The sequence below is a fragment of the Phyllopteryx taeniolatus genome, chromosome 16 (assembly GCF_024500385.1).
Source record: "Phyllopteryx taeniolatus isolate TA_2022b chromosome 16, UOR_Ptae_1.2, whole genome shotgun sequence".
NCBI lineage: Eukaryota > Metazoa > Chordata > Actinopteri > Syngnathiformes > Syngnathidae > Phyllopteryx > Phyllopteryx taeniolatus.
The window spans coordinates 20,023,485-20,275,092 of record NC_084517.1 but is presented as its reverse complement, the minus strand read 5'-3'; the positions used below and the strand labels follow the sequence as shown (position 1 = coordinate 20,275,092).

Genomic DNA, 251,608 nt, shown 5'->3' with positions numbered 1-251,608 from the left:
TCTTTCAAGACCGGACAGCTTGCATTAGGGTCAGCTGTTTGTTGTTCATGGACGACGAATAGCTGCTGTTGCCTCTTAACGGAGTTTTCCTCCGAGGGCTGCATGCAGAAAAATGCGAGGATGCAAGGACCACTTTGAAATTCTTCAACTTGAATTGATTAAACTCACCAACATCAATCCATCAAGCAATTAGTTATTTTGAAAAACTGCTATGCCACAGCTTTCTGTTAAATAGTTAGAAACACAAGCAGTGTTCAAGGATCATCACTTCACTCACTGCCAGCCATTTTCAAAGCTGAGTTACTGCCAGCTGTTTTAGAGCATTTTGAATGATCTTTCAAGACCCACAGAATATTATAATAATGAACCCCCCAAAAGAAAAAAAAACATTTGTTTCGAACTTTTTCTCTTCATTTGTAATCAGCAGTAAGACATGGGTTTCTTTCACGCCCCCCAAAATGTTTTTGACCAAAAAAACGGAGAAAATTAGCTTTTGTGAAAAGAAACATGTCGAGCAGAACCAGAGGTGGCGTTGCCGGGGGGGCACAGATTGTTTTTCCACGCAAGTATCTGTACTTCTTAAGTAGAGTGTAGGTACGTTGTTAAGCACTAGGTTTGCTGGGTTCCATGTAAAAAGGTAAAGGGGATAAGATTTTGTACGCAAAGCGCTTACAAATAAAGTTTTGAAATTTATTTGTAATTGTCTTCTGTTACGGCTCCGTTCCGCCAATTTTGCGGGGTCGCTACGTGCAGGCCGAGTGCAATTCCGGTTTAATGGTCTGCAGCGTTGCCTTGGGAAGACTCCACGGAAGCAGAGTCAGGATTGAAATATTTGGTGACAGTTTTGGTCAGAATTGGTCATCGCTGTACGCACTGAGCTGGCCCGGGTGGCCGCCATTACTGCATGCTGTGCCTCATTATCCTGGACACTTTCTTAACACGGAGCAGCCGTTTTCTTTTATCCCGACAGCCGAAGGATGAAGCTACTGTAATCAAAGAAGACAAAGCTCAGTGCCAGCTTTCGTCCTACCTGCTTTGATGTCATTTCTTTCGGGCGGGGGTGCGCAGCAGCTGACGTCGTTTGCCAAAGCGCAACCGTCGTCGCCAAATGTCTGACAGGCGGCTTTTCATCAACATGACATCACTCTGCTACTTGATTACTTTCCATAGGCTCATCCAGGCCTCTGATTTCTTTCTATTCTTTCTTTTTTTCGCCACAGGAATCGTAAATCAGCATCGCTGCCGTCGCCTCGCCATCTGACAAACACATTAGCATGTTTTGAATACACAGAATATTTACAGTCACAGTTGGTGAATGAGCTGCGCGCGATGTTAGGATTTGCCGGCCCGTGAACGATGCATTTCTCAGGGTAAATTCACTTTTGGAATCAGTGCAGCGTTCCCCAACCTTGATTGAGCACATTTTACATTCATCACAAAAATATCACCGCGTCACTTCATTTATTCACAAATTTACTAATCTGCCTATTGAATTGAAAACAAAGCTATTATTCTGATGTACAAAAGTATGAATGGTTACAGTAAACCCTTATTTATAATTCTCGTCCCATCAGCAATGGGTGAAAATACGTGATATAGAGAGACCATAACAAAAAAGACAAAACATTTGAATTAACTAGTTTTACCACTCCCACATGCTCGAAACACATTTAAACTTATTAAAACACGTCTTAAACACATTGTAAAAATATTTGAACACGCAAATAAATGACCATACTTATTGTGGAGTATATGTGTTAGTTATGTGCCTTTAGTAGGCGGGGCCTAATGGGGTAGCGCGTTACATCAGCTATTCTGCGTGTGAGTGCTTGGGCGTGAGTTGTGGTCGACAGCCGCTACTGTTTTGAGTCTGCTCGCCGTGTTTGTGTGTTACTGTCCTTCCAGCATTCAATAAATGGCTGAAAAGTGCATCTGCGGTTATGGCATGCGGATGATTGAGCAGACAATCAAAAGTGTGTTTTAGGGTAAGTTTCTACATCCTGTTTGTTGTTCCAATGCCATTAGCTTGATAGGACTCTCACCCAGAGTTGGTATTGATACATTTTTCACATTTCTCACAAAGGATTTTACTTCAAATCATCTGTGATTGCTGTCGTGCATTTGAGTCCATCTGTTTGTAATAATTGACGAGTATGTTAGCTTCTGACGCTAACTGGCTAGCTGCCAACTGGCTGGCTGCCATATGCTTGTCAGTTTGGATCAAAAGTTAGAATGTTTGTGTTGCGCTTTAACATTTTACATTACATGAGTGGTTGATGTAATTTCACTTGCGTGACAGTTTGTCAGTGTTTTATTGGTTTTAAGGAAATAATATTAGATTGGTTAACTTCTGGGGCAGCACAGTTGCCTAGTGGTTCGCTGGTCTGCCTCCTAGTTCTGAGGTCCACGGTTTGAATCTTCGCTCTGTGTATGTTTTACCCGTGCTTGTGTAGGTTTGCTTGAGGTACTCAGGCTTCATTCAACATTCCCAAACATCAATCCGGTTAATAACAAGGAATTTCAAAATGTAGTTTTCATTGTTGTCAATTGGACGAAAGTGGCCATGATAGCACCAAAAGGTACAATTTGATGTAAACAATATATTTATATATTTAAAAAGCTGAAGTTGGAAATTACAAAATCAGACAAAAGCCCCCACCCGTGGGGAGTTTTATTATATTTACAGCGATAAAATGAAAAAAAAAAAAAAAAAAAAGCTGGAGATAAATTCTTTGATTTTTGAGTTTGTGGACAGCCCCGTTTCAACGGATTGCACTTTGCGTTGCTCGTAAAGCCGGTTATTATTTGGGAAGATAAAAACACAAACAAAAGCAGGTAAAAAAAAAAAAAAAAAAAAAAAAGAACACTGCGATCTTTCCGCTCTGTTGGTCCTTTCCTTTGATTTTCTCTCCACAGGAGAGTGAGCTGTGAGAAATTACAAGGCACTATGTGAAAGTGTTTGTTTTTGGAGGAAACTGCAGTGTGCGGCGGATATTTATAACCATGCTCTCGCCTCAACTCCATGTGTCTGCTTCGTAGGATCACTATCTATCTTTTACCTGCCTCGCACAATACAAGGTTTGTCTCCAGGATTAAGTGGTGTCTGAAGTCCGCTGACCGGCCTCGAGAGGTTTCCGGAGCGAAAAAAGAGAACATGTTTGCTTATTGTCATCTGAGAGGATGTTGAGAAGGACCGCGCAGAGGTTGAAGTGGGATAGACGGTGCGTGATTCATGTCAAGCACTTTGATGTCTTCCAGCGCACATCCTCTCGCAAAACCACGAGTAGGTATGATTATCATCGCACGATGTAATTACAAACACAAACTGGAGGTGTATTAAAGCCACGTTCACCGAGGTAGAGGAAGTGTTTTTCGCAAAGAGCCAACCTAAGCCGTCGATTCCGGGCGACTTCCCGGAAAGATCATTTTTATTTTGCGGTCAACTTGGCAGAGACCGTGGAAACATTTATTCAGAACAAGGTAACCAATCTTGTTTTGAAATGTACTCCCGCCATGCCCAATTTACTCCTCCGACAGGAAGAAAGTGGTCATTTTGCGAGTGTTACTCAGGTTTTACTCACTGACGTCTCCGGTGTGAGAAATCGGAACGCGTCATCTTGTTTTTGAGGGTGACTAATGAGCACGTTGTCGCTCAGGTTTTCATCTGCATCATCACGAGAACCAGAGGAACCCCTTGGTTCCCCTTACAGGACTGGCATTTCTCTGCCTTTGTCAGTGTTCTGTATACACAGCAGCACCGTGGCATGGTAGGGTGAAGTGGACCCGGGGTATCAGAGGTGGAACTAATTTAGGATGGTGTTTTTTGAAAGGGAATAGCAGATAGACAGGACAGACAGTGGGAAGTTTCCTACTCAACACCCAACAAGTACAGGCCAACCCAGTGGCGGGCTGCGCATTTGGTACCTGTGGCTTCAGTAGGGATTTCGACCTGGGCAGATTGACTTGGCAAAACATAGAAGCCCAAATCTGATTGGCTGAAAAATAGAACATCCACACACGTGTACTGGAAGCAGTGCAGCCAAGACAAACGACACTCAAGGGTAGGGGAAGAAGTCCGCTGTTACCTGTGTAGTTGTTGTCATTCTGCCTTTTTCCGGAAGTTACTTTCTTCAGGCCACTGGTCATAGCACCGTTTGTTGCTTTGGCTATGCCTTGTTTTGCCCCTTTTCCCACTACACTCTACCTACTGGCTTTTACTCTCTATCGTTGCTTTTTGTTGTTTCTACTCCAATGTACTACGAGCTCCCATTTCTGGGGTTTCAAGAGTGCTGAGCTGATGTTTTTTGGTCCCTCATTGGTTTTGCGTAGCGCAAACGTTGCACCTTTGCGACGAATGCTGCGGTGTTATCTTTCACAGTCTCCACTCGGCTGCGGTGGTCCCTTTTCAGTACAATTGAGTACAATTTGCAGCAAACAATGGTAAATACAGAGAACGCTCGTTCTCCTCCACTGTCGCTGTTTGTTGGCGTATCAGATGCGGTCAGTGCGGCGGTTTCTGCGGCATTAGAGCTGAGTCGGCCCAGTACTGTGAAGTGGCAAAACATTATTAGAAAGCCTTTAAGTGAGTTTTTATTTTGGAAAGCTTTTTAGGAGAAATGTCCGTGTAGTTGTGAATGTGGTCTTCATCGATACGCCTTTATGTACATCAAGTTGTTGTCAGGATAAAACCCTTGAAGAATAAGGCCAAATTCCATCAACGTGAGCACCCTCACATCTGGAGGACAGGTGTAGAGCCAATTCTCACAAGTCAGAACTTTCTCCTTAATTTACTTATTTAAGGAGCCCCACAAAAGCCACAGCGAGGCATCCGCGTGGCTCCAGATCGGACACGCCAGACGACGGGAGGCAAAACAACACGCGTGTTTATTCCCGTGAAACGAAGGCAGGTAGAGGGGAAGTCGACTGTTGCGCATCTGAAGCGTAACCCGTTTTCGGGCCGTCGCTTTGAAATGAAGATCGTCCATGGCCCTGAAGTCATTATGTCTTCAAAGCTAATTAACACATGGCTTTTGTTTGGACCCCAATGAGCCCCAGATTATGTAGTAGGTACAGATGATTTTTTAGGGGGGGGGGGGGGGGGGGGGGTGAAAGACAGATACCAAGAGCAAGGTGTGCTTGGCTGTGCTTTCATGTCAGGGGGAAGTGCTTGACTCCTGACCCTCCTCTTGAGCTGAAAACAGGGCTGTCAACACCGCTTGCTCGTGTGCCACGTCAAAGATTAACACTGGTAAGAGGCGTGGGGCCTTCCGAGCCAGCTGCCACTGCGGCTGACTCCACACCGCCCTTTTGCCTCTATCTTAATGCTACATTACATGAGATCGAAAATCTATTTATGTTTTTAACTGGTAGAAAAAGTGCAGTATTAGCATCCGGACAAGCCTGGGGACCAGTAGTAGCCACGGGTTTGTTTGTCTTCGTCTTGTGCGCTACAAGGCGGTTACTATGCCATCAAAGCTTTTACTTCAGAGCCACGCATTTCCATATAGGTGTGCCCGCATTTGAAGAGCAATCCCAAGTGCCAGATCACCTTTTGAATCCTCTGTTCCTTGCCCAAGTACTACAACGTGGTCAACATGGAACACTCTCCTTTTGATCTTATCCTGTATCATGTCAAATCCACTGACTGAGGGCAAATAAATGAATGAATGTGTACAGTGTGTTTTTTTTTTAATGGATTTTTACAGTATACTTACTGTAATGCCCTCACCTGTGGGAAAGGAGAACCACAGTCACAGCGCACCTTTCAGTCATTAATTAATTGCAAAACACAAACAATATGTCGTCGCCGACATCATACGGAATACTGTAAATTTAACTTCTAAGTCAAGTCGGCACTGTATATCTACTGTATATCTATCTTTGGATAAAATAAAGGCCTCCTGCGCAGCATGCCTAATGTTTCCAGATAATATATGAGAAATATTATGTAATTAATAATTAAATAATATATGTCTCTGATTTAGGTTTTTAATGAACTAGAATGGCAATCAGAGTACAGATCCTGACTGAGTTTCAAGCTTTATATAGCCTTATTATGCTGAGTTTTGTTTATTAATTTTGGACCCAAAAAATGACTTTCTGTCATATTTAAGGCAATACAATTGAGAATCACGCAGCATTATTTTGCTTCTGGCCACATGCGCCCGTGTTGAAGGTGCCTCAGTCCGAGTGAACCCCACAGTTTAATATGCATTACCCCGAGCCGACACCGGGGTCCGAGGGTCAGCAAAGTGTTTGATGATGCCGTTTTATTGTTCCAGAGGGTCAAGATCTTCAAAGCTCTCCTTCTGTTCTCTGCAGGGGCACCCGGGGCAGCAGCTGTCGGAAAACACTCAGCTTTGTGTTTTTTTTTATATGCGAGAAGAAGAAGAGGTAGGTCAAGCCCACTCTCTCAGAAATGTTTTTACTGGGGGCCGGCCGGGGTAGTCGTGGGGCAGTGGACACCATAATATTGTTCTGCCCTTTTGTTCTTGATGAGTGGGGAGCGTGTGAATCCCGTTAGGTGGGAGACATGACGAATATGGATCCAACAGTCGCGAGTGAATGAAGTGCGCTAAAGCATGGGCGTCGTTCTCAAGTCCCGCCACATCATTTTTTTCGCGGCTCACCAAAGCAAAATAAGTGCATCTAGTTTACTGGGTGGGTGGCGGGCGGGCGGGCATCCAAACCCACCGACCCGAATTTTGCTCTGCTGTGGAAAAACGGAACTGGAGGCGTGAAATGTTCCATCAGCACCCATCCCCCACACTTACTCAAAACATTGATGTGTAAGTCTCTTTGTTTTATGTTTAGTTTTTCAGTCATCTTCAACTGGGAGTGGCATTAAACATCTTAAGGCCTCTTATATGAAGAAAGGTTCACGATTTGCCAAACTGTTGCTTATTGGGAAGTGATTTGAGAATTTTTTGCGCACAATTTTGCCGATACTTTAGTAAAAGTAAAAAATAAAACAGACTCTGAAATGTATTTAAGTGCAAAAGTAAAAAGTAGAAATTTTCATCCTAAATTATATAGAATACTCATTTTAAAAAATTGGCACAAAGAAAAAAAACGTCCCAATCCACTGGAGTATCCAATGTCTCGATATCGCAGGTGGGTCTGGAACACAGCAAACAGTTTGCTGTACGACATTAAAGCACAGCCATCTCACTTGGCTACTACGAAATGTTGACTTTCCATTTGGAGATGCTACTTCCTTCCATGCCCGTGTCCATCTCAAATCTCCCTTTCATAGCCAAGATTGTTGAGAAAGTTATTTTTAATCAACTCAGCAATTTCTTGAACTTAAATGGACTTTTTGACACATTTCAATCAGGTGTCAGAACTCATCACAGTACAGAATCTACTCTTATCAAAGTGCTGAATGATATAAGGTTGAATACTGACTCGGGAAAGGTGTCAATTCTGGTCTTATTGGACCTCAGTGCGGCTTTTGATACTGTAGATCATAATATATGGCTGAACAGGTTGGAAACGTGTGTAGGACTAAATGGAACAGTCCTTAAATGGTTCAGATCCTACCTGAGGAAAATAGTTATTTTTTTTACCATAGGAAGTGTTAGACCTCATCGAATGGCAATGACCAATGGGGTCCCTCAAGGGTCAGTTCTTGGACCCCCCCTGTGGGTCAAATGAGATACTGAGATAATTGTTTTTGGCAACAAATAAAAGAGGTGTTAAAAGGTGTTAGTAAATACCTGGAGTCACTCACTTTAAAAACCACAGACCATATCCGAAACCTTGGTGTTCTGATAGATTCCGACCTGACTTTCAACAGTCATATCAAATCAATTACTAAAACTGCCTTTTACCATCTGAAGAACATATCCAGAGTGAAGGCTTGCATGTGTCAAGCAGACCAGGAGAAGCTCATCCATGCTTTTATCTCAAGTAGACTTGACTATTGTAATGGTCTTCTGACCAGACTCCCTAAAAAAAGAGCATTAAGCTCATTCAGAATGAGAATGAGCAGATGTCAGAGCATATTATTCCAATTCTAAAGTCTTTACACTGGCTTCCAGTCAGCTTTGGAATAGATTTTAAAGTTCTGCTACTGGTCTATAAATCATTAAACGGTTTAGGTCCTGAATACATGAAAGCAATGCTCATGGAATATAAACCCAGTAGGTCTCTGAGATCGACAGACTCAGATCAAATAGTGGAGCACAGAGTCCAAAGCAAACATGGTGAAGCAGCATTTAGTTATTATGCTGCATACAAATGTAATAAGTTGCCAACAGAAGTGACATCAGCCCCTAGCGTGCATGTTTTTAAGTCCAGGTTAAACACTCTACTTTCCCCCCCCCCCCCATGCTATTTAGAGCATTTCCACTTTGAAATTATATTTCTTGCACTGTACGCTGCTTTCATTGTACTTTAATTGTTTTTGTTTCTCTTTGTTTTAGATGTTTATAAATAGTTGTTTTTCTTTGTTTTTAAATGCTTTTAATCATGTAAAGCACATTGAGTTCCCTTGTGTATGAAATGTGCTATATAAATAAATTTGCTTCGCTTTGCTTTTCACACCAATCAAGCACAAGCCGCTTCATTCCATGCCATGCCCTTTCATTTGAAGTGTCCCAAACACTTCAGAAGCTCAGTGGTTTGCGCCTTTGATTACCGGAATTCTCTTTTGGACCGGCTTTCCCCACTCCCGGGTTAAAAACACAAGCCACTTTATTTTCCAGCTTTAGCGACGTGAGTTGAGTGAGTGATTTTTTTTTTTTTTTTTTTTTTTTTCATACGCCGGCGTATCGCGGCCACATGAAACATGGCCAAATAAAAGCTTGTTCCGACTTAACGCTCCGCAGCTCATCGGTTGCTTGATTGCGAGGCCAAATTTTGGGATCACGAGAGTGGCACAGCACTAAGTACATTGTTCACTTTGATTTTCACTGCTAGTGTTGGCGTTAAATCGGAGCGGTGTGGACAATTCCAAGTCCTCACAAAAACTGAGCTGTTTTATGTCCACCCCTCACTTTAAAGGCGGTCGCTGGAACACCGTTTGCCAGATTTTCTTGAACCTGTCATTGCGCGGATTCTAACGAAACACAGAACACGTACGCAGGAGGCATCTTTCGGTATACAACAGCGAATTAGGTCAGAGCTACACTGAAAGTCTTCCCATTTAGCTCCTATACTGTATATTTGATTCATTTGGAGATGTGAATGATAAATATTAACTGCTGTTTTTCCAGTTAATTCTAAATTATAATGATTTCCAAAAACTGCAATTGAGTGTACTTTGTGGTATGACTTGAACAAATGATCTTGGAATTTGCGGTTGTTTAGAAATGACTCCAAAAGACAGCTTGTGTAAATCTACGAGTCACCTCTTTAGATCCTCACTGAAATCCTTTGGACGTTGCCATTGTGGCTCGAGCCAATGAGTTGGAGTTGTTTACAAATGGCTCCAAAAGATGTGTAAATCTACATTTCTTCTTGTTAGATCTTCAGTGGCTTCCCCATTGTTCTGAGTAAGGGTCGATCCACTACATGTGGTTGTTTCGAAATGCTACAAAAGACTGTCCCAGCTTGCTTAGACTGTAAGTCTACAATTGTCCTTCTTAGCTTCACTGACCCGCTTGGATGTTTCCATTATTCTGAGTATGGGTCGATCCAATAAGTGCAGTTGTTCAGAAATGGCTCCAAACGATTTATGTGAATCACCTCACTGAGTCCTTTGGACCTTCCAGTTGTTCTGAGAATAGCTCGATCCGATTTTCTTCTCACCACTGCGCGTGTATTGGTGAATCAGAATTCATTGGAATTGGTGGGCTTGTGCAATCTGCGTAAACCACAAACCATGTTTCCCACTTAGATGCATCGAAACGAGATTGGCGCTGAGGTTTGAAGTTGCGAGAAATGGTCCCAAAAATGAATAGAAGAAATCGCACAAGTGCGGAAATTGAGGTTATCGTGTCAGAGGTGGAGGCAAGGAAAACAACACCGGAGTGTCGATGACAAAACAAAAAAAGATAGTCACCTGAGGTCTGCACCGTGGCTCAGGTGAAGAAAAAGTGGTTCGATATTAAGGTGAATGCAATGAAAAGGATAGGCCAGAAAAAATAGGAAACTCAACAATCTCTGGCATGCTGCATGGGAACGGAACAAGGGTGAAAGTGATCATTTCTCCATCACTTGCAGGAAATGATTTATTTGTTCCTATTTGGAAGTCTTAATCTCTTGCAACGAATGAGTGAAGACAAGTGTTTTATTTCATATTTGTGTTGCACATGAAGTTTTAAAGCTGAAGATTTTTAGATTGTAGGGAAATGAATGGCGGAGAATATTCTATTTCACGGTTATTTAGGACATTTAGTCAACACATTAGCAAATTCAGTTTGGTTTCAATTATTATCGTAACGGTTTCTAAAAATAATGTACTTTCAAATTGTTGTGCATCCTGAGTAAAAAATATGTATTTTTGAAAGCCGGTCATTATTTTTGTGTACGCATGGTCCGGCGAGGTTTTTAAGTCCGTTCGCAGAATAAGAACAAATTCAAATGAGAACCTATTGATGATTTATGCATCAAATGTTCACACACACGATTTGAGCACAAATTTGTGCATACGCAGTTTGTGAGTGAGTCGCAATATGATCACGAACGCAATGTCGATAGGGCTTGTCATGTTAAGAGACATTCTACAACACTTAGCGCACCACCTTCGCCGTCTTTCGGTGACTGCCGTATGCATATACAGAGTATTTGAGCCAGCAAGTATCATTTTAAGGCTGTGTGGATAAGAGAACAGCTCAAAGAAATTGGACAGCAATGTTTTGGGGTTTACCCATCCCAGTACATTGGATTGATTATATTAGTAAATGTGTTTTCCTGTTTGTAAATTGGAATATAACAAATGTTTTGCTTTCGGTAAAAGTGTTTCATAACAGCTTTCCCGGCAATTTTTGTTTTGCCTACACTGCCACGATGCCCCCACCCCCGCCCCCTAAAATGGAATGGTGTCAATTGAACCACATCGTGTCAATTCAGTCTTTCAGAGTTCCTCTGCTTTTGTCGTTTCAAGAAGATCTCCTCCCGAGGAGGACAACACAGTAGCAGGAAGCGGTTAGCGCTCCAACAAAACAGGCCTTACTTTGATCATTTTCCGCTTCTCTTTGATGCGGCCAATTGTGATGTTTAATTGATTATGTAGAATGAGCAAGCGGAGGATTTTTTTGTTGTTGTTTTTTTAGTCCGCTCGTTCCAAAAGGAGATGGTTGCGTGCCATATTGCCCCATTCCCTTTCTTCTTCTAAAACAAATAAAGACGTCAAACATCAAAGGCGCTCTCGGTTAATAAAAAGACCTCAAATATTTTCCATTATGTTTGACATGGTTTGGGGTTTCGCCAGCCAGCGGAGTAACAAGACCCGGATAAAAACGATGGCGTCCCTCTTTTTGTTGTTGTTGTTGTTGTTGTTGTTGCTACACACTCTCTGCTCTCGAGCCTGTGCTGTGATCTTTGTCGGCTGTAATTATTCAAAGGTATTTTCCCGGTCTCGCTCCTCATCCTTAGAACTCGTCGTCATTATATCCAGAGTTTGAAAAAACAATCCATCCGTGGGCTTTGAAGTCGACGGCGAGTCCGTTTGGTTTGCGTCTCGGGCCAGAGCGCTGACCCCTTCACCCGCGCTGATTGCTTCCGCAGCAGAGATAACTGTAAACGCGGGCCTTTGATATGCGGGAGGGAAACGCTGCGATGCTCCAGCATGGCGAGGTCAAGGAAACACGGTTGGAACTTCCTGATAGAAAGCTAAAACACGATGTGAAAGGAAGACGCGTGCACGGCCGTTTGCCTGAACTTTCATATCCCATCCATCCATTTGCAAAAATGCTTATCGAGCCACCGGGTCACCACGTCAGCTATGTAAACCACTACAATTAACAGACCCACGCGCAATAGGTATATACAGTGGGTACGGAAAGTAAGACTTTTAAGTGCGCCTTATGGTGGTGAAAATACGGTATTTACTAGAAGCACCCTTTTGAGCTAAAACAGCCATGAGCCTTTTTTGGGAATGATGCAACAAGTTTTTCACACCTGGATTTGGGGATCCTCTGCCATTCCTCCTTGCAGATCCTCTCCAGTTCTGTCAGGTTGGATGGTGAACGTTGGTGGGCAGCCATTTTCAGGTCTTTTCAGAGATGCTCCATTGAGTTTAAGTCAGGGCTCTGGCTGGGCCATTCAAGAACAGTCACGGAGTTGTTCTGAAGTGACTCCTTCGGTATTTTAGCTGTGTGCTTAGGGTCATTGTCTTTTTTGAAGGTGAATCTTCGGCCCAGTCTGCGGCTCCGAGCGCTCTGGAGAAGGTTTTCGTCCAGGATATCCCTGTACTTGGCCGCATTCATCTTTTCTTCGATTGCAACCAGTCGTCCTGTCCCTGCAGTTGATAAACACCCCTGCAGCAAGATGCTGCCACCACCATGCTTCACTGTTGGGACTGTATTGGACAGGTGATGAGCAGTGCCTGGTTTTCTCCACACATACCGCTTAGAATTAAGGCCAAAAAGTTCTATCTTGGTCTCATCAGACCATAGAATCTTATTTCTCACCATCTTGGAGTCCTTCAGGTGTTTTTTTTTAGCAAACTCCATGCCTTTCATGTGTCTTGCTCCGTCGGGCCACTCTGCCATAAAGCCCCGACTGGTGGAGGGCTGCAGTGATGGTTGACTTTCTAGAACTTTCTCCCATCTCCCGACTGCATCTCTGGAGCTCAGCCACAGTGATCTTTGGGTCCTTCTTGACCTCTCTCACCAAGGCTCTTCTCCCCCGATTGCTCAGTTTGGCCGGACGGAACCTTAAGTGCAGCAGAATGTTTTTTTTAACCTTGGCCAGATCTGTGCCTTGCCACAATTCTGTCCCTGAGCTCTTCAGTTCCTTTGACCGGCTCTGACATGCACTGTGAGCTCTAAGCTCTTATACAGACAGGGGTGTGGCTCTCCTAATCAAGTCCAATCAGTATAATCAAACACAGCTGGACTCCAATGAAGGTGTAGAACCATCTGAAGGATGAGCAGAAGAAATGGACAGCACCCAAGTTTTAAATATGAGTGTCACAGCAAAGGGTCTGAATACTTATGACTCTGTTTTTCTTTTTTAATAAGTCAGCAAAAATTTCAACAATTACGGATTGTTTTTTTTGTCAATATGGGTTGCTGTGTGTACATTAATGAGCAAAGAAATGAACTTAAATGACTTTTGCAAATGGCTGCAATATAACAAAGAGGGACAAATTTAAGGGGGTCTGAAAACTTTCCGTACCCGCTGTGTATATAATAACTCCCAAGGTGATTGTGAACAGCGCATCAAGTGGGACATGATCCCACACCAGCTGCACTTGTAAGTTATGTGAACCACTACATTACCAGTGTCTCTTTTAAAGCCGAAGAATCACTTAGATGGCATTTTCGGGGTTCTCTGCGTGTAATATGTTGTCCCACTCCTACCGTGACGGGGGGAAATATTCCGACTTCTCTGGCCAGCCTCACTTGCGGAAAAAAAGAAAAACAGAATTTGTCAGGAATACTGAATTTGACATTTAACACATACATCCGTGATGGGATTTTACGCTGGGTCTGTTTTGATACTCAGTCCATTTTTTCCCCTCCACCAACAATGTCCTTTTTTTTCCCCCATGGCCTTTTTTTCCCCCCTTGTGGATGTTCTTTTATCTTTGGAATATTTAGTCCACATGTCCAGATGGCATCTGCAGAAATGCATGCGTAATATCCATTCTATCATGCAAATGTAAACAAATGTAAACACACGCACAAGCTGATGAAGTCTTGTGTCACAAAGCTATTATCGTGACGTTTTGAAAGCCGAAAGCCAGCGCGGAGGCCATTAACGGTCAGCCACTTTGACACTGGCGTTTTAAGGCATCGCGGGAATGACATGTCGAGCGAAACGAGCAGAAAGTCATGCTCTCTCATGTGGGGCGCAAATGAAGATGAGCACATGAGTGCTCTTGATTCTCCTCGTACTTAACCCAAATTATGGCTTTTCTTCTTTCACTCTGTACTTCCATTTGGCTTGCCGTGTTATTTTCGTTCTGCTTTTCGGTAGAAGAGAGGGAGGACGAGGACGAGCCCACTGCTGGACTCGATGTTGGACTGGAGCTCAGAATAGTAAACACAAAGCCTTGTAATTTGCGCCGTGCTTTTGTCATCGCCCGGCTTTAATTCCTTTTTCAGCGAGCGTCACATATGAAGGGCGGGAATCAAGGGAAGCTGCGGAATGCATCGAGGGCAAGGATGAACACATGAATGGTGCAGCCTCGTTGCCCGATTGTTTGTGCTCTTTCCTATTACCTTTACGAGCGCCCTTCAGAAACACTCAAATGAAGTGAAAGGGAAAATGGAGCAATTAAGGTACTGTAATGTAATTGGAGGAAGTGGAACGGATTAATGGCATTTCAATTTATTTAAACGTGGAAAATGAATTGGATATTCAAGTCAAATCAGTTAGGAGCTTGGTCACGGAACGAATGACACTCGTGAGTCACGGTACAACTGTACGACTATATACCGGAGATAGGCGCATGATAAATCTACAAAAACAAACCATTTGCAACTAATTCAACGATCATTATACATTATAAAACCTTTTACTTACTCTGGGTCCCGACTCACAGTTTGTGTATCCCTAAATAAAATACGATATGTATGGGGTCCTTTTTTCCAACAGTAGCTGTGAAACTGAAATTTGAAACCACATGACCACATTTTTAGGCCCCAAACTAGTTGATTGCACAACAAAATAAATCACCAAGTGAAGATCCGCTGTCGACAGTTAGAAAAGAAAAAAGGCCCAAAATTGGGTTGGATTGACAGCGCTTATTGGATCCACCAACACTCAACGATGGCAAAGTCCGAGGCACAAAGTGAAGATTTTGTATAATTTTGGATAAATGGTAACAACACAGAACGGAGGGATGAAGTCGACTTGACAATGATCTATCTTTGGAGGTAGAATATGAATGGATGTCGCCCGTTCCAACACTTGCTCTAATGTTAGCTTCTGAAGTTAACGTCCAATGTTACTTAGAAGTAAGTACTGGGGCCGGTCTGCATTCTGGGGGGTTGTGACTGAGCTTAAGAGGATGAAACAGAGGTCAAAATGGACATCATTGTCATTATTTGGAATTCAAGCCCACTAACACCTCCCATGTCAAAAACTTTGATTCAAGGCGGCGACTTGAAGAGAAGCCACTTCCTTTCATGTTGTGATGAACTTCTCTTTTAGTTTATTGCTGGTGTGATTTTTTTTATTTTTACTTTAAGCATCGCTCTGGCTCTTTGAAGTGAGCACCGGTCTGTTATTCCTCAGCTGTGGTGTCACCATGTCGCAGCTAATCTGTTTTTTGTCTCTGATTGGATGGGACAGAACCCGCGGTCCAGATTGAAACACAACGCGTTCTCCCCACGAGCAACAAATTAGAACTCTTGCCTTGACAGGTGATTTCCCCCCCCCCCGTGTGCCAAATGGCATTTTTCAGCCACTTTCGCAGCCAAAAATAGAAATGATGTAAACCACTTGATCATCCGTCATTCCGAGTTGTCTACTCCAATCCTGGAGGTGGCAGTAATGAGTGTTCAAAGTACTTCGCCTCAAGTGATCCAGTTTGTTCTCCTGGAATGAAACAAGACTAAGCCCATCCTAAATAGTCGTCCAGATGCTACTAAATGCTAATAAAGCAGATCATAAAGAATTGTACTTTGCGTTAAGCACGAAACTGCGCTAGACAGCTTAACCCTTGCATTCTCAACTGCCATACATGTGTGCAATAAAACTACTGTAAATTGTAAAACAAAAAAATAAAGTAAAACTACAGTCAACCTAGCCCTGCCGCAAATAGTGGAACAACACAATTGACACCCCCCAAAATGTTTCCAATGAAACCGAAACGACCAAAACGGTTGGATTCCAGTTGTCGTATTTCAGCGTCCATGGCAGTGAATGAGTGAATAGTTTCAACTATAAATAGACTACAAACTATGACCCTTATCATTTCACACTCATCTTACAACATTACCCTTAAAAGCAATTGGCTGACAAATAATTTGATTTAGAAAAAAACTTACACTAACAACCCAAGCTTAACTTAGCTCCTCCCTGACATACAAAGATCAGTAGAGACGTTTTACTTCAACTATACTTCCTTAACGCCAATTACGACTTTCCTATTAGTCGGGGCTTTGGTGTCATCTTCTGGCATCTTAGGGTGTTACAAAAAAATAATAAAAATATGGTACTAGGTTCCATAGAAAAATGTCAATAGCCATTTGAAGCATATTTTTTCCAGAAATGATTGACTTTTATGACTAAGAGATAAGGCGTGCAGGGTCCATTTTGAACATCCACTGAACTTACCAAATATGGTTCTTGGATACAGAGTTCAAGTCCATTCCTATAACGTACGTCAAAGTGTCCTCCTGACAGCCTTCATAATAGCTACTTGAAAAACAGGCTTATATTTTCCCTTTCCGAGCATCACTTTTACTGATTCATGGCTCTTTTTTATGTTGTTATTTCAACTGCCCGAAATAGTCGCTTCAGTGCTATTCCCAAACATTTAACTTATAAACATTTTTACTGCTCAAATGTAATTTTGTGGCTAGAAATAAGGAGGCAAGACACAAAAAGGGCCCCACATTTCTTGATTCCCTTCCAATAAATGTTTGGAGACGTAATAACTCGCGGGGCAGACAGCCTGCCACTGGAGTGCGGCCGTTCTCTGTCTTCGCCGCGTGCACGCCGTCCGAGGGTTTGTTGCACTTTGAACTTCAACTGGTAATGTGTCAAAACAGAGGATTAGGCCAGCGGCAAACTTATTTGTCTCGATGACGACTTCCATTTTTTTTTTTGCAATGTTACCACTTCTGGGATCGTATATGTTGAGTGTGAAACCTGTGCTTATGGCCAGACTGAGCTGAGGGCCAAATGCAAATTGTATCCTCCTTGTGAGCTGCTGCTGCCGCTGCTGCTGCTTCTGCTGCTGGAGGTGACGAAAGATCGGGTTTTAAGAGTGTGCAAGACTCTCCAGCTGTTGTTCTGCACTTTGGCCCGACGTCAACATCTCCGCCGGAGGGCAACAACACTCCTGCCCTCACACCACGCAGTGCTTTAGAAATGCGAACTTAAGATAAGACGGGACTGACAGAGAACAGAGACAAGTAAAAGCAACAACAACAGACAACAATAACACCTGCTAGTGACTATTGAAAAGAGGACAGACATAGAAGAGAGACAACAAAAAGGCAAATAAAATGACAACAATAAAAATGGACAAATGCGGCCTTTTGACCTCCTTCACTAACAACAACAATAATAATGATGATGCCGTGTTTTGCGTGACAGTGTGTTTGAACATGAACATAATATGTTTATGATTGTGGTTGTAGTATGGCAGTGTGCAACTTGCGCTTCATCCTAGTGAGAGCCGTTTCGAATATTTTCAATGTTCAATTCTTCCGGAAAGCAAGCCAAATTAGATTCCTTGTGCTTTTGAGCAATAAACAAGAACAGACATCTTTATTTTGGCGCGGGCCTTGTTGTGCATATGCGAGCAATTGAAAGACTATTAGGTGGTGCACCACTAAATTAATAAACAGTGTTACGGAGATTACTTTGGAAATGTAGTTGGTTACAATTACAAGTGACCCTGATGAAAATGTAACTATTGCAATGACTCTATCAAAGTTATATAACTGATTACATTTGATAACACTTTATTCATTTTAAATGAGTCCATCAACAGAACCCTTGGAAGTTTCCTCTAAAAAGTGGATTAAAAATTATTATTATTATTATTATTATTATAAATTATTTTGGAATGAATCATATATTTGTTCTTTGCACATATAATAAACTGAAAAGAAAACATGATGAAATGTAAATACATAATAAAAAATGTGTTTGTTGCGTTATACGTGTACAGCATGTGGAAAGCCACCATACCATACCATGTTGACCTAATGACAAATTAGACAATATCACTTCATATGACAACCCAGATATGTGAATGTTTCATAAAAAGCCCAGAAATGTGAAGATGAACCTGTTCAAAAGCAAATTGTCTTTGTATGTGTTCAAAAGTGGAACTATGACACTAAACCATTCAAAATATCACTAGAGCTAATAGATTGCACCACAATGTGATGCTTCGAGGTCATGTTTTGGTTGTTGTTTTTCAAAAATCTTCTTACTGCATTACATTTACAAGAAAAGTGGTGCTTTCAGGACCCTTGTGTGTATAATTTGTAAGTATCAGCTGACTTTTTGTGAACAAAGACCTGCCATTTGGATCTTCTGCTTCTGGTCTGTATATGTTTTTCACTAAGTTTCTTACCGTGTTAGATTTCTGAGAGAAGTGGTGCTTTCAGGGTCCCTGTGTATATGTTTTGTAAGTATTGTCTGACTTTGGATCTTCTGCTGGTCACTAATGATCAACATTTGGAGAGTTTCATGTTGAGTGTTGTGTTTATATGTTACCTTTTACAGTTTAAATCAGTTACGTGACTTGTACGTTTTTGACCAAGTTTCTTACCGTATTTCACGTGCTAGAGAAGTGGTGCTTTCGGGACCCCTCTGTACGTGCGCGCGTGCGGGCTGTCACAAAAACCTCTCGTCGGTCACGGCGTGGCGTGGCGTGGCGTCCCGTCTGTGTGTTCTGCGGGACATCTGTGGCTTGCGTGATGGGCTTTGTGGAACGGTGCTCTGTTTGGGGGAGTTAAAGAGGCGCAGTCACGAGCTGCAGCGGAAGAGACGCCACTGGCACAAGGGGCCTCGTCTCCTCTTGTCTGTTTGGAGACACACGTGCGCACATGAAGACCGTGCGAAAAAAGTCTTGCTTTGTTGTTTTAGCAATTCTACAATGACCATGTGTGACTAAAACAAGGTTGGGCAAAGTAGGGCTCGTGGGCCCGCCAAGCATTAACATGATCAAGAGTCCTGTAATTATGGCTGCGTTGTATTTTGTCTTCTTTGTTTCCAAAATTGGTTATTTATAATGTATTTTTTTTAATGCATTCATCACATCCATTGATTTATTGTAAATAAGCAAATTAAGAAAATAGTCAAATAAAGGATTTTAGATATGCATGTAACATTTTGATTTTATTGCATAAGTGGTTAATTAATATAATTAACTTGATTCTAAATTATGCAACATAAATATGACCATGAATTGTTATTTTATTATGAAAATAAACACTTTTCAATTGTATTAATTTAGCCATTTTGGTTAAATAAAATGTATTTAGTAGTTTCTATTACAGTCTGTATGTATGTATTTATTTTTACAATAATGTTATATATATATTAAAAATATATATTGTATTAAATAATTTGGTAGTTAATTGTAATTGAATTAATTATCAACATTGAACAAACATTGAAAAAGTAGCATTGATTATTTATTATTAAAATTAAAATAAAATTGTTGAATTATTTTATTAAGAAAGCCCTTTCCTGCTTCCGAAACAATTTGATAACTGATTGATTTTAAATGATTTTTTTTTTTGTATTTTAACAAATAAATAAATAATTTAAATATATCTTTAACCTTATATTTTATTAAGTACTTGGTAATTAATTATAATCAAATTAGTACAAATAAACAAATAACATTGTTTATTTTAATAATAAACAATTTTATAAATTTTACAATACCATCTGCAAATGACGAAGTTTTTTTGCGTGCACTAATCAATGTGGCATCAAAATGTTTGATGATCATTAGAAGGATTCACTTCAGTTATTCATTCATTTAATTTTATTTAGTTTGACTTTACAGCGCGTTACCTCACTACTGTTCAAAAGTGTGGCGTCATCCTGACAATTTCATATTTTACAAGAAATCACACCATAGTATAGGCAGTGGATATAAAATTCAAAATCATAAATTACTGATTAACACCAAAAACACTGAAGGAGCTGCAGGAATTTCTGGCAAGTACAGGCTGCTTGGTACATCGGACAACAATGTCCCGTCTGCGCTGCGGGCTCGGGTGGCAAAACAGAAACCTTATCTTACGCTTCGTCGTCGATCTTTCCTGGATCCCCACCCAAATGTGATGGTTTGTTCTTTTAGATCATGCCCCACCCTTCCACAAAATGTTCACTGAGTCATTTTTGCATAAAAGGCCAGTGAAAGCCTCCCTGGCAGAGGTACTAAGAGAGGCCCGTTCTTCGCTGAGGGCGTTGCGAAGCTGCGAATGAGTCGTCGCGTAGTTTGCCAGGATTCTTTTTTGTCTTTATTAGCGCCGTGGCACATGTTCGATACATCCTGACCACACCGTCTACTCGTTTATGACATGTGCGGTCTGCACCAAAAGCTTTGCGTGTGAGCCAAAATAACATTTGTCTCACTCTCGGCGCTGTGATAGCTGCCTTTTATGGTTTGCGAGTTCTTTTATTTGCACGTGTGCGAAGAAGTGTTTGTATTTGTGTTTTTTCCTCACACCTGCCCACTTTTTCTGCTTAAGCACCCTAAATTTGATTTCATTTAGATTATTTTAATTTCAATTTAGCCCGGCTACTACAAGTCCCAGAATGTACCATAATAACTTTGACCCGCGTGAGGAGAAGCGGAACGGAAGATGAATGACTGAATGAATAAATTAGTATTGTTCAAATAAACTAGTTTCCATATTATACATCCAATTTGAAACGTTGTTTTTTTTTCTACCTCTTGATTTTCAAAATCAAATGTGACCATTGCACACAAAAGGTTTCCCATGCAGCCCTGCATTTGCATGTTTATTTCTCCTTTCGGTCAATTATTTCCAACCGCTGCGGCGTGAGAAATTATCCAATATCACTTAATTGGTCTGAAAATTATTTATTATTATTTACTACAAATAATCTCTCGTCGGCGATGTGTCGTGACAGGCGGAACAATTAAGTGCTCGCGCACGAGATGGCAGAAGGTGCAATTCACCTGTGAAATCCACCTGTTGCCATTCATACAATGTAATAAGGTATGTCGAAGTATGGTGGCCTTTGAGGGTCAAATAAGTAATGCGCACCACTGTAAAGGTTGAACTCATAAGTACAGAATGTAGCAATGAGTTAGTGTGTTATTACAGCGGTTTATTATGAGGGAACCATGTCTGCCCTACAGTTCTAGTGTTCTGGGTTTGAATCTCAGCTCAGGCCCTCCTGTGTGGGGTTTGCATGTTCTCCCCTTGTTTGTGTGGATTTTCTCCGGGTACTCGGGCTCCCTCCCACAATCCCAAACATGCACGCTAGGTTCATTTAAGACTCGAAATTGTCCTTAAGTGTGAATGTGAGTGTAAATGGTTGTTTGTCTATTTGTCCCCTGCAATTAACTGATGACCTGTTCAGGGTGTACACCGGTTCTGGTCCATAATCAAGGCTGCAGCTCACCTGTGAGCCTAAAATAGACAAATGCTATAGAAAGGTTCATGTCTTTTTAGCGAATAAAATCCATGCTCTGTAAGGTTTAGGTCTGGACATTGACCTGACAAGTCTAAAACCTCCATGTGTGCCTCGTAGTTCTGAGATTCTGTGTTGGGATTTCAGGCTTTCCTGTGTGGGTGAGTCTTGTAGAATGTGACTATGAATGGTCGTTTGTCTATATGTGCCCTGTGATTGACTTGCGACCAGTCCAGGGTGTAGTTACCCCACCTCTCGCCCAAAAGTCGGCTAGGATAGGTGCCAACTCACCTGCGAGCCTAATGATGGCAAGCGCTATAGAAAATGAATGTTTAGCATGAATGTTTTAGGTACAGTATGTGGTTGTTCGGTCCTCAGTCAGGAAGGAGGATTTATTGATGGAACCCCAGGCTATTTTCATTAAAGACCCTCATAAATCTGCAGAGACAATGAATGGGAAAATGTGAGACCCCGTGGTGTTGTTGTACAAGCTTGTTTTGTCTGCGTTTCGCATGGGAGGCCCGACCATCATTGGCAATCCGTCTGAACAGGGTTTGGCCTTCCTTTTTTTTTTTTTTTTTTTAACGAGAGGAACATGAAAGTGCAGGAATGGGGGGGGGGGGGGGGGGCAGCGAGCGTTTGATCGTGTGAAAGCGAGCTGATTTACAGCTCAACCCAACACCTTCACTTAGACCTGGCGGAACGTCACCTGCGCCTGCCAGAGGACTATGACGGTCCGTTTACAACAGTTGGCTCCGCGTTCCGGGCGTTTCAAACCACAAATGCTTCATCTTTACTCATGAGCTAATGCTGAGGAAATCATTAAGCTGTGTCAGATGTCCACGTACAACACAAAGGAATGGACGGCAGTTCTTGTATAAATAGACTTTATATAGAACCGTCTGTTCTTAATTGAAGGGCATTATGTCATCCTTACCTTTCAAATTGTTTCACCTGAGTCCCATTCACTAATTTCCTACCAGCTTGTGCTGATAGAAAAAAAACTCATAAACAGTGCTCATACTCAAAAACAATTTTTTTTTTATAGAGCTTGTCCTCATTAAGGTTGCAGGTAAGTTGGTGTCTATACAAGCTGGTTTTTGGGCGAGGGGCGGGGTACACCCTAGACTGGTCGCCAGCCAATCGCAGGGCACATATACTGTTGACAAACAACCATTCAAACTTACATCCACACCTTTGGACAATACTGAGTTCTCAATGACCCAAAAGGTATGTTTTTGGATTATGGGAGGAAGCCGGCATACCCAGAGAGAATGTGCAAATTCCTCACAAAATGTGAACCCAGAACCTCAGAACCTTGAGGCAGACATGAGATTTTAGACTTGTCAAGACAATCTCCTGACTTGTACCCTACAGAGTATGCATTTTATCTGCCAAAGAGGCAAATTGAAGGGAGCAACCTCATTAAAACTATATGTCCCTCAATCCCTTTTCTATACAACTTGTACTCATTGGGGTCACACGTAACTTAAAGCCCATCCCAGACGACTTTGGGCGAGAGGTGGGCCACGCCATGAACTGAGAATTTTTGCACAGCATACAAAGCAATAAAATCCACCGAGCGACGGGCTTGTAAGAAATTGCTGTATGTGAATGCGGGCTGTTGTGTTGCGGTGTGAAAGCAATATTCCGCCGTCAACTGGTTCTGTATAATAAATGTCGGGTTTTCTTTTCCCGCTAACTTTGCGGGATCTCAGTGTGAAAGAAGATTACAGAAAGAGCCACACAAGAGCCCAGCAGTCAATGCTTTACGAGGCCCAGCGGAGAGAAGAAGAAATCGGATAAAGGGTATATTTGCTTCAAAGGTCTTTACTGTAAGTGCAATTTCCAGATGGGCTGGGTCGGCCCCATTCTGTAATTAAATTCTTCACTTTGGCTCGGTCTGGAATTAAAAGGACGATTGCCACTTTTTAACAAGGAGCTTTTTATATGTCTTTGTTTGTCTGTGGCGAGAGCATGAAAGCGAACGCCTTCCGCCGTCTCCCCGAAACGTCTTCACGCCGCCGGAGAGCTTGAACTGGTCTCCTGCTTGTCAAGCGGTCACCAGAGGTGGTTTGGTTTCACATCCCGTGCCAGCTTTTGTGATTATTCTGTTTTGTGCCCATCTGACCAGATGATCTCGAGGGCTATGCGGTGTAAACAATGGCAGAAGAGGCATTTATTTGATTCTCCCGCCGTGCACGTCGAACGCGACAGCCGTCCCGTCCGAAATTGTATTCGGGAGCTGCAGACCTTTCTTGCTTCAAAGCTCGTCTTTGGCGCATTGGCCTTTGCTCCGGAGGAGACCTGACTTGATTTCCTTTTCAAGTGTCTTTACAAAGTGAAAATCTGGTGACAGGCAGTTGAGATGAGTGGACTGTAAAGAATTATATGTGGTTGCGTGGTTTTTCTTCCTCAAAGTACAGCTCCGGGGCGGCTCTCCAGAGTTCAATAACAAGCTCCGCTCTGCTTCCAAGACGGCTTTTGACATGACAATGATACACTGGCGTCAGACACGGCTGTTTTGCTAAGAACAAAAAAAATCCCAAGGCGGAACAATAATAATGACACAAAAAGGCATAACCTGCTGATTGAACTGGATGCTCGGGACAGCTCGGGCCAATTAATTGAAGTTCTGAAGGTTTTTGTTTTTTTGGGTGAGCCAGACATGAAAGATGCCATGCGGCGTTCTTCAAAGGCAGTTAAGATGTATAATTAATAACAGAATTCAGCAATTTGGAGAATGACAGAAGAGGACACCCAGGTCTCTTTGAATGCGTCGAAGCCTTCCCCTCGGATGAATTGCGGTCCTTTAATTAGACGGGATTAAGGAGATGGGGCGGGGTCGCTCGGCCCCGATTACCTACCGCAAGCACCTCCGCCCGACAACACCCCAGGCGGAGAATATTTTCCTCCTGTCTGACCCCAAAATATCGTCTTGAGTCATCAGTCAACTGATTTTCAATCAGACAACCAACTATTGGGTGGCCCATGATGAAATGCAATAAACAATGCAGCCGTATTTTTTTCTGTCACTATGCCTGCCCAAACTGAATGAACCGGCTAAAGTCATGTTATCAAGGGTTTCTTGATTTTCTTTGAGTTTCTGGCTCAAAATGTTGTAATTTTGAAACCATACAAGAAAGTTTCATTTTACATTTTTTTTTGTTTTTTTTTTAAAGTCAAGACTGACTATGTACTGCATATTCATCTTCTCACGTTCTTTTCTTGTGGAGGCTGCACCTTTTGGGGGGCTCCAAGTGAGCAGCCCGTCGTTCCCAAAGCCTTCGAATGTCGTCAAGTTACGTGACGTAACTGATGATGTATACTTTTCATCTTCTGTTTTCCTGTTCTTCTCTTTATGAGACTGTTCCTTCTTTTGCGACGGAGTGAATTTTTTCATTCTTTGCGGTTGGGCAATGTAGCGCTCGGGCAGCAGCCATCCGGTCTCAAAGCCTTTGAATGTCGTCCGTGACGCAACTGATGATGACTATTTTTCTTCTTGTCTTTTTATATTCTTCTCTTGTTGTGACTGCTCCTTCTTTTAGACGTCAGTGACGACACATTTTTTGACCAGTTATGCAAGGCGGTGCTCCGGTCCCAAAGTCTTTGAAATGCGTCTATGCTTAATTTGCGTAACTGACATGTGTATATTCCTTTCTTCTCACATTCTTCTTGGTCAAATTCCAAATTTTACAACCTCAGGAGTATTCGACTCGTTTTCAATCAGACAACCAACTACTGGGTGGGCCTTGATAAAAAGTAATAAACAATGATCACTTGTGAACCATGAGACAGGTTTGGACACAGGGATATCTGAAGTAAATCATTTGAAATGTACATGAAAGTCAACAAAAATATCAGATATAGGCACACAAATCAGAATTGGCCACTTAGACCTGCAGTCAGCCAAAGTCCATCGAAGGCCATCAAAGAACCTCAACCAGTGCCTGTCTCTTTATGGTCTGCATCTTGCTGGCTTCATGGATGTTGCGCCCAGCTACAACAGTCGGAGGAGGTCTGTCAGCGAGGCAAAAAGTGCTAAATATAACATCTTTGTAGAGCAAAGCAGGCTTTTTTTTTTGTCTTCTTCTTCTTCTCCCCCGTGTGTAATAATAAGCCAGTAACCCCAAACCATGACACAGAGACTTGTCAGCATGATTTCATTTGAGCATAGCATTAAACTACTCTGGTTTGCTTTGAAAGCGATGAGTACAAGACATAAATCTTTCACAGAAAATGTACAGGAGAAAAAAAAAAAAAGCACATCACTACAAACTAGAAGCGCCGACTTCAGAATTTACAGCATCAAATCAGACACACTTGATATTAACAATTGGAATTTGGAATTTAAGTATTTACAAGTAACTGACAATATATATTCTTAATCTCATTTCACTTTAAAAAAAAAACAAAACCTTTGTTGCCACTGTTCCTTCTATAGGATTGGAAAAATCCACAGAAAGTCAAACAAAAATAACAACACTTGAGTCCTGTCTGCAGTGCCTAATCTCCAAGCCCCTTTGCCATCACTAAGTATGCGCAAAGTGAATGAACAGCCGGCTAAACTCACGTTACGAAGTGTTTGTTGGAGTTTCTTTGAGTTCCAGGGTCAAACTGCTGTCAACCGTATGAGCAATTTTTAGTGACATTTTTTAAATTCTCGACTTATTCAAGACGGTGGTTGGCCAGCAGCCCTCCGTTCTCAAAGCCTTTGAATGTGCCCTTGCTTACGCCGCATTACTGATGATGTATATTCTTCCTATTCTCTTCTGAAACTTTTCTTCCTCTTGTTGAGGCTGCTCCTTTTGCAACAAAGTGATATCAATTTAAAAAAAAAAAAGAAATACTAAACAGTTATGGGAGACGGCGCTCGGGTAGCAGCAGTTAGTTCACATAACAAATTCCGAATTCTACGACCTCAGGAAGATTCAACTTTGGAGGTTCCACTACTGTTTTTTTTTGCGGAATTTTGCAAGTGGGGCTTGTTGCCAATGTATATTCTTCTTCTTCTCACATTCTTCTTGATCAAATTCAGAATTGTTCGACCTCAGGAGAGTTCAAATTTGGAGATTCCACCGTAGGTTTTTTGCAGAATTTTGCTAACGCACAAACTGAGATAAAAATGCCTTGGTGGTTTGCACCTGACATCCGATGGTCACGGTCAGGTCATGGATAGTCATCACAGATAATTAACACTATGAATATGTGGGGAAATAAGAGTGTGACTCCTTGCAAGCACACTTGGCAAGACCGTCTGCTTGATTTGGAATTATGTCTTGTTCGTCTGGGGAAATGGCATTAGAAGAAAGAGGTGATTCACAGAGGAAGGCTTTGGAAAATCAGGAATAAGCTGCCACCATATATGCTCGGGTTCTGCCTAGATGACACATTTACCTGCCAGGAAAATCCAACAAACACAAGTTAAGGGTGTGAGTGCATGTATAATGTTTCAGTTTCAGTCGTTGCTTGCTAAGATCTGTTGCCAATATTGCGGTGCATTGTTAGCGCCAACATATATAGAGATTTAACATCAAACGCTAAACCAAGTCTTGCGTTTTTCACGCTACGTGCACTTGTTCACGCAACGTTGTCGTGGAGTTTTGTTTTGGGGTTTTCCAGAGGGAAGTCTCTACCCTCTGTACTGTCCCTTTTGCTTTCGTGAAGGGACATAGCGTTTCTCCGCTTCCATATGACCTCATCTGTGTTTGATTTTTGTCTACTCTGGGTTCACGTTTGCGTGCTTTGATCAGGCCTGCCAGGAATTGGCCTTGTTTGTCTTGTTTATCTGATGAGAGCCCCTTAATGGGGAGGGGGCACACATTCTGCATGCCTTGATGTGGGCCTTGATAGCTGCAGGACACTCCGAAGACGCCGTAATAGTCGGAGGTGAAGGAAAGACGATTGCAGATGTGGCTCGAGGTCTTTCTCAGACTCTTTAAGCTGCAATTGAGCCCCTTTCAAGCCCGATTACGACTTGTGAATCGGAGGCCAATTTCAAGTCTGGTAGGGGTTGGTAAGTAAGTTGAGCTGAGAAGACTCACGACTGGATTCCAATCCAGATCAAGGTGCTGTGCAGTGAAGTGCACATTACTTTGTTGTTAGCCTTGTTTGAGTCCACAGACAGAAGTTTCAAACATGCTCTACTGACACCTAGAGGACTTAAGTGGAACGGCAACTACTCAAACGAGCATATCAGACAGCAAGAAACTACAGTGGTACCTTTACTTACACGTTCCCCAACGTGTTTTTTGAGTCACAAGCCATCACAAGGTTGATTTTATTAAATGGAATTTTTTTTTTGCATTGTGTTGTGAACCCAATTTTTTGTTACGAGCATATTTCAGAAATGCCGCCACTTGAGTGAGCAATTATGGTACTCTAATGCCCTTGTATTTGGACAAGGACACAGTCGCCGATGCACTTTCAGCCGTTTATTGAATGGCACAAAGAGTCAAACACACAAATAGAAAAATGAGAACAGTCGCAAAGAGCTGCTGTAGGCCACCACTCACGCCCACATGCTCACAGTGACACGGCCAACCCGACTTGAGCTCTTGATGTCACTCGCTTCTCCACGCCCCTGAAAGGCGCACATACAACACACGGAAACTACAGTACGTATGCAGTAATTACACTAAAATCAGATTCTTTCTTTATGTTCTCTTTTATTGTGTTATTATTTGAATTGTTTTATTATGTTTTTATACAAAAGAGTGCTAGTTTTCTGTTTTTACAAACGTGATAATAAATGATGGCGAATTTTGGAGGGTTGAAACAGATTAATGGCATTTCTATTCATTTCAAAAAGGAAAAGTGACATGATATGCGAATCAAGGTACCACTGTATTGATGCCGCACTTTCCTAAAATCGAAACATTCAATCTCTAATATCTTAAATATTTAATTGTACGTTATTTTGTTCATTGGAAAAGCTTTCATTTATTGCAAAATTTCCTGCAATCACTTTTAAGCGTTTGACTAACTTGGGCAAGTTAAGAATGTCAAACTTTTGAAATTGTAGTGTGTAATGCCACTTTATGCTGAGTCCTCACCACCATTCAAAAAAGTGCACACTGAAGCCTTCCAGTCTTGCGATTGAGACTTATTAATCAAGGCACTTTTCCACCAGGCCAGTAAGTGCAGGAAATGGCACATAATCACGGCTCTCCTCAAACGAGGCACTAGCCTGGCGCTCTCCCACTCCCCGCTAGCCCGTCCATGGACACGATGACGGAGCAGCGAGGAAACGGAGCGTCCCCGCACTCCGACCTTGACCCCTGCGAAATAGAAGGCTTCCTCTCCTACAGCGCAGCTGTACTCCAGGAGGAGGGCCTGTTGTTTATTTGTGCAGTAACTCAGTCGAGGGGCTTATTACAAGACCTTCTCTCTCACTGGACCCTTTTACAGAGAAAATTGTGGCATCAGAGCCGCAAAGCAAGACTTTGTTTTGTTTCCATCACGGTCCCTATATCCCCCTTTGCTCTTTCTCATCATCTTTTCAGCAGCCCCACTCTTGTTCTCGGAGCCTCGTCATGATTCAAAATGCATTTGTGCAAATGTGGTCCTGGCTACGAGTGGAAATAAAGTCCAGTTTGTTTAAAGGGGAGATTTTTAGGAAATAGACTTCCGTGCGTGTCAGCCAAGAGGCGTTGCAGTGAGTGTGTTTGTTTATGTAGTAAACATCAGGAGATGCATGGCGATGGCCCCCGTTGGCACTGCACACTTTCTATATATTGAGAGCATTTAGTCCGTTATGTTGCGGTCTCGGTCTTGAGATTCCTGCACTTAAAAGCCTGGTGTGTTAAGTAAACAAGCTCACACGTGGCTGCAATATTGCTCTGTCCGGGGACGTTTTGTACGATGAATTCTTCACTCGTTTTTGCTTTTTTTGGGGAACCAGGAATTCAACCAAAAGTTTCAGAGAAAATAAAAAACCATCCGAACATTTTCTATAGCACTTGTCCTCATTATTAGAGTCGCGGGTGAGCTGGAGCCTTAAAAAAAAAAAAAAAAAAAAAAAGTTTCCGCGTAGCAACCGATTCCAAACACGGCCGTGCGAGCTTGCGCCAGGGCGCTGTCATCCAAGACAACCGAGTGCAGTATGAAAAGGCCTGAAGAATCTCAGCGAATCACTCGGCCACCCGCAATGAATGAATTCCCCCAGCACGAAATTTAGACCAATTACCGCGATCCAAACACACTGGTCCACCCGTTGAGATGGTATTAAGGTTTTCCCAGTTTATGGTTCTCTGATGCAGTACGGTGACCTCGTGGTTAGCACATCTGCCAGACAGTTCTGAGGTTGGAATCCAGGCTCCAGCCTTCTTAAGTTGAGTTTGTATGTTTTTCCACGCTTGCGCAGTTTTTCTATGGGTACTTAGGCTTCCTTACACATTCCCAAAACCTGCATGTTAGGTTCATTCAAGACTAAATTGTCCATAGGTCTGTTTGTCTCTATGCGCCCTGCCATTGGCTGTTGAACAGCCAAGGGTGGATCCTGCCTCTCGGCCATAGTCAGCCGGGATAGGTGCCTAATGAATGGGTTTTATTGTATATATTTTATTTCTATGTCTATTATTTCCTATGGGGAAATGAGTGTCACTATCCAAACAAACTGGAGATGGACCGCCGAGATTCCATTGTCGCCGCTTTTGTTTGTCTCATAACAAGGACACCTCCGTCTTGTTTTTTCAACTGGTGGCTTTTTGTTAAATGTTTGGGAACGTTGCTTTTTGTTCAAATCCATCTGATGTGGTTTCCCCCTCAATCACATGACATCCCAAGTGAGTCTCTCCCGGGGTATCGTTGCTTTTGCGGCGTCCTTGTGCAACAACGCAGCGACGCGGGAGGGCCGCCGCGGCATTCAGCCCGTTAGCGTAGCCAGGGATTCGCCAATAATAATCATAACTAAAGAATTCCATAAATGTTGAAATCGTGTGTGAATGCAAAATAGCTGACGCTGAATGGAATGCTGTGGAATTCATTAAATTGTTGAAAAGAATGTGAATTGAACAAACGTAATTTGGGAATTTTGTTATGGAAAACATGAAATTATATGAAAATTGAGAATTCTTGAAATATCATCAATAGTAGCCTGAATGTTCTTGAATGAAATGAACTTTTGAATTCGGAAATTCTGAAAAGGACATTTTGGAATTTGTCCATTTTAATGTTAACTTCCAAATGAAATTTCCAACGTTTGCCTCCAACGTTAACTCCCAACGTTTGCTCTCATGTTAGCTTCTGAAGTTAATGTCCAATGTCCCCTCTAACAATAGAGCTACTTCGAGGTAAGTAAGGAAGACTCTTTGACGATAGCCTCCAATGTTAGCTTTGAAAGTTAGCTTACAACGTTACCTTTTATGCTGGCTTCCGACGTTACCTCTAACATTAGACCACATTGGCTTCCCACATTAGGGCCAATGTTACCTTCAACTTTGGTAGTTTACCGCCCTGCATGCCCACAAGAAGCCTGGCCTGTCTCTGCTGGTTGAACAAACAACTTGGACAACTGGTCCTTGAAGGTTTCTTTAAATCTTACCTGAGGACCAGTTGACCACCCAGGGTTGTCCGAGAGGACCAGTTGTCCTACAATTCCTCTACTGCAATCTTCCATCACGCTGCTGTTCGCTGTCAAGCCGGCTAGCTATCAGCAAGCGCTAATCCTGAATCTTTTTGTCGCCTCTGACGTCTCTTTCGAGCAAGGGCATGACGAGACTGGGGAGTATTAAACGTGGCTAACCCAACCATTACGATGGAGATGCCACACACTTATTTTGTGACTTTTTAATTACAAGCGTGGCTGCGCTTCCCCCAAGACGGGCCGGTGCCAGAGAGCTGGTATTTTGCGGCGGCGAGGCCAGAATCTCGACGAGGGTTTGGGAGGGAGTGGGGGGGTCGAGATGAAAGACTCCAGTAGGTGGAGGATGGATCTCGCTTGTTAACATATCGGAGCTTCAAGGGCGTCCAGTGAGATCAAAGAGTCCAAAAAAGCATGACCGCAATCCATCAAGCTCCCCGATGAGGAAGTGAGAGAGGCTTTCACTGTCCCTCTAATGGGCTTTGATGAGGAGCCACAAAGAGAGCATCATTATGGGCCTCATACAAAGTCTAATGTGGCTTTATTGTTTGTCTTTAAACACACACGCCCCCCCCCGGCCCCCTCCCACCACCATCTTTTGTGTATTCACTGAATCAGGATTTCTCAAACCTTTTGGGTCCAGGGGGGGGGACCCTCATAATCCTAACACCAATCAAACATAACTACCATGTGCCTGAATGACCGTTTTAACCTAAATACAAGGTGTCCCGCCCAAAAATCTACTCAGTCCCTAGCAGGGTTTACATGCAGACTTTTTTTGTTATTCCGATTGAAGATCTCTGGTCAACTGTTTACATGTGACGCAATCTATTCCGATCTGGTGTTTACATGTGCCACCGTTTATGTGCCACCTCATTTAATCAGAACAGCCATTTTACAGGCGTGTTGACATGCAGATCTGTGTAAACGTCACATTTTTTCTCACGGTGGGGGGGCCGTCATCTATTTAGCACAGAAGTTGCGATTGTTTTTGCACTTTTTATTCAAGTAACTAGCTCTGTTCGGAAGCCGCCATATTTGATCATAAGTGCGTCGCCGATGACGTCAATCCACGCGGATGAAGACGCCACGTTAAAAAAAAGGACGTAAATAGAGAGCGCTGAAGTCAACCGCATTTGGAATCTTGATTGACTGACATGTGCGGACTGATAAAGTGAGAAAAAAAAAAAGGGTCAGCAGCAACATTGAGGAACGTGAACCAGGGAGCTTAAACAAAATATTACCCATATTATCTATGCCCCTATTTACAAGAATGCTTTGATGTCGCAAACATACAGGATAAGGTGCATTTTTTGTTGTTATCGCTAGCTAATTTTGCGTTTTTTGTTTGTCACTTTACAATGTTGGCAAAGGGAACACTTTTGTTTTGATAAAAAATAATAAATAAAAGTCGAGCCAATCTTGACCACCCTGGATTTTTTTCTTCTTCTTAATATGAGCACTATGAAAGTTAATAAAATAAACTATTTTGTGTGTGTGTGTGTTTTTTAATGTCATATCAAGTTAGTAGAACTAATAATTTACAGTAAAAATTAATTTTTACTTTTGTACTGAAATAAATTTGAGCCACTAAGAACTAGAATGGGCTAACTCAGTTTTTGTAATTTACAGTTTTATGGCTGCCACTTAAAATGTGGTGCAGTTTTTTTTTTTACTTTTGTACTCTTGAGCCACTGAGAACCAGAGTGGGCTAACTCCGTCCATCCATCCATCATTATCCTCACCAGGGTTTGCGGTGTGCGGATCAATCAAATCAATTTTTGCCATTTTGCAGGAGAGTGATTTCAAGTTTAGTGCAATAGTGGTTGCACTAGTCCAAACAACCATCAAATCTATCAATAATTATTTATATCTACTTAAGACTGTCATGCAAATGCACTGGCACCCAAGCTAAAAAAATAAAAAATAAAAAAAAGTGCAGAGTGCAATAATGGACTGCCCCCTATATGTCAAAATTGGAACTAAACCTTGATTTAGGCCAGTATTCATCTTAAAAGTTTTGGCTTTTCTCTATTCACACTGTACTTTTATACTTCGACTGAAGTAAAATGAGTTGAATCAGTACTGTCTTTTTTGTTTTTGTTTCTGTACTTAAATAAAAGTGCAGATACTTGTGAGTACTTTTGTCACCGCTGACTAAATGATGATGAATGTCCGGCTTTATTTCCTCCTGTACACAGCAGCAGCAGGGGTGCCGTTGTGAGCGTTTCTCGTCCTCTTCTCTCGCCTTTATTTTCCTGTTTTGTTTTGGGTTGTTTTTTTTTTTTTACCCTGCTTTTCTCTTTGATGCGGTTGCCCGGGTGCCGCCGGACAAAAGAGCCTCCATCAGCTGGACATAAGGGATTATGGCGCCAGGGGGGGGGTTGAGGGAAGGTGGAAGAAGGGGGTGAATAAAGAATCAAAGTAAGTGCGGTGGGTTTTGGGGGCGGAGGACTCCGTGTGAAGCATCAATCCCACAAGGAGGCTTACAGTTGTTATTCCGTTTTGTGCCCCTGATATCTATTTGTGGCCACTCCCTGTTCTCATTACAGTGAAAAAAAATAGCGCTACGATTTGGAGTTGATTTACAGTCAAAATACGCCGTGTGCGATGTCAGCAAATCTAGCGGAACTGGGGGGAAGAAACCTACAGCACGTATTCACCCCCACATTTTTTTTTATTTTACATTAATCCCCCACATAGTTGTCACGAAAAGCCTACCAGAACACCTGAACTTTACTTGGGGTTTACTCAGAGGCGCTCCAGATGGCGGCAGGCGTGTGTTGACTGAATGCAATCGGTTACTTCTGAACAGAGCAACATCTCCAGCTATAAGGGTGTGCACACTTCTGTAACCATACTATCTCAGTTGTTTATTTTTACTGCCACGCTTGAAAAGATTTCTCTATTGGTTTCCTTCATGGTGGAAAACGTTTCAAAATTATTTATATTGGTCTCCATTTTTTATATCACAAAAACCTGGCATTTGACAGGGGTGTGTAGACTTTGTATAACCACTGTACACGTACTTGGTGCACATTTTCTTTTTCTAAATCAAATCATCTGCAAGCCATTTCTTTTATAATGATAATGTAAAATGAGTTTGAAACGATATTAAACTGTTTAGGCAGCATAGTTTGTGTTTTATATCACATACCCTTTATTATTTTCACAAACGGGTCATTTGCAATATTGAAAATTATGAACATTTTTAGGGTTGATGTGTCCATTAATTGCACATTTTTTTTGCGGTGATTTCTGTGGTGACTTAAGTATAATTATCAGCATTTCTGCTGTGAAATTGTACATTTAATGTACTATGACTAACTAAATAGCAGTCGTTCTTCGCTGAGGATAAAGAATATATGCCTGTGAGTATTATTATATTGTCTGTGTACATGTTTTGATGGATTTGGGTAACTCGTATCTCGAGGCGCCACTGTACACGTCTTTCAGGTGAGCAGTTTGATGTTGTTTTAGTTTGATTACGCAGCGGTACAGTACTTGTATAAAACGGTGAAGAGTGTTGCGGTTGGTCACTAAAACATCCCATGTACGCTTCATAATGGTTTTATGATCGTGACAGTTTGACAAATTCATTCACTGTACATTACAGTATTGCCACTAGGGGAAAAGGACGTAGCGAGGGCGGCTGAGCCTTTGGCGGTGCCGACCCAGCGGCCTCCTTTTCAGCCTGAGCCTCATTAAAGTTGACAGCATCCCCTCAGCCCGGCTTCCTTCGTCGGGCCGGCTTAATGCTAAATGGCAATTAAAGGCGTCGCTAAGGTGCAGGTATTCGTGGCGCAAGCTTTTTATGGGATGCCCTTTCTTTGGCATCCGAGGATAAAAATAGCGTGCGTCCCAACTTGTCGAAAAGTGGAAGGATGCGAGGGCCAGCGCATGAGTTAATCCTTTGTTTTTTTTCTTCTTTTCTCAAGTTCTACTTGTTTTTAGACCAGAGCGTCCGTTCATGAGCTCCATCCCACGTGTTTGTACTGCACGTACGTTAATCACCAGCATGTACACGTATTTATTTGCTCGCGTTCAGTCACGACTGGAACCCGCACGCTCTGCACATGCCGGAGGGGCTCGGGCTGCGTAAGCGAGAAAACACATTGGACTGTGACCGCTCGTTGCACACATGGATGAAAAGCGGCGTAAACAGCGTGCGAACGGGGGGATGCCGAGCGGAGGGATGCGACAGGAACGGTGATTGGGACGTGTTTACGCAAGGCGCGACAGCTCGTCTTAAACACAGCTGCTTTCCGGGGAGATGAAAGCGGCCGGAAGGTTGCCCTATGATGGCGGCAGCTTCATTTATTTAGTTACAATAATTGAACTCAATTCAATGACACCACATTATTTGGTCATTGAGAGTTATTTATACACACAGAATGCACGTTCAAATAGTATGTAATGTAATGTAAGTATGGGCCGTGGCGGCACAGATGTTTTAATATTTACTAATTCGTACCGTATGTATACAAAATATCATTGTGCTGTGTTGCTCAATTTACCAGTAAATAATAAATCATTTGTAGGTACCAAATTAGGGTCGCTAACTACATATAGTTTGGATATTTTTTTTTTTTTTACAAAAACTAGGGAATGGGTCGTTTTTAAAATTAGAAAATATTTTTTTATTTATTTTACAGTTTAAATTATACAGTGGATGCCCGTTATTCACAGGAGAACCAGGCCGGACTGCAAATAGTGAAAATCAGCAAATATATCTATATACACATACAAATTCTTGAATAAGCAGGGATAAACCGCCAATAAGCATTTTCACAAATATGACCCCCAAAAATGTTTTTTTTAAATGTCATGGGTGTTTAATTTGATTGTATTTTATCCAGATACGAGATATTTATGCCCTCTAAAATGTAAGAATCCATCAAATCACTAATGAATTCAGTAAAATTCATGAAAACAATACATTTTTAATGTAACAAATAAATAAATACAAAAGTAAAAATATGATAACACAAGTTAAAAGTTAACCCAGCAGCTTTCCCGGAGCCCTGGAGTGAGTTCAAAGCATGGCAAGGCTGCGGTTGCCCCATACGCCATGACATGGTGTCAAAGAATGGCCGCTTTGCCGAGGTCTCCATCCCGTTCCCAAGACTTCAAACGCGGTAGAATAACAAAAGGAAGTCTGACAGTGAAAGGCGGCTGTTTTGTCTGTTTCTGTCACGACCGCAGTGGTACAGATCGCTCCAAAATCCCGACTGCGGCGATATAAGATACTCAAGCAGTTTGTTCAGCTGGAGATGAGCAAGCAGAAGAAGAACGCGATGGCTACTGACGGCTTTGTTTTGACATGGGTGTGGATCATCTGATCTTCCTTTTCGTATTGTGGCTGCATTTGTTCAAGCGAGGAAGCTGGCGGACAGGACGGCTGCTGTCAGCAAATGTGAGCTTTCCTAACCTTTACGAGCAAAGTGCACTGGGCTAACTCCATTTTAGTCATTTTGCACGAACGTGATTTCAAGTTCTTAAAATCGGGGGGGGGGGGGGGGGGGGATTACACCTTGGTGATTTATATGGCAATGGTTACTACTTCTGGATACTTATTTTTACAGAAATTGGGATTTTCCTCAGATTGAAACATTTTGCCAAATATTTTTCCAATAAAGTTAGCTTCAAAATGGAATATTTTCTAAAATAATAATAAAAATAATGAGGGTTTTTTTAGATGCAAGCCGTAGTTTGGCTTCCAGCTGTTTAATGCCACTCCCAGTTTACTGTCAACCTAACAAAAGAGAATTACATGCCGTTTATTTAAAACAACCGCACTAGTTGGCCTTCTGCTAGCTCAAAGCTAACATACAATGCAAAACGCCAAAGACGGGCTAACAAATACCATCGATGGTCATGCTGTTGTAAACAACCAAATGGTGCATGTTGAAAATACTCACAGGCATTAGACTATCCTCTGCGTAAAACAACTAATTTACTTTTCGTAGTTGTTCTTCATGACTTCATGTTTTATTTTATTGACATGAGCCGTAATTCAGGCATATAGAGGACGGTGGAGACTGGCCTTGACTTGAGTTACGATGCACCCTCTGCTGACTGCCTTTTAACAATTGGTTTACTTTTGTCATTTCTTTGCATGTATCGTGTGTGTTTTTACTTTCATACTTCATCAATCAGGGGGATAGTAAAAATAGCAGCTCGTGCTGCTTTTTTTTTTTTTTACTGTGAAAGAAGTAAATTGCGGATTGTGGATTTTTGCGGCGAGCAAACAATGAGTCGGAAAAAAGGAATTAATTGGAGAAGATGTGTTTCCACTTAAAACAGTGGGGGTGGGATGGCAGCACGCTACGATAACAATGAAGTTGGCGGCGCTCAACTTGCGTCAGTAAAAATATTTTTCTTCAGAATGTATTTTTCTTGTTCAGTGCGTTTTGTCGTCACCACTCCTAAGTGCACATCTTATTCGCAGTCGCTTCACAGGACACGGTTCATCTGGAACACTTGACATCCTGTTTCTGCACACACCTGACTTCCAGTCGTTTCCACGGCTCAGTGAGCAGGTTCCTGTTCCAGTGGTGTGCTTAAAGGAGGGTGAAATGTGCTCCTTTCTCTTTGGAACCTCAGACATGTTCCATAGTCAGAAAGCGTCGTATTGTTTTCCAGTTCAATGTGCAGTGCAACGCTTTAGTGCAGCCCATCCATCTCTTAATAGCACCATGATAGAAACTATCAATGCTATACAAAAACGCAATATCGCAGCATGCAACTGTACCACATATAGTGCATCTTCCGGAGCAATTTAGAATGAATTTTTATCGGATAACACGAGAAATAAATGAAAAGAAATACATTATACTCACCAGACATGCAAATTGTTGAATGTATTATTGTGTGCAAATTGCTGCTTTGTTGGTGAAGTTGGAAAGTTTTGCTGTAACCAACCAATCAAGAGGGCCAGCCGTAGATATGTATACGTAGATACGACACAACCCTTTTGAGCTGCTTGCCTATGTTGACGCTGAGCTAGTAAGGGCAAAGTTGTCAGCGCATTCCGTGTGTGGACGACAAGAAAACCGAAAGAACGAGGATGCCGACAGATTGTGCTGCATATGGTTGCTCACAATGCTGCGCAATTACGACAAGGGAAATGGGTAAAAATCATGTGGGCGATTTTATTTTCAAATGTTTTGTATTGATAGCACATGCTTTGACATTGGAAACAAAAGTAGACATCATGAAAAATTACATTTAGTTACAATTTAATTTTAATGTCCATGCATTGCCTCTGATAGAAACTTCGCCCCTACCAATATGGCAGCCATGTAGGCACGTTTGTTAGCGTGCTGGCGTAGCTCGTCTTCATATCTCTGGGGCCAGCACTCTGGGCCTGTGAGGACAATTTTAAAATCTGATAGGTTAAAGAAATAGTCCCATTGCCAATATAGTTTTACGTCAGCCAGCACGACTGATAGTGAAGGCACTTGTCAGGTTACATTGACATGGAGGCTAAAATCTGATTGGGCAAACAAATCTAACATACACATACTGGAAGCAGTGCAGCCAAGAGAAATGCTACGGATTATGAAAATAGACTGGGAATAAGTGAATACAATTTCATGGAACAAATATTAAGACTTTAGGTTCTAACTGCAGGTCTGTGCTTCTGATAGTGATAGCCAGCAAAGAAGGTCACTGAGCTTTTGAGTTTCTCATCAAAACACCTTTGGGATGAGTTCGAGCCACACCCTTGACATCAGTGGCTTTTTAATTTTTTTTTTTATTGGGGGAAAAAAAAAAAATCCCAGACGTCCCATCAGCCTTGAATGAACAAGCTTCAAATGGGAAAGGAAAGAGAGGGAGAGGAGTCATAAAACATAAAAGGCGAGTGTATCTCCCAGCATGTGTCTGTGTGATCTTTCATGGAGTTTACGTCACAGGTGGAGCGATTGATGCATTGTGTGTGGATGTGTCACCGATCATTACAGAAGAAAATCTATGGATGGCGGGTTAGTATCCAAATCTGGTCCCAGCTCAGTTTTTTTTTTTTTGGTTTGGGTTAGCCTCGATTCTTGATATTTCTTCCTAATATTCATTTTTATGATAAACGGTCATATAACTGTAAAGGAGTTTACTAATATTTCACAAGGCATTTGTACTATCAACACAAATGGCATCTTGCACTGTACATTTCTCGTCCGTCAAAAACAAGAGATTGCTTGGGAACAAACACCATGCGCTGAGCGGGAGGGTGTCGCCTTACCTCCCGCGACGCTTTGTCTTGGCCTGGGTGACACGTGGAGAAACAGGTGCACCTTCAAAGTGTGGACGAGAGCACAAACACCGGCGCCATTGTCAATTCGGTTAGCGAAGGGAGTGTGAAGAGCTGATCTCAGCTGCGCAGTCGCGACACACCAAAACATATTTCAACATTACTCCAAAAAAGCGGGTCAAATTTGGACTTCCCCCCCAAAACGTTGTGGGTAAAAGTCTTGAGTGAGTGATTAGCACAACGCGGCACACAGGAAGCTGTTAAAAGACAAAGGACCAAAACTGCATCCTGACCTATGACCTCTTACATCCTGACCTCTCCTGCATGAAAGCTGTCCTGTTGACTCACCACGGCTAATTTAGAGTTCCGGCGACCCCCCCGCCCTTTCTTGACCGCTTTGAGGACAGACAGTCAACATGTTGTGAAGAAGGAACTTCAGACAAGCTTGTTTGCCCTCCAAACTCCAAGATAGGAAGCTACACTTTACACTCCGACCGCCCTCTGACAGCTCATAAATTCAATAGACTGAAAAATAATTGGTAGGTTTGGATACTGAAAAGTGCGATCCGCATTTTTGAGGGACTAAGTCAGTTGGTTGTTCAGATGGTCGGTTATTAAGTAGTTGATCGGTGGGTCGGTCAGTTGGTTACTTAGTACCTTGGTTACTGTAATTATCTCAGTACATAGACGCTATTGTTCATGTATGGACATTAGTTAACTACGGAGGGCATTTGAACTCTGCTGCTAACCAAAACAGCAGCACCCGGCGAGGCACATAAAGTCTGTCTGGTGAATTCAAGTGTGCACTTTGAAACAAAGGCATAAATTAGCGTATATTCAAAAAGCACTATGTACACAAACGCTGAAAATCTGCCAAATTTGGAGAATTTACCCTGCTTGCGATCCACGTCTGCAAAGGCCCAGTTGTCGGAGGTCTCTAAATGATTATCCTGAGTGATTGTCCTCTGGTGTGGGGTTGGTTATGAGGCCTTTTTCCTCCCGATCGCCTGGGAAAAACGGTCGGGGCTGACAATTCTGTTCAATATTTACGATTGCAAATCACTGTGTGAGGTGAACACCAAATTGGGCCAAACCAAGGATTGTGATTGTGACGTGAAATGGAAAAAATTGCTTTTTTAAGCGAGGTACACACATGCCGATAATCGGGCCGAATTTAGGCATTTTACTCCCCCACCCCTTACGATCTAAGTCAGCAAAGGCCCCAAAATTCATTCTGAACACAGCAAACGCCACAGGTGGAAAATTAGGCCCAATTATTTGTACGTATGCACCGAAGTTAAAGTTGTTGCCTGTGACAGTTTCACACGTCCACCACTTCAGTCTAACTCAGGGCGACTTTACGCTGTGCCACCTGCCCCGGCTAATGGTCGTTACTGGCTCCTTTCCAAACCTCATCAAACACGCTCTCTTTGATCATGACGCTCGGGTCCGCGGTTCCTCCTCCATCTTGCGAGGTTTGTAGTTTTATTTATATCGCCACTTGTGACGGGGGTCTAAAAATAGAGCGCTCGGCCGACTCCTGTGGTGCATTCGGCCCAGGGCTTGAAGCCTTTAGACGTCACCTCGACTCGCTTTGTTTATTTTTAGCAGTCTTTCGTTTTTGGAGTTTGTGCGGTTATGTAAGGAGATTACTGTGTTATTGTGCCACCATTGACAGGAGGGGGGGTGATGCCGGTATAGCTCCAGAAATAGCCCAGCTCCGGGCCTAATTGTGCATCCCCTTCGCTCCCCTGTCCCCTATTCGAGCGGCATGTCGAGGTCTCTGACCCGATCATCCGCTTCACCGGTTCCGGAAGAATCCTTTTCCGCCACCCGCGGCGAGCAAAGCCGGCACAGCGGAGCGCCATCTCCAGCCTCCGACTAACAGCTAAGCGCCACAAGCAGTTAGCGGTGATGCCAGAAGCTGGCAGGTATGTTCCGATCAGCTAGCTCAGGACACCTCGGAGGGGGCCCACCGGGCCTCCGGGTGACGCCCCCCACACCCCCCGTGTGTCACAGCCGATAGATGCGCATTCCCTTCACGCACGCGAGCTCTCAGGCGACTGTTGTGGAATGCGTTCCGCCGCGGTCCGACGGCGGCGTGCCCACGAGGAGGGTCGGTGGGGGGGGGTGATCTCTTGTATCCCCAGCGCTAATGCATCGCAGTCTTCTGCATCAAGCACACACACACAGAAGCAAGCACAGGCCTGTTTATTCAATTAGCAGTTGAAGTGATGAGCACATGGGACACCTGTTGCATATTCGTTTTGATTATTTTGTATTCCAGTGAACCCATGCCAATTCGTGGTACACAAGTCAGGGAAAAAAAAAATGCGTTTTCTTCTGTTATTCACTGGGGGGGGGGGGGGGGGGGGAATTATACTCTTTCTGCCAAATGAATATAAATTTAATACTTGTCAAGGAACTATTGTTGAAGTGATACATATAGACTGAGATATGATGATCTTTTCATGTCGGGGAGGAGCAAAGTTTAGCCTGGGTTGTTAGTGGAGGTTACGGAGAATTTTCAGCATATGTGCATGTACACGCACATTCCGGTGCTTTTTTTTTTTTTTTTTTAATCATCTGTAAGCTAATTATTTTTCAAGGTAATGTTGTAAGATGAGTTGGAAATAACTGTCTTTGGATCTTAGTTTGGGGGTAAATTTAGGGTTTTGCCCTAAAGATGCCACAAGATGGTGCAGAAGTACAACTTTTCTATCACACAGGGCTTTGGTGCCATCTTGGCATTTTTGAAAGTGCACAAAAACAGCAAATAACGAAGGATATAAATCTGCAAATGGGTGAACTTGTAGCAAATAGTGAATGCGGGAAACACTGTATTTCCACGTGATGATATTAACAAAGGTACGCGTTAGGTTTAACCTATTAACCTAACCCTAACCCCGCCTCTCGCGTGAAGATAGCTGGGACAGGCCCCAGCACCCCCACGGCCCGCGCGAGGATAAAGTTGTACAGAAAATGGATATTAACAAAGACAGGTTAGGACATCTGCCTCACGGTTCTGAGGTTCAAGGTTCGGATCTCGGCTCTCCTCGTGCTGACGTGAATTTTCTCCAGGTACTTCCTCCCACATTCCGAAAACATGCTTGTTTGTCTATTTGTGCAATTGACTGGCAACAAGTGCAGGCTGGCCCAAGCCTCTCGCCTAAAGTCAGCTGGGGTTGGGTCCAGCTCCCCCTAATGAGGACCAGCGGTATACACAACATGGATGGACAGATGACTTTTTGCACACATTTATTGTGGTACCAGATTTACTGCGCTACTCGACACTTTATATTGCTTAATAACTCTGTAGTTTTTTCCTTAAGTGCTGAATGTATATTTTGCGATTGTGACTTGTTTGATGTCGTGGTAGAGCGCCGCAAACTACCAGAGACAAATTCCTTGCGTGTTTGAACATACTTTGCCAATAAATAAGATTCAGATTCTCATACGATACGAGGGTTACCTTGGTCCAGTAATTTGGCCTATGGGATGCATTAGTGTAGATTGTTCCTACTGTTTCCTTATGATAGATTAGTTGGAAATTTTAGCACTCCAACGAGAAAAAAATCAATTTGAACACGACTCAAAGTCAGGAGATTTGGAGATCAAATCGGGCAAATTGATCCAACCTGACTTCTGATTGGATGGATGGATGGATGGGTGGCCGGGCACACCAGAGATCCAACTATTTGTATCAAAGTCATTCAAAAATACATTTTCCGCAATATACTGGACCCCCCCCCCCCCCCCCCCCCACCCTGCCCTCCCCTTTTTTTAAATTACAAATCAAGCACGTAGCTGGAAATGCTGCCAGTCGAGGATGAAGCCATTCTGGTGTGTTTGTAAGATAATAATGAGGACAGTATCTGTACCGAAGCCGTGATGCAGCGTGATCCAAAGAGAGCCGCCAGCAGCCTGGAGACACGTAAGCTCTCATCAGCGCTCTCTCCAACAAAGCGTCTGTCTGGCCTGCGCTGTGGACACTCCCTTGCCTTTAATGTCGCCATCAAGAGAAGCTTTAAGTCATGACTGGGCGCCCCGCCCCGCTCTCTCTCTCTCTCTTGTCCTAACTGCTTTCGCATGTTTAATAAGAGATTCCTGCCTTCACATGTCACGTGTTCCCACCGAGACGTGTGAAGAGCCATGCAAAGATTTGTTGTTTGGAATATCTGCAATGGCTGGCATCACTTCCAATTATCCATCCATCCATTTCCTATCGGCCTTGTCCTCATTAGAACCGTTGGTGAACTGGAGCCCGTCCCAGCTGACTTTGGCGAGAGGTGGGGTGCATCGTGGACTGGCTGCCAGACAATCACAAGGCACATAAAGGCAAACAATTAATCACACTCACAATCACACCTATGGACAATTTGGAGTAGGGGTAGCCATAACATCGGCCGGGCCGATTTTCATCGCTGATGTTCGGCCTTTTGACGGCTATGGGCATCTGCGTTTAAAAAAAGAAAGAAATCTGAAGCCTGATATGAAATCTATTTGAAACTCGGTAAACTTCAGGGAACTACTGTATTTATTAATTTTTTCAATTAACTTTACAAGTGATGCTGATAACCCTGAGAACTCCTTGCACTTTTTGTTTGAACTTCAAACAAAGATGCTGTAAGTGAAAGATTAACATTTCCGTTACAGTGTATTGAAAGTTTGGAAAACTTGATTTATTGTAGAAAACATCAGGAAGCTATTTATTTGTCCAAGTTTTCATTTGACTTTATAAGACATGTTGCTTAGCCTGTGAGCTTCCAGCTAATTTTCTTAGAATTTTAAAATAAAAGATATCTATTGTCCAAGATTTAAAAAAAAAAAAAAAAAAAAAATGAACATGTTGCATTTAAACGAACTGCTGGAGTTACTATTATTCAAAATTTTGACCCCAATATTTTCCCTTTTACTGCAAATTAATGTTGACTCCAAATATTGGCTGTCGGCCTCCTTGACTACTAATAATTGGTATAATTGGGGAAAAAAAAATAAAAAATCGACCCATCTCTAATTTGTAGTCTTCAAAGAGTGTTTAAAAATATAAAACACTCCTACTGGATACCACGTAGCATTGCAGTCAGTACCACTGACAATCAATGTTAGCTAGAAAAAGTAGTCAAGCGATAAAAGGAAGGTCAGAACGTTATCATGCGTGGGTTTCACATCCTGACCGCTAATGCTATCTAGCGACTAGTGGCTAACGTTAGCGTTCAGCACCACGGTGAAATACTCGAGGGTAATGTTGAAAGATGAGTATGAAATGATATTAAAGTGTTACAGGATCATAAATTGGGGTATATGAACATCTTAAACTATGAATAAAGGCAATTAGAAAACAAATGGTGATGAAATGACGATCTCGTCTCAATTGAATCAGTCAGTGAACTCTGGGCCTGTGTAGTTCAACACAAAGCTATTATTCCGCTGTTTGAATGGCAACAGGTGGATACACGGGATAATTGCACCTTGCGCCATTTGGTGGAAGAGCATTTAATTGTTAAGCGTGTATACGTCGCTAGCGAGCACTAACGTTGCAGGTGGCACAGTGGCTGGGAATCACTGGCTGCAGTAACGAAGCGGCAACGCGTGTACAAGTGGCGGCTCGTCACAGTGGCACTTTGGCGCGACGCGAGTCTCGCGGGCTCCTCTTAGCGTCAGCCGTTATTAACCCGACAAATTAGCGAGAGAAAAAACGGGGAGAACATGAAGTTAAATAAGGCGGCGTGTGGAATGCCATGCCCCTGCCCCCCAAACTCGCTTCCAGATGGACTCCCAGCTCGTGAGTCACACGAATAAATAGCGTGAGGTGTTACGCTGACTCACAATGGAGGGAAAACCATTAAGAGAACTTCCGCTGGGATGAAAGGATGGAACGGCTCCTCTCGGTCTTTCTATCTTTTTTGTTTGGTGTTTATTTACCTTCACAATGACACCCTGCACCTCTTTGGACCGTGTTGCACTGTGTTTTGTTATGTTTCCCTTCAAACAGAATGTCTATGCGTGTGGTCTCTCGGGCCGTGTTTGGCCAACACGTATACACACACACGCGTTCAACTTTCCCCCTGCGCCAGAGCTCCCCTTTGGCCTTCCCTCCACCTCTAACTAAACATCGCAGGACAGCAAAAGGGAACTTCAAAGTGGCTAGAGGGGGTACGTCTTTTCCTTTTTTTGGGTTCCTGGCACTTGTCATCATCTAAGAGACTAGCTGCTCCCCTTATTACTCTAATTGCTTCCAACTGCTCCGGCAGGCTTTGATGCGGGGCGCCCGCCGAGCATGCTGGGAGCACCTGTTGTCGCGCAGGGGAGCACAGGTGGTGGGGGCGCTCGCAACACGCACACGGCTCAAAACAAAAACAAGGCAGGGGGGAGGTGTTTATTGGCTTCTTTTGGAAGGGGAGTCGGGAATGACAGAATTGGAATTAAAACAATTTTTTTCTTTTTAAGTACCAGTCATGAAACACTCTGGCGCCATCATGTGGCAGCTAGAAGTCCAGCAGCTGAAAAAGGAAGGAAAAAGGGAAAGCATTAAAATAGGCACCGTATGAAAAATAATACAGTGCGTATTATTGGTGCGTTGTGATGGTAGAAATTATTTTATTCACGTAATATTATGACTTTTGTAACATTTCAACTTTATCCTTGTAACATTATGACTTAATTATCATAACATCACAGCTGTTTCTTTGCGTAACGCCAATTTCACTCTCGTAACATTACGGCTTAATTCTCGCAATATTTATGACTTTTTCTTTGCGATATTCTGACATTATTCCCAGAACATCACAAATGTATTTTTGTAACGCTACGAGTTGATTCACGAAATATTAAAAATATATTCTTTTAACATTATAACATCATCTTCGTAACATTTCATTCTCTACGTGATGTACCGATTTCATTCTTGTAATATTACGACTTCATTCATGTAATACTACACCTTTATTGCTGGAAGATTACGATGTTTTCCTCAACTTTATTCTCGAAACACTATGATTTTATTCTCGTAACCTAACAACTATACTCCCGTAATAAATTTTCTCATAACTGTATACTTGTAACATTACATTTTTATTCTCATAGCAATACAACTTCATTCTCTTAAAATGACTTTATTCTTGTTTGTTACAACGTTAGTCCTGTGAAATCACGTTTTTTTCCCCTCAACTTTACGCTGCAAATATTACAACTTTATTCTTTTGACCTGACTACTTTTTTGTCATAACATTACAACTTTTATCTCGTAATATTCTGACTTTATTCACATAACATTACAACATTGTCTTCGTGACGCTCCGACAAAACTTGCTATTGACGTTAGCTTGGTGAAATACAATACACACCAGCTGCGGCAGGATCTTTTCAAAGTGCTCAATGTCCACTCGGTCACAGTCCTCGCTTTCGGCTTGTTTCTGCGAGCGCACGGCTGCCTCTGACAATCGCAATATGAATAATCAACATGAATATATCATCATCATCACCATTGACTCATAAGAAGTAATATCTATGTAATGGCAACCTTTACCTTGGACGAATATTTTCAGCATCTCCGCCATGAGCAGTGTGGCCTCAACACTTACTGCCACACAAGAGATTAGAGAACAAGAGGTGAGCTGAGGAATCAGAAAAAAACTTTTCCTTTGATTTGCTTTATTTCTCATGATACCAAACAAGTTTTGAGAAAGATATATATATTTTTTTTGTTTAACAAGTATTGACTTGCATTAACTTTCACAGAAATAACAGAAATATATTTTACTTTTCTTTCCGGATAACATGAAAATAAGAGCTGCTTCTTGGAAAGCTAATTTTCCTTTTGTCGAAACATGTATGTAAACACATCACTTAATACGCTACCATGTTAAATGTTCAGCAATTTAGCATAATAAAATGAGCCATCAAACTGCACGGCTTCGCTGGTCCATGTGTGTAGTCAAGTACTAGTAACGCCGGCTCTCACTTTTTTCTTTTCTCATGTAGAGCTGTACTGGTGAGGCAAGGCGACCTCAGCAAAATATTTGGGGCTTGGAAGCACATACCTTGGGTCAAACGTTTCCGACACGTAAAAGGGAACCATGTCATTGGAAATGTTGACTCCGTGATTGTCTTCAACCAGTTTCCTTTTTTAGTCGTATGGGGAAAAAAAATGTGAAAATGATTCCAATCATGTTGTCTGTTTTTGTTCTTTTTAGAAAAATTGTTGCTCGAGGGGCTGGAAAAGTAGTTCAATATAGACACCAAATCGTCATGTTGGCAACTTTGACCTTGCCGTAATAAACTAGCTCCTCACTGTTGGCAGTGCAGGGATGTGCTTTGAACTATGAAAGCCGCAAAAAAAAACAAAAAACGATTAAAATAAATGTCCTGATGAATAAACTAATCAAAACTCGCCCTAGTGACTTACTTACATCTGCTTTTGTCCTCCTTGAAGAAGCTGGACAGAAGTTTGCCCACAGTCTCCTGTGGATGACGCACAGATGCACATCATTAGTTTACTTTTTGGTAAATTTGCAAGAGAAATATATAGCCTTCATATGAACAATATTTTTAAATCCACTTTTACACCATTCATTATTCATTTACAAAACTCCCCACTGTGTGCAACAAATACTTTAATTGACAAATATTATACTATGTCTAATCATCTAGCTAGCTATAGCCCCCTCTTGTGGACTAATACGTCAATCGCTATCAGACTCCATTTGAAAATAATGTTATTTAACTTTTAAGTGTGTTGCTCCGACCACTATCACATAACATGAGAAGTGTTGATGCTTATATTAACATTATCTAAAGCTTGTTCATTCGGCGTTGGTACAAACACACATACGTCACTTTTTAGCGTTAGAATCTTCCTGTTTAACAGCGATGGCAAAAAAAAATAGTCATCAAACGCGCGCCCCTACCATGGAAACGCTGAAATGACAACAGTTTAGTCAAGCCCAGGATTATCAACTAAAAAATAAAAATGATAATAATAATGCTGCACACATGAAGAGGGTAAAAATGTAGATTCACAGCTACCTTCTTGAACGTAACTTCTACGTCCCTTTCCGCCATGTTGTTGACGCTTTTGAGAGAATTTGGCGCTCTGTGATGTGATTGGATGGCAATATATGACGTCACATGTAAACGCATAACAAACATGAGACCGTCGCAGTATTTTCCGCCTTATTTTATCATTTTCTTTCTTTTCGTTTGTTTTAACTGATAATCAACAACTATGTATTAATTTTAGTACTTATTTTTTTATTTCTTTATTTCATTTTTGTTATGTTATATATTTATTTTTATTGTTGATATTAATATTTAGTTGGTTTTTTTTGCTTCGTGTTTTGGATGAAAATATTAATTAAAAACTATAAGATACATTTCTTTCTATGAATTTTTCTTAATTTGTTTTTTTGTTTACTTTTTGGGGGGTATTTTTTGCGCAGTGTCTGCGACATAACTATTATATAATATACATCTTTTTTTTCTGTGGACACCAAAAATGTACATACATTTTTATTGTTGATGTTTATTTTTTATAATTTTTATTTTACTCCGTACTGCAAATTTAAATCTGTCTTGACTGTTATGGTTGATGATGTTTCCGCGGGTCCTTGAACGTATCAAAGCAGGGGGCTGGCTTGTCAAGTGTTCAGGAAGCAGTTTTGACGTCCCACAAAGAGAGAAAGTTTTTTTCCGGCTTAGTTTCCAAACTTTTGATGACGTCGCTACGAGTAATTTAAAAACAGAACAAAAAAAGCGCAAAGAAATGCAAAGCAACGCTTATGGAGCCCCGCTGGCCGGTGGCGCGTTCGACTTTGTGAGTTTTCTGAAAAAGCCTCAGACGATTCTACGATGCCTGAGCTGGGTGAGTGAGAGAACGAAACCGTTCGTTAGCATGCTGAGCTGTCAACAGCTGCTTACAATCGACCACAAACTTTGAGTGACTTGATAAATAATGACAATAAATTCGACATGTTGGCAGCTGGAATTATTGGAGGCAGAAAAGGCTTATTCAGAGGGAGCGGTCTGCTCCAGCTGACGTCGGTTATTTTGTCGTTGCGCAATGACTTTCTTTGCTTTTGATAGCATGTAGCATCTGCTATGCTATTCAATGCTAGCTAATGCTAAGCCCAAACCCGGAAGTAAGGCTCATTACGCATGACTATGTCGCATTTTGTTCTGGTTATTACAGCAACAGTATTATATTTTATCCATCCATCCATTTTCTGAGCTGACTGATAAATTTGGGATTCTTAAAAAGTGGCAGTTGTGTGGTTTAAGACATTCATACATACATACTTTACACACATAACATTACGACTTTTTCTTCGTAATATTGTGACGTTATTTTTTTTTCTCGTAGTAGTAACGTTTTCGGTTGCAATATTATGACTTTATTATTGTAACATTACAATTTTGCTCATAAAACGTAACGATAATTCTTTATTAATTTGTCTTGTAATATTGGAACTGTTTCGTTCAAATTTCACTTTCTTTTGGTTAAAATGTTATAAAATGTTTCTTGTAAAATTCTGACAATTTTTTCTTAACTTATTTTTATAATGTTCCGACTACGTAATATTGCCACTTTTTGTAACATTTCAACTTCTTCTCGTAACAGAACTTTTTTGTCGTAGTATTACGACTTTATTGTTGTAACATTGCGACTTTGTAAAACATTTTTTTTCCTCATAAATATTCCAACTTTATTCTTGCATCACTTTATTCATCATCATCGTAATCTTGCAACTTTATTCTCATAACATTACAACTTCGTAATGTTCTTGTAACATTACGGCATTTGTCCTAGCATTAGGACTTTTATTCTTTATTTTTTAATTTCGATTGGCTTTGTCCGCTAGCTCTTCGCCATCGTGGTGTTCGCCACCATCACGGCGGAGGGCTACGTCAATTCCCACATGGAGCCGGAGGCCACGTGCATGTTCAACCACAGGGACAGCGCGTGCGGCTACGGCGTTGGAATCGGCGTGCTGGCCTTCCTGGTGTGCGTGGGCTTCCTGGTGCTGGATGCCTACTTCCCGCAGATCAGTAACGCCAAGGAGAGGAAGTACATCATCGTCGGGGACTTGGTCTTCTCAGGTGAGAGGATGTTTATAAAAGTTTTCATTCTTTTTAACCCTAATTCTTAAATAGGATATATTGTGGAGAATTGACTTTGTATGCAGATATTTGGGTTTCGGGCTCATGTGTAAAAATGTTAAATCAAACAACCAAGAAAATCTTTAGTTATCTGCCTGTTTGTGCAAATGGTTAGCTTTAACTATTGGGATGTTGCAGGGGTTTGGACGTTCCTGTGGTTCATCTGCTTTTGCGTCCTGGCCAACCAGTGGTCCTGGACCAACGACCCCGCCGTGCCGGGCGACGCCGCTCGCGCCGTTGTGGCATTCTCCTTCTTCTCCATTCTCACCTGGGTGAGCCTCGCATTGGCCGCTTCGAAAATAAGAGCGCTCGACCTGCCGGACCGACCAAAAAGCTTGCGGGGAAAATACACCACAAAATTTCAACTTCATTTCAGTAGCATCAGAGTAGTGGTATGCAAAATAGTAACTGCTTCAATGCAGTTCTGTTGTATGTAACTTTTAAGTTCAATACATTTGTATTTGATCTTGTAAGAACTGCTTGTTTTGAAACCTTTATTTAGTATTTGTTTTTTAACTTTCATGGGCAAAACATTTTACTGAATCATTATTTAATTAATTTTTTAATTGTCCTATATTTAAGCAGTGTTCATCTTTTAACTGCATAATGTTACAGTATTTGAATCCAAGAAATATTAGACTGAACATATTTTGCCCACCCCTGCTTTACTCGCTCACTGAGCACAAATCTCACGAGATTTGCTGAAATCTCGTGTAATGAGTGTCGGACCTTTTTGCGGTACATTTTCCCCCTAAAATGTTGTTTGAACTCTAAATTATTTTTTTTTTTTTAAATAACGTACTACCGTACCGTACTGTCTCTCTCCAGGGTCTGTTGTCCTATTTCGCCTACGAGCGCTATCGCCAAGGCCTGAGCGACTTGGACCGGCAGTACACGGACCCCGCCGTGGACCCGCCGTACCCCCCGACCCCCTACACCACCGGCAGCAGCGGCCCCGCCGGCTACCAGCAGTCCCCGTTCTCCCAAAACCAAGAGAATCCTGGAGAGTACCAACCGCCAACCTATTGAAAGACTGATCTTGCCAAATTCCAACCGATGTGGTGAAGAGCGTTAACATTTGCCAAATTCGCCTTACAGACACACCTCTGCCCACCTCTTCTCTTCCAGTAGGACATGCACACTTTATTGTGTTTAATTATTATATTTTTAATTATTAGTTAGTTCTCTGGAAGGGAAAAGGGGGGGTCCTGCTGCTTTCTTGTCTTTGTACCAAAACCACTTGAACTCCAATGTGTCACCCTCAGTGCACAGTATCATGACAGAAGTTAGGAAAGTAGCAGTCTCACGCATGTCGCTTAAAAAAAAAAACTACTACTGCATTGTTTTGTTTTTGTCTTGTTTTTTTAAATCACTTAAAAAATGGCTTTTGTGCACTATAATTTTAATATTATTTTAATGTAAGTGCTTTGGTTGAGAGTGTTTTGTTTTATTTGTTTGTTTGCTTTAAGGCAGTGTTTCCCAACCTCTATTGCACCAAGGCACTAAACAGAAAAATCTGGGCATCCAATTTTTGGGATTAAAAGCGCAATCCGGCCCTGTTCAGTTGAACACAAAGCTGCGGGTGTTTCCTCGTTCATCTGTGACTAGCTGATTCACTTTGCAGGCTTTTGGGGGAACATGTTGTCTGTTGTTCTCTGTTTTGGTGCTCGCACACTTGTGCTTTCCCTGTGCCAAAGAACTATGTTGAAGTGAGTTGAGGACCTTCATTTAGACAAAAGTAGTGCTTTACTACCATTGTGTGGCCTCTATAGGCAATTACAAAGCGCACTGATGTGGGGGTATTTGCGGCAGGGCTCTGTCTCTATTGTCTGTATTCTGTTTTATGAATGGCAACAGGTGGATACACTGATTCATTTGACCTTCTGATGTATAGTGGAAGAACATGCTATTGTTGTGCCTGTCACTGGCATACATAGATGAACAATGATGCATTTATTTTAATTCGATCATTTTTTTGACCAATAACGTGAAATTGGATCATTTCCTGTGGCACATTAGTGGTTGGGAATTACTGCTCCAAAGGTAGCAGGGCCATACGTTGATTTCTGTTTCCTGTGTTCATGTTACTACTTTGTTTTTTTCCCCACACATCAGCCACCATTCGATGACAGCAGTTTATTTGGTCAGGCCCGCCCGGGACAATCACAAGATTAGCACATTACTTATCACATGACTTTCTCTTTGCTTCTTTACAGCTTAGTTTGGCCTCTTTTTCTCTATTTTCCTCTGGAGAATCCCCAAGCTCATGTGCCTTACCCAGTATTCTCTTTGCCAAATAATAAAAAAAAAAAGTGTGTTCCGACCTTTTGGATTCTCATTCATATCCTCATCCAACAGGATTCTCTGCAGATGTCTGCTCCTTGGGTAAATATTTAGGTTAGTGACTGTCAGTATGTGTGTGGAGGACTGCAGATCTGCAAGGTGCATATATGAAATGGTTTCGGTTTTCATACAGTACAGTACTGAGCAGTGCAAGATGATCTTTTTTCACATTACACACACTTGTAAAGCGTAACACAGAATTCAGATCTGCACAAACAAATACAAAACCAGTGTCCTCAAAACGTTGTAGAGCAATGTGTGAAAGAGCAACCAATTATTTTTTTAGCAACCAATTATACAGCTCTGGGAAAAGAAATGAGACAAAAAAAACGGACTTAAGGGGTATTTTGATCTTAAATGCTCTCAATGACAATACTGTGATTTTTCACATTTCAAATTTGACTCATACCAAAAATACAAAATGCAAAAACTGGCTTGTTTCATTTGTTCTTTTCATTTTCTATTAGTCATCAAAAAAACAAAGAGTAACTCGTTGTTTTTAAATCTAACACACACAAAAAAGAATCTTTTGCGTTTTCTCTTCACATTTAAAGTTTCGACTAAGATCAAAAACACAAAATGGAAAACAGGTCAGTGAAACCTCTCGCAATTTTTCCTTTTAAAAAACTCTTAACACCCAAATCTCTGTATTTCTGAGTGCACCTGAATGCAGCGTTACCGGCCTGCGTCAAAGCGACGTGGATGACGTCACATGCCTGGAACAGGAAGTCGTCGGTGAGTTCGTTCCCAAAGTGTAAACCAAAAACGAGCAAACGTCGACAACAATGACGCCTGAGTCCCGAGCGGCGTCGAACGGAAGGCTGACGGCGTGAGTGTGCGGTGAGTGCGTCGGCGAACATGCCAAATGACACTTTTGTGAGCCTCGTTGCCTCCCGAACGAGTGTTTATTGTTGTAGCGGGAGTGCATTAGCATCTTCGCTAAAAGCCCGAATGCTCTGTTCAGGCGTTTGAGTGGCTAATCTAATCTTCACCATTGTGTGAATATTTGACCTCGCTTTTATCGAGCAAAATTGCCGTGATGATTATAGACGTCTGTTTGGTCACCGTGTGACCTATTTACGCCTTTTTCTGTCTCCTTGAGCTCCACTGAATCTCATGAATACACCATTTTATAACGCCAGCGTACCCGGGTGGCAGGAAGTGAGTAATTACTATTCATTTAACCTAATACGATGACAAAAACTTTGCACCACCAGATATACCCCAAAAGTTTTAGTTTTTTTGGGTTGTTTGTTTGTTCACAGCTCACATCAGCTCTACTGTATCCATCTCAGTGTCAAAAGAGCAAGTCAATTATTTAGCCGGTTCTTCAATGATCATATTATGTCAGACCTTCCTCCATGTCTATTTTATTAAAACAACAAACTACGGCGTTAGAGAAGACGGCTAAAATCATCGTTCAAGCCTTCTCTACCTTTGTCAAATACTTGAGTTTGTTGACTCATTGAAAGCAAGTCAACAGACTCTTCCATGTTCTCTACCAGCAAAATAGCCATTATGTTGCGCTAAATTACTCACACATCCCGACCAAATGTTTCTTGCATACTTGTGGGAAAATCTCTTCGAAAAACCCGCCGATGGGGGTTTGGTTCCCAGTCTGTCCCTTTAGAAGTGGCCAGTACATCTTGCAATTTCCTGACATCCAATCGAGTTATCCTCCTCACCCACTGGTTCCGCTGGAATCATTGAAATTTTCGTAACACAAACTAAGTCTAAAAGCGCCGTAGTCTTATCACTCACCTACACTGATGCGGTAGTAAAGTTGTAATTACAGTAAATGTTTGGATGAAAAACACATCCAGGCCATAAATATAAAACCACTAAAAGAACGGTAAGCTCGGCGGTCACTGTGCCGCGTGGCTACATTTTCCTTCACTCCCAAGCAACTAGGTTGTTAATGCTGCGCTTAAGGGAAAATAAAAAGTCCTTAAATGATTTAAATAAAATGTATTGCACATAAACATTAACAGAAAAATTTACCTGAATAAATGTTACACAGTTCTAAAAGATTAAGTGGAAATGTATTTGACTTAAAAGTTCAATGCAACTGAACTGTACTTAACAAAAATATACTGTACTAGATAATGAATGGTGCTTGTATCACACTTTTGAGAACCATTGCTCAAAGCAAATGGGGGATATCTTAGGATTGGAAGTCAGAGGGTTTTTTTTAAAAGAAAAAAATTGAGATTGTACTTTAAAGACCATAGTTAACAGCTCTCGTTGTGTGCTTAAAGCTGTGATAGATAAACATATCATTCTTGACTGTTGTTCGCCTGTGGCCTGGCTGATTGCATCGCTGTGGTCCTACTCAGAGGGTTTGTCCATTCCCAAGCAGGTTAATAATAAAGGTTTTCATGATCTACAAGTAGTGCAAAGTTTGTCGCCCCACCCCTCCCGCCCCCCTCGCACCTTTGGACCAGGCTAGGATCCTCTAAGTGTAGTTAAAGTTCACCACCATCGCAGTTGCGCTCGCAGGAGTATGCGATGCAGGCTGAGCGGCGGTCCGCTCGGAGGAGACGGACAGGTAAGCCCCTTTGTCCCAGCACAGAGGCGCGTTTCACGGGGCGCGTGATAGGCCGCCGTTCGACCGATGAGGACCTCACCCACCCAACCCCCGTCAAAGGCTCTTTCACTACAACATGTGGAGGCTGGCCAGACACCCCGTGATTTGCCCCCCCGAGGAGCCTGCTGGTCCACGTCAAAAGAACTCGAGATTGTTGACACCGTTGCCTTCGCACGTGATTTTAGCATTTAACGGTGGTTGTGCTTTTTCTTTGACTTTTTTATTTGGGAGGGTGACACCTGGTGTGCTAAGAGAAGTAGTAGTCAGCGGAAAGATGTCACTAACAAAGGTTAAGGTACAGGGTTGTTGTTTTTGACTGACAGAATTTTATGTTTTTTAAGGGGCATCTGAGCAAAGCATGATACTTTTGCAAAAATAAGACCGTGTTTTCGGTGGACGACTGGTTAGAGCGTCAGCCTCACAGTTCTGAGGACCCGGGTTCAATGCCCGGCCCCGTCTGTGTGGAGTTTGCATGTTCTCCCCGTGCCTGCGTGGGTTTTCTCCGGGCACTCCGGTTTCCTCCCACATCCCAAAAACATGCATGAATTGGAGACTCTAAATTGCCCATAGGTTTGACTGTGAGTGCGAATGGTTGGTTGTTTGTATGTGCACTGCGATTGGCTGGCAACCAGTTCAGGGTGTACCCCGCCTCCTGCCCGATGACAGCTGGGATAGGCTCCAGCACGCCCGCGACCCTAGTGAGGAGAAGCGGCTCAGAAAATGGATGGATGGATGGAAGACCGTGTTTTGTTGTTTTTGTCCTTATGATAACAATATTTCTACACATTCTATGACAGTTTGGTCCTTAAATACTGTCAACCCTCGCATATTTGCGGTTCAGCATTTGCATATTCACAGATATTTGGGGGGAACCATCCCACTGTTATTTGCTCGAAAATTTGCTGGTTTTTGTCCTCAGGCTACACGTCTGCTATACGAATATTGCTTCGGCGCCATCTTAAGGAATTAAGTTGACGAGAGGGGAGGAGCTTCATTTTGCCAGGCTGTTGCCATGTCTGATTGGGGGGGAAAAATGCTTTGCCGGCATCTATAGGCAATGACAAATCTTTTTGGTGGGCATCAATTACTTGCACATATTGGCCACTCGTGGCATGGCTCTGTCCCACGTCAAAAAATTAACTCCGCTATCCTGCGTTTTCTTTGGCTTTTTTGCGACACTTGGTGTTTGAGAGAAGTAGATACAGAGAAAGTAAGCCGCATCACTAACAAAAGTTAAGCTGGAGTGTTGTTTTTGGTTTGTCAAGAGTTTTAATGCGTCATCTGAAGGTCCTTGCCAGTTAGCCGTGTATTTCCTGAATAACTTGTCTGTAATGCTAATTTAAGAATTAAACTTGTGTAAATTGGAGGGGGGGATTTTTATTCAAACTGGAAAAAATACTGTAGGTATATGCCCAGAGTGTGAGTAGAAGCTTTATTACTTATTACAATAAATTAATATGACCTATACTTACCTATTTTCTATGAGGAAGCTTAGGTCAGATGAAGACGAGATGTCGTAATGCGGTTTGAATTCCTAGCCGCTCCAAAGATCTTCAGTGGTAAACACTGTTCAATATAGCTCCTGAGTGTATTCTCTATGACGAGAATCACAAATGGAAACTACCAATACTGTTGGGATTTTTGTTTGTTTAGAGAGGTTGTACCGATATAAAAAAAAAAAACACACAGGGACTGCAATTTGTAAGGTCTTCTTACTTGCTCAGCAGCGGCTGTCACTTGCTAAACGTGACCACAAGCATCTTATTGTTCACACTTCGGGACTATGTCTTAATATAATGAAAATGACTTTCAAAACAAGCTTTGCTTGTTTTTTCTGTCACTTCTGGGATATGCTTGACGAAAATGTGAATCTGTCAATTTGATAGCACACCGTGAATATGCAGGGCTTAACTGTATCAGTGACTCCTACTTGGACTTTTCTTCAGGTCACTCCCTGCCTCCATCCTCTATGACTGCACCTGCAGCCTACACTCGCCTGGAGCAGAATGAGCCCATGAACGGTTTGCGCATCTCCGTCGGGGGCCTCCCCATGTTGGCGACCATGGCCAACGCCACAGACCCTCGCTTCCGCCTCAAGTGGCGGCCCATCGTGGTGATGGCCATCTCGCTGGCCTTGGTCCTTCTGCTCCTCATGCACTTGAGCGCAGGCCTGCAACCCCGCGCCTACACCTCCGTGGGCTGGAGGGCGGACCGCGACGATCCGCCGCGGACCAGCGCCCGCTACAACGACACCTACCCGCTCAGTCCGGCCGAGCGCACACCGCAGGGCACGCGCTACCGCATCGGCGTCATCGCCGACTTGGACACGAACTCTCGTAGCGAGAAAACGCTGACGTGGTTCAGCTACATGCGGCGGGGGTACCTCCTGGTGTCGCAGAGTGGCGACAGGGTGTCCGTGGAGTGGGACGCGGAAAGGACGGTGCTGGAGAGTCACCTGGCCGAGAAGGGACGAGGCATGGAGCTGTCGGAGCTGGTGGTGTTCAACGGGAAGCTTTACAGCGTGGATGACAGGACGGGCATCGTCTACCACATCGACGGCGACAAAGCCGTCCCTTGGGTCATCTTAACGGATGGCGACGGCACCGTGGCTAAAGGTTGTCTTTTCCCATTATTCTGCGTTTGTATGTGTTAGTTTTTATTCGTGGCGATGTGAGCGTGAGTGGTTTTCCTTTTCCCCTTAAACCCTGTATGTCCAAATATGCATTTCTGTTATTTTTAGGCATCATGAACTAATTGAAAGTGTTCAAAATGGTTAAACAAAACAAAACCAAATATTACCTATCTTGAACGCTCAACTGTCTGAGAAGTGTCGTAAAACTCCCACCTATTCCCTCACTATAATGCCGCACCCTCACAGGAGTGGTGCGGCATTATATCGGCTCAAGATTAAAAGTTTGGATTTTGTTTGTTTGTTTTAGATGATAATGAGGCTAAATAGGTTAGATACATTCGAGTAAGCCTGTTTTGTAAAAAAAAAAAATAATTAAATAAAATAAAAATGGGTCGATGTAATGCTTCGGTGCAGAAGCAACTGGTCAGCCCTGAAGGTAAGTGTTTATTTCCGCCTCGTAAACTGCTTAGTCAGCTTATTGTTGTATTTATTGCATCACTCGTGGCTCTACGACTGTTGAGAGGGTTTGGGTAGATGATGTCACCACAGTCGTTTCCTCTTGTCTGGTCGGGGGGTCGGCACGAGCGCTGACTTGGATTTGGACAGCTGTCGACGTGTCCTACCATTTTAATCAATGTTGATGTATAAAACAATGTTTTTTCAACTAATTGCACTATCGCAGACTTTCATCTATTGTGGGTGGGTCTGCATCATATCCCCGACTGTATCACCGACCAAGTTGTGATTTTTCAAATCAAACAAGGCTGATGGACATGTTTTGTATTGTTTGGCGGAATTCAACTTTTGCCGGGGTTTAACGACCATTCCCTCGATAGGTTTCAAAGGCGAGTGGTTTGCGGTGAAGGATGAGCACCTTTACGTGGGAGGTCTGGGGAAGGAATGGACCACCACGTCGGGCGAGTTCGTCAACGACAATCCGGAGTGGGTGAAAGTGGTGGGATTCCGCGGGGAAGTGGAGCACCGCAACTGGGTCCCGACGTACAAATCGCTCAAGTCAGCCGCTGGAATCCAACCTCCAGGTCAGAGGTGGCAGATGTACTCAAACTCTTTAAGTACAGATACAGTGGCACCTTAAATTACCAGGTCAAGATACCTCTAGGTTCCGGACCGGAACACCCCCGCAATAGGTCATGTCCGCAAAGTGGCGACCACATAATTTTGGGATTATTTACACATTTTAAAGATGTATGAACCTCTCCAGACTCTTATTAAATCTTCCGCACACTCCTATTAACATCTACCATACTTTTATAAACATTTTTTGTACTTTAAAAAACATTTTAGTCTCTGAACCATACAGCAATGCACTGTATTACTATATAATATGTATATTCTATTCCTTGTAATATGTATTTTAATGATTCTTTTTTCAACATTTTTTTTAAACAGTTTTAATGTTTCAGGGTAGGAAGCATTTATTTTACCCCCAAAAAATTACAGCATACATTAAAAATCCCTCCATATGGCGACTTGTACACTATATGAATATGAAAAAATAATCTGTAATGCACTGAATCCGCAATAGGTGAACTCCAATAATAGCGAGGGAACCCTATATGTATTATACTGCCCTCTGGTGGTCAAGACAAACACCAAAAGCAGCAGCACAATTGAATTGAAGCAAGAAAAGATGCAAAAATATTTGTTTATTTTTTTTACATTTAATCATGTTATTATTATGGTATATTGTGCTAGTAATTAAAAGACTAAGTTTAAATTTGAAAAAGGTGTTGGTGTTATGGGGGACCGTAACGGATTAATGGCATTTCCATTCATTTCAATGAGGAAAGTTGATTTGAGATGAGTGCTTAAGAGTTGAGAGCGGGTGACTAGGCCCCAACCTCACCGCCACGTTCCTCCCTTTCCGCAGGTTACCTCATTCACGAGTCTGCGACGTGGAGCGACACGCTGCAGCGTTGGTTCTTCCTGCCGCGTCGCGCCAGCACGGAGCGCTACGAGGAGACGGCGGACGAGCGGCGGGCCACCAACCTGGTCCTGAGCTGCTCGTCGGACTTCACCGACGTCACGGTGAGCCGGGTGGGCCCGCTCGACCTCACCCACGGCTTCTCCTCGTTCAAGTTCGTGCCCAACACGGACGACCAGATCATCCTGGCGCTCAAGTCTGAGGAAGACGCGGGCAAGATCGCCACGTACATCGTGGCCTTCACGCTGGACGGACGCATCGTCCTACCGGAGACAAAGATAGGCGACGTCAAGTACGAAGGCTTGGAATTCATTTAAGTTTGTGTGTCATTCGTTCTTTCCATTTTCAAATAGCAACTACAAAATGAAAAATGGATTTGTATGCGGCTATGTAAAAAAATTAAGAGACAAAATAAGCTGTTTCTGTGATTTCGAGTTTTATTTTATGTGCTGCTGACAACACAACTCCCAAATATGAGTTTTGTCATTTTGAGCATTTAAATGTAATTGATGAAAAATGGTCAGAATACCAAAAAAGGTCTAGTGTTTTATTCCGTTTTGGTCTCTTTTCTTTCAGAGCTGTATATCGTCACCTTGCTAAAAATAATGGGTAAAGTTCAATCAACAGTTCAATTTCAAAACTATAAAATGGGACCGCAGACCGCAGGGCTCAATTTGATTTTAACATTTAATTGTTTGGGATTATGTGACCCGAAAGTTTGGTAACAAGCATGTGGAAAGTTAGCTTGTTAGTTGCCGTGATTAGTCAAATGATCCATCCATCCATTTTTTGTGTACCAGTAGAGAGAACCCACGTACCACGAGTGGTACTCCATCCTACATAAAGAGTAAAGACTATTCAGTAGTTCCATTATTCAACACAACCATACAACCCTCACATAAGGCTCATCAAAAGTGTTAGCTAGCATCGCAGTCCTGTGTCCCATTTTTCGTTTTTGATATGAGTCTAGAATTGAAATATAAAAAAAAAAAAAAAAAAAAAGGCTTTTTTTTGTTATAAACTCAAAAGGCTGCTCGGATGAGAGGCAAAACGTCTTCTTAAACCAGAACAGTCCAGTTGCGATCGTTTCAATGTCTTGTGAAGGTTATACAGAAAAACTTAAATCAGTCACTTATTCACTTGTTTGATTGCTATTTGAAAATGGAAAGAAGGAATACTACACAGATTCATCTCGGGGCTGAGGGGTCGCTGCACTGTGCTTCCATCTTGTTTACAATCCCGTCCGTCACTGTTCTGTTGTCGCAGCCGCCTGTCTGTGACGCAGTTTTTTAGCCATCAATAACAATGCAGCAGCAGCATAACAAATTGTTGTAATGGTGGAAGACCTCTCCAGGACCGCACTGACTTCCTTTGAAAATGAATGTACAAGAAACTGATTATTATACGACTGTTTAGTTCTCCTCCAGCACATACTGTACAGTCTTGACTCCACCATTAAACGTCGTCACTCTGGACATGTATTAACAAGCTCTTTTGTGTTCCTCGTGACAAATACTGAGGTACCAATTCCACTTTCTTTGTCAGAGAAACGATGTCCTCAAGGCTTGTTTTCACGGACAATGGTTGTGCAACATCCTTTTTTCAGCTAAGTGAAACTTAAGGAAACCGGCCAGGAGATTTTTTGCAGAACTTCAGAAGGAGAAGCAAAGAAAGTGACTTTTAAGACAGAAGGTCCTGACAGTCACACAGCAGCAGGTAATCTGATTTTAAATGATGTAATTTTTTTCTTTGTTTGGCAGAGCTGGAGGAACTAAGCCACATGACTTGACTCAAGTCAGATTTAAGTTTATTCATTTTAGGACCTGGGACTTGCTTGGCTACAGCTTATCGTTGGCTCAACACTATAGTCGCCGAAGTCATATTTGAATGTATTCGGGAAAGTCCAGTTCCCTCGATTCAGCTTCTGGTGACAGTAAGTTGAAAAGGACGGGGGCAATTATGCTACTGTTTGTTAGGCTTCTGTTGTAAAAGACTACTTGGACTTTATATTCCTGATACTTGAGCTACATCTTGCCCGTTTACATTTGAAAATCAACATTTTCAAGATGGTATGTCATTTATTTTGTTTTCGAAAGAAGTTATGCAAAACCAGGCAGCTGAGATGAAACGTCCTCTTAAGAAAACCTGAACATCCCAGTTGTGATCGATTCCATGCCGTGAGAATAATAATAAAAAAAAAAAAAAAAAAAAAAAAAAAAAGTGAATTATAAATGTGTTACTGCAGCTCGCTAAACGCACGAAGAGACTGACTGCAAAGTGGCTAATGTGTGAAAATATGTTGTGAGAGACCAATATTGTATGACATGACTTTACTCAACTTGCTTGAAATTTATTGTGGTCTCGGACTCAACTTGTTTGATTTTTGCCACAGTAACTTGGGATTTATGACTAGCACATAGAGTATTTAACTTATTCCCACATCTGCTGTGATAGATTGTTACCTAAGGTTGCAGCAGTCTGATTCATGTGACTCAAGTTGAGTTTTTCTGTCACTCTTCTCTTGATGTCACTGTTGTTAGATATCTACACTGAAGATTGAAAATGGCCCAGCGTCGAAACTTCCTCTCACTGTGGCTTCTGCTGCTTTTTGACGTCTCTGGAAGTGCTGTCAAGTTTTCAATATTCAGTGAGTTGATCCAATCAAACGCAGTGCTTGTGTGTCGTAACTACTGTTGCAGCTTTGTGGTGGGCGGATCGATAGCAATGCTTTTACTGATCTTGATCGATATCAGTGTCATGATGAGATCCATTCTTGATCCACCAATCCCTGGCCTGAACAGGTCCACATACCCCGCCCTGTTGCAGAGTTTACTGGTAAGAACCCTTTCAGTTTGGCAGACAACGTCCAGGTAAAATCAATAATAATGCACAAATAATATTTTAGTCATCCACAGCATGAATTCATAATTTTCAAAGTGCCACAGGATATTGATGCAATACATTTATCCCATATAAATGTTATTAAAATGATTACATTTACTCCAATTTAAACAAATGTAGCCTACTGATATAATACGGATCAGATTTGATAGACTATACATACACTTTTGTTAACTGTGAAAGGGATGCTGTGTACTTGCCATATTGAAACTATTTTTGTCAACAACTTATGAATCACGATAAAGTATGTTTACTAATAAACTTTGCCAAATCCTTCCCTGTATGGTTATTAACTATTTTAAAATCCAAAGGAAAAAAATGCACAAAAACACAAAGGTCATGAAAATATATTCAGAATGATCAATTTCATGATGTATCAACATTATTATTATTATTTTTTCAAGTTTCTATGAACTGTGGTTAACAGAGAAACCTCCAGAGGCTCAAGAAGGCGCCATGAGGCTTTCCGGCTCTGAGAGACCCTGGGAGGGCCGCGTGGAGGTCTACCACAATGACCGGTGGGGAACCGTGTGCGACGACGGTTGGGACATGGCTGAGGCTCAAGTGGTGTGTCGCCAACTCAACTTCCCAGGAGCCAAATCTGTCATCGTTGGAAAGAACTACGGACAAGGTGCCCTTTAATGTACTTTCCGTAGTTAGACAGAAGCAAATCATGCCTTTTCAGTTGTCCAGCTTGTGCCTCTTTTGAAATCCTCTGGAGAAAAGAGGAAGTGCAACTCGTGTAGATGAATTTAGCTGAGGACGTACAAAAAAAAAAAAAAAGCCCCCCCCCCCCCCCCCCATCCCCAAGTTCTATTGTATTCTAGCATGCCCTCTACCTTGTTTTGAGTGAACACAATTTATAACGCTACCATATTTTAATGTTGGTCATTAAGGGGGTAGGTACTTGGAGCACCAACTCCACCAAACTAGATATCATCATCTCACCACAGCGTCAGGTCCCATTTGGCTGGATGACGTCAAATGTGACGGCACAGAGATGAGTCTCTTTGCCTGTCGTACGGAGAACTGGGGAGTGACCGACTGCACACACAAAGAGGATGTCGGCGTGATTTGCGAACCACCAAGTGAGTGTTGAACCAACAACGGTTTAAAAAAAGTCCGGATACCCACCATCCCACCAATTGCTCTCTGTGATTCTTCCAGACACGAACGTGACTGTCTGGAATTTTACACACTACCTGGACCACAGCATCAGCCTGTCGGATGATCTGGGCGCCCTACTCGACAGCGGGAGAGGTTGTGATTTCCTGCTAGTCTTCGAGAGCGCCGCGGGGAACAAAGGCGACAACGACACCCTGGAGACCACCATCTGCACGCACAAAGCCATCCTCTCACTATTCCGTGTCTTTAACATGTCTGAGGGCATCACGATAAACGTCAGCCTGGCTTGCCAGCCTTATGTCACCTCCTTCGTTAGGTATGGCAACCTCCTGCGTATTCGCGGTTCACTATTCACAAACTCACCTACAGTGGTGCCTTTTGATAAAAGTGTCCCAAATTACAAGTTTCTGATACGAGCCGCCGTTCGTCTGATTATTTTAGCTTAATGCTAATACGAAATAGTATCTATCTTGGGGTGCTATTACAACAGACTGAATACAAACGGTACAGCCATAGTATAACAGTACTCAGTCATATTGTTTATGCTCTGCGAAGACCGCCTATTAGTGCTGTACTGATAAGTTGTGAGGAGTCGGCCTGTAAACAAACAGTTTGTCTCGCGCTGTCTTATACTGTCCCAGGTGGCCAAGGCGGGCAGACCAGAAAGGGCAGCACAATGGCCATTCAATCAGTGCAGTGTGACAAAAACTGTTCTATTATTTAAAATTATATTTCATTACAGGATGTTTTTACAAAGTACAATATCATGGTGTGCTATTTTTCCTCATTTAAATACACAATTGTTTTTGGGAAGGAGGCTGGAATAGATTAATTTCAATGGGAAAGGTGTTTTGAGTTAGGAGTGTGTCACAGAACAAATTAAACTGGTATCTCAAGGCACCACTGTACCTGCAATTAGCTTGAAACTCACGTTATAATGGTCTTGTTTTCTGAAGATACCTATACACCCGCAAAATGGACGTGACCGTCTCCTCGGCACAGTGCCTCCACCAGCTAGCATCCGAATTTAAGTTGAAGCGACTGATGGGGGACATAGGCCGTCTGTTCACACAGATCCGACCAGACGATTCCTCATTTCAAACCCAGTTGTCTCTTCTTCAGTACGCCACACAAACTGAAGACATCATCCTGTGGGAGAACTGCATGCAGTATTTGGCCTGGAATTTTCACAAGCTAACCCAGTCCCCGGCTTGGCTCAACCTCTCCTGGGAAGTCCTCGGGGAACTTCTGTCCCGTTCGGACCTGGTGGTGCCAGATGAATATTTTGTGCTGCAGACCGTGGAGAGCCTGATACAGGAGAAGGGTAACAGGTCTACGTCGGAAGCCCAGGTTAAGCTACTAAACAGTGTCCGCTTCCCGATGATCCCTGCGGAGAAATTGTACGAGCTAGAGATCAACTCCTCTCTGTACGACATTCATAAGAACGTGTATCAGGAGATGATGTTGAAAGCGTTGCAGTTTAACGTGCTGCTCTTCAACAAGCTTGCTGCTCACCCGAAGTTCAGCAGAGATGACCATTACCAGCCCAGGATCTACACCGCCGAGCCGTGGGGCGTGGTCATTAATGCTACGAATAGTGCAGGAAAACCAAATGTAGAGCGCGTTCGAAATTCACACAGAAGAGGGAGTCCGTACTATGATAGGTACGGTAACTCCATGCATCGGTATCACACACCATATGAAGAAACTTCATCCGAAAGGTTCAGCACACGTCGCCACGGAAGCATGCTCTTCAAGAACGACACCGTGGATTGGGTGGCGAATGTCTTCAAGACTCAAAGTGAGTGTTCTGACCAATTGACAACTTGCGAATCGGTCCCTGCGGCTATGCTAGTTCAGCAAGGATTCACCCGTCGGGAAGACATCATCTACCGGAACCGGCTCCTCGTCATTTGTCAAGATAAGTACGTGTGTCAGGTTCAGGAGTTCAAAAACAACATGGCCTACGTTGCAGTCAACGGTACCAAAGTTCCGACCTACCCGTGTCCCAGTGAAAAGTACATATACCACTTTGTCGTGAGGCCAGAGTACATCTAAGTACATGGATGTTTCGCTCTCTCTCCCACCCATTAGAAACGATTTCCCATCACTTTAACTCAATAAATAAATGGCATTGAGTCATTGGTCATTTTTTCTTTTGATCATGGTTTTTCCCGGCTCATATTGAGGCAGAGATGGCATTTAAGTTTTTCTTGTAACACTAATTCAAAATAGAGGAACCCCAATCAAAATGAGAAGCTGCTAACCAGTTATATTAAATCAATTGACTCCCACCCATAAAAGGATTGTAACTGCCATAAAATGGCACCAAAGCCCTAGTTTCCTGGGAGAAGGCCATGGCCTGACTAAATGAAGTTAATCACTGCACTTCTTTGGCACCAATATTTTAGACATGGCTTTGGCCTTAGCACAAACATTTCACAGCATTAGAAAAATGTAGGCACCCTCGTAGGGGTGACGCTAGACCGCCTGTGCACACCATAGAGCTGCTGAATTTGTATGCAGTGCCATTCACCCAAAGACTGGCAGGTTGTTCAGAAAAGGAAAACCAACTAAGTAATTGAGTCGATTTAACGACAAAAAGGGGCAAGAGGTTTTTAAATTGTCCCCTACTCCAAAATGAGCTAACATTAGCAGGCTAATTCAAGTGTACATCCATGGGGACAATTCAGCAATTTCTGACACCAGAGCACTTTAGTACTAACTTCTGCATCTTTTAAAGGAAATGTTGGGCATAAGATATACACTTGGAGCTAGCCTGACACCAGAGCACTTTAGGGGTCAGGTGGGAGTGGACAAAAGACAGCATTGTTCCATTTTTGTTTTTTTATTTGCATTAAGGGTCTTCAATATCCTGGTTCAATAGGCAACCTCCTTGTACCAGGCACAAGAGCCGTCTCTTTTCTTGATGCAAGTAAAGTGGCGGAACAAGATCCCCATCAGAAAGTCTGTCCACAAGCACTCCGCGCGGCTGCTTCCACATGGGATGGACGAGCAGCGTGTGATCTGCAGGTGACAGGACAGCAACTTCATCAATTCATGATCTCACACAACATGGGGAGAGACTACTGGAATGCCAATTAGTCTCCAACACTCTACATTACCCAAAATACAACTAATGCATTTTACAACATTCTGTACAGCAACACTAATTAAGAGACTGTTGACTTTCATCAATAGGTGCTACTGTTTTGGTTAGCAAGAGTTCAAATGGGCTCAGCAGTTTTCCATGTTTCTATGAACTAGGTGTTTGTTTACGTGAATTGCAAAACTGTTTAATCAGTTCTGGCCACTACAGAGTGGTATAAACAAAAAAAAAATCCTAATCTAAAATCCACACAGTGTTCTTACCTTGCAATCGCAGCCCATTTGGTAGCGCTGCGCCACGCCTCTCTTTTGTGTGGCGCTCATGTCCTCCCACCGCTGAAAGAAGTCACACAGGTAGACATGCAGCAAAGCGTTGTTGTCCAGTCTGCCTGTAAGACGTGAGAGCAAATGGGAATTTTTAAGCATCTGTAAGTAAAGGACCCTTCTAAAATACACCTGGCTGTCACGAAACTACTGTGGCCCTTCCATGCTGCACTTAGTTTGCGCCGCAAGAAGGCACAATCTTGGCCATAGTTTGTGTGGAGCAAGCGAAGAGAAGTCGCCTGGCGCCTTCCTGACTGGTTTGGATTTAATGTAGGCCACAGCTCAGCAATATGTATTAGTCACTGTTAGAAATCCCTGGCTTGATTTGTAAATGACAAAGCAGAGACAATGCCCAACTGCTGAAAGAGCATTGGTTCAGCAAAGTCTAATGGCATTGCAGGGATCTGGAGAAGTTCAGGTTCAGCCATGAGCGAGACACACACACACACAAAAAAAAAAAAAAAAAAAAAAAACCCTTACCCAAACATTGTTAGTGCTATAACTGCTATCAAGTTACTTTATAGTTTGGAACAGATTATTTAAAATGTACCTGAGATGAGATACTCCGTGCCATTGACCAGATTGACTCCACACGCTGCAGAGTTGCTTGCAGTGTAGACGGAACCAAAAAGCTTTTCAGGGCCCTTGAATGCCTGAAAGAAAAAAAACAAAAAAAAAACAAGTTGTAGTCATGTTGAATTTGCATACATACAGAGTAGATTAATACTATGAATCTTTTACCTCAGTCTGTTTGATGTCATACTTTATAACATTTAAGACACCAGGATTGAAGATACCAGGAATTTCCTCACCATGATTTAAGACAACGTCAGCCTTCCCAACAACCGTCGCCTTTATGACTAGAAAGACAATGAGCTTTTATAGATTTACATTCAAAACAAAAAGATGCATCCAGGTTTGAGGATTTAGTGCACCACAAATCCAAATGAAAGGAAAACACGTTTGACTGTCAGCACTTTCTGGAAGTGCAAAGACAAGAGCAAGCAAAACTATTGCCTTGACATAGAATCAGTAAATTTGAACTATGAGCATCTGTAAAATACTTTTAAAACCTCAAGTAACTGAATCCACAGTTAAAGTCTTTAAAGGTTAGTAATGATACAGTTAAGTGAACCTGTAATTGCATCCGCAAAGGTAACAATATCAGTAATGCATGCACTGTCTTGCATATCCGAGTCAACTGCTAGCTTTTAAAAATAAAAAAATAAAAAGTCCAGAAAGAGCTTCAAAATAAATACTCAAGACCCCTTAAGTGTCAATCATTTTGCCACAGACTGGAAATTAATCTGAAATCAGGTATGGCTTCTCTGAACACCATCCTTTTTACAATGTCATTAAATTATGTATAATACAAAATATATGTGCATTTATTTTCAGTCTTTGGTCTTCACTGTCCAGTTTCCACTTTAGATTTCTGTCCAAACAGATTTCCTCTTCGGTGTGTTCCCATGTCAATGTATTCTGCCCAGGGCCTTCAGAATCCCGATAGCCAGTTTAGGACAGATGGGCATTATGAACAATTGTGGTTTTTCTTAACCAAACAGATGTTACATTCACTACTCACACACCGATATGCATACGACAGTCCCATTTTGCGCTCCGTACCGACAGAAACGCCAAGCTAGGGAGGTCAACGGCTTCATCCCATTCCGTGTGTGTGTGTGTGTGTGTGTGTGAATGGGAAGAAAACCAAAAGGATGCCAGTACATTGTGCTGCATATGGTTCTGTACAATTAAGGGAACTCCGAGTCCCTTTCAAGTTTTTTTTTTCCCCCCCCCCTTCCTTTTCTCTTCTCTCCCCCCCCACACCCAACGTGTATTGATAGCATACGCTTTGGCATTGACTAAACAGTAACGCTCACAAATCTGAGAAATGCGCAAGATACAGCTTAATTTCAGTCCATGTATTGCCTTCTATGAGAGCGTCGACCTCACCAACATTGCCGCCAACTATGACGGATATAGTGTTGATATCTATGCTCGCGTCACTCTCCGCTTTACGGCTGCATTTTCCAGTCCTCTGATTGGTTGAATGTCGCGCCTTCTGATTGGTTGATCCTTGTCCCGCTTAATGGTCTTCGCACAGGTGCCCTAAAGACGGACGAATATCGGACACGTTTAAAAATTCATTTTCAAAAGATGGCAAAACAAAAAGGACAGCGGCTGGCTTGTTTTAACCCAGAAAAGTTTTATTTGCTCCACTTCTCGAGCAGGAAGAACTTGCTAGTTGTGACTGCTAGCTACATGTAGCTGACCGCTCAACAACAACTCAGCAGAGGAGCAAAGGATTACAGCATTTGTCAAGAAATAACATCTCTGGTGAGTACAACGCATTACATTTACAGTTAATGCCTTTTTCGTGTTATTAGAAGTTTGAACTGATGTGTATTTTGTAATTTTTGTGAAAGTGAAGATACGTTTAATTATACATTTCTTGGTTTAGTAATAGTATACAGCAGGAGTCACCACCCTTCATGAAACCGAGCTACTTGGGTACAGAGTAATGTGAAGGGCCACCAGTCTGATACACGCGGAAAAAATAAATCTTTGATGTGAAAACACTGAACATGTTAAGGATTTCTCAATACTTATGGTTTAATATATTTGCTTCCTTTCTACTTAGATGTAATTAATACGAAAAGGTAGCTTTAAAGCCATTGTCAAAGTAAACTAGGAATTGAGAATAAACGGAAACGAGTCAAACTTATTAGCTAGTTTGCATTCCTTCACCTCTGTCAACATGGTCACTTCATACAAAAATTGCAAGCAAGAAGCATCATTAATGGAGAAATTGGCACAAATCCATTTTATTCCAGTAACTAGATTTGAAAGTGGAAATGTCACACAGACCACAAAAACATTTGGCAAACAAACTCCCCCACAATCTACTAGATAGTTTGAATAAAAAAAAAAAAATAAAATAAAATTAAAATAAAGACTTAATGAGGAGCCCGTTCACAACTTACCGACTTCTGCTTGACAAAACTCCTCCTGTGGATGCCTTGCAAAACAGCTGCAGGCTTGTGCTCCTTCCTGAAGCTGCCACAAGCACAGCATCACGAAAGTCTTCACCGTCCAGCTCATTGTTGATAGCGCAGGCCGACAAAGTAAAAAAAGAAATCTATAGAATAATGCAGAAATGAGAAGGTTCAGGTTGCTCAGGACACTGTTGGAGAAGGGCTGCTGTCTTCTGGAGCACCAGCTAGCTTGCTCTGCTTCAGCTCAGCTTCACGTGGGCCTTTTTATGGCTGCAGAATCCGCCCACAATTGTCAATTAAGCGATGTCACTTGCACACGCTGTTGCTGTTTTCACCAGGTGTGGGCAATTAACTTTTCAAAGCGGTTGCCGAGGGCTACACAAACCTGTTAACATCAATTGTTTTACATATCAGTGTCTTTTTTTTATTAAGTACTAAATTGTTTTACTAAGGTGCTATTTGTGTAGGGATGGTAAACAGTGATGGACATTATTAGATCATCCTTGTTTCGTCAGTTTCTTGTTCATCTTTGCTTGGTTCAACGAAAGATAGATTTGTTTGGGCTTTAGCTTAAAACAAGTCAAATAGTGGGTGGCACGTCGGACGACTGGTTAGCACAGCCGCATCACAGCTCTGAGGTCATGGTCAAGGTCAGTAACTACCGACACTGAAAGCACGTCACATACATTGCCAAAATAAAAACGAATTATAATTCATCCATCCATCCGTCAATTTTCTTCACCGCTTATCCTCACTCAAGACTGGGTCGCGGGCTGCTAGAGCCTATCCCAGCTATCTTCGGGCGGGAGGTGGGGTACACCCTGAACCGGTCGCGAGCCAATCGCAGGGCACATAGAAACAACCATTCGCACTCACATTCACACGTACTGGCAATTTAGTCTCCAATCAACCTACCACGGATGTTCTTGGGATGTGGGAGTGCCCGGAGAAAACCCACCGAGGCACAGGGAGAACATGCAAACTCCACACAGGCGGGGCCGGGATTTGAACCCCGGTCTCCAGAACTGTGAGGCAGATGTGCTAACCAGTGGTAAACCATGCCGTATAATTAAAATTGATAAGTTCAACAATTTCAGAATAACAAAAAGTTATATAATCAAACAAGAAAACAATTGAAATCAAGCACTTATTTGCTGACACTGAAATTTGCTTGGTTTTGTTGTTCTGCTTTTTGACAGCAAGCCTACTCGTCGGGGTCCCATTGAGGATATTACCGATTACCAACAAGTCTGCATTTTCGAGGATTTACAGCTGTCTCTCGGGGCTCCTTGCTAACCTCCAGCCAGCTACAGCTAGCACGGGGCCCTATGCAGGGAATTCCCGAAACGATGTCTTTACCGAGTCGAAATTAGTACAAGTTATTTTGTCATAGATATGGGCCCATGTCACAATCTCAATATCTAAAGCACCCTTCAGCTCGAGGGACTCAGCAAGTGGTAGCTCCAAAATAAGTTGCAATAAATTGTCTAAAGTGCATACCTACATACTGCATGCCAACAAAAATTACTCCTCTCTGCATTAGCTTTTTAAAAATTAAAAGCTCAAGTGTATCTTAAATCAGTCCTTAAATATTGTGTAACTATCAATTGCAAAAGCAAAGTATAATTTTGGTATATTTAAGCCATAACAGCAATGTCAGTTTAAATATACTGTTGGCCTCAGGTGGAAGCCTTGTATATCCAATAACTTTTCAAGAAAACCGAAATAACCAAATTTGTTGAGGGATTAACATTTGTCAGACAGCATACCATTTTCAACACTTTACATTGGTTGATAATTTGTAATTAAGTTTGTGAAACAATACAAAATTGACCAAATGTGGACAGGTCATTTCAGCCCAGTACCAGCGATACGAACGGTACCGCCACATTTTTAGAAGAAAAAAAAAAAAAAAAAACACGTAAGCTGCTACATACACTTTCTGGGGGGTTCATTATTTTATAACAGTGGCATATTTCCACCACACAAACAGGTTTTATAGGTTTTAAGTAACCAAACCACAGCTAGAGAATGAGGGGTTACAACAAAAGGCACACGGACAACATATGGTGAATAAATGCACAGCCTTAATAAAGCATAAAGGGTTATGATGTTTTTAATCACAGACAGCTCAGACTGCACAAGGGAGTGAATTTCCCCACCAAAGTTAAATTTATCCCTCCCCAATCACTAATGCATCAAAACCTTTATTCTGAAAAGGCGATGTGAAATTACTTTGAAGACGAACAGCAGCAGTTGTAAAAAGTACTGTGACAGTGTGCTTGTACATTTTATGCCCAACATTTACCTTAAGCAGAAGTTGGTATAAAAGTGCTCATGTCAGAAAGGGGCAGGGAAAACAATACACTGCATTGACTTAATTTGTTTATTTGAGTGAAGGGTCTTCAACATCCATGAAGTTGTTTTTTTGGACTAGGCGACCTCAGTGTACCAGGCACAAGAACCGTCGCTTTTCTTGATGCAAGCAAAGTGTCGGTACACCTTGCCCATCAGAAAGTCCGCCCACAAGCACTCGGCCGGGGCGCTGCCGCACGGGATGGACGTGCAGCGTGTGAGCTGCAGGAGACAGAAATTCATGCTCTCTCAACATTGTAGCGCGACTCCTGGAACGGCAATTATTGTTAAAGACAGTCTCCACATTACCCAAAATCATCATTAATACTGCAGCAGGAACTCTGTTTAAGTGGCTTAAACATTTTTCTAATCTTAAATCCATCCTTGGCGTTTCTACCTTGCAATCGCAGCCCATTTGGTAGCGCTGCACCAGGCCTCTCTTTTGCATGGCGCTCAAGTCTTCCCAGTGTTGAATAAAGTCACACAGGGAGATGTGCATCGTACCGTCGGAGTCCAGTCTGCCTGTAATGGTGGATAAACAACAGGAGAGGAAATGAGTGGAGAAACTGAGGAATTTGTCTAGTGCTTTAGTTTTATTACATTAACATGTGACTGTCAATGTTCAAATATTTAAAACATTGATTGTGCTATTAAAAAGTATATTCCTATAGTCTGAGCCCCGGAATCGATTGTTTCCGCTGTTTTTTTGTGAAATATACCTGATAGTAGATACTCCGTGTCATTGGCCAGATTGACTCCACAAGCTGCAGAATTGGGTTCAGTGTAGCTGTAACAAAACCGCTTTTCAGGCCCCTTGAACATCTGGGAAGCAAACAAGTTAGATAAATTGTGAATTTGCAGACACGAAGACAAGTCTTACCTTGATCTGTTTGATGCGATACTTTATAAGATTTAAGGTAGAGGCAGCCTTCCCAACCACCTTTGCCTTGATGACTGGAAAGAAAGTTGTTATAGATTTACAAAATTGAGCCATTGCATTCACTTTCTGTTGTATAAAAGTCAACTTTAAAAACTCTAGGAATAGCTACAAAATACTTCAGACCACTTCAAAAATAAAATAAATAAAGTCAGTTATTTTGGTACATGGATGAAATGTATCTGAAATAGAGTCTTAAAACACATCAGCCTTAATGTCATTTGCAACACTTGCACTTCACTGCCGATTCAAGTGAAATTGCGAGATTTAAAAATAACTACTTTTTGAATTGTAATAGTCATTTTGGCACAAGTTATACTTTAAGTTAGCCAGAAATGGCGCCAGCACAAGTATAAACCATTGTGAACCTCGAACTTCCAGGTCAAATTGCTAGCTTTAAAACACCAATTAAGGATACAAGTTTAATGCCTCAAGGTGTTCAAGATTCTTTGGCAGCCATTTTCTCACAGACTAAAAATTCATAAACTGCCTTCATTTCCTTAACACCTGCAATTTTGCGACTTGCTAGGTTTGATGAAAAAAAAAAAAAAAAAAAAAAGTTGTCGATGTATAATTAACAAAAGGCATCTTTAAAGTCTTTTTTTCCCCACAACAAAACAAATTCAGCTGAAATGGCATCAATTAAAAACATTAAGAGTTTAGCGAAATCCGTGTTCCCTCACCTCTCCTTGGGAACCGTTGAACTTACCAACATCCGATTGACAAAACGCCTCCTGGGGATGCCTGGTGACACATTTGCAGGCTTGCGTTCCTTCCTGCAGCCCCCACAAGCACAGCAGCACCAGGGGCAGCGCGAAACTCTTCGCCGTCCAGCACATGGTCGATCGGTCAGGCCTACGGTCAAAAAAAAGGAGACAGTTTGGATCGTGCAAACAGGGCCGCTGTTCCAGAGTGAAAGGTCTGTTCTGCTAAACCGACCAGTGTGCTCTACCTGACTCCATGTTCGCAAGGGCCTTTTTATAGGCGCAAAATCCGCCCACGTGAGGTCACCTGACCTGAATACACTAATGACTGTTTTCACCTGGCTTTTCCCAATCACCTCTAACTACGCATACATGAGCTTGCTTGAAGTTTAATCAACTTAATTGAAATGTGCCGGCACGTTGGAAGACTGGTTAGCACATCTGCCTCACAGTTCTGGGGACTGGAGTTCAAATCCCGGCCCCGGCTGTGTGGAGTTTGCATGTTTTCCCCGTGCCTGGGTGGGTTTTCTCCGGGCACTCCGGTTTCCACATCCCAAAAACATGCGTGGTAGGGTGATTGAAAACTCTAAATTGCCCGTAGGTGTGAATGTGAGTGCGAATGCTTGTTTGTTTCTATGTGCCCAGCGATTGGCTGGCGACCAGTTTAGGGTGTACCCAAACAAAGATAGTTGGAATAGGCTCCAGCAACCTGCGACCAGTAAAGCAGTAAAAATGGATGGATAATTGAAATTTTCAGAAGCACAAGTTAAAAAAAAAAAAAAAGCAATTAAAAGCAAACTCTTACTGACACCTGAGCGGTAAGCCATTTTTTGACAGCAAGCTGAGAATGGGTCAGTTCTTACCGATTCCCAACTTATCATTGCAGTATAGCCCAGTTGTAATTGTTATATTTCAAAAGTGTATACCAACAAAACAAACCAATTACTTGCTCCTAACTTCACTTTGGGCTGATTAAAAGTATGTGGCACACATTGATCCTTGAACATGCAATTCATTAAAAGATCTCAAAGCACAAGTATAACTTAATATGTAGTTGCTTTAACATACCAATGTTAGTTGAAATATGTGAAGGGTTCCATCCAATTTTCAGAGGTAAAAAAAAAAACTAAGCGGTATACTGTACACTTACGGGTTCATTACGCAATAACTGGAGTTTCCTTCACACAAACATCTTATAAAAGATTAAACTACCGATAAATAATGGATATTGCCAAAGTGTCGAGAATGCTCTGGTTAATGAATACTTGGCATGATTTATAAAAGAAGGGCTATGGCTGGTGGAATCCTATTTTTAACAGGCTTTAGGCTGAACCGTTATGAACCATCTTCACAGTAAAGAGCAAGTTAGCAGGCCAGCTCATGTTATTCCCAATACTAATGTAGTAACGCAATACTAGAGTAACGTAGTTTGCAAACAAGTGCTTTGGGTGTTGTTTGGGGGAAAAAAAAAAAAAAAAAAAAAAAAAAAGTGCTGGATTGTCACCATTGGGAAAAATAAAGACACACTGCATTGATTTTATGCATTTATTTTTCATTTGGAGTTAACGGCCTTTGGAGTCCATGAATCCCTGTTTGAGTGAGGTAAACCCCCTTTCCCAGGCACAAGAACTGTCCCTTCTCTTGATGCAAGCAAAGTGTCGGTACAGCAAAGCCATCAGGAAGTTGGGCCACCAGCACTCTGTCAGGCCACTGACACCGCACGGGAAGGAGCTTCAGCGAGTGATCTGCGGGTTAGGGTGTCACAGTGATTTAAACGAACAGGTTTACACGACTGCTAGATGCTAATGGTTGTTAAAGCAGTTCGTGCTTTTCCGTATCTTAACAGCATCCATGAATGAAGCGTTGATTCATTCAAGTGAATGACATCAAGTTAGTCATCTTAAAAAAAAAAGGGAAACTTTTTAAAGATGTTCATTCATAATCTCAATTTGTTAGGAATCTTAGTAATTAGGTAAAGTTAGCAGCCCATTTTAGGTCAACTTTGCACATAGATTACCATAAAAGCAGACTTGAGAATTTTTTAAAATGTTTTTATTTGAGTTAACGGCCTTTGATACCCCCCAAAAAACCCTTTGTGGGCAAGGGGCCCACCCTGAACCAAGTGCAATAGCCGTAACGTCTCTTTATGCAAGCATAGTTTTGGGCCTGCTCGCCGCTGGCCATCTTCACCGGCAGCAAGTCCGTCCACAAGCACTCGGTCGGGTTGCTGATGCCGCATGGGAGGGAGGTGCATCGCAAGATCTGAGAGAAACCAAGGACACAGATTTACAGTCAAACATGTTCACACAACATTGTGGCGTGACCTATGGAATGCTAATCAATGTTTAGCAGTTAGCTCCTGTTCATGAACAAAATGTTTGTAAAGTCAACAGAGAGACTGCTTCAATTAGGTTAGTGGCCACTAAAGAGCGGTGCGAACAAACTCCATCCCTTGTGTTCCTACCTTGCAATCGCAGCCCATTTCATAGTGCTTCAACAAGTTCTTTTGCGTGGCACTCAAGTCGTCCCACGACTGATACAAGTCGCACGAAGAGATGTGCAGCGAGCCGTCAGAGTGCAGTCTGCCTGTAATGGCGGACGACGGGACAGAAGAGTGTACAACAGTTACGGTTCAAATGTAACTTATAACAGTCGTGGTTCCAGTCATAAAGGTTTTGGCAATAGATCCCTGGGAGTTAAAAAAAAAAAAATGTATACCCATAAGTATATACTCAATGCCATTGGCCAGATTGACTCCACATGCTGCAGAGTTGAGTCCAGTGTAGATGGCACCAAAAAGTTTTTTAGGGCCCTTGAACATCTGGGAAACAAGTTAGATACACATCAAATATAATTTGCGTACATGCAGATATATGAATATGCATCTTTTACCTTTGTCTGTTTGAGGTCATACTTAATAGGATCTATGACACCAGGATTGAAGAGACCAGGATTTGCGACACTCTGCTTCAAGGAAACGTCAGTCTTCCCAACAACTGTCGCCTTAATGACTAGAACGACATGAAATCAGATTTAAAATTCACATTAAAAGCAACAGGGGTATCCAGGTTTGAGGATTTGGGGACAGGGGAGGGAAAAAAAGACTTCCGACTGTCAGCACCTCTGGTGATCCCTGAAACCACGGGCAAAATACTAATTGATGCAAAACTTTCCTTTGAGTAGGCTTAGCAGTGAAAATTTAGAAATGTGTAGACCAGTTCATAAAAGTTCATTTTTAAACTCACTGTGCACCTTTCATGTTTATTATATTTAATCTCTCTACAGAGTAGACTGAAAATTGACCATGCACACAACTGCTAGTTTTTATTTAAAAAAAAAAAAAAAAAAAAAAAAGCTGCAAAATACACACGTCACCTTAAATGTTAGCCATTATCACATCTGAAAACAGCACCATAAAAACTGCTTTAATGTAATTAGAAACACCTACTCTTCCCGACTTAAAGTCAACTGGCTACGTTGCTTAAAATTCTAGTTAGATTTAAGCAACACTGAAGGACTCTTCAGCCAGTTTGTCACAAAATGACCCTAAAAAAACAAGTTATAAAAGTGCCTCAACTGAAAACACCTGAAACGCTGTTGGCCGAATGCAAAATGCGCTCTTCAGAAAAATCTAGTTTGAGCTTTCATTCAAAAGGACTCTTTATAAAGTCATTTTGCTACCATCTTGTCAAAAATTCATTGGGAATGGACTCACCATATGAACTGTCCTCACCTGCTTCCCTACGCATCAAATCAAATTGCTAGCTCTTTAAAATGTTAACTACAAATTGCCCTGAAATCGGCAACACCTGCATCCCTAATTATGCAAGCCAAATTGCTAGCTTTAGTTAAAACTGAAGTACTAAAAGGCATGTTTAAAAAAAGGGATTTTACCACCATTTTCTTACCAGGGAGACTAGAATTTGAATTTAAAATGACAAAAAGATGAACTGCTGTCATATCATTAGCAAAACCTGTGTTCTCCCACCTCTCCTTCACACCAAAAATGCTGCGTTCGAACTCATTAAATGGAGAAATTGTCCCAAATGCAAATTTATTACAGTAACTAGACCAGAGAAGAAACATCAGGAAAAGTTAATTGAATACACTACACAACCATGATAGGTTCCATACAATTAATAACACCCCCCCCAAAAAAAAAAAAGTAAATGACTTTTTCTGGAATCCCGTTCCCAACTTACCAACATCTGCTTGGCAGAACACCTGCTGCGGATGCCTGGCGACACAGCTGCAGGCGTGCGCGCCTTCCTGCAGCCCCCACAAGCGCAGCAGCAAAAGGGGCAGCACAAAACTTCTCACCATCCAGCTCATCGTTGATCGTTCAGGCCAACAAACCTTTAAAAAAAAAAAAAAATAGAACAGGGAAGATTTGAGTTGTGTAAACAGAGTTGCAGTTCCAGAAGAGCAGCTTGGTTCCACAACAGCAGCTGTTTCGATCTGCAGTTCGTGAGACCCTTTTTATGGCTGCAGACTCCGCCCACAAGCGATGTCACCTGCATACGCTAACGACTTTTTTCACCTGACACACACACAGGGTGTTTGTTATATCTCACCCACCCAGGATGAACTCCAGCCAGCCCCCTGCAACACGAAACAGAATAAGCACTGTAGAAAATGGATTCCTGGTGTCGTGGCCTGAGTTCAGCGTTTCACAACAGCACCATTTGTTGGGGCCCAAAATGCAAACTCATTTGTGCTCAGTTTATTTTGTGACATCTCTATTACTGCAGCACAGCTTTCCAGTAGCAATGTTATCTGGACAATTATATAAGTACCAATAACCATATTAAAAGTTTTGAGATCATTATGAATTGATGAAATGCTAGAAGTGAATTTAAAAATGTTATTTCTTTGTTGCAGTACCAGTCACCAAAAGAATGGCTTGAGACAGATTATTCAGGTGAAATAAGGTAAGGGCAAACATTCACCACATTTGATTTAAGACAAGGGGAACAACAAAATCATGTTTATACAAATACAAAGCATTGATTTTATGTTTTTATTCGAGTTAACGGCCTTTAACACCCACAAAACCCTTTTTGGGCGAGGCGCTCACCCTGTACCAAGCGCAATAGCCGTTGCTTCTCTTGATAAAAGCAAAGTTTTGGGCCTGCTCTCCGTTTGCCACCTTCACCGGCAGAAAGTCCGTCCACAAGCACTGGGTCGGGCTGCCGACGCCGCATGAGAGGGAGACGCACAGCTTGATCTGCGGGTGACCGAGGACAAGGATTTAATGAACACGTTCGTACAACATTGTGGCGCGACACAAACCTCCTTCGTGTTCCTACCGTGCAACCGCAGCCCATTTGGTAGCGCCGCAACAGGGTCTTTTGCATGGCGCTCAAGGTCTCCCACGGCTGAGAGAAGTCGCACGAGATGATGCGGCGAGCCGTTGAACTGCAGTCTGGCTGTCATGAGGAAATGAGGGGACAGGGAAAAATTAAGAGTCGGGGAAAAGTAAGAGATATATGGTAAAATAAAATGGGAACGTTCCAGTATAGGCTTTGTGGGTTGAGAAATTAAGTTTCACAGTAAGCAACTTACTTATAAGACCGTTAAAATGATACTTGAAACATCGATGGTGCTGTCAATAGTCATTTCCTACAGGAGAAATTTGTTTAAGCTGTTTTAATACCCATGAGTAGATACTCGATGCCATTGGTGAGAGTGACTCCACATGGCATCCAAATCCTTTTTAGGGCCCTTGAACATCTGGAGAGAAAGAAAAAAAAATAACTAATGAGATTTGTCTGATCTGCATACACATGAATAGAGCAAGTCTTACCTTGGTCTGTTTGATGTCATACTTAATGGCTTCAAAGTTTCCATCACCCTTCACTCCAACCACCTTTGCCTTGATGGCTGGAAAGATAACCGTTTAATAGTTGCAACACAAACGACCTCTCCAAAGTAGGGTTTGGCGTATTTTGAATTTGAGCAATTCCGGTTCCAAACGATTCTGATTCTTTGAGGTTTTAAATAATAGGTGTTCAAATCTATTTTCTGAGCAGCCTGCACCATAGACTAAAATGAACATTTGTCTCGAGGTTCTTTATAACCAGTATCAATATCGAACCTATGAGCTAAAAGGCAATGTGTGTGGAACTAACCCAGTTGACTTAATTCATGTTTCAGCTAAAAGTTAAACATCGCATTGTTAAAATCGTTATTTGGCAGTGTTTTATCGCATCAAATGGTTTATACTGCATGTGCAAGTTTTAACTTGACTTCCCGTTTTAAGCTTGCAGCATTTTGGCATGAAACATAACTTCACACGGCCCCGGTGAGTTTAAAAAAAAAAAAAAACGATTATTTTCCCGACCCACCAATGAGGCATAAGGTTAGTGTTTGTGACATGTTTGTAAATTTTGTCCCAATTCATTGAGGTAAAGCTGCTACAGTCAAGTTTTAGGTCAATGTTAAGCTCCCCCCCCCAATCGCCCGAGGTAATTATTTCTTGAAAACACCTGCATCCCTACTTATCCAAGTCAATTGTTACTTTTAAAAGTTAGGTTTAATTGGTTGATTTTGCCATCCATTTTTTCCACAAATTAGACTAGGAAGTGACCTGAAATTGAGTTAAAAAGGTTTCCTGCCTCAATAAGTCATGAGAAACACCTGCAATTCCCTACTTGTCAGTCAACTTGCTAGATTTCATTGAGAAAAAGAGAAGTCAAGTTAGATTTATAATTGACACTAACGGCATCTTAGTCATTTTGTCACTCAGTAGATTGGAAATGGCATCAACCAAAAAGTTAAATAGCCTTAATAATTGTCATTAGCAACATCTTTGTTCCCTCACCTCTGCTTATTAACATGGTCGCTTCACACAATACAAAATTACACACATCATTAATGCTAAATTTATTACATCAACTAAGCTTTCACAGATCTATGGAAATGTCACCCCTTAACACTGTGCTGAGAATGAATTTCATTAGCAAACTGCCTTGCCCTGAACATGGTCACTTCACACAAAAAAGTTAGAAACCATTTAGAAATTGTCAAAAACATTTTACTACCGTAACCAGACTTAAACGCAGTATCGGTTCTAGACAAATTTTAGTGGCGTGGCCACACGAGCGCCAAGTGCTGGAGCCTATCCCAGCTATCTTCGGGCGGGAGGCGGGGTACACCCTGAACCGGTTGCCAGCCAATCACACGGCACATATAAAGAAACAATCATTCACGCTCACATTCATACCAACGGGCAATTTAGAGTTTCCAATTAACCTACCATGCATGTTTTTGGGATGTGGGAGGAAACTGGAGTGCCCGTCAAAAACCCACCCAGGCACGGGGAGAACATGCAAACTCCAAACAGGCGGGGCCTGGGATTGAACCCCAGTCCCCAGAACTGTGAGGCAGATGTTCTAACCGGTCTCCACCATGCTGGCACATTTCAATTGAGTTTTGTATATTTTAATCATAATTTCATTCCCACATTTGGGAAAGTCTAATGGCTTATTTTAGTGTTAAAATACAGTGTACATCAAAATTAGTTCTTTTGATCCTCGCTGACCAGTCAAATGATTTCAATGATAATCCAAATTTAACAAGGCTGTTTAGGGCTGGTCCAGGAAACCTTAAATTTGGCTCCATCTAGTGGTCAAGAAGGGAATTATGGACTGGTGACATACGCCACTCTGGATGACTGACCATTAGGAAGGCACAAGTTACTGAAAAGTTACATTGAAACTTAAGCAGCATCCAAAGTTTGATCCAGAATAATTTTAAAAAGTACATTAAAATGGAAATTAATACATAGTGTAGACATTGGTAAAGTAGTGTGGGTTGCAAAGTTTGTAAAAGCAGTTTTATCACTTTTCAGATTGTGTTATTGCCATCTGAAACATTTGCGACATCTTCACACTAATGAGCTGAAGTAACAGTCCAGCTCGTGTCTGCTTTGCATGTGATACCATATGCCCAACATTACATCGAAAGCAGAAGTTTGTATGAATTTCATTTATTTCAGTATCAACGGCCTTTAACTCCCATAAATCTCTTCATGGGCGAGGCGGCGCCCCTATACCAGCCACAAGAGCCGTCGCGTCTCTTGATGCAAGCAAAGTTTTGGGCCTGCTCGCCGTTGGCCAGCTTCACTGGCAAAAAGTCTGTCCACAAGCACTCGGTCCGGCTGCTGATGCCACACGGGAGGGAGGCGCAGAGTGTGATCTGCGGGTGACAAATGACGGGGATTTAACGAACATGTTCACACAGGAGATTGTCGAGAGATACTGGAATGAGAATCATTGTGAAAGCAGTTTGTGATCGAGATGGAAACCTGTGAGATTAGGGCTGCAAACAAATTCCTAATGCTAAAGCCACCTTTTTGAGCTCCTACCTTGCAGTCACAGCCCATCCCATAGAGCTGCAACAAGCGCTTTTGCATGGCGCTCAAGTCATACCACGGCTGATAGAAGTCACACGAGGTGATGTACAGCGAGCCATCAGACTGGAGTCTGGCTGTAATGGCGGAAGAAGAAATGAAGGGAGGAAAGAGAAGAAAAAAAAAAAAAAAAACTGGCATTGTTAAATTTAAAGAATGCATGGTGAAATGCACCCAAAGTCCCAAAACTTGTCACAAGCTGGCAGTGTTCATAAGCCTTCAACACACAAAAGGCTTACATTTGGGTGAGATTAAAGTTTGTCAAATCGAATGGATTGATTTCACAAGGAAGTTTTTTTTTTTTTTTTTTTTTTTTTTTTTTTTATAAATACCCATGAGTAGATATTCGGCGCCATTGGTCAGTGTGATTCCACATGCGGCAGAGCTGGATGCCGTGTAGATGACAGCAAAAAGCCTCTGAGGGCCCTTGAAAATCTGCAAAACAAAAGTTAGATTTTGTCTAATTGTCATACATGCAGAAACATGAACGTAAGAAATATTTCACCTTAATTGGCTGGATGTCATACTTGATGGGATTTAAGCTTCCGTCAGCCTTTGCTCCAACAACCTTCGCTGTGATGACTAGAAAGAGCGAATTTTATAAGCAAATTTCTTTTTTCAAATTTTTTAAGCAAAGGGGCATCCAGGTTTGGGGTCAAAACAGTTGCAAATACAAACACCAACTCATCTTCAAAATATAGCTTTTAAAAATGTTAAAAGGCATTAACATTAATCCAAAATAGACTGAAAGTTGACCTGCAATGGCATCTCCAAATGCAAGTCTATGAACATTAGCAACATTCTCACATATCCAAGTCAACTGCTAGTTTTCAAACATGTCAGAGCCGCAAAAATAAACCCTGAAGACCCCCTTGAAAATGTAGAGCCGAACAAGCTGAAACAAGGTCATACTAAAAGGGTAGCCTGAATGTAATTAGCAACACCTGCACTTTACTTAGCAGTGGCATTGTTGGGCCACTTTTAGGTGTGCTTCAGCCCCTCCTAAAAACTGATTAGGAAATAAATTAATTAATAAAAGATGACTGAATTTGGAGCCCCGTTGAACTTACCGACATCTGATTGGCAAAAGACCTCCTGCGGATGCCTCGGGCCACATGTGCAGGCTTGTGCTCCTTCCTGGAGTCTCCACAAGTACAGCAACAAGAAACTCTTCACCATCCAGCTCATCGTTGACCGTTGAAGTCCGGACAATTAAGTAGAAAACTAGCAAATGTTTTGAGTTGCGCAAAAAGGGGATGCAGCGCCAGAAGAAGAGCTCAGTTCAGTGAGACCGACTGGATTGCTCTGCTTGAGTTGAGGCTCACCAGGGTCTTTTTATGGCTGCAGACTCCGCCCACACTTGACGTCACCTGCATACGCTAATGACTGTGTTCACCTGACTTGCTCACATGCATGCGTGTGTGTATGTGGAGTTTTTTTTAATCGAGCAAAAATTGTTTGGACACCCACTGAAAACATCCATCACAAATCACTCATAACCTAACACCATCTCAAGCCTTGATATAACCCTGATGAATCAGTGCAATATGAATGGAATTTAGTTCATAATCTTTTTATTTCATTTCGTTTTTGCAGTGACAGTCACCAAAAACCTGGCTTAAGACATACGGTACAACTGAATAATTAGGTACTTAATTAAATACTTGATTTGATTTAGAAAAGGATAAATATAATGCTTTGGAAGTCATAAAGTGCTGAATTGTCACCATAAAGAACACACACACTGCATTTAATATGGGTGACGGCCTTGGGTGGACTTGTACCAGGGGTTCCCCCTTTTCCAGAAACAAACACCTCCGCGTCTCTGCTGGACGCAAGCAAAGTTTCGGGCCTGATGGCCGCTGGGCGTGTTCAATGCCAGAAAGTCGGTCCACAAGCACTCGGCCTTGCTGCTGGGGACGCACGGGAGGGTGAAGCAGGGTGTGATCTGCGGGCGACCAAGGACATGTTCGCACACAATGTAGTGGAGCAACAACTGGAAGGCTAATCAGTGTTAAAGCAGTTAGCGCTCGTCCACGCATTAATGACAGTCTATGAACAAAGCATTTATTTGTTAAAGCGGAATGACTTTTTTGTTTTTTTTGTCCTGTTCGGCTGTTAAGTCAAGCAATGGAGGATCTGTATCCCTTTTATGCCGGAACAGTTTTACTGTCATAGTGGAGTTTTTAAGCTTCCCCTGTGGTTTCTTAGTATTATAATTGAGTTTATATCGAATCAGAATCGATCAGTCGAACAGAACAAAGTTTCTAGAGGGGAGAAAGAAACGAAGACAAAGCACAAATTGTCTGCAGGATGAGAAAAGTAAAATCAACAACAGTGAAACATTAGATACGAGTGTTGCATGGGGCTCTAGTGCTACACCCTGTGAGGGAAGGACCGGACAAGATAGAATAGGACAAAGCGCAACGACTGATTGAGAGACAACATCCATTAGGTTAGTGGGAGAAACAACAAATTTGAATATTAAATCCATCCTTGAGGTTTTCCTACCTTGCAATTGCAGCCCTTTCCGTAGTGGTTCAACAGTTTCTTTTGCGTGACGCTCAAAGCGTCCCACGGCTGAAAGGAGTCACACAAGCTGATGTACAGCGAGCCGTCGGGCTGCAGGCTGGCTGGAAGGGCAGAAGACGACAGGGGAGGAAATGAGGGGACGGGGAAAACTGGTCAAATGTACGCAAGGGACGTTTGGAAAATAGCTCTAATGTGACAGGAAGACAGTGTCGCATGGAGTGACGCAAGCATCAAGTCGTACATTTGTGCAATAATATTCTTCCCTGCGCCATATGATTTTCAAATACAGTACATTACAGTACAGTTTTTGGGTTAGTGTTTACATTGTTTGTAACCAAGCTAAGTCTACCTATTCGACTATTGTCTCGTGCTGCCATACGCGTCACTGGTGATGAAGTTTCACAGTGGTCAATTTGTTTTTGCACATGCATGAGTGTTAAGGTTCAGATGTTACTTCAAACATTGTTGGTGCTATTGATAAAGTCTGTCAATAGTTTGCCCCTGGAACATTTTATGTTTTCATACGAGAGAAGATAGTTTTTGCTTCTTTTTTTTTTACCCATGAGTAGATACTCGATGCCGATGCTCAGAGTGACTCCACATGCGGCAGAGTTGGGTGCAGTGTAGATGGCATCAAAATAGTTTTGAGGGCCCTTGAACAACTGCAAAACAAACAAGTTCGATGTATGTCTAATTTGCATACATGCAGATAGATACATGAAGATAATCACTTTTTTTTTACCTTGATTTGGTGGATGTGATACTTAATGGGTTCGTAATAAGAAACTTGTGTGCCAGTGGTCACTCCAACAACCTTTGCCCTGATGACTAGAAAGAGAAACGTTTTTAAAGGTGATCTGCATTAAAAACAAAAGGGCAAGCCAGGTTTGAGGATTTGGGACCAAGACGGCAGCGCGAATCCAAACGAAAGAAGTTGCGCTTCAACATACTGTCAACAGTTCACTTGAAGCCCACAAACATTTGCAATAATTTTGCCAAACATTGTCACAAAATACATCATTGAAAACAAATGGACTTGAAACAGCAGCATAAAAAGGTAAACTGCCTTAATTAGAAGAAGAATCACTTTTTATTGTCATGAACATGCACGCATGCACATGAAATTTGTTCTCTGCATTTCACCCATCACAGTGAACACATCCACATGTTAGGGGAACGCACTGGAGCAGGGGGCAGCTGAAGCGCCCTGGGAGCATTTCGGGGTATCAGTGTCTTGCAAATTAAAGTAATTTGTTAAACCTGCAATTACCCACTTATCTACATCAATTTGCGAGGTGGAACTCTAAATTGCCCGTAGGTGTGGATGTGTGCGCGAATGGTTGTTTGTTTATATGTGCCCCGCGATTGGCCGGCGACCAGTTCAGGGTGTACCCTGCCTCTCGCCCAAAGATAGCTGGGATAGGCTCCAGCACGCCCGCGACCCGAGTGAGGATAAGCGCTAAAGAAAATGGATGGATGGATATTCTATCTCTCTATTCACATCTATGCCAAAACCTGTTTTCTCTTGCCTTGAAATGCCGTCATTTGTATCACAGTTTGTGGTTGCCAATTCCTGTCAAGGACGATACTGGTTCATTTCGAACGATACGAGTCAAAACGATTCAGTGGCTTGAAATTGATTCAAAAACCTTTTTGCCAAAAATTCAATCAGTGCGACTGTGAAGTAAATAGGTGACATTTCCGAGATTACTGTTGTTGTTTGTCTGGGTATCAGGTAAAATGAATTATGGTCATTAAATATGAAGACTTTCCTGACGTACTTGTATTGCTTTGCAATAAGACAAAAGGGAAAACAGCAACTTGATTGATTGTAATGATTCGCAGTGACAGTTGTAGGTGGGGGCCACTGCCCCCTGAACACTGTGCTTCGACCCCCCATCCCCGTGGCAGCCCTAGTGTGCAGTGGCGGCAACTCTATCCACCTACATTACCTATGTATGGTTTCAACAAGTCTAAGGTTATATACACTAGCGTGTTTAAAAAAAAAAAAGTAAAAATAAGTAATCTTTCCAATTTTGCCATTCTTCAGGCACGCCCCAAAATGCTCTTGAAACGCTTATGCAACTTTGTTGTGTAATTACCTTTTTTAATGTCACTGTCACAATAGTCTGAAAAGAGCTGAAAAGGCGTCAACCAAAACAAGTCTTAATGTCCTAACCAAAACTGGTTTTTGCTTGTCTTGAAATGCTGTCACACAAAGGTCAATGGCTTAATTATTGTCATTAGCCTGCAATTCCCCACTTCCAAAAAAGTCAACTTGCTCGGTCTAATTAATAAGTATAGTGAGTTGTGTAATTAACACTGAACTAAACAACTAAGCCTCTTTGAAGTCCTTTTGTCACAAGATGCAAATTGTGTCATTAATGTCATTAGCAAACTGACCTGCCCTCGCCTCTCCTTAACATGGTCACGTCACACAAAAAAGTTAGAAACGTCATTCATGGACAAATTGTCAATAACATTTTACTACGGTAACTAGACTTAAACGCAGTGGGGGTTCGAGACAAATTTTAGTGGGGTGGCCAGACGAGGGCCAAGGTTTTTATTTCCGCAAGTGGGGGGAATTGCTGTAACAAAATTTTGACTGACCAGTTCAGTCGCAAAACAATCCCTTCTTGGGGAGGGGGGAAAACACAGTGTTAGGGGTGCACTGGTCCCCCGACCCCTCTTGCACAGCCACTGCTTTAACGTGAGAGGAAATGTCACAAAGTTAATCATGCCACAATCATGCGTGTACAGCAATGAACACGCTCCAAAATATACGAAGTAGCATTTGAACCCTTAAAAAAACGGGTAACAATGACGACGTGGAGCCCAGTCCAGTTCAACTTACCGACATCTGATCGGCAAAACACCTGCTGGGGATGCGTCGGCAAACAGGTGCAGGCTTGTACGCCTTCCTGTGGCCGCCAAAAGCAGAGCAGCACCAGCGGCAGGGTGAAGATCTTCATCGGTCGTAAGTTCAGGCCTGCAAAGTCAAGAAAAAAAAAAAGTCAACTTAAGCGATGTGTTCGAAGGCTTCGAAGTGCGTGTCGAGTAATGAGGGGGTGTTCCCGCAAAGCGTGTATATCCAGGCTTACTTCAATTAGGGGAGGAGCCGAAATGATGATGTCAGATGCCTTCTTTGTACCACATGACTGCTTTCGGAAGTGGTTCTTTTGTTTTTGGAATAGAATTGCAGTCAGCTCAGTTTAGATAGATTTTATAGTTTCTATACTGTTGTTTGTAGAGTGTTTAATGGAGTTTATTGCGTTTTGAGATTGTTTTGGAGCAGGGTTAATTCTAGGATCAGAGGTTTAGGGTTCCCAAGCTCCCAGCCAGGCAAGGCTAAAGTTCCGTTTTGTATATTTTACCATAATTTCATTCCCACCTTCTGGAAAGTCTAAAAACAAGGCTTATTTTGTAGTGTCAAAATATTAGTTTACCTCAAAATGAGTTATTTTGATTCCGGCTGACCAGCAAAATGATTTCAATGCTAATCCAAGTTTAACATGACTGCTACGGTCTGGTCCAGGAAACCGTAAATGTGGCGCCATCTAGTGTTCAGGAATGGAATATGGACAGGGGCGTCATACTCCACTCAGAGTGACTGACCATTAGCAAGGCACTCGTTACTGAAAAATTACATTGAAACTGTTAAGCAGCATCCAAAGTATGGTCCAGAAAAATAAAATTGATTTAAAAAAATTAAAAATGGAAATTGTTCAATACATAGAGTAGACATTTGTAAAGTAAGCAAAGGAAATTTATTTCTGTAGCGTATTTCATACACAAGGTAACTCAATGTGCTTTACATGATTAAAAGCATTAAAAAAAAACAGCTTATAAACATTTAAAACAAAGAAGAAAAATCAAATACAATAAAAATACAATTAAAACAGCATACAGTGCAAGAAATATTTAAAATTGGAAATGCTCTAAAAAGCATGGGGGAAAAAAGAGTTTTTAACCTGGACTTAAAAACATTCATACTTGGGGCTGACGTCACTTCTGTTGGCAACCTATTCCATTTGTGTGCAGCATAATAGCTAAATGCTGCTTCACCATGTTTGCTGTGGACTCTGTGCGCCACTATTTGACCCGAGTCTGTCGATCTCAGAGCCCGACGAGGTTGATATTCCATTAGCATTTGATTCATGTATTCAGGACTTAAACTGTTTAGTGATTTATAGACCAGTAGCAGAACTTTAAATCCATTCCAAAGCTGACTGGAAGCCAGTGTAAAGACTTTAGAATTGGAGTAATATGCTCTGACCTCTTTGTTCTAGTCAGAACACGAGCCATAGCCGTTTAATGCTCCAATTCGGGAATCCAGTCAGAAGACCATTACAATAGTCAAGTCTACTTGAGATAAAAGCATGGATGAGCTTCTCTTGGTCTGCTTGACACATGCAAGCCTTCACTCTGGACATGTTTTTCAGATGGTAAAAGGCAGTTTTAGTAATTGATTTGATATGACTGTAGAAAGTCTGGTCGGAATCTATCAGAAGGTTTTGGACTTTGTCTTTGGTGTTTAAAGAGTGACTCCAGGTATTTACTAACAGCAATTCTCTTTTATTTCCAAAAACAATTCAGTTTTGTTGTGGTTGAATTGAAATGTTTGGCTCATCCAGATAGTTTTAGACAGTGAAACAAAACCTAGATTGAACTGTAGTCATCTGGCAACACTGCTAGATATAACAGTCATCTGCATAGCTATGATAGTCAAAATTAAAGTTCTGAAGAATTTGACCCAAGGGTAGCATTAACAGGCTGAACAGGAGAGGTCCAAGAACTGACCCTTGAGGGATCCCCATAGGTCATTGCCATTCGTTGAGACTGAACACTTCCAATGGTTACAAATTAACTCCTTTCGTCCCAGTAGGACCTGAACCATTTAAGGACTGTTCCATTTCGTCCTAGTAGTGTGGATTGCAATGTTTGTCAAACCAGTTTTATAATTTTTCAGATTGTGTTATTGCCATCTGAAACATTTGGTATAATGTTTAACATTAACGGTATAACATCTTCACACTAATGAGCTGAACTAACAGTCCAGCTCGTGTCTGCTTTGCATGTTATACCGTATGCCCAACATTACATCGAAAGCAGAAGTTTGTATGCATTTCATTTATTTATTTCGGTGTTAACGGCCTTTAACTCCCACATCTCTTCATGGGCAAGGCGGCACTCCTATACCAGCCACAAGAGCCGTCACGTCTTTTGATGCAAGCAAAGTTTCGGGCCTGCTCGCCATTGGCCATCTTCACTGGCAAAAAGTCTGTCCACAAGCACTCTGTCCGGCTGCTGATGCCACACCGGAGGGAGGCGCAGAGGGTGATCTGCGGGTGACAAACGACGGGGATTTAAAGAACATGTTCACACAGGAGATTGTCGAGAGATACTGGAATGAGAATCATTGTGAAAGCAATTTGGGCACATGCACAAGTGATTGAGACGGCAACCTGTGAGATTAGGGCCCACGACAAACAAATTCCGAAATGCTAAAGCCACCTTTTTGAGATCCTACCTTGCAGTCGCAGTCCATCCCGTAGAGCTGCAACAAGCGCTTTTGCGTGGCGCTCAAGTCGTCCCACGGCTGATAGAAGTCACACGAGGTGATGTACAGCGAGCCATCAGACTGGAGTCTGGCTGTAATGGCGGAAGAAAAAAAAAAAAAAAAAAGAACTGCCATTGTTAAATTTAAAGAACACATGGTGAAATGCACCGAAAGTCCCAAACCCTTTCACAAGCCTTCAACAAGCAAAAGGCTTACATTTGGGTGCTATTAAAGTTTGTCAAATCCAATGGATTGATTTCACATGGAAGTTTATTCATTTCTTTTTTTAAATACCCATGAGTAGATATTCGGCACCATTGGTCAGTGTGATTCCACATGCAGCAGAGCTGGATGCCGTGTAGATGACAGCAAAAAGCCTCTCAGGGCCCTTGAAAATCTGCAAAACAAAAGTGAGATTTATGTCTAATTGTCACACATGCAGAAAAATGAACGTAATAAATATTTCACCTTAATTGGCTGGATGTCATACTTGATGGGATTTAAGCTTCCGTCAGCCTTTGCTCCAACAACCTTCGCTGTGATGACTAGAAAGAGCGAGTTTTATCAACAAATTTCTATTTAAAAAACAAAAGGGCATCCAGGTTTGGGGGTCAAAACAGTTGCAAATACAAACACTAACTCATCTTCAAAATATAGCTTTTAAAAAATGTTAAAAGGCATTAACATTAATCCAAAATAGACTGAAAGTTGACCTGCAATGGCATCTCCAAATGCAAGTCTATGAACATTAGCAACATTCTCACATATCCAAGTCAACTGCTAGTTTTCAAACATGTCAGAGCCGCAAAAATAAACCCTGAAGACCCCCTTGAAAATGTAGAGCCAAACAAGCTGAAACAAGGTCATACTAAAAGGGTAGCCTGAATGTAATTAGCAACACCTGCACTTTACTTAGCAGTGGCATTGTTAGGCCACTTTTAGGTGTGCTTCAGCCCCCCCTAAAAACTGATTAGGAAATCAATAAATTAATAAAAGATGACTGAATTTGGAGCCCCGTTGAACTTACCGACATCTGATTGGCAAAAGACTCGGGCCACATGTGCAGGCTTGTGCTCCTTCCTGGAGTCTCCACAAGCACAGCAACAAGAAACTCTTCACCATCCAGCTCATCGTTGACCGTTGAAGTCCGGACAATTAAGTAGAAAACTAGCAAATGTTTTGAGTTGCGCAAAAAGGGGATGCAGCGCCAGAAGAAGAGCTCAGTTCAGTGAGACCGACTGGATTGCTCTGCTTGAGTTGAGGCTCACCAGGGTCTTTTTATGGCTGCAGACTCCGCCCACACTTGACATCACCTGCATACGCTAATGACTGTGTTCACCTGACTTGCTCACATGCATGCGTGTGTGTATGTGGAGTTTTTTAAAAATTTTATTTTACTGTATAGCAAAAAATGTTTGGACACCCACTGAAAACATCCATCACAAATCATTCATAACCTAACACCATATCAAGCCTTGAGATAACCCTTATGAATCAGTGCAATATGAATTGAATTTTGTTGATAATCTTTTTATTTTATTTTGTTTTGCAGTGACAGTCACCAAAAACCCGGCTTAAGACATACGGTACAACTGAATCATTAGGTACTTACTTAAGTACTTGATTGGATTTAGAAAAGGAAAAATATTACACAAATATGTCATCCTGAAATATTTGTGAAGCTTCAATGTAATGAGCTACAGTTGGCAGGTTAGCTAATGTTGGCTTTGCGTGTGCAAGTTACGGCGTAAAAGAAGCAGAAGTTGACAGAAGTGCTTTGGAAGTCAGAAAGTGCTGAATTGTCACCATAAAGAACACACACACTGCATTTAATATGGGTGACGGCCTTGGGTGAACTTGTACCAGGGGTTCCCCCTTTTCCAGAAGCAAACGCCTCTGCGTCTCTTCTGGACGCAAGCAAAGTTTCGGGCCTGATAGCCGTTGGCCGTGTTCGATGCCAGCAAGTCGGTCCACAAGCACTCGGCCTTGCTGCTGGGGACGCACGGGCGGGTGAAGCAGGGTGTGATCTGCGGGCGACCAAGGACATGTTCGCACACAATGTAGTGGAGCAACGACTGGAAGGCTAATCAGTGTTAAAGCAGTTAGCGCTCGTCCACGCATTAATGACAGTCTATGAACAAAGCATTTATTCGTTAAAGCGGAATGACTTTTTTTTTGTTGTCCTGTTCGGCTGTTAAGTCAAGCAATGGAGGATCTGTTTCCCTTTTATGCCGGAACAGTTTTACTGTCACAGTGGAGTTTTTAAGCTTCCCCTGTGGTTTCTTAGTATTATAATTGATGTTTATATCGAATCAGAATCGATCAGTCGAACAGAACAAAGTTTCTAGAGGGGAGAAAGAAACGAAGACAAAAGACAAAGCACAAATTGTCTGCAGGATGAGAAAAGTAAAATCTACAACAGTGAAACATTAGATACGAGTGTTGCATGGGGCTGTAGTGCTACACCCTGTGAGGGAAGGACCGGACAAGATAGAATAGGACAAAGCGCAACGACTGATTGAGAGACAACATCCATTAGGTTAGTGGGAGAAACAACAAATTTGAATATTAAATCCATCCTTGAGGTTTTCCTACCTTGCAATTGCAGCCCTTTCCGTAGTGGTTCAACAGTTTCTTTTGCGTGACGCTCAAAGCGTCCCACGGCTGAAAGGAGTCACACAAGCTGATGTACAGCGAGCCGTCGGGCTGCAGGCTGGCTGGAAGGGCAGAAGACGACAGGGGAGGAAATGAGGGGACGGGGAAAACTGGTCAAATGTACGCAAGGGACGTTTGGAAAATAGCTCTAATGTGACAGGAAGACAGTGTCGCATGGAGTGACGCAAGCATCAAGTCGTACATTTGTGCAATAATATTCTTCCCTGCGCCATATGATTTTCAAATACAGTACATTACAGTACAGTTTTTGGGTTAGTGTTTACATTGTTTGTAACCAAGCTAAGTCTACCTATTCGACTATTGTCTCGTGCTGCCATACGCGTCACTGGTGATGAAGTTTCACAGTGGTCAATTTGTTTTTGCACATGCATGAGTGTTAAGGTTCAGATGTTACTTCAAACATTGTTGGTGCTATTGATAAAGTCTGTCAATAGTTTGCCCCTGGAACATTTTATGTTTTCATACGAGAGAAGATAGTTTTTGCTTCTTTTTTTTTTACCCATGAGTAGATACTCGATGCCGATGCTCAGAGTGACTCCACATGCGGCAGAGTTGGGTGCAGTGTAGATGGCATCAAAATAGTTTTGAGGGCCCTTGAACAACTGCAAAACAAACAAGTTCGATGTATGTCTAATTTGCATACATGCAGATAGATACATGAAGATAATCACTTTTTTTTTACCTTGATTTGGTGGATGTGATACTTAATGGGTTCGTAATAAGAAACTTGTGTGCCAGTGGTCACTCCAACAACCTTTGCCCTGATGACTAGAAAGAGAAACGTTTTTAAAGGTGATCTGCATTAAAAACAAAAGGGCAAGCCAGGTTTGAGGATTTGGGACCAAGACGGCAGCGCGAATCCAAACGAAAGAAGTTGCGCTTCAACATACTGTCAACAGTTCACTTGAAGCCCACAAACATTTGCAATAATTTTGCCAAACATTGTCACAAAATACATCATTGAAAACAAATGGACTTGAAACAGCAGCATAAAAAGGTAAACTGCCTTAATTAGAAGAAGAATCACTTTTTATTGTCATGAACATGCACGCATGCACATGAAATTTGTTCTCTGCATTTCACCCATCACAGTGAACACATCCACATGTTAGGGGAACGCACTGGAGCAGGGGGCAGCTGAAGCGCCCTGGGAGCATTTCGGGGTATCAGTGTCTTGCAAATTAAAGTAATTTGTTAAACCTGCAATTACCCACTTATCTACATCAATTTGCGAGGTGGAACTCTAAATTGCCCGTAGGTGTGGATGTGTGCGCGAATGGTTGTTTGTTTATATGTGCCCCGCGATTGGCCGGCGACCAGTTCAGGGTGTACCCTGCCTCTCGCCCAAAGATAGCTGGGATAGGCTCCAGCACGCCCGCGACCCGAGTGAGGATAAGCGCTAAAGAAAATGGATGGATGGATATTCTATCTCTCTATTCACATCTATGCCAAAACCTGTTTTCTCTTGCCTTGAAATGCCGTCATTTGTATCACAGTTTGTGGTTGCCAATTCCTGTCAAGGACGATACTGGTTCATTTCGAACGATACGAGTCAAAACGATTCAGTGGCTTGAAATTGATTCAAAAACCTTTTTGCCAAAAATTCAATCAGTGCGACTGTGAAGTAAATAGGTGACATTTCCGAGATTACTGTTGTTGTTTGTCTGGGTATCAGGTAAAATGAATTATGGTCATTAAATATGAAGACTTTCCTGACGTACTTGTATTGCTTTGCAATAAGACAAAAGGGAAAACAGCAACTTGATTGATTGTAATGATTCGCAGTGACAGTTGTAGGTGGGGGCCACTGCCCCCTGAACACTGTGCTTCGACCCCCCATCCCCGTGGCAGCCCTAGTGTGCAGTGGCGGCAACTCTATCCACCTACATTACCTATGTATGGTTTCAACAAGTCTAAGGTTATATACACTAGCGTGTTTAAAAAAAAAAAAGTAAAAATAAGTAATCTTTCCAATTTTGCCATTCTTCAGGCACGCCCCAAAATGCTCTTGAAACGCTTATGCAACTTTGTTGTGTAATTACCTTTTTTAATGTCACTGTCACAATAGTCTGAAAAGAGCTGAAAAGGCGTCAACCAAAACAAGTCTTAATGTCCTAACCAAAACTGGTTTTTGCTTGTCTTGAAATGCTGTCACACAAAGGTCAATGGCTTAATTATTGTCATTAGCCTGCAATTCCCCACTTCCAAAAAAGTCAACTTGCTCGGTCTAATTAATAAGTATAGTGAGTTGTGTAATTAACACTGAACTAAACAACTAAGCCTCTTTGAAGTCCTTTTGTCACAAGATGCAAATTGTGTCATTAATGTCATTAGCAAACTGACCTGCCCTCGCCTCTCCTTAACATGGTCACGTCACACAAAAAAGTTAGAAACGTCATTCATGGACAAATTGTCAATAACATTTTACTACGGTAACTAGACTTAAACGCAGTGGGGGTTCGAGACAAATTTTAGTGGGGTGGCCAGACGAGGGCCAAGGTTTTTATTTCCGCAAGTGGGGGGAATTGCTGTAACAAAATTTTGACTGACCAGTTCAGTCGCAAAACAATCCCTTCTTGGGGAGGGGGGAAAACACAGTGTTAGGGGTGCACTGGTCCCCCGACCCCTCTTGCACAGCCACTGCTTTAACGTGAGAGGAAATGTCACAAAGTTAATCATGCCACAATCATGCGTGTACAGCAATGAACACGCTCCAAAATATACGAAGTAGCATTTGAACCCTTAAAAAAACGGGTAACAATGACGACGTGGAGCCCAGTCCAGTTCAACTTACCGACATCTGATCGGCAAAACACCTGCTGGGGATGCGTCGGCAAACAGGTGCAGGCTTGTACGCCTTCCTGTGGCCGCCAAAAGCAGAGCAGCACCAGCGGCAGGGTGAAGATCTTCATCGGTCGTAAGTTCAGGCCTGCAAAGTCAAGAAAAAAAAAAAGTCAACTTAAGCGATGTGTTCGAAGGCTTCGAAGTGCGTGTCGAGTAATGAGGGGGTGTTCCCGCAAAGCGTGTATATCCAGGCTTGCTTCAATTAGGGGAGGAGCCGAAATGATGATGTCAGATGCCTTCTTTGTACCACATGACTGCTTTCGGAAGTGGTTCTTTTGTTTTTGGAATAGAATTGCAGTCAGCTCAGTTTAGATAGATTTTATAGTTTCTATACTGTTGTTTGTAGAGTGTTTAATGGAGTTTATTGCGTTTTGAGATTGTTTTGGAGCAGGGTTAATTCTAGGATCAGAGGTTTAGGGTTCCCAAGCTCCCAGCCAGGCAAGGCTAAAGTTCCGTTTTGTATATTTTACCATAATTTCATTCCCACCTTCTGGAAAGTCTAAAAACAAGGCTTATTTTGTAGTGTCAAAATATTAGTTTACCTCAAAATGAGTTATTTTGATTCCGGCTGACCAGCAAAATGATTTCAATGCTAATCCAAGTTTAACATGACTGCTACGGTCTGGTCCAGGAAACCGTAAATGTGGCGCCATCTAGTGTTCAGGAATGGAATATGGACAGGGGCGTCATACTCCACTCAGAGTGACTGACCATTAGCAAGGCACTCGTTACTGAAAAATTACATTGAAACTGTTAAGCAGCATCCAAAGTATGGTCCAGAAAAATAAAATTGATTTAAAAAAATTAAAAATGGAAATTGTTCAATACATAGAGTAGACATTTGTAAAGTAAGCAAAGCAAATTTATTTCTGTAGCGTATTTCATACACAAGGTAACTCAATGTGCTTTACATGATTAAAAGCATTAAAAAAAAACAGCTTATAAACATTTAAAACAAAGAAGAAAAATCAAATACAATAAAAATACAATTAAAACAGCATACAGTGCAAGAAATATTTAAAATTGGAAATGCTCTAAAAAGCATGGGGGAAAAAAGAGTTTTTAACCTGGACTTAAAAACATTCATACTTGGGGCTGACGTCACTTCTGTTGGCAACTTATTCCATTTGTGTGCAGCATAATAGCTAAATGCTGCTTCACCATGTTTGCTGTGGACTCTGTGCGCCACTATTTGACCCGAGTCTGTCGATCTCAGAGCCCGACGAGGTTGATATTCCATTAGCATTTGATTCATGTATTCAGGACTTAAACTGTTTAGTGATTTATAGACCAGTAGCAGAACTTTAAATCCATTCCAAAGCTGACTGGAAGCCAGTGTAAAGACTTTAGAATTGGAGTAATATGCTCTGACCTCTTTGTTCTAGTCAGAACACGAGCCATAGCCGTTTAATGCTCCAATTCGGGAATCCAGTCAGAAGACCATTACAATAGTCAAGTCTACTTGAGATAAAAGCATGGATGAGCTTCTCTTGGTCTGCTTGACACATGCAAGCCTTCACTCTGGACATGTTTTTCAGATGGTAAAAGGCAGTTTTAGTAATTGATTTGATATGACTGTAGAAAGTCTGGTCGGAATCTATCAGAAGGTTTTGGACTTTGTCTTTGGTGTTTAAAGAGTGACTCCAGGTATTTACTAACAGCAATTCTCTTTTATTTCCAAAAACAATTCAGTTTTGTTGTGGTTGAATTGAAATGTTTGGCTCATCCAGATAGTTTTAGACAGTGAAACAAAACCTAGATTGAACTGTAGTCATCTGGCAACACTGCTAGATATAACAGTCATCTGCATAGCTATGATAGTCAAAATTAAAGTTCTGAAGAATTTGACCCAAGGGTAGCATTAACAGGCTGAACAGGAGAGGTCCAAGAACTGACCCTTGAGGGATCCCCATAGGTCATTGCCATTCGTTGAGACTGAACACTTCCAATGGTTACAAATTAACTCCTTTCGTCCCAGTAGGACCTGAACCATTTAAGGACTGTTCCATTTCATCCTAGTAGTGTGGATTGCAATGTTTGTCAAACCAGTTTTATAATTTTTCAGATTGTGTTATTGCCATCTGAAACATTTGGTATAATGTTTAACATTAACGGTATAACATCTTCACACTAATGAGCTGAACTAACAGTCCAGCTCGTGTCTGCTTTGCATGTTATACCGTATGCCCAACATTACATCGAAAGCAGAAGTTTGTATGCATTTCATTTATTTATTTCGGTGTTAACGGCCTTTAACTCCCACATCTCTTCATGGGCAAGGCGGCACTCCTATACCAGCCACAAGAGCCGTCACGTCTTTTGATGCAAGCAAAGTTTCGGGCCTGCTCGCCATTGGCCATCTTCACTGGCAAAAAGTCTGTCCACAAGCACTCTGTCCGGCTGCTGATGCCACACCGGAGGGAGGCGCAGAGGGTGATCTGCGGGTGACAAACGACGGGGATTTAAAGAACATGTTCACACAGGAGATTGTCGAGAGATACTGAATGAGAATCATTGTGAAAGCAATTTGGGCACATGCACAAGTGATTGAGACGGCAACCTGTGAGATTAGGGCCCACGACAAACAAATTCCGAAATGCTAAAGCCACCTTTTTGAGATCCTACCTTGCAGTCGCAGTCCATCCCGTAGAGCTGCAACAAGCGCTTTTGCGTGGCGCTCAAGTCGTCCCACGGCTGATAGAAGTCACACGAGGTGATGTACAGCGAGCCATCAGACTGGAGTCTGGCTGTAATGGCGGAAGAAAAAAAAAAAAAAAAAGAACTGCCATTGTTAAATTTAAAGAACACATGGTGAAATGCACCGAAAGTCCCAAACCCTTTCACAAGCCTTCAACAAGCAAAAGGCTTACATTTGGGTGCTATTAAAGTTTGTCAAATCCAATGGATTGATTTCACATGGAAGTTTATTCATTTCTTTTTTTAAATACCCATGAGTAGATATTCGGCACCATTGGTCAGTGTGATTCCACATGCAGCAGAGCTGGATGCCGTGTAGATGACAGCAAAAAGCCTCTCAGGGCCCTTGAAAATCTGCAAAACAAAAGTGAGATTTATGTCTAATTGTCACACATGCAGAAAAATGAACGTAATAAATATTTCACCTTAATTGGCTGGATGTCATACTTGATGGGATTTAAGCTTCCGTCAGCCTTTGCTCCAACAACCTTCGCTGTGATGACTAGAAAGAGCGAGTTTTATCAACAAATTTCTATTTAAAAAACAAAAGGGCATCCAGGTTTGGGGGTCAAAACAGTTGCAAATACAAACACTAACTCATCTTCAAAATATAGCTTTTAAAAAATGTTAAAAGGCATTAACATTAATCCAAAATAGACTGAAAGTTGACCTGCAATGGCATCTCCAAATGCAAGTCTATGAACATTAGCAACATTCTCACATATCCAAGTCAACTGCTAGTTTTCAAACATGTCAGAGCCGCAAAAATAAACCCTGAAGACCCCCTTGAAAATGTAGAGCCAAACAAGCTGAAACAAGGTCATACTAAAAGGGTAGCCTGAATGTAATTAGCAACACCTGCACTTTACTTAGCAGTGGCATTGTTAGGCCACTTTTAGGTGTGCTTCAGCCCCCCCTAAAAACTGATTAGGAAATCAATAAATTAATAAAAGATGACTGAATTTGGAGCCCCGTTGAACTTACCGACATCTGATTGGCAAAAGACTCGGGCCACATGTGCAGGCTTGTGCTCCTTCCTGGAGTCTCCACAAGCACAGCAACAAGAAACTCTTCACCATCCAGCTCATCGTTGACCGTTGAAGTCCGGACAATTAAGTAGAAAACTAGCAAATGTTTTGAGTTGCGCAAAAAGGGGATGCAGCGCCAGAAGAAGAGCTCAGTTCAGTGAGACCGACTGGATTGCTCTGCTTGAGTTGAGGCTCACCAGGGTCTTTTTATGGCTGCAGACTCCGCCCACACTTGACATCACCTGCATACGCTAATGACTGTGTTCACCTGACTTGCTCACATGCATGCGTGTGTGTATGTGGAGTTTTTTAAAAATTTTATTTTACTGTATAGCAAAAAATGTTTGGACACCCACTGAAAACATCCATCACAAATCATTCATAACCTAACACCATATCAAGCCTTGAGATAACCCTTATGAATCAGTGCAATATGAATTGAATTTTGTTGATAATCTTTTTATTTTATTTTGTTTTGCAGTGACAGTCACCAAAAACCCGGCTTAAGACATACGGTACAACTGAATCATTAGGTACTTACTTAAGTACTTGATTGGATTTAGAAAAGGAAAAATATTACACAAATATGTCATCCTGAAATATTTGTGAAGCTTCAATGTAATGAGCTACAGTTGGCAGGTTAGCTAATGTTGGCTTTGCGTGTGCAAGTTACGGCGTAAAAGAAGCAGAAGTTGACAGAAGTGCTTTGGAAGTCAGAAAGTGCTGAATTGTCACCATAAAGAACACACACACTGCATTTAATATGGGTGACGGCCTTGGGTGAACTTGTACCAGGGGTTCCCCCTTTTCCAGAAGCAAACGCCTCTGCGTCTCTTCTGGACGCAAGCAAAGTTTCGGGCCTGATAGCCGTTGGCCGTGTTCGATGCCAGCAAGTCGGTCCACAAGCACTCGGCCTTGCTGCTGGGGACGCACGGGCGGGTGAAGCAGGGTGTGATCTGCGGGCGACCAAGGACATGTTCGCACACAATGTAGTGGAGCAACGACTGGAAGGCTAATCAGTGTTAAAGCAGTTAGCGCTCGTCCACGCATTAATGACAGTCTATGAACAAAGCATTTATTCGTTAAAGCGGAATGACTTTTTTTTTGTTGTCCTGTTCGGCTGTTAAGTCAAGCAATGGAGGATCTGTTTCCCTTTTATGCCGGAACAGTTTTACTGTCACAGTGGAGTTTTTAAGCTTCCCCTGTGGTTTCTTAGTATTATAATTGATGTTTATATCGAATCAGAATCGATCAGTCGAACAGAACAAAGTTTCTAGAGGGGAGAAAGAAACGAAGACAAAAGACAAAGCACAAATTGTCTGCAGGATGAGAAAAGTAAAATCTACAACAGTGAAACATTAGATACGAGTGTTGCATGGGGCTGTAGTGCTACACCCTGTGAGGGAAGGACCGGACAAGATAGAATAGGACAAAGCGCAACGACTGATTGAGAGACAACATCCATTAGGTTAGTGGGAGAAACAACAAATTTGAATATTAAATCCATCCTTGAGGTTTTCCTACCTTGCAATTGCAGCCCTTTCCGTAGTGGTTCAACAGTTTCTTTTGCGTGACGCTCAAAGCGTCCCACGGCTGAAAGGAGTCACACAAGCTGATGTACAGCGAGCCGTCGGGCTGCAGGCTGGCTGGAAGGGCAGAAGACGACAGGGGAGGAAATGAGGGGACGGGGAAAACTGGTCAAATGTACGCAAGGGACGTTTGGAAAATAGCTCTAATGTGACAGGAAGACAGTGTCGCATGGAGTGACGCAAGCATCAAGTCGTACATTTGTGCAATAATATTCTTCCCTGCGCCATATGATTTTCAAATACAGTACATTACAGTACAGTTTTTGGGTTAGTGTTTACATTGTTTGTAACCAAGCTAAGTCTACCTATTCGACTATTGTCTCGTGCTGCCATACGCGTCACTGGTGATGAAGTTTCACAGTGGTCAATTTGTTTTTGCACATGCATGAGTGTTAAGGTTCAGATGTTACTTCAAACATTGTTGGTGCTATTGATAAAGTCTGTCAATAGTTTGCCCCTGGAACATTTTATGTTTTCATACGAGAGAAGATAGTTTTTGCTTCTTTTTTTTTTACCCATGAGTAGATACTCGATGCCGATGCTCAGAGTGACTCCACATGCGGCAGAGTTGGGTGCAGTGTAGATGGCATCAAAATAGTTTTGAGGGCCCTTGAACAACTGCAAAACAAACAAGTTCGATGTATGTCTAATTTGCATACATGCAGATAGATACATGAAGATAATCACTTTTTTTTTACCTGGATTTGGTGGATGTGATACTTAATGGGTTCGTAATAAGAAACTTGTGTGCCAGTGGTCACTCCAACAACCTTTGCCCTGATGACTAGAAAGAGAAACGTTTTTAAAGGTGATCTGCATTAAAAACAAAAGGGCAAGCCAGGTTTGAGGATTTGGGACCAAGACGGCAGCGCGAATCCAAACGAAAGAAGTTGCGCTTCAACATACTGTCAACAGTTCACTTGAAGCCCACAAACATTTGCAATAATTTTGCCAAACATTGTCACAAAATACATCATTGAAAACAAATGGACTTGAAACAGCAGCATAAAAAGGTAAACTGCCTTAATGAGAAGAAGAAGAAGAATCACTTTTTATTGTCATGAACATGCATGCATGCATGCACATGAAATTTGTTCTCTGCATTTAACCCATCACAGTGAACACATCCACATGTTAGGGGAACGCACTGGAGCAGGGGGCAGCCGAAGCGCCCTGGGAGCATTTCGGGGTATCAGTGTCTTGCAAATTAAAGTCACTTGTTAAACCTGCAATTACCCACTTATCTACATCAATTTGCGAGGTGGAACTCTAAATTGCCCGTAGGTGTGGATGCGTGCGCGAATGGTTGTTTGTTTATATGTGCCCCGCGATTGGCCGGCGACCAGTTCAGGGTGTACCCTGCCTCTCGCCCAAAGATAGCTGGGATAGGCTCCAGCACGCCCGCGACCCGAGTGAGGATAAGCGCTAAAGAAAATGGATGGATGGATATTCTATCTCTCTATTCACATCTATGCCAAAACCTGTTTTCTCTTGCCTTGAAATGCCGTCATTTGTATCACAGTTTGTGGTTGCCAATTCCTGTCAAGGACGATACTGGTTCATTTCGAACGATACGAGTCAAAACGATTCAGTGGCTTGAAATTGATTCAAAAACCTTTTTGCCAAAAATTCAATCAGTGTGACTGTGAAGTAAATAGGTGATATTTACTAGATTACTGTTGTTTTTTGTCTGGGTATCAGGTAAAATGACTTTCCTGACATACTTGTATTGCTTTGCAATAAAACAAAAGAGAAAACAGCAATATATATACACTAGCGTGTTTAAAAAAAGAAAAAAAAGTAAAAATAAGTCATCTTTCCAATTTTGCCATTCCTCAGGCACGGCCCAAAATGCTCTCGAAACGCTTATGCAACTTTCTAAGTTGAATCAAAAAGTCGAGTTGTGTAATTACCTTTTTTAATGTCACTGTCACAATAGTCTGAAAAGAGCTGAAAAGGCGTCAACCAAAACAAGTCTTAATGTCCTAACCAAAACTGTTTTTCGCTTGTGTTGAAATGCTGTCCCACAAAGGTCAATGCCTTAATTATTGTCATTAGCCTGCAATTCCCCACTTCCAAAAAGGTCAACTTGCTCGGTCTAATTAATAAGTATAGTGAGTTGTGTAATTAACACTGAACTAAACAACTAAGCCTCTTTGAAGTCCTTTTGCTACAAGATGTAAATTGTGTCATTAATGTCATTAGCAAACTGACCTGCCCTCGCCTCTCCTTAACATGGTCACTTCACACAAAAAAGTTAGAAAAGTCATTAATGGACAAATTGTCAATAACATTTTACTACGGTAACTAGACTTAAACGCAGTGGCGGTTCGAGACAAATTTTAGTGGGGTGGCCAGACGACGGCCAAGGTTTTTTTAAAAAAAGTCAAAATATTGACTGACCAGTTCAGTCGCAAAACAATCCCTTCTTGGGGAGGGGGGCAAACACAGTGTTAGGGGTGCACTGGTCCCCCGACCCCTTTTGCACAGCCACTGCTTAAACGTGAGAGGAAATGTCACAAAGTGAATCATGCCACAATCATGCGTGTACAGCAATGAACACGCTCCAAAATATACGAAGTAGCATTTGAACCCTTAAAAAAACGGGTAACAATGACGACGTGGAGCCCAGTCCAGTTCAACTTACCGACATCTGATCGGCAAAACACCTGCTGGGGATGCGTCGGCACACAGGTGCAGGCTTGTACGCCTTCCTGTGGCCGCCAAAAGCAGAGCAGCACCAGCGGCAGCGTGAAGATCTTCATCGGTCGTAAGTTCAGGCCTGCAAAGTCAAGAAAAAAAATAAGTCAACTTAAGCGATGTGTTCGAAGGCTTCGAAGTGCGTGTCGAGTAATGAGGGGGTGTTCCCGCAAAGCGTGTATATCCAGGCTTGCTTCAATTAGGGGAGGAGCCGAAATGATGATGTCAGATGCCTTCTTTGTACCACATGACTGCTTTCGGAAGTGGTTCTTTTGTTTTGGAATAGAATTGCAGTCAGCTCAGTTTGGATTGATTTTATAGTTTCTATACTGTTGTTTGTAGAGTGTTTAATGGAGTTTATTGCGTTTTGAGATCGTTTTGGAGCCGGGTTAATTCTAGGATCAGAGGTTTAGGGTTGCCAAGCTCCCAGCCAGGCAAGGATAAAGTTCAGTTTTGTACATTTTAACATAATTTCATTCCCACATTTGGGAAAGTCTAAAAACAAGGCTTATTTTGTCGTGTCAAAATATTAGTTTACCTCAAAATGAGTTGTTTTGTTTCCGCCTGACCAGTAAAATGATTTCAATGCTAATCCATGTTTAACAAGGCTGCTACGGTCTGGTCCAGGAAACTGTAAATTTGGCTCCATCTAGTGTTCAGGAATATAATATGGACAGGGGCATCATACTCCACTCAGGGTGACTGACCATTATGAAGGCACTCGTTACTGAAAAATTACATTGAAACTGTTACGCAGCATCCAAAGTATGGTCCAGGAAAATAAAATAAATTAAAACAAATTTAAAATGGAAATTGTTAAATACATAGAGTAGACATTTGCAACGTAAGCAAAGCAAAGCAAATTTATATCTGTAGCGCATTTCATACACAAGGTAACTCAATGTGCTTTACATGATTAAAAGCATTTAAAAACAAAGAAAAAACAGCTTAAAAACATTTACGAGAAGAAAAATAAAATAATAATACAATTAAAACAGCATAGAGTGCAAGAAATATAATTTAAAAGTGGAAATGCTCTAATAAGCATGGGGAAAAAAGTTTTTAACCTGGACTTAAAAACTTGGGGCTGACCACTTCTGTTGGCAACTTATTCCATTAGTGTGCAGCTTAATAGCTAAATGCTGCTTCACCATGTTTGCTGTGGACTCTGTGCTCCACTGTTTGACCAGAGTCTGTCGATCTCAGAGCCCTACTGGGTTTTTATCCCATTAGCATTTCATTCATGTATTCAGGACTTAAACCATTTAGTGATTTATAGACCAGTGGCAGAACTTTAAATCTAAATTGGTTTAATGCTCCAATTCGGGAATCCAGTCAGAAGACCATTACAATAGTCAAGTCTACTTGAGATAAAAGCATGGATGAGCTTCTCCTGGTCTGCTTGACACATGCAAGCCTTCACTCTGGATTTGTTGTTCAGATGGTGAAAGGCAGTTTTAGTAATTGATCTGATATGACTGTCAAAAGTTAGGTCAGAATCTATCAGAACACCAAGGTTTCGGACTTTGTCTTTGGTTTTTAAAGAGAGTCACTCCGGGTATTTGCAAACAGCAATTCTCTCTTATTGCCAAAAACAACTCAGTTTTGTGCTTTAATTGAAAATTTCGGCTCATCCAGATAGTTGTTTTAGACTGACACAAAACCTCAATTGAACTGTAGTCATCTGGCAACACTGCTTGATATAACTGCATCATCTGCATAGCTATGATAGTCAAAATTAAAGTTCTGAAGAATTTGACCCAAGGGTAGCATATACAGGCTGAACATGAGGGGTCCAAGAAGGAATATTCCATTTAGTCCTAGTAGTGTGGATTGCAATGTTTGTAAAAGCATTTTTATCACTTTTCAGATTGTATTATTGCCATCTGAAACATATGCGACATCTTCACACTAATGAGCTGAAATTTACAGTCGAGCTCGTGAGCAGAGGTTTGTAGGGAAGTGCTGCGTTGTCAAAGAACAAAAGCAAACTGCATTCATTTTTTTAATTTTTTTTATTTAAGAGTTAACAGCCTTTAACTCCCATAAATCCTTTCATGGGCAAGGCGGCGGGGAGGGAGAAGCAAGGTGTGATCAGCAGGTGACCAAGGACGTGTTCGCACAATGTTGTGGCGCAACGACTGGAAGGCTAATCATTGTTAAACCAGTTTGCGCTCGTCCACACAATGACAGTCTATGAACAAAGCATTTATTTGTTAAAGCGGCATGATTTTTTTTTTTTCTTTTATGTCCTGTTCGGCTGTTAGGTCAAGCGATGGAGGATCTGTATCCCTTTTATGCCAGAGCAGTTTAACTGTGTCACAAGAGTTTTTAAGCTTCCGCTGTGGTTTCATAATGGATGTTTGAGAATCAGAAGCCAGTCGAACAGAACAAAGTCTCTAGAGGGGAGAAAGAAACGAAGACAAAAGACAAAGCACTAATTCTCTGCAGGATGAGAAAAGTAAAATCTACAACAGTGAAACATTAGATACGAGTGTTGCATCGGGTTGTAGTGCTACACCCTGTGAGGGAAGGATAGGACAAGATGGAACAGGACAAAGCGGAATGACAGACATCCATTCGGTTAGTGGTAGAAATAAATTTGAATATTAAATCCATCCGAGGTGTTCCTGCCTTGCAATTGCAGCCCTTTCAGTAATGCTTCAACAGTTTCTTTTGAGCAACTACTACATCTACCGTAACCGGCTCCTTGTCATTTGTCAGGATAAGCATGTCAGGTTCAGGAGTTCAAAAACAACTTTGCCTACATTGCAGCCAATGGTACAAAAGTTCCAACCTACCCGTGTCCCAGTGAAAGGTACATGTACCACTTTGTCGTGATGCCAGAGTACATCCAAGTACATGGGGAGAAGAGAAACAAAACCACTGCATTGTTCCATGAGTATACTTTTATTTTTATCGAAGGTTCTTCAATATCCACAGCTTTCTTTTGGGTTAGGCGACCCCATTGTACCAGGCACATGAGCCGTCGCTTTTCTTGATGCAAGTAAAGTGTCGGAACAAGTTCCCCATCAGAAAGTCTGTCCACAAGCACTCCGCGCGGCTGCTTCCACATGGGATAGATGAGCAGCGTGTGATCTGCAGGTGACAGGACAGCAACTTCATCAATTCATGTTCTCACACAACATTGGGGAGAGACTACTAGAATGCCAATTAGTCTCCAACTCTCCACATTAGCAACAAAATTATGCATTTTACAACATGCAGTACAGCAACACCAATGCAAGAGTGTTGACTTGCATCAGGTGCTACCGTTTTGGTTAGCAAGAGTTCAAATGGGCTCAGCAGTTGTCCACGTTTCTATGAACAAGGTGTTTTTTTTTTTTTAAGTTAATTGTAAAACTGCATTTAATAAGTTCTGGCCACTACAGAGTGGTATAAACAAAAATAATTCCTAATCTTAAATCCACACTGTTCCTACCTTGCAATCGCAGCCCATTTGGTAGCGCTGCGCCACACCTCTCTTTTGCGTGGCGCTCATGTCCTCCCACCGCATAAAGAAGTCACACAAGGAGACATCCAGCAAAGCATTGTTGTCCAGTCTGCCTGTAAGACGAGAGCAAATGGGAACATTTGAAGCATCTGTAAGTAAAGGACCCTTGTAAAATACCTGTATACTACTGTGGCCCCTCCATGCTGCACTCAGTTTGCGCCGCAAGAAGGCACAAGCTAGGCCATATTTTGTGTTGGTGCGGCGCAAGCGAAGAGAAGTCGCCTGGTGCCTTTCCCCGACTGGTTTGGATTTAATGTAGGCCACAGCTCAGCAATATGTATTAGTCACTGTTAGAAATCCCTGGCTTGATTTGTAAATGAAGCGGAGACAATGCCCAACTGCTGAAAGAGAGATTGGTTCAGCAAAGTCTAATGGCATTGCAGAGATCTGGGGAAGTTTAGGTTCAGCCATGAGCTCCACAAAAAAATAAAAATAAAAAAAGCGTTTCAAACACGTTTAAGGATCATAGTGTAGTTTATAAGTGGTAAATCGGGGGGGGGGGGGGGGGGGAACTACCCAAACATTGTTAGTGCTATAACTGCTATTAAGTTACTTTATAGTTTGACCATGGAACAGATTTAAAATGTACCTGATATTAGATACTCTGTGCCATTGGCCAGATTGACTCCACACGCTGCAGAGTTGCTTGCAGTGTAGACGGAACCAAAAAGCTTTTCTGGGCCCTTGAATGCCTGAAAAATCAAGTTGTAGTCATGTTGAATTTGCATACATACAGATAGAGTAGATGACTGAATGTTTTACCTCAGTCTGTTTGATGTCATACTTGATAACATTTGAGACACCAGGATTGAAGATACCAGGCATTTTCTCACCAGTATTTAAGACAACGTCAGCCTTCCCAACAACCGTCGCCTTTATGACTAGAAAGACAATGAGCTTTTATAGATTTACATTCAAAACAAAAGGATGCATCGAGCTTTGAGGATTTGGGGCCAAGGTGGCACCACAAATCCAAATGAAAGGAAAACAGGTTTGACTGTCAGCACTTTCTGGATGTGAAAAGACAAGAGCAAAATACAAGATCATGCAAAACTATTTCTTTGATGTAGAATCAGTAAATTTGAACTGAGCATCTTTAAAATACTTTTAAAATCTCAAGTAACTGAATCCACATTAAGTCTTTAAAAGTTAGTATTGCTACACACAAATGAACCTGTAATGGCATCCCCAAAGGCAACATTAGTAATGCATGCAATGGCTTTCATAACTGCTAGCTCTAAAAGAGTCCAGCAAGAGCTTCAGAATAAATGCTCAGGACCCCTTAAAGAGTCAATCATTTTGCCAGCGTGGAAAGGAATCTGAAGTCAGGTCTGCCTTCTTTGCTGGTCTGAACACCATCAGAAGCACTATGTTTACAATGTCATTAAATGAGGTACTGTACAAACTATTTAATATAATTGATTTTCAGTCTTTGGTCTTCATTTCAGTGCACATCTTCACTGCCCAGTTTCCACTAGATTTTGTCCAATCAGATTTCATCTGTGTGTTCCCATGTCAATGTAATCTGCCCAGGGCCTTCAGAATCCCAATCGCTGGTTGAGGACAAATGGGCATTATGAACAATTACCGTTTTTCTTAGGCAAGCAGATGTTACATTCACTACTCATGCACAGATATGCATACGACAGTCGCATTTTGCGCTCCATACCGACAGCAATGCTAAGCTAGGGAGGTCAACGGCGTCATCGCATTCCATGTGGCTGTGAACGGCAAGTAAACCAAAGCAAAGATGCCAGTACATTGTGCTGCATATGGTTCTGTGCAATTAAGGGAACTCTGAGTCCCTTTCAAATGTATTTTTTTTTTCCCCCTCTTTGCTCCACCACCCTCAATGTGTATGGATAGCATACGCTTTGGCATTGACCAAACAGTAATCCTCACAAAAATCTTAGAAATGCACAAGACTTAATTTCAGTCCATGTATTGCCTTCTGTGGGAGCGTCGACCTCACCAACATGGCCGCAACCTATGACACATCTTATGTAGTCTACAACAGCTACATGGGTACTGAGTAATGTGAAGGGCCACCAGTCTGATACACATACAAAAATAAAAATAAATTTCTCTAATGTGAAGACACTGAACAGGTTACGGATTTCTCACGATACTTGTTGCGCATTATTTGTTTCCTTTCTACAAATCTCTGACAGAGTTTACATTTCCGAATGATCACTTCTGGAACATCTATAGAAAGTCACAATGTCCCATCACCGGTGAGCAGCTTTTAAAACATGCACCACATTTGGTGTGCCTTGGTATACACCTCTCTCTCTCTCTGTAATGACGATTAGATTTTTTGATGAGATTAGAACTAACATGCAAAGTTGGTCACTTCAGTGACAATTTCCAAAATGCACTGCACACCACTGAACAACCTGAAATGTTATTAGCAACACCCGCACGTTACTATCAAATGAATGGCTACTGTAGCTTTAAGTCTACTTCAATTTGCAATTAACTAAAAGGACTCGATAGTCGTTTTGCCACAAATTAAACAGGGTTTGCCAGAAATGGAATTAAAGTACACTATTGAAAGCGGTACTTTTCCAGGTCAACATGGTAGCTTTAAAAAGTAGGCTTGATGGGTTCAATTTGCAAAGACATTGAAGTTATTGTCACAAACTACACTGGAAAACGTATAAAAGTAAAATGCCCCAATGTCATTAGAAACACCTGCAGTTCCCTGCTTATCCGAGTAATATTTGAAATACATGAAATTAATTATAAAAACGTAGCTTTAAAGCCATTGTCAAAGTAAACTGGGGATTGCGAATCAACTAAAAAAAAAAGGGTCAAACTTATTAGCTAAAGTTTTTATTCCTTCAACTCTGTCAACATGGTCACTTCATACAAAAATTACAAGCAAGAAGCATCATTAATGGAGAAATTGGCACAATTACATTTTATTCCAGTAACTAGATTTTAAAGTGTGGAAATGTCACACAGACCACAAAAACATTTGGCAAACAAACACTCCCCGACAATCTACTACATAGTGTTTGAATCAATTTAAAAAAAAAATAAAAATTGGACTTAATGAGGAGCCCGTTCACAACTTACCGACTTCTGCTTGACAAAACGCCTCCTGTGGATGCCTTGGAAAACAGCTGCAGGCTTGTGCTCCTTCCTGAAGCTGCCACAAGCACAGCAGCACAAAAGTCTTCACCGTCCAGCTCATTGTTGATAGCGCAGGCCAACAAAGTAAAAAAAAAAAAACAAGAAATCTATAGAATAATGCAGAAATGAGAAGGTTCAGGTTGCTCAGGACACTGTTGGAGAAGGGTTGCTGTTTTCTGGAGCACCAGCTAGCTTGCGCTGCTTAATCTCAGCTTCACGTGGGCCTTTTTATGGCTGCAGAATCCGCCCACAATTATCAATTAAGCGATGTCACTTGCACACGCTGTTGCTGTTTTCACCAGGTGTGGGCAATTAACTTTTCAAAGCGGTTGCCGAGGGCCACACCAACCTGTTAACATCAATTGTTTTACATATCAGTGTCTTTTTTTATTAAGTACTAAATTGTTTTACTAAAATACTATTTGTGTAGCGATGGTAAACAGTGATGGAAATTATTAGATCACCATTGTTTCTTCAGTTTCTTGTTCATTTTTGCTTTGTTCAACTAGGTAGATTTGTTTGGGCTTTAGCTTAAAACAAGTCAAATAGTGGGTGGTCAACTAGGTAGATTTGTTTGGGCTTTAGCTTAAAACAAGTCAAATAGTGGGTGGCACGGCAGACGACTAGTTAGCACAGTCGCATCACAGCTTTGAAGTCATGGTCATTAACTACTGACACTGAAAGCACACGTCACATACATTGCCAAAATAAGAAATAAAATTGATAAGTGCAAAAATTTCAGAACAAAAACACAGTTATATAATCCAAAAAGAAAACAATTGAAATCAAGCACTTATTTGCTGACACTTAAATTTGCTTGTTTTTTTTGACAGCAAGCCTACTAGTGGGGGTCCCATTGATGATATTACAGATTACCAACAAGTCATTGCATTTTCTACGAGGATTTACAGATGCCATAGACTTGGACCATTATCAGTTGTCTCTCGGGGCTCCTTGCTAACCTCCAGCCAGCTACAGCTAGCACGGGGCCCTCTTTGGGGAATTCCCGAAACGATGTCTTTGCCGACTCGAAATCAGTACAAATTGTTTTGTCATTGATATGGGCCCATGTCAATCTCAATATCTCAAGCCCCCTTCAGCTCGAGGGGCTCAGCAAGCTGTAGCTCCAAAATAAGTTGCAATAAATTGTCTAAAGTGCATACCTACAACAAGTGAACAATTACTCCTCTCTAGCTTTTTAAAAATTCAAAGCTCAAGTGCATCTTAAATCAGTCCTTAAATATTGGGTAACTATCAATTGCACCAGTATAACTTTGCAGTTGATATAATGGCTTAAATATACCAATGTCAGTTTAAATGTACTGCCGGCCTCTGGATGAAAGCCTTGTATATCCAAAGAAAACCAAAATAACCAAATTTGAGGGATTAGCATTGCATTGTCAAACAGAGCATGCCATTTTCAACACTTTACATTGGTTGATAATTTCTAATTCAATTTGTGAAGCAATACAAAATCGACCAAATTTGGGCGAGTCATTTCAGCCTAATACCAGCGCTATGAAGTGTACCGCCACATTTTTAGAACAAAAACCGCTACATACACTTACTAGGGGTTCATCTTGTTCACAAGCACGTTTTCTCCACACAAATCAGTTCTTTTATACAAGGTTTTATTAACCAAGCCACAGCTAAAGAATGAGGTGTTACAACAAAAAGGTACACAGACAATATATGGTGAATAAATGTGCAGCATTAATCAAGCATAAAGCAGGAAGGGATATGACATTTGGAATCACAGACAGATCAGATTGCACAAGGGAGTGAATTTCCCCACCAACTTTAAATGTATCCCTCCCCAATCACTAATGCATCAAAACCTTTTTTCTGAAAAGGCGATGTGAAATTACTTGGAAGACAAACAGCAGTTGTAAAAAGTATTGTGACCTCGTTTGCTTGTACAGGTTATGCCCAACATTAAGCAGAAGTTGGTATAAAAGTGCTCGTGTCAGAAAAGGGGCAGGGAAAACAATACACTGCATTGACTCAATTTGTTTATTTGAGTGAAGGGTCTTCAACATCCATGAAGTCGTTTTTTGGACTAGGCGACTCCAGTGTACCAGGCACAAGAACCGTCGCTTTTCTTGATGCAAGCAAAGTGTCGGTACACCTTCACCATCAGAAAGTCCGCCCACAAGCACTCGGCCGGGCCGCTGCTGCACGGGATGGACGTGCAGCGCGTGAGCTGCAAGAGACAGAAATTCATGCTCTCACAACATTGTAGCGTGACTCCTGGAACGGCAATTATTGTTAAAAACAGTCTCCACATTACCCCAAATCATCATTAATACTGCAGCAGGAACTCTGTTTAAGTGGCTTAAACATTTTTCTAATCTTAAATCCATCCTTGGCGTTTCTACCTTGCAATCGCAGCCCATTTGGTAGCGCTGCACCAGGCCTCTCTTTTGCATGGCGCTCAAGTCTTCCCAGCGTTGAAAAAAGTCACACAGGGAGACATGCATCAAACCCTCAGAGTCCAGTCTGCCTGTAATGGTGGATAAACGACAGGAGGGGAAATGAGTGGAGAAACTGGGTGGCACGCAAGCTTGCCCAGATTTGGCAGTTATGAGCGACCAAACAGGAAGTAGCCTTGTAACTTTAGCCCCGCCGGTATGGCTGAAAAGTAGGCTACAGCTCAGGAATGTATATGCATTTGTCACAGTTACAACAGAAAACTGTCTACTTCTAAATAAAGATGCGATGACAAAGCAGCAGCCAAAATAGTGTTGTTCATCCCATTCGAATGGCACAGCAGGGATCTGGGAGAGTTTAGGTTCATCCATAAGCTACAGGTCTATGAAGAATGGTTCAAGGTGTACTTCAGGCTGAGCAGGAGCCAGTTTCATTTTCGACATGTTGCGAAGTGGCACTCTCCAAACCATTTTTTCAAAGGCTAATGCAAGATTAATTTGAAACGGCAAGAAAAGAATCAAAACATTTTTAGCAGGTAGTCTCCTACTTGTGACAAGTTTATGTCGCCATTGCCTGCAAAATTTACTAATATCTGTAATGTTGCCGTTCTAATGTACTGTTGAAACTGAAGCCCCGGAATCGATTTTTTCCGCTGTTTTTTGTGAAATATACCAGATAGTAGATACTCCGTGGCATTGGCCAGATTGACTCCACAAGCTGCAGAATTGGGTTCAGTGTAGATGGAACAAAACCGCTTTTCAGGGCCCTTGAACATCTGGGAAAACAAACAAGTTAGATAAATGGTGAATTTGCAGACATGAAGAAGAGTCTTACCTTGATCGGTTTGATGCGATACTTTATAAGATTTAAGGTAGAGGCAGCCTTCCCAACCACTTTTGCCTTGATGACTGAAAAGACAGTTTTTATAGATTTACAAACTTGAGCCATTGCATTCACTTTCTGGTGTATGAAAGTCAACTTTACAAACTCTAGGAATAGCTGTAAAATACTTCAGACCTCTTAAAAAAAAAAAAGTCAGTTATTTTGGTACATGCATGAAATGCATCTGAAATGGGCTCATAAAACAGTCAGCCTTAATGTCATTTGCAACACTTGCACTTTACTGGCAATTCAAGTGAAACTGCTAGATTTAAAAATAACTACTTTTTGAATTGTAAGTCATTTTGGCACAAGTTGCACTTAAATTAGCCAGAAATGGCACCAGCACAAGTATAAACCATTGTGAACCTTGAACTTCCAGGTCAAATTGCTAGCTTTAAAACATCAATCAATGATATAAGTTTAATGCCTCAAGGTGTTCAAGATTCTTTGGCAGCCATTTTCTCACTGACTAAAAATTCATAAACTGCCTTCATTTCCTTAACACTTGCAATTTTGTCCCGTTGAACTTACCAACATCCGATTGACAAAACACCTCCTGGGGATGCCTGGCGACACATTTGCAGGCTTGTGTTCCTTCCTGCAGCCCCCACAAGCACAGCAGCACCAGGGGCAGCGCGAAACTCTTCGCCGTCCAGCACATGGTCGATCGGTCAGGCCTACGGTCAAAAAAAAGGAGACAGTTTGGATCGTGCAAACAGGGCCGCTGTTCCCGAGTGAAAGGTCTGTTCTGCTCAACCGACCAGTGTGCTCTACCTGACTCCATGTTCGCAAGGGCCTTTTTATAGGCGCAAAATCCGCCCACGTGAGGTCACCTGACCTGAATACACTAATGACTGTTTTCACCTGGCTTTCCCCAATCACCTCTAACTACGCACCCATGCGCTTGCTTGAAGTTTAATCAACTTAATTTAAATGTGCTGGCACGTTGGACGACTTGTTGGCACATCTGCCTCACAGTTCTGGGGACCGGGGTTCAAATCCCGGCCCCGCCTGTGTGGAGTTTGCATGTTCTCCCTCTGCCTGGGTGGGTTTTCTCCGGGCACTCCGGTTTCCTCCCACATCCCAAAAACATGCGTGGTAGGTTGATTGAAGACTCTAAATTGCCCATAGGTGTGAATGTGAGTGCGAATGGTTGTTTGTTTCTATGTGCCCTGCGATTGGCTGGCGACCAGTTTAGGGTGTATCCCGACAAAGATAGTTGGGATAGGCTCCAGCAACCCGCGACCCTGGTGGGGATAAGCGGTAAAGAAAATGGATGGATGGATAATTGAAATGTGAAAATTTTTCAGAAGCGCAAAAAGGTTTAAAAAACAAAAAGGAATTAAAAGCAAGCTGTTAATTACTGACACCTGAGCAGTTAGGCGTTTTTGACAGCAAGCAGAGAATGGGTCAGATCTTATAGATTCCCAACTTATCATTCCAGTATAGCCCAGTTGCAATTGTTATATTTCAAGTGTATACCAACAAAACAAATCAATTACTTGCTAACTTCACTTTGGGCTGATTAAAAGCATGTGGCACACATTGAGCCTTAAACATGCAATTCATTAAGATCTCAAAGCACAAGTATAACTTCATATATAGTTGCTTCAACATACCAATGTTAGTTGAAATATGTGAAGGGTTCCATCCAATTTTCAGAGGAAAAAAACAAACCGTATACTGTACACTTACAGGTTCATTATGCAATAACTGGAGTTTCCTTCTCACAAACAAGGTCTTTTATAAAAGATTGAACTACAGATTATAAATAATGGATCTTGCCAAAGTGGCAAGAATGCTCTGGTTAATGAATACTTGGCATGATTTATAAAACAAGGGCTATGGCTGGTGGAATCCTATTTTCTTAACATGCTTTAGGCTGAACCATCTTCACAGTAAAGAGCAAGTTAGCAGGCCAGCTCATGTTATTCCCAACATTAACGTATATTATTTTAATATATAATAAAGTTTACAAACAAGGGCTTTGGAATTGTTACAATTGGGGAAAAAATTTATATCTGTAGCGCATTTCATACACAAGGTAACTCAATGTGCTTTACATGATTAAAAGCATTTAAAAACAAAGAAAAAACAGCTTAAAAACATTTACAAGAGAAGAAAAATAAAATAATAATACAATTAAAACAGCATAGAGTGCAATAAATATAATTTAAAAGTGGAAATGCTCTAATAAGCATGGGGAAAAAAGTTAACAACCTGGACTTAAAAACTTGGGGCTGACCACTTCTGTTGGCAACTTATTCCATTAGTGTGCAGCTTAATAGCTAAATGCTGCTTCACCATGTTTGCTGTGGACTCTGTGCTCCACTGTTTGACCAGAGTCTGTCGATCTCAGAGCCCTACTGGGTTTTTATCCCATTAGCATTTCATTCATGTATTCAGGACTTAAACCATTTAGTGATTTATAGACCAGTGGCAGAACTTTAAATCTAAATTGGTTTAATGCTCCAATTCGGGAATCCAGTCAGAAGACCATTACAATAGTCAAGTCTACTTGAGATAAAAGCATGGATGAGCTTCTCCTGGTCTGCTTGACACATGCAAGCCTTCACTCTGGATTTGTTGTTCAGATGGTGAAAGGCAGTTTTAGTAATTGATCTGATATGACTGTCAAAAGTTAGGTCAGAATCTATCAGAACACCAAGGTTTCGGACTTTGTCTTTGGTTTTTAAAGAGAGTCACTCCGGGTATTTGCAAACAGCAATTCTCTCTTATTGCCAAAAACAACTCAGTTTTGTGCTTTAATTGAAAATTTTGGCTCATCCAGATAGTTGTTTTAGACTGACAAAACCTCAATTGAACTGTAGTCATCTGGCAACACTGCTTGATAGAACTGCATCATCTGCATAGCTATGATAGTCAAAATTAAAGTTCTGAAGAATTTGACCCAAGGGTAGCATATACAGGCTGAACATGAGGGGTCCAAGAAGGAATATTCCATTTAGTCCTAGTAGTGTGGATTGCAATGTTTGTAAAAGCATTTTTATCACTTTTCAGATTGTATTATTGCCATCTGAAACATATGCGACATCTTCACACTAATGAGCTGAAATTTACAGTCGAGCTCGTGAGCAGAGGTTTGTAGGGAAGTGCTGCGTTGTCAAAGAACAAAAGCAAACTGCATTCATTTTTTTTATTTAAGAGTTAACAGCCTTTAACTCCCATAAATCCTTTCATGGGCGAGGCGGCGGGGAGGGAGAAGCAAGGTGTGATCAGCAGGTGACCAAGGACGTGTTCGCACAATGTTGTGGAGCAACGACTGGAAGGCTAATCATTGTTAAACCAGTTTGCGCTCGTCCACACAATGACAGTCTATGAACAAAGCATTTATTTGTTAAAGCGGCATGACTTTTTTTTTTTTTTTTTTGTCCCGTTCGGCTGTTAGGTCAAGCGATGGAGGATCTGTATCCCTTTTATGCCAGAGCAGTTTAACTGTGTCACAAGAGTTTTTAAGCTTCCGCTGTGGTTTCTTATAATGGATGTTTGAGAATCAGAAGCCAGTCGAACAGAACAAAGTCTCTTGAGGGGAGAAAGAAACGAAGACAAAAGACAAAGCACTAATTCTCTGCAGGATGAGAAAAGTAAAATCTACAACAGTGAAACATTAGATACCAGTGTTGCATCGGGCTGTAGTGCTACACCCTGTGAGGGAAGGATAGGACAAGATGGAACAGGACAAAGCGGAATGACAGACATCCATTCGGTTAGTGGTAGAAATAAATTTGAATATTAAATCCATCCGAGGTGTTCCTGCCTTGCAATTGCAGCCCTTTCAGTAATGCTTCAACAGTTTCTTTTGAGCAACTACTACATCTACCGTAACCGGCTCCTTGTCATTTGTCAGGATAAGCATGTCAGGTTCAGGAGTTCAAAAACAACTTTGCCTACATTGCAGCCAATGGTACCAAAGTTCCAACCTACCCGTGTCCCAGTGAAAGGTACATGTACCACTGTCGTGACGCCAGAGTACATCCAAGTACATGGGGAAGAGAGAAACAAAACCACTGCATTGTTCCATGAGTATACTTTTATTTTTATCGAAGGTTCTTCAATATCCACAGCTTTCTTTTGGGTTAGGCGACCCCATTGTACCAGGCACATGAGCCGTCGCTTTTCTTGATGCAAGTAAAGTGTCGGAACAAGTTCCCCATCAGAAAGTCTGTCCACAAGCACTCCGCGCGGCTGCTTCCACATGGGATAGATGAGCAGCGTGTGATCTGCAGGTGACAGGACAGCAACTTCATCAATTCATGTTCTCACACAACATTGGGGAGAGACTACTGGAATGCCAATTAGTCTCCAACTCTCCACATTAGCAACAAAATTATGCATTTTACAACATGCAGTACAGCAACACCAATGCAAGAGTGTTGACTTGCATCAGGTGCTACCGTTTTGGTTAGCAAGAGTTCAAATGGGCTCAGCAGTTGTCCACGTTTTTATGAACAAGGTGTTTTTTTTTTTTTAAGTTAATTGCAAAACTGCATTTAATAAATTCTGGCCACTACAGAGTGGTATAAACAAAAATAATTCCTAATCTTAAATCCACACTGTTCCTACCTTGCAATCGCAGCCCATTTGGTAGCGCTGCGCCACGCCTCTCTTTTGCGTGGCGCTCATGTCCTCCCACCGCATAAAGAAGTCACACAAGGAGACATCCAGCAAAGCATTGTTGTCCAGTCTGCCTGTAAGACGAGAGCAAATGGGAACATTTGAAGCATCTGTAAGTAAAGGACCCTTGTAAAATACCTGCATACTACTGTGGCCCCTCCATGCTGCGCTCAGTTTGCGCCGCAAGAAGGCACAAGCTAGGCCATATTTTGTGTTGGTGCAGCGCAAGCGAAGAGAAGTCGCCTGGTGCCTTTCCCCGACTGGTTTGGATTTAATGTAGGCCACAGCTCAGCAATATGTATTAGTCACTGTTAGAAATCCCTGGCTTGATTTGTAAATGAAGCGGAGACAATGCCCAACTGCTGAAAGAGAGATTGGTTCAGCAAAGTCTAATGGCATTGCAGAGATCTGGGGAAGTTTAGGTTCAGCCATGAGCTCCACAAAAAAAAAAAAAAAAAAAAAAAAAAAAAAAAAAAAGCGTTTCAAACACGTTTAAGGATCATAGTGTAGTTTATAAGTGGTAAATCGGGGGGGGGAAACTGCCCAAACATTGTTAGTGCTATAACTGCTATTAAGTTACTTTATAGTTTGACCATGGAACAGATTTAAAATGTACCTGATATTAGATACTCTGTGCCATTGGCCAGATTGACTCCACACGCCGCAGAGTTGCTTGCAGTGTAGACTGAACCAAAAAGCTTTTCTGGGCCCTTGAATGCCTGAAAAATAAAGTTGTAGTCATGTTGAATTTGCATACATACAGATAGAGTAGATGACTGAATGTTTTACCTCAGTCTGTTTGATGTCATACTTGATAACATTTGAGACACCAGGATTGAAGATACCAGGCATTTTCTCACCAGTATTTAAGACAACGTCAGCCTTCCCAACAACCGTCGCCTTTATGACTAGAAAGACAATGAGCTTTTATAGATTTACATTCAAAACAAAAGGATGCATCGAGCTTTGAGGATTTGGGGCCAAGGCGGCACCACAAATCCAAATGAAAGGAAAACAGGTTTGACTGTCAGCACTTTCTGGATGTGAAAAGACAAGAGCAAAATACAAGATCATGCAAAACTATTTCTTTGATGTAGAAGCAGTAAATTTGAACTGAGCATCTTCAAAATACTTTTAAAACCTCAAGTAACTGAATCCACAGAAAGTCTTTAAACGTTAGTATTGCTACACACAAATGAACCTGTAATGGCATCCCCAAAGGCAACATTAGTAATGCATGCAATGGCTTTCATAACTGCTAGCTTTAAAAAAGTCCAGCAAGAGCTTCAAAATAAATGCTCAGGGCCCCTTAAAGAGTCAATCATTTTGCCAGAGTGGAAAGGAATCTGAAGTCAGGTCTGCCTTCTTTGCTGGTCTGAACACCATCAGAAGCACTATGTTTACAATGTCATTAAATGAGGTACCGTACAAACTATTTAATAATTGATTTTCAGTCTTTGGTCTTCATTTCAGTGTGCATCTTCACTGCCCAGTTTCCACTAGATTTGTCCAATCAGATTTCATCTGTGTGTTCCCATGTCAATGTAATCTGCCCAGGGCCTTCAGAATCCCAATCGCTGGTTGAGGACAAATGGGCATTATGAACAATTACCGTTTTTCTTAAGCAAGCAGATGTTACATTCACTACTCATGCACAGATATGCATACGACAGTCGCATTTTGCGCTCCATACCGACAGCAATGCTAAGCTAGGGAGGTCAACGGCTTCATCGCATTCCATGTGGCTGTGAACAGCAAGTAAACCAAAAGCCAAAGGATGCCAGTACATTGTGCTGCATATGGTTCTGTGCAATTAAGGGAACTCTGAGTCCCTTTCAAATGTATTTTGTTTCCCCCTCTTTGCTCCACCACCCTCAATGTGTATGGATAGCATACGGTTTGGCATTGACCAAACAGTAATCCTCACAAAACTCTTAGAAATGCGCAAGACTTAATTTCAGTCCATGTATTGCCTTCTGTGGGAGCGTCGACCTCACCAACATGGCCGCAACCTATGACACATCTTATGTAGTCTACAACAGCTACATGGGTACTGAGTAATGTGAAGGGCCACCAGTCTGATACACATACAAAAATAAAATAATTTCTCTAATGTGAAGACACTGAACAGGTTACGGATTTCTCACGATACTTGTTGCGCATTATTTGTTTCCTTTCTACAAATCTCTGACAGAGTTTACATTTCCGAATGATCACTTCTGGAACATCTATAGAAAGTCACAATGTCCCATCACCGGTGAGCAGCTTTTAAAACATGCACCACATTTGGTGTGCCTTGGTATACACCTCTCTCTCTCTCTGTAATGACAATTGATTAGATTTTTTGATGAGATTAGAACTAACATGCAAAGTTGGTCACTTCAGTGACAATTTCCAAAATGCACTGCACACCACTGAACAACCTGAAATGTTATTAGCAACACCCGCACGTTACTATCAAATGAATGGCTACTGTAGCTTTAAGTCTACTTCAATTTGCAATTAACTAAAAGGACTCTATAGTCGTTTTGCCACAAATTAAACAGGGTTTGCCAGAAATGGAATTAAAGTACACTATTGAAAGCGGTACTTTTCCAGGTCAACGTGGTAGCTTTAAAAAGTAGGCTTGATGGGTTCAATTTGCAAAGACAATGAAGTTATTGTCACAAACTACACTGGAAAACGTATAAAAGTAAAATGCCCCAATGTCATTAGAAACACCTGCAGTTCCCTGCTTATCCAAGTAATATTTGAAATACATGAAATTATAAAAAGGTAGCTTTAAAGCCATTGTCAAAGTAAACTGGGGATTGCGAATCAACTAAAAAAAAAAAAAGGGTCAAACTTATTAGCTAAAGTTTTTATTCCTTCACCTCTGTCAACATGGTCACTTCATATAAAAATTACAAGCAAGAAGCATCATTAATGGAGAAATTGGCACAAATACATTTTATTCCAGTAACTAGATTTTAAAGTGTGGAAATGTCACACAGACCACAAAAACATTTGGCAAACATCACTCCCCGACAATCTACTACATAGTGTTTGAATCAATTTAAAAAATAAATAAATAAAAATTGGACTTAATGAGGAGCCCGTTCACAACTTACCGACTTCTGCTTGACAAAACGCCTCCTGTGGATGCCTTGGAAAACAGCTGCAGGCTTGTGCTCCTTCCTGAAGCTGCCACAAGCACAGCAGCACGAAAGTCTTCACCGTCCAGCTCATTGTTGATAGCGCAGGCCAACAAAGTAAAAACAAAAACAAAACAAGAAATCTATAGAATAATGCAAAAATGAGAAGGTTCAGGTTGCTCAGGACACTGTTGGAGAAGGGTTGCTGTCTTCTGGAGCACCAGCTAGCTTGCTCTGCTTAATCTCAGCTTCACGTGGGCCTTTTTATGGCTGCAGAATCCGCCCACAATTATCAATTAAGCGATGTCACTTGCACACGCTGTTGCTGTTTTCACCAGGTGTGGGCAATTAACTTTTCAAAGCGGTTGCCGAGGGCCACACCAACCTGTTAACATCAATTGTTTTACATATCAGTGTCTTTTTTTATTAAGTACTAAATTGTTTTACTAAGATGCTATTTGTGTAGCGATGGTAAACAGTGATGGAAATTATTAGATCACCATTGTTTCTTCAGTTTCTTGTTCATTTTTGCTTTGTTCAACTAGGTAGATTTGTTTGGGCTTTAGGTTAAAACAAGTCAAATAGTGGGTGGTCAACTAGGTAGATTTGTTTGGGCTTTATCTTAAAACAAGTCAAATAGTGGGTGGCACGGCGGACGACAAGTTAGCACAGTCGCATCACAGCTTTGAAGTCATGGTCAGTAACTACTGACACTGAAAGCACACGTCACATACATTGCCAAAATAAGAAATAAAATTGATAAGTGCAAAAATTTCAGAACAAAAACACAGTTATATAATCCAAAAAGAAAACAATTGAAATCAAGCACTTATTTGCTGACACTTAAATTTGCCTGTTTTTTTTGACAGCAAGCCTACTAGTGGGGGTCCCATTGATGATATTACAGATTACCAACAAGTCATTGCATTTTCTACGAGGATTTACAGATGCCATAGACTTGGACCATTATCAGCTGTCTCTCGGGGCTCCTTGCTAACCTCCAGCCAGCTACAGCTAGCACGGGGCCCTCTGTGGGGAATTCCCGAAACGATGTCTTTGCCGACTCGAAATCAGTACAAATTGTTTTGTCATTGATATGGGCCCATGTCAATCTCAATATCTCAAGCCCCCTTCAGCTCGAGGGGCTCAGCAAGCTGTAGCTCCAAAATAAGTTGCAATAAATTGTCTAAAGTGCATACCTACAACAAGTGAACAATTACTCCTCTCTAGCTTTTTAAAAATTCAAAGCTCAAGTGCATCTTAAATCAGTCCTTAAATATTGGGTAACTATCAATTGCACCAGTATAACTTTGCAGTTGATATAATGGCTTAAATATACCAATGTCAGTTTAAATGTACTGCCGGCCTCTGGTGAAAGCCTTGTATATCCAATAAGAAAACCAAAATAACCAAATTTGAGGGATTAGCATTGCATTGTCAAACAGAGCATGCCATTTTCAACACTTTACATTGGTTGATAATTTCTAATTCAATTTGTGAAGCAATACAAAATCGACCAAATTTGGACGAGTCATTTCAGCCTAATACCAGCGCTATGAAGTGTACCGCCACATTTTTAGAACAAAAACCGCTACATACACTTACTAGGGGTTCATCTTGTTCACAAGCACATTTTCTCCACACAAATCAGTTCTTTTATACAAGGTTTTATTAACCAAGCCACAGCTAAAGAATGAGGTGTTACAACAAAAAGGTACACAGACAATATATGGTGAATAAATGTGTAGCATTAATCAAGCATAAAGCAGGAAGGGATATGACATTTGGAATCACAGACAGATCAGATTGCACAAGGGAGTGAATTTCCCCACCAACTTTAAATGTATCCCTCCCCAATCACTAATGCATCAAAACCTTTATTCTGAAAAGGCGATGTGAAATTACTTGGAAGACAAACAGCAGTTGCAAAAAGTATTGTGACCTCGTTTGCTTGTACAGGTTATGCCCAACATTAAGCAGAAGTTGGTATAAAAGTGCTCGTGTCAGAAAAGGGGCAGGGAAAACAATACACTGCATTGACTCAATTTGTTTATTTGAGTGAAGGGTCTTCAACATCCATGAAGTCGTTTTTTGGACTAGGCGACTCCAGTGTACCAGGCACAAGAACCGTCGCTTTTCTTGATGCAAGCAAAGTGTCGGTACACCTTCACCATCAGAAAGTCCGCCCACAAGCACTCGGCCGGGCCGCTGCTGCACGGGATGGACGTGCAGCGCGTGAGCTGCAAGAGACAGAAATTCATGCTCTCACAACATTGTAGCGTGACTCCTGGAACGGCAATTATTGTTAAAAACAGTCTCCACATTACCCCAAATCATCATTAATACTGCAGCAGGAACTCTGTTTAAGTGGCTTAAACATTTTTCTAATCTTAAATCCATCCTTGGCGTTTCTACCTTGCAATCGCAGCCCATTTGGTAGCGCTGCACCAGGCCTCTCTTTTGCATGGCGCTCAAGTCTTCCCAGCGTTGAAAAAAGTCACACAGGGAGACATGCATCAAACCCTCAGAGTCCAGTCTGCCTGTAATGGTGGATAAACGACAGGAGGGGAAATGAGTGGAGAAACTGGGTGGCACGCAAGCTTGCCCAGATTTGGCAGTTATGAGCGACCAAACAGGAAGTAGCCTTGTAACTTTAGCCCCGCCGGTATGGCTGAAAAGTAGGCTACAGCTCAGGAATGTATATGCATTTGTCACAGTTACAACAGAAAACTGTCTACTTCTAAATAAAGATGCGATGACAAAGCAGCAGCCAAAATAGTGTTGTTCATCCCATTCTAATGGCACAGCAGGGATCTGGGGGAGTTTAGGTTCATCCATAAGCTACAGGTCTATGAAGAATGGTTCAAGGTGTACTTCAGGCTGAGCAGGAGCCAGTTTCATTTTCGACATGTTGCGAAGCGGCACTCTCCAAACCATTTTTTCAAAGGCTAATGCAAGATTAATTTGAAATGGCAAGAAAATAATCAAAACATTTTTAGCAGGTAGTCTCCTACTTGTGACAAGTTTATGTCGCCATTGCCTGCAAAATTTACTAATATCTGTAATGTTGCCGTTCTAATGTACTGTTGAAACTGAAGCCCCGGAATCGATTTTTTCCGCTGTTTTTTGTGAAATATACCAGATAGTAGATACTCCGTGGCATTGGCCAGATTGACTCCACAAGCTGCAGAATTGGGTTCAGTGTAGATGGAACAAAACCGCTTTTCAGGGCCCTTGAACATCTGGGAAAACAAACAAGTTAGATAAATGGTGAATTTGCAGACATGAAGACGAGTCTTACCTTGATCGGTTTGATGCGATACTTTACAAGATTTAAGGTAGAGGCAGCCTTCCCAACCACTTTTGCCTTGATGACTGAAAAGACAGTTTTTATAGATTTACAAACTTGAGCCATTGCATTCACTTTCTGGTGTATGAAAGTCAACTTTACAAACTCTAGGAATAGCTGTAAAATACTTCAGACCTCTTAAAAAAAAAAAGTCAGTTATTTTGGTACATGCATGAAATGCATCTGAAATGGGCTCATAAAACAGTCAGCCTTAATGTCATTTGCAACACTTGCACTTTACTGGCAATTCAAGTGAAACTGCTAGATTTAAAAATAACTACTTTTTGAATTGTAAGTCATTTTGGCACAAGTTGCACTTAAATTAGCCAGAAATGGCACCAGCACAAGTATAAACCATTGTGAACCTTGAACTTCCAGGTCAAATTGCTAGCTTTAAAACATCAATCAATGATATAAGTTTAATGCCTCAAGGTGTTCAAGATTCTTTGGCAGCCATTTTCTCACTGACTAAAAATTCATAAACTGCCTTCATTTCCTTAACACTTGCAATTTTGCAACTTGCTAGGTTTGATTTAAACTCTAGTTAGACTGATAATTAACAAAATAATTTTTTTTCCCCCACAACATGAACCAAATTGAGCTGAAATGGCATCCACTAAAAAAAAATAATTTAAAAAAATTTAAGAACGTTTAGAAAAATCCGTGTTCCCTCACCTCTCCTTGGGAACTATGAATTACTGTGGAGTCCCGTTGAACTTACCAACATCCGATTGACAAAACACCTCCTGGGGATGCCTGGCGACACATTTGCAGGCTTGCGTTCCTTCCTGCAGCCCCCACAAGCACAGCAGCACCAGGGGCAGCGCGAAACTCTTCGCCGTCCAGCACATGGTCGATCGGTCAGGCCTACGGTCAAAAAAAAGGAGACAGTTTGGATCGTGCAAACAGGGCCGCTGTTCCCGAGTGAAAGGTCTGTTCTGCTAAACCGACCAGTGTGCTCTACCTGACTCCATGTTCGCAAAGGCCTTTTTATAGGCGCAAAATCCGCCCACGTGAGGTCACCTGACCTGAATACACTAATGACTGTTTTCACCTGGCTTTCCCCAATCACCTCTAACTACGCACACATGCGCTTGCTTGAAGTTTAATCAACTTAATTTAAATGTGCTGGCATGTTGGACGACTGGTTGGCACATCTGCCTCACAGTTCTGGGGACCGGGGTTCAAATCCCGGCCCCGCCTGTGTGGAGTTTGCATGTTCTCCCTCTGCCTGGGTGGGTTTTCTCCGGGCACTCCGGTTTCCTCCCACATCCCAAAAACATGCGTGGTTGGTTGATTGAAGACTCTAAATTGCCCATAGGTGTGAATGTGAGTGCGAATGGTTGTTTGTTCCTATGTGCCCTGCGATTGGCTGGCGACCAGTTTAGGGTGTATCCCGACAAAGATAGTTGGGATAGGCTCCAGCAACCCGCGACCCTGGTGGGGATAAGCGGTAAAGAAAATGGATGGATGGATAATTGAAATGTGAAAATTTTTCAGAAGCGCAAAAAGGTTTAAAAAACAAAAAGGAATTAAAAGCAAGCTGTTAATTACTGACACCTGAGCAGTTAGGCGTTTTTGACAGCAAGCAGAGAATGGGTCAGATCTTATAGATTCCCAACTTATCATTCCAGTATAGCCCAGTTGCAATTGTTATATTTCAAGTGTATACCAACAAAACAAATCAATTACTTGCTAACTTCACTTTGGGCTTATTAAAAGCATGTGGCACACATTGAGCCTTAAACATGCAATTCATTAAAAGATCTCAAAGCACAAGTCTAACTTCATATATAGTTGCTTCAAAATACCAATGTTAGTTGAAATATGTGAAGGGTTCCATCCAATTTTCAGAGGAAAAAAACAAACCGTATACTGTACACTTACAGGTTCATTATGCAATAACTGGAGTTTCCTTCTCACAAACAAGGTCTTTTATAAAAGATTGAACTACAGATTATAAATAATGGATCTTGCCAAAGTGGCAAGAATGCTCTGCTTAATGAATAGTTGGCATGATTTATAAAACAAGGGCTATGGCTGGTGGAATCCTATTTTCTTAACATGCTTTAGGCTGAACCATCTTCACAGTAAAGAGCAAGTTAGCAGGCCAGCTCATGTTATTCCCAACATTAACGTATATTATTTTAATATATAATAAAGTTTACAAACAAGGGCTTTGGAATTGTTACAATTGGGGAAAAATAAGACACACACACTGCATTGATTTTATTCATTTATTTTTCATTTGGAGTCAACAGCTTTTGGATTCCATGAAACCCTGTTTGAGAGAGGTAAACCCCCTTTCCCGGGAACAAGAACTGTCGGTACAGCAAAGCCATCAGGAAGTCGGGCCACCAGCACTCGGTCGGGCCACTGACGCCGCACGGGAAGGAGATTCAGCGTGCGATCTGCGGCTTAGGGTGAGCACAGGGATTTAAACGACAGGTTTACACCACATTGAACGACTGCTAGATGCTAATATTGTTAAAGCAGTTAGCGCTTTTCCATATATTAACAGCATCCATGAAAGCGTTGATTCATTCAAGTGGATGACAAGTTAGTGGCCACTCCAATCTTAAATCCATCCCTTGTGTTCCTACCTTGCAATCGCAGCCCTTTTGGTAGCACTGCAACACACCTCCCTTTTGGATGATGCTCAAGTCCTGCCAGCGCTTGAAAAAGTCACACGAGGAGATGTGCAGCGAGCCGTCAGACTGTAGTCGACCTGTAATGGCGGAAGACGACAGGAGAGGAAGTGAGGTGACCGGGAAGACTTTGCCGCTTCGGTCAAATGTTAAAGACGTGGTAAACCTCCAAAGTCACAAAATGGTCATAGGCAGGTGGTGTTTCAAAAGGACTTCATTTGCATTCTTCTGTAAGGAATCATTACTATTACCAATTTTGTTTGTATGACAGTAAACAACGACATAACCAGTTAAAATGTTACTTCAAGCGTTGATGGTGCCATTCATAAAGGTTTTGCGGGACCCAGATCATTTCCAACGGGAGAAAACAGTTTCAGCTTTTTTCCATACCCATAAGTAGATAATTGACACCATTGGTCAAAGTGATTCCACATGAGGCAGAGCTGGACGCAGTGTAGATGGAATCAAAATTCTTTCTTGGGCCCTTGAACAGCTGGAAAGCAAACAAGGTAGATTTGTCAAATTTGCATAAATACAGATGCATGAATATAATGCGCATTTCACCTTGCTCAGTTTGATGTCATACTTAATGGGTTTGAAGCCACCGCCAACTGTCACTCCAACAACCATGGCCTTGATGACTAGAAAGACAGAAAATATTTTTTTTAAATGTTTCACGTAACGGAATTCACAGTGAGCCTTTGAAGTTTAGTGTTGCATCCATAGGCTGAAAATTGACCTGAAATGGAATCCCCTAAGGTAACAGTCTTTACCAACGCCATGAGCAACTACAAGTCTAGGAAGAGCTGTGAAATAAATAGACCCCTGAAAAAGTTGCTGTCAGCCATTTTGCCACCAGGTGGAAATTTATCTGGGGGAGTTATAAAAGGTAACCCTTAATTAATGTCATTTGCAACACTTGCACATTACTGCTAAACCAGGCACGTGAAATTACTAGACTTAAGTCTACTTTGCATTGTAGTTAACACAATCGTTTACAGTCATTTTGCCACCAAGTAGAATGGAAAGTCACCAGGAATGGCAACAAAGGTAAACAGCCTTTATGAAAAACACCTGCTTCAGCAAAAGTTGTTCCCTTGCGTCACCTGGATCCTAACATCGTCACATCACACAAAAATGCTAAGTTGCAAGAGTCATTGTCACAAATTATTTTATGGTAACGAGACTTTAGAGTCTATGGAAATGTCAAAAAGTACAAGCCACCATTTTAAACCACAACTATACATACAACCAAAACAACATTGCAAATATACTGCAGACTGCTCAGTATTTGAACCCATTTAAAAAAAATAAATAAATAACAAGCTCTTGTAGAGTTCCGTTCAATTTACCAACATCTGCTTGGCAAAACGCCTGCTGGAGATGCAACTGGGGACATCTGCAGGCGTGTGCGCCTTCTTGCTGCAGCTGCCACAAGCACAGCAGCATCAGGGGCAGCATCAAAGTCTTCAGCGTCCAGCTCATCGTTGAATTACAGCGCTGCCTTTCTGTTACACCGACGGTCTCACTCTGCTTGAGTCTATGTTTACGAGGGCCTTTTTATGGATGCAGAATCCGCCCACAATTAAGCCACATCCAATCCCGGCAGGGCACTCCGCCCTGAAATATGATTGGTCGGACACTCCCCACTGCATCCAGAGGGGAACGGCAGTATCTGGCTTCACCGTGACGGTGTTATGAATTGCGCTAACCCTAACCTGGGACACACTTGATTATTTTGTACAAATGTGACACATATTTTGAATCGTCATCTAGTTTCCTCTGTGAAACGCGCCCTTGCCGCCTGGATGCATTTAGGGCGTGTCCTGCCTGGCAAGTTAAGAGATGGAAAGTTACGCATCCATTCACACTCAACCTTGCCAAGTCTCCTGGTTACTTTCATTCATTTTGTCCTCCCTCGGATTACAGGAGATGTTATTGTTGGAAATTTTAGTTTGCACAGTGAAATGCTCGTGCACCATATTGTTATCAAGCTTGACCTACTGTATCATCCATCACTATGCAATGCAACTGACCAAACTCTAGAGTTATGCAGAATGTTAAATGACCAAACCCAGAAAACACGTTAGCAGACGTCCTGTGTATCACAAACAGTTGTGTCATATTTAATGACAGCCTTTGTTAAGCAAAAGACATTGTAGATGTTTACACTTCTTACAGGTGCTTTGTCCCAGTCCACCATTTACCCGTGCCGCGAGAAAGTGCTTTTGCCTGTTTTGCCAAATGCCGAAGCAGATTGCACATATATATGGGTCATTCCACGGATGTGGTGAAATGTTACGAGCAATTATTAACGGCGAAATACATTAAAAGGCATCAAGTATGAACACAGAACAGTATCGTCAGTAATCAGGTATCAACATGTAGATATTAAATAATATTGTATCAACAATTGTCCACCTCCAATTATTTTGCAATAAACCATGTCAAACACATTTTTGTGGTTTTTGACCATCGCCGAAGCGTGACATTTTAGCAGTCATCAACGGAAATGGGCACAGTGTGAAAAATATCGGCAAAATCATGCAAACACTTTGCCAATATCTGCTAAAACGGGGCGCCTACCACTTAACAGAAGTTAATGACATTCCACGATGAGATTTCTTCGAGGCACTTATTAGAAATAGGCATCGTGCTCGTAACTTTGGCGGTCAAAACGCTTTACGAACAAGCAGCCACTCAATGTCATAACTGTAAACAGACAACGAGCATTTTTACGACAGCTATTTGGAATTGATGCAATAATCTCCCAAAATAATCAAAGAAGGATCAATCAATTGCTTCAGAAGGAGTAGGAGACAATATTGACTTACATTTTTAAGTGTCGGTCTTATTTTAGTTCGAGAGACTTGGACAAAATAACAAAAAGGGTCGACTACTTTGCGACATCGATCACCCAGAACCATTTTCAACTTACATACGACCAGCATACGGCAGCATTTGAGCTTGATGGGAACGTGGAGGGGCCGGTTTTCAAGAAAATGATGTCAAAATGTTACAAGCTTTGATCTCAAACGGTCACGTTACTAGCAATGATGAAAAGCGAGTTTGTATAGATTAAGATGGTTTCTTGTTTGAATCGTTGAAGGAGAAATGATTGGTGAATTTCGACCGTTTTCTATCGCTGGTGCACAGGCTGTTTTCTGTGTCTCCTGACTGCACTGCTGACTCGCTGGTAATTTTGACAAGTCAAAGCAGTGTTGAGGATGTGGTCATGATTATGCGCATACTTTCATCCTTATTATTAAACTTGGATTCGGTTCCTCCTGTCTAACGTTTTTAACTATCTTTGATCAAAACATTTGATTCACTTTGTTGATTAAAATGTCGATGTTGTGTGGTGCACTGTGGATGTTTACTGGTGCTTGTAACGTGACATGGGCACGAGCAAAGACCGCTGGTGTCAAAATTACGCACAGGTCTAAGTGGCTGTATTATCGTTTACCAACACTGACTTCTGTAGAGAAACTGTGTTCAGATCTATGTGTTAATGTTTTGAAATCCTAGTATTGTTCAGTCAAGGATTGGTAATTGGAATAGATGTTGAAACTCTGGAACGGTACGTTGTGTGGAACTGGAAATGTGTTTGACTGGCAGAAAACCCAGTCAAAGTTACGTACATGCTGTTCTTCATAAACAATTTTGTGTGTACTTCCAACTGACAAAGCATAACACTGAAAAGGTTTTAGCAGTCAAAAATGCCAATAGTGAAACCTGAATTAAAATAAAAATATAAACAACCTTAATTTTCCCGATGATCTAAAATGTTGACTTTACACTGTTCATCATGTACAAACAATTAGATAAACATAGTTGGTCAAATGATTGAATTGGAAGTGAAAAATGGCAAGTGATGGAACATGTCAACGTTCAAGCTTCAAGTTGATGGTCTAACTGTGAAGGGGATCGTACCAAGTAAGGAAACTGATATTGAAAAATTCACGAGTCCTATTAAGTTCTGATATCCACGGATTTCATTCACTTATACCTGTTAGGATTCAGGTCCTTCATTTTCCATTTTCCATTTTCCAACCAACAACTGTAAGGTTATACACTAATGTGTTTATAAAAAGAACAAAGTAAGAATAAGTAATCTTTCCAATTTTCCCATTCTTCAGGCAGCCCCCAAAATGCTCTCGAAACGCTTATGCAACTTTGTAAGTTGAATCAAAAAGTCTCGTTGTGTAATTACCTTTTTTCATGTCACTGTCACAATAGTCTGAAAAGAGAGCTGAAAAGGTGTCAAACAAAAAAAAGTCTTCATGTCCTAACCAAAACTGGTTTTCGCTTGCCTTGAAATTGCATCATACAGAGATCAATGCCTTAATTATTGTCATTTGCCCGCAATTCCCCACTTATAAAAAAGTCATCTTGCTAGGTCTAATTAATAAGTATAGTGAGTTGTGTAATTAACACTGAACTAAGTAACTAAGCCTCTTTGAAGTCATTTGGTCACAAGATGTAAATTGGGTCATGAATGTCATTAGCAAACCTCTCCTTAACATGGTCACTTCACACGAAAATCCCGAGTTACAAATGTCGTTGATGTAGACATGCTCAACATTTTACTGTGGTGACGAGTACCTGTTGCACGGGGCACATGCAGGTGTTCAAGCAAAGATAAAAGAAGTAGCTAAACATGCCTTCTATGTTCACTGCAGTGCACACTGCTTGAACTTGGTTCCGGTAGACGCTGTAAAAAGTGTAGCAGATGCAGGAAACCTGTCATTATTGGAACGACTGTATGCATTCATGTCTGGCTCAAATGTACATAACAAATGGCTGGAAGTGCAGCGGGAGATGTTTGGCGGTGCACCAAGGGAGCTCCAACAGCGAAGTGAAAGACGTTGGGCCTGTAGGCGCACACACAGCATGTCGCAATGTGGTGGACATGTTGCCTGCGATGCTTGAGGAGCTCGCATCTGAGAACCATCCACAAAGAGCTGTTGAAGCAAGAGGGATATTGCCTCAGATTGATCTGAATTTTGCTGGACCTCCTCTTCTGTTCACAAAGGTCCTGAGTGACACCAAATTTTTATCAGACATGCTCCAGTCTAAAACAGTGGACTATGCTAAGGCTGTTGAACCTATTGAAAGACTTAAGGAGACACTGGTCCAGTACTGTAGACAAGCCTCTTCTGAGGAAATGTGGAGTGAAATTGTTGATTTAACATTGATACAACTCCAAGAGAACCAAAGAGGCCGAGACAGACGACAAAGGTGCTTCAGGATGCTGTCGTCCGCTCCACCTCGGGACAGCATGTATTTCCAGATAACAAAACACACTTTTTGCATCTCTGTGTGTTATCCAGTTCGGGATAATCTGATTGGAGAAATAGGAAGATTTTCTAACACAAATTGTCAAATTATGCAGGGTGTCCAGGCGCTAAATCCATCAAGTCCAAATTTTTGGAGAGAGGAAGCTGTCCTGTTATTGGCTGAAGCTTGATTCAAATATCAAGGATCTCAAACAGGTGTTACATCGGACGCACCCTTCTTGCCACCCCATAAATATTTTAATATTTTAGGTGCTTAGTTAGGTACTTGATTTGAAGAAAAATTGTACAAAAATGTGACATCCTGAAATATTTGTGAAGCGTCTTCAGTGGTAATGAGCTAAAGTTGGCAGGTTAGCTAATGTTGGCTTTGTGTGTGCAAGTTATGGCATGAAAGAAGCAGAAGTTCACAGAAGTGCTTTGGAAGTCAAAGTGCTGAATTGTCACCATAAAAACACACACTGCATTTATGATTAACAGCCTCTGATGTACTTGAATCCTGAATTGGGCGAGACGGTCCCCCTTTCCCAATCACAAACACCTTTGCCTCTCGACGCAAGCAAGAGGCCTTTTTCAGTCATTTTGTTCCAAAGTGAACTGGAAATTCAGCTGAAAAGGCATCAACCAAAAGGTAAATGGTCTCATCATTATCCAAACCCACAGATAATAGAAAACTGGACGCCAGAGCACTGTAGCAGCCCAGCTAACTGGTCTGCTGAACCGGTCTACTGTAGACTGAACTTGCTCATTATGTAATGAGGGGGTGTTCCTGCAAAGCTGGACGTCCAGGCTTGCTTCATTTAGGGGAGGAGCTGAAATGACAGAAGCCTTCCTTGTACCACATGACCGCTTCAGGGTTTTTTTTTTTTTTAAATAGAATTGCAGTCAGCTCAGTTTGGATAAGTTTTATTTTATGTACGAGTTTGGAGTGAGTTTATGGCAGGGTTTATTCTAGGATCAGGAGTTTAGGGTTGCCAAGCTCCCAGCCAGGTGAGGATAATGTTCAGTTTTGTACATTTTAAATTTCATTCCCATGTTTGGGAAAGTTTAGAAAAACAAGGCTCATTTTATAGTGTTGACCTCAAAATGAGTTTTGATTCCAGCTGACCAGTAAAATGGTTTCAATGCTAATCAAAGTTTAAGAAGGCTGCTACGGTCTGGTCCAGGAAACCTTAAATGTGGCTGCATCTATTGGTCACAGGGAATTATGGCCCGGGGGCATCATAATCCACTCTGACGATTAGGAAGGCACTCATTACATTGAAACTGTTAGGCAGCAGCCAAAGTATGGTCCAGAATAAAAGAAAGCTGAACTACATCAATGTAATTGTGAAATACATACAGTAGACATTTGTCAATTAGTGTGGGTTGCAATGTTTGTACAAATAGTTTTAATCTCTTTTCAGATTGTATTATTGCCATCTGAAACATTTGCGACATCTTCACACTAATTAGCTGACGTTAACAGTCCAGCTTGTCGGCTTTGCATGTACGGTACGAGTTATATGCCCAACATTGCGTCGAAAGCAGAAGTTTGTATGGAAGTGCTGAATTGTCAGAAAATAAAACCAAACTGCATTCATTTTTTATTCATTTATTACGAGTTAACGCCCTTTAAGTGTCAAACCCCTGAACCAGGCACAAGAGCCGTCGCGTCTCTTGATGCAAGCAAAGTTTCGGGGATGCTTCACTGGAAAAAAGTCTGTCCACAAGCACTCGGTCCGGCTGCTGATCCCACACGGGTGGGAGGCGCAGCGAGTGATCTGCGGGTGACAAACGACGGGGATTTAAAGAACATGTTCACATGAGATTCGAGAGATATTGGAATGAGAATCATTGTGAAAGCAGTAAGTGCACATGCACAAGTGATTGAGACGGCAACCTGTGCGATTAGGGGCCACCACAAACAAATTGCTAATGCTAAAGCCACCTTTTTGAGCTCCTACCTTGCAGTCGCAGCCCAGCCCGTAGAGCTGCAACAAGCGCTTTTGCATGGCGCTCAAGTCGTCCCACGGCTGATAGAAGTCGCACGAGGTGATGTACAGCGAGCCGTCAGACTGGAGTCTGGCTGTAATTGCAGAAAAAGAAATGAAGGGAAGAAAAAAAAAAACTGGCCTTGTTAAATTTAAAGAATGCATGGTGAAATGCACCCAAAGTCCCAAAAATTGTCACAAGCTGGCAGTGTTCGTAAGCAAAAGGCTTACTTTTGGGTGCCATTAAAGTTAAACTGGAATGGATTGATTTCACATGGGGGGGGAGGAAGTTTTTTTTTTTTTTTTTTTTTTTTTTATAAATACCCATGAGTAGATAGTCGACACCATTGGTCAGAGTGATTCCACATGCGGCAGAGCTGGATGGAGTGTAGATGGCATGAAAAAGCCTCTTAGGGCCCTTGAAATGCTGCAAAACAAACGATAAAATAAAAATATAAAGTTTCATTTGTGTCCAATTTGCATATATGCAGAAACATGAAATAAATATTTTACCGTGATTTGTTGGATGTCATACTTGATAGGATTTAAGCTACCGTCAGCCTTTGCTCCAACAACCTTTGCTGCGATGACTAGAAAGAGTTAAAAACATTTTTATTTGAAAAACAAAAAGGGGCATCCAGGTTTGAGGATTTGCAGCCAGACAGTTGCACAGAGCTAGCTTTTTAAAAAAAAAAAAAAAAAAAAAGGAAAGGAAAAACAGCAGTCACAATACAAAATAGACTGAAAATTGACCCGCAAAGGCATCCCCAAATGAAAGTCTATTAACATGAGCAATGTTCTCATATCCAAGTCAACTGCTACCTTTAAAAGATCTCAGACCTGCAAAATAAACAAAACAGAATTGAAAGGAACGCTGCAGGCCTCTTCTGAAGTCATCTTCAAAGCCATTTTGTCACAAAGACTGAAAATTGACCAGACATGACATTACCAAAGGTCAGCCATGTTTAATGGAACATCTACTTGCCCGTTTAGCCAAGCCAAACTGCTAGAAAGTAGAGCTGGAGTTGAATTTGTTTAGGAGGTAGCCATGACAGACCACAGAATCCTGTTCAACTTACCGACATCAGCTTGGCAAAAGACTTCTTGAGGATGCATCGGGGGACAGGTGCAGGCTTGCGCGCCTTCCTCCTTGAGGCCCCACGAGAACAGCAGCGCCAGGGGCAGCGCGAAGCTCTTCAACAGCCAGATCATCGTTGAGCGTTCAGGACAGCAAAGGCAAAACGATTAATTAAGGAGACGGTTAAGTTGTGCAAGAAAAGGGATGCCGTTCCAGAAGAAGAGCGCAGTTGACACCGACTACTTTGCTCTACTTGAGTTCAGGTTCACGAGGGCCTTTTTATGGCTGCAGAATCCTCCCACAATTAAGCAACATCACTTGTATGCGCTAATCGTTTTCACCTTTACCATGTGAACGTGTGTGTCAGTTGGGAGCTGCCGGCCAATTGAGGGCGCTGTGGGGGGCCAAGTTAAAAAAAAAAAAAAAAAAAAAATTAAAAGCAAGCTCTTAATTACTGACACCTTAGCAGTAAGGCGTTTTTTGACAGCAAGCAGAGAATGGGTCAGATCTTACAGATTCCCAACTTATCATTGCAGTATAGCCCAGTTGCAATTGTTATACTTCAAGTGTCTACCAACAAAACAAATCAATTACTTGCTCCTAACTTCACTTTGGGCTGATTAAAAGCTTGTGGCACACATTGATCCTTAAACATGCAATTCATGAAAAGATCTCAAAGCACAAGTCTAACTTCATATATTGTGTTGCTTGAACATACCAATGTTTGTTGAAATATGTGAAGGGTTCCATCCAATTTTCAGAGGAAAAAAACAAAAAAACAGTGTACTGTACACTTACAGGTTCATTACGCAATAACTGGAGTTTCCTTCTCACAAACAAGGTCTTTTATAAAAGATTGAACTACAGATTATAAATAATGGATCTTGCCAAAGTGGCATGAATGCTCTGGTTAATGAATACTTGGCATGATTTATAAAACAAGGGCTATGGCTGGTGGAATCCTATTTTCTGAACATGCTTTAGGCTGAACCATCTTCACAGTAAAGAGCAAGTTAGCAGGCCAGCTCATGTTATTCCCAACATTAACGTATATTATATTATGTTAAGCACGTAGTATAATGTCAATGTTCAATAGATCATGGAACCTTCAATCGTCCTTGCGTGTTCGTTTTCTTTGTCCAAAAAGAAAGGAAAAAAGAAGACACCAACGTGCTGAGTCTCAGGGTGCATTCAATCAACCAGAGTGCAGGTTCACTGAATGACACACCTTGTTATTTGAGCTAACTCCTTTTATACACGTCAGAAGGTTTCGTTGCGACTGTTCAGCAGAAGGTTTTGATATATGTTCAGCAGAAGGCACCTCTGGCCTTGGGTGTTATCAGAAAAGGGGAGAGTCACCATGAAACCATCATTCTTCAGTCATCTACCCTGGGTGCTATCAGAAAAGGGAGTCATCCTAAGAACATCATTCTTCAGTAATCTGCCTTCTACATAGAACAATCCAACAATTAATATATAATAAAGTTTACAAACAAGTGCTTTGGAATTGTCACAATTGGGGAAAAATAAAGACACACACACTGCATTGATTTTATTCATTTATTTTTCATTTGGAGTCAACGGCCTTTGGAGTCCATGAAACCCTGTTTGAGAGAGGTAAACCCCCTTTCCCGGGCACAAGAACTGTCGGTACAGCAAAGCCATCAGGAAGTCGGGCCACCAGCACTCGGTCGGGCCACTGACGCCGCACGGGAAGGAGATTCAGCGTGCGATCTGCGGCTTAGGGTGAGCACAGGGATTTAAACGAACAGGTTTACACCACATTGAACGACTGCTAGATGCTAATATTGTTAAAGCAGTTAGCGCTTTTCCATATATTAACAGCATCCATGAACAAAGCGTTGATTCATTCAAGTGGATGACAAGTTAGTGGCCACTCCAATCTTAAATCCATCCCTTGTGATGGTGCCATTCATAAAGGTTTTGCGGGACCCAGATCATTTCCAATGGGAGAAAACAGTTTCAGGTTTTTTCCATACCCATAAGTAGATACTTGACGCCATTGGTCAAAGTGATTCCACATGCGGCAGAGCTGGACGCAGTGTAGATGGAATCAAAATTCTTTCTTGGGCCCTTGAACAGCTGGAAAGCAAGCAAGGTAGATTTGTCAAATTTGCATAAATACAGATGCATGAATATAATGCGCATTTCACCTTGCTCAGTTTGATGTCATACTTAATGGGTTTGAAGCCACCGCCAACTGTCACTCCAACAACCTTGGCCTTGATGACTAGAAAGACAGAAAATGTTTTTTTAAATTTTTCGCGTGACGAAATTCACAGTGAGCCTTTGAAGTTTAGTGTTGCATCCATAGACTGAAAATTGACCTGAAATGGAATCCCCTAAGGTAACAGTCTTTACCAACACCATGAGCAACTACAAGTCTAGGAAGAGCTGTGAAATAAATAGACCCCTGAAAAAGTTGGTGTCATGATTATGCGCATACTTTCATCCTTATTATTAAACTTGGATTCGGTTCCTCCTGCCAAACGTTTTTACTTATCTTTGATCAAAACATATGATTCACTTTGTTGATAAAAATGTCGATGTTGTGTGGTGCACTGTGGATGTTTACTGGTGCTTGTAACGTGACATGGGCACGAGCAAAGACCGCTGGTGTCAAAATTACGCACAGGTCTTAGTGGCTGTATTATTGTTTACCAACACTGACTTCTGTAGAGACACTGTGTTCAGATCTATGTGTTAACGTTTTGAAATCATAGTATTGTTCAGTCAAGGATTGGTAATTGGAATAGATGTTGAAACTCTGGAACGGTACGTTGTGTGGAACTGGAAATGTGTTTGACTGGCAGAAAACCCAGTCAAAGTTACGTACATGCTGTTCTTCATAAACAATTTTGTGTGTACTTCCAACTGACAAAGCATAACACTGAAAAGGTTTTAGCAGTCAAAAATGCCAATAGTGAAACCTGAATTAAAATAAAAATATAAACAACCTTAATTTTCCCGATGATCTAAAATGTTGACTTTACACTGTTCATCATGTACAAACAATTAGATAAACATAGTTGGTCAAATGATTGAATTGGAAGTGAAAAATGGCAAGTGATGGAACATGTCAACGTTCAAGCTTCAAGTTGATGGTCTAACTGTGAAGGGGATCGTACCAAGTAAGGAAACTGATATTGAAAAATTCACGAGTCCTATTAAGTTCTGATATCCACGGATTTCATTCACTTATACCTGTTAGGATTCAGGTCCTTCATTTTCCATTTTCCATTTTCCAACCAACAACTGTAAGGTTATACACTAATGTGTTTATAAAAAGAACAAAGTAAGAATAAGTAATCTTTCCAATTTTCCCATTCTTCAGGCAGCCCCCAAAATGCTCTCGAAACGCTTATGCAACTTTGTAAGTTGAATCAAAAAGTCTCGTTGTGTAATTTTTTAATGTCACTGTCACAATAGTCTGAAAAGAGAGCTGAAAAGGTGTCAAACAAAAAAAAGTCTTCATGTCCTAACCAAAACTGGTTTTCGCTTGCCTTGAAATGGCGTCATACAGAGATCAATGCCTTAATTATTGTCATTTGCCTGCAATTCCCCACTTATAAAAAAGTCATCTTGCTAGGTCTAATTAATAAGTATAGTGAGTTGTGTAATTAACACTGAACTAAGTAACTAAGCCTCTTTGAAGTCATTTGGTCACAAGATGTAAATTGGGTCATGAATGTCATTAGCAAACCTCTCCTTAACATGGTCACTTCACACGAAAATCCCGAGTTACAAATGTTATTGATGTAGAAATGCTCAACATTTTACTGTGGTGACGAGTACCTGTTGCACGGGGCACATGCAGGTGTTCAAGCAAAGATAAAAGAAGTAGCTAAACATGCCTTCTATGTTCACTGCAGTGCACACTGCTTGAACTTGGTTCCGGTAGACGCTGTAAAAAGTGTAGCAGATGTAGGAAACCTGTCATTATTGGAACGACTGTATGCATTCATGTCTGGCTCAAATGTACATAACAAATGGCTGGAAGTGCAGCGGGAGATGTTCCAACAGCGAAGTGAAAGACGTTGGGCCTGTAGGCGCACACACAGCATGTCGCAATGTGGTGGACATGTTGCCTGCGATGCTTGAGGAGCTCGCATCTGAGAACCATCCACAAAGAGCTGTTGAAGCAAGAAGGATATTGCCTCAGATTGATCTGAATTTTGCTGGACCTCCTCTTCTGTTCACAAAGGTCCTGAGTGACACCAATTTTTTATCAGACATGCTCCAGTCTAAAACAGTGGACTATGCTAAGGCTGTTGAACCTATTGAAAGACTTAAGGAGACACTGGTCCAGTACTGTAGACAAGCCTCTTCTGAGGAAATGTGGAGTGAAATTGTTGATTTAACATTGATACAATTCCAAGAAAACCAAAGAGGCCGAGACAGACGACAAAGGTGCTTCAGGATGCTGTCGTCCGCTCCACCTCGGGACAGCATGTAGTTCCAGAGAGCAAAACACACTTTTTGCATCTCTGTGTATTATCCAGTTCGGGATAACCTGATAGGAGAAATAGGAAGATTTTCTAACACAAATTGTCAAATTATGCAGGGTGTCTAGGCGCTAAATCCATCAAGTCCAAATTTTTGGAGAGAGGAAGCTGTCCTGTTATTGGCTGAAGCTTGATTCAAATATCAAGGATCTCAAACAGGTGTTACATCGGACGCACCCTTCTTGCCACCCCATAAATATTTTAATATTTTAGGTGCTTAGTTAGGTACTTGATTTGAAGAAAAATTGTACGAAAATGTGTCATCCTGAAATATTTGTGAAGCGTCTTCAGTGGTAATGAGCTAAAGTTGGCAGGTTAGCTAATGTTGGCTTTGTGTGTGCAAGTTATGGCATGAAAAAAGCAGAAGTTTACAGAAGTGCTTTGGAAGTCAAAGTGCTGAATTGTCACCATAAAAACACACACTGCATTTATGATTAACAGCCTCTGATGTACTTGAATCCTAAATTGGGCGAGACGGTCCCCCTTTCCCAGTCACAAACACCTTTGCCTCTCGACGCAAGCAAGAGGCCTTTTTCAGTCATTTTGTTCCAAAGTGAACTGGAAATTCAGCTGAAAAGGCATCAACCAAAAGGTAAATGGTCTCATCATTATCAAAACCCACAGATAATAGAAAACTAGACGCCAGAGCGCTGTAGCAGCCCAGCTAACTGGTCTGCTGAACCGGTCTACTGTAGACTGAACTTGCTCATGTAATGAGGGGGTGTTCCTGCAAAGCTGGATGTCCAGGCTTGCTTCATTTAGGGGAGGAGCTGAAATGACAGAAGCCTTCCTTGTACCACATGACTGCTTCAGGGTTTTTTTTTTTTTTTTTTTTTTTAAATAGAATTGCAGTCAGCTCAGTTTGGATAAGTTTTATTTTATGTACGAGTTTGGAGTGAGTTTATGGCAGGGTTTATTCTAGGATCAGGAGTTTAGGGTTGCCAAGCTCCCAGCCGTTGAGGATAATGTTCAGTTTTGTACATTTTAAATTTCATTCCCATGTTTGGGAAAGTTTAGAAAAACAAGGCTCATTTTATAGTGTTGACCTAAAAATGAGTTTTGAATCCAGCTGACCAGTAAAATGGTTTCAATGCTAATCAAAGTTTAAGAAGGCTGCTACGGTCTGGTCCAGGAAACCTTAAATGTGGCTGCATCTATTGGTCACAGGGAATTATGGCCCGGGGGCATCATAATCCACTCTGACGATTAGGAAGGCACTCATTACATTGAAACTGTTAGGCAGCAGCCAAAGTATGGTCCAGAATAAAAGAAAGCTGAACTACATCAATGTAATTGTGAAATACATACAGTAGACATTTGTCAATTAGTGTGGGTTGCAATGTTTGTACAAATAGTTTTAATCTCTTTTCAGATTGTATTATTGCCATCTGAAACATTTGCGACATCTTCACACTAATTAGCTGACGTTAACAGTCCAGCTTGTCGGCTTTGCATGTACGGTACGAGTTATATGCCCAACATTGCGTCGAAAGCAGAAGTTTGTATGGAAGTGCTGAATTGTCAGAAAATAAAACCAAACTGCATTCATTTTTTATTCATTTATTACGAGTTAACGCCCTTTAACTGTCAAACCCCTGGACCAGGCACAAGAGCCGTCGCGTCTCTTGATGCAAGCAAAGTTTCGGGGCTGCTTCACTGGAAAAAAGTCTGTCCACAAGCACTCGGTCCGGCTGCTGATCCCACACGGGTGGGAGGCGCAGCGAGTGATCTGCGGGTGACAAACGACGGGGATTTAAAGAACATGTTCACATGAGAATCATTGTGAAAGCAGTTCGTGCGATTGATAGGGCAACCTGTGCGATTAGGGGCCACCACAGACAAATTGCTAATGCTAAAGCCACCTTTTTGAGCTCCTACCTTGCAGTCGCAGCCCAGCCCGTAGAGCTGCAACAAGCGCTTTTGCATGGCGCTCAAGTCGTCCCACGGCTGATAGAAGTCGCACGAGGTGATGTACAGCGAGCCGTCAGACTGGAGTCTGGCTGTAATTGCAGAAAAAGAAATTAAGGGAAGAAAAAAAAAACTGGCCTTGTTAAATTTAAAGAATGCATGGTGAAATGCACCCAAAGTCCCAAAAATTGTCACAAGCTGGCAGTGTTCGTAAGCAAAAGGCTTACTTTTGGGTGCCATTAAAGTTAAACTGGAATGGATTGATTTCACATGGGGGGGGGGGAGAGGAAGTTTTTTTTTTTTTTTTTAATAAATACCCATGAGTAGATAGTCGACACCATTGGTCAGAGTGATTCCACATGTGGCAAAGCTGGATGGAGTGTAGATGGCATGAAAAAGCCTCTTAGGGCCCTTGAAATGCTGCAAAACAAACGATAAAATAAAAATATAGTTTCATTTGTGTCCAATTTGCATATATGCAGAAACATGAAATAAATATTTTACCGTGATTTGTTGGATGTCATACTTGATAGGATTTAAGCTACCGTCAGCCTTTGCTCCAACAACCTTTGCTGCGATGACTAGAAAGAGTTTAAAACATTTTTATTTGAAAAACAAAAAGGGGCATCCAGGTTTGAGGATTTGCAGCCAGACAGTTGCACAGAGCTAGCTTTAAAAAAAAAAAAAAAAAAAAAAGGAAAGGAAAGGAAAAACAGCAGTCACAATACAAAATAGACTGAAAATTGACCCGCAAAGGCATCCCCAAATGAAAGTCTATTAACATGAGCAATGTTCTAATATCCAAGTCAACTGCTACCTTTAAAAGATCTCAGACCTGCAAAATAAACAAAACAGAATTGAAAGGAACGCTGCAGGCCTCTTCTGAAGTCATCTTCAAAGCCATTTTGTCACAAAGACTGAAAATTGACCAGACATGACATTACCAAAGGTCAGCCATGTTTAATGGAACATCTACTTGCCCGTTTAGCCAAGCCAAACTGCTAGAAAGTAGAGCTGGAGTTGAATTTGTTTAGGAGGTAGCCATGACAGACCACAGAATCCTGTTCAACTTACCGACATCAGCTTGGCAAAAGACTTCTTGAGGATGCATCGGGGACACAGGTGCAGGCTTGCGCGCCTTCCTCCTTGAGGCCCCACGAGAACAGCAGCGCCAGGGGCAGCACGAAGCTCTTCAACAGCCAGATCATCGTTGAGCGTTCAGGACAGCAAAGGCAAAACAATTAATTAAGGAGACGGTTAAGTTGTGCAAGAAAAGGGATGCCGTTCCAGAAGAAGAGCGCAGTTGACACCGACTACTTTGCTCTACTTGAGTTCAGGTTCACGAGGGCCTTTTTATGGCTGCAGAATCCACCCACAATTAAGCAACATCACTTGCATGCGCTAATCGTTTTCACCTGCTTTTCACCTTTTCCATGTGCACGTGTGTGTCAGTTGGGGGCTGCCGGCCAATAGAGGGCGCTGTGGGGCCGCACCAGCAATCACCAAGACCTGAACATTTTTCAAAAGTTGAAGTGGTTCATTAGTGGGACTGCGAACATTAGATTTTTGAGAAAGCAAACAAAAAAAAGGATAAAATCATTTGATATTTATTTGAATCTTTGACGAATACATGATCACATAAAATAATGTAAAAATCAAAGCTCTTTTGTTCATCAATTTTTTATTTTGTTAAATCTTTTTATTGCAAGTTCAGGATTTATAGCGGGGGGTACGATCCAGAACCCCACGCAATTGACAAAAATCCACAAAGTAGCGATCATATTTATTTTATAACCATGCTCACAACTCAAAACACTTGTATCTCAAATCATCTTTCTCCGTTGAAATGAATGAAAATTACTGAAATGAAAGGAAATACCATTAACCCGTTCCAGCCTCCCCCCAAAAAATAAACAAATTTGGTCATATATTTTTTTTATGAGGAAAAAATTGCTTTCTATAACATTATACTTTGTAACAACAGTACTGAGGTAATTGAATAGAATTAAAAAGAATTTAACCGTTTTTGTCCCACTTTCTCATTCTGTTGTACACACCTTGGCCACCTGGGGCCAATTCATACTTCACATTTACTTTCTTGCCTGGATGCAGCAGCCAGTCTGTCCTGCCCGGACATCAAACGGCATTGATCTGGTCATTCTTCGCAGAGGATAAAGAGTACAGGATATGACTGGGAGTACTGTTATGTTGTCTGTCTACATGCGTCGCTGCACCATTTGTGTTCAACTATCCATCGCTTCGAGGACGGGGTTAAACTGGAAACGTCTTTCAGTAGTGACGTGGGGAAAATGTTCTCCACAACAACTCGACGCTGGAGACGGGACTGGTCTGCATTATCGGCGGGTTTGTTGAAGGACGAGAGCAGTTTCTCGACATGAGTCACGCGCTCTCGTGTAGCCATTCTGCTTTCACCGCACACCTCATGCTTGGAGGAACATGCCTGGGCGGATGGATTACGTGACACTATGAGATGACGCCACACACTCGCTCATGGGTCAGTGTAGCTGATTCATGCACCAGACGCTAATATTGCACCACATAATTTACTTATCTGTGAATAATACCTGACTGTATTTGATTCACTGTTCCCCATTGAAGTCATTGAATTTATTTATTTATTTATGTTGTGAATATTCTTATTCATCCAGGTCATTTCATTCTAAAGGCATTGAATCGATCGCAGCTGGGCTGTTCTAGACCAGAATATTGCAGATGCGATCAATTGAGTGCCCTGAGGATCATCGTAATATTACGGGAATAATTTGCAGGCACTGTAATTTGATTTCCTCTCACGAACATAAAACATGCTTCTTGGGTTAAGTGAAGGCTCTAAATTGCCCATAAGTGTGATTGTGAGTGTTAATACACTGTAGTTTTTTTGTCGATATGCTCTGCAATGATCTGGCGATTGGAATACAAGAACAATGCTAGCATGTTGTGACAGTTACGAAAGTCATAATATAAGAAGGAAAAAAGTCAGCTTTTTTTTTTCTTTAGAAAAAAATCATGTTAGCATGTTAAGAATGCCATAATATTGCGAGAAAAAAGTTGTATAGTTATGGGAATAACATTCTAATATTGTGAGGAAAAAAGTTGTGTTTATTGAGAAAGAAGATACAAGAACAAGGTTAGCATGTTACGACAGCTACGAAAGTCATATTATGAGAAAAAAAGTCGTACAGTCGTATATAATATGAGGAAAATTATTTTTTTTTCGAAAAGTGCAATATATGAACAATGTTAGCATATTACGACAATTGAAAAAAAGTCATACTACGAGAAAATGTAGTTATGGGAATTCATTTACGAGAAAAGGTTTTGAATATTATGATGAAAAAATAGTTATGTTTCAAGAACAATTCGTAAAGTTGTATTTTCTGTAGCGGATAAAAAAAACATCTATGATGCTTGATGATAACGTAGTTATGAGAAAAATCGCAATGCATGAATTGCAAATACTGGAAACATTTAAAATGTTCAATTTTTTTAAGTTGTGATACAAGAAAGAAAGTTCTTTTGGGGGCACACAAATACTGTATGTCACAATCCGTTGTTGCCATGGGCGCAAACAGAAGCTGCGAAAGAGGTAAAACTCAAATGACGCAAATGGAGGAAGTGAATCTCCTTCTTCCCGATTTGTGTCGGGTTGAAAAGGTCGAAAAGGAACAGTTGTAGTCGCCGGGAGTCTCTGTGGACATTCGCTGACCAACCGTAATGAACAGTGACACGGCACAAAATGTCATATCGTTTTTTTCTTTTTCTTTTTTTTTTTATTGCCTTGAGTGTTTCCGTCAATTCTGCAGTGGAGAATTTGAATGATTCACTGTCTGTCACTGTCACCAGTGAACAGTTACTGACGAATGGAAAAATTGATGGAATTGCTTCATACTGTATTGCTGGCGTGTCAAAATTATTTTTATCACGGGCCACATCGTAGGGGCCGCTAAACCACATGTATAATTGCTAAAGGTACGCCAAAAATCACGGTTCGGTATGCGCCTTGGTTTAAGTTCATGGTTTGGTTCCAATTCGTTACAGTAAGGTAGTGATCATTCAATTATCCAATTTTACTTAATGGGTCCCAAAAAAGTATTATTACAAATCATCCCTTTGTTCCGCTATCTATGCCAGCGACGTACAGTGACGGGCAGAACAATGAATTGCTTTTCCTCTAGATGGTAAGGTGAATCATCTCAATGCTTTTAACTGCAATTGATAAGAATATGAATCAAGATTTAATATAGTTCACCATTTTTGACCGCTTCAATCCTCAGATCTTTGTGATGAAAAGTGTCGTTCGTGTCACTTTCCACTTTGCCTCGACTGCATCCTCCTCAGCTGACATGGACAGCAGCGCTACTTGCTGCTACTGATAAGAGCGTCTGGTTCTTGCTGTTGTCGATTACCCGCATTGGTTTTCACAGTGAAAAAGGTCGAAGCCTTTGGTAGTTTTGATAAAAAAATGGCTTGTTTTCTTCTCGCCTTCTCCACTCCACTGGTAGAACTCCTCTTCGTTTTCCTCAAAACATGCCAGCAAATTTGTTTTGCTGTCCTTTTCCTCAATGAAGTCTCCACATGTGCAGTAATAAGAGAGAATGGGAGAGGGGAGCCCTTAAAAGAGAGATTAAACCTCGTGTTATGAAGTATTCAAAAGTCATATTTAAATAAGTATAAGTATTTAAATCCAGACTTAAACAATAAAAATTGCTTTAATTGCAAAAAAAAAAAAACTTTCTTTATTTTTTTAAAAGAGGTTTGGGGGCCCCTAGAAATCCCTGGACCCCAGGCAAATGCCTGTGTTTGCATAATAAATGCACCCCTGGTTGCCAGGTATGTGCGCAATGCATAAGAAAAAAAACGTTGGTTTGAAAACAAACACTATCTTGAGAAATGCTCATTTTCAAATGTTAACAGGCAAAACTTGTCAGTGGGCCCCTTTTGACTCCTTTGTCAAAGTCACCCTCTCTCCACAACCAAATGTTATCACAGAGCAATCCGGATGGCGGCTCTTGAGGTTTAAGCCTGTTTTGCAACGACAAAAGCTCTGTGCGGTCTTGTTGTGAGGTCATGCGGTGAATGCCCCGAAGCCGAGGACATGGCGGGAATGGGTCAGCCTTTGGTCAGGTCGGAGGCTTCTGGTATTCCTCTGATGCCAAACTACAGATAAACACAGCATAGTTCTACTCTTTTTTTTTTGACATGTCATTTCCTCCTCTTTTCTTACTGCATCCAACATCTGGTAAATTCCACTTGACCGACGAGTCATGGCGCCTTATGACATTTCCATGCGTATGGGAACTTTCCCTTTTCCGAACGGCAACCCTGCGCCGACTTTTTGTCCTTCTGAGTGCATCAAATCTGATGTCTCCTTTTCTGTTTCTTTTCACATGAAGCCAAGCAACTCTGCTAATAGGCTCCTCTATGGAAAATAGTGGAAGTGTTTACCACGAGGTGGCCATAAACCAGACAGTAGGTAGCCAAGTATGATGTCAGGAAACGAGAAGGCCAAGTCCAACAGACTCCTCTTTCTTGTTTGTACATTGTCAGCTTTACGCATTGGATATTCGATGCCCTCACCGCTAAGGATACACAACCTAGAAACAAACGCAATGGTTTTTTTTTTTCCCTTCATGTTTGTGAAAAGTCTGTATAAACAATTCCTATTCATTCATACCTTCAAAAACAACTCAAAGCTCTGTTACTATACACGCATGCCGAGCCAGTAATTGGCGAACGCTGCGGACCAACTGCTGGCAAAACAAAATACGAGAAACACTCCTGAGCACGATCAGACAGACAGAAGTCATTAAAGAAGTCACTTATAAGTTCTTTTTAGAATAAATAAATACAACAATCGGTGCAAAAATAAAGGGGTATTTAATGGCAATAATAATAGTAATACTACAATAAATGTGTCATGTTATGAGAATAACTTCTTAAGGTTACAAGCAGAAATTTCTAAAGCTGCGCCAATAAAGTTGTAAATAAAGTTACAGGAAGAAATGGGTGGCGTTTTAGCCACGCCCCACAAAAATCAGGCAAACTGAAATACTGAAAAAGAGTTTTACGCGATACCTCTACGACTGAGTACTGCATAGCTCTCAGCAATTATTTTCAAACATGGACAATGTATTGAGAAACAAGTATTTGAATTAACAGGGTTTTTAAAAGTAAAATACAACCAAACTCTGCATAGCAAGATGTACTCTACCGGATTTAAAACCTTTATAAGCCATTGTAACATTATGGAGTTTGAACATTGATTTCAGTGAGTCTAGGGAGCCCGCATACCACGACTGAGACACTTTGAGAATCACTGACCTGGTAAAAAATGACTCAAAGGAATTCATTTTTCTTCACGTTTGTAAATTTTCACACAAGCGGTTCCCAATTCCCAGGCCATGTCACTTTGTGCGATTCTTAGGCTCAAAAACGTGACTGCCCCGGAAAATACTTAAACCCATGCGTTTCCCCCTCCACTCCGCACTCAAGTTTCCAACAAAAGGCCAATTAGCACGCGTGAATAAGGGCAGAGGAAGTCAAGAATGTGACCATAACAACATGAGTCTTTCACAGAAGGGGCACAGGGTTCTGGGGAATCGCCTCCACACGGAATCTATTAAATTCGAAGATGATGTCACCTCGCCCTTCCCAGTCTTTCAGTATTTTGCGAGTGGTGTTTTACTGACTGCGGATGACCACATCCCTCAAGTCCACGACGATAACTTGACTCAACGCGTGCCACAGCCATGTTCATTTGACATGTTGCACCATCTGCGTTTCTACATTGTTGCTGTGATTTATCGTTGCTGTTGGGGTGCGTCCACTTGATTGTTTATTGAAAACACGCCATGATTTTTTTTTTTTCGTGCCGTCGATGTCACAGCCGGACATGTAATTATGGATTATTCATGCGTCAGTTCATGACGCAAATAGGCTTCTCGGCACTGCGTTACTTAATTCTCCAGTATTACCATCATTTTTCAGGAGGACCTATTTATAGTGCGGTGTCGAAGTGTGAACGTAACACGTAATAAATAAGAGAGGGTAGCGGAGGCATAAATTACGCCCACGCTGCTTACGAGTACCTACCGCTGTCCTTTCCAGTGAAGACATGCTCTAAAAAAAGTTGTTTTTGCAACGTCTTTTACGGTAATGTTGGGCATAACATGTACACGCAAAGCCAACATGAGCTGCCCTGCTAACTCATTAGCTCATTACCGTGAAGATGCCTCACAAACATTGCAGACTAGGGGACGTGTTTGTTTCTTAAGAAAATAATTCATGTTTTTCCACTTTTACTTGTCTAATTAAAGCAAATTAAATACTTGTAGTGATTCAATTTTCCCTTACGCTTTTCAGCCGAACAACCTGTAGTTGCCACCCCATTTTTTTTTTTTGGCAACTCCATTTATAGTGCATTCATTCATAACAGTTACTTCAAGGTTTTCGGTATGAAGTTATTTCCTAAGCTTCGGCTTTCTGTCCAGTGAGCCCAGTTTGAGAACAACTGGACTCAAGAGATGCCGCAAAAGGGCAGGCAAGCCAGAAAAGTGCCTGGCAAAACAATGCCGCTACTTTAGATGTGGCAAAATTGTACTGGATGGTGGTTAGTGGTGGCTGATATTGGTTGATATCAACGACACGCCTTGCTGACGCTGCAATGACCCGTCGGGATTTGGGAATCTCCCTCATGGGGCCCCCTCCTACAACAAGCTTCCTGTTGTAAAAAAAAAAATAATAAATAAAATAAAAATTACAAAATGAAGTGAACTCACTTTAAAAAAAAAAAAATAATAACGTTTTTATCGCGATGAAAATTTTGGACATTTCAGTTTTTCAAGTTGTTTATACAATGTATGTGAGGTTTGCTTATTAATTTGATATTCATCAATTATTTAGTTAAAAAATATATATATTTTCTAAACTTAACCATCATCAGATTATTGTCTTGTTTTGTAGGCTACTTTGCTAGATCAGACAGTAGGAGAAAGAACAGTCATTTTGTATGAAGTATTTAGTGGGTGTCCATTTTTATTTTTTTTTATTAAAAAAAAAAAAAAAAAAAAGTCACGTCCACGCACGCGCGCGTGCATGCACAAGTGTACGTGCATGCGTTGCGTGCTTTGCGCGAAAAGGTGAAAACCGTCATCAGTCAGTCCGAGTGACGTCGCGTGTGGGCGGATTCCGCAGCCATAAAAAGACTCGCGAACGCGGACTCGAGCAGAGCCAACCAGTCCCGCGCAACAGAGCTCCCTTTGCACAAACGGTTGTGGTGTCGCTTGACTTCCGATCAAGGATGAGCTGGACGTTGAAGGTGTTGGCGCTGCCGCTGGTGCTGCTGTGCTCGTGGAAGGAAGCGCAAGCTTGCAGCTGCGCCGCCACGCATCCGCAGCAGGCGTTTTGCCAAGCGGACGTCGGTAAGTTCAGCTCCGCCTTGACTCGTTATTACCTTGAAAACAAACACCAAAAAAAAAAAAAAAAAAAAAAAGGGAGTCTTTATTATGCATCGTTTCAAGTGGCGTATTTCACTTTGTGTGACATTTCGATATACACAGATCAAGTCGAGATTCCGTGATAAAATGTTTTTTTGTGTGTTTTTTTTGGGCGATTTCTCCAATAATGACGCTCCTAACTTGGCATTTTGTGTGTGTGTGTGTGTGTGTGCGTGTGTGTGTGTGTGTGTGAAATAACATGAGTGGGAAGATAGATTTTGCCAATGACACAGCTAAGACTCGTGTTTACCTTTTGGTTGACGCCATTTGGCCTCAACTTGGCGACAAAATGACTCGAAAGGGGAATTTGGTGTTAAATACACATCTGAGTAGACTTTTGACTTCAACCTATCACGTTGAACTGGATAAGTAAGGAATTGCAGGGGTTGCTGAGGACATGAATTAAAGCAGTTAACATTTTGGACGCCATTTCAGGTCAATTTCTAGTCGATTTTGTGACAGAATAACTTAATTAAGATGCCTTGAAGCGTGAATTCAACTCGGGATGCACCGATAGCAAATACAAGTACTTTCATTGGAGTAAGCAAAGTACCGAAAGTACTTGATTATCCCCCTTGTCTGGCAATTTTGATGAAAATGTATGACACTTGAATCAAATATTGTTCGAAACACAAGCCTTTATTAAAGCAATGCATAAGTATCACTCAAATGTAACACTTCTTATACACGGTCAAACAAATATTTTTCAAAAACACAAACGTCTATGGAACACGCAATGAATTTCACTCAAATATAGCGTTTTATTATTGTGTTATTATGATGTTGTTTTATGTTCTATGTCTATTATGTCAACACTGCAGTAGTTTTTTTAAAACTGCTGTACAAATAATGTCGAGTGCATTTTGTTATTCTAAAATCTACACCGCGATGCGATTTGTTAGCCCGTCTATGGCATAAAGCGTTGTGTGTTAGCATCGTGCGTTAGCGTTTAGCGAGCGGATGTTTGCAAGACAAAGCTGCAGTATGTGTTTGCTTAAACATATACATAACGTGCAATTTTCTTTCTTTTGTGTTGTTTCCCCCCCCCCCCCCCCCTGTAAACTTCAACTCGGAGTATCAATAAACAGTTTGAAGCAAACGCACGTTTACTTTTTTTTTGTTTTGTTTTTTTGAATCCGCCGAAAACTACACACCGCGCGCTCTCGGAAAACTGCTCGCTAAAGATTTGCGAGTGTCGTAGCATCGTAAGTGTTTTTATGAGTACGAGTACAGACATACAGTATCGAAAGAGATACACTGATTTTCAGTCTACTTTGCAGTAGCATTGCAAACATTACGTAGTGAAATCATTTATTCCATGGTGTAAAACATATAAGCTAGTTTTGCATCACCTTGTATTTTGCCCATGGCTTTGCCGCTTCAAGCGACGTGCTGACAGTCCGAAACTCAATTTCTTTCCTTTGGATTATTCGCCCCCTTCACATACGTTACTTAACACCAGCAGAGCAACGTTTGTGTACCATTCTGCAAAGTCAGGCGAGCAGGATTACCGCAAATTGTAGCCAGAGGAGTTGGAGACTTCCTCAGCAGCATCAGCACTGTTCTCTCCATTTGTCCGCTTCTCTTGTCTTCCCTTTTTTTTTTTTTTTTGTGAGAGTCAGCTTTGCACATCTCCTTAAAAGGAAATATTCTGCAAGCATCTATTATAATCAAATCATGATCAATAAAGGAAAATGATCTTGTTTGCTTTGGCGCCACGTTGACAAAGCAAAATGTGGATTTTTAGACATGACATGGTTGATGTTGGCACTGATGCCAGCGAGGCTCCTCTGTTCGGAAGCTTATGAGTCACCTGCATTGGCCGCACGATGACGAGCCACTGATATTAAACTTGCCTGGCATGTGATCGGTCTGTAGAGACACACTGAGCTTTTATTTTTTATTTATTTTTTTATGTTTTTTTTTGCTCAAGTACTTGGCTGCGCTCGAGCTGAAACGGCACATCTGTATTGCCTTAATCATATTTTTCCACTTGAAGTGTTCTCTTCCCCCCCTTCACATTCAAAGCTCTCAATCAGGAAGCTGGAAAGTAAAAGTTGATTTCCCCTCTCGCCAGTTTTTTCTTAATCCAAACACAGGCAGGCCGCGAGGGTTTGAGGGGGGATTATCGTTGCTTAATTCTAGTCTTCAAAGTGCTGACTGGCTTCCTCGGTGCGTTTCGGATCCCGGCTGTGTACGCACATTCTTTCTTCAGGGTGCAGCTGATGAAACAGTCATGCGGTGCCGCTGTCACGGCCCCAAATTCTCAAACCTGGATGCCGCTTTTTGGTCTTTTTTGGTAAATCGTCTTTCAAAACTCCTTCTGTCTTTTATAGTCATCAAGGCGAAGGTGGTTGGAGGGAAGGCTGACGGTGACTTTATCAAACCCATTAAGTATGACATCAAACAGACCAAGGTAAAAGACTTCTGTTCACGTGTCTGCGTGTATGCAAAGTCCACGTGTCCAAACTTGTTTGTTTTTTCAGATGTTCAAAGGCCCTAACAAGGATTTTGATGCCATCTACACTGCGCCAACCTCCTCATTATGTGGAGTCACTCTGGCTAAAGGCATAGAGTATCTAATCGCAGGTAAATATTTCATGTGTACAATAATTATACGGTCAAACTTCAAAACTTCATTGGCACCATCAACGTTTGGAGAGAAATTTGAACCATAATTCATAGAGGTGTAGAAACAAGTTGACCGCTGCAAAACTTGTTACCAGTGATGTGAATGGCAGCATTAGACAAAAGTAATGGGGCAATGCATGAGTCCAATACTTGGACTCAGTAAATTGGAAACAGAAATGATACGTTTTATTTCCGAAGTGCGAGGACGCCGGCGTGTGTTTTGCTTTGCGACTTTCCTATCAACCATTTTCATTTTTCAGTCAGTGATGTATATGTACGTTCATTTTCTATAGCAAATGAGTATTCGGGCAATCGGTCTGACATACGCCGAGCAGCTCGCGGTAACTGCTTATCAGCTGTCCACTTCCACCGCTAGAACAGAGATCGCATCCTTTCTCTGCATCATCTGGAGGAGTTTACCACCCTTCTTTCTCCATCATTAACCATGCATGCCAGACCACTACGGGAATCTTCCTTCGCGCTGCTGTTCTCCTCTAACGTGGCAGAAAGCGCACAAAAAATACGCAGATAGGTGTAAAATTTTGTTCGTGAATCAGCGGGGGTTTCCTGTCATTGAAAATCGTATCGAGCATTATGTTGTTGTGCACCACACGTCTTTTGCATTTCACCCATGCCTCCGTTTTCCCCCCTTCCCTTCATGTCCTCTCTTGTCGCCATTTCCGCCATCACAGGTCGGCTCGAGTCCGACGGTTCGCTGCACGTCACCCTGTGCAGCTTCCTTGAGCCGTGGGATGTCTTGAGCGCCACGCAAAAGAAGAGCCTGGTGGAGCGCTACGAAATGGGCTGCGATTGCAAGGTAGGAGCACCAGGGATGGATTCAGTCTTTTTTAAATGTGTCCTTTACACTGCTCTGTCATGGGCTCAAACCTAATGTTTGCACAAATAAACGCCTCCTCCATAGACAATGTCACAGCGCTAAATGCTGAGCCCATTTGATCTCTTTTGCTAACCAAAACAGCAGCACCTACTGATACAAGTCAACAGTCTCTCAGATTAAAGTGTGGAGCTTTGCGCATGTTGCAAAAGGATTTCTCTGCGCATTATTAATAATCTTTGGTTATGTGGAGATTGTCTTTAACAAGGATTAGCATTCCAGCAGTCGCTCCACATTGCAAGCGAAGATGTTTATTCGATCCCCGTCCTGTCCGCCGTAGATCACGCGCTGCACCTCCGTCCCGTGCGGGATCAGCAGCCCGGCCGAGTGCTTGTGGACGGACTATCTGACGGAGAAGATGACCAACGGCAAGCAGGCCCGACACTTTGCTTGCATCAAGAGAAGCGACGGCTCTTGCGCCTGGTACAGGGGTGCTGCCTCACCCAAAAAGGAATTCATGGACATCGAAGACCCTTAAATCAAATTAAAAAAAAAAAAAAAAAAAAAAAAAAAAGAGTAATGCAGTGTATTTTTTTTTTCCTATGGTGACAATTCAGCACTTTCTGACTCTAAAGCACTTCTGTACAAACTACTGCTTCAGCAGAAATGAACGCAATCCACACAAGTCAGTATTAGGCTTTACTGCAATGTTATTACTGTTTGTAACGTCTGACAATTTATTTTTTTGTCTCCTGGTAAGCCAAATATATTTAATGAAGCAATGACGAGGTGTGGGTAGAAAGAGGGTTGATCCTTCCTGTATTTTATATGCTCATATTTGTAAGATGTTAAGGTGATCATTCTATCAAGAGAACAATATCTCACTCTTGCATATTAGTTTATGTGAGGTCAATTCATTTCAGTGTTTGGAACAATATTGTATCTTTTTTTTTTTTTTTTAAAGTTTATTAAATACGGTTACAGTAACTATGCAGTGTGTGTACTGGTTACTTTTGATCACGAGGCGGAAAAACACTTGATTGTACTGTTTGAATCTACATTGTTACTTTGAGATCCGAGGAGTTTGTGGAGGTACGAGGCGTCCTGCATTTTTTTCGCTTCAACTTGAGAGCACAAATTTGAGATACGAGATGTATGATGGCACTAAACTCAGCTCACTCCACAACAAGCGGAAGTTTGGCGGAGAGAATAAATCTAAAAACAAAAACAAAAAAAACGTTTTAAACTATTTTATGCCACTGCCAGTTAAAGTTTACTGTCAAATAAAGAGAATTACAAGTTAGATATTTAAAACACCAATGTTGCCTTTACTTCTGCTACCTAAATGCTACTACATAAAACGCCATAGGTGGGCCAACAAATAGCATCTATGTGTTATAAAGCTTTAAGCAACACATGTAGACAGACAGTATAACAATACTCACAGGCATATATTCTTTATCCTCTGCAAGAAAACGGCTAATATTACTGCAGATTACTGAGTCATCTACAGGATTAGAGCGAAACTTTTAAAAATATTATTTGATTTGATTTTTTGCATGACTGTATCATACTGCTACCCGGTGGCCAAGTCTTGCAAATATTAACTTCTTGATCTGGGGAATAAAAATGTCCACCAGAATACACAAACCCCTTTGCGTTCAACCGATCTTGATCTTTCAAATCAATCAAATTTGATTAGCACTAGAGCTTGAAAGATTTAATTCTTATTTTGCCTCTTTTAATGACGACGTTATTTTAGCACTAGAGTAGTTGACTCTAGTAAATGAGTAAACAGCACAACCAGCACGTCACGTGTGTCCCGTCTTTGTAGGCGTAATCACTATCTTAGCCGCCGATTGGCTCAACCTTCCGACCAAGGCGGGTCCTGTTCGTCGATTGGTTTCTGCGAGGCTCAACCTTCCCACCAAGGCGGGTCCTGTTCGCCGATTGGTTTCTGCGAGGTGGCCGTCAAACTGGTCACCGCCCTCTCATCATGCAGCATGGGCGAAAACAGCACCAGACCGACAAGCGACATCTGAGGAGCGGACCGCTCCGTTTTCAAGGCTTTTGAGCGCTTCAAAGGTGAGGCCGTAAGAGCTTTTAGAAATGAAAATACTTTTTATTTTTATTTATTTTTTATTTATTTATTTATATTTTTTGCTCGGGTTTCACTAGAGTGATGTCATTCGGGGTTGCTGGACGCTAACCACATTGCAGCAAAGCGAGGGGGCACTCGAAGCCTCTCCGCCACGTTAAGTTAGCCGACTGGCTAATTAGCCACCGCCGTCCTCATCTTGAAATGCAAACTCTCTATTCGACTTCCCGACATGAATGGCAAAATAATCACCCCACGGAGGCTCTGAGCGTTAACCCCGGCACGTCTCGTCGCCCTTCTGACGCCGTGTAATGTCGACATTCGTTCTCGGTTGAGGTTAGCAAGCTAGCATGCTAACCCCACGCTAAATGGCCCGACACGTCCTGGTCAAAGAACACTTGACACTGCCGAGGTGAAAATGGGAAAGCCCTTTTTAAGTAAGTTTAAGGTGGGAAACGCAATGAATTGAATGTATAACAAGGGAAATTTTTGTTTAGTTTTGATTTTTTCTCCAGCTGACAGCTGGAGCTGACCGGTCAGCGAGTCAATGCATTGACGCGATTGGTGACGACATTGGCAACCATTGTCATCTAGGTACTCTATTGCGACAAGGTCCTTTCAGATTGTATAGCTTTAAGCATCAATGTAGCCGTATACATTGACATCTCAATCGATTGGGATATGATTGAAAAGTCTATTTATTTCAGTACTCGTGGATTGGATAGCTAGATGAAACGGGAAAATTCCTGCCAAATTTCTACATTAAGAGTCGTTTTCATTTGCTGTAAGCTATAATCATCAAAATTATACATCTATTTTAAAAAAATCATGAAATACTTCACTTTGCGTGTGTGTAGTGCACTGCTATCATATGAGTTTCACTTTTTGAATTGAACTACCTAACTAAAGTAGGGATTTGGTACTATTCTAATTTATTGAGCTGTACCTGATCTTTGGGATTCGGCCCACCATGCAAGTCTACAAACTAGCAGTGTAAATTATCGGATTTTAATTGATTCCATTTTCCCTTATAGAAAAAGTAAATGACAGTGATGTAATTAAAAACAACTTCCTTCCTGCCCCCTCTTTTCTGGGATTTGCTTTAAAGTTAACCCACTTTTCGGGGATGGGGATAATAAAAAAACAAAACTGAAAATAATTGACACCACCCCTAAAAACAGTTTGTAATTCTGTATAGATGCCAAAAGATGGCGAAGAGGATTATAAAGCATCAACACCATGCATCTAGCATGTACACAATAATGAAACCATGTTACATAAATGACTTGCATTATTCAGCACAAACAAACCACCTTCATATGAGGCACATCAATTGTCTTAGCGAGCATACTCGTCTAATTACACTAGCACAAACTGACATAATGTCACATGGGCAAACCAATACGCGCACAAGCTATTAACACAAACGCTGTTAATTCATTAAACACCTCTTTTGGGATTTACACACAATAGTAAATACTGTAAATAAATCAATTATTTACATCTAACAACAATACCAAGATTCTACCAGAATGTAATAAAGAAATCATTTTATTGCTTAGGCCTGAGCACAAAACATTGAATAGATGAGATTTTCAGCAAAAAGTGGAGGTTAGGTCAAAAGAGAGGCACATTTGCGAATTTGAACAGCGAAAAGGCGGCGGTTCACCGTGTGTCTCCTGATACAAAATAAGATCTGAAACGTACGTTTTTTTTTTCTAGCACATAGCTCGGGTCAAAAGTTTCCAACGTCGAAGATTGATTCCTTTTGCAACATCTTTGTTGATGATCAGCGCAAATGAATCTGCGATTGCCTTCCATTAGGCTCTTAAGAGTCTGAAGGAAAGTAATGTGAAAATGATTCAGCTCGTGTTGTTGTCTCTTTCTTCGCGGAATTTAGTCGAAAGTTGATCATTTGAAAAAAATAAAAAGCCACTAGGGGGCTCTGAAAAGTCGCTAAGTTGACTATGCTGATTGTGCTTTTGTTCACAAACTCCTCATTGTTCACAGCTAGAAAAAACGTTTTGAGCAATAAACTCATATATATATATATATATATATATAAAATAACGACTTTTGGTCTGTGGAGCATTTTATAAAGTAATTGAACAAGCTTTGTCATTTTTATGTTAAGGCCCTTTTTGCAACGTGTAAGTAAGTAAGGATAAAAAAAGAGTAGCAAGAGTTGCAATTTCTGAAGCTTGATTCTGCACATTTTTCATTTACTTTTGTTATGTAATATCATTTATATAAGCACGGCAGACTGATGAATTGAAAATTATTCAATTCCGTGCCTTTGTGCATTAATGTTTGCCTTTTTAAAGTCCCTTGAATAACCAATTAGTTGCAATTAAAGGGTGACTGTTATCTTGCATAACAACGTCGTTGGCGCTACGGTGCCGGGTCGGGCATCGTGCCCTTGGGCTGCGTGTCATCCTTTGGCTCTGTGACGGCGGCGTGTGAAGGTCGCCGTGTCCTTGTGCATCTGTTCATGCCTCTTTCTTTCTACCCCCCCAACCCCACCCCCCTTTCCCCCACTCTAGCGACGACATCCGTCCTCCGTGATGTCTTTTCAGGCACTCTATACAGCAGTGGAATGATGTTGGAAAAAAGAGTATAGTTAGATTTGATGTCGAGCACTAGCATGCCATGCTTTATGATTATTAGATGACTGGTAGACCCTTGTTGTGGTCAGCGTACTCTAGGGTTTGAGTGCATTCGGTTACATTGTATCTAAAGGAGATAGTAGCCCTACTTCAACCGGTACAATAAACAAGCCGATACTGGGGCTTTTCGGTTTATGATAGTCCCGACATGCAGCATCTTGATGCTACAAACGGCATGCAGTGAACTAGCACTTCATGTTTTTTATCAGGTCATTTATGGCTCAGAAGTGTTTTTTTATGCAAATATAAATGTTAATTATGACTCTACTACTGTGTTAGCGTAGGGTGGTGATAAACTAGTTATGGTGCTGCAGTAGGAAGGGAACTCCATCATAAACCGAGGAACCCCTGTACAGTTAACTGAATAATTTGATGACAAAAAAGCTCAAAGTAAAATCACTGCTACGAAGCTTCGCGAGGATCATTATTCCATGACGATGAATGTTTCTGCAGGTGCTAGCAACAGTCGGTGTATTAATAAGTTGATGCGAAGGCGGCGAGCCAGGAGGAAAGAGTCTGTAAAAGAATGAGAATGTCCAAAGTTTGGGATCATTTCACACTTGACAAGGAAGACAATGGTAGCTCATCCCTTTTTTTGACAGCCAAGTAGTTAATGTAGGCCTGGATGATATGGTTTTCAAATGAAATCCCTCATTTATTTTTGCATTTTTTTTCTCTCCAAAAATCTGATTTAGCCCCAAAAATCTGATTTACTCAATCTACTCACTTTGGGTTCTACAGTCTTTAAAAATACTTGCAGCAGACTGTTTTGTTGCTCGTCTGATGCTCCAAACTGAACCAAATCCAAATTAGGGGTGGAAACTGTAACAGTGTATCGGCAGTTTAAGTAAGCTGCTAAAGAAGAAGAAGAGATCGTTTTGTTTTTTCTTTGAGGGGAGTCAAGGTGATCCCACAAAAAAAACGATATATCGATTCATTCGATTAATTGCCAAGCCCTAAGTTGACATTGAACCAACCGTGTTGTTACTGGCAAGTAGTTCTTCCATTTTTCCCTCGTTTGCTTCCTTCCATCCCAAACCATTAATTGACTTTTCGCTTCTTCTCAGTGATGTTCCAACAATGCCGATCGTGGACAAACTCAAGGAGGCGCTAAAGCCCAGTCGAAAGGAGTCGGGCGATGACGGCGATCTGAACAAGCTGCTGGCCTCGTCGGCCAAGAAGGTGCTCCTGCAGAAGATCGAGTTTGAGCCCGCCAGCAAGGGTTTCTCCTACCAGCTGGACAGCCTGAAGAACAAGTACGTGATCCTCAATCCCAGGAATGAGGACGCCGCCGGGCAGAAGGCGGCCGAGATCCCCCAAATCAAGAGGCAAGGTAAACAAACGGAGCGCTTTGGTTTACATTCACCATTGTACCCTCATAATGCACACATCTGTGCTTTACAGTATATAATGATCTTTTTATAATGTATTTGAGTGTGTGCGGTTTCAGAGAACACGGTCGAGGGCCAGGGCGACGGCATCGCCGCGCCGCAGAAAATGCTCTTCCCGGCCAACAAGCTGACCCTCAAGTGGGAGCGGGTGTACAGGGTGGGGGCCGGCCTCCACAACCTGGGCAACACCTGCTTCCTCAACTCCACCGTGCAGTGTCTCACCTACACGCCGCCGCTCGCCAACTACCTGCTGTCCAAGGAGCACAGCCGCGCCTGTGAGTTTTTCATCCCAAACGTAGCCCAGAATTGGTGGGTTTCTTTGCCCTTGTAGCAGACCTCCATCCATCAGTCTGTTTTCTGTAGCGCTTTTCCTCATCGGGGTTGTGGGTGAGCAGAAGCCTATCCCAGTTCATTTTGGGTGAGAGGTGGGGCACACACTGGACTGGTCGCCAGCCAATCGTAGGCAAACAAGCATTCACACTCACATTCACACCTACGGACAATTTCGAGTCTTAAATGAAACTAGCATGCATGTTAAAATGAAACTAGCATGCATGTTAAGTACGCGGATTAAACCCACACAAGCATGGGGAAAACATAAAAAGACGGCGAAGGTGGTCCTGAGCTGAGATTCGAAACCTCTTTAACGTGAGGCAGATGTGCTAACCACTCCGTGCACCGTGCAGCCTAACATGAAATTATAACATAATTGCTGCGACTACATTTTTTTGATATTTAATTTCCATCCATCCGCCCAGACTTCCCTCTCCCCAGCCACTTCATCCAGCTCTTCCGGGGGGATCCTGAGGTGTTCCCAGGCCAGCCAAAAGACAGCCTGGGTCGCCCTCGGGGTCTCCTCCTGGTGGGACGTGCCCGGAAGACCTCACCGGGGAGGCGTCCGGGAGGCATCTGAATCAGATGCCCCAGCCACCTCATCTGGCTCTTCTCGATGTGGATGAGCAGCGGTTCAACTCTTGAGATCCTCCCGGATGACCGAGCTTCTCACCCTATCGCTAAGGGAGAGCCCGGACACCCTGCGGAGGAAACTCATTTCGGCCGCTTGTATCCGGGATCTTGTTCTTTCGGTTACGACCCACAGCTCATGACCATAGGTGAGGGTAGGAACGTAGATCGACCGGTAAATCGAGCGCTGCACCTTTCGGCTTAGCTCCTTCTTTACCACAACGGATCGATACAAAGTCCACATCACTGCAGACGCTGCACCGATCCGCCTGTCGATCTCCCGTTCCATTCTTCCCTCACTCGTGAACAAGACCCCAAGATACTTGAACTCCTCCACTTGGGGCAGGATCTCATCCCCGACCTGGAAAGGGCACGCCACCCTTTTCCTACTGAGGACCATGGTCTCAGATTTGGAGGTGCTGATTCTCATCCCAGCAGCTTCACACTCGGCTGCGAACTGCTCCAGTGAGAGTTGGAGATCACGGCCTGATGAACCGGGAACGAGTCCGACTTGCTGCCGGATATGGGGACCAAACTCTGACAGCCCGTATCAGGGGGTTCGGTACTCCGTACTCCCGAAGCACCCCCCACAGGACTCCCCGAGGGACACGGTCGAACGCCTTCTCCAAGTCCAGAAAACATGTGTAGACTGGTTGGGCGAACTTCCACGCACCCTCGAGGACCCTGCCGAGGGTGTAGAGCTGGTCCACTGTTCCACGGCCAGGACGAAAACCACACTGCTCCTCCTGAATCTGAGATTCAACTTCCCGACGGACCCTCCTCTCCAGCACCCCTGAATAGACCCTACCAGGGAGGCTGAGGAGTGTGATCCCCCTGTAGTTGGAACACACCCTCCGGTCCCCCTTCTTAAAAAGGGGGACCACCACCCCAGTCTGCCAATCCAGAGGCACTGTCCCCGATGGCCATGCGATGTTGCAGAGGCGTGTCAACCAGGACAGCCCTACAACATCCAGAGCCTTTAGGAACTCCGGGCAAATCTCATCCACCCCCGGGGCCTTGCCACCGAGGAGCTTTTTAACCCCCCTCCAAGGACTCCAAATAGGGTGGGTACTCTCAACTGCTGTTTGGTGCATAGGCACAAACAACAGTCAGGACCCATATTATGTTGAAAACAAGGAATTTTTAGCTTGTAGTTGGTGTCACTCTAAAACAGACGTATACAAATACAGTACGCTTTACATTTTGGATATATATGCACACGTATCAATACTCTAGTAAGAAATTTCAATGTAATGATTAATTCTGCGCTTTTTGCTTTCTTTCAGGCCACCAGTCGGGTTTCTGTATGATCTGCGTCATGCAGAACCACATCATCCAGACCTTTGCCAACACGGGCAACGCCATCAAGCCCGTGTCCTTTATCAGAGACCTAAAAAGTAAGATCACCGCCTTCACTAGATCTTGTTTTGGTTGATGGCGTGACGCCCCGCTGTGACATCACACTGCAGTACATTAGACGAGCGCATGCCGGGGAAGGAATGAATGGCCGGCGAATGGGGAGAGGGGGAGCTGAGGTGTTAGTTTAGGTGCGGTCTCAAAGGACCGCCCCACAAAAAAAAAAAAAAAAAAAAAAAACGTCCCTTGCTACCTGCTTGCAGCTGCAGTCTCCATAACCACCGCCCACCCCCACCATCTTTCCATCTAGTGCCCTCTCTGTCTCCTTGTGACTGCAGACTTGGATGCTTTAGCACAAAAATACTTGTGACAAGACTGTTAGGGAAAAACAACAACTACATGTCATCACTTTTGAATTATTTGGGGAAAATAACAGCTGGACGTGACTTATTGCTGTTTGTGTGAAAGGATGCTTTGCTGGGAATGCGGTGATGAGCGCTTTAAATATCGACCAGCTTTGTACTCTTTTCTCCCCCTTGTGCCTCCAAGAGCGGCTTGAAGCTTTCTGAGCTACATTAGCGCTAATGCGATAAAAACACTAAGTGACCGTAAATGTTTCATTATGATTATCTTTTTTAATGTTTTTTTTTTTTTTAAAGTACGGGTTGCAAAAACATCCTGGGTGGTTACTCGGAAAAGGGTTCCCCAAATCTGCTTTGAAGTATGTTGTTGTGGCATTATACAATGATTAATTGTGCTCTTTTGGCAGTCATTAATGAATGACCATTCTGGACACCACACTCATGCCCTAACTTTTATTATGCTTAATAGTGTAATGAGAGCTTGCACTTCAAAATATTGTATTACAGTGGACAATTTATTCAAACATGCTGTTTTTTTGTTTGTGTTTTTTTTTGGTGCAGAAATTGCCCGACATTTCCGCTTCGGTAGCCAAGAGGATGCGCACGAGTTCCTGCGGTACACCATTGACGCCATGCAGAAAGCCTGTCTCAACGGCTACCCAAAGTAAGGCCTTTTGTTTGTCTCTTCTCTTTTTTTCAACAACAAATATTGGTTGAAAATTTTTGTGTAGGCTTGACAGGCAGACGCAGGCCACAACGCTAGTGCACCAAATCTTTGGAGGTTACCTGCGGTCCAGAGGTATTGATTGTTTCACAGCAACATGTCTCACAGGACTACTAGTTGATTGATCAAGGTATTTCTTTGTCATCTCTTTACAGTGAAATGTTCCATTTGTAAAAGTGTGTCCGACACATACGACCCTTACCTGGATATCGCTGTGGAGATACGGGTATGTTCCAACATACATTCTCATACAGTGCCGTGAAAAAGTATTGGCCCCCTTTTCAAATTCTGATATTTTTCCATAGTTTCTACACTTTGTTACATGATTATCAAACAAATGTAAATATCAGACATATAAACCCAGGTGTACTTAAAATGCTGTTTTTAAATGGTGACTATTGAAAGTTACCTGGCCCTGTGTGAAAAAGGCATGGGGCCCTAAACCTAAGAACTGGTTGGGCCACCCTCAACAGCAACAACTGAAATCAAACATTTTCTGTAACTGGCAATGAGTCTTTCACATCTCTGGCCCACTCTTCCTTGCAGAATTGTTTGAATTGATCAAAAATAGAGGATTTTCTAGCATGAACGGCCTTTTTACGGTCATGCTACTGCATTTCAATTGGATTCAAGTCATGATTTAACAAAGGGGGGTAATTACTTTTTTTGTATTTATTTTTTTAAACAGGGCCAGGTGACTTTGAAGTTCCCCCCCCCCGTAATAAAGGAAGTCACCATTTAAAAACAGTTGACAGTTTTAAGTTGACTTGGGTTATATCTGTCTGATATTTACGTTTGTTGGATGATCTTCAACATTAAACTGTGTAAACGAGGCAAAAATATAAGAATTTGAAAAGGGGGGCCAATAAATTTTTTACGGCGCTGGTTATACTTGTAATCTTAATCTTCTCTGATTTAGGCATATAGTTGCTCCGCCATTGTGGAACGCAATGTGTTCCGGTTGACTTAAGAGTAATTTAAAGAATAATGTTCACACAGGAAATATGAGTTAATTTGTTTCAGGCTCAAATCATAACAATCATAAAGCCGTTATTAACAGTAAAGGCGATGTTTTAATCAACATTTTTGACATAACTGTAATGCAAGTCTTGAGAGATGTCTACAACTGTATAATAAAACAAAACAAACAAGTCAAATAATTCTCATGTAAGACCACACCATTTCACCTTGCAAAAAAAATCATTGAAGCTTCAGCTGTTGGTGTGAAGGGAGAATAATACTTGATGTGGTTACCATCATACCCTGACCTCAACCCTATTGAGAACCAGTGGAGCATCCTTAAAAGAAAGACAAATAATTTAAAGAATAAGAAGAAAACAAATGGAAGGCCAGCAAACGTTTTAGCATTTTTTTTTAGATTTTTCAACTTAATAACAGGCCTTTTAGGATATATTGGAATTTATATTTGCTTGCAATGTATTAAACTCACTGTCACAACATTGTTCTTTCTGTCTTTTAGCAAGCTGTCAACATTGTGCGAGCCTTGGAGCTTTTTGTTAAACCGGATGTTTTGAATGGAGAGAATGCCTACATGTGTGCCAAGTGAGTCCAAAACCAGGTGTATATGTGGTCTGTTCCCATTTAAGATGAGTGAAGAGCAAGCCCACCACCCCGTTCCCTGTCCTCTCGCAGGTGCAAAAAGAAAGTGCCGGCGACAAAGCGTTTCACCGTCCATCGAACATCAAATGTGCTGACGCTTTCCCTCAAGAGGTTCGCCAACTTCAGCGGAGGGAAAATAACAAAGGTCAGCAAATAATTATTCAAGTTTGAAGGATTGCTCCAGTTTTTCTGTATATCTCATATTTCCCGTTTGTGCCTATTTTGTAGGATGTTGGCTATCCAGAGTTCCTCAACATCCGCCCCTACATGTCTCAGAGCGCAGGCGATCCCGTCATGTACGGCCTCTACGCCGTCCTGGTTCACTCCGGCTACAGCTGTCACGCTGGACACTACTACTGCTATGTCAAGGTGTGACCATTACATACGTGAGCGTCATCGTCAAAACAAAACAAAACAAAAAAAAAAACAATACAATTAACAAAAGCCTGTGAGGAAATTTGTGTTCATCCTAAATTCTCAAAAGGGTCAACCCTCCTATTAAGTTTGTGTACACTAAAAATATTGATTGGTCGATTTGACCCGCTGCACGTTCAAGACGCTATATTTATCTTATGGTTGTTGTGTTGTTAAAAATAAATACTGTGCTATATAGAAATATATGAAAACACAGTTTATGATGATAAAATAACGGTGGGTTTGGTAGCAAATCACTGCAGTGTCTTAGCCTTTTCGGGTACAGTAATGTTTACTTTCACTGTGGTTTCCGAAATGGCTTTTTCTTGAGTTTTAAACTAATATCTTAATTTAACAGGAGGCTGAAAAAGGTAGCTCGAATGCTGCAGCACACTGCTCCCTAGTGGCGTGCCCTATGCACTACAGCACTGAGTCGAACTATACTCATACACTGGACAAAGCGCATTTCTATTTGTTTAATGGGTTAGTTTTCAATGGAAATGACAAGCTTTTTGAAGCTTTTTTTCCTTCTTTTTAAGAAAAACGTCCATGTCCAAATGAATGAATCCCCTATCTTCTCAATGTGTAGATAATGTTAAAATGATCTTGATTATTCTAGAAGGTTCCAAGATCCTTTACAGTGGTGCAACAAATTAGGGCTGGGCGATTAATTGAAATTTAATTGTGATTTTCGTTTTGGCTTCTCATGATCATTGTTGGATTACATTGTGGTTATCATTTCTTTGTTTGACCCATGGTAGAATGGAATACTATCTATTTGACTTTGAGTTTTATTTTTTTATCTGTCTTGTGTTCGTCTAGGCAAGCAATGGACAATGGTACCAAATGAACGACTCCATGGTGCACTCTAGTAACATCAAGGTGGTCTTGAACCAGCAGGCTTATGTGCTTTTCTACTTGAGGTGAGAAGCTGTGCACAACTGCAAGACTCAGTAACGTCTTTATACTATTTTACTGATTTGTTGTTTCTCTTTATTGAAGGATCCCAGAAACAAAGAAGAATGCAGACGGCCACATTGGCAAACAGGGAATGTTGCATTCTGGGAAGAACAGTGTTTCGTCAGAGCAAATAAAACGGGTCAATCTAAACGGACCGCTCTCTTCCCCGCAGGTCACAAAGGTACATCCCTCATAGACATGTGAAACCAGTCTTTTTGAGGCCAGCCTTTATTGTGAGTGGATGACGTATTTGGAACACTAATCATAGTTTGAATATTTGTTTATTTAGCCAAGGCGCATATATGTCTTTAGAGAAATCTCATTGCACACCAAATAAATGTCAAAAGAAGTGGATACACAGGTTAATTGTACATTTTGCCATCTAGCGGAAAAGCATTTAATTGTTCTGCATGCCACTGTATGTCGCTGGCATATAGAGAGTTTGAATTAGAATTAGAAATTGTGTTGAACAAAGATATGTTCTCGCGACAGCACAGTGGTTGGGAATCACCGCATTGGAGGGATGTCCTCTATTGGAGTGAATACGGTTTTTATGTCCGTTTGACAGAAACTTGAGCCAGCGCAACTGCGTAAGATCCAGTCCATGGATGGCGGTTTGGGCCTGCCGGTCGCCAGAAACGGCACGAGCAGCCAGCCGCCGCCCCAGCCCCGACTCTCCGGCTGGACGTCGTCTTCCAACGGCGGCCCCAAGGTGTCCAGCGGGCCCACGGTTATCGAGGAGCCCTTCAAGAAGCTGAAGAAGCCAGAGAGTCAGAACCAGTCGCGCTGCGGCACGCCGACGGCGTCCAACAGCAACGGCGTCGGCAGGGCGGACGGAGACAAAAAGCAAGACAGCGGCAGAGGCCTCACTCCGTCTACCTCATTCAAGTCTCTGTCCGACTCCTCCTTCGCCGACACCGCCGAATCAAAGGTAAGTCAACTGTCGCTCCATTGCTTTCAAGCGGCCGGAGTGCTGTACCGTATGGATGAAATTGCGTCGTCGTACTAATGTATGTGCCACGTTTGTGCGTGCATTTTTGCTCATCATTCTCTTAACCAGGACACCGCGAGTCCGAAGAGCGCGCCGGCAGGAGGTGCTCCCTCTACCTCTCGCAAAGCTTCTAGCGTCACGGCGTCTCCGGTCAAGAGCGTGGAGCGCTCGCACAGCGCCGAGGAGCAGAAGACGGTGAAAACGAAACCCCCGGCCCTCAACAACATCACGTCGGAAGCCAATGGCAGCACCATGTCGCCGCCGCCCGCCAAGAAGCTGGCGCTGTCGGCCAAGAAGGTGAACGACATTTCCATCCGTGCTGATACAGCAGAACAGCGGTTCTCAAACATTTTACACCAAATAGCACCTCGAAAAAAAATACATACATTAAATTCCAGTACAGTCAATCCCCCCTCCATCACCATAAGTGAAATCCGTAATATAGAAATACCCTACCTAAATAAACCCTTGGCATGTCTTTAAACACACTTATAAAACAATGCAGACATTTAAACACAATGTACTGAGAGAGTGCAAGTGCATGGGATGACAAAAATATTGTCCAAACATAAGATAAAACAAAAAGAATTCGCGATATAGCAGGACCGCGAAGTGTGAACCGCGATTTTGCGGGGTTTTACTGTAGTCATAGGCACAGTTGTTGTTTTATTTCTCACTCCTATGGCATTTTTTTTCTACTTAAAAAATGGTGACAATTGTCTGAAAACAAGTGACTTTTTTGTGTAATGAGTCTTATTTTCATTGGTTTTAACGAGAAATAAGACATAATCTTGGTAAGCTTTTGAGTTTTCGCAGTGTATGGAATTGAATATATGAGCAGCATTAAGAGCAGTCAGCAGCGTTGTCGTTTTAAAATCAAGTCAGATCTCAAAGGAACTGTTATGAGAGACTAAAAACATTGCATCGCTCCTCCCAATGTGACTCAGTAGAATGATGGCACATGAACATATCCTTCCTTGTGAATGTAACGGTCTAATCAACCACACAGTCGATATAGTTTATCTTCTTTTCCTTTTTTACCTTCTTTTTTTTCTAACCATTTCTAATTGTTCTCTGCCATGCCCCCCTTCCTCTTTGCTCCTCCATCTTTTCCTGCCATCCCCCCTTCCTTTATTTAATTTAATTCTCTCCTTTTTTTTTTGTCACATTCATGGCTACTTTTTTCTTTTAGACCACCAAGTTTTTATTTTTGTCGATAACTGCAGGCTCGCAGTCGGAGTCTGAGCAGCATTGAGGCTCTGCGGCGACTGTCCGGCGACCCCCTTCATCCAAATCACCCTAACCACCCCGCCGCTACGCCTAACACTCACAGGTAGGAAGTTTGTTGTCTGTTTTAGTTTATTTGGTAAGGAAAAGCTTACGTAAGGTAAAATTCATTTCACCTGGAAAAATCATAATGCATTTTAGTTCATCTTGAAATTGCGCCCCAAAGGCCAATTTGCCTAACGTTTGGTGAGCATCGTAAGTGGAGGGAAAAAAACCCTCCACAAAATGCATAATAAAAACAACAAATTGATCAAGTTACTCTTTTCCCAGAGCTTCATCCCATTCCCCGGAAAACCACTCATCTCCTTTGAAATGGTTCCATCTCGCCATGCCGCACGCCAGCCCGTCTCTGAACGGCTTCCACCGTCCTGCGCAAAACAGCCCCGAGTCCTCCCACCAGCCCCAAGAAGAACCAAACGTCCCTCCTACTCAAAACGTCAACCAAAAGAAGAAGAGGAGAAAGAAGCGGCGCCACTCCGAGGTGGAAGCCGACGCGGGTGCGGTGGCGAAGGCGCCGTCCAACCTCGCCGGCGAAAAGAAGAAAAAGAAGAAGCGAAAGAGAGAGCAAGACGACGGTGAGAAGACTGCGCCGAGAGAAAGTGCCCCGTCCCATCTGGATCCGTCCAAGCAGGAAGAGGACGACTGGTGCCAGGGCGGCATTTGGAGTCTCTCCCGCCCTCAGGTAGCCGAGGAGCCCAAACAGAAGCGAGACTCCGCCGCGGAGGCCACATGTCAGACCAATGGGAAAGAACATGCGGTAGACTGTGGGTTGTTGAAGAAGAAGAAGAAAAAGAAGAGGAAAAAGGTGACGCTGAAAGCTCCGCAGGACACAAATTCAACGTGTGTCGCATCAGAAAGGTGAGAAAAGCACTTATGTATTTGCTCAACTGCAGCAGTATGAGAGAGGAGGACAATAGGCCTGAGGTGTTTTATACCCAGGACTTTTAACTTCTTGTTGCCAGTCAATCACAGGGCACATTTAGACAAAAAAATCAAATTCACAGCTTTGGTCAGTTTAGAGTCTTCAGTGAGCCTAACATGCATGTTTTTTGGTACGTTGCTGCAGATTAACGCATCACTTGGTGTAGAAATAAGGAGGAAAAAGTGCGTTAAAGTCAGAGGTTGTCTAAAGTTTGGGCTAATTTCACACTTAGAAAACAAGATCAACTGCAGTGTGTACTGCCAAGCAAAAATAAGTAATGTACCACAAGATGCTGTTGATGAGTGCCAAAACAAAGTACTGATGTTAATTTAATATGTCCGACCACTGCTAGTTAGAATGTATTGTACTTCCCCCACAGGAGGTCCGGCACAGACACAATTGTCGCTTTATTGAACAAAAGCTAACAAAATAAACGTACGAAGTACATACATACACGAGCTGCTGGCGCCCAGGCATTTAACACGCACACTGGCTAACAGTTAGCCACTTAACAGCCGCAAGCTAACCTGAGCTCACGACAGCCAACTCTACACTCTCATTGGCTGACTCCCATGTCGCTCACCGGGTTCAGGCCCCGCCTTTTAAAGCCACATACACTCAAAGTCACAAATGTTAGTGTGGAACGTAATGACGGTGACTCCAAGTGGACGATAATAATACCTAAAGCTCACATGCACGTTGTTTAATAATGCAAAGCACATCTTAAATTTAAGTTTTTGTCACAATTAATAGGAACTAAAGATGAAGATTTACTTGTTTTTTTTGGGGTTTTTTTTTAGTCAGTGGCCAGGCACTCCAGACACACAACTTTGCATATAGAAGCAAATAAAAAGTCAGTTTTCCATAATGTCTCATTTAACCATCAAACCATTTTGAATTGACATCTCCCTCCCGCAGCCGTACCGAGGCCGCTGCCGATCCGAGCGACGAGATCGTGCTCACAAAGAAAGTGAAAGTGAAGAAGAAGAAGAAGAGGCTGAAAGAAGAGGACGAAGAGAGTCAGCCCAGCTCGGAGGGAAAGAACGGCGACGCAGCGGAGCCCCCGCCCAAAAAGAAAGCGGCGGGGGGTGAAAAGCCACGCAAACGGAGCACGGGTACGCACATGCGTCCACAAAGAAGCAAGAAGAAAAGTAGAAAAAAAGTAGCATGTTGTTGAGTCAATCTGTTTCTGTCATTTTGCAGCCTCTGTGGTGGTTTGGGACAGCCAGGTGAAGGACGGCTACAGGCGTTGTCAGGCGCCAGCGAGCGATGCGTCGGGAGAAGCCCTGGCGCGCGCCATCGCTCGCGGGTCCTGGGACGGCAAAAAGAGCAGCGACGTGGTGGAGGAGCTGCTCCGGAACGCCTCGGACAAAGCCTACGGCGCTAGCGGTGAGACCGGTCTGTTGCCAGATTTGAGGTTCACCAATTCAGCGCACGGCGGTGCCTTAAAACAAGAATTTCATTTGTTCCGTCACCACACTTCTATCTCAAATCATCTTTCCCCATTGAAATGAATTGAAAAGCAATTTCATCCTCCCATAGAAGACAAAAAAATTGTCGGACTGTTTTAATGAGAAAAATAGTGATGACATACCTAAATAGCATTAAACTGTTTTTGTCACACTGCATCAACGATGGATATACTGTACACGGAAGTCTTCAGTATAGATATAGACGTCTCATCACGTCCCATCTCCTTGCAGAGAATAAAGAATATATGAACGTGAGTACCGTTATATTCAATGTGTTCCGATACCAGTAATGCGTTTCCTATTATGTGTTTGCATTAAGCTAGCGGACTAAAGTTGAACTCATGTTTGTTTTAAATACACAACGTTCAATTCTCCTGGTTTCATGTTTAGTTTGGCAGTAAACTGAAACTGGGAGTGCCATTAAACTTTTTGAAGAACGTGCTGCTGCTTGTGAGGTCACTCCCACCATGGAGTGCACCAGCTTGGTCACGGAACAAAATTAACTGGTCGACATTTTGTGGCTCGGCCCTTTTGACTGTCGTACCGTCCGTCGTTTTGATGCATTTTTTCTTTGTCCGCTCTAGTCCTCAGTTGGGACGGCGACGTCTCCGCCATCAGTCGAGATGCCATCCAAGATGTCCGCCGTGCCAAGTGTGACACTGTGATCGACGAGTGGGACGAAGACTTTGATAGTGGGAAGGTGAGAGGAGCATTTGGCCTGTTTAGCTTTTTTTGTGTGTGTGATGCCACTGTAGATGGTATCAGTCATGGCAAAGAGTAAAAAGGTGATGATAACCCTCATCTGACTGACTTTCCGCATGCCAAGAAAGGCTTTTCAAATGATCTTGTGCTGACTGTCCTCGTCCTTCTGTTGCGGTATGACCAGGTGAAGAAAACAAAGAGCTTCAAGAGGGAAAAGTGGCGAGGCGGCAGCAGCATCTTCCAGAAGATCCAGGACCACCGCAACAAGTGGTCCGTGACGCCCGGCGGGAAGCGAGCCTTTGCCGGGCGTCGCTGACACTAGCCGACTGGAAACCAAGACAACACCAAAAAACAACAACCTGTAACTCTTCCACTTTTTTGTTCTCAGTTGTGAATGAGCCAATCACAAACAATGGGACTGATGGACCACCATTTTGTATGCCCTGCTTCAGGCTCTTCTTTTTTCCCACGCTGTTTTGTCCCATTTTTAACACCTCTGTGCCACTGGATCTCTGCGTCAGATTCAGAGTTATATATATTTTGGGGGATTTCAAAATTGCGTTCTGATTTTATACTTATCTGCCAGTGTTTTATGTTGCAGTGCAGAGTGGCTAGTTTTTAAGGACCAATTATTATTATTATTTTTTTTTTTTTTTTACCACCCAGGTCCACAATTTATGGAGCCCCAGACGTGACGTGGGCGGAGAAAGAGAATTCCACTGTGGCCACAATATAGATGTAATGTGTGCACAAAGGACAGTTTGGTAAGCAAATGGCGCGCACCTTCGCTAGGTTCTAGCAAAGGTGCGCGCCATTTGCTTACCCAGACGTCCAGGTTGTTCACTAAACCCACAATTATTTTGTGCGGAAATATACTACTGTATTTCATGGCCACAAATTACCATTTTGTGCTCACGCTATGTCTACCGTGGCCACAATTTATTTTTTTTATTTATTTTTTTTGCACCCGCCCTATGTCATGTCAGGTTCGGCACAATTTTCTCTCCCCCCCCCCCCCCCCCCCATTGCGTTATTATTATGTACAAGTTCATATTGAATTCAACCCCACTGTTCTGGTTGGTCAGCGCATTTGTTGGCGGGGGGAGTTTTTTAACTCCCGGTTCAACGTTGCACTTGTTCTTTGCCACGTGTTAGTTGAATTAATGAATTTGAGCTCTATGCAATTTGTTTTCCTAGCTGCCAGTCACCTCCCCAAACTGGACGGAGACTCAGGAAGCCATCCCGTTTGTACTGTCCGCCATTGCAAGCGTTTTATATACGTCTAGCGTGCCGGGAAAACTAGACCAGGCTTTCCACAAAATGGGGTCATGTACTGTACAAATAACACAAAAGACGCTAATTTACAGCAAAAAAAAAAAAAAAAAATGGAACCCACTTCCCACAGTGTTGGGACCCCCCTGCACCAACATCATGACACAAAATGCATTTGAGTGTACAGTCCTCCCATACTGTAAAGATTTGCCCCTTCTTTCCATTCTAGAGATTTTGCCTTGAATTGGCTATATAAATATATATATATATATATATATATATAAAATAGTGTTATGAATATATGGAAAAGACATGTTTAATGGTTCAGTTGGTGGGTGTTCGCCTGCACACGCGTTTTGTCGAGAGGCCGCACAGCCCCCGAAACAGACTCACCGCATTGTGTTCGCACCTGTTGGAATTAAAATAAGGTGCAAGAAAAAAACTTTTTTTTTTTTTTTAAGATGCTGCTGCTGTTTTTTGTTTGATTGGGAGTCAATAAGTCCTTTCCTCCCCCTTTGTTCATTCCTTCCTTTAATACCATCCTTGTTTCCTTCCATCTATCATCCTTCCTATCCCTTCTTTCCATATATTCTTCTTTCCTGCCCTCCATTCTGTCCTTCCTGTCCTTCCCTCCTCTCCCTTCCTCAATTTTATTCCATCCTTCATTCCTTCCTCTCGTATCATGTTTCCTTGCAGCCTCTGGAGCTGTAACGAACGCAATAAAATAAAAGGACTGCAAATACATTGCTTCGGACAAACTATTATGGTAAGATTTATCAGTTGCATTGAAAATGTAAGCATTAAAAAAAAAAAAAACACCGCCCAACTTTTTGCAAAGGTGAAGTTGGAGGGTGACGTCACGGAGGAGGTGGGCGGGGCCTGCGCGCGTGTCCGCCAACCGGCGGCGTCAGAAGTCAAGCTGCTCTCGTTTTGTCAACGCGTCCACAAAACGTGAGTTAGGTTGGGCTTGTTCTGTGTTTCGGAGTGAAAAGGACCAGGGTGAGGACCGAGGAGGCGGAGGAACCGAGCGCGAGAGACGAAGCAGGTTTCCGGCTCCCTTCGGGCGGTTCGCTGACGGCCGCCGCCGCCCCGCCGCCTTCCCCGGCCACTGAGACGCCCTCACGCCGCCTGAGGAGCACCACGATGGAGGGAGACCCTCCAGGTTTGTCCCCACCTACTCTCACTTTCTCACATCTACCATGCCACTTGCGATATATATAGATAGATTTTTTTTTTTTTAAATGTTTTTATGTGATGTATTTGACGTCACACACAAAAAAAGTTTGAATGTGATGTATTAGACGTCACACTGCAGATATGACGGCACGCTGCTACTGGAGTGAGCAACTAATGCGTTGACAGGTGGAAATGATGCGAAACGGTTCATCATCGCGTGCTGAGGTTGGCGAGGCAATGATGGAAGCTTCTTATCAATTATGCATCACTTTTTAGTATTCGGTGTGCTTGCGGTGCGTCTCAAAATAGAGCAGCAGGAAGCAGTGGCCTCATTGCAACGTTTGCAGCTCATGCTCTAAAAAAAGAAAAGTATTATATATACTGGCAGCATTTGTGTGTTCAATTTTCATACGTGTTTAAGTGTTTGTTATATTTTCTAATGTTTTTATGTTTCATAGCTACATTTCTAATATTCCTTTTATTTTATATATTTCCCATTATTTTTATATACGACTATGCTGCAAAACCAAGTTGACCAGGAAAATACAGTATTCTGCATTTAAGTATACATACTGTATATATCTTTAAATTATATTTGTAATAAGTATTTTTTTTCAATTTATTTAAACATTTTTTACATTTATTTTGTTTTTATTTTTTAAATGTTGTTTGTGTTTTTTCATTTTATAATACCTTGTATTATATAAGTAATTATAGCAAAACCTCCAGTCAAACCTGACTATATAGTCCTGCACATGAATATATAATGTGTATATTTTGAAATCTTATCTTTTTATTCTTCAAATATATTTATTTTTTTCTGTTTGTATGCTATTTTTTAAAAACATTTTAGAATATTTATCTTATTGTTTTTTTTTTTATTGTATATTTTATTATAGAAGTACTTGGAGAAAACCCCCCAGTCGAATCAGAAAATAAAGTATCCTGCATATAAATATACACTGTATATTTTTAAAATAAAAGTTCAATAATTTTTTTCATTTTAATAAATTTTTTCATTTTAAATGTATTTTACTGTTTTTAAAATACTTTTAAGGATATTTTATTGTGTATACATATAGATTATATATACATGATTAAATTTTTACAGATACACATACTGTATATACATTATGTATACATATTGTTATATATAGATTTTTTTTTTTTACTTTTTACATTTATCATTTTCATTTTATTTTTATACATTTATTTTTAATGTACTTTGATTTTTTTTGATGATATTTTTGTCACCATTTCTTTAACGTCAACCGACTACGATAAAACAAAACTTCCAACGTAGGCAAACCTTTTGCGACTTGAGCACAGTGAGCATTTTTCGAATCCAAAGGATTAACTCCACAGGTGTGTGTTTGCTTTCTTTTTTTTTTTATTATTTTTTTTTTGGGTTCCTCTCCAACTGAACTACGGCAGCTGGTTGTGGTCACACTAGCGAGCCCACCCTCCAACATGACTGACGTGCACAACGCGCGCACACGAATGCCGCCATGAACAAAAGCACAGTGAGAAGAGAGGAGCCGTCAAAGTTGCAGCTAGGCAGCCGAATCTCGGGACGACTTGTGCTGCGGATGCTAATAATAATAATATCAAAAACAAAAGTGCGACACAGAAATGAATGTTAAAAAGCGAGAGAGTCTCATTAGAATGCAGCGACTGTGGCCATCTGATGTTCTGACTGTAACAGTTTGATGCTGTCGTCTGCACATGAAGTCTATTTTTAGCGTTCAGCCCGAGCCTGTCACGGAGGGTGCTAACGTTGGCGTTTTTACTTAGGAGGTGAACGGCACGGTGAAGTAATGGTTAGCACATCTGCTTTGCAGTTCTGAGGTTCCGGGTTCATTTGCGTGTTTGCGTGGGGTTTCTTCGCGTTCGTCCAACAAAACACAATGCAGCTCTGCTTACCTCACGGCTTTTGACGTGATCGCAGGTGTGTCGATTTGGTATGATCGTACCTCTGCATGTTTGTGTTTCAGACAGTGGAGCCAGCAGCCAGACTCTGGTCATTGCTTGAAAGTGACTCTGGATCTTGGCTCAGCCTAGCCTATATTGTCACGAGGGAGGAAACTGTGTTGGGGGTGTGGTTATTATGTAAATTAGCCCCACTGTTAGGTTACTGCGGGGCCAAAGTGCAGAACTTGCTCACAGACCCATTTTGTTAGCCTGATAGCATAATGGTAGGCCATTTTTAAATTAAGTTTATATTTAACTTAATATCACAGTGTCAGCGGCACGGTGGCCGACTGGTTAGAGCGTTAGCCTCACAGTTCTGAGGTGCGGGGTTCAATCCCCGTCCCCGCCTGTGTGGAGTTTGCATGTTCTCCCCGTGCCTGCGTGGGTTTTCTCCGGGCACTCCGGTTTCCTCCCACATCCCAAAAACATGCATTAATTGGAGACTCTAAATTGCCCGTAGGCATGACTGTGAGTGCGAATGGTTGTTAGTTTCTATGTGCCCTGCGATTGGCTGGCAACCAGTTCAGGGTGTACCCCGCCTCCTGCCCGATGACAGCTGGGATAGGCTCCAGCACGCCCGCGACCCTAGTGAGGAGAAGCGGCTCAGAAAATGGATGGATGGATCACAGTGTCAATCAGAAATACTAATGTGCTTGCTAAAAAAAAAAAAAGTTTTTTTTATGCCTCTGATGCTAATCTCCAAAGAGTGAATGGTGGCAAAATGGAGTCATCTTGGTTTTGTTGTATTTTATTTTCTGAAAATATTCCAAATTTATTTTGCTATTAGGCTAACGATTTTCAAAAATAGGCAAGTAAGAGTTACTTGGTTGTTTAGTTTCACACGTAATGTTTACAATACAGACATGTACGGATATACATTGAGACGGTCTCAGCTCCTCAGTAATATTAGCCTTTCTAAAAAAATGTATGCCTGTGAGTGTTGTTGTATTTATTATCTGTTAATGTGTTGTTCTACCGTTTGTGTTTCAAATATCAGCGTTTTAACATTGCCACATTCATGCTAATCGTTAGCATTGTTTGTTAGCATTAAGCTCATTGTTTTTGACATACTAGAAGAGGATTCCAATTCTTGCCATAAAGGGAGTTTAATTCCCTTCCAGCAGACAGCGCCAGACACTACTAGAAGTACATCATCGCGCCGCTTAGCACGTTTGTCGGAGAGGGAGAAAGGAGGCCGTGGAGAAATGCTGAGACGGCAACACAAAAAGAGGAACCGGTTGAAAGCGGAAGCGGCCGCCGCCTCGGGAAGGAAAACATGGGGCGGAGATGAAGTGCGGCATCCGGTTACGTTTATCAGACTATCCTGGATGAGTCCAAGAACCTCTCAGTGGACTGCCCACTTTCTAGTTGTAGTCACATTAAGTGTGTAGCGTCTTTAAATATTAAGTACAGTGCTATATTAATTCAATTATTTTTATTTTTTTACTGTTATTATTATTATTATTATTATTCTATCAGACATGGGGACAGTGAGCGAACTTTGCGTGTCCAGCCTTCACTCATTCTTGTGTCCAGCCGTGGAGGCGGGGCCGCAAATTGCAGGTAACCTTTTAAGTAAATTCTAATATTAGTTCCATGCAATTGTTTTTATTTGTTCCTGCTGCTACAGCTTCTAGTCCATGTAGATGTTAAGTTTTTGGTCCAATCAGATTTTAGCCTCGTAAGCGTTGACATGGCAATCTAATCTGCCCAGGGCCTTCGGAATAAGTAGCGCTGGCCGATGTAACTTGAACTGTATGAGTAACGGGACAATTCTTTAACCAATCAGATTTCAACTTTCATCCTCACAGTGCCGGAGCGCTGGCTCGCTGTGACGTCAGAATTTTTCTGCCCTTTGATAGGTTGGTCTGAGCAAAACTTGTTCCAGCCAACTGCGACTAGCGATACACGTCCGCAGCCATCTTCACACATTAATGTGTACCTTTAATCACGTTATGATCTTAATCGATTAATCGGCGACTAATTACTTATCAGATTAATCGACAACTGTTGTGATGATCAATTCATCGTTTAGAGACATCGTTTATCTTAGTTGCCCAAATCCTCGGAATTTCAGCCTTCCATCCTTCATGGATGCAGCTTGATTATCTTGGTGTTGAATCCAAACGAGACATTAGCACAAATCTGCTTTTACTGTGGAAAACAATGATCAACATTTTTGCCGATTTTCTGACATGGATGTCCTGTTTTTTTTGTTTTTTGCTGCTTAGTGGCTGTGAACATTGTAGCGCATTGCCACACAAGATTTTCAGGCAATGCCGTGACGTCATTGACACGCGCTTGCCACATCATTGTGGAACATGTGCAATATTTGGTAACAAATACTTTCAGTGAAGCGTTTTGACGGAGAAAACTCGATGCTCGTCGATGCTGAGCAGTTACGCAGCAAGAAAAAGAGTTTTATCGTGTGAATGCTTTTCTCTCAGCATTTAAACAATATTTCTTTATTCATCAACACAATAAACAACCATTTTATCAGCATTTAGTTGTGACTAACACAAGCCCCGCATATTAGCGATTTGCAAATTGTGTCTCAGCATTCATGCAGCAAAACAAAGATTAGCATTAGCAAAGACAGCATTATTGTCAATAATGCTTTTCTATCAGCATTTACACAATACAAATATTTTCCCCAGAAATTTGAATTTGTCTGAATGTTTATGTTGTCAATGTTTATCTTAAGACAACATGTTTTGACACAAATTAGTGTGAATGCTTGACTCACAGTAAAAAAAAAAATATATATATATTTTGGGCAGAATTTTGAATTTGTTCTGTTCATGAATCTCAGAATTACTGTGAATGATTGACTCTCAGCATTCAGAATAAAATAAAATAAAATTATCGCCAACAGCATAATTGCAAATAATGATTGTCTCTCAGCAGTTATACAAAAACAAATATTTTTGCCAGAAATTACAATTTGTGTGAATGTTTGACTCTCAGCAAAAAAAAAGGTTTTTCTGATGCCCAACAGCGTTATTACGAATCGAGTCTTTCCGGCTGACGTTGTTGTTGAAACGACTCGACGGGTTGCGGCGAATCAGCTGCTGACGGAGCGCGACGCAAAGGGAAGTGTCGCTGATTTCCAAACATCCGAATCAGCGTTACGCTTGTGAGTGTGTCAAAAAGTGTTGTGTGACTGCGTATTGTGTACGTGTTTGTGTGTGTAAAGCGACGACATGGCTGCGCGATGGGGAAGTCCGTCGGTGTCGCTTGTGGTGTGCCGATGCGGTGACGGCACGATCTCACTGGCTGTTGTCACGCAACCTCAAGTGACCCCTGAAGGCCTCATGGATGTCTAGTCTCGATTCACTTGTGTTGTCTATGATTTTAGGGCTCCCTGAACACCACGCCCCAAAACTCATCCGCTAGCGCCCCCTAGAAAGTTTTTTTTAATTTATTTAGTTTTGTTCAAAGTATCACCTGACACCTGTTTCACTGATGGACAGGGAATTTGGTGGGCATGCATATGATAACGGTGTCCGAAAAAGTCTGAAGGACCCACACCCGAAGTTGAACAGGAAGTCGGCCGCTTTGGGTGAATTACATACTTTGCCGAATCCCTACTAGGATATTTGCCCAATCTAAATGCTAGACAGATTACTGAAGCTCGATTATCACATCGGTTAATCGAGTAATCGGATACAAATTCATTTGCGTTATTAAACAATAATACCGACACATAATACAATAATAAAATGCATCTGATGTGCAGGTATGGGAATAATATTTACCATTCCGAAAGCTATTATTTCGCCAGTGGGCAGGGAAATTGACACGCGAGCAGGCATAGGTGTGGCATTAATAGAACACGTGTCAGCAATCAATCACTCAGGCTTTGCCCGTCTGAAGGTGTCATTAACGCGCCGTGCACCCGCACAGGGAAAACAGCAGCTTTCAAAGTCAGACCTGCAGCGCTTACGTACGACTCGATGAATACGCTCATTGGAATTGCGACTCAGGCACTTTGTTGCATCAATGTAACTGTTTTCCCCTCAAATTGGTTAATAAAATATTTTTTTCATTCATTTATTAAATGTCTTAGTGAAGTTATAAAAAATCAAATCAAATATGAATAAAACCTATTTCACATATAAATTAGAAAATATTTTCAATAATTGATTAATTACAATTAAATGTATTTTTTAAATCAGCATGAATTATTAAAATAATTTTAGATATTTTAGTTTTTTTTATTTTTTTATTTTTAAAACCTCGTCTATGAATGATCTGCACCATCTGTCTGTTTTAAAAATCCCAATGAGGGCCTTGCACAGGAAAAAAAAAAAAAGATTGACAGGAAGGCATGCAAACCAAATACTGTAAAACTTTGTATTTTATTTTTCAATTGAACCTTTTTAGTCTGTGTCGTAATAATTGTTTTGAAAATCTCATTTTCTCCAATGCCAACATTTGTACTGTCGTATAGTTTCAGTTCATAGAAATAACCGACAGGGGTCAGTGTTCACTGCAGTTGCTCTGCATCGATCACTGCATTTCCTCACATAAAAAGGAGAAGTCTCTGGGATTTGTGCCATTTCTAATTATTTTTAATTTTTTTTCCCAGTAACAGTTGTAACATTGTGACTGTTCACCTCAACACCGGCTGCATTGTCGTCAGTGCGCCGTGTGTGAATGCGTCGCTTGTGTTCACACACGGCGCAAAGTCGTCCGAAATGAACTGCGTTCCCGATCTTTCCCTGGGAACAATGTGCTTGGTGTTTGATGAGCGGCGATTAACCTGACACCGCTGCGTGGAATCCGCACATGTAGCGCGTGAGACCCGGGGGGCGTGGGGGGGGGGGGGGGCGTTGTTTTCACAGGCTGTCACAGAGCAGCATTCCTGCAACGCCAACGCTTCTGTCCTCGTGAGCAAGCACGAACAGGCTCGGCCCTTTCTGGTTGCTCCCTGTTCACTGGGAAAGCTGCTGTTGACCTCGTTAAAAAAAAAAAAAAAAAGGAAAGGAAAATGGTTTAAAATGGACTTCTGTTGGCATTTGCTTATTTGTGGAACCTATCCTCCGTTATTCACTGAAAATGTCATCTATTTGCGGTTTTTGCGCTCAGGCCAGAGCAATACAAGTATTAGTTTGGCGCCATCTGGTGGAGTCTTGGTGATATTGTCAGGTTTAATTCATTGATAATTTTTTTCGTATGCGTTTGAGATGTCCTGTTTGGTTGGCTGTCCTTGAATGCACCTCGAGCAGTCAAAAGTCCGGATGTAGCTACTAATAGCCCGTGTCGTCTACTTTGCTGTTACAATTTTCCTGTATTTCCTAACATTTATTATTGTGTGTAAATCCCAGTTTAATCGCTCGTACCTGTTGTATAGTGTAAGTGATATCGCGCATATTTTCTTTGCCCATATGTGATGTCACTTGAGTTTGTGCTAGCGTGTTATTTCGGCCATAGTAATACCATGAGCCTCATGGTACGGTATACAGTCGTTTATGTAACATGATCGTGTACATTCTAGATGCATGACGATCCTCTTCGTTTAAAGTGCTTTGCTGCCATCTTGTGGCATCCGTACGCAGTTACATTCTCCTTTTAAGGGGAATGTCGATTATTCGCAGAGTTTCGCTATTCGCAGCAAGTCTTGGTCTCTATGTCCCGTGAATCCCGTGATTTGATTTAGAAAAAAATGCACCTCAAAAAATATCATTTGTCAAGCAATAACAAGAACTCTGTCGTTTGTTGGTTTGAGCTATTTAACAGCCTCTCAGAACATACACGTGGCCAAGATTCTATAACATTTCCGCTACCAACCCAGGCTAAACTTTGCTCCTACCCAACATATGAAGATCTCGGACTAGTCCAGAATACTTCCTTGACACCAATTACTACATTCTCTTTAGACATAGCTTTGGCGCCATTTCATACTGTATTTCTTGTATTGTGTGGATTTTGCATTTCCCCCGTTGGTTTTCTCCTTGTAAACTGAAGACTCTAAATTGTACCTAGGTATGAACGTGAGTGCGAGTAGTTGTTTGTCTATGAATAGGTGCGCTGTAATTGCCTGGCGACCTGAAAACAATTCTACAATCAACATATGCATGTTTGTCTTTCTTACGGTTCACCACACATGCAGCAGTTTGTTGCTATATTTTAGAGAAACACTGACACAAGCGGATGTGGGCCATTTAAAAAGGAAGGGAAAAAGTAGTCACAAAGGTGGCAGCAGAAGTGGTGAAAACTGTTGCATGTGTCAATCAAGCTCCTCGCCCCGACACAGTCCAGCTGTCCACCCTCCGCCCTTGTGTGTCTCTGAGTTTGTGTGTGTGTGCGTGTGAAATTGCACAAACCGGGTGGAGAGCTGGGCCCTGAACGCGTCATCAGCCCTTTGGCTGCACCTTTAGCCCTAGATACGTCAAGACAAAATAACACCCGGCTCTGTCATATATTCTTCTTCAAAATAAGAGTTTTTGATATCACACATGCATTTTGGTCTTTGTTCAGTAGAACTTATTAGACTCATATGTATTTGTAAGTGCTGTCCTTCGTGAATCCATACTTGTATTTAATCTATCTCGACTGTACACACCCGCTCAACACGTCTCTGTGCTTTATTGTGAAAATAAAAGGCGGAAACGACAAGTTGTAGTTCCGCCTCACTTGACAGCGAGTTACTCAGTGAAGACGGGACAAGGTTGGGCTTTTTGCCTGGAGCTTCCACTAGTTCAAACCGCTCCCTTTAACTAGCTACAACATACCTCTACCGAGATAAAACATACGTAGTAGTTGTCGCTTGGGTAAAAAGTGGGGAAAAAAAGAAGAAATTTAACTTTGGACGCTTGGAAAAGCTCGTGGAACTTTTGTGTCTGGTTCGAAAGCAACGCGCACGCAGACGACAGACAACATGGTGTTAAAGTCCGAAGACGGCGTAGGTGAGTCATTCAAGTCTCACATTTATATCAACTCGCTGGAAAGAATCCTATTGTGTGTGGTCGACTCAAATGTCAAGCCACTGTGAAACTAATAGACGAAAATATGAAGCTGCGGAAGTCCTTTTTTTTTTTTTACATTTACTTTTGTCATTTTAACGTTGTTGTTGTTGTTTTAAATTTAACTTTAAAAAGCTGTACGTAAAGGAAAAGCGTTGTTTCTTATAAGTGTTTTTTGTTGTTGTGGAAGTGGGTTTTATTTGAACTTCCTTCGGGTAGCACAGTCGTAAGTGTTTGGCAGGTGTGACTCGCGGTTCCGAGTTTCCGGGTTCGAATCTCGAACCTGTATGGAGTTTGCATGCTTTCCCCTTCCTTGCGTGTGTTTTCTCTAGGTACTCCGGCTGCCTCCCGCATTCCAGAAACATGCATTTTTTAGGTTCATTGCAGTGTCACAATTGTCCATAGGTGTGAATGTAAGTTAAGACTGCTTGTCCAGTACAGGTTCTCCAAAAGTCCGCCGGGAAAGGTTCTATCCAGTTCACCCGCGATGAGCAAAAGCGCTTCAGGAGATGGATTGAAGCAGCGGGCAACATAGGGCGCACGGGCACCTACGGGAAAACTCAGGAGCCAGTCACGGCGCACATGTAAACAAACAATTCCCGCCTGTGGGCGATTGCAATGTGGAAATGTAGGAATCAGCAATTCATTCCACACAGTCGGCAGAAATCGCTATTTTTGAGCATGGGGCGTCGTCGCACAGATAACCTATGGACAATTGAGGGTCATCAATGGGGATGTTTTTGGAATGTGGGGAGGACGCTTGAGAACATGAAGTCCGAGGAGATTCTCTTCACATTTTTTCCCCCACTATTGTAGTATGGCCTTCATAAGGCCCGAAACGGCCCCTTGGTGGGTTTGCTTATGTTTAATGTGACTTTGTGTAGCTGTCCCTCCAGCTCAATGAACAGGCGAGACGTCTTCAGATGGGCCACTTATTTACCGCTTGACTGTCGTCACGCAATATCTGGACAAAGTATAGTGAAGCATATACTTTTTTTTTTTATAAACACAAATGACCACATTCTGCTTGCTAGGGGAACTCCTCTACGATCTCAGCTTTGGTCCATCTTTCTGTAGCTAACATTCCAAGATCAAAATGTGAGTAATGGAACAATGAGCATGAACGCAAGTACATTTAGCTTCGAGGACGTCTGTGGCGCTATCTTTCTTCAAAGTCTCAGAGAGAACTTGGCTTCATTCTGCGTGACATCGTCTTAGCTTTATGATTACCTAAAAATACATGAAGTCGTTTACTTGCGGTTTAAACGTCGAGTTGAGCGCAGTGTGCCGCAACGGCTGCGGAGTGCGGCCATTCTCCATTGCCGGCCGTTGCGTACGCCGCGCTCACGTTACCCCCTCTTTGGAACGTTTCGTAATCCCGAAGAAATGCGCTACCAACAATACGCCTCTGTTGCGTGCGGCGTTAATTAGCCCCCACCGGGTGCGTCGGCGCTAATCGCATTAGCGTTGGTCTCTTTGACTGATCCTGTTATGTGCCGCAGTCGCTCCTTTGTGATGCTCGCGATAAGATGGAGAGTCCCTCCACGCGGGCCACACAGCTGGTCCGTTGTCGCGGGGGCAGTCCGTTTGTCTGTGCCGCTTGGCGCTGGGTGGGCCCGTGGACTCGCAAGTAGACGTGACGAATGGCCGCACCGCAAGGCCTCGGCGCTAATGCTCCAGTGGTTTGATAGCCCACGCCGTCTCGCCGTAATCGTGTTTTGCTCGTGTTTTTGCGTCAGTGGACGCCCTCCTTTCCACTCAACTCAGCGTTTTCTACTATAATGCAGTCAGATAATTGTGTTTTTATATTGGTCTCGGGTTATAAAACTGCAACCATTTGTGGAGGGCTAAATGCCAAGTAACGTTTGACAGAAAAAAAGTTGGGAATCCCCAAGGTCGCTTTGTGCAGTTCCAAAAAAAAGGTTCCCCCGTAAACAGAAATAATATATTCCAGGCTCAAACTGGCCATCATAACGCATTTATTACAATTGACATTTATTAAGGTAACATTTTGACACTCAGGTCAGCAGTAAAAAAACAATAAAATGTAAAAAGAGTCGAGCAGGATTTTGGTTGCATTTTTTATTTGTATTTTCTACTTTGGTTGTAGAAAATGTGACTATTTTTCAAAACATATGTATTTATACATATTATGTACGTATATCTATTATCATATACAGACGACGTGTGTACACTTGAGACAAATGATTCGCTACACTTCTGTGCTCTACTGAGCACAATTTCAACTTTTCTACTGAAGCAAATGACAAACTCTCCAAACAATAAAAAGAACCAAAAACAAAAAATGTGTGCTGGTTTTCTACATTTTATGATTTATGATTAATCGTTCTCCTTTTAAACAAGGCTTCAAATCTCTGTAGTTGCAAGAACAATTTCATTAGTTTTGAAATGTTTAATATCTGAGCTGTTGTTTATTATTATTTTAATTAATCAAGAAGGAACCTGTAGCTAGAATGATTTTTACGAATATCCTTCACATTTTCATAATTCCACTGCTTTTTTACTGATGTTTTTGGTTTCTTCCATGGTATCGTTTCAGTATTGGTACCGAGGGTGTTACTTTGTGTCAGTAGAGTATTGAAGTCCAAATTTTGGCATTGTGACGACATTGCTTGCTGCATCATAAAAAACAAATAAGCCAAAGAATAACCAAATCCCACATGTTGGAAGCTAACTGAAGTCTCACAAGATTGTATCGGAAGAGCATAGAAGTTACTTGTTACAAATGCCACCCATGAAGCCCCGAATATGATTTCACTATTAACATTGGTGATTCTCGGCCAGTTTCATGTTTATTTTATTTTAAGCTCGTGTACAGCGGGTACAGAAATGCCTGCTGTCGTGTTTACCTCGGCACAAAATGGCGGCTCAGCTTGCAAGTTTATCTTGGGAGTATCACGGAAAGCAGCGGTGTAACTTTGACCACGACGCGCTTTGTCTGCGGTACGGAAATGCAGAAAACAAATACCCGGCCGGTGTCCGCTTCACCAGCGAGGTAAGCGTTCCCACAGAATGGGCGTGTTCAGCTTTCACTCCTGCCGCGTCGTGTGTGTGTGTGTGTGTGTGTGTGTGAGAGAGCAACAAACAGGAAGCCCGCAGTTTGAAAGTACGCTACACAGGAAGCCGCATACTTCTGTGCTACTACTCCCTATTTGGTGAGCTAAAGCAGGCAAATACTGAATGAAGACCCCGCAAACGCTGTGTCACTACAGCAAAGGTGGCAAAAGTACTCACACTCTGTACTTAAGGAGAAGTACAGATACTTTGGTGATAAAAAGTAGCAATACTGTACTGAAATAAAAATACATATGTACAAAGAGACTTGAGCGCTGCGCTGGCATGGCCACTTTAGAGTGCCTCGTTGTCGCGGCCTGGAAAAGTCCCACGATGACCTGGTGGGATTATTACAGCCACCTAAAGGTTTAAACAGATTGTTTTTTTAAACATATAGTTTTATGTGTAATAGAAAGTACAGTTATCTGTTGTCAAACAAAGCGAGTAAAAGTCAACAGAAAAATAAATAAAAATAAATACTCAAGTACAAATGTACACAAATGTACTTTATTTGTGCTTTGTAACTTCCCACCACTACACTAGAGAGAATCGCATGCTTGTCTGGATGTGTTGTGAGAGGATGTTAATAATTAGGCGGCTGCGATAAAAATCAAGGCTAGCGACCGTCAAGAGGACAAAGGGGCATTGTGGGTCCGAATGGCACGTCCGCTCCCAAAGCGGCCTGAGACGCGTCCGCTTCGGCGTGTAAAAACAACTAGATTATTGAAAGACCGAAGCATTCTTTTTTTAGCTTCCACGTCGATGGATTACAGCCGTTTTGATTCTGCGAGTGCAGCAGCGGGACGTTTGTGTTTTTGTCGGCGTGTTTGCTTTGACGCCGAAGCTGTAGCGGCCTCTCTATACATTCCCGACGGCATTCCTTCACAGCGGCCCCAGCTATGCTAACAATCTTTGAACGTAAATCGAGCCCCCTTGTTAAGATTTCAGCTCATAATGGTGGCCGGAGAAGGTGAAAAGTCTCCTGCTAAAATGAGGCCACCGTAAATCGTTTCAAAGTGGAACGCAATGTATTCTGTGTCCCTGGTTGATTTGCAAGTTGTTCCAGTTTCAAAACATCTTAGTAGATTGGGAATTCATATTATAATATAATTGGTATTAGTCATCAAAAGTGTTGGCGTCATAAAACCTTCAACCGTACAGGCCAAACCTTAAGTGAGGGGCCTTCAGGGGCATGTTTCAGGAGTTCCTCTCATAGACACTACTGAAACGCTGTCATGCGCGCACACGCAAACACACGCACTATTAAAATCCACTCACACTACTGAAAGGCTGTTAACGCCCTACTGAAACGTTTTCGCACACTACTACTTAAACACTCTCAGGGTCAGGACTGAAACGCTTTTTGCTCACACTGCTACAAAGCTCTCATACTACTGAATGTTTTCACACATACTACTGAAAAGCTCTCACACTCCCTGCCAAAATGCTCTTGCATATGAGAGCTCTCACACACAATTACTGGAATGCTCTCACACACTACTGAAACCCTCTCAAGGACACTCACTGATTTTAATTTTGTTTGTTTTGTTTTTGTTTGCTCACATACACTACTGAATTGCTCTGATACACTACGGACTCGCTCTCTTACACACTAATGAAATAAAACATATAGTGAAATATATATATATATATATGAGCGTATTTCAGTGTGATATGTGAAAGGTTTTAGGTTGTGTGAGAGTGTTTCAGTCGTGCACGTGAGCGAAAACAAAATTCGGCAGCATGTGAGAGAGGGTTTCCTGGAGTGTGAATGAGAGAGTCTCCCCCCCAAATGATTACGTTTGAGCTTCAGATTGTACCACCTTTGGAGGCTGCGCTGTATTTTTACATGGGTGTGAAACACCCCCTCGGCTTCGAAGAATTCGCATCAAATCCAGACTGTCAACTCTGTTGACTGCTACATTGACCGCAAACCTCGTTGTCGTTTTTATGACGCCTGTTGTCATGGTGACTAAAAAAAAAAGTCTAATGGCAGTGAAATCCAAACTAATCAAGGATGTTGATGCTCTGTCTTGGGGGGTATTTCTTATTGAAACCCCTTTTGATTCCATGCATTATGTCAGTACCTAATGTTTTAATAATGCACAAAAATGGGAAAGCTTTGCTGTGTTGAAAACAATGCCGAACAGTGTTATAATGTAAGACCATAATAGCTTTGTCTCTACTCACTGCATGGATTTAGGATTGACGTTTCGTTATATGAGGCACAGCAGAGTGCTTCACTCATTGAACTCTGCGCAGACATGAGGTCGCAAGCACACCCCATTAACACGCGCACACACACACAGCGAACGCAACAAGCCATGATCTTGTGCAGTGCGCCCTATCCCGGTAGACCAATAATTGTCCCCAGCACAAACGTGCATTGTTAAGCCGTTAGGCGTTAATCGGAGTATGACTAGTCGCATGACTTGTCAGGAGAAAGAGCGTCCCGGCGTGAAGAGCTGAGTCATGTCTGCTCGTGTTAGTTGGAGCTCATGGCTTCTCCGGAGAGGACTGCATACTCACAAGTTCCATCAAACTGTTTTTTGTTTTTTTTTGTTATCATATCATAATTCGCCTGTTGTAGCACTATAGATTGGTTTCATTCTGGCCTGGCAGAGATGCGTTTGATCTGGAATTGACAAAAATATACTTAAAAGTCAGATGTTTGAAGTTGTCATGGAAATTACAATCATTTTTCAAGACTGTGCTTGATATGCTGCTTGCTGTGATGCCTTGTAGAACTTGGGAAGAACAACTTTGGACCCCAAAGATTTGAATACATAAAAGTCAGGCTGGCTCGGACGTTACATCACATTCCACGTTGCGTTTTTGAAGCTGCCACAGATTTGTTTGAGTAGTTATTAAGATGGTGCAATATATGATCCTTCGCTGAACTTGGGAAGAAAAACTCTGCGCACCCCTAAGTGTCATACATATCTGAATGTGTAAGAAAGTGGCAGGCTGTCTCAGACACAGGCACTTGACATTATCATGGAACTAAGATTCATGTTTCAAGACAATGTATGTTATACTGCTATGCCTCACTGAACTCAATAACAAGTGTGGCCTCATAGTCAGGAAAAATAAAATGTCAGGATTACGTCACGTTGACGGCTCGACGTTTGACGTCGTCACGGAAATACATTCATTTTTTCAAGATGTTTTTTTTACTAATAACGAGCGAAAATAATCTGTGATGTGTGTGTTTTGCATTACTTCCCCCCCTCGCTCTCCCTATAGTGTGTTTGTATGAGGGGAAAGAAGAAGAGGAGGCGGCAGAGTGAAGGAATGGCCACAGGGTGGAGCCTCCACGTTTAAAGCAAGTGAAGGCAAACTGGAGGCAGGCATGGAGACGGGGGAGGAGGGAGGCGGCTTCCCACATGTCTTGCTCTGAAAGCCGGCAGAGAGCTGCTCACTCCGCTTTATAGCTGCAAAACACTCAATCGCATCTATCGTTGCTTCACAAGGATGGACGCCTTGCTCGCTGAAAACCACAGGAAGTGACAAAATCGTCTTTTTTTTTTTTTTTTTTCCCTCCTGTGGCATCAAGGAAGTCTCGGTCTAAGAGGAGAGCAAAAACTTGACCGCTTGGAGTGTTTGTCATTCAGGTGAGGTCAGCTGTTTGTTCTTGTTTTTGCTCGATCTGTCATGTAGGACTTCTCTGGCAACCAGGATCGGCCAAAGCAGTCCCGCATTGACTTCTTGTCTCTTCTGAGCTTGTGGTAAGGTCCACTGACATCTGAGATGTTTGAGCTCTGGCGTTACTGACTGGGTTATGTGCTGCTTGCCAGAGTGGGTGGGGTGAGGTGTGGTGTAGAGACATTTAACTGGCCAGGATCACATGTCCGGCCTGTAAAAGCGCAGAAGTTCATCCTGCAGGGGAAAAGCCTTAAAGACCACGGCTTCATCACGTAGTTCGATAGGACATAAAGGACGTTTTTGATGGTTTCATGACACCGGCACTGAACATTTGTCCCTTCAACTTGTACCTTGTTGAGGAATTCTCCTGATCCTACTTTCACTCACCCTGGGATCATTCCACCGACTCATTTTCTATCCCACGCGTCACGACAACACAACGTTCCCTATTCTTAGGACGTCTACTCCTACAGTCCAGGTCGGATGCTTTGGGGATTTATGATTCATAACCGGTGGTCCGCTGGCTCCAGCTCGTATAGTGTCCATGTGTGCGGCAATTAAGAGTCGGGAGGTCAGCGGTGAGCAAGTTTATTTGGGATGGTGCCCGTTTTACTGACCGTTATTCCTTTTGAAACCTCGCTGGTCTTTGTTCCAGGCTGTTTGGTTTTGGGTCTGAAGGTGTGTGGTCTCGCAGCATTCCCAGTGGGACTTTCCGTAATGAGATTCCGTCTCCTTATGAATCTTACATCACCTTTTGTTGCTGGGGGAACAGCACGCATATGGGGAAGCCTAATGGACAATAATGTATGCAGACGTACGTGTGTTAGTGGCCGTCCTAACTCAAGTGATTGATTGTCCGTGTGCTTGTGACTTGTCCTGAATGCATTACAGCTCATCATGAAGTAAACTGCTTCTTGTTACAGCCTTCGCTCTTATTGGCTTAGGCTTGGGGTCGATCGATCGGCGCCTTGGGTGAAGAGCCTGATAACTAAACCGTTTCCCTAAACTTTTATTTATGTGGGACCAAAACGTATTGCCATAACATATGACATGCTGTACATAAACGAGTAATGTTGAGAGATGTTTGAGAAGATGCGGAGTAGGCAATTAAGCCCAGATGGATGCTGTTGCTTGAAATAGAAAGGTTAAGGTCATGTCACCTGTGCAAGGACTGAAAAAAAAAACAAAGCATGACTCTGCACTTTCGTGTGATACAAAGTGAACACTTGACAGTCCTGGATTAGTTCAATCCAACTCAGGTGCGAGTACTCTGATAGTGTCTAGGCTTGTGAAAAGCAAACCGAACCACAATTCACATCTGGACTGAGACACACTTTTTTTTTTTTTTTTTTTTTTTTCTCCCCGAAGTTTCATCTGAATTGAAGTTTGTTTCTCTTCTTGTTGCATTTCTGTCTTTGCATCCACCCAACGAAAGAAGTTTTGATGCTTTTAACAAATGCATTTTAGATGCTCTCAGCTTGTAAAAATGCCACCATATAAAACAGAGAGCGTATGTAAACCAGCAGATGATCCAGTTTTAGATGTTTGAGTCATACCAAACACTCTCTTGTCGGTTTGCAAATGTATCCATTTTCAGGTAAACTTAGGTTCCAATGTTAATGATGCACGTGTTATTACATTGTTGTGTATCATGGTACCAGAGTTCACATGCTAAATTGCTAGCACTGTCTAAGGTGATGATCTTTAGTTTTTTTTTTTTTTGTTGTCCCTCGTGTGCTGAGAGGCGCTCCCTAAATTAGGTCACGTCTGCAGGCAGCATAACTGAGTGATCCTGCAAGCGCTCGGAATCCTAATTTCCTTATTTTCCAAGGAAAGTCCTCCTGCGATCAGGGTGGAAATGAGACGTCTGCCTTTTAGGCCAGCGTGGCAATCAGCATGGGCATTAGCGGACTGGCGCTGCGGGAGAGCGATCTATAATTATTTCCCCCTTGATGTCACCTCCCGGCCCTCGCTAGCAACTGCTTCAACCATGCTGGATCTCCGCTGTCCGAAACTGTACTCCTGTGCCTTTACATAACGGATGCCGTCCAAAAGTATCACAATAACTCTGTTTGCACTCGGATAACAATCAAGAAATGCTTTTGGGAAGAGAAAGTACACATGGGTGTCTTCTCTTTCTGGATGAGAACATTTCACGTCACGTTGTGTCACGGTGTTGTGCATTGGTTCCACCTTCATCACTTGCCCATCTTGCCTTCCTCCCTCTCTCTCTTTCTGAAGACTGCCTCTTTTCATCGGGCCAGGCCAGGCCAGACGCTGGCTGACTCTCAGACAAGAAGGGAAACGAGCAGATCTCAGCATTTAATTTAGGTGGATGGTTTCCTGCCCGCGGTGCCGCCTGCGTTCTGGGAAATGACACACGCTTGGTAGCGACCTGGATGAGGCCTCTTTTTGTCCTGCTACGCTCTGGACCTTGAGAGTGGTTTCCATGGATACTCAGTATTATGCGCGATGAAGCTGGCTCGCTTGTGATGCTGCTATAGGCGGATGGCCGTCAATCACCAGTCAACTTTTTGGCAATTTAGAATCTTCAATTGCGGTATAGTGGAATTTATAGCTGCTTGGAAATTAGGAAATGTCTCGGTATGTTACAGCATACGTCAACCAGGCGTAGCCTATAAGAGCAGAAGTATATTAACATATAGTATATTAAAACTGTACTTCCAATGCAGGCAATGTTATTTGTTGGTTTGCACTATTTTGTACCATAGAGTGCTGAGTTTTAATTTTGAGTATTGAGATATGTACAGGGCGGCACGGTGGACGACTGGTGAGCACATCTTCCTCACAGTTTGGCGGATCCGGGTTCAAATCCCGGCCCCCTCTGTGTGGAGTTTGCACGTTCTCCTCGTGCCTGTGCGGGTTTTCTCCGGGTACTCCGGTGTCCTCCCACATCTCAAAAAACATGCATGCTAGGTTAATTGGCGACTCTAAATTGGTGTGAATGTGAATGGTTGTTTGTTTATATGTTCCAGTTCGGGGTGTACCCCGCCTCTCGGCCGAAGATAGCTGGGATAGGCTCCAGCACGCCCGCGACCCGCGTGAGCATAAGTGGCAGAGAAAATGGATGGATGGAGATATGTACAATAACTGTTTTCAAAATTGCATTATATCTTTGTTGTTTTTGTTTTTTTAAATCAATTTAGCTTTGCCTTGGGACTACACAATCCGTTCAGAAATACTTGGATTATGATTTTTACACTATGTTACCATAAAAGGGATTAAATTTATACTGTGTTATAAATGTTATTTATGACTTTGCGATGTGAAGGTCAATGATGGAGTCTTCTGTGCTATTTCTGTGCCTCTCCCTCAGGGATTTGCCTCTAGAGAGACGGTTAGTTAGGCGATTGAAAAAGGACAAAGCAATTTTATTTTTGGTTCCTCTTGCGCTAATCTCTCCCGTTTTTTTCCTAGTGCCGGACGACCTTACTCCGGAGGAGCAGCAGGAACTGGAGAACATCCGCCGGCGCAAACTGGAGCTGATGGAGGACATTCAGGTACAGTCCAGTTAAAGAAGTACAGTGGAACTTCAAAAGTCTTAAGGCTACCCAAGTTGTACAATTTGGAATTGGACCCAAAATATGCCGTGAAAAGGCTCACAAAACTTAGACCTTAGTGTACCTCAAGAGAGCTAGGTTCATGTCGCGCCTTTTTGTTGGCTTATTCTTTTTGTTACCACCTGAACAAATGGTGCTCGACCTTATATGTTCCGATATAATAGCTGTGCCAAAGCTATTGTCATGCACTCAAAGTCATTAGTATCTAATACTACAGATGTGAATGAGAACAAAAGCAACAAAAATAGGCAGCGGTATCGCATGCAACGACTATACAATATCGACAATCAACACTGCTTATGCATATAAAATCAGCATTATTGGTATATTGTTTGTGTCTTTTATGTTACTTGCTGAGGAACTACTACCACAACTACTATTTTGACTGATGCTCTTTAATAAACAAAAAAAACCACACAGACTTGTCATAAACTGTTGCCTCTGTGGGTGAGGGTTTAAATTTGGACCTGCAAAACAATGTCAAAATATTTGCTTTCACTCATTCACCACGCCTTAGTGTTTCCCCCACTTCTTCTACAAATTCCCCCCGCCGCACATTTCAACCCAAGTGGAATGTCGGGTATTTCCTACCCAGATCTCATTTCCCTAGCAAAACATTCGCGCTCGTGGTTGAGCCATTCAAACGAAGATCTCTTATTTAAAGTGGTCTCTCTATGCTGAGTGATTCCAAGTGTGGTTTTAAATGTCTAATGTGAAGCATTTGGATAAAATATGCTCACTCCATCGCGGTAAAGGCAATTGACACAGAGGGGTGACAGGTTGTTATGTCCTACGTCCAGATGTCCCCGCGGGAGAATCGACGTCCGACCGTCCTCGCAGACAAACGCCGCATGCCGACACCCACACTTTAACGAGGCTCGAGCGGCATCGCCGGCCGAAAACACGCCCCCGTCACCCTCCTCTCTACGCGCGCTGACCGCTCTCCGCCCCTTGTCGACTCCCACGCCCTTCTCCGCCGCCCCTGCGGGTCAAGGCCTCCTGTGTGCGCCCGGCCATTGTTTGCGGAGGCAGGCATCTGAGGAATGCGTCGGGATTGCGCAGCTCTTGACGACACATGTTGCCTTTGTGCTGCGGCCTGTAGTTAAATGGCCGCGCATGAGAAATGAATTTGAATCGAGGCACTTTATCTGGCTGGTAACTTATGACTTTGTAACTCAATACAGGACTTTAATATACACCCGTATAATAATGATTTTGACTTTTCACCACAATGATTTGCATTGTTCCGCTGCAGTGTTCCGAGCAACCAATGAAACGCGGTTTAGAACAAGTGGTGTCATTTGCCACCAGAGCTTTCCTTCAAAACCATAATTTGTTTTGGAGACGTGCGATGGTTGTGACAATAAGCAGATCGCCATTACTTTGTTTTAATAAACCAAGAGAACCATCTCACGTAATGAATGTTAAGGTTTGAGTAGATGGAGGTCCAGTTCTCCAAAAAATATTGGGAGCGCGTGGCCAATTCTTTTTCAGTTTGACGTCAAAAGATGAATATGGGACAACTGATCAACATTTTATTTCCAGGTGTTTACATCTGAATCTGATACACAACTCAGAAGACAGCAGGTTTTTTTTTGATGGAACTCACCCATTTTTTATGCAAGCAAAACTATTAAACATTTTCGGGTTTTGCCTTTTGAGGGCTACATTTACAGTTAAAGCTGTAACCAACATGAAAACCAGAGAGCTCTCTCTTACCTTATACCTTGAGTTGTTCCGTCCTCAGGAAGACATGTTTTTTTTTTTTTATGGAGATAAATTAGTTTTTTTCTTGTGGTTTCCATAGCATGACGATTTTAATTTTTTTTTAATGGTGGTGTGGGCTCGCTAGCCCCGTGACCAACCCCGCCTTCGAAGCGGTCCTAGGCTTGGGACTGGCATAGCGAAATCTGTGAGCTGAGAAGATGGAAAATCAGTCAGAGAAACGGAACAAACTTTTGCCTAATCCAATACAACCATGAAGAATGTCCAGAAGAAAAAAAGGAACCAGTGGCGCACTAAGAAGCAGACATCAGACGGGTAGACCAACTAAAGGTCCCTTAAGGGTGTAACATATATTGATGGCGGTAAACAAACTGACAAAAACACCAATGTGACGTGCACGGGTGTCATCGGACAGCGACGACGTGATTATATGGGTTGTCGCCGATTTTCACCCAGCTGACGTCAACGCTCACCCTGTGCTTGACTGCAGTGACGAAAGCTGCCTCGAAGGCCAAGCGAGTCACTGAATGCCACGCAAACTTTAATCCACTTTTAAGCTTTGCGGCACCGCTTGTAATGGGGTTAAGCCAGAATCCTCTCAAGACTAATTCAATTTGAAATAAGGCTGCCCCCAAATTCTTGTTCTTGGTCTATAATAGGGACTTCAAAAATTTTACGCAAATAAGTAAATGCTGCTTTCGTTTTTCCACAGCGGCTGAAGGATGAGATAGCAGAGGTCACTAACGAGATCGAGAACCTGGGTTCCACTGAGGAGAGGTGAGGCAGCAGTGTGTTTTTTTTTTAAACACAAACTTGGAAAAGTGGATAAATAGCGCAGCTCTGTGCTCCTTCCCACTGCCTTCCGCAATCAGAAATCCCTTTATGTACGATCACTGAAAAAGGGAATAATCATTCCCAACTACCCCCCATGCCAACCGACGGCGAACATTTCCTTGTCTGTTGTCCAAATGGACTTGTTTGCCTTCTATTTACTTAGCATATGAAACTTTCAATTATTGATAGTCGCTGGCTATCCCGTCACACTAAAGACTCCTCCCACATTGACTGTGCTTTTAAGGCACTTTAAATGTTTTATCGGGCGCACCCCCTCACACCCCGCATGATGGGAGGCCCTCTTTGAATAATGCAGTGGCCCAAGCAGACAATGCACCATCCCAAGGGAAAAAGGGAGCGCTGAGGTTCGACTACTTTGGCCCGAGAGATCCATCAACGGCAGATAAATCATGGCACGCTTTGGCTTTCCTCCTAAACCCATTAAGAGTTGCATCTCCTTGATACGATTGCGGCGTCTTATCACGGCGACACGACATGGTCGAGTTTATCTGTTGTCTGCCGTGGTTTTATGTGAGGAGCAGACGAAAGCCAAAGGAATCCCGGCAGCAGGTTGCGAAGAAGGCTGGGGGATGTCACCGTGGCAACGGCGGACCCAAGAAAACACACTTTGACCAGAGAAAGGACTTCTTCCCATAAACGGGATTAGTCACGGCTTTGAGGGTCGAGAGGACTTGTTGGCGGGAAATATCATTTTGTAATGCGATTTATGAGTCACGTTGGATAAGATGACTCATCGCTTTGCTTGAACGAATCATAGAAGTAGATTGAAGATGACAAGAAATTAATTGGGCAAAAGGATGTTTGCATTAAGATGACACATAATCCAAAGGCAAAGTTGTGTAATTTATTTTCAATACACGTCATTCTTTTTGTTTTATATTTAGTTTGACATTAAACTTGTTCGTTATCTGTCAGGCTCGCATTCACCCCCTAAAATCCATCCATCCATCCATTTTCTGAGCCGCTTCTCCTCACTAAGGTTGCGGGCGTGCTGCAGCCTATCCCAGGTATCTTTGGGCAGGAGGCGGGGTACACCCTGAACTGGTTGTCAGCCAATCGCAGGGCACATACATTGTCTGCTTGGGCCACTGCATTATTCACACTCGCCCACGCAGGCACGGGGAGAACAAGCAAACTCCACACAGGCGGGGCCGGGAAAAATGCTGACGCCATCGATGGCCGGCGTTCTGGCCCTGTGAGGACGAAATGTGATTGGTTGAAGAAACAGTCGGATTGCGAGTATCCTTTAAGTCACATTGGACAGCACGACTGATTCTGAAGGCATTGGGCAAATTAGATTGACATGGCAACACATACAGGCTGAAATCCGATTGGACAAAAAAAATAATCTTACATCTACATGCACTGGAAGGAGTACCCATCCTCTAGCCCAGCGTCTGCTGGGATAGTCTTCAAGTCACCCGCCACCCTCGTGAGGAGGAGTGCAATAGAATATGGATAGATGGACATAATTAGGTCAAGCTTCTTAATCCTACATTTTATCTTTCATCTTCACAATTAACAGCAGTTCACTATCTGCCCTTCCAGGAAAACCATGCAAAGGAACAAACAGGTGGCCATGGGCCGTAAGAAATTCAACATGGACCCCAAAAAGGTAGAAGAGTGATTTCCGTGATCCCGCAGAGGCTTTTTTTTTTTTTTTTTTTTTTTTTTTTTTTTATATAAATGTCTATTTTTTATTTTTTTAAACCCCCCACATCTTTCATCAATTTTCCAGGGAATTCAGTTCCTCATCGAGAACGACCTGCTGAAGAACACCAGCGATGACATCGCTCAGTTCCTCTGTAAGGGGGAGGGCCTGAACAAAACCGCCATTGGGGATTACCTTGGGGAAAGGTAAGGACCCCCCCCCACACACACACATACTTTCATGTACAAAAGTGCATAGTTTCCATATTGGTCACTTTGCTCGTGGTGCGGGGGCACGCTCATCCTTTCCCAAACTCGCTTTATTGGTCCCATATTTAGACAATGTCTCCTCCTCACTCATCTCCATCTGCTTTCAATTGTCTTAGTCACTCTTAAGTAACGCACTCGAGACACTGTTCGCATCATTTAAGGGAAATTCAAGGTCGGACTCCACAATCTAGCGCTCATGGAAGCCAGTCCTCGGAAATGACGCCGAGCGCCGTTTTGGTATGCGGGGGATTACGGGTCAGACAGTCGCGCATTAAGGGTGGGGTCTGGGAACGGCGATTTTCTCTCTGCTCGCTTCTAGACGATCCGATCGGTCTCTGGTCCGCTGGGAACGATGCGATGTGAGCTCACGGGGCAGATCGTTGACTCCGAATGACGTACGGGTCGCGGGATGATGTCATCACCCAGATGAGGTGATAAATGAATTAGCGGAAGGGGCGAGCCTCCGTCACTCCACCTGACAGGAGCACAGTCTCTTTATGACCGCCACGTCTTCAGTCCAGCTTGAAAGCCCTCAACAGTCATTACCCTGGATCTTTTTTTTTTTTTTTTTTTTTCTCTTGAACTATGATCTTGTGGTCTTTATCTCATATCTTCTCCAATGAATTTGTATTTGTGTCTTCTAGAGATGAATTCAACATACAGGTCCTCCACGCTTTTGTTGAGCTTCATGAATTCACAGACCTCAACCTGGTTCAGGCCTTAAGGTAAGAAGATCATAGCTACGTCACATCTGAAAGAGAGAGGAACCTACGGCCCTCATAAAACATCAGAGGAACAGTTGTTGTTATAAAAAGCCCAACTTATTTTCATCATCTAAATCACATTCAATGGTTCCAAATAATGAACTGGTCAACCTCATATTATTATCATTATGGGAACTTTGAAGAGATTTTGTAAACAGCTTCACCCAATGCTCACCACCCGCCAAGTGCTTTTCATCAGCGCATCCTGACTGTGACATTTGTCCTCACAGACAGTTCCTGTGGAGCTTCCGGCTACCGGGAGAAGCCCAGAAGATCGACCGCATGATGGAATCCTTCGCTCAGCGCTACTGCCAATGCAACCCCGGCGTTTTCCAATCCACAGGTGCCAGCTAAGAACCTTTTCAGTTCAGCTGATTGACTTTTTCATATTTGCCGTTATTGGCGTGCTGAGCTACTTACTTTCTTCAGCAGACACAAAGTCTGCCGAGGTCTTCTTTTAGTTTAGGCGTCGGCTGCCTTTTGGGAATAATGCACGTAGATGAGCGGCTCTATCGTGAATGCAGATGGATGTGCAATAATGCATGGCTGCTGCTTAAGAGCCGTGCACGACAGCTAAAGTGCTGCTTCGTCAGCCGCGTGCTTCAGCTTTCAAAAGCACGCGCACACAAAGCATAATTGGCTGATGTCCTTGCTCATACAGCTCTTTGTATGGCTGTACTAAGCTAATATTCAGACTGTGTGTAGCAATGTCGCAATACCAACATTCGGACTACCCGCATAAAGTACCTTGATACGGATAATGAAACGACAGTTTTTTTGGGGGATACCGAACACTGTCTTCCATAGCTGCCTCAGGTGCTGTCCCTCCGCACTTGTCGTACTGTTATTCTTCACCCTACATTCTACCGCAGCGCACTTGTCCAGCTTTCCTTCTTTCCAGATACAAATACTGCACATATTTGAGAGGAGTTGCTAATAAACATCTCGAAGCCAGCACACGTAGCCTATTTTTTGCCGAACTGTGCGGAAATACCAGTACTAAAAATAGTTAGTTTCATTTTTGATGGCTAGGTATCACTGTACTTTTTTTACGTACCGGTACACCATGCAACCCTGCGTGTGGGTAGTTAACGGAACCTTTGACAAGCCGTCTCAGTGTGATCAAAGTGGAACACCACTTAAGGTCTGACTGTGACACCTGTATTCCAGACACCTGTTACATCCTGTCGTTCGCCATCATCATGCTCAACACCAGCCTTCACAACCCCAACGTGAAGGACAAGCCCACCGTGGAGCGCTTCATCTCCATGAACCGGGGGATCAACGAGGGAGGAGACCTACCCGAAGACCTGCTCAGGGCAAGTTTGGGTTCGAGGCCCACCTCTCTCCGATTCCAAGTTGCTCTGTGTTAACCGCGTCTTTCTGTGGCGCAGAATCTGTACGAGAGCATCAAGAATGAGCCTTTTAAGATCCCAGAGGACGACGGCAACGACCTCACGCACACCTTCTTCAACCCAGACAGGGAAGGCTGGCTGCTAAAACTTGGTGAGTGACGATTATTTGATACTCGTACTCACTGAAAACACTATCATTATCCAGTATGCTATATGGTCAGACAAGTATCACATTTGTCAAAGGTTTACGTCCGTTAAAAATGAGGTCAGCAACCTTTGAGTGTGTGTGTGTGTACACTTGATGCAGACAATGAAGACATGAATTATGAATGTGGCCCTAAGATCAGACGACCATACGTGGAGGCTTATAAATGTTTGAAGACGTACGCATACATTGACATAGACACGGGAAAGGAAAGCAATCATGTGCGTTTAGTGTGTATAAATGTGAATATACAAGGAGACTGTGTGCTTTTTTTTTTTTCACCATTCAAAACAGTTCCCAGGTGCCTTAGTAAAACGTGTGTGACATGCTTTAGTCAAACGACAAACAGAATGGAAAAAATACAACAACAACAAAAAAAAACACTCATCAAATAAACGAATTAGAATCAAAACTGCTAAAAAACAAAACAAAAAAAACAATCAAGTGTTACTGGAATGCCTGCGTAGACAAAATGATTTTTAGCTGCTTTGTGAAAATATAAGAAGGAAAATGTGTGATGGTAACCATAGAACAGGAAACATGTCAGGAAAAGCCTACTAGAACATTATTGGGTTAATAAAAGGCACTTGCAATGGTGGCAGTCGGGTGCAGACTCCCATGTAACATGAATTTGAATTGATGGGTTCATTTGGACACAGCCACATCCACAGTTATAGGAGGGTGTGCACACTTGAGCAACTACATTATCTTTTTTTTTTATTTTATTTTATTTATTTTTTTTTTAACTGTCCCTCTCAAAGATTATTTATTTTTTTTAATTGAGTTGACAATTGTGGAAAAAGTATGGGAACAAATTTTTATACTGCAAAATGCTATTTTTTTTTATACTGCAAAAACTTGGTTTAGGATGTTTTATATCCACTGTGTGTGTGTGTGTGTGTGTGTGTGTGTGCAAAGTATAATAATTAATAATTGAAATCATTTAAAACATGATAAAATAATGATAATAATTGACTCGCCATTGACGCGGCAGTGTGTGTTCCAGCTGCATAAAACTGATCCCCCTAAAATGAGCCAATTTCACCATGGCAAGAAATATGCTATAAAACTCCGTCTGAAATTCTTATCCTTGGGTTATTTTGACAAAAGCGTGCCACAGACATGTTACGAAGACACCTGGGAACAGTTTGAAAATGTGAACAAACTTCAGGCCTCCTTTAGGGTTTTGTGTTTGCGATGGCCACTTGTCGGCCGCCTTATGGCGTTCCAAGTGTTCCGCAGGTCATCGGACGGTGGCTGAAAAGCACAGTGGTGGATTCCTCAACACGACCCTCCTCTATTTCCTCCTTCTTGGACTGATTCACTCTGATTTTTGTATTTATTTTTTTTTTGAAAAGTCAATCGTGTTAATCACCGTGAATCCGGACAACCGTCCGACATGGAGAGTCTTCCGCTACCGATCTTTCAAACAATTGAAAATCAAGGTGGAGGATCAAATGAATGCTGATACGGAGCCAAGCCAAGGCATTGTTTTGTGTAATGCTTTTCAGTGCGCGCAGCTCCGACGTGTGGTGGACTGAAGTGCGACACCGTAAAGCAGTGCATGAAAGCCAAATATCAACAAGACTGTGGTGCAATAATTCCTTCTCATTTATTTCATTTGATGATTTTTTTGTTTGTTTTGTTTCCTATTTCCTCTTCGTTTGTTTGTTTGTTCCCATGATTTTGGCCGTTGTCTTTCCTACCTCAGGAGGTATGTACAAACGAAACGAAACAAAACAAAATCAAAAAAAAAAAAAAAACCATGCTCCATCTCTCTCAGCTCTTTGGTGCTTTTGGTGGTGCGCCATTATTGCTTTTTGTTCTCCTCCGACGTCCAGCTGGGTTTTTCCGTGTCTGTGGTTATTTTTGTTTCTCTTCCATCAGCGCATTTCAACTTCAGATGTTTGTCTGTTCAGTCACGCGGCTCATCGCGTTGGTGGTTTTTATTTTTGTGTCCTCTCATCTTTTTTTTTTTTTCCCCCCCCCCCCCATTTATCTCTGTGGGTGGTTGGCTGCCACCCTCGTGGGCTCCTCTCGCTTCAGGACCTCTCCCGCTGAGGTCTTCTGATGGTCATTATCTTTTCATGTGGGTTTTGTCTCGCCCAGAAGCTGCATTATTCCTTTTGCCCCTTCCAATACAGTAGCCACATAAAGACACACTGGTTGGCTCTGTGTGTGTGTGTGTGTGTGTGTGTGTGTGTATGGAAAGGGAATACTGCAGCTTTTCAACCATGTGGCTCTTCTCTCTGCTATTCAATGGATCCGATGGGTGTGTGCGACTTGAGTGGAGAGAGCGGTGCTGGCAGCAGAATGTTTACCAGGGTTTCAATATATGCATTCCAATTGGATACCATTTTTTTTAATTTTACAGTGGAATCTCTAATGTTGTATACAATCCAATTATATGTGGCGTCATTTGTTCCAAAGTGTCACCATCATAAAACCTTGACATATGTCATGCAATCGTAAGCAGAAGTTAAGCACTGTGATATTAGTATGCTAACGGTACAAAACGATGATGATGAACAAGGAGGGGTAATAAATGTCGATGAACATTTTAACATTGTCATTTTGAGTGTAAAATGAACCTTGAAATGAAATGTAAATTGTTTTTTAAAAAAAACAAACACTTTTAACATTTAACGAGTGACCAGCAGTTAGCGCAAGAAGCTAACCCAGCAGTCTATTCTAAAAATAAAGGCCTCCCATCTATTACACCCCTCAATTTTTCTGAAAGGGAAAAAAAATCTATGTTCTGGTTATGTTTGTTAGAAACTCCAGTTTGACATTATCAGTTGTAATATACCATTACCATATTGTTTAATATCATTCTAATCATAAAGGCCTCACGTTTAAGACCTGACCTTTTCCTGGCTAGCAGAAGACGCGAACCTGGCAGTTTACAATCTCAATCACCACAAATTAAGGTCGTTTATTCACAAAAACCACATTATCGACTTGAGCTTGACATTCCGTCAAGCTGACCTAACTTTAAAAAAAAAAACAAGTAGAAACCTAGCAAATAAAACTGGAAACGGAAGGTTAAAACTGGGTTAACAGAAGCACATCTTATGATAGCTACATGTCCAGAATTCTTCCATTAAAGCTATATTTTCTTCAAATCTTCAAATTTGACGAGCGTTAAATCGTTGAGGTTCCACTGTAATGAACAAGACACCCGACTGAACACAAAATCGATGTCGCAGACATCATATCAGAACTCTTAACCTCTGCCCGCCCAGCGTCGCGTCCGTGCGCTCAAGCATCCAGCCGCCCTCCCCTCCGTTAGCAACAATGTGCCGGGACCTCTGCCCAGCGATTCTTGCACCGGAGGACATTGTCTCTTCTTTGTCTGAGTGGCGCGGAACCCCCCTCCCCCCCCAAAAAAAAATGTGTCTAAATTGAGCCAATCTGAGGGTCCCCAAGCCACACTCAGCTCTCTGTTGGTCGATGCCGTCCTGCTCCTTTGTTGCCAAGACGACGGTGTGTGCGTAGTTCAGGGGTAGGCAAATGTTGGAGCTTAGGGGCCAATTATTATTATTATTTTTTTTTTTTTTTTTAATGGACAGTTTCAAAAACGTTTTTGTATTTCACATTTACATTAACATTTTATCATTATTTTTTTATTTTTAAGCAATAGTATCCATTTATTTGTCATTAAGCTTTAACCCTCCTTATTTTTGTTTCTTTGGTACCCCAAAAAGGTTCATGGGTCAGTGTGAACCTCTGTATTTTTAATTTTTAATCATTTAAAAAAAGCTCTCTTTATTTTTCAATAACATTGGAAAATGGGAATATTGGAAAATCCCCAAAATATGAGAAAAACTTTATTTCTGCCCCCATTTTAGTCCCTTGAGTCAGTTTTTAACTTTTAAGCCTGGCCATTTTGACCCCCAACATATTGTTGGGCAAAAACAGTTAAGTGAATACAACAAATGCAAATGTTATTAAAGGACACTGATTAAAGAACGGAACAGGTCGTATGTGGCCGGCCAGCCGTACTTTGCCCACCCCTGCCGTAGTTGATACTCTTGATGTTTGACCTGTCGTGATGCCGTGGCATACGGAGCTATGATGGATTATCATATACAGCCTGAACGCCTGCATATGATAATGAAACGCGTGTGTCTCAGTGTGAGGAACCCTCGCTTTCCTATCACGTATGTCAACTAACACGGTGGTGGGATCGCGTCGTCTAGACTTGACTGACTTTCTGGTTAACAAAGCCCCCAACAGGAAATTAGTGGCTTCAGAGTAGCAGAATGTAACTGCAGGCTCCCGACCCTCGTTGGCGGCGTCCTCGCGGCGAACGGGGAGGCTGCCATCTGCCTACGCGGATCAGGTTTCCCCCGCGAAGCAAACGAGGCTGACAACGCGGGGGTAAGGGTAGGGGGTCTGAGGTGAGAGGTCACGTGGGGGGATCAGTGAAGGCCGAGTTAATCCAAGCTCCCGCCGGGCGTGAAAGGGGTGAGGCCTTGTAAAGAAACACCTGATGATTAAAAGGTTCAAAAGTTTTGTTGATACTCGGACATTCAATGGAAGGAAAATGTTTAATAGCACAAAATGGCCCATTAGGGGCCTTTAGGCAAATAAACACCTGCCCCTTAATAGACGGTGGAGGGGAAAAAACTAACTTATTTTCCAGGTATGCTAGTTTTAAACTCAATTTTCACTTGATATCTGTTGTAATATTGTAGTGACAGTTTTTTGATACAATTCTGAAAATAAAGGCGTTCACCAAACAAATGCTTACCCTCAGTGTCACCTCGATTTTCCTATCAGGAAATAAAATCTCATATTCCGGTCGTGCTTGTTTTTCACTCCAGTTTCTCTTGATATCAGTGATAATATTCGGGTTCCATTGTAAAATACTGTTCTAAAAATAAAGCCTCTCCTCTAATAGATGCAATATTTTCCTGTCAGGATTTAAAAAAAAAAAAATAAAAAATTGTTTGTTTCAAACTCCAGTTTTGCCTGATATCAATTGTAATGTTCCACTAACATTATTATCATTCCAAAAATAAAAGCCTCCTCTCTAATAAATGACTGTCTTTTCCATTCTGGGGGGAAAAAAAAGTTTCCCCTAATATCAATTGTAATATACATTTGCATATAAATTTGTAATAGTATTATTAAAAAAGAAAAAAAGTCTCCCCTAAATAGACACCTCCGCTGCTCTTTCCCATTACATTTTTTTGTATTATTCTGGTTATGATTGTTATAAATTTTCTTTGGAATTAACATCAATTGTAATATACTGTACTGGTACCAACATTGTTTAATAGCATTCTTAAAAAAAAAGAAAAAAAAGCCTCCCCCAAATACACACCTCCCCTCTAATAGATGCAACTCTTTTCCAATCGGGAAATAAAAAAAAGTTATGTTTGTTTCAACAGTACAGTCTCACTTGATTTCAGTTGAAATATGCTGTTAACATTGTTTAATATCGTTTTTAAAAAAAGGACTCCTCCCCTCGAATAGTTGCCTCCCCCGATCTGTAGTTCAATAAACAAAGACACCTGGCCACTATGCGCCGAAATCCGCTATTTGTATTCAAATGTGGTAGCGTCCCCACATGGAGTCTTTATGAAGTGCGTTTGGTGTGTTTTTGTGGCTCAGATGGGGCCAGCAGCAAGTTTTCAGTGAGCTCCTAAAAGCAGGTCTTCATCTGTCGGCTGCTTGACTTGTGGTGGCGGTGCGAAGTGCACGGTGGGGCGAGGCGCGCCGCGTCGGGGAGTCGTCGGGACCTTCCATCTGTCTGTCTGCTCACGTCTGTCCGCCTGCGTGTTGCTAGTGTCGGCGCTTCGTCTTTGATTTAGTTTTTTATTCCCAACCTCCTTTTTCCTGCTGAGTGTCTCTGATGGCTTCCATTTGCTGCGCAGGAGGCCGCGTAAAGACTTGGAAGAGGAGATGGTTCATCTTAACTGACAACTGCCTCTACTACTTTGAGTACACGACGGTGAGTACCACTTGACCTCGGCACGTATCCGAAGCCGTGTCCCTCATCGCCCTTGTGTCTTTGTGTTCAGGACAAGGAGCCGCGAGGGATCATCCCGCTGGAGAACCTGAGCATCAGAGAGGTGGAAGACAAGAAGCCTGTAAGCACATCGCCCTCTTCTGACTCGTTTTCTCACTGCACAGACACACCAGCGCCCCTTTTTTCACTCTACTGTACTGACTAATGATTTTAGACTGGCAGAAGCAGGTACGACTTCTACTTCCTGGTCTGGTACACGTAACCTTCTGCATTAATTTTAGTACCGGGGTAAAGTTCCTGCGGGGTGGATACCCCTAAACACTTGAGGTTTATCCAAAAGTTCTTAGTTGCAGGGTAAAGTTCCTGTGGTGAAAAAGCTCCAAAACACCCAAAAAAGTTAGTAGTTCTCAGGTGAAGTTACTGTGATACAAAAGTCCCTAGTCCCTTAAAAAGTTCCTAGTTTTGGGTTAAGATTCCTAGTTCTGAGTGGTGACAGTTCCTCAAAGTTCTTAGTTCTGGTGTGAATTCCTCTGTCACAAAAAAAAAAACCCCAATAAAATCCTCAAGTTTAAAGGTTAGTAGTCCTCCGTGACTGTGATCTCCCACCCCACTTCCTCCACAGAACTGCTTTGAGCTTTTCATCCCCGACAACAAGGATCAGGTGATCAAGGCGTGCAAGACGGAGGCCGACGGCCGCGTGGTGGAGGGCAACCACACCTTCTACCGCATCTCTGCCCCCACCACCGAGGAAAAGGACGAATGGATGAACAGCATCAAGTGCGTGCTCGCCTCACAGGATTTTTGTTTTTGATCGATGCTCCTCGTAATCCTAAAGCCAGTTAAATAGAACTATTATGCGTACACTTAAATGCTATAGGAGTTTCAAAGTTGCCTATCAAGCAAATGTCCTGATATTGTGATTAATAATTCGTATTTTTTGCGAGAAAAAAGATTATTGTATTAAAAATAGTAACTAAATGAATCTTTGAAAATGAACAGCTGTATAGGATTCAATGCAAATGTATTGTACTTAAAAAGTTAAATAAAACCGGTGATTACTATACTGGATTTAACAAATCAAAAGTGTAAATCACTATAATATTAGTCACAATTTGAACATTTAATCCAGTGATTCTTTTGCTTATCACTATAGGGAGGCCCACACACACAAAATACCACACTTTTAAGAATCACTGGCCTAAGTCATTTTTTAAAAACATTTTTGGAAAGCAAGAAAAACACAAAACAAACCAGAAGAATCCAGTTGCCTCGATTGAACCTTTGTGGATTACCATGACTTGGTTGTCTCAGAATCTACAAAGACGCAAAGAAAAGAAACCATTTTTAGCACACACATTTTCTATGATATTGTGTCTGTTCAAGCAGTTCTGCTATTAGGTAATGATTCGTACTGTAGGTTTCGTGGATCCCAGTTTGAGAATCACTCTTTTAAATAGTGAACAAGAATGACTGATTGTGACCTTTTGGATGGTGCCCGCAGAGCCGCCATCAGCAGGGATCCTTTTTACGAGATGCTGGCCGCCAGGAAGAAGAAGGTGTCGTCCATGAAGAGACACTAAAGGAGCTGCTCCACGCTGGCCATGTTGCACTTGGGAGCAGATGGGGCCGGGGGTCTCCTAGCTTTTTGGACTCAGCTGGCCAGGAAGCCAAGAGGCACGCTGGGCGTTCAGGATCAGAGTCGGGGGGGGGGGGGGGTACAAGCTGCCCACTGCTTTCTAAAAAAACTAAACAAAACCAGGAACAAAACACTGTTATGCAGCCCCCCCCCCCCAACACCCCAACACCCGCTCCACCCAGCACATTAAACTCAGCAGGTCTGAACACGTGTGGCAACAAAGTACTTCTCATAAGGAAAAGAACATTTCGAAAAGGCTTCAATGTGTCTGGACAAGTATTTTTACAGCTTTACTCTTTTTTTTTTTTCTTTGCTTTTGTATGCAAATGTTGGGAATGCCAACAATTGGGTGACTTTATAGGAGGGGGGGAGGGGAAACGCACCAAAACTTGCAAATTGAGTTTTCCCCTTGTTTGGTGTTGAAATGTGAAATGCTGCTGGTTAGCGATAGAAAATCAGCCCTGTATCCTAATAATAACTCAATATAGCACAGTGCTACAGGTTGTTGATGCACAAGTTGCATATGGAAGCTTTAAAGAGCCACCGGTGGATGTTTGACTATGGCTTGTCCTCGTCTCAGGTTTACAACCAAAAACACGTCTTTTCATGATTTTGAGTGCCTGATGATTCTTACGCTTCCACTCCTTCCAATGCACTAACACGTAGAGAATTCAAAGAAAACAATCATATTGCTAGTCAGTATTGGTTTATTTATCGACTGTGTTGTACATACTTAAATGTATAGTGAGTGTTTGTTTTTCAAGGTTTGCTTTACTCTTAGTCGTCTCATCTTTTTTTTTTTTTTAACCCTGTTCATAAACATTCTATTGTTGCCATTTAATTGAGTTAAAATTAAAAACCAAAATTAATCTGTAGAAAGTGTATGGTTGTTTATTACTCTGGCCAGCAGGGGGCAGTATGTAACTAATAAGTGCAACCTAAGGGCAGGTTTATTAAAATCCTGAACACTCAATCCCTAATAATACAAGAGACCACTTGTTGGATGTGCAAGGATACTAAAAATACTACTTTCCTATAAATTTACACACTATTATATCTACTTTGACTAAAACATCTGCCTATTTTTCTAGCCTGATGCCATTTCACTGCTTTATTTTTTTAAATTTTGTACAGCTCCCAAAACTGAGGCAGCGGGACTACGAGTAAGATACGATAGGATGCCTGGAAAAGCAATCAATAGAAATGACCCCCCCCCCCCCCACTCAATGGAGTGAGCACTCATGCAGTAAATATCAGGTCTGAAGGGGGCGGGGGGCACAGAAAAACAATGATGATGCGACCTCCATCACGCGCAACCTTGAATTTTAGTATGTCACGTGGATTATTATGATTCTGTTGGTTAAATTGTTTCGTGTGCAGCGGCGTGTGGGGGAAAATGGTGACCTGTGACTCCTCGTGAGCCATTACCACCACCAGCAGACATGCTGGAAATATTTTATCACGTTTTCTGTGGACACTTTCATAGGAAAGGAGATTTGTCCACCAGATAGCACTATGATTTCCCCATTCAAAGCATGCAGCAAAATGGCAGCCGTTTAGTTTTCTGTAAGGGTACTCTGCTACTGAAATGATGTGTGCATCGCTACAGATGGACAATGGTGTCCATACGGGGCGCCTCTCTTCGAAATGTACACTGTGTTACGAACTAATGCCAAATATTTGAGTTATTTGACGAGGTGCTATTTTGAATTGCACAGTGGTGAGAAACTGGGTGATTGGGCCCCGTATGGACCTTTTTCACTTAGGGTGTACTCACTTTTGTTGCCGCGGTTTGAACATTCATTGCCGTGTGTTGACTTTTTTGAGGGGACAGTAAATCAACACCGTTATAAAAGCTGTACGCTGAATACGATGTATACACAAATAATTTCTTCAGGGTTTTATTTATATCAGTAGTATATTCTCGCGCTGCTGTTTTACTATTGAAGGGTTAAATCACGGCCAGTTCAGTCCCTGTACGACCGATGTCTTGAGTTTGACAGATTCGTTTGCAGTGAGGCTTGGACTCAAGCAAGTCTGCCCTTTGTCACCGATTCTGTTCGGAACCTTTATGGACATAAATTCTAGGCGCGGCCGAGGCGTTGAGGGCGTCCAGTTCGGTGGCCTCAGTGTTATGTCTTTGCTTTCTTGCAGATGTGCTTTTGTTGGCTTCATTAGGCTCTGCAGTGATGCGGACTCCGTATCGGTCGGTCGTGCCGAAGAAGGAGCTGAGCCAAAAGGTGACGCTCTCCGTTTACCGGTCGATCTACGTTGCTAGCCTCAGCTGCGGTCACGTGCTGTGACCGAACGAACAAGAACACAAGCGGCCGAAAAGAGTTATTTTCAAAGGGACATTTTTTTGTTGTTGCTGGGAACAATTGTTTGTTTTGGTGTTTTGAGTAGCTTCGCCAGTTTAGACAAATTTAAAGAACAAGTGATTATACAAAGAAGGGTTACTATTTGTTGTTGCAGTTACAGTAATTGCCTGGGCTGTGACTTGGATGTTGAACAATGTACTATGTCTAATATTAAAGAATGAAGACGCAACAACAACCGAGATTACTCCAGTTTCCCCAATTCAACGTTTGCGGGATACATAACAAAAACCGAATGGTACAAAATGTCCCAGGGTTACTATTTTGGGGCTGCCGTTCTCAAGAGAACAAAAGAGGGCCGGGACTTGAGCGTTTAACACTACGTTCTTGACAATAGCGACGCGATTAACATTTCAGTAAGCGAGGCGTCCTTGCAGAAAACAGTCAAAGGGGGACGTTTTGTGGGATGCTTTGAATGGGGGGAAGTAGCTCCATCTGGTAGACAAATGTAAAAAAGAAATAAATAAATCAACCTTTACATAAAGGATTGTTATAGTTTAAGATGGATGTGAAGTCAAAAATGTCATTCTCAATGGGATTTTTATTTTATTTTTTTTTACCTGGGAACAAATGAGTCAGGTTTTATGTTCCTTTGCTATTGTAGACTAATTTTAAGTAGCAACGTGACAAGATTTCCCAAAAATGACAGTCTGGTAAACTGCAGAGTCTGATTGGAATGGTCACTTCAGTCCAAGTACTACGCACCTAAAAATTTAGAAAAGCAGATGTGTTCCAGAGAAATGGTGTTCCAAATTACACTAAAACAGCATAACTTGATTATTGTTTATCAACATACCCGTATCTCCTCAACCCCTACGTTTCGTCTGCTATTCAGGGAATCCCTTCTCTGATTGCTTGAAAAGTTTGTAAAAAAAATAAATAAATAAAAAATCCACCAATAAACTCATATGGGCCCAAATTCCAAAAGAGGTTCCCCCAAGTCGAGTCAAAATTACTGCGATGTTTCAAATGGCATCATTTGCCCTAAAAACCTGACTTAAATGGGACCAATCAATCATTATTCATGAAAAGAGCAGTGTGGAGAGTAGAATGGCTCATGTACTTGAGCAATAAATTGTTTTCTCCTGAATTTATGTGCTATGGAGGAGGTTTTAAGTGCCCATTCCATGGTTTTTAGAAAATTCCACAAAGACGGCGGCCACTTGTCATGTTGTCATGCGACGGAAAACGCCACAACAACCAAGAAGTGTCCAGCTGCCTTAATTTAACTTTCGTGGATTACATGAATAAATCTGAATGGCACAAAATGTACCAGGATTCTAATTTGTGGTGGCAGGTATTTGGGTGCAAGAGAACAAAATAGGGCTTGTCCTTGGGTGTTGAACACTACGTACTTAGTACGTTCAATCCTGGGCAAAAATCCACCGACAAAATTGTGGCACGCTTATCATTTTGTCATTTTGCTGCATGCTTTGAATGGGGGAAATGTAACATCATCTGGTGGAAAAACAAATAGACACGTTAACAAAAGATCAAGATAAAAGTTGAATCAAGAACTTTAATTTCAATGGAATGTTTTTGTCGTAGGAACAAGTGTGCCAGGTTTTGTGTCGCTTTGCCAGTTTAGGCTAATTTAAGGAGCAGCAATTACATAAAGAGAGAGGGTAACAATTTGGTGTATTAGTTATGTGAGGAAGAAAAACAAAAGAGGGCTGGGACTTGGATGTCGAACACTATGTACTTGAAAATCTCATGATAGTGCCACATGCTTATTATCACATTAGGCAAGGCACTCTAGTTGTGCAAAACAGAAAAAGGTGCGACATTTTGTTGCATGCCTTGAATGAGTGAAATGTAGGGCCCTCTAGTGCAGTGATTTCCAACCTTTATGGAGCCAAGGCACATATTTTACAATTGGAAAATCTCACGGCACACCAACAAACAAAAATGTCATAAAAAGTGGATACATTCATTACTGTGTGTACTTCCTGCCATCTAATAGAAGAGCATTTATTTGTTCTGTCTGTCATTTTGCCTCACTGGCATAAATAGATGATAGAAGATACATTATTTCTTGGAAATAAAGAATTTTTTGAGCAATTAAGTAAAATTAGATATATCCCACGGCACACCTGAAGAGCGCTCACAGCACACTAACGTGCCCCGGCACACTGGTTGGGAATCACTGCTCTAGTGGACAAATTTACAAATGTGAGTTGAAAGACGGTAGGCCTACTGTACACTAGTCCCTCATTTATCGCAGGGCTTACATTCCAGAACCCCGACGATAGACGAAAATCTGCAAAGTAGTGAACATATAGTGTTACACATAATACCGATACAAATATGCATGTGAGGTGCAGGTATTATTTTTGTCCACATGGGGTCTCCATCTTCGCGTTCTACACTGTAGTATCTGTGCTGTACAAAATGCTGTGTACACGGCAACTTTAAATGACATTTTATTACGTGGTGAATATATTTGTCAACAGGGGGGTTCGCAAACTTCGCATGTGGTAATTGCTGCTTCTGTTTGATAGCTATGAACAAGCGGGAAATACGACCCGCGCTGACACTTTGTCCCTACGAGCAGCGTGCCTATGGCGATGCTAAGCTAATGGCGGCATAGTGTCAGCGCATTCCGTGTTTGTGGACAGCACGAAACCCAAAATAAGAAGGATACCAGCACATTGTGCTGCATATGGTTGCACACGATGCTGTACTGTTTCGACAAGCGAAATGGGAGTAATCTTTCATCGGTAAGAGACTAAGATTTAAAAAAAAAAAAGGTTTTGGGCTCTTTTTTTTCTCCTTCAAATGTTCTGCAGTAATAGCCCATGCTTTGACGTTGACAAAACAGTGAATACCTCATGAAAACCGGCTGACAAATGAGTAAGTTATGATTTATTTTCAATACACATTGATAGGAACGTTGCCCCCACCAACGTGGCCGCTACGTAGGCACGTGACTTATCCGAGCTAGCGTCGCTAATGTTTTCTATTCATGTCTATGTATTATTTCTTATACTTTGAAATCAATCCGCCAACTCCTCTCCATTGGATGCGACGTCTGACGTCACAGCGATGCCGCTAAATTCGAGTGCATCGTTGACGTAATTATTAAATAAAGGAGCAATACAGCGACGCACCAAGCGACTGATGTTAGCAACCCGGATGTAAAAAAAAAAAAATCAGCTAGCAAGTACCGAATGGGCAAAGAAGCTTCGTAAAGTTTAATTTTGCGACGGAAGACATTGTCCAGCACTGAATTCTCGACAGGAGCTTGAATGGTAAGGCTCTGTTTTTAGATGAAGAGACTCGTTAAGTTGTGTTTGCTTGCTGGGCTGGCTGAGTTGAGCACGAAACGTGCGTCATGTGTTTTGAATCAACTCCAACTCCTGCTTGCTGTGGATTTCTTCAATCGATGTCATGATGTCAGTTGCACTTAAAATAGATGATAGAGATCAAACGAAAATAATTCCATGATTGAAGAATTAATCTGAATGAATACAAATTTCTGTAAAATAAAATGTTATACTAATTACAAATGTGCATTATGTTTCTGTTGCAACCGCCAGTTATTTCCATAGCATAGCATATTTTCCCAAAAGTTGAATCCTGAATCGAATTCAAATGCTGAAGCCAGGGACGAACTGATGAAGAAAAGAAAAGTGGGTACAACTTTTCTTTTGTTTGTCCCATCAGGGGGGTCACCGCCCCGGGTCACTCGCATGATTTGTTTGGCAGGAAAGAACTGTACATAGACAAGAAAGAAATGAAGAAGTATTATTTAAATATATTTAAAATTCTATGACATGTTATAAAAATCGTATTCAGTGGGACTGCCACTTCTTCATTTTAACTTAATATAAGGAGGAGCCATTACATAAGAAAAAAAGATGTCTAATATTTACAATTGAGGAAGCAACAACAGGCGGCACGGTGATGACTGGTTAGCATGTCTGCCGCACAGTTCTGAGGACCGGGGCTCAATTCCCGGCCCCGCCTGTGTGGAGTTTGCATGTTCTCCCCGTGCTTGCGTGGGTTTTCTCCGGGCACTCCGGTTTCCTCCCACATCCCAAAAACATGCGTGTTAGGTTGATTGAAGAGTCTAAATTGCCCTTAAGTGTGCGTGAATGGTTGTTTGTTTCTACGTATCCTGCGGTTGGCTGGCGACCAGTTCGGGGTGCACCCCGCCTCTCGCCCGAAGTTAGCTGGGATGGGCCCCAGCACGCCTGGCGACCCTTGTGACGATAAAGCGCTACAGAAAATGGATGGAAGGAAGCAACAACAACCGAGATGAGTCCGGTAACCTCCCTTTAACGTTTGCGGATTACGTAATAAAAACAGAATTGTACTGAGTGTCGTTGGGTTATCGTTTGTAGGTGTAAGAAAAACAAAGAGGGCTGGGACTTGGGTGTTGATACCTACATACTTGGCACGTTCAATCCTGGTCATACATTCCACTGACGCATAGAAACCAGAAACAAATACTCAGAAAAACAGGAGGGGGCCTGGGGGGGGGGGGGGGGGGGGGGGGGGCATGTCCAATTCTGTTTTAATACAATAAAAAAAATTCCACTCTCACACTATTGTTGACAATCTTATCATTTTTGGTAAACGTTGTGACATTTGGTTCCATACTTTGGATGAGTAAAGTAACTGCAAAAAATGACACATTTTACATAATTTTGGAGAGTCACGGAGTTGTGAAATTCTTCTTTGTGTATTGTGTAGTCTGTATTATGCTTCCCCCCTGGTAGCCAAGGCGCGCGCACCGTCAATGGCCATTGAAGCATGAAATCATGATCCTCAAACTTTTTAATTCTTTACATTCCACTCAATGACATGTTTACTGTATGTCTCTATAAAGTTCAGTACTTGTACAGTGGTGTTTTACTTATTAAAAAACAAATTAATAACATTTTTATTGGTGTTTTTTGTGTGACTGTAACAGATTAAGGGGATTTCTATTCATTTTAATAGGGAATGATAATTTGATATTCTAGATATTCATTTTTTTGTCGCGAGGAACAAGTGTGTCAGGTTTTGTGTACATTTTCGCCTTTTAGACTTCTGGTAAATTATATCACGCTGACATTTCCAGTGGTTTCCAATGGGCTATTTTCTTGATGCTAAGAACGAGTGTGTCAAGTTTTGCGTACGTTTGCTATTTTAGACTTTTGTTCAATTGTATCACACCAACATTTTCGATGGTTTTCAATGGCACTAGGAACGAGTGTGTGTGTGTGTGTGTGTGTTTGTAGCTTTGTAGCTTTGGCAGTTTAATCTACAACCCCAATTCCAATGAAGTTGAGACGTTGTGTTAAACATAAATAAAAAGAGAATACAATGATTTGCAAATCATGTTTGACCTATATTTTATTGAATACACTACAAACACAAGATATTTAATGTTCAAACTGATAAACCTGATTGTTTTGAGCAAATGATCATGAACTTAGAATTTTATGGCTGCAACACGTTCCAAAAAAGCTGGGCCAGGCTCATGTTTACCACCGTGTTACGTCACCTTTTCTTTTAACAACTTTCAATAAACGTTTGGGAACTGAGGACACTCATTGTTGAAGCTTTGTCGGTGGAATTCTTTCCCATTCTTGCCTGATGTGCAGCTTCAGCTGTTCAACAGTCCGGGGGTCTCCGTTGTCGTATTTTACGCTTCATAATGCGCCACACATTTTCAATGGGAGCCAGGTCTGGACTGCAGCCGGGCCAGTCTAGTACCCGCACTCTTTTTACTACGAAGCCACGTTGTTGTAACACGTGCACAATGTGGTTTGGCATTGTCTTGCTGAAATAAATGAATAAATAAATTCTAAGTTCATGATTATTTGCTAAAAACAATCAAGTTTATCAGTTTGAACGTTACATAGATTGCCTTTGTAGTGTATTCAATTAAATACAGGTTGAAGATGATTTGCAAATCAATGTATTCTGTTTTTATTTATGTTTAACACAACGTCCCAACTTTGTTGGAATTGGGGCTTTAATTTAAGAAACAGAAGTGACATAATGAATAATAAGTTCCAGGAATATCTTCAGGGTTATTATTTGCGGTTGCAAGAACAGAAGAGGGCTGTGACTTGTGTATTATTATTATTATTATTATGTACATACCTGGCAAATTAAATCCAGTTCTCAGATTCCACTACCACGCACCAGTCATTGTGGAATAACTGTAGGCTCTACTGTAGTGGGCGCCATGCCAAGCAGTAGAAACCCACTTGGCATCGCCATGCCAGACTTTTTACGTGCGTGGGTAGAAGCTTCCCCAGGTGGAGGCCCGAGTGTGCAAGCGGCGGGATCCTTGCTCCTGCTCCCTTTTTTTGGTTGTTTTTTTTTTTGTTTTAAGTGGAGACACATGAGACGCTTCCAATTAGGCCCAGGCTGCTTCCCAGAAGCGTCCCCCCCTCCCCCCCGCCTTCCTCCTCCTCGCTTACGGCCTCCGCCTGGCCCAAGCACCATAGCGGGAGAACCGAGCACCCCCCTCGCGCCCTCCCAGCACCCAACGGGAGTCCCTGCCTTCCTCCAGTGGAAACGACTGAGGCTCGTAAAATAGCGGTGTGCAACAACACAAACGCACACTTCCAAATATTGTTGGCTAATTTCCACTTTTCTGACCATAATTACCATACTAATTCCAAATGTTAGCGTAGCGCCAAGTGCTGGCCAAAAAACCTGGAAGTAATATCGCCGTCTTAATGTTTATTATTTTTTCATAGTTATTTTTTTAATAAACTATTCTCTACAAAAAGTTAAAACACTTCATACAAAATAAATACAAGTAGGAAAAAAAAATATATGTCGTGATTCTTCGATTCTTCTTCTTGTGGTTTGCTAGCTATCCTGAGATGCATTGCGTTGCTTTATTTAGTTGGCTAGCGTCAATAAAAATTTTCAACGCATGTTGTTGTTTGTTATTAAAAAAAAAAAAAAATACAAAACACACATTCATAGTAAAAAACACGGAAGCGTATTGCATTCACTTGGACAAAAAAAAATGTACCCTGTTTTTCTGAGTAATTTTTTGCAGGCTTTGTTTTTTACAATGTACAATGAAAATGATTTAATCATTTAAAGACTGGGTGAAATGAATCGTTTAAAATGATTCAAGTCACATAATGTACATACTATATCGTTAATACTTAAAATGCAATAACATGGAATGGGTGTGTGTGTGTTGCAAAGGTGTTTTATTCCTGGGGAAATTCTCTATGAAAGCAATAATGATTTTCTTTTTTCTTTTTTTTCTTTGTAATTTTTAATTTTTAAAATGTTTTTATTTTTTTTAGGCATCCTGGAATCATCTTGTACTAATCTGGGAAATGTTTTTTTTTTTTCGATTTTCATTTATAAATCACTGTTGTTATATAGTTCTTGATTGACAAGATTTATTTTTTTTTTCTGAATTTTCATTGTGCATCTTTCATGAACCTCAAGTTCAAAATAAACAATTGGAAAAACAAAACAATTAAATATAATAGTAAAGCAGGTTAAGTGCTGGCAGTGACATTCGGTACATATTCTTTGAAGTTAATATTCATACCAAAACATTATGAATATATAAAAGTGTCTCCATTGAACAGGGCTTATTATGTTTATGAGAGCATCATTTTGAAAAAGCTCTTGTGTTGGATGTCAAGATGATATTTCGTGCCGGTGTACCTAATGAAGTGTCTGGCGAGTGTGCGGGAATTCGTAGTCAGCCTTGACCTTGGCCTCACAGTGAAAAAATGTAACTGTGCTACATATTTGTCAGGAAGACACTTTAGATGGGAGCAGTATTTGTTTTTACAGTGCCGCAATAAATCACCGGTGCAACATTGTACACTGGAGAGGGACCGGGAATAATGCCTGAGGGCAGCGCTTCTCAGAAAGAGGATTAGAAGGCAGCCACAACAAAGCCGTGCCCTCCTTTTGCTGCCTGTAGAGTTTTGTCTTTTCGTAGACGGGCGTGACGACACGTTGCATCTTTGTTTCTTCAACCTTCCGTCCGTTGAAGTTCCACTCGTGAAAAGAAAGCGGAACACAATCTGTTCAGTCATGCAGGTTGACTGTGTCAAGTAACATTTTAACAACAGATGTTAACCCCTTGTAATATTCTATGTAGTCCGACTTTTGGCTCATATAATTAATTGCTTCTCATAATATTACATGACTAAAAATGTGTGTTTTAATAACTTTACATTTGTTTTAAGAAGTTTGTATGCGTTTAAAATGTGCGGGAGGGGTAATATTTTTCTAAGGTCTCTCTATATTGGGGATTTTCACCTGTCCTCGGCATGTCTGTAACGTATCCCCCACTATAAAGGGGGGTTCACTGTATTTATGTGTATGTATTCATATGTATATAAGTATTGAATTGATTTTTAGATCATTTTCCATGTTGCGGTAAGTTCCACTTCCTGTTCTGTAGTTATCATCAAGACACGGTGGTACTGGTACGCATTTGGACTTCCCAAAATGTCACCCAGGGAGGAAAGAAAAGCCTTCCCGGAACTTGTGCATGAATGTTTTTTTGTTTGTTTGTTTTTTTGTTGCGTCTTATCTACAGACAAGAATGGGAATAGGCCGCCTTTTTTGACTTGCAAGTGTGAGTATGTGCGGACAATAACGGGCTTCTGTCAGTGATTTGACACGTTAGCAGAAGTTGATGTCATGTGACCATGCAAGTTGCCAGCATTCATTATTATTATTACACTTACTGGAAGGAATGGACTTTGTTTTTGGGGGGCTGGGGCGGGTTGGACAAAAAAGAAAATGTGGCATTTTGTGCACATTCGTGTGTGTGTGTGTGTGTGTGGCTTTCATTCTGGGAAACTCGAGCTGTGTGTGTGTGTGTGTGTGTGTGTGTGTGTTTATGTGGTGCCAGCATTATCTCCTGTGGGAGTTGAACAAGTGACCTCACGTCTCATTACGTTATCTCTCGACCCACCAAAGCTTGCGGTGTACGCGCAGCACGAAGACCACAAATCGCATTTGAAGGCAGAGCTTTTCTGGAATGGTGCAAGATGGTTTGTTTACTTGCTGTTCCCAATGTACCGCTCCTTCTAGGATTTCAGGCTGGGAAGCGGGATAGTGAAGGGATGGAGCAAAACAACAATAATAATAATAATAAAAATAAAAGTGAGGTGGTGGTTTTGGAGCTCCACTAAAAGAATTTCCTGTCTTTGGGGATCACCCAGTTTTGAAGGGTACAAAAAGAAATGGCTTCCAATGGAGAGCTGTGCTAGTGTAGTCGTGTATCGGGTCCATCTGAGAAAGCTTTTTAACCAGCACAACATTCTGGTACACATCTGGTAACGCCCTGCGACAAAAGGTTTGTACAGCCCCAAAACAATCTGGTATACGCTGTCAGGTGCAATGAGGAATGCACTCGTTTATATTGGCATGACCGCTTTAGAGCGCCTCGTTGTAGGCCGTCATTGTGCGCATGTCACGGAGAGAAGGAATGGAGTATCAATCAGGTTGAGTGCACCCAAACGTTATCTTAATGTCTGTTGGTTTGCATCCCCGAAGCGTGATGCCGGTTCATGGTTCTTTGAATGTTACCTCTTTATTTTCTCCGCTTATTGAGAGCATTATGGTAAAATTTAAATTTATTTATTTAGTTTTTTTAAACTCTTCTTTAATTGGAGTGTATTATTATTATTATTATTATTATAAAAATTTTTTTTTTAAATCAGACAGGAGTTGATTTGAAGCTCCACTCTAAAGCAAACTAAAGGTTGAATGACTGGAGGCCTGCAGGCAAACATGATCTTAAAGCTCTCACACATTTGAATTCACACTAAATTGTCCATGTAAGGAGGTCAGGTGTGTGTGTGTGTGTGTGTGTGTAAATGTAGAAGCATGCGGTCATGTATGAAGTCATCCTCTTAAATTAAAATAGAGGAACTGTGTCATGCTCTATGATGTATTCTTCTTGGACACTTTGGCGCCAGGAGGGAGTATAAATGTTGAAACCTTCTACTAAATGCATGTCAAAAAATGTTTAATGTTCCAAATGATGAATATTTGCAGCTTTAATTTTCTAAGGTGTTTTCGCTAACCGTTCCTGTTGTAGTTTTTAGTGTCATCGGTCACCCGCCCGCTCGCCATCACAAACAAAAGCTCCGTTGAAGCGTTGCGAACGGCTCGTAGCGCCACTTGCGCTGCCCTCGTACGATCTCATTGTACGTGTGAACGCGTTTACGGGCTGAGTCACGTGGAAATCATTTCCTGATAGCATGCGGCGTCCTGGACCATCTGCCGCTGAGTCACAGCGGGCGCAGGTAAATGAGGCCCTTGAAGCGCTACAACAATACATTACATTATATGCAGCTGCAAATCAAATAACTCATTCGACTTCAAAAATAGGTCGACGCAATATGTCTGCCTTGAAGCTACGCCGGGACCAAAAAACAAACAAACAAACAAAACAAATTAAAAAGTTTGGAACTATATTTACATTTACATGGACATTTATTGCAAAGCTGGGCCACTAATAAACTTTGCCAAAAACAACAGAGGGGCATCTGGAATTGATTTTTAAGACACTCTTAGATGTGCAATGTACATATGATTTGACATGATTTATGAGTGAGCTGAATGGTAGTTAAGGTTTTTTTGACCTAAACTACTCATCGCTAGCGCACCGATGCTAATCACGATTGCTAACTGTTCAGCATTTAGCATTGCGCTGTTTCAAATTCTGCACACCAAATTTATACCAGGCAGTCAAGTACCAACCTATGCAGTTTAAGGATCATCATACATCCTTCACAAATGAGAATAAAATGCATGTTAGTAGTAAAAAAAATAATAATACTAAGGGGGGGGGGGGGCGATTATCTTTCTACCAATAATCAATAGGAGTATCAATTCTAAAAAGATTGGATAGTGAGAGCCCCACATCAGTGCTTCCACTATCCACCCATGCAGGTGGGTGTATATTGTGTTAACCTTGACACACACACACACACACACACACTTTGTGTACATGGAAACGTCTTACCGGCACCGTGCAGGATCAGATTACCGTCTGTGTTTACATAGCACCGCGATGCGGGTAACCATTCTAACAGTCCGTTTTGCATATGAATAATATGCGTGTGTGTGAGTGTTTAAAAACCACAACCTTCTCAGCTATCAGCGCGGTCGCGTCCGAGCTGCTGTTCCAGCACAGATGCGTTCATTAGCCTCCTTCCCAATGACATCAGCCTGCTATTTCCAGGCCCGCTGGTGGGAATCAAAGTCCATTCTGAACATCCCCATTATGTCACCGCCGCCTCCGTCTCCCGCCACCCGATACTGATAAACGGACTGCGGCGGCGGTGCCGGTGCCGGGCAGCCCGGGTCGGATCAATCCTTATACCGCCATGAATAACAACGGCCCATTCTCAGCGCGCACTATTTGCCAGATAGGCATTTTTTTTGACTGTGTGTGTGAGTGTGTGTGTGTGTGTGTGTGTGTGTGTGGCTACTGTATATGACCTCATATCCTTATTGGAATTGCAAAGACAGGCTATTTGTTTGCCAAAATCCAAATATGATACGATCCAAAAGGAGCAAATGTCATCAATGTATAAATAGACTTGTGGCTAGTAGAAATGAATTGACAAGAAAATGCTCACATTACTGCAAGAATAAAAAAATAACTGGATGCAAGCAGACTGTAACAACAAGCAGTAAAAAAAACAACCAAAAAACAAAACCTTAATCCACACATTATTGGGATTTGCGCCCTCCCCCCAAGCGTATTTTACGCTTCATAATGCGCCACACATTTTCAATGGGAGACAGGTCTGGACTGCAGGCAGGCCAGTCTAGTACCCGCACTCTTTTACTACGAAGCCACACTGTTGTAACACGTGCAGAATGTGCTTTGGCATTGTCTTGCTGAAATAAGCAGGGGCGTCCATGAAAAAGACGTTGCTTGGATGGCAGCATATGTTTCTCCAAAACCTGTATGTACCTTTCAGCATGAATGGTGCCTTCACAGATGTGTAAGTGACCCATGCCATTGGCACTAGCACAGCCCCATACCAATACAGATGCTGGCTTTTGAACTTTGTGTCCATAACAGTCCGGATGCTTCTTTTCCTCTTTGGCCCGGAGGACACGGTATCCACAATTTACAAAAACAATTTGAAATGTGGACTCGTCGGACCACAGAACACTTTTCCACTTTGCGTCAGTCCATCTTAGATGAGCTCGGGCCCAGAGAAGCCGGCGGCGTTTCTGGGTGTTGTTGATAAATGGCTTTTGCTTTGCATAGTAAAGTTTCAAGTTGCACTTATGGATGTCGCGCCGAAATCTATTTACTGACATTGGTTTTCTGAAGTGTTCCTGAGCCCACGCGGTGATATCCTTTACACATTGATGTCGGTTTTTGACGCAGTGCCGCCTGAGGGCTCGAAGGTCACGGGCATTCAATGTCGGTTTTCGGCCTTGCCGCTTACACGCAGCGATTTCTCCAGATTCTCTGAACCTTTTGATGATATTATGGACCGTAGATGATGAAATCCCTCAATTCCTTGCAATGGTACGTTGAGGAACATTGTCCTTAAACTGTTCAACTATTTTCTCACGCACTTGTTCACAAAGAGGTGAACCTCGCCCCATCTTTGCTTGTGAATGACTGAGCAATTCAGGGAAGCTCCTTTTCTACCCAATCATGGCGCCCACCTGTTCCCAATGAGCCTGTTCACCTGTGGGATGTTCCATACACGTGTTTGATGAGCATTCCTCAGTCTTTTTTGGCACCTGTCCCAGCTTTTTTGGAACGTGTTGCAGCCATAAAATTCTGAGTTAATTATTTTTTTCTAAAAGCAATAAAGTTGATCAGTTTGAACATGAAATGTCTTGTCTTTGTAGTGTATTCAATTAAATATAGGTTGAGCATGATTTGCAAATCATTGTATTCAGTTTTTATTTATGTTGAACACAACGTCCCAACTTCATTGGAATTGGGGTTGTACAAAAGAGTTTAAAACTTGGTCCTGGAATGAATTAAACTCCAAAGTCAAGTCACCACTGTCATTTTTTTCAAAGGGTCCTCTCAATAGTTTCATAGAAATTGTAAAAAAACTGTTTATTTATTTTTATGGAAATGCTTCCAAGAGAGTTCCTGGGAATATCTCTGCTTTCCGTTTAAATCAGTCCTCGTCACGCAAGAGAGTTCTTGAGTGCGCTGTGGGGGGAGGGCCCACGGGGAAAAGTTGCTTGTTAGGAAAGCTTGGTCGTGGCGTCGATGAGGAAAACGGGAACAATCCAGAATGCTGTCAAGCAAGCAGGATGGCTTTTTCGAAAGGGACATTGCACAAGTTTTCTCCCGCTAGCGGGATTGTGCAGTATGAAACACGACAACAAAAAGACCAGAGTGTTGCAACGCGCATTTGCGCTGCTTTCAAATGACTCTCCTCTGCAAATGACTACATGACGCGCGGTGTGTGTCACACCAAGTCAAAGTGGATTGATTAATCACGGCAATCTATTCTTAATGACACTGCATTTTTCCCGTAACCTTTTTCGGGACATTAAACAAGTGACTGCTGATGAGGAAGAGCTTTTTATTCCTTTAATTCACATTTTAATTTGCATTCGGCGGCAGCAGATTGTGTCATCAGTTTTTCAATTCCTGTTAAGAAACAAAGAAAGCAAGCAACCTGTGACCTGTCATGTGCTTCCCATGTCGGCAATGAGCACGCCGGCTGCAATTCCAGTTGTGCGCAGATGTTCCGGCTAAGTGTCGGATGCCAGGAATAACACAAGCTAAACACTTCTGCAAAATGCTCTATCACAGAAAAACAAACACCACTTATTTCGACACGTTTGGCCTTCTTTTATCGTCTATGACAAGGCCTCTTCTTCCTCCTGTAAACATGCTTAGGCTCATGGCGCCTTGTGTTGATTTGCACAATTAAGAAGTGTGAATAACATCTAAAAAAAAATTTTTAAAAATAAAAATGTTTAACTTTAAAAAATAAAAAAAAAACATACCATATATATAAACAAAGAGAATAGACCCCAAGTTTCATTATTTATTTTTATTTATTTATGATTATATTTAAATAAAATATCAAGTAAACTCACCAGTCCACAAGAGAAAAAGTAAAATAAAATTTAGTATTAATAAAATAAAATAAAGACACACCTCCATAATTGTCTACATTAACTATTAACCACCTGTCCACAAACAGCTGAATTGTGGTTAAAGTTGTTACATTGCATTACAAAGGGGGAGAAAAAAATGCTAGAGAATAGTCATAGTCATACATTTCCAAGGAAAAAGTTACTGTTTCAAAAAAGTTTCAGTATCGTTTTGACGAAAATGTAAAGATGTTTTGCGTCATTTGGCACATTTCTCATGGAATTACAATTTGACTCTCGCAATAGTGCAGCTCTTTGTCGTAACGTATGACTAAATTCTCAATTTCTACATTTGCACCTTGCTGTAATACAGTTGGTCGCTGTCCAGTAAAAAGCGTGTATCTCAATAGTTTGCATTTAAATACAATTTTTTAAAAACCCACACAAAATAGGGAGATATGTGCAATTTTTCTAAAATCCAAAACACAAATACAAATAGATGTTTTTTTAAAATATCAAAAGTATTTTATTTTTTCTCCAAAGAACAAAAATAATAAATCTTTGTTAATTTTTGGATTAAAAAAAGAGAGATGAAATTTCTTTTTTGTTTTTATTAGAACAAAGAAAATTTGTTTTAGGCAATTTTATTTATTTATTTATTTTTTTTAAACATCAATGAATAATTTTTTGGGGTCATAAATTCCAACTCGATTTGATGTTTACTTACTTTGTGCCATATGATGATGATTTTCTTGCAAATAAATGACTGTATTCATGTTTACTGTGAGCAGCTTATTAAGGACAAAACGTGACAAAAAGATTCAACTTTATATTATATACAGTATATTGTATATATTTTTTAAAATATGTTAATATGCATTTTTTCCCCTTTTTTTTAGTGTGCCTCTGTAAGTAGACTGTAACTGCAGAAAGTAAAGTAAATAAATAAATCATTATGGCAATTGGTGACAATTTTCTTGCAAAACTATTACTTTTTTAAATGAATTTTTCTTTTTTCCTGTATCCGGTTCTACAGCTTCAGCGACCTGAACTTGACATCGTCAGTTTGTACTATTGGCAAATTGCTATTGTGTGGAAAACAGTAACAGTAAGGGATAATGTGACGGGCATCGACGGTCCGAGTTATTGTCTGCGTGCCCTGTTGTGCTTTTCCCAGAAAACATTTGTGACAGTAACGCGTCACGCCACCGCCGCGCTGCAAATAACCCTCACGTGATGCGCAGGCGGCCCTGCGAAGCACTGTGCGCCCCCTCCAGGCCTCGCTCGCCCCTGTCATATCTTACCTTCTGTCTTTTGTTTCTCTACCTTAACAGTCAACTCATTAACTTCTAACGTCTTTATTACAAAACACAATATTGTATTCTCAGAGCAACACACCATCTCACTCTTGCTAGCTTGTTGGTGCTAAAGCTCAGGGAAGAATTTTGAATTATCGCTCTTGTTAGCTAGTTAGATTTAGCATCATGCCAAAGCTATCTGAGCGTTCATGCTCACGAAATATCAAAAAGTTGCTAGCTGGTTAACACATACAATTTATCAATCAATCTATCTAATTTTTTGTCTGTCTTGCTATCTGTGTAGCTTGCTGGCATTTAGCTTGATGATCATAAAGCTAGCTGAGGGTTCTTGCTAGCAAAATAATAATAACAAAAAAAATGACTGGCTATTTAACACATATATTTATCTATTTATATTTATCTAATCTGTCTGCCTGCCTGCTTGCTTGCCCGTCCATCCAGCCATCTACAGTATCTCTCTATCGACTGTATCTAGCCATCTGCAGGTTAGCAGGTTAGCTCAAAAGGTATCTGAGGCATCTTGCTGGCAAAATAACGACAAATTGCTGGCTATCACACACATTTGATCTCTACCTACCTTTGTCGTGTATTATTGTAATAATGTTTGTGTTATGTTTTAATTTCACACTCTTCTTGTCACTGCCTGGTGGGGAAAAAAAAGAAAAAAAAACCCCCAAGAGATAACAAGCGTATGTACGGAATGTATTTACTGTAGTTCCCTGAAGGCGACAGAGTTTCATAAGACTATGAAAACAAAATGTTCCGCAGAGAATTCCTGGAATTCTGCCACACACACACAAGCATACGAGTCAACACACAGCACGTGGTGTTGGCCCGTCGGAGCAAAGCATGCACTTTGCGGGGACGAAAAAAAAACTAACAAAAAAAAAAACCTAAACTAAAGCAAGAACATGCTTCAGGGCATTCCACTTCCCATCAGTGACAGCAAGAGAGGAAGTGATTATTCGTGATCACGTAGCGGTGTATCTTGTTGCCCAAGCAGGACTTGCGTGAAAGAGGAAGCGAACAGGTAGACGCAGGATGTGAATGCACATCTCCGTCCAATATGACGGGAAGCCAGCAGGAAGGACCATGAGTGAGTTCCTTTCTATGCCAGGAAACGCGTGGCGCATTACAATCAAGTTACACTTGTACAGTCAAGTCGCGATGCGCCAAACTTTGAATGACTACAGATAGATTGGGCAGGTCATTTGGAGGTGGGGTGAAATAGTATTTTTTTTGTCAAATTAATTTGACCAATTGCTGAAAAAACAAACAAACAAAAATAGTTGGCAAATGTACTTTAGGTGTGAAATGGGTTATTTTTCTAGTTTTTAAAACATTTATAGAAAACATTTCAATTAACACCAACAACCAATCTATCTAAATAATTTATATTATTATAAATTGATAGTGATTTTTTGTTTTATAAAATAGAATATATATATATATATATATATAATTTTTTCCATTCCATTTATTTGTTTTATGTAATCAGAATAAACCTACACCTAACATTTTCAGTAAAAAAATTTTAAAAATTAAAACACTATATTCAAATAATAAAAAGTAAGCCCACTCCTCCACAATGTTCTCATTTGTTCATTTTATTTATTCTGTATTTTTATTTCAACAAAAAAATACAGAATAAACAAACATTGCTCCCAGCCCCCCATCGCCCCTAACCCTGCCAACAAACAAACAAGCAATGAAAACATCCTTAGCAGCGCTCTGACACTCTGCCTGCACAACAAATATTTAGTATGGAAACACTTTTTTTTTTTTTTCGCTCGTCATTCCAGAGGGAAGACTTCCTGCAAACTTCCCGTGCGTGCCCAACGGCTTTTTACGGGAATGGTGAGCGAGGCTACATTTCTGAGTCAATGTGGGAAAAAAGCAGTCGCTTTTTTGTTCTTTGTTTTTGAGGTTCAAACCCACGAGTTGTCATGCACTCGACCTCACTATATAAATACACGGACTGACTTTGCATAAGCGGACTGAAAAGTGCTTGAGTGTGAATTGGAAGGGCTTGAAATGTGTCTCTCATAAAATGGGACTGAATAGCTAAATGGACGAATACAATTTATTTGCACAATTTGTCTGTTTGCCATTCAGGTGTTCCCAGCAACATTTTTTGTTTTTTAATCAAAACAAAATAGCACTGTACCGTAATGAGCTTTATGAAAGCGTACCGTAATAACATAATTTAATAGAAAAAAAGAATGAAACCGTTTGTGCATCACAATTTCCACACAGATGATTGTATATTTGTGATCACGAGGCGACTCCATCTTTTGTAGAAGTTGGACAGCAACTCAAAAAAACTTCGTGTTTTCCCAGAATGTATTCCAGGAAAATCCAAAGTATTTCCACAACAATTCTCTTTTTCTCCACTTGTTGCCTTTGAAGGAGACCACGGCACTTAAACTTCTAGGAAGTTTTTGAATCGCAGCGCGCGAGACGCGAGTCAGCACGTCGTAACAACAACCATCCCGCTTCCCATGACCGCCGGTCGAAATCTCCTGGTGTGCGGTGTTGTTCTTCTCAGCGTTTTTTTCCCCCCCTCTCCTTTCACTGACGACCCGTATCTGTGGGATTGGGGGAGGGGGGGGGGGGGGGGGGCACAGACGCCAAGTACGTGTCTCACCACGATGACGCAACAGACTTTCTGGAAACACGTTCCGACGCTATCTGAAGCACCCGACCCTCTGAATCAGACAACACCTGATTCCTTTGTGGACCCAGCTGACATTTACCAAAAGACATCATGCCATCAGGCCCGTCGAGTCGGGCAGCAACCCGCAAGCCCCCCCCCCCCTGCCCCCCCCCCCCCCTCCGCCTCTGCTCACATTTGACTGCGTGGCTCAACTTTGCATGAGGGAGAAGTGAGGCAGTGCCTCACCATATCCAATAGTTAATACATACTAGTGATAACAATCCTCGTTGGAGTGCTTGCTGTGTCCCAATTTAGCGATTCCGTGGCCCTTGCCATCCAAACTTGCCTTGATCCCGCACCCCAAAGTTGAATGAAAATTCAGCCCCCGAAACCAGTTTGACAATGTGAAATTTGGTGGACAAAAAAAGTCTCAAGAAGCCAAGCCCAAAAAACACAACGTCTGCAGTTTTGGTTTGAAGTGGCCATTTCCACCAAAAATTGCTGGCAAAATTCAGTTTTATTTAGCAACTTGACATTTGGTGGGCATGTCTCATGAGTAGACAAAAAAGTCTCAAGAACCGACACCTAAGAACGCCCATAGATTCTGCCTGAAAAATGTGGCTCAAACGAGCACCCCAAAGTTTGGGGAAGATTTAGCCCCTGAAGCTCATTTGAATTTGGTAGGGCTGTCTGTCTTGTGTAGACCCGCACAAAAAAAAAAAAAAATCTCCGGAAAACATGCCTGAACAGAGACAGGATGCACGCCCCAATTTTGGAGGATAATTCAGCTCCCGAAGCCTCGTGTACAAGACAGATGAGTGAAGCTTAATTGCCCCAAAATTGTGATTTCTTTATGGTATGAGTTAATGTATCTGTTTGATGGCTCACCATAAATCACCAAAGTCTAAAAACTCAACTCCACAATTCCTAGTGTAGATGTTCTACCTTTTCTCCCGTATAAAAAGACCTCGAATGCAGAGAACTCAACACAATGCCAGGTGTACCGATGACTAAATCGGCGAGCTGGTTCAGGAAAGCCGTGACTCGGGACTGGAGGAATCACCTGAGGCTTCTGCTGCTGCTGGTGTGTGTTGTCTGTGGTGATGATTGCTGAGTCAGCAAGGCCGAGTCTGATCCGTGTTGGGCATGAGTGCCGGCTCAGTCACGCACACGAAAGCTTCACCTTGTCTTTAGGTGGAGCTCTTGAATCCCCATCACTCACTCCGGAGCCTCCAACAACACCATCCGCGTGACGCCCTAACCTATAAATGAGCATTATTTGAATGTCATCGGCTTGCTTCTATTTCCTGTATCAGTTTTCCTACTTCCCTGTGGCGCACCAAGTGGGTCGTTTGGGGTCGATTGTAGCTCGGAACTGAGCTGATGAGAAAGCCTTTTAGTTTCAGGAACTACAAGTAACAACAATTCAAAGTTCCTGGAAGCTCATGTTGTCCTGAATTGAGTTTTTACAAAAAGTATCTGTACTTACTTAAGTACAGAGTGTGAGTACTTGAGCCCCTTCTTTATACTGTATATAAATATTTATTCCGTCTGTAATGATACAATTACAATTGTGGCCAAATAATGTTTAGAATATGGTAAATGGAATTCACTTCTATAGCGCTTTAGCTAAACTATCACAGTCCCCGAAGCGCTTTACAAAGCCTCACATTCAGCCATTCACACACACACACACACACACATTTTCATACACCAATGGGCGACTGCTGCCAGGCCCACTCGGAGCAAATTAGGGTTCAGGGTCTTGCCCAAGTCAACAATATGACCATGCTTTTTAACATATGTGAATTCTGGCGCCCCCTTTGGCCAAGCGGCGCTCTTGCAATTTTTTATTTAATTTTTTTATTTTTTTTTTTTGTAATAACTCTCTTACCGAGAAATTCTCCAGAGATGATTACGCAACAAACTCTTTCGGGACATCCCGAGTCATTATCTCACGGCTTGACAACAATAAGGAACTTTTAGTATGGAAATACTCAATTACGTACGTGTGTGTGTGTGGTGGTAAAGTAACAAAACGGTAGATAAATGATAGATAAAAGGTGAATTCACTGACAAGGGGAGGAGTAGAAGAGGAATGAAAATGAAAAAAATGAGAGAGAGAGAGAGAGAGAGAACTGGAGCTTCTTGTCAATTTGCCAGCACCTTACTGGAAGGAGGCGGGGCCTTCTAGCCAACCCAAATGCAGACTCGCAGCGAGCAGCAGGGTGAGTGTATAAAGGCAGCCCTGTGCGTCAATGCAGGGCGCAGACGCCGTTCACAGCTCCTCCACCACGCTCGACTTTGTGGCAAACTCCCAAAAACTCTCTTTTTTTTGGGGGGGGGGGTTAGGAATTTCAATTCAAAGCAAAACCAGAAGCCTCCTCGACGCTGAGGAACGTTTGGACCATTTGGATTTAAACTTTTCAAGGGCTTTGGGCAAGAGGTGAGCATCCATCTTTTATCCGCCCCACTCCGTAACTTTTAAACCGTGAATGTGGACATCTTTGTTAGTATTATTACTTCATAAACAGCTCTGGAAAAAGTTAATAGACCAAAACAAACACAAATAAACACTAGCTTTGTTGTTGTTGTATTTTTACCAATTGTCATTTTCTGCAAATAAATGCCCTAAATTACAAATCTTTGTAATACTTATGAATAACAAAATGGGAAAAGCTGATAATTGAGCTTTTGCGGCCGTCTGTTAATTTCTTCCCGAGCTGTCTGCGAGCGTAGAAGGGCTTCTCGTGCAAATTTCACAAGAACTTTACTGGAACTGACCGTGGTGCCTGAGGCAGACGGTTGCACAAACAAAATGTACTTACCGGATTTGCACCAGATCATAAATAGGAATGTATGATTCAAACACGCCAAAACAAACGAGCACTTTTATCCAGGCACGCTGCCTCGTGAAACACTTGCAAGTCAAACTGCCAGGAAAAACTGAGTCAAGTTGTCTAAAAGCAGGTTTTTTTTTTGTTTTTTTTGGGTCGGGGGGGGGGGGGGGGGTCTCGTTTCTCTTGAGCAGACCCTAGAATTGGGGAAACAGGACTCTCATATCTGAGCTCGTTAAAGACACAAGGTTGATTTTCGGGCTCCAAAATGACTTTTTGTACCGTTACTACAATCAAAGGTTGGGGTACCCGAGCGGACCCTCGGGAATTGGGAGTCTCTCTCTCATCATTATTGGCCTTCAAAAGTCACTTATATATATATATATATATTTATCTCGAGTATACCCTAGAATTAAGTAAACAGGAGTTTCTCATCTCATATGTAACATGGATAAGGTCAATTATTTGACTCCAAAGTAACTTTTCGTAAAAAAGTGGCGTTCCAAGTGTGGAAGTTTATTTTTTATTTTTTTTAAAATTCTCTTGAGCATGTCCTGTGAGTCCTCTGACTGTAAGTATGCTGATGAGCCAAATTAGTCAACTGTGTCAAGGGTACAACTGCAGTGACAAGACTTGGTACCCCAAAAGTTTGAATCATGAATGTTTTAGGGGATTTAATTCTCAAGCAGACATGAGAATGAGGGAAACCGAGCTCTCCTATCTCATCTCAAATATAACGTGCATTAGAGCTACTTACTTACTTCAAAGTAACTTTTTGTAGCTTTTACTAGAGTTTAAAAAAAAAAAAAAAAAAAGTTATATACTTACTGTACTGTGATTGGATGATAAGAATCCTAGCGCAAATTCAACCTGGCATAGCAATTTTTTTGGAGAAAAGTTGTCATGTTATGAGAATAAAACTAGTTTCTCAATGTTAAAAAATTGCAATATTTACAAGAAGCAAGAGATTTTGTTACCATATACACAGTATATAGTCATCATCTTGCGAGAATAAAGTCGTAATAATGTGACGTTAAAGTCATACGAGGGATGGAAGTCACATTTTAATGGGAATTTGAAAAAAGAATCCGTTATTCTCATAATGTTGCGCCTTTCCTTCATGAAAATACACCTTTTCTTCTTTAAAAACAGGATTTCATTCATGCGAAGTCAAATCAGAGCTTTTAATGACCAATTCATGCATTGAGAGTGTTGTTTGAACCCGTGTTTCCCAACCTGTATTGCGCCAAGGCACATGTTTTACATGAGAAAATATCGCACTACCAAACAATGTCACAAAAGGTGGATACACACGCTAATTGTTTACCGTCTAGTGCAGTGATATTGTAAGTGTGGCACTGAATTAAGTGTTTCACTTTACAAAGTGGCTTGAACTTTTCCCAATTCAGTACATTTGTTGAGTTCAGTTGTATTTCACTTGAATTTGAATTGAATCATTTTGTAGTGTTTCTTCGACGCTGTTTTGACTTTGTTGCAGAGTTTCATGCAACTGCGGCCTTGTTTTCGACGAAGTGGGCCTTCTACTCCTCCGAGTCATTTAGCTGCTATTCTTTTTCGGAGGTGGTACTTGGTATTGAGAATTTGACGAGAACTCCTTTACAGCGAGCTGTGACTTGAGAGTGTTGTTTAAGCTTTGTCTAATCTTGGTGCGCTAACCCCTGGTCTTCCTCCCGCCTCCTCAGGCGCCGCCTCCTCGCTACCTCCCCCACCCCCCGAGTGTCCCGGCGTCGTCATCTTCTGCGGTGCAGCCCACCTCCGGCACTCCCCGCTGCGTATCGGCCACAGCGCCATGGTAACTCTCAGCAAGGCCTACTCCGCCATGAGCAGCAGCCACTCGGACTCTCCCAGCATGCGGCTGCCTCAGCGCTACAAGACCTTCGTGTCCAAGGCTCAGTACCAGATGGTGCTGGCCACCTTGCGCAAGTTGCAGGAGAGCGGCTTCTACTGGGGCGCCATCACGGGCAAGAACGCCAACAGCCTGCTGGGCGCCGAGAACGCCGGCACCTTCCTGGTGCGCGACAGCTCCGACAACCGCCACCTGTTCACGCTCAGCGTCAAAACCGCGGCGGGCACCAAGAACCTCCGGGTCCAGTGCGACGCCGCCTCTTTCTACCTGCAGACGGACCCCAAGAACATCCACGCCGTGCCCCACTTCGACTGCATCCTCAAGCTGGTGCACTACTACATGCCCCAGAGCAGAGGGAACGGACGCAACGTGGACTACATTTACTCGGGCGGCGAGAAGGTCCCGCTGGAGTTGGTCAAACCGCTCGCCTGTTGCCCGTCCACCTTGCAGCACTTGTGCAGGAAGACGGTTAACGGACATTTGGACATTTCCTCCACGAGGGACCAGCTTCCCCATCCTCTAAGGCAATACATGCAGGATTACGACTCTCCCATTTAAAAGCGCATTCCGACTCCGAGAGGAGCCAGAAGGTGGGGGCGGCGGGAGGAGGACTGCGAGCCAGGAGTTGAAGTTCCCGGCGACGATGACCCACTGTTTCCCCTCCTCTAACGATGCTGCTAACAATGTGCTGCGAGGCCTCGACCGACGCGAGCTCTTTGCGTTTGCGTCCATCCAGCAGCCACGGAATGTCCCTCCCCGAATGCATTCTGGGAATTTTATTTTATTTTATTTTTTATACAGGAGCAGTCGCACCTTTTGTAAAGGGCTGAACTCTTGACTGAATCCTCCGTGACTGTCGATTTACGAGATGGTATTTTGTTTTTGGCACTGACAGGAACGCCACTCGCTCGCCAATGAATGTATTTAAACAAGACAAAACAATCTTGTCTTATTTCACTGTGTTCTTTGACACCACCATGTTTACATTGATTGAAGACAAACTCTTTTATAAAGATGTACTAAAGATGCTTGAACGTTGACTGGTCGACACAACGATTTGCACTTATTTATACGTGGACGAACATTTCAGTAATTTATAATAAAGAATGTTATTTTTCTACTCGGCCGCATCTCAGCGTGTGGTTTGTTTTACGCTCCGTTGAACTGTGACCTCTCCTGGAGGCTTTAATTATCACATTTTGCTGCATGTTAAAGCAGTTCGGTTAATAGTAGTTCATCATAATGTTCATGAAGAACAGAACTTTTTTTTTTTTTCCTGGTAAAATGACTAAATTCCAATTGCAGTACACTATTGTGCAAAAAGTGTGCATCACTTGCATAGAAATTAAATGTATTTATGTTTGCAAATACAAATTCTAAAATATATAGATTATAATAAATAATATAATTATATATAATAATTGTATTATGTGTAATAAAAATAAAAGCAATTTGCAAATTGAAATTTTCCTTGGAAATGAAATACAATGCACAAATAAAATTAGGTAAATATTAAATTCAAATAAAGATATCTGAAAAAACAATGCATGAATTATCAAAACTATAAAAACAAAACATTTGTTCTGGTCTTAAGAAATTGAGTTAACATATAAAATAATATAACATTAATTTGAATTAAGCATAAAATATGAATGGCTAGTTAAATTAGAAATAAATAAAAAAAATAATTAAACAAAACGTAATACAAAAAAATTAAAGGTAAGTTGTTTAGTTCTTAAGAAATTGAAACAATATTTCTATTGTAATTCATAAAATGAATACAATTTTAAAGAATTGATAATTACAATGCGAATCTAAAAAAATGTAAATAACGATCAAATTTACAATAATACATAGCGACTGGTTATTGTAACAAATTTTAATTAAAAAAAAAAAAAAAAACGATTAAAAACGGTTGAAAGCAGGGTTTCCAGAGTTGGGTAGGGGACCCAAAATGGGTCACCTAATAAAATGCATTAGCCTTTTTATCATTAATAAAAAAATAAAATAAGGAATTAAGTAAATCTTATTCATATAGCAATTCTCAGAAAAATGACTAGCACTGTGCGTTTGTGAAAATACAAAAACATCATACAGTTAACCCAAGGGAAAAAAACAAAACCAAGTCTTATTGGAACGCCTTCCTAAAATATTTTTGCTTGTAAAAATGTCCACAGATGAGGCAACTCTTAGCCTCATCTGTGGACATTTTTGGAAGTGCATTCACATTTTGCTGCAATGGGCTGCAAGGCTTTATCACCTTTAGTTTTTCATCTCGTGTGAGGGACAGTAAGTAAAAGGCAGTCAGTAGACTGCAGTTGTCTAACAGGTAATGCATTGACACCTAATCCACCAAGAGTGGAGGAACCTGACCCTTGAGGGCTCTGGAAGTGGCTGTAAAAACGTTGTACTGGATCCTAAAATGAACAGGGAGCCAGTACAAGGACAACAAAATGGGAGTGACGTGGCTGCAATGCTATGCAATGTGGACAAAAGCAGAGTGGTGCCATTCGGGGCTGATTGGAGAAGGTCTCATGAAATCAGTCAAGATAAGACAAAAGCATGATTGATCATTTTTAATTCAGAATGAGAAAACAAGGACAGAAATTCGGAAATGTTTTGAGGTAGAAAAAGCAGGAACCTGTTGCAATTTTAATGTGTTCATCAAAAATCATGGCCTGATTGAATTTGACGCCGTTTCTGGAGGTCAAAAGTGACCCTACACAGGTGACGACTTCAGTGGGTGGCAACAAATAAAACTTGGCTTTTCTCCACATTCAACTGAAGCAAGTTAGAAACCATCCAGCTCAGTCACGCAACTATCAGTGCACTGATCTCAGCTGTCGTGTTGGGGTTAAAAGAAAAATACATCTGTTGTATGACTGAGAAGCGTTCATATTTGCTGATAACATTTCTGAGAGGAACGATGTAGAGCATGAAAAGGATGGGCCGTAAAACGGACCCATGAGGAACACCGTATCAACAGACAGACTCTGACTTATGGGGGCCAACAACCAGAGAAAGAGATCTCTTCTTTACCTCAAGTAACGTCTTCTTTTTGACTGAAACTTAACACAAAATCGTTCTTTCAAGCCATCTACCCTGTTTTCTCAATCGCTCTGCCTTGGTCCAAATGACATGGGGGTGGTTTGTTTACATGTTCTTCACCCGGAAGGACACATGGTGTGATAGTGAATCGTCATTGACTTCCACATTGTTCTGAAGAACCTTCCGGGAACTTACAAGACTGCAGATAAGTTCTTTCCTGCTTCAAAATGAATGTATGTGTGTGACTCATCAGATTCTATCTCAGTGTTTTGAAAGTGCACTGACTTCTCAGAAATGTCATCTTTCATGTACTTTCTGTATTGCATAATTGCTATCAACGTGCGACTCACCGGGTGGAAATTTCAGAGAAAATAGTGACTTCATTTGCCTAACGTGACGTGACCCTTACACCTTGTTGCGGCAGCAACATCCTTGACTTCAAATACTCCAATCTCATTTGGTGCCAATTAATCCTCTTTAATTATTATCATACATAACCATTGTCAATTAACATTAGCTTTTCTTTGGCAGGCAATTTTTTGGGGATACATTTTCTGTTGTACCTTGTGTTTCAACAGTCAATAACAGCCAATAAAACATTTATGGTCTCCTAACTATAAAATGACCCAATTCAAGTATTTGGTTTAAATTTACTGCCTTTATGTAGCCTTTCATCAGGCAATGAGCAATAATTGGAAAGTCCTGTGGCTTACGGCTAGGAAAAGTGCATCGAATGCTCTTGCAGTCACCCTTCTTACACACTAAGAAAGAGGCAGGATTCAAGAAACTTGGCAAGTCCGAAAGGTCCGACCTCCAAATCGGAAACATGTTGTAACCCACTTGAAGTTAGAGTTCCTCCATGCGAAATCAGGGCAAATCACAACTTGTGGAAAAAATTGGGAAGTTACAACTCGGACAAGGGGACAAAACTGCCAAGTCAGAAATGTTGTTCTTCGGTTGGGAAAAGTTCATTTGAACACATCTGGAGATGGATTTCCTCCACGTAAAGACACAGAGCATTGCTGTACACAGACTTCGTCCATGAAAAATGGGAAGTAAGAAATTTCCCATAGTTGTTGAGGAAAAGGGAATTTGGTACCCCACCGTCACAGAAATGCAACATTTGAGAAAACTGATAAACTTCCAACTGAGTGAAGAAAGTGAGAGGAAATCTGTTAAGTGAGAAAATTCTGACCTCTGTCTAGGACGTGCATTTGAGCCTGAAGTTGGAGTTCCTACACAAAAAGTCACGGAAAATCATTGCACAAACTGGGAAGTCTAAAATTTCCAACCAATGACTTGAACAAATGGAGAAAACTGGGAAGTCAGACATATTTATCCTTCCACTAGGAAAGATATATTGACTCCCCAACTTGACGGGAATGCAGTGTTCCAGATAATATTGAAAGATGACAAAAATGTCGTTGAAGGACTGAAAGTTCCAATGTTATTTTGACATATCGCGTTAAACCTAAATTGAATATAACTTGCATCTGTCTTACGGTCTATGTAATTATTAAGTCCTATTGTAGATCACCTGGAACCAAAACACTTCCTGTCTGCTCAAGAAGGCACACCAACGAGGAGGATTGTGGGGTTAGCCTCCCCACCACTACAAACATCTTCACCAGCCGGTGCAGAAAGAGGACTCGCTGCATCGTCAAAGACTCACCCCATCCCTCACACCCTCCCTTCCATCCGCTCCCCTCGAGCAGGAGGCTCCGGAGCATCCGCTGCAGGACCACCAGGCTGAAGAACAGCTTCTTCTCAGAAGCTGTTAGACTATCAAACTCAAACAGTGCTCTGTAGCCCCAACATCAGCCCCCCTCCGTTCCTGCACGGTGAACACTTTATTCTCTAAGTACAAGGAGCATAGAAATATCAGGTAAATATTATATGCAATTCAAGCCTCTGGCATTTGTATTTCCATTGCATCAAAATCCTTTCTGCATTTGCACCTCGGAAAACATTCGCAACTACAAATAAGTATTTCTATCTTTTTTTTAATCTTGTCTTATTTGTTTTTTATTTTGTATTCTGTTAATATTTCACAAGTCTCGAGAGTTGAGACTTGGGCTAACTTGGGACCTTGGGTAGCATATTTTCATGCCATATCATGTGCAAATGTATGTTGGTATGACAAAGTCCGTCAATCCTTGAATGTGTTTCATTGTATAGTAATTTAGGTGATGACGCTTCTATGATAGCTGGACAGTTCATTAATCAAACAGTCCATATCCTGTAACTTTTAAGCCAGTCTAGGGTCCTGAAATGGTGACAAGTGCTAAAGGTGACAGAAAATTGAATGAAAGGTCATGTAATGTATGTAATCCTAATATTATGTAGATTAATAATAATATACAATTGAAACGATGTCTCAATGCAAATTCAACTAAATTAAGCAACTTGGCACTCACTGGTTGTCGAGCCCCCTAATCTCTGAAGTACAGCGACATCAGTGTTTGAGTTAGCGCTTTACTGACTGCAACTTGCGTAGTAAACCACCACCAGAGCCAGATGACACCGAGGAGCATAAAAGCGCACTATATTTACTGCAACCTTCGAAAATGACGGATGAGTGGGAGTCCACGGTAACCTCCCGCAGCGTTACGGGAAAAGGCGCTTGGGCCTCTACCTGCTTCCACAGCACTTTTCCTCTCGATGGGTCTCGGCTCTGATTTGTGAACTGTCAGTGGACAATTATGAGTTCCTCTCCCTCTTTGACCTCTGCAATGCATCGATATGAGACTAATTCAAAGAGATGAGCTGGAAACAGATGTGTGTAATTCACTGCATGCCTATGGATTCCGATCTTGTTTTGTAGCTGCAGCGTTTTTGAATGACGTCCTCGCAATGTGTGCAACGCGAGCTGACGGCTGGCCCCTTCCAAAGTATGCATACGAGCAGCTGAAGCCAGTGAGCGCTTCGGGGGAGCGCTATAAAAAGCACGACTCTTGCTCTGAGGAAATTCTCTGGTAGGGCTGTCACGTGACCGCCTGCGGATACCAAAGATCCGTCACCATAGATACACACTTCCTTTCTGACTGTTGCGCAACATTTTGTGCTTTATGGACACTTAAGGGAAAGCCATGGACTTACTAAGACGTGCCTTTGGGGTTTCTATTTCTTCGGAATTATGAATGCAGCCTGTTTCACTGAACTATATTTTTCTAACACGTTGCAATAGTTGCTGTATGTGTGGGATACATTTGGGATTGTGCTCCTGGCGATGACAAATCCAAATGGCAGACTTTCTGTGTATTTCCCGGCATGGGCAATGGAGACATTTTGTACGTCCTTTCATGATAGAAGTAGCAACCAAATTTCACGTTGATCAGTAAAACTGCCTTTGGAGACTGAATTTTTAGAACCAATTTTTGTTGGAAAAGGCCACTTCAAACCAAAATGGTCTTTTCAGGCATTGTTTTTTGAGCCTCTTTTTTGTGTGTGTCTCTCTACTCGTGATTCTTTCCGAATTTGATGTTGCTGAGTGAAACTGACTTTTCGGACTTTTTGGGCTTGGGTTTTTGAGACTTCTGGGTGCGCAGACGCATGATGGACGTGCCTACCAATAAGTGAACTGGCTTTGGGGGCTAACTTTTCAAAAACAAGGATGAAGTCCTCAGTGACTGAAAATCGGTCTTTTTTTCCACACAAGAGGAAGGGCTGTATCGCATGTCAGCATAATTGTGTCGGATCCTTTTCACCTAACATACTCCCTGTGACCTCAGCATGTCGAGGCAGCGTTCTTGTGAGACGCGGCAGCAGCCAAAGCGGCTTCCCGCTCGTCTCCCCACCGGCTCGGCCTGTTTACAATTCCACAACTGTCGGTTACCATAGAGCGCGGTCGTCAATGAGCTCCAGATGCCAGATAGCGGGGAGTGGGCCAGAAGCAATGAGTCATCACGGCCCAGTAAGTCCCACCCACCCCTCCAGTCCAAAGCGTCTTCTCCGGGCACACTCCTCCTGTTCCTCCATACTTTGTCATTTACTGTTAGGCATTGCTCCTTCTTGTCGAACAGCACAAACAGATGGACTCAAATGTCCAAAAGAAGTAACCAAATCAGATTTCTTTGTTGACAAAAAGTTTGCTTTTTGAGCAACATTCTTCTTTGAGGCAGTGGTAGGGCATCCCACAACAGTGTGTGTCTTCAGAAGGTCTTTGCGACTTCGTCAGATGGACAGGAATGCCCAAATTCCCCACACAGAAATCCAAATCAAAGTTCTTTGTTCCCAGAAGGTTGGTGTTTTGAGCAACTTGCTGCTTTGCCTCAGTGTCATGCAATTCCACGGGAGTGTGTATCTCCAGGAGGTTGGCGCCATCATCTCCTTATTGTGAAATAGCACAAACAGATGAAATCAAATGGCCATCAAGTCCTTTGTTGACCAAAAGTTGGTCTTTTGAGCGAATTGCTGGTTCGAGTGAGTGCAGTGGCAACCCATACCAGTGGTTGTTTTATTACAGTCGTTTCTGAAAATGTGACCAAAAACAACAATTCCTGGAATTTTGCATTGAAAGATATTGTCCCGCTAGCCTTGACATTTTCTGGTGAATACTCCAAAAAAAAAAAAAAAAAAAAAAAAGATGTTGATGTGTTGTTGAGCACCAAGTGCTGTTGTTGAGAGTGGGAGGATAGCAACCAGATTGTGGTCGGAATCCCCCGCGCAGCCAGTCGCTGTACGTCAGATCGCAATCGAAGATGCGCGACACAAAATGTTTGCCACTTGCACTCTGTCTCGCAAATGAAGTCCTTGTAGTTTGCTAGTTTGAGGGAATGGAATGCTACTTCACAACACTGCTAAGCGTTTAATTCCAGTTTGTGAAGGTTTGCAGAATGTCTTCAAGCTTTCTGGTTTGAGGGCGTGGAATGCAAAGCCGACCAGCGCGACTCACGAAAATCTTCGGGTAAACTTTCAGGATGAACCGGTGCACTATAACCTTTGCAAGTCCCCCCCGTGAGGTGAAAATAAATGTTTTCTAAATTAATTCATCAATTAGCCTGCCAAATTTGAATTAAAAACAAAAATAATCCAACTATAAAAAAATGTTGGCTTCAAAATTGGTGAAAAATCAAGCCGCTGTCTCCGCCGAATTTGAACCACGCCCGGCTCAACTGTCACCTGTCAATCAAATACATATTTTACAACTGGAAAAAAAAATGGATGCTACTTCGGCTAGCATCTTTCTTATGCCTACACATAACTACATGTTTGAGCCGCAAAAATATATCCCCTTAATGGCTGGCTGGAATATAACCCCTTTTTTCCCTTTGCTTTTCTACGCCGTGACAATGAGGCGCTCTAAAACGGCCATGCCAGCCCGAAGCCCTTGTCCACACACTGGCTGGCAAGTCAAACTTTTTTTCTCTCTTCTTTTCCCCTTCTGGTGCTTCCGCATTTTTCACCTTGACATGCATGCACTCACGGCAAATAATGAGGCGCTCTTAAGCGACCACGTCAGCAGACTATCCAATGGTGTAGGCCTAGGGTAGGTAGCTAACTGCATTTCGCAATTGAACCGGATAGCCGCTGATGCGAATGAAGGCGCTTAAATTCTTAATAATTAAAATTATTAATTATTATTAATTATTATTAAAATAAATTCTTAATAATTAATTCTGTGGAACTTGGGGGGGGGGGGGAAACTCCCCAGTTGTAAATTTGGCCATTTAAGCTCCTTGCTGCAAAAAGTACTGAACATTCCACAGTTGGTCAAATGAAGTTCACCTGCAAAGGTTATAGTGCATTTTAGCTTCATTCTGACATTTCACCTGAAGGCCCAATACTTTTTGTGACTAGTGTATATTTAATGACTATAAGTGTGTGAAGCTTAGCAGAATGTTCCAAAACGTTTTGGTCACCATTCCGGTCCGAGGGAGTCCCTGATTGCCCTCTATATTGTTGCGTAACTATTGTCATGCAAAACAAAACAAAACAAAATGTGCGCTAAGCAGAAATCCCTACCAGACTGACAGCTTGCGCTGTCGGGAAACACCCCGTGAGTCACCGCGACGCACGGAGGTCTCGGAGTGAAGCGACGCCCTTCTGGTTTCCGAGCCGCAAACAGAGCCACCGCCGGCTGCGCCATGGCAACCACAAACACAGCAGTCACAGATCCACGTGTAGACGGACCAATGATATCGATTTGTGGAAAAATATGAAATGGACCGTGTTTGGACATAGTTGGTTTCCGCCCGACAGCGACGATCAGAGCTGTCGGAAGAACTTGTGGAGTTGGGGGGCGCACAGTGCACAGGGGGCATTGCCAACAAAAAGTGGGCAAACATGCTCCCAAATGAAATACAAAATCACTTTGATTGGTTGCTACATGTACTGTAATTATTCTACGGATAAGCAACATTTGCTCACATAGTAGTACCTATGTGAGCAAATGTTCAATAAATAAGGGGTGTGAAAAGGTGATAAAAGGAGCAAGAAGTGTGCATGTGTGTGTGTGTGTGTGTGTGTGTTTAGGGGAGGGGGGTGATTGCCCCCTGGTTCCGCTGCCTCTGCAACAATATACTTTTTAGGAATAAAACCTGTTGAATTTGTACTGATCAAATGGGCCTACTATGCTACTGTATTTTAATGTTGGTCATGATGGCGTCACTTGGAGAGCGATGCACTTTTTAAGGTGGTAAAAAGACGGTGGACGACCACCACACTGCAAGTAGACACAATTCAACTAGTTAAGCGTGTGGCGTAGACGTGGCTGATGATTTACCGTAGAGCAGGATCTACTGGCAAGCCTAGCTAACGATTATATAACGCGCACGTCTACTATGAGTACGCCCCCTTGAACAATTGGCAGCAAAATAAGTACACCCTGAACTGGTTGCCAGCCAATCGCAGGGCACATACAAACAAACAACCATTCGCACTCACCTTCACACCTACGGGCAATTTAGAGTCTCCAATTCATGCATGTTTTTGGGATGTGGGAGGAAACCAGAGTGCCCGGAGAAAACCCACGCAGGCACGGGGAGAACATGCAAACTCCACACAGGCGGGACCGGGGATTGAACCCGGGTCCTCAGAACTGTGAGGCTGGCGCTCTAACCAGTCGGCCACCGTGTCGCCGTCGTTGAACTAAATCAAGAAAAATTATCATAAAAAAAAAAAAAAACAGAAAATGAAGACCAAAAATAACAACATGGACTGTATGAAGCACTCAGTAGTCATACAAAACATTTTTATAGCATTTTTTTCTCATTCTTTAATTTTCCCAACACCCCAAAAAAAATCCTTATTGTGCACCAAGTAAAATGTTTTGATTGTGAGATCCAATCAAACGAGCAACAAAGTCCATATCGTTACCCTAAAAGCATACTTGCCCAAGTCATTTTTATCTTACTGTCACATCCATCCATCCATCCATTTTCTGAGCCGCTTCTCCTCACTAGGGTCGCGGGCGTGCTGGAGCCTATCCCAGCTGTCATCGGGCAGGAGGCGGGGTACACCCTGAACTGGTTGCCAGCCAATCGCAGGGCACATCGAAACAAACAACCATTCGCACTCACAGTCATGCCTACGGGCAATTTAGAGTCTCCAATTAATGCATGTTTTTGGGATGTGGGAGGAAACCGGAGTGCCCGGAGAAAACCCACGCAGGCACGGGGAGAACATGCAAACTCCACACAGGCGGGGACGGGGATTGAACCCCGCACCTCAGAACTGTGAGGCTGACGCTCTAACCAGTCGGCCACCGTGCCGCCCTTACTGTCACAATATAAACAATAAAGCAGCTGGGCAATAAACAACTTTGGGGGGGGGGGAAAGGAGTATATAATATTGTCATATAAAGCAGCGCCATAAAACATGCTCAATATTTGATGTTGGACAGAGAAACAAAGCCTCCCTTCTTCGGCGGAAACTGTGAATCAGCGTGGCGCTTTTTCTCAGAAACACTCTCTCGCTTCCACGGAGTCCAGGAGGGAGGATGGGAGGAGTTGCTGTGTGCTTTGTTGCCGTCCGTGAAGCCGCAGCTCACATCAAGACTCTGAAATGTAAGGCCGCATAAGATAAGATAAGAAAAGAAAAGATAAGGCTGCAGACTGCACGCCGATCCCTGTTGTGTGGTCACCCGCCAAACACGAACGCGGCAGAGTTGAAAGTAGCATTTGTGTTGACGTTTTGGTAACCTGATGTCATTTCGGGGACAGAGAGAAAAACAAAAAACAAAAAACACGTTTGTAAACATAAAAAGAATATGTTCGATTATCGAGATAAAATCAAAATGAAGTGCAACAGTAAAAGTACACTCTGACGTTTTGTGACCTAACGCCAGAGTGGAAATGTACTGACGTTAGCCATGCTAGTTAGTGGATTTCTTGTTATGTGTATAGAATATATAATGGTAGTATATTCTTGCGAGTATTTTGATAAATACTATATAAGACCATATTGTTACGTGCAGTTTCGTAATGCAATGGTTGAAGTAAAAAGGAAAACGTTAGCTAGTTATCGGCCTCTGTAGCGAGTCTATAGTATTTAGTTCACTGATGGTAAACGGCTAACTCTCCAACCTGGTTGCGAACGTTCATTGAAAGACAGCGTTATAGTAATACACAGTGTTAACATTACCTTTAATTTGTCGAAGCGTGATAGCTGGCACTTTCGTAAACGTGATATCGTGTTGGAAGTATTGCCTCATATTCGCTTTGCACTGATGACTTAAAAAGAAATACTAAAAAAAGAGAAGAAAAAACAGGTTATATGACTGATGGAAAGTTGTAGCGGTTTTGAAACAGTAACTTTTTATGACCGCCCTAGCCTGTACTTTGAACCCATTAAGACTGAGAAAGTTGAGGAATGCTCATCAAACATCCCACAGGTGGAACATCCCACAGGTGAACAGGCGGGTGCCACGGTTGGGTAGAAAAGGAGCTACCCTGAATTGCTCAGTCATTCACAAGCAAAGATGGGGCGAGGTTCACCTCTTTGTGAACAAGTGCGTGAGAAAATAGTCCAACAGTTTAAGGACAATGTTCCTCAACGTTCAATTGCAAGGAATTTCGGGATTTCATCATCTACGGTCCATAATATCATCAAAAGGTTCAGAGAATCTGGAGAAATCACTGCATGTAAGCGGCAAGGCCGAAAACCGACATGGGAATGCCCGTGACCTTTGATCCCTCAGGCGGCACTGCATCAAAAACAGACATCAATGTGTGTTTAGGAAGCGTAGAATACGACAACGGAGACCCCCGGACTGTTGAACAGCTGAAGCTGCACCTCAAGCAAGAATGGGAAAGAATTCATCTGACAAAACTTCAACAATTCGTGTCCTCAGTTCCCAAACGTTTATTGAATGTTGTTAAAAGAAAAGTTGACGTAACACGGTGGTAAACATGAGCCTGGCCCAGCTTTTTTGGAACGTGTTGCAGCCATTAAATTCTAAGTTAATCATTATTTGCTAAAAACAATCAACTTTCTGAATTTGAACATTAAATATCTGGTCTTTGTATTGTATTGATCATTGAACATGAACATGATTTGCAAATCATTGTATTCTGCATTTATTTATGTTTAACGCAACGTCCCAAATTCATTGGAATTGGGGTGTACAATATTGCAACTTTTGCCTCATATAATTGCAAATATATATGTATATAGCCTAATCTAATATTTCAACAAGATCACATTTTTTAAAAAAAAGAAAGAAAATAAATTAAATTATAAAAAAGGTTGTGATTGAATACTAATATTCCCTTGTAAAATTCCAACTTTTTTATATCATTGTTTTTTATCTTGTAAATCATGACTTTTTCTTCATAGAATTGTCTTTTGTAAAATTGTAAAATGACATTATTTTCGTCGTAATTTAATGACTTTTGTCTTGTAGCAATGCAACTTTTTTCTTGTAAAATTCTAACTTTTCCCCTCATAATATAACTTTCCCCCCCGCATACTTTGACTTTGTTCACATGATTCTAACTTTATTTTGCCATTACGACTTTTCTTACTAATATTTGGACTTTGTTGTCATAATTACAACTTTATTCTTGTAATACGATGACAAATGTTGCACCCACTAGCTGTCGTACTGTTCCGTTTTTTTGACATTTTTTTTTACACCTTCTCATGAGTATTTTACATTTAATGCAGAGTAAATTTTCGAAATGAATTTGCGTAAAATATCTTTTTGTTGCGTGTAATAAGATAAAGTGTAGAAACGGTAGTGGTGATGATGGTAGTAGTCATGTGAGGTGATTATTGATGCCCATTTCCAGCAGGTTGAGTCAGCAAGCAAACACGATGACTGGAAAGCTTCAATAATGCGCTTGGCGACGAGCGTGACACACATCCTGCCCTTGTGCATTTGATCTCGAAATAGTCACGTTTCAGACCCCCAAAGTGTCGACATCGGTCAGGACACGGGAAAAGTAAAACAGCGTCAGAAAGTCCTGAGGCAAAGATGGCGTCTTGCGACAAAAGAAAGTTCTCCGAGAGTAACAAAAAAATGTTTTTGCTTTTAGTTGCATATGTATAATAATTAAGCTGGAACCGAAAGATTGCGATAAAGTTTTTGTTTTGTTTCCCACGCAAACAAGTCCTTTGCCTGTTTATTTGAGTACAGCGGAGGTCACCACCCATCGTGCAACGATGCAGCGTTTCTCGACTGAGATAAGGCCTCCAAAAAAGACGCATCGTCAGCATCGTCCGACGAGGCGTCGGAATATTCATATTCAAATTCAAAATAATGGAGAAATATTATACACAAATAAATATCATTATTATAAATGTAAGGATGATATCAAAAAGATATTTCCTTAAAATTTTCAAATATTTTTTCTTTTAATATAATTAAAACATTAGAAATTCTTAAATACAAGACACAAACATAAACATAATGAAAAAAATTAAATACATTTAAATTTCAATGTATTTCATCCATCCATCCATTTTCTGAGCCGCTTCTCCTCACTAGGGTCGCGGGCGTGCTGGAGCCTATCCCAGCTGTCATCGGGCAGGAGGCGGGGTACACCCTGAACTGGTTGCCAGCCAATCGCAGGGCACATCGAAACAAACAACCATTCGCACTGACAGTCATGCCTACGGGCAATTTAGAGTCTCCAATTAATGCATGTTTTTGGGATGTGGGAGGAAACCGGAGTGCCCGGAGAAAACCCACGCAGGCACGGGGAGAACATGCAAACTCCACACAGGCGGGGACGGGGATTGAACCCCGCACCTCAGAACTGTGAGGCTGACGCTCTAACCAGTCGGCCACCGTGCCGCCAATGTATTTCAATCAGTGCAAAAAGTGTAATGCCCTAACTTTGGTAAATGTGGTGAAAAGACTAAAATTACTTTTTTCCCTTGTGATATTACAACATTTGCCTTTTATCTCTTGAAATACTTCAAGAACAAATTTAAGAAAAAGAATAAAACTACTATTACAGCATCATTACAAAAAATGATGTTATTAAAAAAAATAAAAACAATTATAAGAATTTCAATGGGTGTTAATAATGTATATACGTTATTTAGTCAAATGTAAAAGATATACTAAAAATACACTCAAATTACATATGCATTTTATATTTATTTTGTGTTCGTCATTTGCAAAATATAAGTGCTTTGCAGTTGAGTCATGAAATAGTACAATGCAATTAATACAAGCTGTCACTCTTTATTGGAAGTCTGTTGAACGTGTCTTGAACGCATTATGAATAAAATAAAATAATGAGAATACTGTATTGATATTATCATCATAATAATACAGTACATATGGTTATTATAGCATTGTCAAAACAACAAATCTAACAGTAGCAATTGGTTACCAAAAAAAGCATGACACGAATAAACATGGAGCTTCACAGAGCCACATGAATAATTTATGCAAACACACGCGCACACACTAATGCTCACACAATAAAAAAATGGGAGGAGCAGTGGGCGTGGCCACATGTACCAACTCATGTTCTCTTAGTAACAATTCGAGGAACTGAATGAGAAGTCTGAGAAGTCCAGAATGACTCACTTGCTGCGGAGCATCAGGAAACCCTCCGCACGCTACTCATGACACGACACGCTTGCGCCATATTCTTCACTCCATCCATCCATACAATTTATCAATCATCCATCCATCCATTTTCCTTACCGCTTCTCCTCACGCGGGTCACGGGCGTGCCGGAGCCCATCCCAGCTATCTTCGAGCGAGAGGCAGGGTTCACCCTGAACCGGTCGCCAGCCAATCGCAGGGCACATAGAAACAAACAAACAACATTCGCACTCACATTCACACCTACGGACAATTTAGAGTCTCCAATGAATGCATGTTTTTGGGATGTGGGAGGAAACCGGAGTGCCCGGAGAAAACCCACCCAAGCACGGGGAGAACATGCAAATTCCCCACAGGTGGGGCCGGGATTTGAACTCCGGTCCCCAGAACTGTGAGGCAGATGTGCTAACCAGTAGTTCACCGTGCCGGCTCATAATTTCATATGCAATAAAATTCAACTCAAGTGTTGTTGTTGTTGACGGTACTACAATATGCTGCATTGCGGATGGCCATTTGGGCTCCCAAGCCACAGTTTGTAAACCCTGCCCAGTGAAATGTTGCCACATTTAAAAAAAAAAAAAAAAACCAAGACAAGAGGAGCACAAACAACCATTTCCCACCAATGTAATGATGCGTCATTCATTCATCTGTACTTTGTGTCTGCGTGTTTTTCCGCGGGGTTTTATTTCATCCAAATGCATTTATTAAATGAAACCTTATAGTAATGCGGCCAGAATCGCATTAACAAGGGATCGCTTGAAACCAAGGAGCATTCATGAAATACGACATTGCGAAGAATGCGCACAGCCACAGTGAGATGAATTACTTCAATCAAATATTTGATATTACCACATTTATACTGTTGCAAGTGCTTCTCAAACGTTTTACCCAGTGACGATGATGATGATCGGATGATGATGGTGAAGGGAAACTCATTCACAATACATAATAATACACGGATACATTTATCAAAAATGAGAAAATATTACGGCTTTAATTATTCTTGTGATACCTAACTATGCGTTTTCATGTTATACTTTTTTTTTTTTTTTTTGCCTTTAAAATGATACATTTAGTAACCATAATATGAATAGCGTTACTTAATAAATGAATAAAACAGAAACAAAAAATATTCTTTACAGTGGCGTTAATCATTTGCTGGTATGTGACTTTTGTGGATTTATTCTTTGGTACTCGTGTACTAAAAAAAAATACACAAATCAACACCAATAATACTGTAACAATAAACACATGAACAACATCTATTGCGTATAATGGTTTTAATCATCGCTTTCTAGTTTTTTCCCCCCATTAATTCACAACTAGAAGCTAAATTACTGTATAGTAAGCAAAATTAGTTTTTCCATGAGAGCAGTTTATTCAGTATATACTGTATACTTATGGGATGTAACTGAAAAATTCCCCATCTCAAGAAATGGGAATCCATGAGAAAGGATGACATGACCAAGACTCAATATTATTTTGAATATAGAAAAGTATAATACACTGAACAACAAAAACAAGCAACTCGTCGTTGCATCAGATAAACACAAGTCATCAACTCTGTGACACATGCAGATGTTTTTATTCAGAAGCTGTCTTTTTTTTTTTTTTTTTTTTTAATGCTTCACTTCTCGTGAATGGTTCTTATCTGTGCTCACATTCCTGCTAATCCAGATAACCTTGCTCGGAAGTGCCATCCACTGTCCACTTCTTCCAGTAATGTCGCTTAGGGACGTCCGCTGTGCTTATTTTTCCTGTCATTCATTCGCCTGAATTACTTTATTTTTTATAGCCAAACCTTGCTGACAGCACACTTGCAAATAGAAAAATCTGCAGAAAAAAAAAACCTGTTTGACATGGTGTCCCTGTTAACAAATGACTCTTTTCGTGGGAAGGAATACGGTTTTCCATGATGTGTGCACACATGAGCTCATGGGCAGTTGAGAGTAAACACTAGCAGCTGCAGCGTGTCATACACTTTTATTCAGAGGAATTCAAACTTTGTGCGAAGCAGACGCTTTATTTATTTTCAGAGTGAAGAAAAATGCTTTTGGGTGCATTGTTTATTTCAACAATATGATTGCAATCCACCCGTAAAAGAAAGCAGGGTGGGAAGTTTTGTTAAAAAAACAAAAAAAAAAAAAAAAAAAACCCACTAAAAGCTTGCAAAATTGCATTGTTTGGAGTCATTTTTATTATTACCACACTGTAATCCATCAAATCTTTTTTTAAAATCATCAAAAATGTTAAGTACGGTAGAATGTCGAAAGCAGGGGCTCTCCAGCTTTTGGGGGTCCTTACAGAGCAGAATTTTTTGGTTTTTTTTGTTTGTTTTTTAAGGACCCCCCTCATAATCCAAACACTCCTAAATACCACGTGCAGCCCTCGGTGCCATAGGAATGGTTTTATGTTTTTAATATTTTAAAGTAAACACACTGGCATCAGCATACTTGGGTTTCGGCACCCACCTATCCG

At 41.9% G+C, this 251,608-nt stretch overlaps 20 protein-coding genes, 3 long non-coding RNA genes and 3 pseudogenes across 32 annotated transcripts; 7 read left to right on the top strand and 19 right to left on the bottom strand.

The window, feature by feature from the left end:
* Positions 1 to 38,181: 38,181 nt before the first annotated feature.
* On the bottom strand, positions 38,182 to 43,664 carry LOC133466089 (uncharacterized). The gene is made up of 3 exons (XR_009784841.1): positions 43,142 to 43,664; positions 39,252 to 41,430; positions 38,182 to 38,378 (listed from the first exon to the last, which is right to left on the bottom strand). It is a non-coding gene; the product is annotated as an uncharacterized LOC133466089 (long non-coding RNA).
* A 1,501-nt stretch (positions 43,665 to 45,165) lies between these two features.
* On the bottom strand, positions 45,166 to 48,361 carry cenpx (centromere protein X). 2 transcript variants are annotated; one of them, XM_061749078.1, is made up of 5 exons: positions 48,170 to 48,299; positions 47,672 to 47,723; positions 46,789 to 46,842; positions 46,607 to 46,695; positions 45,166 to 45,763 (listed from the first exon to the last, which is right to left on the bottom strand). In XM_061749078.1, exons 1-5 carry the CDS (start codon positions 48,170 to 48,172, stop codon positions 45,749 to 45,751), a joined length of 213 nt encoding a protein of 70 aa, XP_061605062.1. In that variant the 5' UTR covers positions 48,173 to 48,299; the 3' UTR covers positions 45,166 to 45,748. The 2 variants fall into 2 exon arrangements, with proteins under 2 accessions (XP_061605062.1, XP_061605061.1); XM_061749077.1 differs by having other exon boundaries at positions 45,606 to 45,763; positions 48,288 to 48,361.
* A 536-nt stretch (positions 48,362 to 48,897) lies between these two features.
* Positions 48,898 to 52,740, top strand: syngr2a (synaptogyrin 2a). Its single transcript, XM_061748341.1, has 4 exons — positions 48,898 to 49,122; positions 50,120 to 50,357; positions 50,556 to 50,689; positions 51,246 to 52,740. The coding sequence occupies exons 1-4, from the start codon at positions 49,024 to 49,026 to the stop codon at positions 51,444 to 51,446; spliced, it is 672 nt and encodes a 223-aa protein (XP_061604325.1). The 5' UTR covers positions 48,898 to 49,023; the 3' UTR covers positions 51,447 to 52,740.
* A 2,451-nt stretch (positions 52,741 to 55,191) lies between these two features.
* Positions 55,192 to 61,399, top strand: cant1a (calcium activated nucleotidase 1a). The gene is made up of 4 exons (XM_061748340.1): positions 55,192 to 55,308; positions 57,294 to 57,962; positions 58,816 to 59,019; positions 59,871 to 61,399. Exons 1-4 carry the CDS (start codon positions 55,269 to 55,271, stop codon positions 60,239 to 60,241), a joined length of 1,284 nt encoding a protein of 427 aa, XP_061604324.1. The 5' UTR covers positions 55,192 to 55,268; the 3' UTR covers positions 60,242 to 61,399.
* Positions 61,400 to 61,530: 131 nt separating this feature from the next.
* On the top strand, positions 61,531 to 66,088 carry LOC133465471 (galectin-3-binding protein A-like). 4 transcript variants are annotated; one of them, XM_061748338.1, is made up of 6 exons: positions 61,531 to 61,640; positions 62,465 to 62,571; positions 63,253 to 63,456; positions 63,779 to 63,913; positions 63,993 to 64,266; positions 64,907 to 66,088. In XM_061748338.1, the coding sequence occupies exons 2-6, from the start codon at positions 62,487 to 62,489 to the stop codon at positions 66,006 to 66,008; spliced, it is 1,800 nt and encodes a 599-aa protein (XP_061604322.1). In that variant the 5' UTR covers positions 61,531 to 61,640; positions 62,465 to 62,486; the 3' UTR covers positions 66,009 to 66,088. The 4 variants fall into 4 exon arrangements, with proteins under 4 accessions (XP_061604322.1, XP_061604320.1, XP_061604321.1 ...); XM_061748336.1 differs by having other exon boundaries at positions 63,722 to 63,913; XM_061748337.1 differs by lacking the exon at positions 61,531 to 61,640 and adding an exon at positions 61,745 to 61,857 and having other exon boundaries at positions 63,722 to 63,913.
* Positions 66,089 to 66,779: 691 nt separating this feature from the next.
* Positions 66,780 to 70,635, bottom strand: LOC133465477 (metalloproteinase inhibitor 2-like). The gene is made up of 5 exons (XM_061748345.1): positions 70,370 to 70,635; positions 68,124 to 68,242; positions 67,933 to 68,035; positions 67,323 to 67,447; positions 66,780 to 66,977 (listed from the first exon to the last, which is right to left on the bottom strand). Exons 1-5 carry the CDS (start codon positions 70,485 to 70,487, stop codon positions 66,831 to 66,833), a joined length of 612 nt encoding a protein of 203 aa, XP_061604329.1. The 5' UTR covers positions 70,488 to 70,635; the 3' UTR covers positions 66,780 to 66,830.
* Positions 70,636 to 72,753: 2,118 nt separating this feature from the next.
* Positions 72,754 to 74,638, bottom strand: LOC133465478 (metalloproteinase inhibitor 2-like). The gene is made up of 5 exons (XM_061748346.1): positions 74,383 to 74,638; positions 73,617 to 73,690; positions 73,456 to 73,558; positions 73,134 to 73,258; positions 72,754 to 72,958 (listed from the first exon to the last, which is right to left on the bottom strand). Exons 1-5 carry the CDS (start codon positions 74,510 to 74,512, stop codon positions 72,815 to 72,817), a joined length of 576 nt encoding a protein of 191 aa, XP_061604330.1. The 5' UTR covers positions 74,513 to 74,638; the 3' UTR covers positions 72,754 to 72,814.
* Positions 74,639 to 76,390: 1,752 nt separating this feature from the next.
* LOC133465474 (metalloproteinase inhibitor 2-like) lies at positions 76,391 to 78,842 on the bottom strand. The gene is made up of 5 exons (XM_061748342.1): positions 78,580 to 78,842; positions 77,270 to 77,388; positions 77,096 to 77,198; positions 76,842 to 76,963; positions 76,391 to 76,639 (listed from the first exon to the last, which is right to left on the bottom strand). The coding sequence occupies exons 1-5, from the start codon at positions 78,707 to 78,709 to the stop codon at positions 76,439 to 76,441; spliced, it is 675 nt and encodes a 224-aa protein (XP_061604326.1). The 5' UTR covers positions 78,710 to 78,842; the 3' UTR covers positions 76,391 to 76,438.
* Positions 78,843 to 79,277: 435 nt separating this feature from the next.
* LOC133465479 (metalloproteinase inhibitor 2-like) lies at positions 79,278 to 80,626 on the bottom strand. Its single transcript, XM_061748347.1, has 4 exons — positions 80,184 to 80,626; positions 80,034 to 80,110; positions 79,687 to 79,806; positions 79,278 to 79,604 (listed from the first exon to the last, which is right to left on the bottom strand). The coding sequence occupies exons 2-4, from the start codon at positions 80,055 to 80,057 to the stop codon at positions 79,407 to 79,409; spliced, it is 342 nt and encodes a 113-aa protein (XP_061604331.1). The 5' UTR covers positions 80,058 to 80,110; positions 80,184 to 80,626; the 3' UTR covers positions 79,278 to 79,406.
* A 1,725-nt stretch (positions 80,627 to 82,351) lies between these two features.
* Positions 82,352 to 84,112, bottom strand: LOC133465476 (metalloproteinase inhibitor 2-like). The gene is made up of 5 exons (XM_061748344.1): positions 83,861 to 84,112; positions 83,296 to 83,372; positions 83,123 to 83,225; positions 82,746 to 82,867; positions 82,352 to 82,576 (listed from the first exon to the last, which is right to left on the bottom strand). The coding sequence occupies exons 1-5, from the start codon at positions 83,976 to 83,978 to the stop codon at positions 82,379 to 82,381; spliced, it is 618 nt and encodes a 205-aa protein (XP_061604328.1). The 5' UTR covers positions 83,979 to 84,112; the 3' UTR covers positions 82,352 to 82,378.
* Positions 84,113 to 84,347: 235 nt separating this feature from the next.
* On the bottom strand, positions 84,348 to 88,402 carry LOC133465475 (metalloproteinase inhibitor 2-like). The gene is made up of 5 exons (XM_061748343.1): positions 88,177 to 88,402; positions 86,065 to 86,150; positions 85,882 to 85,984; positions 85,302 to 85,423; positions 84,348 to 84,738 (listed from the first exon to the last, which is right to left on the bottom strand). The coding sequence occupies exons 1-5, from the start codon at positions 88,292 to 88,294 to the stop codon at positions 84,541 to 84,543; spliced, it is 627 nt and encodes a 208-aa protein (XP_061604327.1). The 5' UTR covers positions 88,295 to 88,402; the 3' UTR covers positions 84,348 to 84,540.
* Positions 88,403 to 90,463: 2,061 nt separating this feature from the next.
* On the bottom strand, positions 90,464 to 96,576 carry LOC133466354 (uncharacterized; annotated as a pseudogene).
* Positions 96,577 to 97,324: 748 nt separating this feature from the next.
* On the bottom strand, positions 97,325 to 104,556 carry LOC133466353 (uncharacterized; annotated as a pseudogene).
* A 2,751-nt stretch (positions 104,557 to 107,307) lies between these two features.
* LOC133466423 (metalloproteinase inhibitor 2-like) lies at positions 107,308 to 111,288 on the bottom strand. The gene is made up of 5 exons (XM_061750120.1): positions 111,012 to 111,288; positions 108,693 to 108,811; positions 108,520 to 108,622; positions 107,859 to 107,983; positions 107,308 to 107,515 (listed from the first exon to the last, which is right to left on the bottom strand). The coding sequence occupies exons 1-5, from the start codon at positions 111,127 to 111,129 to the stop codon at positions 107,372 to 107,374; spliced, it is 609 nt and encodes a 202-aa protein (XP_061606104.1). The 5' UTR covers positions 111,130 to 111,288; the 3' UTR covers positions 107,308 to 107,371.
* A 1,779-nt stretch (positions 111,289 to 113,067) lies between these two features.
* Positions 113,068 to 115,165, bottom strand: LOC133466498 (metalloproteinase inhibitor 2-like). Its single transcript, XM_061750282.1, has 5 exons — positions 114,912 to 115,165; positions 114,333 to 114,406; positions 114,171 to 114,273; positions 113,447 to 113,571; positions 113,068 to 113,271 (listed from the first exon to the last, which is right to left on the bottom strand). The coding sequence occupies exons 1-5, from the start codon at positions 115,162 to 115,164 to the stop codon at positions 113,128 to 113,130; spliced, it is 699 nt and encodes a 232-aa protein (XP_061606266.1). The 5' UTR covers position 115,165; the 3' UTR covers positions 113,068 to 113,127.
* A 3,248-nt stretch (positions 115,166 to 118,413) lies between these two features.
* Positions 118,414 to 122,400, bottom strand: LOC133466499 (metalloproteinase inhibitor 2-like). The gene is made up of 5 exons (XM_061750283.1): positions 122,126 to 122,400; positions 119,805 to 119,923; positions 119,632 to 119,734; positions 118,965 to 119,089; positions 118,414 to 118,621 (listed from the first exon to the last, which is right to left on the bottom strand). The coding sequence occupies exons 1-5, from the start codon at positions 122,241 to 122,243 to the stop codon at positions 118,478 to 118,480; spliced, it is 609 nt and encodes a 202-aa protein (XP_061606267.1). The 5' UTR covers positions 122,244 to 122,400; the 3' UTR covers positions 118,414 to 118,477.
* A 1,785-nt stretch (positions 122,401 to 124,185) lies between these two features.
* Positions 124,186 to 126,472, bottom strand: LOC133466442 (metalloproteinase inhibitor 2-like). The gene is made up of 5 exons (XM_061750147.1): positions 126,220 to 126,472; positions 125,451 to 125,524; positions 125,289 to 125,391; positions 124,565 to 124,689; positions 124,186 to 124,389 (listed from the first exon to the last, which is right to left on the bottom strand). Exons 1-5 carry the CDS (start codon positions 126,347 to 126,349, stop codon positions 124,246 to 124,248), a joined length of 576 nt encoding a protein of 191 aa, XP_061606131.1. The 5' UTR covers positions 126,350 to 126,472; the 3' UTR covers positions 124,186 to 124,245.
* A 1,249-nt stretch (positions 126,473 to 127,721) lies between these two features.
* On the bottom strand, positions 127,722 to 129,693 carry LOC133466443 (metalloproteinase inhibitor 2-like). Its single transcript, XM_061750148.1, has 5 exons — positions 129,499 to 129,693; positions 128,711 to 128,787; positions 128,537 to 128,639; positions 128,102 to 128,226; positions 127,722 to 127,915 (listed from the first exon to the last, which is right to left on the bottom strand). The coding sequence occupies exons 1-5, from the start codon at positions 129,629 to 129,631 to the stop codon at positions 127,898 to 127,900; spliced, it is 456 nt and encodes a 151-aa protein (XP_061606132.1). The 5' UTR covers positions 129,632 to 129,693; the 3' UTR covers positions 127,722 to 127,897.
* Positions 129,694 to 135,021: 5,328 nt separating this feature from the next.
* On the bottom strand, positions 135,022 to 136,783 carry LOC133466441 (metalloproteinase inhibitor 2-like). Its single transcript, XM_061750146.1, has 5 exons — positions 136,496 to 136,783; positions 135,930 to 136,006; positions 135,741 to 135,843; positions 135,390 to 135,511; positions 135,022 to 135,206 (listed from the first exon to the last, which is right to left on the bottom strand). The coding sequence occupies exons 1-5, from the start codon at positions 136,626 to 136,628 to the stop codon at positions 135,048 to 135,050; spliced, it is 594 nt and encodes a 197-aa protein (XP_061606130.1). The 5' UTR covers positions 136,629 to 136,783; the 3' UTR covers positions 135,022 to 135,047.
* Positions 136,784 to 138,040: 1,257 nt separating this feature from the next.
* LOC133466444 (uncharacterized) lies at positions 138,041 to 140,086 on the bottom strand. The gene is made up of 2 exons (XR_009784937.1): positions 138,669 to 140,086; positions 138,041 to 138,597 (listed from the first exon to the last, which is right to left on the bottom strand). It is a non-coding gene; the product is annotated as an uncharacterized LOC133466444 (long non-coding RNA).
* A 2,478-nt stretch (positions 140,087 to 142,564) lies between these two features.
* Positions 142,565 to 144,313, bottom strand: LOC133466462 (metalloproteinase inhibitor 2-like; annotated as a pseudogene).
* A 461-nt stretch (positions 144,314 to 144,774) lies between these two features.
* Positions 144,775 to 149,404, bottom strand: LOC133466463 (uncharacterized). The gene is made up of 3 exons (XR_009784942.1): positions 149,271 to 149,404; positions 147,199 to 147,560; positions 144,775 to 145,389 (listed from the first exon to the last, which is right to left on the bottom strand). It is a non-coding gene; the product is annotated as an uncharacterized LOC133466463 (long non-coding RNA).
* Positions 149,405 to 151,151: 1,747 nt separating this feature from the next.
* Positions 151,152 to 155,897, top strand: LOC133466461 (metalloproteinase inhibitor 2-like). The gene is made up of 5 exons (XM_061750191.1): positions 151,152 to 151,369; positions 153,781 to 153,860; positions 153,931 to 154,033; positions 154,768 to 154,892; positions 155,251 to 155,897. Exons 1-5 carry the CDS (start codon positions 151,249 to 151,251, stop codon positions 155,446 to 155,448), a joined length of 627 nt encoding a protein of 208 aa, XP_061606175.1. The 5' UTR covers positions 151,152 to 151,248; the 3' UTR covers positions 155,449 to 155,897.
* Positions 155,898 to 156,870: 973 nt separating this feature from the next.
* usp36 (ubiquitin specific peptidase 36) lies at positions 156,871 to 173,270 on the top strand. 3 transcript variants are annotated; one of them, XM_061750185.1, is made up of 21 exons: positions 156,871 to 156,995; positions 160,742 to 161,007; positions 161,125 to 161,340; positions 163,315 to 163,425; positions 164,308 to 164,410; positions 164,478 to 164,545; positions 164,626 to 164,696; positions 165,951 to 166,033; positions 166,124 to 166,235; positions 166,319 to 166,459; positions 167,327 to 167,427; positions 167,507 to 167,645; positions 168,033 to 168,395; positions 168,525 to 168,752; positions 169,682 to 169,788; positions 170,013 to 170,600; positions 171,583 to 171,779; positions 171,868 to 172,053; positions 172,368 to 172,387; positions 172,721 to 172,836; positions 173,023 to 173,161. In XM_061750185.1, exons 2-20 carry the CDS (start codon positions 160,755 to 160,757, stop codon positions 172,799 to 172,801), a joined length of 3,168 nt encoding a protein of 1,055 aa, XP_061606169.1. In that variant the 5' UTR covers positions 156,871 to 156,995; positions 160,742 to 160,754; the 3' UTR covers positions 172,802 to 172,836; positions 173,023 to 173,161. The 3 variants fall into 3 exon arrangements, with proteins under 3 accessions (XP_061606169.1, XP_061606168.1, XP_061606170.1); XM_061750184.1 differs by lacking the exon at positions 172,368 to 172,387 and having other exon boundaries at positions 173,023 to 173,270; XM_061750186.1 differs by lacking the exon at positions 173,023 to 173,161 and having other exon boundaries at positions 172,721 to 172,840.
* Positions 173,271 to 173,648: 378 nt separating this feature from the next.
* Positions 173,649 to 214,843, top strand: LOC133466460 (cytohesin-1). 4 transcript variants are annotated; one of them, XM_061750187.1, is made up of 13 exons: positions 178,655 to 178,820; positions 194,384 to 194,466; positions 196,964 to 197,028; positions 198,655 to 198,721; positions 198,845 to 198,963; positions 199,671 to 199,751; positions 200,021 to 200,133; positions 200,961 to 201,109; positions 201,185 to 201,296; positions 207,236 to 207,312; positions 207,383 to 207,451; positions 207,953 to 208,107; positions 208,832 to 214,843. In XM_061750187.1, the coding sequence occupies exons 1-13, from the start codon at positions 178,739 to 178,741 to the stop codon at positions 208,908 to 208,910; spliced, it is 1,251 nt and encodes a 416-aa protein (XP_061606171.1). In that variant the 5' UTR covers positions 178,655 to 178,738; the 3' UTR covers positions 208,911 to 214,843. The 4 variants fall into 4 exon arrangements, with proteins under 4 accessions (XP_061606174.1, XP_061606171.1, XP_061606173.1 ...); XM_061750188.1 differs by lacking the exon at positions 178,655 to 178,820 and adding an exon at positions 190,782 to 190,914 and having other exon boundaries at positions 201,185 to 201,297; positions 207,234 to 207,312; XM_061750190.1 differs by lacking the exons at positions 178,655 to 178,820; positions 196,964 to 197,028 and adding an exon at positions 173,649 to 175,272 and having other exon boundaries at positions 201,185 to 201,297; positions 207,234 to 207,312.
* Positions 214,844 to 231,609: 16,766 nt separating this feature from the next.
* LOC133466207 (suppressor of cytokine signaling 3-like) lies at positions 231,610 to 235,195 on the top strand. The gene is made up of 2 exons (XM_061749687.1): positions 231,610 to 231,817; positions 233,912 to 235,195. Exon 2 carries the CDS (start codon positions 234,019 to 234,021, stop codon positions 234,631 to 234,633), a length of 615 nt encoding a protein of 204 aa, XP_061605671.1. The 5' UTR covers positions 231,610 to 231,817; positions 233,912 to 234,018; the 3' UTR covers positions 234,634 to 235,195.
* The last annotated feature ends 16,413 nt before the right edge of the window (positions 235,196 to 251,608 follow it).

Bases quoted from the DNA above. Each gene is read 5' to 3' on its own strand.
- LOC133466423 (XM_061750120.1), bottom strand. From the start codon at position 111,129: ATGAGCTGGACGGTGAAGACTTTTGTGCTGCTGTGCTTGTGGCAGCTT. The intron at 107,984-108,519 runs GTACATTTTAAA...CTCGTCTTACAG, and splicing joins CACAGAGTATCTAATATCAG to GCAGACTGGACAACAATGCT. The intron at 107,516-107,858 runs GTAGGAACAGTG...TGTCACCTGCAG, and splicing joins AAATGGGCTGCGATTGCAAG to ATCACACGCTGCTCATCTAT.
- cenpx (XM_061749077.1), bottom strand. From the start codon at position 48,323: ATGGCGGAAAGGGACGTAGAAGTTACGTTCAAGAAG. The intron at 47,724-48,287 runs GTAGCTGTGAAT...CGTCATCCACAG, and splicing joins TAGAAGTTACGTTCAAGAAG to GAGACTGTGGGCAAACTTCT. The intron at 46,843-47,671 runs GTAAGTAAGTCA...CTTGTGTGGCAG, and splicing joins CAAGGAGGACAAAAGCAGAT to TAAGTGTTGAGGCCACACTG.
- LOC133465474 (XM_061748342.1), bottom strand. From the start codon at position 78,709: ATGAGCTGGATGGTGAGAAGTTTTGTGCTGCCCCTTTTGCTGCTGCGC. The intron at 77,389-78,579 runs GTAAGTTGGGAA...ATGTCGTTCTAG, and splicing joins GTTCTGCCAAGCAGATGTTG to TCATTAAGGCGACAGTTGTT. The intron at 76,640-76,841 runs GTAGGAACACAA...GGTTTCTCTCAG, and splicing joins AAATGGGCTGCGATTGCAAG to ATCTTGCGATGCACCTCCCT.
- LOC133466461 (XM_061750191.1), top strand. From the start codon at position 151,249: ATGAGCTGGACGTTGAAGGTGTTGGCGCTGCCGCTGGTGCTGCTGTGC. The intron at 154,034-154,767 runs GTAAATATTTCA...CCGCCATCACAG, and splicing joins CATAGAGTATCTAATCGCAG to GTCGGCTCGAGTCCGACGGT. The intron at 154,893-155,250 runs GTAGGAGCACCA...TGTCCGCCGTAG, and splicing joins AAATGGGCTGCGATTGCAAG to ATCACGCGCTGCACCTCCGT.
- syngr2a (XM_061748341.1), top strand. From the start codon at position 49,024: ATGCAAAGCAACGCTTATGGAGCCCCGCTGGCCGGTGGCGCGTTCGAC. The intron at 50,358-50,555 runs GTGAGAGGATGT...GGGATGTTGCAG, and splicing joins CGGGGACTTGGTCTTCTCAG to GGGTTTGGACGTTCCTGTGG. The intron at 50,690-51,245 runs GTGAGCCTCGCA...GTCTCTCTCCAG, and splicing joins TCTTCTCCATTCTCACCTGG to GGTCTGTTGTCCTATTTCGC.
- LOC133466441 (XM_061750146.1), bottom strand. From the start codon at position 136,628: ATGATCTGGCTGTTGAAGAGCTTCGCGCTGCCCCTGGCGCTGCTGTTC. The intron at 136,007-136,495 runs GTAAGTTGAACA...AACTCTTTCTAG, and splicing joins CTTTTGCCAAGCTGATGTCG to TCATCGCAGCAAAGGTTGTT. The intron at 135,844-135,929 runs GTAAAATATTTA...TTTGTTTTGCAG, and splicing joins ATGACATCCAACAAATCACG to CATTTCAAGGGCCCTAAGAG.
- LOC133466442 (XM_061750147.1), bottom strand. From the start codon at position 126,349: ATGTGCTGGACGGCGAAGAGTTTCGCGCTGCCCCTGGTGCTGCTGTGC. The intron at 125,525-126,219 runs GTAAGTTCAACG...CTGTCTTTTCAG, and splicing joins GTTTTGTCAATCGGATGTTG to TCATCAAGGCAAAAGTGGTT. The intron at 124,690-125,288 runs GTATATTTCACA...CCACCATTACAG, and splicing joins CACGGAGTATCTACTATCTG to GCAGACTGGACTCTGAGGGT.
- LOC133465476 (XM_061748344.1), bottom strand. From the start codon at position 83,978: ATGAGCTGGATGGTGAAGAGTTTCTTGTTGCTGTACTTGTGGAGACTC. The intron at 83,226-83,295 runs GTGAAATATTTC...TTTGTTTTGCAG, and splicing joins ATGACATCCAGCCAATTAAG to ATTTTCAAGGGCCCTCAGAG. The intron at 82,577-82,745 runs GTAGGAGCTCAA...TGTCACCCGCAG, and splicing joins GGATGGGCTGTGACTGCAAG to ATCACACTCTGCGCCTCCCT.
- LOC133465479 (XM_061748347.1), bottom strand. From the start codon at position 80,057: ATGGCATCGAGTATCTACTCATGG. The intron at 79,807-80,033 runs GTATTAAAACAG...TCCTCATGACAG, and splicing joins CATCGAGTATCTACTCATGG to CCAGACTGCAGTTCAACGGC. The intron at 79,605-79,686 runs GTAGGAACACGA...GGTCACCCGCAG, and splicing joins AAATGGGCTGCGGTTGCACG to ATCAAGCTGTGCGTCTCCCT.
- LOC133466460 (XM_061750187.1), top strand. From the start codon at position 178,739: ATGGGGACAGTGAGCGAACTTTGCGTGTCCAGCCTTCACTCATTCTTG. The intron at 199,752-200,020 runs GTAAGAAGATCA...TTGTCCTCACAG, and splicing joins AACCTGGTTCAGGCCTTAAG to ACAGTTCCTGTGGAGCTTCC. The intron at 201,110-201,184 runs GCAAGTTTGGGT...TCTGTGGCGCAG, and splicing joins TACCCGAAGACCTGCTCAGG to AATCTGTACGAGAGCATCAA.
- LOC133465471 (XM_061748336.1), top strand. From the start codon at position 62,487: ATGGCCCAGCGTCGAAACTTCCTCTCACTGTGGCTTCTGCTGCTTTTT. The intron at 63,914-63,992 runs GTGAGTGTTGAA...TGATTCTTCCAG, and splicing joins CGTGATTTGCGAACCACCAA to ACACGAACGTGACTGTCTGG. The intron at 64,267-64,906 runs GTATGGCAACCT...TGTTTTCTGAAG, and splicing joins TATGTCACCTCCTTCGTTAG to ATACCTATACACCCGCAAAA.
- LOC133466499 (XM_061750283.1), bottom strand. From the start codon at position 122,243: ATGAGCTGGACGGTGAAGACTTTCGTGCTGCTGTGCTTGTGGCAGCTT. The intron at 119,735-119,804 runs GTAAAACATTCA...TTTATTTTTCAG, and splicing joins ATGACATCAAACAGACTGAG to GCATTCAAGGGCCCAGAAAA. The intron at 119,090-119,631 runs GTACATTTTAAA...CTCGTCTTACAG, and splicing joins CACAGAGTATCTAATATCAG to GCAGACTGGACAACAATGCT.
- LOC133466498 (XM_061750282.1), bottom strand. From the start codon at position 115,164: ATGGAGTCAGGTAGAGCACACTGGTCGGTTGAGCAGAACAGACCTTTC. The intron at 113,572-114,170 runs GTATATTTCACA...CCACCATTACAG, and splicing joins CACGGAGTATCTACTATCTG to GCAGACTGGACTCTGAGGGT. The intron at 113,272-113,446 runs GTAGAAACGCCA...TGTCTCTTGCAG, and splicing joins AAATGGGCTGCGATTGCAAG to CTCACGCGCTGCACGTCCAT.
- LOC133466443 (XM_061750148.1), bottom strand. From the start codon at position 129,631: ATGAGCTGGACGCTGAAGACTTTGATGCTGCCCCTGATGCTGCTGTGC. The intron at 128,788-129,498 runs GTAAATTGAACG...CTGTCTTTCTAG, and splicing joins GTTTTGCCAAGCAGATGTTG to TCATCAAGGCCATGGTTGTT. The intron at 128,227-128,536 runs GTATGGAAAAAA...CCGCCATTACAG, and splicing joins TGTCAATTATCTACTTATGG to GTCGACTACAGTCTGACGGC.
- LOC133465477 (XM_061748345.1), bottom strand. From the start codon at position 70,487: ATGAGCTGGACGGTGAAGACTTTCGTGATGCTGTGCTTGTGGCAGCTT. The intron at 68,243-70,369 runs GTAAGTTGTGAA...TTGTCTTTCTAG, and splicing joins GTTTTGTCAAGCAGAAGTCG to TCATAAAGGCGACGGTTGTT. The intron at 67,448-67,932 runs GTACATTTTAAA...CACGTCTTACAG, and splicing joins CACGGAGTATCTCATCTCAG to GCAGACTGGACAACAACGCT.
- LOC133465475 (XM_061748343.1), bottom strand. From the start codon at position 88,294: ATGAAGATCTTCACCCTGCCGCTGGTGCTGCTCTGCTTTTGGCGGCCA. The intron at 86,151-88,176 runs GTAAGTTGAACT...TTCTCTTTCTAG, and splicing joins GTTTTGCCGATCAGATGTCG to TCATCAGGGCAAAGGTTGTT. The intron at 84,739-85,301 runs GTAGGAAAACCT...GGTCGCCCGCAG, and splicing joins GAAAGGGCTGCAATTGCAAG to ATCACACCCTGCTTCACCCT.
- LOC133466207 (XM_061749687.1), top strand. From the start codon at position 234,019: ATGGTAACTCTCAGCAAGGCCTACTCCGCCATGAGCAGCAGCCACTCG.
- LOC133465478 (XM_061748346.1), bottom strand. From the start codon at position 74,512: ATGTGCTGGACGGCGAAGAGTTTCGCGCTGCCCCTGGTGCTGCTGTGC. The intron at 73,691-74,382 runs GTAAGTTCAACG...CTTTCTTTCCAG, and splicing joins GTTTTGTCAATCGGATGTTG to TCATCAAGGCAAAGGTGGTT. The intron at 73,259-73,455 runs GTATATTTCACA...CCACCATTACAG, and splicing joins CACGGAGTATCTACTATCAG to GCAGACTGGACTCCGACGGT.
- usp36 (XM_061750184.1), top strand. From the start codon at position 160,755: ATGCCGATCGTGGACAAACTCAAGGAGGCGCTAAAGCCCAGTCGAAAG. The intron at 163,426-164,307 runs GTAAGATCACCG...TTTTTGGTGCAG, and splicing joins CTTTATCAGAGACCTAAAAA to AAATTGCCCGACATTTCCGC. The intron at 172,837-173,022 runs GTGAGAGGAGCA...CGGTATGACCAG, and splicing joins AAGACTTTGATAGTGGGAAG to GTGAAGAAAACAAAGAGCTT.
- cant1a (XM_061748340.1), top strand. From the start codon at position 55,269: ATGCAGGCTGAGCGGCGGTCCGCTCGGAGGAGACGGACAG. The intron at 55,309-57,293 runs GTAAGCCCCTTT...ACTTTTCTTCAG, and splicing joins CGCTCGGAGGAGACGGACAG to GTCACTCCCTGCCTCCATCC. The intron at 59,020-59,870 runs GTCAGAGGTGGC...CCCTTTCCGCAG, and splicing joins CGCTGGAATCCAACCTCCAG to GTTACCTCATTCACGAGTCT.